Source organism: Crotalus tigris, unplaced genomic scaffold (assembly GCF_016545835.1).
Source record: "Crotalus tigris isolate CLP2741 ecotype Arizona unplaced genomic scaffold, ASM1654583v1 scf7180000022970.308977840:1548163, whole genome shotgun sequence".
NCBI lineage: Eukaryota > Metazoa > Chordata > Lepidosauria > Squamata > Viperidae > Crotalus > Crotalus tigris.
Window position 1 is genome coordinate 249875 of NW_024099557.1, and position 248126 is coordinate 498000.

Genomic DNA, 248126 nt, shown 5'->3' on the forward strand with positions numbered 1-248126 from the left:
TTAAGGATATATATATATATATATATCCTTAATGGTTATAAAAATACGAATCCCGGGCATATTTGTTCAATGATGCAATCTTCGATCTCCAGGAAGAGTATACTCCAGGAAGTATACTCCAGGAAGTATCAGGAAGAGTGGCCCTGTCACGAGGGCAATGAGTAGGCAATTGGATCAGCAAGGGGATAAAAAGAACTTCCCACCCCCTAAGCCCCACTCTGAGGACGCTGGCAGAGGACCAGCGAAAGCTAAGTTGTTTTAATTTTGTATATAACTGTTTTTATTGTTTTAAATGTTGTTTTAGCAATAAATAACTGGAGTATACTCTTCCTGGAGATCGAAGATTGCATCATTGAATATATATATATATATATATATATATATATATATATATATATATATATATATATATATATATATATATATATATATATATGTTTTCTGAGGTTTTCGCGGGTGTTTGTATGTAGGTCTTTGGTTATTCGGGTTTTCTCCCACGTAAAATTGGAAGTGTCTTGGCGACGTTTCAACGAAGTCCCATTTGTCATCTTCAGGCTGGTGCTTTCAGCTTCGTGCTTCGAGGAGCAATGGACCTACATACAAATACCCGTGAAAACCTCAAATACATACAAATACCCGCAAAAATCTCAGAAAACATATATGTATGTATATATATATAATATATATATATATATATATATATATATATACACACACACACGATATATATATATATATATATATATATATATATATATATATATATATACTGTATGTATATATATCTTCATGCACTGATGATGAAACCTCTTCAAGAAAACAATTAAACTCAGAGAGCACCAGAGACCCCATTAAATCATTTTGATGGATCAACTATATTAATACAAGTGTAACAACTCAGAAGTAGCTTTGCACTACTCAAATTCTCCCAAACCCGTATGAAACAGAATAACAGTGTTGGAAGAGACTTTGGAGGTCTTCTAGTCCAACCCCCTGTTCAAGGAGACCCTATAGTATTTCAGATAACTGGCTGTCCAATCTCTTCTTAAAAACCTCCAGTGATGGAGCACCCACAACTTCTGGAGTCAAGTTGTTCCACTGATTAATTGTCCTCACTGTCAGGAAGTTTCTCCTCAGCTCTAGGTTGCTTCTCTCCTTGATTAGTTTCCATCCTTTGCTTCTTGTCCTGCCTTCAGGTGCTTTGGAGAACAGCTTGACTCCCTCTTCTTTGTGGCAGCCCCTTACATATTAGAAGAGACTGCTATCACCTCATCCCTAGTGCTTCTTTTCATTAAACCAGACATACCCAATTCCAGCAACCGTTCTTCATATGTTTTAGCCTCCAGTCCCCTAAACATCTTTGTTGCTCTTCTCTGCACTCTTTCTGGAATCTCAACATCTTTTTTATATCGTGATGACCAAAACTGGATGCAACATTCCAAGTGTGATCTTACTAAGGCAGTATAAAGTGACATGTATAGAAGGGAAGATTTTTCTCATCATGGATGTTTGACACAAACCAAAATGCTTGCATACAAAATAACGGTAATAATAATAATAATAGTACCAATAGTAATAGGTGCCTTGGGTGCAATCCCAAAACAACTGGAGCACCACTTGAACACAATTGGCATTGACAAATTCACCTTTAGTTAATTGCAAAAGGCGGCCTTACTAGGAACTGCTTCCATCCTGCAACGATATCTGTAATACCATCAAACATCCACATCTGCCTATCCCAGGTCCTGGGTAAGGACTCGATAGGTAGACAAAATACCAAATCCAGTCTGAACATCTGGCTGACTGTGCGATGATGATTAATAATAATAATAATAATAATAATAATAATAATAATAATAGGATAAAAATGCTGAATCCAGTTTCAACATCTGCCTGACTGTGACAACTCATCATAATAATTGTTGTCATTCTTGAGTCTCTAAGTCACGTCCGACTCTTTGCGATCCCATGGACCATAGCACGCCAGGCTGTCCTGTCTTCCACTCTCTGCCAGAGTTTGCCCAAATTCATTTCATCATAATCATAGTTGGATAAAAATACTAAATCCAGTCTAAACGTATTGGCCGCCTGTGTGATAAATCATAATGATATTGTCAATAAGAAGGACAAAAAAAAGTCTGGGATAGTGTATTTGGCAGTATCTGGAGACAGCAGAAGGGAAGAGAAAGCACTGGAGAAGATCACAAAATACAAAGACCTGCAAATACAAGCAGAATGATTGTGGCAAAAGAAAGCAAATAGTGATAGACGCCTTGGGTGCAGTCCCAAAACATCTGGCACACACCTTGGACACCATCGGCATTGACAAAATCCTCATTGGTCAATTGCAAAAGGCAGGCTGACTTGGAACAGCTGACATCTTGTGACAATACTGTTAGTATCATTAAACATCTGGCTAGCCCAATCCTTGGGAAGGACTCAGTGGGTGGATAAAAGTGCCAAATCCGGTCTAAACATCTGGCAGACTGTGCAACCAACCATAATATCTGAAAATATAATCTCCTCTTCTGGAACCACAAGAACGATGAACTATCTTGGTCCATCATTACTGTGACTTGCTAACTCTCCTGCCTAAGAAAGGCACTTCCAAAAACTGATCTGGGTAAAAAGGCGCTTGAAAATCCCTCCAGATGTTGGGAGCTCCAGCACATCTCACAGGCTTGTTATTGTGGGGGGAAAAAAGGAGACAGAAGTATTATCTATATCAGTGTTTCTTAACCTTGACAATTTTAAGGCATGTGGACTTCAACTCCCAGAATTGCACAGCCAGCAATGCTGACTGTGGAATTCTGGGAATTGAAATCCACATGCTTTAAAATTGTCAAGGTTGAGAAACACTGATCTATATTCACCACCTGGAATTGAATATATAACACAATCTTTTCATCGGAATGTTAATTTGCCAGTTCTTGAGCTGGTGCTGGCCTTCATTTGCACTGAATTTTTCCCAGGAACCTAGGATATTGTAACATGCAGGTAGTCCTTGACTTATGACCACAACTGAGCCCCAAAATGAACAGAATAACAGAATAACATAGTTAGAAGGGACCTTAGAGGTCTTCTAGTCTAACCCCCTGCTCAGGCAGGAAACCTTATATCATTTCAGAAGAGATTGTCCAATCTCTTCTTAAAAACCTCCAGTGTTGGAGCATTCACAACTTCTGGAGGCAGGTTGTTCCACTGATTAACTGTCCTCATTGTCAGGAAGTTTCTCCTTAGTTCTAAGTTGCTTCTCTCCTTGGTTAGTTTCCATCTGTTGCTTCTGGTCCGGCCTTCAGGTGCTGTGGAGATTGCTAAGCAAAACATTTGTTAGTAATAGTAGTAAAGTTGGAAGGGACCTTGGAGGTCATCTAATCCAACCCCCTGCTCGGGCAGGAAACCCTACACCATTTCAGACAAATGGCTGTCCAGTCTCTTCTTAAAAACTTCCAGTGTTGGAGCATTTACTGCTTCTGGAGGCAAGCTGTTCCACTGATTAATTGTTCTCACTGTCAGGAAGTTTCTCCTTAGTTCTAGGTTGCTTCTCTCCTTGATTAGTTTCCACCCGTTGCTTCTTGTCCTGCCTTCAGGTGCTTTGGAAAATAGCTTAATTCCCTCTTCTTTATGGCAGCCCCTGAGATATTGGAATACTGCTATCATGTCCCCCCTTGTCCTTCTCTTCGTTAAACTAGACATACCCAATTCTAGCAACCGTTCCTTATATGTTTTAGCCTCCAGTCCCCTAATCATCTTTGTTGCTCTTCTCTGTACTCTTTCTAGAGTCTCAACATCTTTTTTACATCGTGGTGACCAAAACTGGATGCAGTATTCCAAGTGTGGCCTTACCAAGGCATTGAAGAGTGGTATTAATACTTCACGTGATCTTGATTCTATCCCTCTGTTAATGCAGCCTAGCACTGTGTTGGCCTTTTTGGCAGCTGCAGCACACTGCTGGCTCATATTTAAGTGATTGTCTACTAGGACTCCGAGGTCCCTCTCACAGTTACTACTATTGAGCATGGTGCCACCTATGCTGTACTTGTGCATTTGGTTTTTCTTGCCTAAATGTAGAACCTTGCTTTTTTCACCATTGAATTTCATTTTGTTAGTTAGTGCCCAGTGTTCAAGTCTGTCCAGATCCTTCTGTATCTGAAGCCTGTCTTCTGGAGTGTTGGCTATTCCTGCCAGCTTGGTGTCATCTGCAAATTTGATGAGTTCCCCATCTTCTCAGAGTTGTTAAGTCAATCACTGCAGCTAGTTAGTAACCCGGTTGTTAATTGAATCTGGCTCACCCCCCCCCCTTGATTTTGCTTGTCAGAAGATCACAAAAGGGGATCCCATGATCTGGGGACACTGCAACTATCATAAATACGAGTCAGTTGCCAGGCATCTGAATTTTGATCACGTGACCATGGGGATGCTGCAATGGTTGTAAGTCTGAAAAACAGTCATAAATTGCTTTTTTTCCAGTGCCGTTGCAACTTTGAACGGTTCACTAAACGAACGGTTGTAAGTCAAGGCCTATCTGTCCCTTTTTCATCGTTCAGGATCTTCCCCCTCTTAAGAGATAAATGTCAGAGTTGATCATTAAGGATTAGGGATTATCAAGGCTTAGGGAATCACTCTCCTGAATTCACTGGTGTCCCAAACCAAATTGTGGAAGCGAAGCCCTCACAGACAGTCAGACCCCGAGAACCACTGCAAGTCAGGACCACCAGACACAAAAACCCAGACGGAAAGCCGATCGCTTTGCAAAGCTTCTTTGCCCTCCGCGGAGATGCTCCGAGCATCCAGATGTTGCTTTACATCCAGAGATGGGGAACTACGGCTCTTTTATGACTCGTGGACTTCAACTCCCAGAATTCCTGAGCCAGCATGGCTCAGCTTGGAAACCTCTCCCTGTCCCCTCAGCGTGGCTGGCTCAGGAATTCTGGGAGTTGAAGTCCAGGAGTCATTAAAAGAGCGATAGTTCCCCACCCGTTTTACCTCCTCAGTGACACCACCATTAAACCACACAAACATCCTCCCAAGCACACGTATATATACACATACAATATAACAGGAATGTCTTAAGTATATAGTTCGGTCCTGGCATTCTTCACACCAGCTCAAGAGAAGATCATGTGTAGCCATTAAAAAAAAAAAAACAGAAAGGAAGAAAAGAGAAACATTTTTGGTCAAATGGCTCCCCTTGGAAAGTCTGATGGGACCAGCTGCGGTGCTATAGACGCTAAGCTCTTTTTTTAATGTGCTTTACATCTGAAATTTGTCTGGGGGCGGGGAGAGAAGTGGATAGGGAGAGAGAGCTAGGAATAGGGAAGATGGGTGTCTCCAGCATGGAGGGAGACAGGCAGTTGGGAACAAGACAGACAAATGCAGGCTTGGAGATGGGATAGGATGGGAAAACCCTTAGGAGAGGCAGTGTGGATAAAAACGAATTAACCATTTATCTCATGTCCTCAGTTCTTTATGTTAGCGCAGTGTTTCTCAACCTTGACAATTTTAAAGCATGTGGACTTCAATTCCCAGAATTCCACAGCCAGCAATGCTGACTGTGGAATTCTGGGAGTTGAAGTCCACATGCCTTAAAATTGTCAAGGTTGAGAAACACTGTAGCATTTCTCAACCTCAGCAACCTGAAGATGTGTGGACTTCCACTCCCCAAATTCCCTAACCAGTATTTGTGGACTTCAATACTGAATCCCAGAATCCCCCAGTATGTATTTGTGGACTCCCACAATTCTCCACCTGAACTTCAACTTCAAGAATTCCCTAGCCAGCATTTATGGACTCCCAGAATACTCCATCTAGCCTTTGTGGACTTCAGCTCCCAGAATCCCCCAGCCGGGACACCCAGAGGACACCCAGAATTCTCCCGCCAGCATTTGTGGACTTCAATACTGGCTGGAGAGTTCTGGGAGTTGAAGTCCACACGTCTTAAAAGTTGCTAAGGTTGAGAAAGATTGCTTTATGTAATCCAGCTGAGCATTTAAGTGGGTACCGCTGCACAATTAAATTTAAGACACATCTTAAATCTCAACAGCTTTTTAAAAATAAAGGACTTGTTGCTTAAAAAAAAACGGACTGAGACATAATTATGGGAAAGGGAGGGTTTTCACAGCTCTTGGGCCTGCCTGTTAAACAGAACCTCCATGCCAGAGGCACTCTACCTCTGTGTTAGCTGGAAAGGAGGAAGGCCTCTTTGAGATCTGGCTGCTTGCACACCTCCCCAAAGTGAGCTTGATTGGATATTGGAGACAATCTCGATAGAAAAGGTGGGTGGGTGTATGGAATGAAGAAAAAAAAAAAGGGCAAAAAGCAAAGAAATTTGGGAAAGGAGGGTGGAGCCAGAAGGGAACGAGAGGAAGGTGCAGCGTGCACTTAAAATGCAGTGGAACATGGGGAAGGGAGTCGGCTGTTTGTCACTTGGGTCATCCATCGCTCGTGACCCCTCTGCAAAGTCTATATGCTGTGCGGCGTGGATAGATACATACGTACAGAGATCACATCGGTTGCATACTGTGGACTCCTGTGGCGAAGTGCAGAAGCGGCGGGGGCCCCACGGACCCCATCTTCTCGGATTCAGGAGCCGGCGTGTGCCAGCGCCCCCCCAAAACATCGGCCGGTCTGCGGGACAGTCCCCCCAGAGTTCAGTGCCTGTTCCTCAAGGCAGTGTTATAGGAGTCTTTTGAGTGTTGGTTTCTGAGCCCGCTGGAACTCGCGGTTAGCCCTCCATTTGGTCAGGAATATTTGGCTACGGAGAAAAACGGAGCCTTTTTAAAAAAAAACAAAACAAAACATTTTTTTTTTTTTTTGTGCTGCCGCAAAGGCACTTTCTTCCCATCTGGAAACTTTCAAAAATGACCACGCCGGGCATCCTTCTCCAGTTTTTTTTGTTTGTTTGTTTCATTTTGACGGAGAACAAGCCGTGCCGTTAACCGTGTCCCGGCTCCTGGTTACGATGCCAGGACTGGACAAAAGGTTGGGGAGACCTTTCTCCTCCGTTCTGAAGCTGCAGAAATTTCTCCTCTTTTTTTTTTTGTGTGTGTGTCTTTTTGTCTTTTTTTTTTTTTTTCCCAAGAGCAGACAAGCCTCCGAGGTTGTGCAAAGGCTGGGCCCTAAACCCTAGTCCCCGTTTTCTATCGGTCCTCAGCCTGGCAGCTGAAGATTTAAAAAAAAAAAAAAATTAAAAGTTTGGTCCCGGTGTTTTTTCTTTTTTCTTTTTTTTTTTCTCGTTTCCGAGGTTTAAAAAAAATAGAGCGCCTGTAATATATATTTATATATGCTATATATGTATAGATATACTCTTTCTATTCCTATGTACATTTCTTTTAAATTAATAGGCTGGCATTCAAAGACTGCTCCGGTTGGTCCAGCTGAAGGTTCCGCTTGGTCCAGACGACGGGGAGCGATGTGGAATGACCCTGTTTTTTCACGCCCCCCCCTTGGTTGACGTCGATTTCCCCCAGTAGATGCTGGCCGTGGTGACTGGTGTGTTTTCACCCTCCCTCCCTCTCTCCCTCCCTCCCCACCCGGCCCTCCCCACCCCACCCCTTGGCACAAAGAAGACGAAGAAGCAACTCTTGAGAAGTTCTCCTTGCGATAAAAACAGAGGAAGGGACTTGAGGCCGGAGTCCTGGCAAAGAAGAAGAGGAAAGACGGTTTAAGGCTTGGAACTTCGACGATGACACCGTCGTTAAATGCAACCTTTTCTTTAGCCATCAACAGACACATAGACATCAACAACATCTCCAGACTATGCAAAAGAGACCATCAGCCAGCCCCAAAGAGAAAAAGACTCCAGCTGTCAACGCTGCTAATATTGAATATTCTTGCTTTGACAAAATATGCAGAACTGTCGGGTATTTTTAGAGTTAATTCAGATGACAGAGAAAAGAGAGGGGAAATAACAAAAGCCCGGGAAAAGGAACAGGAAGTGAATCTCTGCCCTCTGGGCTAATTGGAAGATGTGACTTGTGACTGCAAGATAAGGGAAGGGTTTAGCAAGAAAAGTTAGATGCCAGCAAGAGGAATTCAGATTCTGGCATAAACCTCCATGATGTGTCGTCAATTTGTAACACTGGTAATAAAGGCTTTAGGATAAACATGCCTGGAAGTTCTTTGAAGTGTTTCATTAGTCGGAACCATGATACCAGCAACATCTCCTCCATCAGTAATCAGCACTCAGATTAGCATAGATCAGGGGTAGGCAACCTTGGCTCTTTTATGACTCAGTGGACTTCAGGAATTCTGGGAGTTGAAGCCCACCAGTCATGAAAGGGCCAAGGTTGCCTACCCCTGGCATAGATTAACTCCAAGGTCACAATCAACCAGTGGAACAGCTTGCCACCAGAAATCGTGGGCACTCCATCACTGGATATTTTTAAAAGGAGGCTGGACATCCACCTGTCTGAGACAGTATAGGTCAGTGGTGGCGAACCTATGGCACGGGTGCCAGAGGCGGCACTCAGAGCCCTCTCTGTGGGCACGCGCGCCGTCACCCCAGTCCTAGGCCTTCAGCTGGGTTTTATAAAACCTTTTCGCTTTAGGCCTCCGCCGCTGTGTGCAAAAAAAAAAAAAAGGTTCAATCAGTCAATTTCAACTTCTCGCGGGAACAAAAAAGATCTTGCAAAGTTGGAATTGATTGATTGAACTTTTTAGTCCCACCCAGTCTGCCGTTACCATCACAGCCACGCCCACCCAATGGGCCACACCCAGCCAATGGGCCACACCCACCCAGCACTCGACGATGCATAAGTGAGTTTTGGGTTGCAATTTGGGCATTCGGTCTCTAAAACATTCACCATCACTGGTATAGGTTCTCCTGCTTGAGCAGGGGGCTGGACTAGAAGACCTCCAAGGTCCCTTCCAGCTCTATTCTATTCTTATTCTTATTCAGACCAACCATCAAGTAGACAAGACCCCAATCAAGAAACAGCCAAAGAGCCATTAGTAAACAGCACAACCAAAGAATCTCTAAGACCACCCCCCTCCCAAACAGGCAGGCAAGACCCCAGAGTATAAACTGACAGAAAACAGCACTTCCTACTAGCATTGATGGTGTTACCTAGTTAGGGTAATGAAACGTCTGCAAGAAAACAAGCAAGCTCAGAGAGCACCGAGGACCCCTAACCTTTTATTTAGAATCGTAGACACATAGGGCTGGATCTTAGAGGTCTTCTATTCCAGGGGTCTGCAACCTTGACAACTTTAAGACTTGTGGACTTCAGCTCCCAGAATTCCTTAGCCAGCTATGCTGGCTGAGGAATTCTGGGAGCTGAAGTCCACAAGTCTTAAAGCTGTCAAGGTTGCAGACCCCTGTTCTAATCCAATCCCCTTAAGCAGGAGACCTTACTGCAGGGGTCTTCAAACTTGGCCCTTTTATGACTTGTGGACTTCAACTCCCAGAATTCCTCAGCCAGGCAGGCAGGAGTTGAAGTCCACAAGTCATAAAAGGGCCAAGTTTGAAGACCCCTGCCTTACTGCATCCTGAGTAAATGGCTGTCCAATCTCTTCTTGAAAATCTCCAGTGATGAAGCACCCACAACTTCTAGAGGCAGGCTGTTCCACTGGTTAATTGTTCTCACTGTTAGGAAGTTTCTCCTTAGTTCTAGGTTGCTTCTCTCCTTGATTCGTTTCTATCTGTTTGTTCTTGAACAATTAATCGGCGGAACGACTTGCCTCCAGAAGTTGTGGGTGCTCCAACACTGGAGGTTTTTAAGACAAGATTGGATAGCCATTTGCTGCCTGAGCAGGGGGTTGGACTAGAAGACCCCCCAAGGTCCCTTCCAACTGTTATTCTGTTAGGTGAGAGAAGGAGAAGGAAGGAAAGAAGAAGAAGAGAGGGAGGGAGGAAAGGAAGGAGGGGGGATAGATGGATGGAAGGAAGGAAGGAATAAATGACAAAAGGAGAAAAGAGGAAGGGAGGGAGGGAAGGAGGGAAGGAAGGAAGGAATGACAGAAATAGAAGGAAGAAAAGAGGGGAAGGAAGGAAGGAGGGAAGGAAGGAAGATGAGGGTTAAAAGAAGGAAAGAGTTTGATGGGAGGAAGGAAGGAAGGAAGGAAGGAAGGAAGGAAGGAAGGAAGGAAGGAAGGAAGGAAAATGGGTGGAGAATGGAACTGGAAACCATATATTGATATGAAATCTCCATAATCAAAAACAGTGAAAAGGAAACTGCAGCACTTAGCCAATTTCATCTTCAGAAAAAAGGTAATTAAAGAAAAACCAGGACGGGCATGTGTGAAATCACATTATGCACAAAGAAAATGAAGTCAAAAATAGGCTCCATTAATGCGGTTGAGTTTCTTGAGAAGACACACTTTGTCATCCAAGAACCGCGAACCAATTGACTCTCGTTTACTTATATCAAATTTGCCATTTTGTACAATGTTCCGGTTTGTTTTATTCTCGTTGTCCTAAAACCCGACTTGCCCTTGGACCCTGAGCAGAATCACGAAGAAACAAAACCTCATTTCATCCTCAATATATATTTTTTAAACCAGGAATAGTAGCTTGCAATGACTGGATAACCTTGGCTGAGTTAATCCAACACTGGAGGTGAAGAAATCTTGAGAACACCTCAAGTCTGAGAAGTAAAAAAAATATTCTCAAAGAAGGTAATAATGATTAGGGGAAGGTCATTTAAATATTCGAATGGCATAAATCAGTGTTTGTCAACCTGGATAATTTTAAGATATGTGGATTTCAACTCCCAGAATTCCCCAGTCAGCATAGCTGGCTGAGGAATTCTGGGAGTTGAAGTCCACATATCATAAAGTTGCCAATGTTGAGAAACATCAGTATAGATTATTATAATAACTAAACACACGAAGAAAATCTCATTGTTTTTCAACTGTGGCAACTTTTAAGATATATGGACTTTAACTTCCAGCATGGCTGTCTGGGGAATTCTGGGAACAGAAGTCCACATATTTTGAAAAAGCCAACGTTCAAAAACATTGATCTACAGCTAACTACTGAGTCTAACTGCTGGTTATGCATAGCTTAAGAAGCCAACTGTGATCAATGTAAAGGAAAAGATTATTAATAGATTCTGAGAGTCAAAATCCATGGATGTTGGCTGGGAAATTATGGGAGGTGAAGTCCGTGCAACCTGGTCTGGGGGACTCTGGAAGTGGGATTCTGGGAGTTGAAGTACATGCATGCTGACAGGAATTCTGGCAGTTGAAATCCATGCATGCTAGCTAGAGGATTCTAGGAACTGAAGTCCACACATGCTGACAGGAATTCTGGGAGTCAAAATCCATGGATGTTGGCTGGGAAATTCTGGGAGTTGGACCATGCAACCTGGCTGAGGGATTCTGGGAGCTGAAGTCCACAAATTCTGGCTGGGGAATTCTGGGAAATGAAGTCTATATATCTTAAAGTTGCCAAGGTTGAGCCACACTGCATTAGAAGCAGGAAAATAATTTTCGACAGATTTGTCAAGGTATTCAAGCTCCTTGTTTTACCTGCAAGACCGGGGGGGTCTTCAAACTTGGGCCTTTGATGACTTTGTGGACTTCAACTCCCACAATTCCTCAGCCCGCGTGCCTGGCTGAGGAATTCTGGGAGTTGAAGTCCACAAAGTCATCAAAGGGTCAAGTTTGAAGACCCCTGTGCAAGACCATCGGTTTCCTTGCCTCCCCCCCCCAATCACCTGTCAGTAGGGCTGGCCAGCATCCTTTGGCCGTTTCAACTGGACCTTTAGCCTTTTCATCCCAATCTGGAATCCGTTCATGGCCTGGATGGCAGTTTGGGCGCTGGACGGATTGTCGAAACTCACAAAGCCTTGAGAAAGGAGAGAAAGGATCCATTTTGTAATACCTCAGGTGCTTGTTTGGTGGGGGGTGCATGTGTCTCTGAGTGTCTGCAGGGACACCTAGTCCTCGAGTTACGACCGTAGTGGAGCCAGCCCATCACGGTTGAAACTGATGACAGTGGTAAAACAGGTCAGTCATATTTCAAACAAGTGACTGACCAATCTCTTCTTAAAAATCTCCAGTGATGGAGCACCCACAGCTTCTGGAGGCAGGCAGTTCCACTGGTTAATTGTCCTCACTGTTAAGAAGTTTCTCCTTAATTCCTGGTTGCTTCTCTCCTGGATTAGTTTCCATCTGTTGTTTCTCCTCCTGGTGCTTTGGAGAATAAATTGACCCACCCCCCTCCTCTTTGTGGCAGCCCCTCAGATATTGGAAGACTGCTATCACGTCCCCCCACCCAGTCCATAATTGAACCCCAAATTTCCACTGCTAAGCAAGGCAATTGTTTGAGTTTTGACCCATTTTACGACCTTTCTTGTGACAGTTGTTAAGTGAATCATTGCGGTCGTTGTTAGAAACATGGTTGTTAAGTGAATTGGCCTTCCCCCTTGACTGTACCTGTCAGAAGGTCGCAAAAGGGGATCATGTGACCCCGGGACGCTGCAACCGTCCTAAGTATGAGTCAGTTGCCAAGCGTCTGAATTTTGATCGCGTGATCATGGAGGATGCTTGTTAAGTGTGAAAAACGGTCGGAAGTCACTGCTTTCAATGGCACGGTAACTTTGAAGGGTCACTGAACGAATATTTGTAAGTCGAGGACTACCTGTATTCGTTAAGGCAGGGGTAGGCAACCTTGGCCCTTTTATGACTCGTGGACTTCAACTCCCAGAATTCCTGAGCCAGCATGGCTCAGCTTGGAAACCTCTCCCTTTCCCCTCAGCATGGCTGGCTCAGGAATTCTGGGAGTTGAAGTCCACGAGTCCTAAAAGAGCCAAGGTTGCCTACCCCTGATCTAGATCTGTCTGTCTGTCTGTCTGTCCGTCCGTCCGTCCGTCCATCCATCCATCCATCCATCCATCTATCTATCTATCTATCATCTAGATGAGGGATAGGCAATCTTGGCTCTTTTATGACTCGTGGACTTCAACTCCCAGAATTCCTGAGGCACCATAGCTCAGCATGGAAACCTCTCCATTTCTCCTCAGCATGGCTGGCTCAGGAATTCTGGGAATTGAAGTCCACGAGTCACAAAAGGGCCAAGTTTGAAGAAACCTGCGTTAAGGGAACAATACAGTTGTTAAGCAAACAAATGTTTTGCTGTGGGTGTGGCCTTGCCCCAAACAGGAAGTGAAAGACCGTTTTCAGCAAAACTGTGGTAAAACCCAGTCACGTGACCTTGGGACGCTGGAAAGGGACGTAAATGGGGGGGGGGGTGTTCCTGTTGAAGAGTGCCCCAAGTTCGGTCGCATGGCCACCAAGGGGGCCTGACCGTCAGAATTTCGAATTCAGGTTATAGAGAGGCCCTAGGGAGCTCCGCTGGAACTTCGAGCAGTCACTAAGTGACCCGTCGTAAATCGAGGACTACCTGTACCAGCTGTAAACGAATGATGAAAAAAAGATTTAGGGGTCCATCTCTTGCTTGCAAGCACCCAGAGGGATCTCGTTGGTCTACGATGGACTTTTGGAGCTAGGATTTCAAAACTGGAATATTCTGACCTCGAAATGTTTAGCACACCTGTCGCGCATCTCTCTTCTTAATGATATGTACAAATTGTGTTTTTCAAAGCTACACAACATTACCTGAAGGTTATTTTCCTCAGTTTCCTACCTCTCCCCCATGGAAGATCATTCCTTCCTTCCTTCCTTCCTTCCTTCCTTCCTTCCTTCCTTCCTTCCTTCCTTCCTTCCTTTCATCTCCTTTCTTCCTCATTCCCTCCCCTCTCCTCCTCTTCCTTCCTTCCTCCCTCCCTCTCCTCCTTTCTTCTTTCCTTCCTCCTCCCTCCCTCTCTCCCTCCCCTCCTCCTTCCTTCTTTCCTTCCTTCCTCCCTCCCTCTCATCCTCTCTCCCTCCCTTCCTCTTCTTTCCTTCCTTCCTCCCTGCCTTCCATCTCTTTTTCCTCTCTCCCTCCTTCTCCCTCCTCCCCTTCCTTCCTTCCATCTTTCCATCCATCCATCCATCCATCCTTCCTTCCTCCCTCCCTCCCCTCCTCCTCCTTCCTTCCTTCCACCCTCCCTCCTTCCTTACTTCCTCCCTGCCTCCCATCTTCCTTCCCTCCCTCCCTCCCTCCCTGCTCACTCACCGAAACATTTGCTCTGGTTCGTGGCCCGATCCATAAACACTTTGGAGGAAATGATATTCCCAAAGGGAAGAAACATTTGCATCAGTTCGTTGTCCCCAAACTCTTGGGGCAGATGGTAGATGAAGAGATTGCAGCCTTCTGGACCTGCAGTTGGAAAAGACAATGCGTAGTATTGGTTAAAACCGAGTGGGTTTTGTCTGAAGGGGAAAAGATGACATCAAAATGTAGTCTAAACCAGGGCTTTTCAACCAGTGGTACGGGTACCATCTGTGGTACATTGGCACCTGGCAGGTGGTATGCGACCATCCTGGAAAAGTGGTAGCGGGGGAGGAGAATGAGCTGAACAGGTGGCAGCACCGCACAAGCCTGAGTGAGAGACGGCTGGAGCTGCAGGGCTGTCAGGGCTCAGTGGAAGCGCCAGGATCAGTGCCGTTTTCCAGCTGATCAGTGCTTCTTCGGGGCTGTCAGGGCTCAGTGGAAGTGCCAGGATCAGCACCAGGCTCCAGCTAGAGCTCGGCACTGATCCTGGCGCTTCTGCTGAGCCCAGAAGAAGCGCCGATCAGTTGGAATATTGCACAATCTCCAGGGTCTTGTGATGTACATTCAGATGCTTGGCAAATGGAGGAGGAGGAGGAGGAGGAAAAGGATGGGATCCTTGGTGGTTTCTGAACTTGGTTGTTTTCTTACAGACTTTTCATGACCCAACTAGGTAGCATCATCAGTGCTAGAAGGGAATGTGGGGTTTCTGGGGAGAAGGAGGAAGAGGAGGGGGACAAATGCTGCCCTCTGAGTTTGGTTGTTTTCTTGCAGACATTTCATTATCCAACCATGTAACGTCATCTAGAACGGAGTGGGGAGTGTTCTCTGTTTATATTCTAGTGGCTGGCCCTGTCAATGTTGGTCAGAGTGTTCTTAGTGTTTCCTTGATTAGGTGGTTGTTTACCCTTGGATTGTGTGTCTGAGTTGGTTGAGGTATTCTTTACTGTTGTTGGTGCAGTGTAAATCTTGGTGTTAATCTATGCTTATCTGGGTCTTAATTGCTGGCGAGGAGATGTTTTGGTCTGTTTATTTTCTTGTTAGATTTTTGGTTGTCTCCTTTGAATGGCGTGTAGATATGGTTCATCTCTATGTGCCTGTTGACGGCTGATTCATCTGAGTCCCAGGTATCCAGGAATTCTCTAGCATTTTTGGACTTGATTTGGTTTGGTCTACGTTGCTCTACAGTTGTATTAACCTCTAGGCCACAGGTTCTTCTGTCAGCGGAAACCAGGTAGGATATATGTATATATTGAGTTGAACACCCGGTCCACCAAATATGGCACAAAGCAATCTGCTACTGCTTTTTCACTCCAATCCAGAAGCATTTTTTGCAGGCAGACGTCACTACTGTGACAACTGTAAATTCAAAATTTTGTAGCTGACAAAGAGTTTCCGCTGACAGGAGTCAGGAGAACCTGTGACCTAGAGGCTAATAAAATTGCCTAACGTGCAAGCAGCCCAGGTTTGAATCTCAGAAGGGTATGGCTGGCTGATGAGAGCTAATTAGCTCAAAATAGCTATCCCAGTCCCCCTTTAACTCTTTGTTAGCAATCCCCCCAAAATTAGCATATATATATGGGTCTTAATAATTATAAAAATACAAATCTCAGGCATATCTGTACAATGATAGAAAATCCTCAAACTCTGGGAAGGATATAAACCAGCTGTTTATTGTTAAAAAACTAAAACAATAAAAACAACTATTTACTGTACAATACTAAAAACAACCTAAGCTTTCGCTGGTCCACTGGGTGAGTGTCAGGGGAGTGGGGAGTTTTCTTATAAACCTTGCTAACTCAGTTTCTTGCCCATTAGTATTGTAAATCGTTGTTTTTATTGTTTTAGTTTTTTTAACAATAAACAGCTGGTTTATATCGTTCCCAGAGTTTGAGGATTTTCAAAAGGCTTATGGGAAATATATTCGAAATATCTTAGAAAGAGCACAGATTTAAAGGAATTACATCCAATGGGGCTCTTGACATATAACAGCTCAGCTTCGGATCACTTCCAGCACCCTTTGGAGTTGCAGCAAATCATGTAATAGGATTTGGTCACCTACCTTAAATTCTACTCAAGGAATCTGTCTGCTGACCCAACAGAACCAGCTCAAAATTGGTTTTGTTACCATCCAGAAGTTGCTGATACAACAGCTGTAATGTTGTATTTCAGAAATGACTTTCCTACTGGGTCGTTCTGGGGCCTACAATTGCATCACATCAGTTGGGAAGGCTGCATTTGCTTAGGCCAGGGCTCTCCCAAACATGGCAAGTTTAAGACTCGTGGACTTCAACTCCCAGAATTCATCAGCCAGCCATAGCTGAAGTCCACGAGTCTTAAAGCTGCCACGTTTGGAGAACCCTGTTGTAGAGCATCCTACATTCCTGCATATGGGCCAGCATTCCTCAGGCAGGTTTCCAAAGGATTGTGGAAATTGGGCTTTGGGAGCGTCCATTTGGGAGATGTTAAGTGCGTATAATCAAGGCCATGGTTTTCCCAGTTGCAATGTATGGCTGTGAAAGTTGGCCCATAAGAAAGTCTGAGCGCCAAAGAATGGAGTCCTTTGAACTATGGTGCTGGAGAAGACTCCTGTGAGTCCCCTGCACTGCAAGGCTATCCAACCGGCCAGTCCTGCTCCTCTTCCCCCATCACGTCCCTGCAGGAGAGAACCTACCTACCTTCTCGCTGTTGCTGCTGAATTATTGGAAGCGGCTGAGGGATGGCCTGTGCGACAGGGGTGATGGCAGTGGCAGGATAGACAGCTGCAAGGGGTGGAAGGAAAGAGACAGAGGTCACCAGTGAATAAATTCCCATTTCAGCAGAATAGAATAGAATAGAACAGAACAGAACAGAACAGAACAGAATAGAATAGAATAATAGGATAGGATAGCATAGGATAGCATAGCATAGCATAGCATAGAATAGAATAGAACAGAACAGAATAGAATAATAGGATAGGATAGCATAGGATAGCATAGCATAGCATAGAATAGAATAGATCTCTCTCTCTCTCTCTCTCTCTCTCTCTCTCTCCCTCCCTCTCTCTCTCTCTCCTTACCACCAGACTTAGAACACTTTTTCATTTTAGATTTTTTTTCATCCCCTCTTCATTATTTGTACAGTATAAATAGCAAAAGGCAGTGAAAAGACCTAATATTCATTCCTCCTCCCATTTTCCTCACAACCATCCTGTGAGGTCGGCTGAGCTGAGAAAGGGGGACTGGCCCAAGGCAGGACTAGAACTCACCATCTCCTAGTGATGGACCCAAAGTCATCCAGCTGGCTCTCATGCCTAAGGCAGGACTAGAACTCACCATCTCCTAGTGATGGACCCAAAGTCACCCAGCTGGCTTTCATGCCTAAGGCAGGACTAGAACTCACTGTCTCCTGGTTTCTATCCTGGTGCCTTCACTGCCTCTCAGTCCCTCTTCCCAAACTGTCCTTTAACCCTCTTCCCAAAGCCTCCCATTATAGCCAGGGGAAAACCATCCGAACAGGATTACTTCAGCCATGTTACCTGCATATTGTTGGACTCCCGTGAAAGTCGGATGCAAGGTCTCAGCCACGGAGGAGTTTTGGGCTAAAAAAGAGAGAGAGAGAGATTTGGTTTCTTCTTTTTTTTTTAACGATTAGAAAAATTAACAAAAACAGTTGTACGAGGAAAACGAAGGCAGGAAAATCCGAACCAATCGGTTTGAAATTCTAACACTTGTTATGTTGTTGTTGTTTTTTTAAAAAATGTTTGATTAAACTTTGCAGGTTCAAAATAATACTGAGAAAACCAAGATGGAAAAGAGAAGGCCGGACACACACACCACCCCCACGATATCCACCACTGCTCAAGGAAAGTTGCTACACATAGTCCTCAAGTTACATCCACTATTGAGCCCAAAACATCCATTGTTAAGCGAGACAGTCATTAAGTGAGTTGTTGCCCCATTTTGCGACCTTTTTTTGCCCCATTGTTAAGCAAATCATTGCAATTGCTAAGCGAGTAACACGGCTGATTAAGTGGATCTGACTTCCCTCTTGACTCTGTTTGACAGAAGGTCGCAAGAGAGGATCGTGTGATCCCGGGAGACTGCGACCGTCGTAAATATGAACCAGTTGCCAAGCTTCCGAATTTTGACCACGTGGCCTTGGGGATGGCTGCAACGGTTGTAGGTGTGAAAAATGGTCGTAAGCCACTTTTTTTCAATGTCACTGTAACTTTGAATCGTCGCTAAACAAATGGTTGTAAGTCGAGGACTAGGTGTACTGGCATATGCTGTGAGGGCACAGATGTGGGGAAGATGGGCATTAACTCTCTCCTTTTCCCAGAATCCCCCTGTGGTGTCAGTCCAGGGCTTCATGTCAGTTCTAAAACTGTGCTGCACTCGGCCTTCGATCCTATGCTCCGAATCGGTCCTCCTCTATTTGATGGAGATCCTGCTTGATCTGCGGGGAGCATGTACAGAATTCCCTCCTCCAATTTCCTTCTCATCACAACAACCCTTTGAGGTAGGTTCTGCTAATAAAAGGCGCTATTTCAAACTCCTCAGAGGGCTTGAGGGGGGAATTAGAAACCAGGTCTCTCACCTCCTAGTCTAGCCCCCTCCCCACCACACCTGACTGGGTCTTGGGATGAGGGGAAGGGAATGACTCCAAAACAGACAATTAGTTTTTGAGGCTGAGGAGGGATTAGAACCCAGATCTCCCCATTCTTACTCCAGCTCTTCCCTTTTAGTACGCCTCATTGGCTCTTGCGCTGAAAGGGAGGGGCTGGCCCCAAAGCACCCAATGAGAGCCTGAGGCTGAGGAGGGATTAGAACCCAGATCTCCCCACTCCTAGTCCAGCCCCTCCCTTACCACACCTGATTGGCTCTTGGGCTAAGAGGGAGGGGCTAGCTCCAAATTTAATCAATGAGCTTCTGAGGCTGAAGGGGGATTAGAACTCAGATCCCACCACTCTCAGTGTAGCCCCTTCTCCAATTCACCCGACAAGAAGCAAACACCATAAAATTTTGGCCCTTTGCAAATACTGTACATTTAGGACCGTAAAATAGAAATTGCTCCACACCCTCTGACTTTCTCCAGCGGGGACCAGGATAGGCACAGGACAAAGTTGTATACAAAAGACACAGACTAACTTGTCCTTGTCTCCGGGGTTCTTGCAACCAGTTGCCTCTATATCAGGGGTGGGGAACCTCGGCTCTTTTATGACTCGTGGACTTCAACTCCCAGAATTCCTGAGCCAGCATGGCTCAGCTTGGAAACCTCTCCCTGTCCCCTCAGCATGGCTGGCTCAGGAATTCTCGGAGTTGAAGTCCACGAGTCATAAAAGGGCCATGGTTCCTCACCTCTACATGAACCTCCCCCCGGGGGGGGGGAGAGAGACTGGCCCGCAGCCTCCCCCTTTTGGTCCTACCTGTGCAGGGGACCAGCCCGTTTGCATAAACAGTCTCCAAGGCAGGGTGGCTGCTGGGAATGGCCACCATTCCTGCAAAGCTGTTGCTGATAGGGGTGACCAGTCCTGGGACAGCAGCTGTGCCCAACAGAGGAGGTGAGTGTAACCCTGCAGGAAGGAGACATAAAAAGACAGGAGAAGGAAAAGATGGTGCTTTTCTCTTTCTTTCTTTCTTTCTTTCTTTCTTTCTTTCTTTCTTTCTTTCTTTCTTTCTTTCCTTCCTTCCTTCCTTCCTTCCTCCCTTTCTTCCTTCCTTCCTTTCTCTTTCTCCAACCCTCCTTCCCTTCCTTCATTTTCTCTCCCTCGTCCTTCCTTTTTTACTTATTTTTCTTTTTCTGTCCTTTTGATTGTCTCTCTATTATGTCATCATCTTATCCTTTTATGTTTACTTTTCATCCTCCTCCCTCCCCCTTTCCTTACCTTCTGTGGGAAGTCAGCCCCCCAGAGAAGGAAATATTAAAAGGGCAGGAAAATATATTTCCTCAAAGGATCTTAAAGAGTCAGGAAAGCATGCCCAGTTTTTTCTTAATAGCCCCAAGTCTCCCTCCCCCAAGCAGAAACCAGCTCTGTAGAGGCCCCAGCTAGAAGCTTAGGAAGACAAAGACACCTAAAATCTACCTACCCCACCCAAAGTTTAAGGCAGGACATAATAGGATTACCCACAGATGCCAAAGGGCACACCCAGACTCAGGTCAGAATACATGACACAGGAAATAGCCTCAAACAGGAACAGGAAACAACTCCAAACAAAAGGCTCCAGAGGGTATAAAAACCCACTCCCTACATGTGCTCGCTCTCTTTTCTTCCAGAGCCATCTTCCTGTCTGGCTCTCCTCTTATATTGTGGCGACCAAAACTGGATGCAGTATTCCAAGGGTGGTTTTACACTTCTCAATCAGTTCAATTCTTCTCAACCGGAGTCAGACAGTCGTATTGAATGAATGAAATGAAATGAAACCTGCAGCCTGGTTCCCTCGGGCTGGCACCTCCTCCCATCTGCTTTTGGGTTCATCAATCCTGCAGCCACACGTACCTGAGGTTGGTGCAATCGGAGCGGCTGGCAGGCCGTTCAAGCTGACGGTGCCGATCTGCTGGATGTGGCACGGCGAAAAAGTGAGGCTGGGACTGAGAAAACTACCGTGGGAAGCCGAGAGGACCGTCTGCTGCTGCATCAGCTGCCAGAAAGAAAGAAAAAAAGCAAATAGCTATGCCAGGGGTAGGCAACCTTGGCTCTTTTATGACTTGTGGACTTCAACTCCCAGAATTCCTGAGCCAGTATGGCTCAGCATGGAAACCTCTCCTTGTCACCTCAGCATGACTGGCTCAGGAATTCTGGGAGTTGAAGTCCACGAGTCATAAAAGAGCCAAGGTTGCCTACCCCTTTGCTAGGCCCACCGAAGGACGGGGAGAATTCAGAGGTGTATCAAAGTGAAAAACAAATTTTGCAAAGAAGATATTAAGGGAGGAGTAGCAGACCTCAACATAATGCAGACAGTCCACGACCTACGGCCACAACTGAGCCCAAAATTTATGTTGTTAAGTGAGATGGTTGTTCAGTGAATTTTGCCCATTTTACAACCTTCCTTGCCACCGTTGTTAAGTGAGTAACGTGGTTCTTTTTTTTGTATAAATTTTATTAGTTTTTATAGGAATGTTAGGAATGGGGTGGGATTGGGGGTTCAGGTTAGGATTAGGGATTAGGGTTGGTGTTAGGATTTTTCGAAATAACATTCTCAATATTTAGCAAACAGCATAATGTCTGGGTTCATGTGTTTAACAAGAAACCATAGATAATAGTTCATTATCTTAAACAATATGTTAATTAATCGCTCGATAGTGTTCTTACTAATATAGATTCACGTGGTAATGTGGTTTTTAAGTGAATCTGGTTTCCCCACTGTCAGAAGGTGACAAAAGGGGATCCCATGAGCCCCGGGCACTGCAAGCATCCATAAGTATGAGTCAACTACCAAGCATCCGAATTTTGACCATGGGAATATGGAGCTGCTGCGACAGTCATATGTGTGAAAAACAGTCACTTTTTTCAGTGTCGTTGTAATGTCAAACAGTCACTAAATGAAGTGTGGTAAGTGGAGACCCAGCTGTACAATTCTGGGCGGTTTCCAGCCTCAAAATAAAGAAAACTGATATATTCCTCTGAGTTTCTGCTCAGTGATTGTCGCATGCCACTCAGAATTGCCCTGCTGGAGCAGGCCGCCTTGTACATAATCCAAACAAATCCAGCATACTGGATTTATTTCGCAGGATCCGACCCGGGTCAGTCACTGGGACCACAGGGACTCGTGCCGGAGCACCCTCCTCAGATAACTTTTCTCTAGCAGAGTATGTGCTTTGGACTATTCTTTGTGCGATATTTATGTGGTGCCTGTTGTGTGTGGCTTTTCAGTTGTTGATTGGGGGGTTGATGGGTGGCTATTGTCATCTGCTGCCAAGTCCTCAGCTTCTAAGTTACCTGATACTCTGCTGGTAAATCAGCACTCCTCTTGATTGACAAGGGGCTTCAATCATTTCCCTGGCTGTTTTTGTACCTGCTCGGCCAACAATCTTAGCAGCTGCAAAATTGAAAATATGTGCCTGCTTATTGCAACGATTTATTTCTTTTGTGGTCGTTTGCAGGGAAGAATGGCAAACGGGCAGTGACAGGAAAACCGGGGAAGACGGTAAAGCTGGCATTTGAAACAGTCGGATTAAATATTGCAACCTTTCTTGCACGTCCCTGCAACTTTCCACATACTTTCCCTTGTTGCAAACGCTACAGACGTCCTGGAAAGCCACTTCTCACCATGAACCCCAGCTGGTTCTGATGGCCCTGCGGCAGCCCCCGCTTCCCAGTTCCGACGGGCAGAAAGCTGGCCCGCATTCCATTAATTTACTCACCGCCTGAGCGTACGCGCTGTACGGGCTGAATGGCAAAGTGAAGGAGGGGGTGAGGATGCCAAGCTGCCCCACCATCTGCTGCACACGCCGCAGCGTCCGCTCCTTGTCCGTGTCAGCAAACTTCACCACGAGGCTGGAAGAAGCACCCTGCTAGACAAAAATGCAGGCGTGGGGTGGGAAAAGAGAGGACAAACTCGGGGGGGGGGGAGGAAAGTGATTTAAAAACAGATGGGACAGCCGTTTCTCTGGAATGGTACAGGCCGTCCTCGACTTACAACCGTTCATTTAGCGACCGTCCAAAGTTACAATGGCACTGAATCATGTGACATATGACCGTTTCTCACACTTATGATCCTTGCAGCCTCCCCCACAGTCATGTGATCAAAATTCAGCCACTTGGCAACCGACTCCTATTTACGACGGTCGCAGTACCCTGGGGTCATGTGATCCCCTTTTGCGACCTTCTGACAAGCCATGTCTGTGGGGAAGCCAGATTCACTTAACAACCGGGCTACTAGCCCTGGTTCATTTAACAACTTGTGGCAAGAAATGGGGCAAAAGTCACTTCACAAATGTCTCACTTAACAGCAAAAATTGGGAGCTCAATGGCGGTCATATGTTGAGGACTATGTCTATAGGTTTTCCTGCTGGAGCAGAGGGTTGGACTAGAAGACCTCCACAGTCCCTTTCCAATTCTGTTATTCTTTGGGGCCCTGCGGCTGCTAAGTGAGTCATTGCAGTTGTTAAGCCAGTAACACGGTTGTTAAGTGAATTTGGCTTCCCCCTTGATTTTGCTTGTAAGAAAGTCGCCAGAGGGGATCGCATGACCATGGGACACTGCGACCGTCATAAATATGAATCGTTGCCAAGCCTCTGAATTTTGATCACCTGACCCTGGGGATGCTGCAAGGGTCATAAGGGTGAAACGGGGTCGTAAATCACTTTTTTGTGCAGTTGTAATTTGGAAAGGTCACTAAACGAATGGTTGTAAGTCGAGGACCTCCTTACTTGCAAATTGAGGTTCAGCTCCATCCACCTTGGGTTCACCTTTCAAGTTTCCCCTGTGTTTTGAAACTCAGAGCAAGCGTGATCCCTACGTTGCAGCTCCCACTGCATTCAAACTTCCTGTCTGGATGTTTGCCCCTGTTCAGTGTTCATTGACCCAGATGGCAACAGAGCTAAATTATCCACCTGGGGTGCCAGTGTGTCTTCTCTGACCTGTGACAAGACCTTGGATGTTTACTCACGGGCATGGTTTGGCTGCCGTGGAGCGCATGGATCGCTGCTTGGGCCTCGTTGTGCGAGGAAAACTTAACAAAGGCACAACCTGGAAAGGGACAGGATTAAACAAGGATTAAGACAGAGAAGATGCCTAGAACTGTTGGAATTCACTGTTGAAATGTATATTTGTGCAACAACTACAATAGTGTTGAGCCAGTAGATGGCAGTGTTTACAAATTTGGATCTTTAGTATATACTCTATGATGTTCTTTTGTCCTAAGTAGAGTTTCCTGTTTCCTGTTACAGTTAAAACAGTTAAGCAGGAAAGTACATGGTGATTGTACACTTTGTTCGATCTGTGGTGCTATATATATATAAAAACAGAATTTTTAACAAGAACTAAAGTGAAATTTTCCGAGAGTGAGAACAGATAATCTGTTCACCAGAGCACCAGAGGGAAGGATGAGAAACCATGGTTGGAAACTGATCAAAGAGAGAAGCAACCTGGTATTAAGGAGAAACTTCCTGACAGTGAGGACAATAACCAGTGGAACAGTTTTGCCTCCAGAAATTGTGGGTGCTTCACTAGAAATTTTTAAGAAAAGACTAGACAATCACCTGTCTGAGATGGTGTAGGTTCTCCTGCTTGAGCAGAGGGCAGGACTAGAAGACCTCCAGGGTCCCTTCCAGATCTATTCTATTTTAATTTCCCTAAAGAAATGTAAATGCTCCAACACTGGAAATTTTAAAGAAGAGACTGGACAGCCATGTCTGAAATGGTATAGGATTTCCTGCCTGAGCAGGGGGTTGGACTAGATGACCTCCAAGGTCCCTCCCAACTCTGTTATTCTGTTAAATGAAGAGGGAGATGAGAATCCCACAACTCTGTGCATGTTTTGACATGGCAAGAATTGTTCCCTGGGCATTTTAGTTAGAGCAAAGAGAGGCCGTGATGGGCCATGGGATGCAATCAAAGCTGCATCCCTTTTCTGTATAGTTCAGGCACGCATAAAACGATGTGGGTTTTTTTTAAATCACATACTGATGGCTACCGTGAATTAAATCTTTCCTTCGCCATGACAAAAAAAAACATCTTTTCTTCTTCCAGAGCAGTGGTTCTCAACCTGTGGGTCGGGACCCCATTTGGGGTCGAACGACCATTTCACGGGGGTCGCCAAACAACGCAGTCCGCCTTTTTATCCACCTTTTTCTTAGCTGTGCTACTCCCTTTTATTCTATTGGCTTTTGAAAGCCAATAGAATAGACTCTCTTGAATAGAGTCTAACTCTATTGGCTTTCAAAAGCCAATAGGAATTGTCCAGGCTGTGTCTGCCCTGCTGAGCCCGCCAAAAGTCCCATTCTGCAAACGGTGCTGCGCCAGTTGAGTAGTCCTCGACTTACGACCGGTTGAGTAGTCCTCGACTTATGACCGGTTGGGGGTTGCGGCATTAAAAAGGTTGAGAACCACTGTTCCAGAGGCTCACTGCACCCTTGACACAATCACAACCCAGACGGTAGCACACTGGGGTGCTGCAGGTAAAACCCAAAGAAAAGGGGAGGGATTTTTTTTTAAAAAAAATCACCTGGAGAGCCGCAGTTGGATCGAAGACGTTGAACTCACCTTTGCTGTTTCCATCCGGACCTCTAAGCACTGTGCATTCGTCAATGACCCCGAAAGGTTCAAAGAGACATAGAATGTCTTCTTCGGACTGCTGTTTATTCAACATGCCCACAAAAAGTTTCCTGTCTCCTAGAAGAAAAGGACACAGCACCATCAACCATCAAAAAAAAAAAATGTTGAGACTCTAGAACAATGGTTCTCAACCTGTGGGTCAGGACCCCATTTGGGGCCGAACGACCATTTCACGGGGGTCGCCAAACAACGCAGTCCGCCATTTTTCCCCCCTCTTCCTTAGCTGTGCTACTCCCTTTTATTCTATTGGCTTTTGAAAGCCAATAGAATAGACTCTCTTGAATAGAGTCTAACTCTATTGGCTTTCAAAAGCCAATAGGAATTGTCCAGGCTGTCTCTGCCCTGCGGAGCCCGCCCAAAGTCCCATTCTGCAAACGGTGCTGTACCAGTTGAGTAGTCCTCGACTTATGACCAATTGAGTAGTCCTCGACTTACGACCGGTTGGGGGTCACGGCATTAAAAAAGGTTGAGAACCACTGCTCTAGAAAATGCAGAGAAGGTGATCAGGGGGCTGGAGGCTAAAACAATGGTGGCGAACCTATGGCACGGGTGCCAGAGGTGGCATTCTTTGCCCTCTCTGTGGGCACACATGCTGTTGCCCCAGCCTTGCCTCCCCCTGCGACCCCCTCCTCTCCAGCAACCCCCCTGGAAGAGAGTCGCCCCCGAGCATGGCCCACACAGAGCAGCGCAGCCAAGGACATGGCAGCCAGGCAGCGTAGACAAGACTCTGCCCTCACACCCCATCATGCAGTTGATGCTGCAGGGTGCGGGCAGAGGGTGTGGCTACAATAGCGCTGCTGGGCTGCCTGGGCGATCTGCAGTGGGCTCTGGAGGCAGTGAGTGGTCCTGTGGGCAGGCGGGGCGGGGGGTGGGGGGGCAGAGCAGGGGCGGGCAGGGGGATGGAGCAGGGACAGGGCCAGTTTTGGGGCACTCGGTCTCTAAAAGATTCGCCATCACTGGGCTAAAACATATAAGGAACGGTTGCTGGAATTGGGTCTGTCTAGTTTAATGAAGAGAAAGACGAGGGGGGACATGATAGCCATCTTCCAGTATCTCAGGGACTGCCCCAAAGAAGAGGGAGTCAAGCTATTCTCCAAAGCCCCTGAAGGCAGGACAAGAAGGAACGGATGGAAACTAATTAAGGAGAGAAGCAACCTGGAATTAAGGAGAAACTTCCTGACAGTGAGAACAATTAACCACTGGAACAACCTGCCTCCAGAAGCGGTGAATGCTCCAACACTGGAAGTTTTTAAGAAGAGACTGGACAACCATTTGTCTGAAATGGTATATACTGTAGGGTTTCCTGCCCGAGCAGGGGGTTGGACTAGAAGACCTCCAAAGTCCCTTTCAACTGTATTATTATTATTATTATTATTATGGATCATCGCACAGTCAGCCAGATGTTCAGACTGGATTTGGCATTTTGTCTACCTATTGAGTCCTTACCCAGGACCTGGGATAGGCAGATGTGGATGTTTGAAGGTATTACAGATATCGTCACAGGATGGAAGCAGTTCCTATTATTATTATTATTATTATTATTATTATTATTATTATTATTATTATTATTATTATTATTATGGATCATCGCACAGTCAGCCAGATGTTCAGACTGGATTTGGCGTTTTGTCTACCTATTGAATTCTTACCCAGGACCTGGGATAGGCAGATGTGGATGTTTGATGGTATTACAGATATCGTCACAGGATGGAAGCAGTTCTTCTTCTTCTTCTTCTTCTTCTTCTTCTTCTTCTTCTTCTTCTTATTATTATTATTATTATTATTATTATTATTATTATTATTATTATGGATCATCACACAGTCAGCCAGATGTTCAGACTGGATTTGGCGTTTTGTCTACCTATCGAGTCCTTACCCAGGATCTGGGATAGGTAGATGTGGATGTTTGATGGTATTACAGATATCGTCGCAGGATGGAAGCAGTTCCTAATAAGGCCGCCTTTTGCAATTGACTAATAGCGAATTTGTCAATGCCAATGGTGTTCAAGTGGTGCTCCAGTTGTTTTGGGATTGCACCTAAGGAGCTATGACTATTGGTACTACCCTTGCTTGCTTTTGCCACAGTCTTTCTATTTCTATTTGTAGGTCTTTGTATTTTGTTATCTTCTCCAGTTCTTTCTCTTCTATTCTGCTATCTCCAGGCACTGCCACGTCCACTATCCAGAATTTTTTGTCTTTCTTATCGACAATTGTTAAGTCTGGTGTGTTATGTTGCAGGTGCTTGTCTGTTTGAATTCTGAAGTCCCAGAGCAGTTTAATTTTATTATTTTCTATGACTTTCTCTATTTTATGATCCCACCAGTTTTTGCTTACAGGCAAATGATATTTTTTGCAGATCTTCCAATGCACCATTGTTGCTACTTTGTCATGCCGCTGCTTGTAATCAGTCTGTGCAATCTTCTTGCAACAGCTTACCAAGTGGTCCACTGTTTCTTCAGCTTCTTTGCATAAGCGGCACTTACTGTCTGTTGCTGTCTTCTCAATTTTGACTTTGTATGCATTGTCCTTAAGGCTTGGTCTTGTGCAGCCAGAATTAGTCCCTCGGTCTCTTTCTTCAATTTTCCTGCTCTTAGCCATTGCCAGGTTTTATTATTATCTGCTTTTCCAGCTATTTTTTCATGTATTGGCCATGTAGTGCTTTGTCTTCCCATGCCTCTATTCTGTTCTTCATTTGGTCTGTCTTGTAGGCCAGTTTGGTCTCTCCAGTAGTTAGTAAGCCTTCCTGATATACTAATTTCAGTGCATCTTCATCATTGTTCTTCAGATATTCTTCCAAAGCCATTTTTTTCTTCTTCAACTATCTGATGTACTTGTAGCATTCCACGCCCACCTTGGTAGATAAAGTCTATCAATGTCACTGCGTGGATGAATGGCATGATTCATTGTCATTATTTTTCTGGTCTGCCTATCCATTGCTTTTAGTTCTGCTTGAGTCCAGTCCACTATTCCAGCTGTGTACCTAATGACTGGGATTGCCCAGGTGTTGATTGCCCTTATGGTATTTCCTCCATTGAGTTTGGACTTTAAGATCTTCTTTACTCTCTTGATGTATTCACCTCTAATCTTTTTCTTGACTTCAGTGTGCTTGATGTTGTCAGCTTGAAGGATACCCAAGTATTTGTAGTACTCTTCCTCATCCAGACTCTTAATGTTATTTTCGCGGGGCATCTTGATTCCTTCAGTTTTCATTATTTTTCCTTGTTTGATAGTAAGTGTGGCACATTTGTCCAAGCCAAACTCCATTACAATATCTTGGCTATATATACGGACAGTGTTGAGCAGCGATTCTATTCTATTTCAGATTATTATTATTATTATTATTATTATTATTATTATTATTATTACTTTCAGTAGACTCCTGAAGGCTGAGAAAGGGCACAAAGGGGGAAAATTCAATCCTTAAAATTAGTTTAAGAAAGCCAGGTTGGTGTAATGGTGAAGGGAGCAGTCTAGAAACCAGGACATGGTGAGTTGTAGAGCTGCCTGGGACGCTAAAGCCAGCTGGGTGATTTTGGGCCAGTCACAAGGAGACAGTGAATTCTAGTCCTGCCTTAGCCATGAAGGCTGCTGAGTGACTTTGGGCCTGTTACTAGGAGATGGTGAGTTCTGGTTCTGCCTTAGGCATGAAAGCCAGCTGGCTGACTTTGGGCCAATTACTAGGAGACCGTGAGTTCTAGTCCCACCTTGGGCACAAAAGCCAGCTGGATGACTTTGAACCATTCACCAAGAGACTGTGAGTTCTAGTTCCGCCTTAGGCCTGAAGGCCAGCTGGCTGACTTTTTGCCAACCACTAGGCGACTGTGAATTCTAGTCGCACCTTAGACTCAAAAGTCAGCTGGCTGACTTTGGGCCAATCAGAATGTGAAGATGAATTCTAATCTTGCCTTTTAGCCATGAAAGCCAGCTGGCTGACTTTGGGCCAAGGATCAGGAGATGGTGAGTTCTAATCCTGCGTTAGGCATAAAAGTTGGCTGGGAGACTTTGGGCTCGTTCCTCTCTCTTGCAACCCAACCTACCTCACAGGTTTTTTTTTAATGGGAAAAACAGAAGGAGGAAGAAGCATCAGAAAGGTTAGCCCACTTGAGTTATAATAATAAAAGCAAGAAACAAATAAAATAAAATAAAATAAAAGCATGTTGCAAGGGAGTGATCTATCTTTGTATCAGGGAATAAATAACGTTTTCTGCCGTCTGAGGAACTAAAGTGGAAACTAGCAGGGTCCACAGAGGTGTGACAATCCACATAACAAGGGGGTCAGGGCTTTGACAACGGATTGTGATCACTGGCTGTGTTTTTTCACCTTCCTTTACGAACCTTCGTTTCTGAACCTCCCTCCTTAACATATATTTTGATTCTTAAATTACAGGTAGTCCTCGACCTACAACAGTTCATTTAGCGACCGTTCAAAGTTACAACGGCACTGAAAAAAGTGACCTAGGACCGTTTTTCACACTTACAACCGTCGCAGCATCCCCGTGATCACGTGATCAAAATTCAGAACGCTTGGATACTATTTGCTCAAAAGTGGAAAGCAATGGAAGTACCGAGTGGGGAAGCACTAATAAAGAAAATTATGTATTGCGCAGAACTAGATAGGATAACTAAAAGATTAACAAATCAGGAAGAAGCAGAATTTTATCGAATATGGAATAAATTTTATAGATGGAGGGAAAAAAATGGAGGTCACAGTAAAGAGATAAACTGAGATAGAGACTAGAAATGTATAGTTGTATATAGGTATATTATATGTAATTAATGTACAATATGGACTGAGATGTCAGTCAAAGACGATTTACCATGTGCAATGTTTTTAATCCTTGTTTTTTCTTTGTACTTAATAAAAATTTAATAAAAAAAAAAATTCAGAACGCTTGGCAACTGACTCGCACTTACGACGGTGGCAGCATCCCCAGGTCATGTGACCTTCTGACAAGCAAAGCCAGATTGACTTAACAACCGTTAATTGACTTAACAACCGTGTTCCTAACGTTGCAGAGTGATTCACTTAGCAACTGGCAAAAAAAGGTCATAAAATGGGGCAAAACCCGCTTCACAAATGTCTCTCTCGCCAACGGAAATAGTGGGCTCCATTGGGGTCATAAACTGAGGACTATCTGTACAAGGAGATTTGGAAAAAGGACATTTGGCCTTTTTGCTTAATTTATGGCAGACATTTTTTCCCTCTGATGGTTTACCAGTCGCTTTGTAAAAGCCGATCCTCCGATCAAAGTACAACCGCCGGCTAAATCTTCTTGGTGTTATATTAATAAAGAGACTTTTGTTTTTCTAGCCCCCTTTGGATTTCTGCTTTTGACTTCCCCCAAAAGCTCCAGCTGTTACTCACGGGAAAGATGGAAGCCAATTGTTCAAGGCACGTGACCACTCACATGGGAGGTCAAGCGGATCGCAAATGGAGGGGTCATCTGAATGCGGAAGGATTAAGTGTGAAATGTCACATACCAAAAGGAGACCTCAGAGGGCCCTGGAGGGGGGGTGAGGCCCGCCAAGATTGAGCAGATCCATCTTGGAGCTTCTAAATGGCTTCATGGGAAGCCTCCTTATTGTAAATGACAGGATCGGAAGGATTTATTCAGAAGGGGAAATAATGCAACCTGACAATGTCTCAGAAGCAATTTATGGATAGCGTTGTGCGTTGGAGAATACAATCGTCTGAAAGTCCTTTCTCACGGAAGAAGATTACAAATATTAAAAAAAAGGAAAGAAAGAAGCAAAGGAAAAAAAGAAAGGAAGGGAAGGGAAGGAAGGAAGGAAGGAAGGAAGGAAGGAAGGAAGGAAGGAAGGAAGGAAGGAAGGAAGGAAGGAAGGAAAGATGAGGAAGAAAAAAGGAAGGATCGAAGAAAAAGAAAAAGAGAAAAAGAAAGGAAGGAGGGAGGGAGGAAGGAAGGAAAGGAGAGAGGGAGGGAGGAAAGAAGGAGAAAAGGAAGGCAGAAGAAAGAAAGGAAAGAAAAGGAAGATGAAGAAAAAAAGGAAGAAAAAAAGAATGACAAGGGAGGGAAGGAGGAAGAAAGGAAAGGAAGGAGGAAGGAAGGCAGAAGAAAAGGAAGATGAAAAGGAAGGAAGGAAGAAAAGAAAGAGAGAGAGAGAAGCCGAGAAAGAAAATAAACTAGCTGGTCTTCCCCAAATTTTATCCTCCCAGAGAACGATCCATATAGTTTGCAAAAATTATAACAGCCTCCTCCTAGTGAACCAACGGGGCTGATTCACAAAGCAAGATGGTAAGATTTCATATGTTGACTTTCCTGTTTGAAGATTTAGATGGTAGATATTTGTGCCTGCTTAATACATAGGAATCACCTAATTTCAATGCTTCTTCCATGCCCGAGCATCTCAAAGGTAACTTGGTACTTTTTCTTGTGAATAAGGAAGAATGAGAGCCAGTTTGGTAGAGTGGTGTAAGTGCAGGCCTAGAAACCAGATATCTGTAGGTTATGGCCCCCGCCATAGGCAGGAAAGCCATCTGTGTGACTTTGGGTCCATCACCCGGAGATGGTGAGTTCTAGTCCTGCCTTAGGCATGAAAGCTTACTGGGTGACTTTGGGCCAATCACCAGGAGATGGTGAGTTCTAGTCCTGCCTTAGACATGAAAGCCGGCTGGGTGACTTTGGGCCAATCACCAGGAGATGGTGAGTTCTAGTCCTGCCTTAGGCATGAAAGCCGGCTGGGTGACTTTGGGCCAATCACCAGGAGATGTGAGTTCTAGTCCGCCTTAGACATGAAAGCCGGCTGGGTGACTTTGGCCAATCACCAGGAGATGGTGAGTTCTAGTCCTGCCTTAGACATGAAAGCCGGCTGGGTGACTTTGGGCCAATCACCAGGAGATGGTGAGTTCTAGTCCTGCCTTAGACATGGTGACCAATCACCAGGAGATGGTGAGTTCTAGTCCTGCCTTAGACATGAAAGCCGGCTGGGTGACTTTGGGCCAATCACCAGGAGATGGTGAGTTCTAGTCCGGCCTTAGACATGAAAGCCGGCTGGGTGACTTTGGGCCAATCACCAGGAGATGGTGAGTTCTAGTCCTGCCTTAGGCATGAAAGCCGGCTGGGTGACTTTGGGCCAATCACCAGGAGATGGTGAGTTCTAGTCCTGCCTTAGACATGAAAGCCGGCTGGGTGACTTTGGGCCAATCACCAGGAGATGGTGAGTTCTAGTCCTGCCTTAGACATGAAAGCCGGCTGGGTGACTTTGGGCCAATCACCAGGAGATGGTGAGTTCTAGTCCTGCCTTAGACATGAAAGCCGGCTGGGTGACTTTGGGCCAATCACCAGGAGATGGTGAGTTCTAGTCCTGCCTTAGACATGAAAGCCGGCTGGGTGACTTTGGGCCAATCACCAGGAGATGGTGAGTTCTAGTCCTGCCTTAGGCATGAAAGCCAGCTACGTGACTTTGGGCCAATCACCAGGAAATGGTGAGTTCTAGTCCTACCTTAGGCATGAAAGCCGGCTGGGTGACTTTGGGCCAATCACCAGGAGATGGTGAGTTCTAGTCCTGCCTTAGGCATGAAAGCCAGCTGGGTGACTTTGGGCCAATCACCAGGAGATGGTGAGTTCTAGTCCTGCCTTAGACATGAAAGCTGGCTGGGTGTCTTTGGGCCAATCACCCTGATCATTGGGAATGAATTTCCTTTCCAAGTCTGCTCTTCTTGAATTTTCTTAGGATTACTATCAATTAGGAGATGGCCAGAGAAGAGCCCAAAGCTGAATCTATTAAGACCTCCAAGATCCCTTCCAACTTCATTATTATCATTATCATCATCATCATCATCATCACTAAGATCTCTGTTCAGAATGGCTTGTTGCTTAATAAACCAAGAAAGTACAATTCTTCATGCACTCTGAACTTGGTTGTTTTCTTGCGGACATTTTATGACCCAACTAGAGTGCTGAGCACTGATAATGTTACCTAGTGGGTCATGAGATGTCGGCAAGAAAACAACCGAGCTCAGAGAGGGCGCCGAGGACTCTGCAGTTCGATTCCACAGAGCTACAAATATTCTCCACTGTTGAAACCCAGATGGGATCTGGCTTGTCGGATTCCCCAGCCTGAACTTCATGTGGAGCTGTCCATGGTGCTGGTTGATGACTGGCCTGGTGCTGCCAATCTTATACTGATACCGTGTTTCCCTGAAAATAAGACCGGGTCTTATTTTATTTTTTGCCTCCAAAAGAGGCACTAAGTCTTATTTTCGGGGTAGGCCTTACCTCACCTCTGGCACCGACAGCCCCACCCAGCCGGTCCACTTCTTCTGGGGCCGGAGTTCTGCAGCTGCATTTGGGCCTGCATTTTGCAGTCAGGCCTTTCCAAAAGGCCTAAGCAGCCGAGTACCGAGCTATGGATTCAATCCTTAGCTTGGTGCTCGGCTGCTGAGGTCTTCCAGAACTGAGCTATGGATTGAATCCATAGCTCGGTTCTTGGCTGAAGAGTCCTTCCGGAAAGCCCTGTGACTGAGAAACGCAGGTCTGGCTGCAGAAAAGGCCTCAGAAGAAGAATTGGGCCAGCAAGGAGAGGCCTGGCTTCAAGATGAGTGGGTGCGGGGCAGGTGGAGCAGCTCCACACCCCACCCCTGCCCTAGCTTGATTTTTAGGTGTGTGCCTCGCCCTATAACTAGGGCTTATTTTGGGGATAGGGCTTATATTAGGCACACCCCCAAAATCAAGCTAGGGCTTATGGTTGGTGTAGGCCTTACTTTCGGGGAAATACGGTAGTCCTCGCAAAAGGGGATCACATAACCCCAGGACATTGCAACCATCATAAATGTGAACCAGTTGCCAAGCATTTGAATCTTGACCACGGGACCCTGGGGATGCTGCAACAGTCGTAAGTGTGAAAAATGGTCATAAGTCGCTTTTTTCATTGTAACTTCCAACGGTCACTAAACGAATAGTTGTAAGCCAAGGACTACTTCTATAGGTACTGTACCCATCCCCACAACATTCGTGCCCTGCGTCTCTCCACTCCTAGTCTTATGCTTTCACCACTACTCGATCCTCCCTTTTGGGCTGAGAAGAAGGGATTGGTCCATTGTCATCCAGCTGGCTTCTATGGCTGAAGATTTAGAAGGCAATAATTAAATGTAGGTGATTTGGAATGCGGAAATTGGATCTATTCATTTCTTCCCCAACCCCAATTTCCTCCTCCTCCTTCTCCTCCTTGCCAGAAAACAACCAACCTCAGAGAGCACGAAGGACTCCTCATTTCAACTCTGAGATGCAAATATTCTGCCTTATTGAAAACAGATTAAAATCAAGGTCTCCTCTGTCTGAATCTAACAACAATCTTATGAGGTAGGCTGGGAGGGAAGGATCTAGCCCAGGAGTCTTCAAACGTGGCCCTTTTATGACTGGTGGACTTCAACTCCCAGAATTCCTCAGCCAGGCACGCTGGCTGAGGAATTCTGGGAGTTGAAGTCCACCAGTCATAAAAGGGCCACGTTTGAAGACCTCTGGTCTAGGGCTTCTCGTTTTCTGGACGATCCTATCATCTAGAGAAGATTGGGAGGAAAAAATTCAGCGGGAGGTCTTTTCCCTTGAGGGGAGTTTTTCCTGCCTCTCTTTGTGGAGATAAAGTACAAAATCTGATCAGAGCTGGTTTAAAACAAACAAAAAAAAAACTCCAAAGGTGTGGTGGTTTTATTTTCTATGCAAACAGAAATTGCCTAGGTAAGAAAACCAGAAATAAGGATTGTGGCACTCAATAGACACCTTTCTCAGTTTCCTTGCTTGGCTATTTTAATTAAAAGTGTGAAGACCGTTAAGGACGTGCAATCATGATCTTCCTCTTTGGTGCAGCACTAGATCTCAGTCAGATCTGATAAATAGCTAGGAACTACTTTGCCCTCTAACACAGAGGCCCCCAACTTTTTGGGCACCGGGGACCGGTTCCGTGGAGAGAGGTTTTTCCACGGACCGAAGGGGGCATGGTTTTGTCTGCTGCCTGCACCCCGCGAATGGGGCTTTGCTTGTTTGTGCGGACCGGTTGCTGGTGTTGAAAGAAAAGTCTTCATCATGGTTCAGTCCAAGCCGGGAATAAACAACATGGCGACTGCTTTAGAAAGAAGGTTGCAGTTTATTGAAGAGGAGAGCCAGACAGGAAGATGGCTCTGGAAGAAAAGAGAGTGAGCACATGTAGGGAGTGGGTTTTTATACCTTCTTGAGCCTTTTGTTTGGAGTTGTTCCTGTGGCATGAACTTTGACCTGAGTCTGAGTGTGCCCTTTGCTATCTGTGGTTTAATCCTATTATGTCCCGTTTTAGAGTAGATTAGGTGTCTTTATCTTCTTAATCTTCTAGCTGGGGCCTCCAACCTTCTTAGATGGTTTACATCTGCATTTCTACAGAGCTGGCCTCTGCCTGGGGGGAGGGAGACCAGGGGCCATTAAGAAAACTGGGCCTGCTTTTCTGCCTCTTTAAGATCCTTTGAGGAAATATATTTTTCTGCCCTTTTAATATTTCCTTCTCTGGGGGGGGGGGGCTGACTTTCCACACTGGCATGCTGCAGCCTGGTACTGGTCCACAGCCCAGGGATTGGGGACCCCTGCTCTAGCAAATTGTCAGGCTGCAAAAACTAAGAAAGACACATCAAGTTTCTTCTAAACACTTTCTTCTCCTGTTCTTCATCAGTAAACAGAAATCTTTCTCAGCTAAAGCAAACTACTTACACCATTAAATCTATACAGCGAGTCCTCAATTTATGACTTGTCGCTTAGTGACTGTTGGAAGTTAAGACAGACCTCACCAAAAGCTCCAGGTAATCCTTGACTTACAATCATTGATTTAGTGACCGTTCAAAGTTACAACAGCACTGACAAAAAATGACTCACACTTAAACGACCGTTGTAACGTGATCAAAATTCAGATGCTTGGCAACTGGTTCATATTTGTGACGGTTGCGGCGTCCCGGGGGGGTCACGTGATCCCCTTTTTGCAACCTCCTAACCAGCAAAATCAATGGGGGAAACGAGATTCACTTAACAACCGTGTTTACTAATTGAACCACTTGCAGTGATTCACTTAACAAACGTGGCAAAAAATGTCATGAAACGAGACAAAACTCACTTCAGCGTCTCACTTAGCATGGAAATTTGGGCCTTGGTTGTCGTAAAGGGAGGACTGCCTATCCATTTTATCAGCGAAGTCTTTCTTTATGACTGCATTGAGGTTCCGGCTCCGATTGTGGGTTGTATGTCAAGGACTGCCTGTAGCTTCACATTGTCAATAAATCAGTGAAAATAATTGAGTCTAAAACTGATTTATTGTGGGGGTGTGGTGGTTATCCAGGTTGTAAAGTGGGACAATACTCCCTTAACAACTATCTCACTTGGCAACAAAATTTGCCAAGTCAAATTGGGTGCATTCCCCAAATTGGCTGCCAAGAGATGGCATGGCCATGCTATCAATCCTCCCAACTTGATCAGTTAGAAAAGAAAAGATTCTCAAATCCATTGTTAACAAAAATACACTTTGTAAAGCCAAGTGGTTACAGAAGAAGCAAAGCCGGATCTGAAGTTTCACATCCAAAGCATTTGGTTAGCTTTTCCATTCTCTCCACCTTTTCCTTGGTTAACTTATAGCAGAGGCCTTCAAACTTGGCCCTTTTATGATTTGTGGACTTCAACTCCCAGAAATTCCTCAGTCAGGCATGCTGCCTGAGGAATTCTGGGAGTTGAAGTCCACAAGTCATAAAAGGGCCAAATTTGAAGGCCACTGCTTGTGGACTTCAACTCCCAGAATTCCTCAGCCAGGCACGCTAACCAAAAGCTCTGGATGTGAAACTTCAGATCCGGCTTTGCTTCTTCTGCAACCTTAGTAAAGTGTCCTTTTGTTAGCAATGGATTTGAGAATCTTTTCTTTTCTAACGGACCAAGTTGGGAGGGTTGGCAGCATGGCTGTGCCATCTCTTGGCAGCCATTTTGGGGGAGGCACCCAGTGCAGAATTTCAAAATCCCCCAAATATCCCATCTCAATGCCTTCCTACCTACCACTCTCAACAACACTGAGGCCTTTAATATTCAGAAAGGAATTGTCACCGTTTCTGTTTTGTGTGTTTCAGGTTGGATCGCAGGTCAGGCCAGCTAAAGAGAAAGGGGTAAGCTGTGGGCGGCCAACAGCAAGTTAAGGCAGCCAGAAACAGGAATCCCAAGAGAGCAATTAAAATGTCTATATAAGCTTCAGAAAAGATGGTTATATTTGAACACGGTGTGTTGTCCGTGTGTTGTCCGTATGCCAGGGACAGGCAAGGCAGATCTGATGGAGGGGAGTGGGAGGCAGGCAGGCAAGGAGGAAGGAAGAAAGGAAGAAAGAACACAATCTGGGCCCTTCTTGGCAAAATTGGGTAGGACTGAAGCAGCACCAGGATTTAAAATCTCAAACTGACATTTTCTTCTTTGAAAAGCCCCTGGGATAATGTCCATCTGGAATAGTTATTTCTTTGTTTGTATCTGCCATTATTGTTTTTACAAATCACTAAAGGCAGCGAACATATCTGGCAAATTTTCCTCCCCCTGTTTTCCCCACAACAACAATCCTGTGAGGTAGGTCGGGCTGAGAAAGAGCCAGCTCTCATGCCTAAGGCGGAATCTGAACTCACCGTCTCCTGGTGATTGGCCCAAAGTCATACAACTGGATTTCACACCTAAGGCAGAACTAGAACTCAAAACTCCTGGTGATTGGCCAGTCACCCAGCCAGCTCTCATGCCTAAGGCGGGATTAGAACTCACCATCTCCTGGTGATTGGCCCAAGGTCATACAACTGGCTTTCACGCCTAAGGCAGAACTAGAACTCACCATCTCCTGGTGATTGGCCAGTCACCCAGCCAGCTCTCATGCCTAAGGCGGGATTAGAACTCACCATCTCCTGGTGATTGGCCCAAAGTCACCCAGCTGGCTTTCACGCCTAAAGCTTTCATGCCTAGAGGCTTGGCATTGCATAATCTGCCAAACCAAAATTTAGCCATGGTTTATTGAATAAGCCACATTAGGTGGCTTCAAACTGACCAGATTCATTACAAAACTTGGTTTACATATCATAACTCCTGGATTCATATGACACCCTCTGGGACAAATATGCATCTAATTTTTATTTTTATTTTATTTTATTATATTTTAGTCTTTTATTTTATTTTTTATTATTATTTTATTTTATTCAGAAAGTCCTCTACTTACAGGAATTAATTTAGTGACCGTTCACAGTTACAACGGCACTGAAAAAAGTGACCCATAACCATTTTTCACCCGTATGACCGTTGCAGCATCCACAGGGTGGCGGGATCAAAATTCAGACGCTTGTCACCTGACTCATATTTAATGACGGTCGCAGTGTCCCCGGGGGGGGGTCACGTGATTCCCTTTTGCGACCTTCTGATAAGCAAAGTCAGTGGGGGAAGCCAGATTCACTTAACAACCGTGTTGCTAAACTTAACTGTGGTAATTCCACAAGCAAGAAAGGTCGTAAAATGGGGGCAAAACTCACGTAATTAAATGTCTCGCTTAGGAACAGAAACTTTGGGCTTAATCGTGGTCGTAACTCGAGAACTACCTGTATTTTATTTTATTTATGGATAGGATGCCCATCTCACTGTCGTGCAATTCTGGTTTAGCCTGACACGTCCCTCTCTGCCCCTCCCATCAATTACTAAATTTCAGTTTAAGTCTCTCTGGATCTAACCTGCCCACTTCCATTCATTCTCTCTTGGTCCAACCCAAATTCTTTCACTTTATTGCAAGGGTCTTCAAACATGGCCACTTTAAGACTTGTGGACTTCAACTCCCAGAATTCCTTAGCCAGCCACGCTAGAACCGCTAGAATAGGGGTCTTCAAACATGGCCACTTTAAGCCTTGTGGACTTCAACTCTGGGAGTTGAAGTCCACAAGTCTTAAAGTGGCCAAGTTTGAAGACCCCTGCTTTATTACTATATTTCAGTCTTCTCCATGCCCCAGGAGGTCCTGAACTTTGTCAATCAGAGCTTCAACGACCTGAAAGAAGATTTTTCCAATAGGCTGATCCATCAGAAATAAGGCGAGATGACAACTACCTCCACGGCTCTCGCTGTCCGCAGGCTTCACCTGGATCGGCCGGGCCATCTGCAGGGAGCGAGAAAGAGAAAGGGCAAAGTTTAGGCAGGCTTTGTGCATTTGGCAATGCTACGGAAATGCTAAGCAATGGAATAGAATAGAATAGAATAGAATAGAATAGAATAGAATAGAATAGAATAGAATAAGAAATGAATAGAATAGAATAGAATAGAATAAGAAATGAATAGAATAGAATAGAATAAGAAATGAATAGAGTAGAGTAGAGTAGAGTAGAATAGAATAGAATAGAATAAGAATGAATAGAAATGAGTAGAGTAGAGTAGAGTATAGAGTAGAATGGAATAGAGTAGAATGGAATAGAATAGAATAGAATAGAATAGAATAGAATAGAATAGAATAGAATAGAATAACAGAGTTGGAACGGACCTTGGAGGTCTTCTAGTCCAACCCCCTGCTCAGGCAGGAAACCCTATACCAATTCAGACAAATGGTTGTCCAATCTCTTAAAAACTTCCAGTGTTGGAGCATCCACAACTTCTGGAGGCAGGTTGGTCCACTGATTAATTGTTCTCACTGTCAGGAAATTTCTCCTTAGTTCCAGGTTGCTTCTCTCCTTGATTAGTTTCCATCCGTTGCTTCTTCTTGTTCTGCCTTCAGACGCTTTGGAGAAGAGCTTGACTCCCTCTTCTTTGGGGCAGCCCCTGAGATATTGGAACACGGCTATCGTGTCCCCCCTCGTCCTTCTCTTCATTAAACTAGACATACCCAATTCCAGCAACCGTTCCTTATATGTTTTAGCCTCCAGTCCTCTGATCCTCTTTGTTGCTCTTCTCTGCACTCTTTCTAGAGTCTCAATTTCTTTTTTACAGCTTGGTGACCAAAACTGGAATTTGTAAATTTGTAAGGAGGATATCAGCAGCAATTGGGGTGTGAAAAAAATGTTATGGTCAGAATTTTCAGAATATATTCAGGCTTCTAGACTGCCCCATTGTGGGATGCTCCGTTCCACATTTCCTGTCTGTTTCCTCCATTTATTGTGGCTGTCACAGAGAAGGGGGGGGGGGTGTCAACCTATTCTCCAAAGCGCCTGAAGGCAGGACAAGAAGCAACGGATGGAAACTAATCAAGGAGAGAAGCAACCTAGAACTGAGGAGAAATTTTGAAATAATGGAAAATACTTGTTGCTTGGGATTCAGATTTTAGCATGCTAAACTAAGCTAAACTGTTTAACTAAGCTAAAGAGGGATAGGACAAGACACTTCTACCAACATCCCGCTGCTGATGTTACCTAGCCTGGTAACAAAACATTCAGGAAGGAAATGGCAAGTTTTCAAAGCAAACCACCGCCAAAATAAGGAGAAATTTTCTGACAGTGAGAAACAATTAATCAGTGGAACGACTTGCCTCCAGAAGCTGTGGGTGCTCCAACACAGGAGGTTTTTAAAGAAGAGACTGGACAGCCATTTGTCTGACATCGGTCTCCTGCTTGAGGGGGGGGGGGTTGGATTAGAAGACCTCCAAGGTCCCTTTCAACCCTGTTGTCCTGTTATTTATTTATTTATTTGATGGAAAGATTGATACGTCCTCCCCATCTTGTAATGCCCAGGCACAAACTGTACTATATCATCACCTACAGGAGAAAAACACTCTTTATCGCTTTCGGTAAGGTTCAGTGGGGTAGCAAGGCTGATAGATTTCAAGAAGAAAAGCAAGGGCTGCTATGAAAAAGGCACCCCATCTAGGTCCCACTAATTTCTCTAGGTCCCACCCCATCTAGGTCCCACTAATTAGCAACTTTAAGGCTTGTGGACTTTCACTCCCAGAATTCCCCCAGCCAGCAAACTCCAAAATGGGTGGATTTCAACTCCCAGAATTCCCCAGCCAGCATGCTTTAAGCCAGAGGGTGTCAAACACGCCGCGTCATGTGATATATCATGACGTATCGTGTCTTTTTTCAGCTTGCCGGAGCTGGGGTGGGCACGGCTTCCGCGTGATGCATCTGGCAGTTTGACACCCCTGCTTTATGTTAGGTGGATTTCAACTCCCAGAATTCCCCAGCCAACATGCTTAAAGATGTGTGAACTTCAACCCCCAGAATCCTCCAACCAGCAACGATGGGTCTTAAAATTGGTAAGATTGAGAAACATTGCACTAGGTGGCAATATATAAGGGAAGGAACTGGACTGTAACTCCCTATATCAGATCTGGCATGACAGGCAGCTAGTTTCCAGGAGAAGGCAGTCCTGCAAATAACCTGGCCCTGTGCCACTGAAGGTGATAATCAGACTTTTAAATTTCCCCCCAGAAACAAACTGGGATCTAGTGCAGCTTAGGAAGCCAGCTTAATATTCTCCAGCTGCCAAACATACCCTCTCAATGGGGTTGCTAAGGGTTTTCCTTCTGTAATAAACCATCATTCTTGGCATAGCACTACGATGCTCCTTAAAATCCTTGGTAAGTTTATTTAAAACATTTATATAGACACCCAACTTATATCAAACGCTGGGCAGCTCTTAACCAACAATTACTATAAAGCAACACCAATCATAAAATAGCACAACACATATATCTATTAAAACCATAAACACTAAAAAGCTGGCACCAAAGTTAAGCTTCCACATGCAATTGACTCCATGCTAAGAGAGCTGAGTTTTGTACGCCGGTCTGCGATTATAACAAGGGTGATTTGATCTGAATGGAGTTTAGCATCTCTTATGCAATCCCATTTTACAAGAGCCAGACTATGTTATGCATTTATCGTTCCATCCAGAGTTCTTAAGAAGCCACTAGATAATTTTCGATTTGCTTGCTAGCCTAGTCTTCAGCAAAGGAACCTAGTCCTCCTTTGTCCACTCTTGCACAAATGAGCCTGGCTTTCAGTTATTTTTCATCTTTATGAAACTAAATTCAGAGGGGGGGAGGGAGGGAGGGAGGGAGGGAGGGAGAAAGAAAGGAAGGAAGGAGGGAAAGGGGGAAGGAAAGAAAGAAGGAAGGGAGATAGGGAGGAAAGAAAGAAGGAAGAAAAAGAATAACAGTATGGAAGGAAGGGAGGAAGGGAAGGAGAAAGGAAAAGAATGAGAGTGAGGAAGGGAAGAAGGGAAGAAAAATGAGAGAGAGAAGGGAGGGAGGAAGAAAAGGAAGGAAAAGAATGAGATGAAGGGAACGAGGGAGAAAAATGGAGGGAAGGAGGAAAGGAAGGAAGGAAGGAAGGAAGGAAGGAAGGAAGGAAGGAAGGAAGGAAGGAAAAGAATGAGGAAGAGAGGGAGGGAGAAAAAATGAGGAAGGAAGGAAGGAAGGAAGGGAATGATGAAGAGAAGGAGGGAGAAAAAATGAGGAAGGAAGGAAGGAAGGAAGGAAGGAAGGAAGGAAGGAAGGAAGGAAGGAGGGAGGGAGGGAGGGAGGGAGGAAGAGCCAAAGTGATTTTCTTGTGGCTCAAAGGTATGATTTGGTTCCAGGAAATGAAGAAGGGACATCTTCTCCTTTGGAACAGCCATGGGAATTTTGCTGGAGGAAAGATACAGAAAATATTTAATATTCATGTACAATCCAGGAATTTGGAAGTGGCAGAATCATCTCGGCCATATTAAATTTTAAAATTTGGCAATCAAACCATGTGTAAGAAAAAGTCAAGCAGTTCTGCCCATGTGTCATATATGTGTTTTTAAAGACAAATACTACTCTTGTTGATCACCGTCCTTGGAGAGTTCAAAATGCAAATGAATTTGAAGCTGTACTACGAAAAGTCAAGGAGCAGAGGGAAAAAGCAGGATGAGTGACAGCAGAGACGGCAACCAGCCTTAGAATTGACAATGAACATACTGAAGTGGTAAAGACCTTCCGTCTTTGAGGATCCGTCATCAACAGTAAAGGAACCAGCAGTCAAGAAATATATCCAGACTAATATTGGGTAAGCAGCTTACCAAGCTTTAATTTAAATTTAATTGATCACTTAGGTCAATCTTTCTCAATCTCTGCCATTTTAAGATGGGTGGACTTTAACTCCCAGAATTTCCCAGCCAGCATATTTCAAGAGATGTGGACTTCAACTCCCAGAATCCCTCTAGCTGGGAGAATTCTGGGCGCTAAAGTCCACCCATCTTAAAACGGCTGAGACTGAGGAACAGTGGTAAAGGTTGTTATTATAATACAGGGGTCTTCAAACTTGGCCCTTCTATAACTTGTGGACTTCAACTCCCAGAATTCTTCAGCCAGGCACACTGGCTGAGGAATTCTGGGAGTTGAAGTCCACAAGTCATAAAAGGGCCAAGTTTGAAGACCTCTGCTTGTGGACTTCAACTCCCAGAATTCCTCAGCCAGGCACGCTGGCTGAGGAATTCTGGGAGTTGAAGTCCACAAGTCATAAAAGGGCCAAGTTTGAAGACCCCTGTTATAATACAATCCTTGGAGACATCCTAAATACAGGTAGTCCACAACTTACAACAGCTGGTTTAATGACTATTCAAAGTTACAACAGCACTGAAAAAAGTGATTTATGATCATTTTTCACATTTACAACCATTGCAGGATCCCCGCGGTCATGTGATCAAAATCCGGATACTTGGCAATTGACTCACATTTATGACGGTTGCAGTGTCCTGGGCTCATGGGATCCCCTTTTCCCAAGCCAAGTCAATGGGGAAGATAGATTCACTTAACAACCATGTCACTAACTTAATGACCGCAGTGATTCACTTAACAACTTAGCGACAGAAATCTGTCTCGCTTAGCAACAGAAATCTTGGGCTCAGTTGTGGTCATAAATTGAGGATTACCCGTAAGAGCATTTTCTGCGGAGAGTTAAGTGAATCAGGCGCACTTGCAGATCGTTGCAATCAGTCCATCCCTCCCTCCATCCATCCGTCAATCAATCAATCTGTTTGCAATGGTTTAGGCCAGGGGTAGGTAACCTTGACTCTTTTATGACTTGTGGACTTCAACTCCCAGAATTCCTGAGCCAGCCACGCTGAGGGGAAAAGGAAAGGTTTCCAAGCTGAGCCATGCTGGCTCAGGAATTCTGGGAGTTGAAGTCCACGAGTCATCAAAGAGCCAAGGTTGCCTACCCCTGGTTTAGGCTTGACACACGCATGTGTTTGTGGGTGCAACCATGCACTCTTGACATACACAAACCAACGCATTCACACACGCAGGTCTCTGGAGTGTCTCTGCTGTCTAATGCACTGCACAGGCATCCTTAATAATAATGGTCTTTTCGGCTCTTATCCTCACAGGAAAAAGAAAGGAAGCATTTTTGCCGGGGACAAATGGTATAAAATGAGTGGGCGAGAGGGAGCTCCTTAAAGAGAAACCACTAAGGCTTCCGATTCCTTTTTTCTTTCTTTCTTTGCTAAAATTAAGAACACAATGCACGTGGCTTCCCTGGTCCGGGGCAAAATGGCTCCTTCAGGCCTTCACATCCTTTCCTATTTCCCTCAAAATTGCTGGTCTTTCCCCCACTCCCCCCACCCCCCCAAACCCCCCATCTCTTCAAGAAGGCCTCTCTTTCTGTTGTCTTCAAAACCCCCAAAAGGAGAAATGGTTACCGTGGTAACAGCTATGCACCACAGGGGCCTGACATTTGTGGGTTGCCGTGGCAACTGGATTTTCTTGGGGAGGGGGGAACTTTTCTCTCTGGAGAGGCAGGGAGTGTGATGGGAGGAAGGGGAAGAGTGAAAGAGGGGGTTGCAGACTCAGATTCGATCTAGGACAATCCCAGTTTTTGCAAATTTTTCAAATTCAAAATGTTTTTTGCCTGTTTGGGTGGCAACATTGACGCACCTCGAATCAAACAATCCTCTGATTGCTATGGCATATGCGACAATCACTATGGCAGCTATCGAACGCTCTATCTAGACTACAGATAGTCCTCGATTTACAACCACAGTTAGGAACAGCATTTCCATGGCTAAGCGGCTGTTAAGTGAGACTTTTTTTGCCGCCGTTAAGCGAATCCGGCTTTCCCCATTGACTCACAAATGGGGTTCACATGACCCCAGGACGCTGCAATTGTCATAAATACATGCCAGTTGCCCTGTGCCCGGATTTTGATCAGATGCTGGTAGCCAAAGGCCCAAATTCTGATCACGTGACTGTGGGATGGTCTAACACAGGGGTAGGCAACTGTGGCTCTTTTATGACTCGTGGACTTCAACTCCCAGAATTCCTGCCCCTTTATGACTTGTGGACTTCAGTTCCCAGAATTCCTGCCCCTTTATGACTTGTGGACTTCAGCTCCCAAAATTCCTGAGCCAGCATGGCTGGATGGCCCCTTTATGACTTGTCGACTTCAACTCCCAGAATTCCTGAGCCAGCATGGAGAATTATGGCTCCCTTTATGACTTGTGAACTTCAACTCCCAGAATCCCTGAGCCAGCATGGGGAATTATGGCTCCCTTTATGACTTGTGGACTTCAACTCCCAGAATTCCTGAGCCAGCATGGGGGAACTATGGCCCCCTCATGACTTGTGGACTTCAACTCCCAGAATTCCTGAGCCAGCATGGGGAATTATGGCTCCCTTTATGACTTGTGGACTTCAATTCCCAGAATTCCTGAGCTAGTATGGCTGGATGGCCCCTTTATGACTTGTGGACTTCAGCTCCCAGAATTCCTCATAAAAGAGCCAAGGTTGCCTAACCCTGCTCTAACATGCCGGTTGCCAAGGGGCCCAAATAGTAATCATGTGACCATGGGGATGCTGCAACTGTCATCAGGGTGAGGAGCAGTCGTAAGTCACTTTTTTCAGTGCTACAGTAACTTCAAATGGTCGCTAAATGAATAGTTGTGTCGAGGACTAGCTGTATAAGATCCATCACTCTTGCCCAGAGTCCAGGTGGTAGGGAGAGAAATTGAAGGCCCGAAGGCGTGTGGACATCAGGATGGGCAAAACTGATCTTTACTCGCACGCTCTGACTACATTTTGGCCAGGACGAGTTATTTGAAGTGAATAAATTTCTCCAAGTCTGATATAGATCTTGGATGGGACACTGTCAGGAGATCCAGGAGTCTGGAAACTTGGAACAGGAAAAAGACCAAAGAAAGCAGCAGGAAACGACTTCTCTAAATCCAAGATTAGCAAATTGCAACCCGCAACATCCTAGCAACCTAGTACAGTATTTGTTTTTCATTAAAAATTTGTCCATGCTCTTTCGCCTGCTATGAAAACTTGACCTTGAACCAGGCAAGAAAACAATGTCCCCCCCCCCTTGCTGAATTACTGGAATAAACCAGTTCCCAGACAGATCAAACAGAAAATGAAATATAAAGACTCTCTGTGCCCTAAAGATTGAAAATTCAACTCCATCAAAAATCATCCAATATTATCAAACTTGGGACTTATTTTATCGATGGCTAGAGAAAAGAATAAAGAATTAGGAATTAAATATGTATTAGCGAATGTAAACTCAGACAGCACGTTTGTTGAAAAATTATTACTGAATGTATGGGGAAAAAACCCAATAAAAACTCTTACAAAAATTATCCAATCATTCCCCCCCCCCCCAATAAACTTAGGATAAGGATTATAACAGGAGATATACAGAGTGATGACTATTTTGACAATCTAGTACAATGGAAGGTGGGTGGACTTTCAACTCCCAGAATTGGCCCTACATTTCTCTATCCTCTAAGCTCCCCATTTATTTTCTCCTGTTGGCATCAATCACCTGCAAAAACTAGAGAAAGAAAAATCACAATCATACCACTATCATAACTCCCAAACTGTCCTTAACCCCATTAGCTGTTTCATATAACATGCTTGTCATTAGGTTTTAACTTAACCATCAAAATATCAGTCCAATATTCTATTTCATTTAGTACACTTGAAGTCATAAATCAGAGGGTCTTCAAACTTGGCCCTTTTGTGACTTTTGGATCAACTCCCAGAATTCTTGAGGAAGTCCACAAGTCATAAAAGGGCCACGTTTGAAGACCCCTGCTATAAACTAATCTGCAGGAAATGGGTTTGGCTAGTGACTAGTCTAAAGAAAAGAAGAAGTAGGGTGACATGATAGCAGTATTCTAGGAGTGGTCGTACTAGGGTTGCTACAAGGGGGTCTGCTATAAAGAAGAGGGAGTCAAGCTATTCTCCAAAGCGCCTGAAGGCAGGACAAGAAGCAACGGGTGGAAACTAATCAAGGAGAGAAGCAACCTAGAACTAAGGAGAAACTTCCTGACAGTGAGAACAATTAACCAGTGGGACAACCTGCCTCCAGAAGTTGTGAATGCTCCCACACTGGAAGTTTTTAAGAAGAGACCGGATGACCATTTGTCTGAAATGGTATAGTGAGTTTTGACCCGTTTTACAACCTTTCTTGCCAGTTGTTAAGTGAATCACTGCAGTTGCTAAGTTAGTAACACAATTGTTAAGTAAATCTGGCTTCCCCCCCTTGACTTTGCTTGTCAGAAAGTCGCAAAAGGAGATCACATCAGCCTGGGACACTGCAAGCGTCGTAAATATGAGCCAGTTGCCAAGTGTCGGGATTTTGATCACGTGACCATGGGAATGCTGCAATGGTCATAAGTGTGAAAAAGTGTCCTAAGTCACTTTTTCAGTGCTGTTGTAACTTTGAAGGGTCACTAAATGAACATAAATTGAGGACTACCTGTATTTGAGAAAAGGGACACTTGATCATCTATACCAGAGGTAAGCAACCTTGGCTCTTTTATGACTCGTGGACTTCAACTCCCAGAATTCCTGAGCCAGCCACGCTGAGGGGAAAGGGAGAGGTTTCCAAGCTGAGCCATTTTAGCTCGGGAATTCTGGGAGTTGAAGTCCACGAGTCATAAAAGAGCCAAGGTTTCCCACCCCTGCTATAGACCAACTCTACATCCAGTGGAACTACTGGTTTGTACCTTTAGAGCAGGGCTCTTCAAACTTGGCCCTTTTATGACTTGTGGACTTCAACTCCCAGAATTCCTGAGCCAGAATGGCTCAGCTTGGAAACCTCTCCTTTTCCCCTCAGCATGGCTGGCTCAGGAATTCTGGGAGTTGAAGTCCACGAGTCATAAAAAGAGCCGAGGTTGCCTACCATGATCTATATACTATAAAACTCTCAGGTCTGTTTGTAACCTTCAATTAGCTGGAATCAGTACATCACAGGGCATCAAGCTTTGAATCAAGCTACCGTTACGCCTCAATTTACAACCATTCATTTAGTGACTGTTTGAAGTTACACCGGCACTGAAAAAAGTGAATCACTGCAGTCATTTAACTTACAAGATGAAATTAGAAGCTGGGACTTTGCTGTAATTGCACGCCGGCCTTTAAAAATTCTCCACCCTATTCCAGCCAGGCCTCTGTTATTTTCAAAACAGCCCTTCCAATTTCACTTATTCCCAAATTCTTTGGAAAAGTATTTATAGCTGGCATTTAGCAGGAGTGTGCTTTGATTGCTGCTCCTTGCTGGGGTTTTTTCCCCATTTTATTTTTTAGCAACATATGTTTGACTTCGCTGCTCTCATATTTTTAGATGTCCTGGGTATATTTTAGATTACTGTTTTCATGTTTTAAGAGTCTGTAACATTCATTGCCATAAATAGTTTTCATATGTCCGGAGGAAATTTTTGGTGTGGGACAATTTGGGACTGATATTTTATTTCCTTGTGTGTGTTTGTGTGTGTGTAAACTTTACCTACAAAGAAATAACAAATCTGAGTCCCATGTGGGTGAGCTTGACAGCCACCAAGTAAAGGGGAAGGGATTTTTTTTTAATGCTTCTGTACAGGTAGTCCTCGACTTACGACCACAATTGAGCCCAAAATTTCGGTTGTTAAATGAGATATTTGTTAAGTGAGTTTTGCCCAATTTTACCACCTTTCTTACCTTTCTTTTTTGTTAAGAGAATCACTGCAGTAGATAAGTTAGTAACCTGGTTGTTAGATGATCCTGGCTTCTCACACTGACTTTCCTTTCAGAAGGTCACAAAAGGGGTTCATGTGACCCTGAGACCATCATAAATATGAATCAATTGTCAAGTGTCTGAATTTTGATCACGGGAATGCTGCAACGGTCGTAAGTGTGAAAAATGTTCATAAATGACTTTTTTTCTGAAAGTGACAATTAACCAGTGGAACAACCTGCCTCCAGAAGCTGTGAATGCTCCAACACTGAAGGTTTTTAAGAAGAGACTGGACAGCCATTTGTCGGAAATGGCATAGGGTCTCCTGCCTGAGCAGGGGGTTGGACTAGATGATCTCCAAGGTCCCTTCCAACTTTATTATTATCGATCATCGCAGTCAGCCAGATGTTCAGACTGGATTTGGCATTTTGTCTACCTATTGAGTCCTTACCCAGGACCTGGGATAGGCAGATGTGGATGTTTGATGGTATTACAGATATCGTCGCAGGATGGAAGCAGTTCCTAATAAGGCTGCCTTTTGCAATTGACTAATAGCGAATTTGTCAATGCCAATTGTCGTTTTAGATATCCTCTTCTTGTTGGACTTGATCTGTAGTAACAGATCATTATTTCTTTGTTTTCAATCACTGTGTATCTGCGACGGGTAAACATCTTTTCTTCCAGTAGTTCTGCAGCTGCTGGCCCTGGTTGCTCAGCCAACAGTCCTGAGTCCTGTAACCCATTTTTCACCAGATATCCAGGAACTCCGATATCTAGCGCGGACCTTGTTAACCCGGGCGACGTCCGAGCCAGTATGGCATTCTGCAATTTACGTCTCACCATATTTTTTATGGGAGAGACACTCTTTGTCTGACTTTTCTGATGAGACCTGTCCAGTATGGTTGAACCTCTGGCATAGCTCTCATCTTCCTCAGAGTACACAAGCCCCACAACCACGTCAAGGTAGTGCCTCACTGGGGGTATTATTATTATTATTATTAACCTTTTTCGATCTTCTGACAAGCAAACTCAATGGGGGATGCCAGATTCGCTTAACGACCGTGTTACTAACTTAACAACTGCAGTGATTCACTTAACAACGGTGGCAAGGAAGGGCGTAAAACGGGGCAAAACTCACTTAACAAATGTCTGTCTTAGCGACATAAATTTTGGGGTCAGTTATGGCATGCCGTGGCCCAGTACTGGTCCACGGACCGGGGGTTGGGGACCCCTGCTTTAGAAAGAGCGCAGAGAAGAACAACAAAGATGATTAGGGGACCGGAGGCTAAAGCATATAAGGAACGGTTGCTGGAATTGGGTATGTCTAGTTTAACGACGAGAAGGACGAGGGGGGACATGATAGCAGTCTTCCAATATCTCAGGGGCTGCCCCAAAAAAGAGGGAGTCAAGCTATTCTCCAAGGCGCCTGAAGGCAGGACAAGAAGCAACGGGTGGAAACTAATCAAGGAGAGAAGCAACCTGGAACTAAGGAGAAATTTCCTCGGAACAATTAACTAGTGGAACGGCTTCCCTCTGGAAACTGTCTGCGCTCCATCCCTGGAGGTTTTTAAGAAGAGTCTGGAGAGCCATTTCTCCAGAATGGAATAGGACAGTGGTGGCGAACCTATGGCACGCATGCCAGAGGCGGCACTCAGAGTCCTCTCTGTGGGCACCCGCACCATGCCTTGGAGATGGCAACCGTCCCTCTTCAACCAGCCGCCCGCTAACTCGCCAAGCTCCCATGCGGCTGGATGCATCCCAGCATGGCTGGTTTCCCTCCTTCCCCCCCCATCCCATCCCTCCTGGCCTTGCATGCTCTCCTTTTCCCGGGCGCAACCCACTGCATCGCTCCTCAGCTGTCGGCCGGCCGGCCAGCTCAGAGGCGGCTTCTCTGAACTGCTGGGGGCGAACTGTGGAGCTCCAGAGTGCGCTGGTCGAGGGGCCGGCAGGTTGTGACTGCTGACGGACACTGTCGGCCCCCATGCACTTGCTGGCTTCTGGGGGGGGGGGCTGATGGTGTCAGGCAGCAGCCGCCCCGGCCCCTGCCTCACCTTGCCCTGCGACAATGGCACCCCCGCCCTGCCTCGCCTTGCCCAGCCTCATCCCGCAGGATGAGCCTCCCGCCCACCGCCCCACTTGTCAGAAACCCCCTGAATCTCCCCCAACCTACTCGGCCCCCACAGGCGTCCCTCCCCACGAGCAACATCAAGGTGACCACGCCCAGTTTGGCCACATCCACCCAATCTGCCATGACCACGGCCACGCCCATCCAGTGGGCCATGCCCACCTGGCATCTGGCGAGAAATAAGTGGGTTCTACATTTAGGCAAGAAAAACCAAATGCACAAGTACAGCATAGGTGGCACCATGCTCAATAGTAGTAACTGTGAGAGGGACCTCGGAGTCCTAGTAGACAATCACCTAAATATGAGCCAGCAGTGTGCTGCAGCTGCAAAAAGGCCAACACAGTGCTAGGCTGCATTAACAGAGGGATAGAATCAAGATCACGTGAAGTATTAATGCCACTCTACAATGCCTTGGTAAGGCCACACTTGGAATACTGCATCCAGTTTTGGTCACCACGATGTAAAAAAGATGTTGAGACTTTAGAAAGAGTACAGAGAAGAGCAACAAAGATGATTAGGGGACTGGAGGCTAAAACATATAAGGAACCGTTGCTAGAATTGGGTATGTCTAGTTTAACGAAGAGAAGGACAAGGGGGGACATGATAGCAGTATTCCAATATCTCAGGGGCTGCCATAAAGAAGAGGGAATTAAGCTATTTTCCAAAGCACCTGAAGGCAGGACAAGAAGCAACGGGTGGAAACTAATCAAGGAGAGAAGCAACCTAGAACTAAGGAGAAACTTCCTGACAGTGAGAACAATTAATCAGTGGAACAGCCTGCCTCCAGAAGCATTAAATGCTCCAACACTGGAAGTTTTTAAGAAGAGACTGGACAGCCATTTGTCCGAAATGGTGTAGGGTTTCCTGCCTGAGCAGGGGGTTGGACTAGATGACCTCCAAGGTCCCTTCCAACTTTACTACTATTACTAAGGTTATGGGTTTGGGGTTATAGTTTGGGCACATGGGCTCTAAAAGATTCACCATCACTGGAATAGGATCTCCTGCTCCAACAGGGAGCTGGACAAGAAGACCAGCAAGGTCCCTTCCAAATCTGCTATTCGGTTCGTCTGTAAATCACAGTAAATCCCCCCCCAAAACGAACCTGGGTTGGTTTAACATCCTGTCTGAATGCCACTGCTGGGTTTGCAACCAATGAACCGACTGGGGAAAACGCCACTTCTCGCTGAGCTACGTTTTCCCTTGCAAGACAAACCAGGATGTGTATACAGGTAGTCCTCAACTTAACAATCACAATTGGGACTGGAACTTCTGTTGTTCAGCAATGCCGTCCTTAAGCGAGTCACACCCAATTGCAAACGGCCGTCCATTCTTGCAGGATGCTGTAACTGTCATAAATGCACAACAATTGCCAGGTATTTGAATTATGGCAGGGGTCTTCAAACTTGGCCCTTTTATGACTGGTGGACTCCAACTTCCAGAATTCCTCAGCCAGGCACGCGTGCCTGGCTGAGGAATTCTGGGAGTTGGAGTCCACCAGTCATAAAAGGGCCAAGTTTGAAGACCCCTGAATTATGGTTGCATGACTGCAGGACAGTCATAAGTGCAAGGACCAGTCATAAGTCACATTTTTCAGCCCCATCGTAACATCAATCGGTCATTAAACCGGCAATCCTAAATTGAGGATCTGTGGCTATGTTTATAACCCTGCCGTTGTGCACAAAGCGAAGCACAGACTCACACATGAGATACTACAAAATATAGACATTCCCCCCCCCCTTCCATGTGCTATTTAGGACAATACTGCAAGGCTATAACCACAACCCACCTTCCTATTCTGGCAAATTCCAGAACAGTCATGATGTGGTTTTTTAATTCCTGGTTACATAAAAGGGATTCTGGCAATACAGACAAACACACTGTAAAAAAAAAAAACAGTTAACTGTGCCGTAAGGCTCACACACGCACACTATCGCAAAACGCATATTTGTTTCGCATCTGCAAAAGGCATGGTTCTCTTCACCTCTTTTTGGTTTTTTTTTTTAAATATGAGATTTAAGTTGATTACGATGACACCATATGGACAACGCTAGGGAAAAAAAATCTGCCATGCATGGATTGCTTTAACACCTGGCTAAAACTATCACAACACCCTGGGTATACAGCATAGAGTGTGTATAGCATACAACAGAAAATGCTGTTTGCTTGTCTGTCATGTATCCATCCTGCCTGCCTGCCTTATCTATCCATCCATCCACTTACTTAACCTTATCTAACAACAATCCGTCCGTCCGTCCATCCATCCATTTATGCTTCCATCCTTCCATCCATCTACTTATCTACTTTATACATCTTTCATCTACTTACCTATCTTATCTATTGATCCATCAATTGATTCATCCATCCATCCGTCCATCCATTTATCCATCCATCCATCCATCCATTCAATATTCTAGACCAACCCAATCCACAGGATGCAACAATAAAACCTTACAAAAAGGTTACAAAAACCTTACACAATATATAAACCAGACGAACACAATAGAGCGTTCTGTGACCGATTCGATTTTATGACCTTGGGTTTTTTTGGCTGCAGTCGTTAAGTGAAGTAATGGTTTGCTATGGTCGAAGTTTTGCTGAAAACCGGAAATAAGTTGCCACTTTTTGGCAAAACCACAATCAGGTGTCCACGGGACACCACAAACAGCCATTAACGCAGCCGTGTTGGCAAGTTCGGTCCCATGAACCATGGAAGGGGAGCAACAACCATCGGAATTTCGAATCCAGGTTATAAGTAGCCCCAAGGGAGGTAGTAATAATAATAATAATAATAATAATAATAATAATAATAATAATAATAAAAAAAAGTTGGAAGGGACCTTGGAGGTCATCTAATCCAACCCCCTGCTCAGGCAGGCAAATCTATACCATTTCAGACAAATGGCTGTCCAGTCTCTTCTTAAAAGTTTCCAGTGTTGGAGCATTGACTGCTTCTGGAGGCAGGTTGTTCCACTGGTTAATTGTTCTAACTGTCAGGAAGTTTCTCCTTAGTTCCAGGTTGCTTCTCTCTTTGGTTAGTTTCCATCCGTAGCTTCTTGTCCTGCCTTCAGGCGCTTTGGAGAATAGCTTGACTCCCTCTTCTTTGGGGCAGCCCCTGAGATATTGGAATGCTGCTATCATGTACCCCCTCATCTTTCTGTTCATTAAACTAGACACACCCAATTCCAGCAACCATTCCTTATATGTTTTAGCCTCCAGTCCCCTAATCATCTTTGTTGCTCCGTCGTAACTTTGAACAGTTGCTAAGCAACCAGTCATAAGTCGAGGACTAGCTGTGCTGCCCTCAGACAGACACACCCCAGGGCTACGACAATGCGCTGCAATCTTCCTGCTACCATCCTGTTTCCTTCCTTCTCTGCAACCTCTCCAGTGAGCAACGCTCAGCGCATCAGCCAAGGCAGCGCATCGTCCTTTGGAGGGTCCAAAGCACCCTTAGCGATGCGTGCAAAATGCGGGCCTCTGGTTTTGCGTTTTGTGTCCTGAGACAGAGTGTGCAACAGGGGCTGACGCCAGGCGAGACGTCCTGTAATGTTTTGCACCTGCTTGTTTTCGGTGCTTCTTCATTGCACGTTGAGCACACGCAAAGGGGCCTACGTCAAACTTTCAGACAGCCGAGCAAAGTGGAGGAGAACAAACAAACAAACCAAAAAACAACAAACACCCCCCCCACAAGCTGAAGTGAATCGTCACACTCACAGAGACATACACACAAACACACACAAACGCACACGCTGTCACCCAGGTTGGGAGGGAAATGTACAGTGTCGTGTTGCCATGAGAACGGTGGTGTGAATCCAGGGCTGCGTGAGGCCTCGTTCGACAAGAAAGAACATTTAATTAGTCGAGCTTCGTTTTTGTCATTCCCAAATTATGGTAATTAAGGCAGAGAAGAGGCTGTTTGCAAGCCAGTTTCCCCGCTCGCTCAGTGGGGAAGTGGGAAACCTGAATCCTGCCTGTCATCCGAAGAGCTGTTTTGGTGTGTATGTGTGTATGTGCGCGCAAGCAAGATAGTGTCTCCCTTTTGAAAAAGTTAATAACCCTAATTTTTGTGTGTAGGGGGTTATAATTTGGGGGTCTCCTTTGAATCAAGCTTGGCTCCCAGGGACGTAAAGGAATTGTCCACGATGGCTTTTTTTGCTGGCAAAAATAGCTCAGCTGCTTCTTTTAAGGGATATTTTTTTTGCCTTATCTTAATTTAGCTATCCGACTGGGCTCGCCTAGTGGTCTCCTATCCACCAGCTACTAACCTGTCCTGACGCAGGTCAGCTTTTTTTTTTTAAATAATAATAATATCATAATAATACTCTAAAATTCACTCATAGGCTAAATGAAACTTTTTAGTCCCATATTTATTCTGAATATAATTTATCCATCTTCTCCAAACTGAAATGTATCTTTCTTGTGAGTGATCCTTCAAGTAAGCAGAAATCTTAGCCATTTCTGCTAAATTTGACACTTTAAGCATCCATTCTTCTATAGTAGGCAAGCAATCCTTCTTCCAATATTGCCCTACTAGTAACCTTGCAGCCGTTATCAGATTCAACATCAAATTAATTTCTTTAGCATCACAATCTGTAATAACACCCAATAAAAATAATTGTGGGGTAAACTTTATCTTTCTCTTGAAAATCTGTTGAATGTTCCACCAAATCTTAATCCAAAAGGCTTTTATATTTCTACAAGTCCACCATATATGAAAATAAGTGGCATCCAAACTATCACATCTCCAACATTTGGGCTGTAAATTAGGGTACATACAAGACAACTTAACTCCGGTCAGCTTTTTGAGACCCATCAAGGCCGATTAGGACCTGCCACTTTGAAGTTAAATCTCCCCAAAATCACGGTGGCGACTGCACATAAAGTAGTGTTCTTAGAAGTGGTTGGCCAGGGCCTTTTTCTCATACAGGTAGTCCTCGCTTAACAACCGCAATGGGACCAGCAACTCCATCCCAGAGCAATGCTGTCACTAAGTGGGGGAAACAAAATCACACAGCTTCACCGGACTTACCAGATCTCTCCCGCTGTGCTCTTTCTGCGATTCGCCCAGTCATTAAGCAAGAGAGCCGAGGTGGCGCAGCACTTAGAGTGCAGTACTGCAGGCCACTTTAGCTGACTGTGTTCAGCAGGTCAGCGATTCAAATCTCACCGGCTCAAGGTTGACTCAGCCTTCCATCCTTCCGGGGTAGGTAAAATAAGGACCCAGATTGTTGGGGGCAATGTAAATATATATATACATTGCTTACTGGTGTACACCGCTTAGAGAGTGCTTGCACTTAAAGCGGTATATAAGTCTCATAAATAAATAAATAAATAAATAAATATCGTGTGAACACGCCTCGTGACTTTGCCGCCAGCTTCTCAGAAGCTTGCAGAAGGGATCACAGGACACTGCGACCGTCATAAATATGAGCAGGTTGCCAAGCACCCAAAAACTGATCACGTGACTGTGGGGATGCTGCAACGGTCTTACGTATGAAAACGGTCCTAACTCACTTTTTTCAGTGCTGTTGTAACTTTGAACGGTCATTAAACGAACTGTTGTAAGTCAAGCACTACCCTTAAAACAATTCCTCTCTTGATCATTGGTTTTTTTTTTTATTATCAAACTCCTCTGACTCCCAAAGATGGCTGCTGGAATGGGGTATGTCTTGTTTAATGAAGAGAAGGACGAGGGGGGACATGATAGCAGTCTTCCAGTATCTCAGGGGCTGCCCCAAAGAAGAGGGAGTCAAGCTATTCTCCAAAGTGCCTGAAGGCAGGACAAGAAGCAACAGATGGAAACTAAATCAAGGAGAGAAGCAACCTGGAACTAAGGAGAAACTTCCTGACAGTTAGAACAATTAACCAGTGGAACAACCTGCCTCCAGAAGCGGTGAATGCTTCAACACTGTAAGTTTTTAAGAAGAGACTGGACAGCCATTTGTCTGGAATTGTATAGGATCTCCTGCTTGAGCAGGGGGTTGGACTAGATGACCTTCAAGGTCCCTTCCAACTCTGTTATTCTGTTAGCCCAACCCCCTGCTCAAGCAGGAGACTCTATATTATTTCAGACAAGTGGCTGTCCACTCTCTTCTTAAAAACCTCCCATGATGGAACGCCCACATAATCTTATCTCTCCATTCAGTCATCAGCTTGACTATTGGGAGATTGAACGTCAAGTGACAGATCCTAATAGCCTTAGCAGCTGATCTCAAAAAGCTGAGTAGTGTCAAGATAGGCTAGTTCAGTGGTTCTCAACCTGTGGGTCAGGACCCCATTTGGGGTCGAACAACCATTTCACAGGGGTTGCCAAACAACGCAGTCCGCCATTTTTTTCCCCTTTTCCTTAGCTGTGCTACTCCCTTTTATTCTATTGGCTTTTGAAAGCCAACAGAATAGACTCTCTTGAATAGAGTCTAATTCTATTGCCTTTCAAAAGCCAATAGGAATTGTCCAGGCTGTCTCTGCCCTGCTGAGCCCGCCAAAAGTCCCAGTCTGCAAACGGTGCTGCACCAGTTGAGTAGTCCTCGACTTACGACCGGTTGAGTAGTCCTCAACTTACGACCAGTTGGGGGTCGCGGCATTAAAAAGGTTGAGAACCACCGGGCTAGTTGCTTGCAGATAGGAGACCACCAGGTGAGCCCAATCCGATGCCGATAGTCCTCAACTTACAATAATTCATTTAGTGAATGTTCGAAGTTACAACAGCACTGAAAAAAGGGGTTAGGACCATTTTCCCCACGACCGTTGCAGCATCCCCAGGGTCACGTGATCAAAATCTAGACACGTGACAACTGGATCATACTTATGGCCATTGCTGTGTCCCAAGGTCATGTGATCCCCTTTTGCGACTTTCTGCCAAGCGAAGTCAACGGGGAAGCTGGGTTCGCTGAAAAACGGCGTTGATAACTTAACAACTGCAGTGATTGGCTTAACAACTATGGGGAGGAAGGTTGTAAATTAGAACAAAATTCGCTTAACAACGGTCTTGCCCAGCAACAGGAAATTTGGGAATCAACCGTGGTCGTAAGTCGAGGACGACCTGTAGAGAGGGGAACGCTCCCGGTTTCCGAAAGGAGCCTGAGCATTTGTGGGTCTGAGTGCACAGGAGGGTTTGAGAGAAATTATCCCCCACAAACAATTCCGCAATTTTATTTTTAAAACCATGTGGAGCTGACATTTTCCGTTTCCCTTCAAGCCCCCACAGGTGGCACCTTTGGGAAGCAGCAGTGATTTATTTTCCCTGCAAATATAAGAGAATGAAGCCAGCAGGAAAATATTTCAAAATAGCGAAGGTGGAAGGTTAATGGTCTTCTTCCTTGTCTATTCTACTTTAAGAAATAGCTGTGGAAGGAACTGAACTTTAGAAGTTAAAAAAAAACACACACACACAAAAACCCACCTTTTTGATGTTTTGGTACAAGAGGGAAGGACAAACAACCAGCTGCTTTAAAACTATCTTTCCCGGACTGGATCCTGCCCAGGTGTTTTGGACTACAACGCCCATCAGCTTGCGTTATTGCAATTACAGATGGACCTCAACTTAGAAACTCAGCTGGGACTGGAATCTGCCGTTGAGCAAAACAGTGATTAAGTGACTACGTGACTGCTTCGCTCAACGACTGCAATCCCGGCTCGACCGATTGCGGTCGTTAAACAATTGCACGGGTTGTGAAGGGGCGCACAGGGCTGCTTCAGGGATGACGGAGCCCCTTGGTTGAACTCCTTCTATGGCAGTGATGGCGAACCTTTTAGAGACGGAGTGCCCAAAAACTGGCCCCGCCCCTGCTCCACCCCCTGCCCCGCCCCCACTCCACCCCACCCTGCCTGCCCACAAGGCCACCGCAGATCACCCAGGCAGCTCAGCAGCACCATGGCGGCCATGCCCTCTGCCTGTGCCCTGTGCGCTGCTCCATGTAGGCCACGCTCAGGGGCAACTCTCCTCTCCTCCAGGGAGGCTGCTGGTGAGGAGGGGGTCACAGGTGGAGGCAGCGCTGGGGCAACGGCACGTGTGCCCACAGAGAGGGCTCCGAGTGCCGCCTCTGGCACTCGTGCCATAGGTTTGTCACCTATAGGGTGCAGAAACAGAGTTTAAGACCATGTTTCCCACCCCACCGTGCCATCCAGGGGGCCTTGGGTGGCTTCAAAGCCCACCAGTGTGTACAAAGCTGCTACAGGCCAGGAGGCCTTTGCTGACTACGGGGCCCAGCGGGGCGCGTAAATTGCTCCATTTTCTTTTATGTTGTTCTGCAGCCTACCTACAAAGACTGTCTCGCCTCATTTTGCAAGCAGGCACCATTCTCACAATCGTGTCAAAGGCTCCTGAAATTTATGTGCACTGCCGGATCTGTAACCATCTGAGGCCTTCTGGGTAGAGTAGAATGGGGAGATGATCTTAATCAGCTCTGCTCTGTGCACAGAAGGGAATTCCTCCATCAGGGTGCAAAAAACGGAATTCGGATCTTTGTAACTTAAGTTTCATTTCTGCACCCCGTGGAAGGAGTTTCCATCCTTCTGCGGGGTGTAGAAAGAGCTCAGATCTTTATGTTTTTAAATTTCATTAAAACTGCAGAAGGATGTCAGCTCCCCTGGGCTGGCAGCTCTGCAGAAACAGCAGCAGCTTGCAACCTTCGCCACTGGTTTCCCCAGTGAGTTTCTGGGGAAGCCAGCAGAGAAGTTTAGCAAATGGTGACCACATGAACATAGGGCACTTGGCAACCGGTTGTAAGTGCAAACAGGTTGACAAGCGCCCAAAATGTGGTCGTGTGGCCCTAGGCGAGGGAGGGGGGGAACATTTTATGACAGCCAGAAGTGTTTTATAGGCTGTAAAGAATCCTTTCCAAGGTTATTGTCACTTTAAATGGTTCTTAAATGACGGATTGTAAGTTGAGGACTATGTATAAGGTACTGAAGGAGGAATTTTGAATGTTGCAGGGGAAAATAGAAAAGGAGTAGATGAGGAGGGAAATACAGATTGTAGAGGAAAGGAAGTCCAAATTATCTTGCTAGATGATGATGATATTAAACGATACCTGCTTATGATCCATTCAGATTGAATTATTAGAAAAAGTATTATCTTGCACAAACAGGAAATCAGGAACACAGTAATCCATAGCAGGAAGGCAAGCAACAGTAGACAATTCTTTAATATAGACAGGGGTAGGCAACCCTGGCTCTTTTATGCCTCGTGGACTTCAACTCCCAGAATTCCTGAGCTAGCATGGCTCAGCTTGGAAACCTCTCCCTGTCCCCTCAGCATGGCTGGCTCAGGAATTCTGGGAGCTGGTCCACGAGTCATAAAAGAGCCAAGGTTGCCTACCTCTGGTATAGATAGTCCTCACTTGAGGACTATAATTGGGACCCTCAACTCCATCCCTAAGCAATGCTGTCACTAAGTGGAAAAAAATCACAAAACTTCACCGGACTTACAATATCTCTTCCGCTGTGCTCTTTTTGTAATTTACCCAGTCATTAAGCAAGATCGTGTGAATACGCCTTGTGTGTTTACTGCCAGCTTCTCGATTGATTTTGCTTATCGGAAGCTAGCTGTGGAACTTACCTCAACTTACGACCACGACTGAGCTTAAAATTTCAGTTGCTAAACAAGACAGCTATTAAATGTACTTTGCCATATTTTACAAGACTTCTTGCCGCAGTTCTTAATTGAATCACTGCAGCTGTTAGCATTAGTAATCTGGCTTCCCCATTGACTTTACTTGTCAGAAAGTCACCAAAGGGGATCACATGACCTTGGGACACAGCAAGGGTTATAAATATGAATTTTGATCACATGATCAAAATTCATTTACATTCCTTTACAATGCTTTGGTAAGGCCACACTTGGAATGCAGCATCCAGTTTTGGTCACCATGATGTAAAAAAGATGTTGAGACTCTAGAAAGAGTGCAGAGAAGAGCAACAAAGATGATCAGGGGACTGGAGACTAAAACATATAAGGAAAGGCTGCTGGAATTGGGCATGTCTATTTTAATGAAGAGAAGGATGAGGGGGGACAGGATAGCCGTGTTCCAATATCTCAGGGCCTGCCCCAAAGAAGAGGGAGTCAAGCTATTCTCCAAAGCACCTGAAAGCAGGAGAAGAAGCAACGGATGGAAACTCATTAAGGAGAGAAGCAATTCAGAACTAAGAAGAAACTTCCTGACAGTGAGAACAATTAACCAGTGGAACAGCCTCCCTCCAGAAGCTGTGAATGCTCCAACACTGGAAGTTTTTAAGAAGAGACTGGACAGCCATTTGTCTGAAATGGTATAGGGTTTCCTGCCTGATCAGGGGGTTGGACTTGATGACCTCCAAGGTCCCTTAAAGTTCTATTCTATTCTATTCTATTCTATTCTATTCTATTCTATTCTATTCTATTCTATTCTTCTTCTTCTTATTATTATTATTATTATTATTATTATTATTATTATTATTATTATTGATCATTGCACAGTCAGCCAGATGTTCAGACCGGATTTGGCATTTTGTCTACCTATCGAGTCCTTACCCAGGACCTGGGATAGGCAGATGTGGATGTTTGATGGTATTACAGATATCGTCGCAGGATGGAAGCATTTCCTAGTAAGGCCGCCTTTTGCAATTGACTAATAGCGAATTTGTCAATGCCGATGATGGTGTTCAAGTGGTGCTCCAGTTGTTTTGGGATTGCACCCAAGGCGCCTATGACTATTGGTACTACCCTTGCTTGCCTTTGCCACAGTCTTTTTATTTCTATTTATAGGTCTTTGTATTTTGTCCGCCCCACTGCATTCTGGTCCAGTTGATGCTTGTGAGTAGTCTTCAAGGGCAGCCCCATGTGAAGCCCAATGCAATAGTCAAACTATGAGGTAGCCAGGGCACCTAAAGGTTCCCCCAGTCTTGGAATGGGTGCAATTGGTGCACCAGATGAAGCTGTTCAAAGGCCTTCCTGGCCACAACTACTCTTCACTCAGGAGCTGGGAGTCCAGAAAAGCCCACACATTGCACACCATACTTGAAAGGGAGAGTGCAACTCACTGTTGAATAGAATAGAATAGAATAGAATAGAATAGAATGCAATGGAACGGAATGGAATAAAATATGGAATAAAATATAGAATAGAGCACAGCAGAACAGAATAAAACAGAACAGAATAGTAGTAGTAGTAGTAGTAGTAGTAGTAGTAGTAGTAAAGTTGGAAGGGACCTTGGAGGTCATCTAGTCCAGCCCCCTGCTCAGGCAGAAAACCCTATACCAGACATGTCAAGCACAAGGCCCGGGGGCTGGATGTGGCCCGCGAAGTGGTTTCATGTGGTCTGCGAAGCCATCCTGGAAACAGTGAGGGAATGGCCACCGCTGCCTTGGCCCTGGTTCAGGCCGGCCAGGAGCCAATGTACAATTTTGTGGTGGCCATATCTATGCTGAAATGCATTCAGTCTTAGCTCCACAAGGCCGTCCAGAACTAGCGAGAAACCAGCCCCTGCCGCATTGGCCCCACCCCCTGCGTGCATGCTGCGGAGGGGTCACCCTTTGTGAGGAATGAAAAAATACACCATGCCTTGGCCCTTGCCCCAGTCCCACCCCCTTCTGCCAGAGACCCTCAGATCTGTCCCACTCCTGCCCAGACCCCCACAGGCACCCTTGACACGAACAATGTAGCGCTGGCCACGCCCACCCAGTAGGTCACACCCACCCTGGCCACACCTACCCGCCCCCACAAGGGCAACCACAATGCTGATGCAGCCCTCAATGAAATTGAGTTTGACACCCCTGCCCTATACCATTTTGGACAAATGGCTGTCCGATGTCTTCTTAAAAACTTCCAGTGTTGGAGCATTTACTGCTTCTGGAGGCAGGTTGTTCCACTGGTTAATTATTCTAACTGTCAGGAAGTTTCTCCTTAGTTCTAGGTCAGTGGTTCTCAACCTGTGGGTCGGGACCCCATTTGGGGTCGAACGACCATTTCACGGGGGTCGCCAAACAACGCAGTCCGACATTTTTTCCCCCCTTTTCCTTAGCTGTGCTACTCCCTTTTATTCTATTGGCTTTTGAAAGCCAATAGAATAGACTCTCTTGAATAGAGTCTAATTCTATTGGCTTTCAAAAGCCAATAGGAATTGTCCAGGCTGTCTCTGCCCTGCTGAGCCCGCCAAAAGTCCCATTCTGCAAACGGTGCTGCACCAGTTGAGTAGTCCTCGACTTACGACCGATTGAGTAGTCCTCAACTTACGACCAGTTGGGGGTTGCGGCATTAAAGGTTGAGAACCACTGTTCTAGGTTGCTTCTCTCCTTGCTTAGTTTCCACCAGAATAGAATAGAATAGAATAGAATAGAATAGAATAGAATAGAATAGAATAGAATAGAATAGCAGAGTTGGAAGAGTCATGTCACCCCTAGTCCTTCTTTTCTTTAATCTAGACATACCCAAACATCAGAGAGAAAGGAAGTGATAAGAGAAGCAGAGAAGAAGAAAAAGATTTTCAAGAAACATGGAAAGGCAAACGCCTCATATAAAGACACTTTACTCGATTTACTTTTTATACCTACAGCAACAGTCATGAGTATATGGAAAAACTTTTTGATTCAGCAAAATACATTGATCAAAAAAGTTACTGGTCAATGGAAAAAGATTTAAGTGAAAATTAAGAAAATAGATGATGGGATCTACCAGAGAGAATATTTAAAAAAGAAACATTTCTTTGAATATGGTTAAAGAAATAGAAAAGATTCTGAATCCATATGTCGTTCTAAGAGGGATAAATTCAAATACTTTTTTCCCCTTTTTTATTTTATTTCTTGATATAAGGAATATAATACTGTTGAAATGGCTTAGATGAAGAAAATGTTTTAGATAATTAAATGTGTTTGAATTTAGGGAAATTATAATGTATAAAAAAGAAAAAAAATGTTTTGAATAGGAGTTAAAGGGTTAGATGACTAGACACATTAAATGGTATATTTAAAGATTAATATTTTTAATTATGGTTAAAAAGAATAAGAAATTTTGGGAATGAATATATATTAGCTTAGGAGGAATATATATTTTAAGTAGTATTTTACTTTTTATGTTTCTTTACTCTTGCTCTCTTTTCCTTTTGTTTACTGTTTTTATCTATTCTTTAAGAAATGTAAAAGTGTTGAGATGATTTATATGGGAAAAATAGATTTAAATCTTTAAATGCAATTAACTGTTGCGAAAATCTTAACCAGCAAGAATACTTTAAACTTTATGGGAGAAACAAATCTAAATAAGGACTGTAACAGGATATAAGATGAGGCAACCAGAATGATTAGATAGAAAAGAGATATTATATTGATGTGATCATTATTTCTAGGTAACTTGTTATTTATCAAAATAATAAGAACTGTATTAATTCAAGGTTTGCAAAGAAGATATTTTGGGGAAAAGGGGAAATCAACTAAATGTACTATGTGGATTATGGATTATAGAAACCAATTGTTAATGATTTTTCTTTACAAATGTAAACCCAGCAAACACACTGTTTACCAACTATTAAGTGATTTATGTTTTTTTAAAAAATCAATAAAATATATGGAAAAAATAGAGTAGAGTAGAATAGAATAGAATAGAATAGAATAACAGAGTTGGAAGGATCATGTCACCCCTAGTCCTTCTTTTCTTTAAAATAGACATATCCAACAATTCTTTATATGTGGTGCTCAATTGCAGTCATAAGTGAAGGACTGCCTGTGCTTGATTTACAGCAAAGCAGATAAATAAAGTCATCAGCATTGCTTTCAAGCTGAAGTCTTCCGCAGCCATGAATTCAGCTTTTGCAAGTGGATGCTTTTAAACTATTTCCATGTGGCTGTGTGGTTTTTTGTTTTTTATTGTTAGAGGTGATAAGAGGATGGGGGGGGGGAACGGCTATTAATGGAAATAATTAATAAAGAAACATCTTGAGATCTGGGAAGCAGGTTGTGTCTCTCTACTCTCAAAACTGTTGAGAGCCTTGATCTCCACCAGGATGTGAGAAACCGTCCTCCAGTGTGAAAATGATGTGTGTCTGTGTGTTTGTATGCCAAACAGCTTTTGGTGAAAGTGTGGAAGAAAAATGCTGTGAGAATTGCTTTTTCTCTAGACAAAAAGGACTACAGTAGCATTGACCGAAATGTCAACGCAGTCCTAGGCTGCATGTAGAGAGGGATAGAATCAAGTGTTGACACCACTTTACGATGCCTTGGTAAGGCCACACTTGGAATACAGCATCCAGTTTTGGTCACCACGATGTAAAAAAGATGTTGAGACTCTAGAAAAAGTACAGAGAAGAGCAACAAAGATGATTAGGGGACTGGAGGCTAAAGCATATAAGGAACGGTTGCTGGAATTGGGCATGTCTAGTTTAATCAAGAGAAGGACGAGGGGGGACAGGATAGCAGTATTCTAGTATCTCAGGGGCTGCCCCAAAGAAGAGGGAGTCAAGCTATTCTCCAAAGCGCCTGAACGCAGAACAAGAAGCAACAGAAGGAAACTTATCAAAGAGAGAAGCAATCTATAACTAAGGAGAAACTTGCTGACAGTTAGAACGATTAACCAGTGGAACTACCTGCCTCCAGAAGTGGTGAATGCTCCAACACTGGAGGTTTTTAAGAAAAGACTGGACAGCCATTTGTCTGAAATGGTATAGGGTTTCCTGCCTGAGCAGGGGGTTGGATCAGATGACCTCCAAGGTCCCTTCCAACTTTATTATTATTATTATTATTATTATTATTATTATTATTATTATTATTATTATTATTATTATTACCATCATTATTATCATCATCATCTAGGGACTGGAGGCTAAAATATATGAAGAACAGTTGCTGGAATTGGTCTAGTTTAATGAAAAGAAGGACTAGGGGTGACATAATAGCAGTTTTCAATATCTGAGGGGCTGCAACAAAGAAGTAAGTGTTTGTGTGTGTGTGTGTGTGTGTGTGTGTGTGTGTGTGTGAAGCTATTCTCCAAAGCGCCTGAAGGCAGGACCAGAAGCAACAGATGGAAACTAACCAAGGAGAGAAGCAATCTAGAACTAAGGAGAAACTTCCTGACAGTTAGAACAATTAACCAGTGGAACAACCTGCCTCCAGAAGTTATGGGTTGCTCCAACACTGGAGGTTTGTCTGAAATGGTGTGTAGGGCTAGTTGGACTAGAAAACCTCCACGGTCCCATCCGACTCTGTTATTCAGTCATTCTGTTATATGGTCAGCTCCACTCTTTCAAAAAAGAAACAGCTCTCTTTGCCCCCTGAAAATTGGAAACGCAGGAACTAATTGTCTGCGTTTACAGGTAATCCTCGATTTATGACCGCAAGGGAGCCCAAAATTTCTGCTGCTAAGCAAGACAGTGGTTCGATGAGCTTTGTCCCATTTCACAACCTTTCTTGCCAGAGTCATTAAGCGAATCGCTGCCGCTGTTAAAATTAATCACACGGTTAAGTGAATCCAGCTTCCCCCCCTTGACTTTGCTTGCCAGAAGGTTGCAGAAAGGGATCACATGACACCCCCCCCCCGGTTGCACTGCGACCATCACAAATATGAGTCAGTTGCCAAGCGTCTGAATTTTGATCACGTGACTGCAATGGTCGTAAGTGTGAAAAACGGTCATAAACCACTTTTTTTAGTGCCGTTGTCATTTCAAACGGTCACTAAATGAATGGTCGTAAGTAGAGGACCACCGGTAAAACAAAGGCATGAAGAGGCTGCACTCCTAAACTAAAAAAAAAAAATGGGTGCAGACAGACTCAAACCAAAATGGAGTTATTAAAACTGAGGCTGGTTTAAGATAATTAAACTAGATGAGAGGAGCCAAGGCTACAGCCTTATGATCTCTTAGTCCAGGGCTTTTCAACCTTTTCACCCATTGTACTACTTTTAGGATATGGCAACATCCGAGTACCACCAGTCGCCTAGCAAGGTGTCAAAAACTTGATGACCCCCCAAAAAAGGAAAAAAGTGATAAAGTACAGATAGTCCTCGACTTATAAAAGTTCGCTTCGTGACTGTTCAAAGTTACAATGGCACTGAAAAAAGTGCCCCCAAGCCACAGCTGAGCAAGATACCTGCCTGCCCACCTGGTGGCGCTCTTCCTCCTGTCCGAGGTTTTCATTGTTGTGAGCATTTCTGTTGAGGATTGGCAGCGGGAGTGGGGTGGGGGGTGTTTGGTTTTTATTCCCCCCCTCTGCCGGGTGGTTGCAGCAAGTTTTGGTCACTTCACATGACCCTGGGACACCGTGAGCGTCATAAATATGAATCAGTTGCCAAGCATCTGAATGTAAATCACAAGACCCTGGAGATGCTGCAACATTCCAGCTGTTTGGCGCTTCTTTTGGGCTCAGCAGAAGTGCCAGGATCAGTGCTGCTTTCCAGCTGATTGGTGCTTCTTCAGGGCTCAGCAGAAGCGCCAGGATCAGCACCGAGCTCCAGCTGGAGCCTGGCACTGATCCTAGTGCTTCCACTGAGCCCCGACAGCCCCAAAGAAGTGCTGATCCTGGCGCTTCCGCTGAGCCCTGACAGCCCTGCAGCTCCAGCCATCTCTCGCTCAGGCTTGTGCGGTGCTGCCACCGGGTTCAGCTCATTCCCCTCCCCTGCTACCACTTTTCTAGGATGGTTGCGTACCACTTACCAAGTGCCAATGTACCACAGGTGGTACCTGTACCACTGGTTGAAAAACCTTGTCTTAGTGGTCTCCCATCTAAATAACTGGTCCAGCTTAGCATTCCGAGCTGAGCTAAACGTGTCACCCGCTGAGGTGTAATTCCTTTATTCCGGTTCAATATGACAATTTGGTGAAAAAAAAATGGAGCCGTTCTTAGAAACATGCTTATCATTTGAGCAGAGGTTTTATACACGCCTGAAATAAAGTTTGCTAAGTTCTCAGTTTTCATTGATTGAATCTGCTTTTTACAACATTTTGCTAGTCCTGAAAGCAGCCCTTGCCATTGAGTATTTATAAAAGAGTGGGCAGAGAGAGAGGGACAGGATAAAAGAAGAAAGTGTGAAGTTTCTCCATCTGCTGAAAAAAGTAGCATTCTTTTCAATCTCTCCGCTAGAAAAAAGGTTTCAAAAGAGAACGGTAGGCCTCGAATTACAACAGTCCATTTAGTGACCGTTTGAAGTTACAACAGCAGTGTATGACCGTTTTTCACACTCACAACCACTGCAGCATCCTGTTCTATCCCAGCCTATAGCCGTCCTTGTTAAAGGCACAAGGACCAAACCCCTTCTGATAAAATAGACTGGAGACTTTAAAACAAAACAAGCCCCTTTTAATATGGGTGACAAACCTGCCAAATAGTCCAAAACACAAACAGCAAAACTCAATCCAAAATGAAGGAAATAATCCACAGGAAAACACGATGCAAACAGAAGAGTAGTCACAAGCAAGACGAACAGACCAGGATCCAAAGAAGTACTTTGCAAACGGTTGCCTTCAGCAACCAGCACCGCCCACACCTCCTCTCTTTATACAGCAGTCCCAAGGCGTTGCTTCTCAGTGCCTTTTGCTTTTACCCTGGAGTTGCTGTATTGACTGCTGCTGATTGACTCTCGCTAATTGACGACGTGTGCGTGCATCAATTAGCATGTCCATCAGGTGTGAGAACTCCGAGCCTGACTCATTCTCCTCACACAGCTGAGCTTCATGAGGAACACGACTGGAGGGCCCAGGCTCTGCATCAAACCGTGAGTCCTGTAATTCATCAGAGCCTCCCTCTGCCCCCGATGGCCCTTCAAATGCCCCCTCCACCTCCTCCTCAGATTCCTCAGACTCCGCTGTTGGGAGCACAGGCTGGCACGGAATCACAACACATCCCTCATGGGCCACGTGATCAAAATTCAGCCACTTGGCAACTGACTCATATTTATGACGGTCCCTTCCAACATTATTATTATTATTATTATTATTATTATTATTATTATCATCATCATCATCATCATCATCATCCCCTTTTGCAACCTTCTGACAAGCAAAATCAATGGGGGAAACCAGATTCACTTAATAACCACGATACTAACTTAGCAATTGCAGTGATTCAGTTAACAACGCTGGCAAGAAAGATCGTAAAATGGGTCAAAACTCACTTAACAAATGTTTCGCCTAGCGACATCAATTTTGGCCTCAATAGTGGCTGTAAGTCGAGGATAACCTGTGTGGGACCCATCTAAGCTTTATTTCTAGAAACAGTCTAGAGCAGATCCAGAACAGACCTATATGTGCTTGAAAACAAGAATCTGCCAAGAACACGTCTGTTTATCCCCTTAAAAAAAAATTAAAATAAGTCCCTAAGTAGATGGTGGGAATGTTGCTGATATAATATATCTTGTCTGCAAAGATTCCTAGGACATTTTGTTTAGCAAGCTAGTTAAACAGAGCTGGGTGTTATCTACAGCAGAATTCCCCAACGTTAACAACAACAATAATAACAACAATAATTGATAATAATAATCATAAAATTGGAAGGGACCTTGGGGGTCATCTAGTCCAACCCCCTGCTCAGGCAGGAAACCCTGGCCTATACCATTTCGGACAAATGGCTGTCCAATCTCTTCTTAAAAACTTCCAGTGTTGGAGTATTTACCGCTTCTGGAGGCAGGTTGTTCCACTGGTTAATTGTTCTAACTGTCATGAAGTTTCTCCTTAGTTATAGGTTGCTTCTCTCTTTGATTATTTTCCATCCATTGCTTCTTGTCCTGCCTTCAGGCGCTTTGGAGAATAGCTTGACTCTCTCTTCTTTGGGGCAGCCCCTGAGATATTGGAAGACTGCTATCATGTCCCCCCTCATCCTTCTCTTCATTAAACTAGACATGCCCAATTCCAGCAACCGTTCCTTGTATGTTTTAGCCTCCAGTCCCCTGATCATCTTCCTTGCTCTTCTCTGCATTCTTTCTAGAGTCTCAACATCTTTTTTACATCATGGTGACCATCCTGATGATGTTTACAGTTTTGGGGACTGGTGGGGGGGGGGAGAGGGGATGGTTCCGCACAAACGGCGTGCAAGCACCTGCCTATGCGCAGCTCCATTTGTGCAAGCAGCGAGTACGCACGCACGCCACTTGCACAAATGGAGCACGCAGACACTCACCTGCTGCTCATGCAAGTGGGGATGTGGGCTCCCGTGTGCTCACCCGCCACTTTGGGCGACCCGGTTCTGAGCAGCCCATGGCCTGATACTGAGCCAGGGCCCAGGGCTTGGGGACCTTTAGTAAGACCTTAGTAAGACTACAACTGAAATACTGCAATGGGTTTTGATCTCCACATATAAAAAAGATGTTGGGACTGTAGAAAGAGTGCAGAGAAGAGCCACAAAGATGATGAGGGGACTGGAGGCTAAAACATGAAGAATGTTTACAGGAACTGGGCATGGCTAGTCTAGTGAAGAGAAGGATCAGGGGAGACATGATATCAGTCTTCCAATATTTAGTAATAGTAGTAAAGCTGGAAGGGATCTTGGAGGTCATCTAGTCCAACCCCCTGCTCAGGCAGGAAACCCTACACCAGTGGTTCTCAACCTGTGGGTCGGGACCCCATTTGGAGTCGAATGACCATTTCACGGGTGTCACCAAACCATGCTGTCTGCCATTTTTTTCCCTTTTCCCTAGCTGTCCTACTCCCTCTTATTGGTGGCCACACCCACTTGGGGGTCACCACAACATGGGGAACTGTATTATGGGGTCACGGCATTAGAAAGGTTGAGAATCACTGCCCTACACCATTTCGGACAAATGGCTGTCCAGTCTCTTCTTAAAAACTTCCAGTGTTGGAGCATTCACCGCTTCTGGAAGCAGGTTGTTCCGCTGGTTAATTGTTCTCACTGTCAGGAAATTACTCCTTAGTTCTAAGTTGCTTCTCTCCTTGATTAGTTTCCATCCGTTGCTTCTTGTCCTGCCTTCAGGCGCTTTGGAGAATAGCTTGACTCCCTCTTCTTTGGGGCAGCCCCTGAGATATTGGAAGACTGCTATCCTGTCCCCCATCGTCCTTCTCGTCATTAAACTAGACATACCCAATTCCAGCAACCATTCCTTGCATGTTTTAGACTCCAGTCCCCTAATCGTTCCACTGGTTAATTGTTCTCACTGTCAGGAAATTCTCTCCTTGTGTAGTTTCCATCTGTTGCCTGCTCTCCTGAACAATCGCAGTAGCCTTAATCACTGCTCTGCCCAAGCCCTGGGTATTCATTTATGTATGTGTTTATATCCCGCCTTTATAACTTTTTATAAATATCTCAAGTTGACCAACATACCTAATACAAACAAACTTCCTATTTTGCCCGCAACAATAACCCTGTGAAGTGGGTTGGGCTGAGGGAGAGGGACTGGTCCAAAATCCCCCAACCAGATTTCATGCCTAAGGCAGGACTAGAACTCACCATCTCCTGGTGACTGGCCCACGGTCCCCCAACCAGAGGGGGGGGGGCGTTCAACCAATTTTACAAAGCACCTGAAGGCCAGGCAAGAAACAATGGATGGAAACTGATCAAGGAGAGAATCAACCTAGAAATATGGAGAAGTTTTCTGAAAGTGAGAACAATCAACCAATAGCTCTGCTCTGCTCTGCTCTATCCTATCCTATCCTATCCTATCCCTATCCCTATCCCTATCCCTATCCCTATCCGTATCCCTTTTCCAATCATCACTTTCATCATTGGAAGCTTTGAAGAAGAGACTGGACTGCTATCTGTCAGAAATGATGTAGGGCAGTGGTGGCCAACCTATGGCACACGTGCCAGAGGCAGCACTCAGAGCCCTCTCTGTGGGCATGCGTGGCATTGCCTCAGCCCTGTCTCCCTCCCATGGCCCCCTCCTTACCAGCAGCCCTCCCACAGAGCAGAGTCGCCCCCGGCGCGGCCCACATGGAGCAACGCAGTCATATGGCATCCGGGTGACTCCATCCTCACGCCCCCGTCGTGCACAAATGATGCTGCAGGGTGTGGGCAGAGGGCCGCCATGGCGCTGCAGGGCCACCTGGGTGATCTGCTGCGGCGGGCCGTGGAGGCAGTAGGTGGCCCTGTGGGTGGGCGGGGAGGGGCAGAGTGGAAGCGGAGCAAGGGGGCGGGCACTCGGTGTCTAAAAGGTTCACCATCACGGATGTAGGGTTTCCTGCCTGAGCAGGGGGTTGGACTAGATGACCTCCAAGGTCCCTTCCAACTTTATCATTATTATTATTTTTATCCTGCTTGGGAGGAGGGTTAGGCTAGATGACCTACAACTGTGATGGCGAACCTATGGCACACGTGCCACAGCTGGCATGCAGAGCCCTCTCTGTGGGCACGCGCGCCGTCACCCCAGTCCTAGGCCTTCAGCTGGGTTTTATAAAACCTTTTCGCTTTAGGCCTCCACCACCGTGTGCAAAAAAAAAAAAAAAAAAAAGGTTCAATCAATCAATCAATTTCAACTTCTCGCGGGAAAAAAAAACAACCTCGCAAAGTTTGATTGATTGATTGAACTTTTTAGTCCCACCTAGTCTGCCGTTACCACCGCAGCCATGCCCACCCAATGGGCCACACCCACCCGACACCGAATGATATATAAGTGAGTTTTGGGTTGCAGTTTGGGCACTCGGTCTCTAAAAGGTTCGCCATCACTGAGCTACAAAGTCCCTTCCAACTCTGTTATTCTATTCTATTAATTGACCCTGTTCTACAGCAAATTTGAAAACCTCCTTTAAAAGGATGCTCATCAACTGTTCCTCATCCAACCGAAGTGAGGTATCAACCAGATGAGGTTAAAACAACACGGAGAGAAGCCGCCTCTGTGATTACGAAGAGTCAGAATCAGCTACAGCTAGTCCTCGGCTTACGACCACAATGGAGCCCAAAATTCCTGTTGCTAAGCGAGACAGTTGCTAAGTGAATTTGGCCCCATTTTACGACCTTTCTTGCCACAGCTGTAAGAGAATCACTGCAGTTGTTAAGTTAGTGACACGATTGTTAAGTAAATCTCGGTTCCCCATCGACTTTGCTTGTCAGAAGATCACAAAAGAGGATCACGTGACCCCGGGACACTGCAACCGTCATAAATACGAGTCAGTTGCCAAGCGTCTGAATTTTGATCACATGACCCTGGGGGAGGATGAAATAGGTCGTAAGTGTGGAAAACGGTCATAGGTCACTTTTTTCGCCACTGTTGTGAGTTTGAATGGTCACTAAACGAACCGTTTGTAAGTCGAGGACTACCTGTAATGGTTTATAATCCACCATCCATCAACCAACTAGAGTAACATACAATTTGTGTCTGATTATCGGATTTAAAATTTTCATTAATAGGGTGGACGAAGAGTTGCTGGGGACTCTGACCAAATGTGCAGAAAACAAATTAGGATATAATAATAATAATAATAATAATAGTAATAATAATAAAGTTGGAAGGGGCCTTGGAGGTCATCTAGTTCTAGTTAATTGGAGGCAGGTGAATTCCACTGGATAGATAATACAGGTCAGACATGTCAAACACAAGACCCGGGGGCCAGAAGCGGCCCGCAAAGTAGTTTCATGTGGCCTGCGAAGCCATCCTGGAAACAGTGAGGGAATGGCCCCCACTGCCTTGGCCTTGGTCCAGGCCAGCTGGGAGCCAATGTACAATTTTGTGGTGGCCATCTATGCTGAAATACATTCAGTCTTAGCTCCACAAGGCTGCCTGGAAACAGCGAGGAACCAGCCCCTGCCGCGTCGGCCCCACCCCCTGGGTACATGGTGGGGAGGTGTCACCCTTTGTGAGGAATGAAGAAATGCACCATCGCCTGGAAGTGGCCAGCAAATGGCCCTCGCCTACTTCACATATCCGGCTTGATGGGCTCTGCCCTGGTCCCACCCCCTTCTGCCAGAGACCCTCAGATCTGTCCCACTCCTGCCCAGGCCCCCACAGGCACCCTTGACGCGAATGATGTAGAGCTGGCCACGCCCACCCAGTAGGCCACACCCACACCACCCACGCCCACCCAGTAGGCTGCACCCATCCAGCCCACCGAGGGCAACCGCAATGCTGATGCGGCCCTCAATGAAATTTAGTTTGACACCCCTGATACAGGTAGTCCTTGACTTACAACCGTTCGTTCAAAGCTATGATGGTCACTGAAAACAGTGCCTTACGACCATTTTTCACACTTACGACCATTGCAGCATGCCCGTGTGTGACATGATTTATATTTGGATGCTTGACTAACTGGTTCATATTTATGACGGTCGCAGTGTCCTGGGGTCACGTGATCCCCTTTTGCGACCTTCGGACAAGCAAAGTCAAGGGGGGGGGGAAGCCAGATTTCCTTAATAACCGTGTGACTAATTTAACACCTAAGATAAAATAAGATAACCTTTATTGTTATTTTTTTTACCGTGGGCACAATGGCACACATCAAAAATGAAATTTAGTTGCCCGCTCTCAAAGTGAAACCCATACATGACACACACCTGAAATATACTATAGACCAGGGCTTTTCAACCTTTTCACCCATTGTACCACTTTTAGCATATGGCAACATCCAAGTACCACCAGTCGCCTAGCAAGGAGTCAAAAACTTGATGACAAAAAAAAAAAAAAAAAAGGAAAAAAGTGATAAAGTACAGGTAGTCCTCGACTTATAAAAGTTCGCTTAGTGACTGTTCAAAGTTACAATAGTACTGAAAAAAGTGCCCCCCAAGCCACAGCCGAGCAAGACACCTGCCTGCCCACCTGGTGGCGCTCTTCCTCCTGTCCGAGGTTTTCATTGTTGTGAGCATTTCTGTTGAGGATTGGCAGTGGGGGTGGGGTGGGGGGTGTTTGCTTTTATTCCCCCCATCTCCTGGGTGGTTGCAGCAGGTTTTGGTCACTTCACATGACCCTGGGACACTGTGACCGTCATAAATATGAATCAGTTGCCAAGCATCTGAATGTAAATCACAAGACCCTGGAGATGCTGCAACATTCCAGCTGATCGGCGCTTCTTCTGGGCTCAGCAGAAGCACCAGGATCAGCGCCGAGCTCCAGTTGGAGCCTGGCGCTGATCCTGGCACTTCCACTGAGCCCTGACAGCCCCAAAGAAGCGCCCATTAGCTGGAAAGCGGCACTGATCCTGGCGCTGCCGCTGAGCCCTGACACCCCTGCAGCTCCAGCCGTCTCTCGCTCAGGCTTGTGTGGTGCTGCCACCGGTTCAGCTCATTCCCCTCCCCTGCTACCACTTTTCTAGGATGGTCGCGTACCACCTGCCAGGTGCCAATGTACCACAGGTGGTACCCGTACCACTGGTTGAAAAGCCTTACTATATATGTACAACATATGTATAGCGTCACACCTGCAGTGATTCCCTTATGAATTGTGGCAAAGAACGGTTGTAAAATGGGGTAAAACTCACTTCACAAATGTCTCATCTATCAACATAAATTCTGGGGTCGGTGGAGGTGATTAAGTCGGGGATGGCCTGTAGGAGAAAAGCTGGAAACAAAATTCAAAGTTTTTGGCTTGAGGAAACTACCCAAGAACAAGGGAACTGAAACTGAACAGCGACGAAGTGCAAAAGAAGGAGAAATCAGAGCCGTGTTGTGCAAGGAGATAAGTGGCTGGCAGCGTGTGTGGAATAGAATTTGGAATTATACTTGATCACAAGCTATGAGTCAGCCGCGTAACGTGGCTGCTAAATGACATCAAATGTAACATCAGGCAGCATCAACAGAAATTGAAATTTCCAAATTATAGGAAGCCTAAGCCCTAAAACAGTGGTGGCGAACCCATGACACGCGTGCCAAAGGCGGCACGCAGAGCCCTCTCTGTGGGCACGCGCACCATTGCCCCAGTCCTAGGCCGTCAGCTGGGTTTTATAAAACCTTTTCGCTTTAGGCCTCCACCGCCATGTGCAAAAAAAAAAAGGTTCAATCAATCAATCAATCAATTTCAACTTCTCGTGGGGAAAAAAATCTTGCAAAGTTGGAATTGATTGATTGAACTTTTTAGTCCCACCCAGTCTGCCGTTACCACCGCAGCCACGCCCAGCCAATGGGCCACGCCCACCCGGCACCTGTCGATGCATAAGTGGGTTTTGGGTTGCAGTTTGGGCACTCGGTCTCTAAAAGGTTCGCCCTCACTGCCCTAAAACCAACCGCTTGCAAACCCTGCCTATACAAACAACGTAGGAAAAATTCCTTACAGGAGGAATTCCACCAGTTGTAATGGACTGTGAGAATGACCTTGGAAGACAGGAGGAAGAGCTGCAGACTTCGACATCCCGCAAATGCAGATAGTCCTCGACATACAACCACGATTAAGCCTGAAATTTCTGACACTAAGGAGAACATTTGTTAAGCGAATTTTGCCCCGTTTTACGACCTTTCTCGCCACGGTCGTTAAGTGAATCCCTGCGGTGGATAAGTGAGTGTTACTGTTGTTAAGTGAATCTGGATTCCCCATGGGCTTTGCTTGTCAGAAAGTCGCCAAAGGACCACGTGATCCCCGGGGCACAGCAACTGTCGTAAATACGAGTCGTTGCCAAGCGTCAGAATTTTGATCTCGTGACCCTGGGGAGGCTGCAAAGGTCGTAAGTGCGAAAAACGGTCTTAAGTCACTTTTTTCCAGTGGGGTTGTAACTTTGAACGGACACTAAATGAACTGTTGTAAGTTGAGGACTGCCTGTAAAACTTTTTCAGGCTACAGAAGGAAAAGGGATGCAGGAAGCATGTCAGGAGGGGCTCTCCCTAGTTTTCCAGAGAGTTAAAAAAAGATAGAGCTTCATAATACAGGTAGTCCTCGACTTACAACAGTTCATTTAGCGACCGTTCGAAGTTACAAAGGCACTGAAAAAACTGACTTTTGACTATTTTTCACACTTACGGCTGTTGTAGCATCCCCAGAGTCAGGGGATCAAAACTGAAGATGTTTGGCAAGTGAGTCACATTTATGACGGATTGCAGCATCCCCAGGGGTCACGTGATCCCTTTTTGTGAACATCTGAAGAGCAAAGTCAAGGGGGAAAAGCCAGACTCACTTTACAACCGTGTTACTAACTTATGAACTGCAGCGATTCGGTTAACAACTCTGACAAGAAAAGCCGCAAAATGGGGCCAAAACTCACTTAACAAACGTCTCGCTTGGCCACAGAAATGGCAGGCTCAATTGTGGTCATAAATCGAGGATCACCTGTAATCTAGATTGTGCGTTTCTTGTGTGGATTACCTCACCAATAGAAAAACATCCCAGGAGTGGAAACTAAAAATTGGGAAAAACTAATTAGGACATTGATCGTCTTTTATAGAGATAAGCAACCTTGGCTCTTTTATGACTGGAGGACTTCAATTCCCAGAATTCCTGAGTCAGCATGGCTCAGCTTGGAAACCTCTCCCTTTCCCCTCAGTGTGGCTGGCTCAGGAATTCTGGGAGTTGAAGTCCACGAGTCACAAAAGAGCCAAGGTTGCCTACTTCTGGCCTAGGCCTAGGCCGCTTTCTGATTCATGGACTTCAACTCCAGAATTCCTGAGCCAGCATAGCTCAGCTTGGAAACCTCTCCCTGTCCCCTCAGCGTGGCTGGTTCAGGAATTCTGGGACTTGAAGTCCACCAGTCATAAAGTTACCATAGTTCCCTGTCCTGAAGGATGAGGTTAGGACAGGTGTACACAACCTTGGCCCTTTTATAACTCGTGGACTTCAACTCCCAGAATTCCTGAGCCAGCATGGCTCAGCTTGGAAACCTCTCCCTTTCCCCTCAGCACAGATGGCTCAGGAATTCTGGGAGTTGAAGTCCACGAGTCATAAAAGAGTCAAGGTTACCTACCCGTGATCTATCTATCTGTCTGTCTGTCTATCTATCTCATCTAGGTCAGGGGTAGGCAACCTTGGCTCTTTTATGACTCGTGGACTTCAACTCCCAGAATTCCTGAGCCAGCATGGCTCAGCTTGGAAACCTCTCCCTTTCCCCTCAGTGTGGCTGGCTCAGGAATTCTGGGAGTTGAAGTCCACAAGTCATAAAAGAGCCAAGTTTGCCTAGCTCTGATCTGGGACTTCAACTCCCAGAATCCCCTAGGACAGGGGTAGGCAACCTTGGCTCTTTTATGACGCGTGGACTTCAATTCCCAGAATTCCTGAGCCAGCATGGCTCAGCTTGGAAACCTCTCCCTTTCCCCTCAGCGTGGCTGGCTCAGGAATTCTGGGAGTTGAAGTCCATGAGTCATGAAAGGGCCATAGTTCCCCCATGCTGGCTCAGGAATTCTGGGAGTTGAAGTCCACAAGTCATAAAAGAGCCAAAGTTGCCTACCCCTGGTCTATAAAGACTGAATGTTAAAATAACTCGGATATGTATAAACTAAAAATTGTTGATAAATGTAAGAAAGTTATTTTTATTTATCGATATAATAAGAATTGTATTAGTTTAAATATGAGACAGTAAATACTAATGGGGAAAAGAGAGGAAATATTTAATGTAATAGTTTCAGATCTGTACAAAAGACGCTTGTATGTTACTGAATTATCGATTAACTCAGCCGCCACGTGGCTTTTCAAATATTTAAATGGAAAACTAGAAAATCAGTAAAAATTTTCTTTAAAAAAAAGAAGAAGAAAAACATCCCTGGGGACTTTCATCTGTTCTCCCAGCAGACTTTGGCACCTGATGCGAAACAGAGTCATTCCAAGACGAAGAGCTTACGGTGCAAAATTGCCGGAGGCCGACACTTACCCCTGGAAGTGTTTTCTGTTCGTGCAAGGCGGTCTGAGCCTTGATAGCAGAGTCTCGGGCGCAGTACGTCAGGAAGGCGCAACCTGAAATGGAAGCAGAAGGAACTTGAGGGGCAGCGTCCCGTCTCTACGCGCAGAAAGCGTTGAACCGCTTTGTAAACCCTGAGTGTAAGGGCCACACCTGGAATCCTGCATCCACCACAAAAAAAGAGGTTGAAAGAGTGCAGAGAAGAGCAGCTAAGAGGATGAGAGGCCTGGAGACTGAAATATAGGAAGAACGGCTGCAGGACTTGGGTAGATAGCCAGTCTAGAGAAAAGAAGGACCAGTGGGTGACATGATAGCAGTATTCTGGTCTTTGAGGGGCTGCCACAAAAAGGAGGGGGTCCATTTATTCTCCAAAGCACCAGAAGGCAAGAAAAGAAACAACGGATGGAAACTAATCAAGGAGAGAAGCAACCTGGAATTAAGGAGGAATTTCTTGACAGTGAGGGTGATTAACCAGTGGAACAGCCTGCCTCCAGAAGTTGTGGGTGGTCCATCACTGGAGGTTTTTAAGAAGAGATTGGACAGCCATTTGTCTGAAATAGTTAGTATAAGGTTTCCTGCTTGAGCAGGGGGCTGGACTAGAAGACCCCCCCAAGGTCCATTCAAGCTCTGTTATTGATTGAACCCTGGAAGTGAGTCTAGGGTCCTGGGTTTAATCCCTCCCTCCATCAAGCCCAGGAGAATCTATTTGTCCCCTGAATTGTAAGCAAAGGATCAAGTTAGCAAATATCAGGAGGATTCACCCTTTTCCAACTGAGAGAGTTTACAGCTTGTCCTCTATTTACAGCATTCGTTTAGTGACCATTCCAAGTTAGAAGGGCACTGGAAAAAGAGACTTATGACCATTTAACTATGATTTGAACTATTCTATTCTATTCTATTCTATTCTATTCTATTCTATTCTATTCTATTCTATTCTATTCCCCATTCCCTATTCTATTCTATTCTATTCTATTCTATTCTGTTCTGTTCTGTTCTGTTCCCCATTCCCCATTCCATATTCTGTTCTGTTCTGTTCCCCATTCCCCATTCCCTATTCTATTCTATTCTATTCTATTCTATTCTATTCTATTCTATTCTATATTCCGTTCTGTTCTGTTCCCCATTCCCCATTCTCTATTCTATTCTATTCTATTCTATTCTATATTCCGTTCTGTTCTGTTCCCCCTTCCCCATTCTCTATTCTATTCTATTCTATTCTATTCTATTCTATTCTATTCTATTCTATTCTATTCTATTCTATTCTATATTCCGTTCTGTTCTGTTCCCCCTTCCCCATTCCCCATTCTCTATTCTATTCTATTCTATTCTATTCTATTCTATTCTATTCTATTCTATTTTCTGTTCCGTTCCATTCCATTCCATTCCATTCCATTCCATCCTTCGACTTACAACCATTGCAGCATCCCCATAGTCACATGATAAAAATTCAGATGCTTGGCAACTGGCATGTATTTATGACAGTTGCGGTGTCCCAGGGTCACGTGATCCCCTTTTGGTACCTTCTGGCAAGCAAAGTCAACTGAAAGCCACTTCGAACAAGGAAGGATCAGTGTTAGGTGCAGTCAAGACACAATCTGGGTTTTTTTTAAAAAAAAACGCAAATTCCACTTTTGATCATCTGATGTCTCCTCATATAGAAAATGGCTCATATAATAATAACAATGATAATAAAAGTTGGAAGGTACCTTGGAGGTCATCTAGTTCAACCCCCTGCTCAGGTAGGAAACCCTATCCCATTTCAGACAAATGTTTGTCCAGTCTCTTCTTGAAAACTTCCAGTTTTGGAGCATTCACCGCTTCTGGAGGCAGATAGTTCCACTGGTTAATTGTTCTAACTGTCAGGAAGTTTTTCCTTAGTTCTAGGTTGCTTCTCTCTTTGGTTAGTTTCCATCCTTTGCTCCTTGTCCTGCCTTCGGGTGCTTTGGAGAAGAGGTTGACTCCCTCTTCTTTGGGGCAGCCCCTGAGATACTGGAAGACTGCTATCATGTTTGCCCTCGTCCTTCTCTTCATTAAACTAGACATCCCCAATTCCAGCAGCCGTTCCTCCAGCCACCTGATCATCTTTGTTGTTCTTCTCTGTACTCTTTCTAGAGTCTCAACATCTTTTTTACATCATGGTGACCAAAACTAGATGCTGCATTCTAAGTGTGGCCTTACCAAGGCATTGTAAAGCGGTATCAACACTTCACCTGATCTTGATTTGCAGATGAGATCTCTGTTCTCTCCCTGTTTGCTAAAGCAACACCCTATAGATACCTCTCGACTTACGATCACAGTGGGGACTAGACTGTTGTTAAATGAGTCAGGCCCATTTTTTTGCCATGACTGTTAAGGGAATCTGGTTATTAAGTGAATCTGGCTTCCCCATGGACTTTGCTTGTCAGAAGCCATTTAGGAAAGTCACAAATGATGATCGTGTGATTCCCCAGGATGCTGCTGCTGTTATAAAATGCATGCTGGTTACCACACGCCCAAATTTTAATCACACAGCCATGGGCGTGATAGAACGTTTGTTACCTATAAAGACCAGACATAAGTCACTTAAAAACTTCAAGCGATCACTCAATGAATGATTTTAAGTCGAGGATTACCTGTAAATATGCCCCCTTCAAAAAAATAGACCTAATCATCTTACATAACCCACTGAAGGCACCCACAACTAGCCCACAAACCACAAAAGATTGACAACAGAGTGAAAATGAAAAAGAAAAAAGATGGCCAGTTAAAGAAAGTCATCCGCACCCCACACCAGTGAGAAGCACAGATGTACTACAACATTTTGTTCCAGACCCCACTTGTTACTACTGAAGTATGTGGATTTTTCAAATGCTGGCTGGGGAATTCTGTGGGTTGAAGTCCACAGATGCTGGCTGGGGAATTCTGGGATTTCAAATCCACAAATGCTAGCTGAGGTATTTTGGGAGTTGAAGTCCACAGATGTTGGCTATGGCATTCTGGGATTTCAAATGCTCAAACGCTGGCTAGGGAATTCTGGGGGCTGAAGTCCACAGATGTTGGCTGGGGAATTCTGGGATTTTAAATCCTCAAACACTGGCTAAGGAATTCTGGGGGCTGAAGTCCACAGATGCTGGCTGGGGAATTCTGGGATTTCAAATCCTCAAACGCTGGCTGGAGCATTCTGAGAGGTAAAAGCCACCATGCTGTCTAGAGCATTCTGGGAATTGAAGTCCACCCACCTTAAAAGTTGCTAGGATGGAGAAACACTGTTCCTTATCTGATTGCCTGAAAGCTAAGCAGGATCAGACCTGGTGAGTGTGCGGATGGGCGAGGGATTCTTTCCTTTCTTCCTCTCTCTTCCCCCTCCGGTTTCCTGAACGGGACAATTTACAGACAGGAGAAACGGAACCCACAGGGTTTTTTTGTGTGTGTGTGTTTGCCTCTTGTTCCATGTGTTCGTTCGGCACCATCTGTGAAAAGTGCAACCTACACACCAGCTGGAGCCGGCACGGCGGAAAGATACTGAAAAAATGAAGGGGGGGGGAGAAGAAATGACCAAGGATACAGAGAATTTTTTTTGTGTGTGTGAGGGGAACGGCGGAGAACATATTGTTCTATGAACTCTGGTTAAGTTTCAGCATGGGAGAACAGTGGGTGAACGGCCCTGTGAGGTCAAAAAAGTCAAAATGGTGGACATGGCCATTCTGTCACTGTTTGACGTGGGTTGTGTAAGCATGGCTGCAGCTGCCATTTTGAAGTCCTCTTTGCAGATATTGTGGCAATTAGAGCAGGGGTCCTCAAACTTGGCCACTTTAAGACTTGTGGACTTCAAATCCCAGAATTCCACAGCCAGCACAGCTTGAGGACCCCTGAACTGGAGAATACATTCACAAATAACTACACATAGTCCTCAGATTATGACTACAACCAAGCCCAAAAATTCCATTCCTAAGCAAGAGTTATTTTACCTCAGTTTAGGACATTTTTGGCTATTGTTGTTAAGCGACTCCCTGGATTGTTAAGCCAATCTAGCTTCCCCATTGACTTTGCTTGCGAATGCTAGCAGGGAAGGTCACATGACCCCAGGACGCCACAACCATTGCAAATACAGTTGGTCCTTGACTTATAACAGCTCACTTAGTGACCAGAGTTACAACAGCACTGAAAAAGAATGACTTATGACCATTTTTCACACTTAGGACCGTTGCGGCATCCCCACATTCCTGCGATTCATATTTATGACAGCCACAGTGCCCCAGGGTCATGTGTGATCCCCTTTTGCGGCCTTCTGACCAGCAAAGTCAACGAGGGAAGATGGATTCACTTAACAACAGTGTTACGAATTAAGAACTGAAACAATTCACTTAACAAACTGTGGAAAGACAGGCTGTAAAATGGGGCAAAATTCACTGAAGAAATGTCTCGCTTAGTTACAGAAATTTTGTGCTCCGTTGTGGTCATAAGACAAGGACTGCCGGTACATAATTCAGAAATTTTGTTTTGGATGATAATGGCTGGTGAAAAATGACTCAGAATCTGTGCGTGTCAAAGTTTGCGGGATTAAATGGAGGCAAAATTGGAATGTAGGAATAGCAACGCAGTCATGGGAATTTCAATGAAAGAAAAATGTTAAATGTTTCTTCTGAATGTCACCCTTAGACAGAATTGCTTCAAGCTGTTTTATCGCTGGTATATCACTTCAGTCTTAACTCCTAAAAATAGATAAAGCATTCTCTAAAAAATTGCTGGAAATATAACGAGCAGCTTAGGTCATTTTGTTTTTTATATATACTGTATATATTTGGTGGCAATGTGGCAGAGCTCAGCAATTCTGGAAAACGATTCAAACTAAAAGGAGACAATTATTAAAAGCTGAATTCTGAATTGTTAAAGTATGGCAAAGTCATACCCTGAAAGTAAATCTGACGTAGAAATTAATTCAAGGTGGAAAGCATTCCTGCCCCATAATTTAGTACAGGGATTTGTAACCCATCTAAAATTTAGAAAATATATATATATTAAAAATTACATTAAAAATTGAAGAATAGCGATTCCTGGGTACATACATTTCAGTAAAAAAGGAAGCTATGCTTATAAGCAGGTTTCCTCACTAGCTGGCTTGTATCCTGACAATGATGGCAGATGTTAGCCATCGAAAGCTTGATTTTATTTATTAAAACCTTGGTGTTTTATTTCCTGGTGATCGCTTCCTTTTTTACTGAAATATATATATATAATATATACATATATATATATATATATATCACGAGAGGGATAAACAACTGGTATATATATATATATATATATATATCACGAGAGGGATAAACAACTGGGGAAATACGGAGGCAACGGTTAGCCAAAAAAGGGGGGAAAGGATTCCCTTTGGCTTAAGAACCTGTGACGAGGGGATGAGTAGCGTTACACATACAAGTAAGGGGAGCAGAAAAAGTATAGTTACCGGCGCTAAGAATATGTCCAAAACACAGCCCAATCAACTAGGACCGGTGACGAAGTCCAGGAGCCGAGTGCAAACACTGATCAACCCTATAAAAGCCTCTCCCATTGACTAGCATTAAGCCCTGATGATGTCAGTAGTTTAATATATATATATTAATAATAGTAGTGAAAATAAAAACGTGATTCCTGGGTGAATCCATAACCAATAAAAACGTGAACACCAGGAATATAATAAACTAAAAAAGTTTAATACCATCACCGATCACTAAGCTTTCTTCAGATACTTCTGACATCGTCAGGGTTAATGATAAAATTATAATTATAATTATAAAAGCCTCCCATAGACCAGCATTAACCCTGACCCTGATGATGTCAGAAGTATCTAACGAAAGCTTGGTGATTGGTGATGGTATTAAACTTTTTTAGTTTATTATATTCCTGGTGTTCACGTTTTTATTGGAGATATATATATATATATATATATATATATATATATATATATATATATATATATTTGTTTTCTGAGGTTTTCGCGGGTATTTGTATATAGGTCTTTGGTTGTTCGGGTTTTCTCCCACATAAAATTGGAAGTGTCTTGGCGACGTTTCGACGAAGTCCCATTCATCATCTTCAGGCTGGTGTTTTCGGCTTCGTGCTTCGTGCTTTGCTCCTAGAAGCACGAAGCTGAAAACACCAGCCTGAAGATGACGAATGGGACTTCGTTGAAACGTCGCCAAGACACTTCCAATTTGACGCGGGAGAAAACCCGAATAACCAAAGACCTACATACAAACACCCGCGAAAACCTCAGAAAACATATATATATATAAATCTTAAATCTCAGTAGTGGTTTTTTAGTCATTTAAAGTGATTGCGTTACTTGTTGCTACAGATAGTCCTCAATTTACAGCAGTTTGTTTAGTGACAGTTCAAAGTTACAACAAATACTGAAAAAAGTGACTTATGACAGTTCTTCACACTTACAACCATTGCAGCAACAAAATTCCAATGCTTGGCAACTAACTCATATTTATGACGGTTGCAGTGTCCCGGGATCATGTGATTTCCCCTTTTTCAACCACCTGGTGAACAAAGTTAATGGGGAAGCCAGCAACTGTGTCTTCCTAACTTAATCACTGCAGTGATTCACTTAACAAGTGTGGCAAGAGAGGCTGTAAAATGGGGCAAAGCCCATTTAACAACAGAAATTTTGGGCTCAATTGTGGTCATAAATTGAAGACTACCTGTATTGATGCCTTAGTAAATTCAACAATTCACTAATAATATCCCAGAAAAGACACACTTCCTAGACCTTTTTTAGATCAGTTTTTTTTAAGTCTTTTGTGCTTTCTTCTTTTATTTCCTTCACTGTTTTTTTTTTCTATTTGCATTTGTTTATACAGGTAGTCCTCAGTTAATGACCACTTGTTCAATGACGGTTTGAAGTTACCATAGTGCTGAATGAGTGGTGGTTACAACTAGTCTTTGAAGTTCTGGCTGTTCCAGCTTTTGTGTGGTGATGCAACCACAATCTGGGTGCTTGGCAACCATCTCACACTTACGATGGCTGCAACATCCCACAATGACCATTTGCGACCTTCCCTGCTGCTTTCACACAAGCAACATCAACGGGGAAGGTCACAAGTTGCTCTAGCAAGTCTCAACAACCTACGGACTCTTCCCAGCCCTTCTGCACGCATGTTGTGCCTCGCTGGCCACCTGCACAAATTGCACAGCCACACTGAGCATCACTAAGCTTGTGCTATATGCTTCCCCGGCAACAACCGCACCTCCTCACTCTCCCTCCCAGCCAGCAGTAGCAGTTTGGTCTAGGAAGCAGGAGACGGTGAATTGTAGTTTAGTCTCACCTTAGGCACGAAAGCTAGCTGGGTGACTTTGGGCCAATCACCAGGAGATGGTGAGTTCTAGTTCTGCCTTAGTCATGAGAACTGGCTGGGTGACTTTGGGCCAGTCACTCTCTCTGAGCCCAATCCACTTCACAGGGCTGCTGTTATTGGTAAAATAGAAAGAGGAAGGCATATCAGGTATGTTTGGCGCCTTGAGTTAGAATAGAATAGATCTGGAAGGGACCTTGGAGGTCTTCTAGTCCAACCCCTTGCTCAAGCAGGAGAACCTATACCATCTCAGACAAGAGTACAGAGAAGAGCAACAAAGATGATTAGGGGACTGGAGGCTAAAACATATAAGGAACGGTTGCTGGAATTGGGTATGTCTAGTTTAACGAAGAGACGGACGAGGGGGGACAGGATAGCAGTCTTCCAGTATCTCAAGGGCTGCCCCAAAGAAGAGGGAGTCAAGCTATTCTCCAGAGCACCTGAAGGCAGGACAAGAAGCAATGGATGGAAACTCATCAAGGAGAGAAGCAACCTAGAACTAAGGAGAAACTTCCTGACAGTGAGAACAATTAACCAGTGGAACTACCTGCCTCCAGAAGCGGTGAATGCTCCAACACTGGATGTTTTTAATAAGAGACTGGACGGCCATTTGTCTGAAATGGTGTAGGGTTCCTGTCTGAGCAGGGGGTTGGACTCGATGACCTCCAAGGTCCCTTCCAACATTATTATTATGGATCATCGCACAGTCAGCCAGATGTTCAGACTGGATTTGGCATTTTGTCTACCTATCGAGTCCTTACCCAGGACCTGGAATAGGCAGATGTGGATGTTTGATGGTATTACAGATATCGTCGCAGGATGGAGGAAGTTCCTAATAAGGCCGCCTTTTGCAACTGACTAATAGCGAATTTGTCAATGCCAATGGTGTTCAAGTGGTGCTCCAGTTGTTTTGGGATTGCACCCAAGGAGCCTATGACTATTGGTACTACCCTTGCTTGCTTTTGCCACAGTCTTTCTATTTCTATTTGTAGGTCTTTGTATTTTGTTATCTTCTCCAGTTCTTTCTCTTCTATTCTGCTATCTCCAGGCACTGCCACGTCCACTATCCGGACTTTTTTGTCTTTCTTATCGACAATTGTTAAGTCTGGGGTGTTATGTTGCAGGTGCTTGTCTGTTTGAATTATTATTATTATTATTATTATTAAGTAACTGTCCAGTCTCTTCTTAAAAAACCTCCCTTGATGGAGTGCCCACAATTTCTGAAGGAAAAAGCTGTTGCACTGGTTATTTATAGACAAGAATAAAGTCAAGATAAAAGTCAAATACATAAATACTTACCTGCCTGCCAGCCTCCTTGCAAGCTGCCTGGCACTTTCAACTTCCTGCCACCTCCATTGTTGGAAGCTGGCAGGAAGTCCTAAGCAGTGCCTGCAAGTCTTACTTAACGATGGCAAAGGGACTGCCGAGATTACTGCCGTTTAGCGATGCAGTCACCTGATGTCACACATTACAGCCGCATTGCTTAGCAACAGAAATCCTTGTACCAATGCCGTCATACCTTGAGGACTGCCTATGCACTTTCTCTCAAAAGTTAAATTGCAAAGCAAAGGCATCAACTGCAGGCTCCCCCTCAAAGCCACTGCAGGCCCAAATTTTGCTGAAACCATGCAGCTTTGAGTGAGGGAAAATTAATGAGACCGGGGCCTGGTTATAAACCAGATGGCTGTGAGTTCGAGTCCTGCCTTAGACACAAAGCCAGCTGGGTGATATAATAATAATAATAATAATAATAATAATAATAATAATAATAATAATCCCCCAGTGAGGCACTACCTCCCCCAGTGAGGCACTACCTTGATGTGGTTGTGGGGCTTGTGTACTCTGAGGAAGATGAGAGCTATGCCAGAGGTTCAACCATACTGGACAGGTCTCATCAGAGGAGTCAGACAAAGAGTGTCTCTCACGTAAAAAATATGGTGAGACGTAAATTTCAGAATGCCATACCGGCTCCGACGTCGCCCGGGTTAACAAGGTCCGCGCTAGATATCGGAGTTCCTGGATATCTGGTGAAAAATGGGTTACAGGACTCAGGACTGTTGGCTGAGCAACCAGGGCCAGCAGCTGCAGAACTACTGGAAGAAAAGGTGTTGACCCGTCGCAGAGACACAGTGATGGAAAACAAAGAAATAATGATCTGTTACTACAGATCAAGTCCAACAAGAAGAGGATATCTAAAACGAATGCACCAGTTCTGGAAAGAACAACATCCAGAATCAGAAATAACAGAACAGAGACTAGCAGATCAACGCCGATTTATAACACGAAATAAATTATTTACAGAAACAGAATTAGACGAACTGCAAAGGTTTACCCAGGGCAAAGAAATCAAAGCCTTACAAGAAGTAATTCAGAATGTAGAGGCAAACCAGGAGGAGTTGGCAGTGAAAGAATCCAGTAGAGATATACAACTGTTCTCATTTGGAAACCAGGCACCTCTTCCTCAGGAAGAACAAAACCCTCTAACTAAAGAAATAAAAGAATTGAAACAAAGAATAATTGAGCATCTAGAACAGCACAAAAACAACAGAATAAGGCTGCCTGCATTGAAGCTTGTTCCAAAGAAACAGCTAGCACAAGCATTAAAAGATGCAAATACTGCAATACAAGTATAAGCACCAATTCACTGCAAGAAACAAACCAACTAATGTACAGCACAGCTGCAGTTATAACAGAATACCTGGGATGCAAAATCAACAAAAAAGAAAAACAAACAAACAGTGCACCACAAAAATGGAAGGTTAGATTAGAAAATAAGATCAGCAAGTTAAGATCACATGCAAGCAAGCTAGAACAGATGAAAGAAAAGAAGCTGAAGAACAAGAAGACCAAAGAATACCTAATCAAGAAATACCACTTAGAAACAAGGAAGATCAAGGAAGCACTGGAAATAATAAAGCAACAAATAACAGCTATAGCCAGGAAAATCAGTAGATATGAAGCTCGAATTGCAAACTATAGGCAGAACCTCCAATTTCAATCCAATCAGAAACGTTTCTACCAATCCATCAATGGAGAAACTGCAAGGAATCAGTCAGTACCTGACAAGGAAGAAACAGTGCAGTTCTGGAAGCAGATATGGGATAACCCAAAGAAATACAACAAGGATGCGGCTTGGTTAAAAGAGGTGGATGCAAATAAAACAGAAGTTGAAATGAAAGAACTAGTAATAACAACAAAAATGGTAGAAAAAAGAGCAAAGAAAATCAAAAATTGGTCAGCACCAGGTGAAGATGAACTGCATGGGTTTTGGTTGAAACATCTAACTGTTATACACCCACTCATTGCCAAGCAGTTCAACAATATACTACAAGGAGGAGAAATTGAAAAGTGGCTAACAACTGGGAAAACCTACCTAATAATGAAAAATCCAGCAAAAGGGGCAACACCAGGTAACTACAGGCCAATTACCTGCTTACCAACAACTTTCAAATTACTAACTGGTGTGGTAGCTGATGCAGTACAACAGCATCTAGTTGAAAACAATCTCTTTCCACCTGAGCAGAAAGGAAACCGCCCCAATAGCAGAGGAACAAAAGATCAACTCCTAATAGACAAAATGATCTTGGAAAACTGCAAGAGAAGGAAGACCAACCTGAATGTGGCATGGATTGACTACAAAAAGGCATTTGACTCTCTGCCACATGATTGGATAATCAAGTGCCTAGAAATAACAGGAGTAAGTAGAAACATCAAAAATTTGTGCAAAAATCGATGGCACAATGGAAGACACAGTTGCAGATCAATGGTGAGAAGCTGGGAGAGGTTAATATCAAGAGAGGAATATTTCAAGGAGATTCATTATCACCATTACTATTTGTTATTGCACTGTTTCCTCTGTCAACAATACTGAATAACTCAGGACATGGCTATCAAACATCAAAAACATCTGCTAGACTATCCCACCTCCTTTACATGGATGATCTGAAGCTGTATGGAAAAACATCATCTGAAATAGAATCGCTGCTCAACACTGTCCGTATATATAGCCAAGATATTGTAATGGAGTTTGGCTTGGACAAATGTGCCACACTTACTATCAAACAAGGAAAAATAGTGAAAACTGAAGGAATCAAGATGCCCCACGAAAATAACATTAAGAGTCTGGATGAGGAAGAGTACTACAAATACTTGGGTATCCTTCAAGCTGACAACATCAAGCACACTGAAGTCAAGAAAAAGATTAGAGGTGAATACATCAAGAGAGTGAAGAAGATCTTAAAATCCAAACTCAATGGAGGAAATACCATAAAGGCAATCAACACCTGGGCAATCCCAGTCATTAGGTACACAGCTGGAATAGTGGACTGGACTCAAGCAGAACTAAAAGCAATGGATAGGCAGACCAGAAAAATAATGACAATGAATCATGCCCTTCATCCACGCAGTGACATTGATAGACTTTATCTACCAAGGCAAATAGGTGGGCGTGGAATGCTACAAGTACATCAGATGGTTGAAGAAGAAAAAATGGCTTTGGAAGAATATCTGAAGAACAATGATGAAGATGCACTGAAATTAGTATATCAGGAAGGCTTACTGACTACTGGAGAGACCAAACTGGCCTACAAGAAAGACCAAATGAAGAACAGAATAGAGGCATGGGAAGACAAAGCACTACATGGCCAATACATTAAAAAAATAGCTGGGAAAGCAGATAATAATAAAACCTGGCAATGGCTAAGAGCAGGAAAATTGAAGAAAGAGACCGAGGGACTAATTCTGGCTGCACAAGACCAAGCCTTAAGGACAAATGCATACAAAGTCAAAATTGAGAAGACAGCAACAGACAGTAAGTGCCGCCTATGCAAAGAAGCTGAAGAAACAGTGGACCACTTGGTAAGCTGTTGCAAGAAGATTGCACAGACTGATTAGAAGCAGCGGCATGACAAAGTAGCAACAATGGTGCATTGGAAGATCTGCAAAAAATATCATTTGCCTGTAAGCAAAAACTGGTGGGATCATAAAATAGAGAAAGTCATAGAAAATGATAAAATTAAACTGCTCTGGGACTTCAGAATTCAAACAGACAAGCACCTGCAACATAACACCCCAGACTTAACAATTGTCGATAAGAAAGACAAAAAAGTCTGGATAGTGGACGTGGCAGTGCCTGGAGACAGCAGAATAGAAGAGAAAGAACTGGAGAAGATAACAAAATACAAAGACCTACAAATAGAAATAGAAAGACTGTGGCAAAAGCAAGCAAGGGTAGTACCAATAGTCATAGGCTCCTTGGGTGCAATCCCAAAACAACTGGAGCACCACTTGAACACCATTGGCATTGACAAATTCGCTATTAGTCAATTGCAAAAGGCGGCCTTATTAGGAACTGCTTCCATCCTGCGACGATACCTGTAATACCATCAAACATCCACATCTGCCTATCCCAGGTCCTGGGTAAGGACTCGATAGGTAGACAAAATGCCAAATCCAGTCTGAACATCTGGCTGACTGTGCGATGATTGATAATAATAATAATAATAATAAGGTTGGAAGGGATCTTGGAGGTCATCTGGTCCAACCCCCTGCTTAGGCCAATCCTTCTCCTGCATTCCCAGGAAAGTGAGGGAGAGGGATGGTTAATAAGTTTGGAAAGAAAGAAAGAAAGAAAGAAAGAAAGAAAGAAAGAAAGAAAGAAAGAAAGAAAGAAAGAAAGAAAGAAAGAAGGAGAGGAAGGAAAGAAGGAAGGGAGAAAAAGAGAGAAAGAGAAAGAAAGAATGAATGAATGAATGAAAGAAAGAGGAAGGAAGGAGAAAGTGAGAAAAAAAGGAGGAATAAATAAATAAGGGGAGGAAGGAAGGAAGGAAGGAGGGAAGGAAGGGAGAGAAAAAGAGAGAGAGAGAGAGAAAGAAAGAAAGAAAGAAAGAAAGAAAGAAAGAAAGAAAGAAAGAAAGAAAGGGAAAGCTTCATAGTAAATTTCTATTACAAAAAAATTGGAATAGATTAGGGAATTTGTTCCCCCTGGATCTCTTTTGTCTATAGTCCCTTGCTGGATCTGGTCCGTTTTCAATCTCTTTTCCAGTTTTTTTTGTCTCTTCTGCACACTAAATTAAGTTCCACTGTATTCAGTTGGGGGGGGGGCAGCCATCAAGCTGACCTTTAGAGTTTTGACACCTCCCTTTGCTTAATTTTCTTCCATTATTCTGCAGGGTTGGGAGGAATTCGAAGAAAATTGTGAATAGCAAACAGGAATTCTCCAGAGGAGAAATTACTCATTATTTCATCTCTCTGTGTGTGCCTGCTCTCTCTCTCTCTCTCTCTCTCTCTCTCTCTCTCTCTCTCTCTCTCTCTCTCTCTCTCTCTCTCTCTCTCTCTCCCCCTCCCTCCCTCCCTCTGATACACACACACACACACACACACACACACACAAAACAAGTCTGCAGAATTTGCAAGCCAAAATCAGCCCACCTGCCACGTATCTTGGCACTTCCCAGCTGCTCAACCCACTCGTGGGGGATTGATTGCACCCAACTGGGACTTCTGAATAGGGTGTCAATGAACCAGGATGGTGGACCAAAATTAGGATTTGAAGTGCCAGGGTGAGGTGGCAAAATTAACAGCTGCAATCCCGACTTCCAAAGCCAGAAATAGTTTTCCTATCCCTCCCAAACCAAATCATTAATTCTCTTGGAGGCAGGGTATTAAAATTACCCTGTGGAATTCATTGCCACAGGAGGCAGCGATAGCCACGCGGGGGGGGTGTTATTAATGTATCAGATGTATTTATTTGTTGAATTTTTACATCGCCCACTCCACCAAAGTGACTCTGAGAGTTTGCCACATCATAATAAAAGCATAGAACAGGAGTCTTCAAATTTGGTCCTTTATATGACTTGTAGACTTCAACTCCCAGAATCCCTCAGCCAGGCATACGTGCCTGGCTGAAGGATTCTGGGAGTTGAAGTCCACAAGTCATAAAAGGGCCAATTTTGAAGACCCCTGGCATATAATAAAAGCATAGATTAAAAACAGAATTAAAAACGGGTAAAAAAACCTTACAAGTAAAAGTAAAAATCAAGTTAACCAGGATTGTTGGTTAGAGTAGCTTATTGGCTGAGTTCAAATGCTTAAGCCTACCACACCCAGGTTAACAAAACACCATGGGTGTATCCATATACTGTAACACACTTATGTTCAACTAAGCAAACATATAAAGCAGTGGTTCTCAACCTTTTTAATGCCACGACCCCCAACCGGTCGTAAGTCGATGACTACTCAACCGTCGTAAGCCGAGGACTACTCAACTGGTGCAGCACCGTTTGCAGAATGGGACTTTTGGCGGGCTCAGCAGGGCAGAGACAGCCTGGACAATTCTTATTGGCTTTTGAAAGCCAATAGAATTAGACTCTATTCAAGAGAGTCTATTCTATTGGCTTTCAAAAGCCAATAGAATAAAAGGGAGTAGCACAGGAAAAGGGGGAAAAAATGTCGGACTGCGTTGTTTGGCGACCCCCGTGAAATGGTCGACCCACAGGTTGAGAACCACTGCTCTAAAGTTTTAATGAGAAGAGGCAGGTTGGTCGAGCGGTGAAGGCACCAGGCTAGAAAGCTAGGTGCAGTGAGTTCTAGTCTCACCTTAGACATGAAATCCGACTAGGTAAATGTGGGCCAATCACCAGGAGACGGTGAGTTCTAGTCCCGCTTTAGGCATGAAAGCCGGCTGGGTGACTTTGGACCAATCACCAGGAGACTGTGAATTCTAGTCACATTTTAGCTATGAAAGCCAGCTGCAGTACTCTGAGCCAATCACCAGGAGATGGTGAGTTCTAGTCCTGCCTTCAGCATGAATGCACCTGGGTGACTTTGGGCCAATAACCTAACACAAGATTCTTAAGCCTACCACACCCAGGTAAACAAAACACCATGGCTATGCTGATATAACACACTTATGCTTAACTCAGCAAACATCTTAAGGTTTAATGAGGAAGGGAGGGCCAGTTTAAGGCACCAGGCTAGAAACTAGGACACAGTGAATTCTAGTCCCACTTTATCCATAAAAGCCAGTTGGGTGACTTTGGACCAATGACCAGGAGATGGTAAGTTCTAGTTCCTCCTTAGGCATGAAAACCAGCTGGGTGACTCTGAGCCCATCACCAGGGAACTGTGAGTTCTAGTCCCGCTTTAGCCATGAAAGCTAATTAGGTGACTTTGGGCCAGCCCCAATCTCTCAGCCCAGGGTTGTTGTTGTGGGGAAAAATAAGTGTGTTGGACATGTTTGCCACTTGACTTATTTGTACAAATATTAAAGGACTGATACCAATAAATAAATGAAGCCATTTTCTGGTGGAGCTTCGACAAAACGGACACCTTTAAAAGTGGACTAATGAAAAATGGCTGTGTCATCTTCCCTCTCTTTCAGCTATTTTACCATTTCAGCGTTCTCCCTCCCACATGGATGATCTCTTTACATCAGGGGTCTTCCAACTTGGCCCTTTTATGACTTGTGGACTTCAACTCCCAGAATTCCTCAGCCAGGCACGCGTGCCTGGCTGAGGAATTCTGGGAGTTGAAGTCCACAAGTCACAAAAGGGCCAAGTTGGAAGACCCCTGCTTTATATGCTCAAAATATATATTTTAATTATCCTCATCAGCCTTTTATTTCCTTATTTATTTCCTTGGTTCTTCTTCTCCTATTTTTGAAAACATGGTGGTCAAAAACCAGCCAGGATGGCTGCTACAAATATGCTTTGGAAACCTTTTGTCCTGCATCTGTTTATCAAAGTCGGTTTCCATCCCATAGCTGTCATTTTGACTTTTTTGACCCCTCCCTTCTCAGCAGATGAAAATGAGTGTTTCTAGTAAGCAGTTTAAGGGTGTCACGCAAGGAATGTCATCTCCCCCCGTAAATCAACTCATTTATTTTACAATAGAATAGAACTGGAAGGGACCCTGGAGGTCTTCTAGTCCAGGCCCCTGCTCAAGCAGGAGAACCTATACCATCTCAGACAGGTGAATGTCTTCTAGTCTCTTCTTAAAAACCTCCAGTGATGGAGCGCCCACGATTTCTGATGGCAAACTGTTCCACTGGTTGATTGTCCTCACTGTCAGGAAGTTTCTCCTTAATTCCAGGTTGCTTCTCTCTTTGATCAGTTTCCAACCATTGTTTCTCGTCCTTCCTCCTGGTGCTTTGGAGAATAACGTGATCCCCTCTTTTTTGTGGCAGCCCCTCAGATACTGGAACACGGCTATCATGTCTCCCCTATTTCTTCTTTTCTTTAGACTAGCCAAACCCAAGTCCTGCAGCCATTCTTTGTATGTTTTTGTCTCCAGGCCTTTGATCATCTTAGTTGCTCTTCTCTGAATTTTTTAATTTTTAATTTTTTAATTTAATAATTCAAGTTAGTTGTGTACTTTTTACGCCTCTGTGGCTTCCCCTATTGACTTCACTTGTTGAAACAAAACCCTTAAAAAAATTTAAAACTCATTTATTTCACAAGGAAATGTTGCATTTCATTGCTCAGCAAAGGTGTTTGCGCCTGATTTTACGAGCTTTTGGGCCACACTTTTTAAGTGAATCAAGGAAGCCCTTAAGTGACTCGTGTGGACGTTAAGCAAATTGGGCTTCCCCTGTTGACATGGCAATGCTGGAACCAAAACTCTTTTTTTTAAAAAAAAATCCTGCATACATTAATGGTGTTAAAGTGCAATTTAAAAAAAAAAAGAGTGGTGATTTTGAAGTCCCAGAGACCTTTGATGGGAAAATAATATTTAAAGCAAGGTGAGTAAAAAGTGGGTTTTGGAGAATAGAATCACATATGAATGCTCCAGGCAATTCCCTTCAGTGAAAAACTGGAAATTTGGGTTCTAAAGGACCATGAAGAGAAGGACCAGGGGTGACATGATAGCAGTCTTCCAATATTTGAGGGGCTGCCCCAAAGAAGAGGGAGTCAAGCTATTCTCCAACGCGCCTGAAGGCAGGACAAGAAGCAACAGATGGAAACTAATCAAGGAGAGAAGCAACATAGAACTAAGGAGAAATTTCCTGACAGTGAGAACAGTTAACCAGTGGAATGCTTTGCTTTCAGAAGCGGTGAATGCTCCAATACTGGAGGTTTTTAAGAAGAGATTGGAAAACCATTTTTCTGAAATAATATAGGGTCCCCTGCTTAGCAGGGTGTTGGACTAGATGACCTTCAAGGTCCCTTTCAACTCTATAATTCTTGGACAGGTTCCTTCCAAAAATTGGCCACTTACTTTGGTGGCATCTTCCATTGGTTATCACAAAGAAGATGAGGTCAAGCTATTCTCCAAAGCGCCTGAAGGCAGGACAAGAAGCCACGGATGGAAACTAAATCAAGGAGAGAAGCAACCTGGAATTAAGGAGAAATTTCCTAACAGCAAGAACAACTAATCAGTGGAACAACCTGTTTCCAGAAGTTGTGGGTGCTCCAACATTGGAAGTTTTTAAGAAGCCAATCTGTCTGAGCATAGGGCTGGCCTAGAAGACCTTCTAAGTCTGTTATTCTGTTATTCCACGTGCACATGGGGATCCATAAAATCACTTCTTTGGGGGAGCAGCTCCAAGATTTATAGAAACATGGAGATGGGGAGAGAAGACCTTTAGAAGATTGCTGGACTTCCAACAGGCCAAAGGTCTTTCAGCCCTAGCTGTAGAGTACAGGCAGTCCTCTAGATACGACACAATTTGGGCCAGAATTTCCATTGCAAAGCAAAGTGGTCGTTAGGTGAGTCACACCCAATTTTATGGCCTTTTTTTGGCCATGGTGGTTAAGTGAACCACAGAGTCTTAAGTGAATCTGGCTTCCCCATCATAGACTTTGCTTGTCCGAAGCCGGCTGGCAAGACTGCAAACAGTGATCACCTGGGATGTTGCCATCTGTCGTAAACAAATGCCGGTGCCAAGCATCCAAATTTTGATCATGTGACTCTGGGGAGGCTGCAATGGTCATCAGTATGAGGACTAGTCACAAATCACTTTTTTCACTGCTGTTGTAACTTTGAACGATCCTGAAAGGAACGGCTGTAAAACGAGGACTACCTGTACGTCACACACCATGTCAGAAGCGTGGAAATTTGTTCTCTTCACTGCCCAACAGCTGATATTCAACAGGTTCAGCCTTTGATTCATGATTAGGAGCAGCCTTCAGAAATTCAGGGTGATTAGTCATCATGGCAGGTTTTTCAAGAAAAGATTGGACATTGATTTGTCCAAAATGTTAGGAGGACTCTTGCCTTGGGCAAGAGGTTGGATTAGAAGACCTCCAAGGTCCCTTCCAGCCCTAAGACTCTACGGTGATTCTTTGGTGCCATCCCAACATCTGGAATTTAGAATAGAATAGAATAGAATAGAATAGAATAGAATAGAATAGAATAGAATAGAATAGAATAGAATAGAATAGAATAGAATAGCTGGAAGGGAACTTGGTGGTTATCTAGTCCAACCCCCTGCTCAGGCTGGAAACCCTGTACCATTTCAGATAAATGGTTGTCCAGCCTCTACTTAAAAACTTCCAGTGTTGGAGCATTGACAGCTTCTGGAGGCAGTTTGTTCCACTGGTTAATTGTTCTAACTGTCAGGAAGTTTCTCCTTAGTTCTAAGTTGCTTCTCTCCTTGGTTAGTTTCCATCTGTTGCTTCTTGTCCTGCCTTCAGGCGCCTTGGAGAATAGCTTGACTCCCTCTTCTTTGGGGCAACCCCTGAGATATCCTGTCACCCCTCGTCCTTCTTTTCATTAGACTAGACATACCCAATACCAGCAACCGTTCATTATATGTTTTAGCCTCCAGTCCCCTGATCATCTTTGTTGCCCTTCTCTGTACCCTTTCTAGAGACTCAACATTTTTTTTAACATCGTGGTGATCAAAACTGGATGCAGCATTCCAAGTGTGGCTTTACCAAGATGTTATAAAGTGGTATTAACACTTTAAGCCCATCTCTCTATGATTGAGGACGGAGGAAACATCTCTCTTCACGTGAAGCCAGTGATGTCTCTTGTTTTGTGACTTTCGTGCCCTCCATTTTAAAATTGTCTCTCTTGGTGGCCATCGTCATAACTGATGCCAGCTGATGCTAACATCTTCTAGGCCAAGATCACCTTCAAAGTAGAAAAATAATAATCTCGCTTCTCAAACAGAAAGGCATCCAACCCTCTTGTAGAGCGACGTTTCTCATCCTTGGCAACTTAAAGATGTGCGGACTTCCAGACTTCTGGGAGTTGAAGCACTGCAAACATAGGGGTAGACCAGGGGTAGGCAACCTTGGCTCTTTTATGATTCATGGACTTCAACTCCCAGAATTCCTGAGCCAGCATGGCTCAGCTTGGAAATCTCTCCCTTTCCCCTCAGCATGGCTGGCTCAGGAATTCTGGGAGTTGAAGTCCATGAGTCATAAAAGAGCCAAGGTGGCCTACCTCTGGCCTAGGCCTAGGCCGCTTTATGACTCATGGACTTCAATTCCCAGAATTCCTGAGCCAGCATGGCTCAGCTTGGAAACCTCTCCCTTTCCCCTCAGCATGGCTGGCTCAGGAATTCTGGGAATTGAAGTCCACGAGTCATAAAAGAGCCAAGGTGGCCTACCCCTGAGGTAGAGGATAGGCCACCTTCGTTATTATGGAGGATCTCCTGATGTCCCGATCTTCATGTGATTATGAATAACAGAATAGTAGAAATGGAAGGGACCTTGGAGGTCTTCTAGTCCAACCCCCAGCTCAGGCAGGAAACCCTGTGCCATTCCAGACAATGCTGTCCAATCTCGTCTTTAAAAACTGCAGTTGTATGTGTGTGAGAGACAGTTGCTAAGTGAATTTTGCCCTGTTTTATGACCTTTCTTGCCATGATTAAGTGAATCTCTGCAGTTATTAAATTAGTAACATGGTTGTTAAGGAAATGTGGCGTCCCCCTGTTGACTTTGCTTATCAGAAGGTTGCAAAAGGGGATCACGTGACCCCGGGACACTGCAAACCGTCATAAATAGGAACCAGTTGCCAAGCGTCCGAATTTTGATCACGTAACTGTGGGGCTGCTGCAACGGTTGTAAGTGTAAAAAATGGTCCTAAGTCATTTTTTTCAGGGCTGTTCTTCAAACAGTCACTAAATGAACTTCAACTTCAAACGGTCACTAAATGAACTGTCGTAAGTTGAGGACTACCTATTTCTCCAAAGAGTACCCTGTATTTGTGTGATTTTCAGAGATTGCGTGAGAATGAGATGTGCTCAGAAAATGAATTGTTTTACTCGTGGCTCATTTTTATAATCATTGGATGTTTATATAATACCCAGGACCACATATGAATAGACTGTATTTTTTTATATAAAATAAATGAATATGTAAAGAACCCATTCTCTATCATTTGGGGTGTTGGTTGCACGTCAAGAGAATCAAGGAAGGCATTTTCCAGATTTTTGACAGGCCAAGCCCAAAAGATTTATCATCAAAGCTAATTTTAAAAAAACACTTGTGCTTAGCTCGGATCAACTAAGTTAGTTTCTAGAAGCCCTTTCCCAAATTTATGTTTGTTCAACATAAAAATATTTTTCAAATGCATTCCCTCTGCCTTCACACACTGCCTTCGGCTCCTTTGTTATTTATTATTATTATTGTTACCTTTGAAAAGAAATTGAAGTACAGGAGAGTTGGAAGGGAGCAGGCTGCAAAAAAACAGAAAATGAGACAGGTTGACAGCAGGGATGGGGGAAAGGGAGAAGAGAGACGGAATTTGGGTGCAGGAATTACAAAAGAGGGTCAAGATGAATGAAGTGGTTGAGACAGATGTGTCACAAGAAGGGCCTCTGGAGAATAAGAGAATAACAGAGTTGGAAGGGACCTTGGAGGTCATCTAGTCCAACCCCCTGCTCAGGCAGGAAACCCTACACCAGGAGTCTTCGAACTTGGCCCTTTTATGATTTGTGGACTTCAACTCCCAGAATTCCTCAGCCAGTGTGCCTGGCTGAGGAATTCTGGGAGTTGAAGTCCACAAGTCATAAAAGGACCCAGTTTGAAGACCACTGCCCTATATCATTTCAGACAAATGGCTGTCCAATCTCTTCTTAAAAACCTCCAGTGTTGGAGTACCCATAACTTCTGAAGGCAAGCTGTTCCACTGATTAATTGTTCTGACTGTCAGGAAATTTCTCCTCAGTTCTAGGTTGCTTCTCTCCTAGATTAGTTTCCATCCGTTGCTTCTTGTCCTGCCTTCAGGGGCTTTGGAGAATAGGTTGACCCCCCTCTTCTTTATAAACCTGCACAAGGAGATTGTAGATTGTTGTGGGGTGGGAAAGAAGGAACCCGAGCTGGTATAAGATCTAGGGCAGTGGTTCTCAACCTGTGGTTCGGGACCCCATTTGGGGTCAAACGACCATTTCACGGGGGTCGCCAAACAACGCAGTCCGCCATTTTTTCCCCCTTTTCCTTAGCTGTGCTACTCCCTTTTATTCTATTGGCTTTTCAAAGCCAATAGAATAGACTTTCTTGAATAGAGTCTAATTCTATTGGCTTTCAAAAGCCAATAGGAATTGTCCAGGCTGTCTCTGCCCTGCTGAGCCCGCCAAAAGTCCCATTCTGCAAACGATGCTGTACCAGTTGAGTAGTCCTCGACTTACGACCAGTTGAGTAGTTCTCGACTTACGACCGGCTGGGGGTCACGACATTAAAAAGGTTGAGAACCACTGATCTAGGGCCTTCTTTCCAACCATTTTTAATTTGTAAGAGTAGAATAACCCAGCTCATACCAGACACAGGGCCTTTCCAGCTTCTTAAAATCATGGTTGGAGGGGAAAAAAAGGGGTGGTGTCAGGCTTGGAGTACAGGGTTTGTGTGTTTGTATGGGTAGGTGTGAGTGGGCTTGGAATCTGACCAACCCAAGAGCTGATGACGGCGTGGGGGGTAAAACTGAAATAAAATGGCTGGAAAGAAAAGAACTTGTTGTTTGATTGCAGGAAAAATGGATGGGACCTCTTTGGATAGCAGTTGGGTGGACCCATCAAGAGAAGCAAAAAAAAGGAAGGAGGGAAGGTGTGTATTTCTGTGTGTGTGAGAGAGAAAACGCACACGTGCGGGTGTGTGCACACACGTGTGTTGAGCGCAAGCCGGGTAGCCAGAATGAGAGGAAGGAAGGATTGGGAGAACGAATCAAGAGGAAACGAGAAGATTTGAAAAGGATGGGGAAAAAAAAAGACGAAGAAACAGCCAGGAGATGCTAAAAAGGGATGCAGGAAACCCCATTGAAAAGAGGGAAGCGAGGTGAGGTGGGGTGGGTGGGTGGGCAAAGAGCACCGGAAGGCGGAGAATGCCTGCTCTCCAACCTCGGGCTCCTCCCCCCAATTGTCTCAGACTACACCTCCCATCCTGATATGGGAGTTGTAGTCCATCCCGTTTCATGGGGACAGATTTGGGGAGAAAGGCCAGGTGTGGAAAGGTGGGGACTCCAGGCGGGGCAGAAGAGGGGAGGGCCGACCTGGAGACAGGGTGGTGAGGGTGGTGGTGAAAGAGGTGAGGGGGCCGTGGCCCTACCTTTGTGCATGCCGGTGTAGCGGTCCTTGAGGACGGTGAGCTCGTAGATCTGGCCGAACTGCTCGAAAAGCGGCTTGAGGTCCCTCTCCTCCAGGTTGCGGGGGATCTGGCCCACGAACAGCTTGATGGCATCCAGATCCTTCATGCCCTCCGGGTCGGAGCCGCTGCTCCTGGGGGAGGCGCGGGGCGGCTGCTGCTGGGGCTGCGCCTGCCGCCTGGGTTCGCTGGCCGGCAGTCTGGCCATGCCCCGGGTCCCGACGGGGGCGGGCGGGCCGGCGGCACACGGGAGGATGCTGCGGGCGCGGAGACGGGAGCTGCGGGCGGCGACCAGAGATGCAGATGGAGACGAAGTGGCGCTCGCAGCATCAGGACCACAAAAGGCGGACGCTCCACAGCGACGCCGCTTGGACGGACGCGGAACTGCAGCGGCGGGCGAGATGGCGAGGGGGGGGGGCAGGAGGAGAAGAGGGCGCCGGGGCGGGGGTTTCCCGAGGCCGCGGGAGAAGCAGCGGCTTCCGCGACTTTCACACGACCGGCCAGGCTTGTGTCGCGTGTGCGGAGGCTGTTAAGAGCCTTGGAAGCGGGAGGGAGGGAGGGAGCAGCTGCTCCCGTGGATCGGCTGTGGGTGAAAGCCGCCAGTAAAGAGCACGGAGGGAGCACGTCTGGGGGGCGACTCCAAACACTTCCGGGTAGGAGAGAGAGAGAGATTGGCCCAGAAAATCCCAAAATCATCCGTGGGATGCAGAAAGAGACTTTGGAATCAAGAAGGTGAAAATCCGGGTTCAAAGGATAACCCAGAGATGGATTGCTGGGAGGAAAAAACAGAGGAATCCCACGCTTGGAATCAAGAGGATTTAAAGCCCATCCTGTTTAATCGCTCCTTTAGTTCGATCTATGGGGAGGGCCCACGTGGGAAATTGGTTGTTCATCAAAAGGGCGTTTTAATGCTGAAGTGGATGAGAAACAGAAAGCAGGAAAGCAAGAGAGAGGGAGGGAGGGAGGAAGGGAGGAAGGAAATAGGAGGGAGGAAGGAAGGAACGGAGAAAGGAGAGGGAAGGAGGGAGGGAGGGAGGAAAGGAAAAGAAGCAGAGAAGGAAGGAGTAAAAAAGGAAAGGAAGGAAGAAGGGAGAAATGATGGAAGGAAGGAAATGGGAGGGAGGAAGGAAGGGGGGAATGAGAGAGAGAGAGAGAGAAAGGTGATGCAGGAATTGAGCAGATGCCCTGGAGAAGACTCCAGCCTTTGGGGTTTCACGCATATATCTCCAACCCCCTCTTCTAGCATTTCATCAAACGGGGCCCCGCCTTCTTCACCTGGGCCTTCCACCTTGGCGGTTGGGTTCATGGCCTTTGTCTTGGGCAGGTCCTTGCTTTTCCTCTGTTGATCTCTCTCTACTCCGTGGCACCACAGGCCAAGGCCTTGGATCGGGGCCAGCTCCAAAAACCTGTGAAAATGGCAGAGATCACACGCCAGGGGCTTCCCTCCCCCCCTCGCACTGTGTGAGCCTGAAGTCATCCTTTAAAAAATTTCACACCCAGAGAAGAAGCTTTTTTTTTTTTCCCCACACCTAGCAGAGGGTGAAAGGGTGAGATTTGCTGCTGTGACTTCAAGGCTCAGTGCAGCTGCTGCCTCTGCTAGTGACCCTCTGTAGGAGGCCACTGGGTGTGGTTGTGGTCCTTCAGTTGCGAGTCCAACAGCATCAACACCTGGGTGATACCCACTTGTGTATCTGAACACGGGGTTGACTAGGTGATGCTCTTAAGGTCTTCTCTGAGTCTGGAGGCTGTGTTGAGTCTGAATCACAATCCTGACCAACAGGTGGTGGGTTTGGGGGCTAACCAGATCTTCAGATGCCCCCCCCCCTTTTAGACCTGGATAGTTGTAATGCTCCCTTTGGGACTGGGTGTGTGTGTATGTGTAATTTGGAGGTCATCTGAGATCCAAGGGGCAGGTGACTGTGACCAGGAAGTTCTTTGCACAAATCCAGTTCAGAGCCAGTTTATTCTAGTGATAAAGGTGCTGGCCTAGAAACCAGAAGATGGTGAGTTCTAGTTCCGCCTCAGGCGTGAAAGCCAGCTGGGTGACTTTGGGCCAGTCACAGGAGACAGTGAGTTTAAGTTCCACCTTAGGCAGAACAGCTGGTTTGGTAATTCTAGGCCAGTGATTCTCAACCTTTTTAATGCCACGACCCCCAACCGGTCGTAAGTTGAGGACTACTCAACTGGTCGTAAGTCGAGGACTACTCAACTGGTGCAGCACCGTTTGCAGAATGGGACTTTTGGCAGGCTCAGCAGGGCAGAGACAGCCTGGACAATTCCTATTGGCTTTTGAAAGCCAATAGAATTAGACTGTATTCAAGAGTCTATTCTATTGGCTTTCAAAAGCCAATAGAATAAAATGGAGTAGCACAGCTAAGGAAAAGGGGGAAAAAATGGCGGACTGCGTTGTTTGGCGACCCCCATGAAATGGTCATTCGACCCCAAATGGGGTCCCGACCCACAGGTTGAGAACCACTGTTCTAGGCCAAATCACCAGGAGACAATGATAGTTCCGCCTTAGGCATGAAAGCCAGCTTAGGCCAATCACTAGGTGACTGGGAGTTCTAGTCCCACCTTAGGCATGAAAGTTGGCTGGATGACTCTGGGCCAAACACTAGGAGACTGGGAGTTTTAGTCCTTTGTTAGATATGAAAGCCAGCTGGGTTACTTTGTGCTAGTCCAGGGGTAGGCAGCCTCGGCTCTTTTATGACTCGTGCACTTCAACTCCCAGAATTCCTAAGCCAGCCATGCTGAGGGGAAAGGGAGAGGTTTCCAAGCTGAGCCATGCTGGCTCAGGAATTCTGGGAGTTGAAGTCCACGAGTCATAAAAGAGCCAAGGTTGCCTACCCCTATCCTAGGACGAAGATTAAGAGCAGGGGTCTTCCAACTTGGCCCTTTTATGACTCGTGGACTTCAACTCCCAGAATTCCTGAGCCAGCATGGCTCAGCTTGGAAACCTTTCCCTTTCCCTCAGCATGGCTGGCTGAGGAATTCTGGAAGTTGAAGTCCACAAGTCATAAAAGGGCCAGGTTTGAAGACCCCTGTTCTTAATCTTCGTCCTAGGATAGGGGTAGGCAACCTTGGCTCGTTTATGACTCGTGGACTTCAACTCTCAGAATTCCTGAGCCAGCCACGCTGAGGGGAAAGGGAGAGGTTTCCAAGCTGAGCCATGCTGGCTCAGTAATTCTGGGAGTTGAAGTCCACGGGTCGTAAAAGAACCAAGGTTGCCTACCCCTGGGCTAGTTCCTCCCTCTCAGCCCATCCCACCTCAGAGGGTTGTTGTGGGGATAACAGAAGGAAGAAGGAATATTAGATATGTTCGCCACCTTGAGTTATTTACAAAATCACTTGATCACCTCATGTTTGAACTCTCTGCGTGGAGCTTCTCTTAAAGACCATCAGAAGCTACACTGAACACTGCTCTAAGGTAACATACAGGAAGGCAAAGGGGTCAAAGGAGTCAAGATGGCCCCTGCAGTTACAGAGAGCACACCCCTATTTTAAGTCCCTCATGCGCGAGGCACGTACGATTTAAACCTATCTTTATTGCACTAAGAAAACAAAAAAGAGGCGGTGCTTTGATTCTGCATTGGTGGCCGCCATTTTGTCTTTTCTGTCTCCCCCACAGATACCCTAACCCAGGGGGTCATCAAACTTGGCCCTTTTATCACTTGTGGACTTCAACTCCCAGAATTCCTCAGCCAGCCCTGGCTGGCTGAGGAATTCTGGGAGTTGAAGTCCACAAGTGATAAAAGGGCCAAGTTTGAAGACCCCTGCACTAACCAAAGACCCATGGCGCTGGCCAATATTTTCGCCAGGTTCTGCCACTGTTCTGAGAACGTGATGATATTCCCCATTTTGGTTTCGAAGCGTAATTGTTTCTTCTCCAATTCCTTCAAAGGCCGCAAATTGTAAAAGCGCAAATCACAGAAGGTGGCTAACAATTTAGTACTTCCTTCTCCCTCTACCCTTGCTTGGCTGACATGGTGACGACTTCATGGTTTGTTCAATCACCACCGTCTGAGCACAACCGGAAACTGGTTTCAGCTCTCCTCATCAGCCAGCCCCAGAACATTTTGAGGGCGCACCTCTGTTAAACAGCTGGATTTTTGCAGAATCCAGAGACGGCTTGAAGCCCGCAGCTTGCATCCGGCAACAAAAACGGTCATTTATATAAAATGTTTTATAGATGGCATTTTCCACCTGTTAGATTAGCAAAAATGTTTAAAAATACATCTAGCAAATGTTGGAAATGTAATCAAAATCCTGGTACATACCATCGTTTGTGGTGGATATGTGTAAAAGCAAAAAAAATGTTGAACTAAAATACACACTTGGTTAGAAAAGATGTTAGGAAAATGTGTAGATTTTAAACCTGAACTTAACTAGGCAGAATGCCAGAAAAGTTTGATAATCAAAATGTATATTTAACATTACATGTATTAACTGCAGTGAGGATTTTATTTGCGCAGCATCGGAGAAACAAGACAACACCATCGGAGGAAGCGACAATTAAGAAAATATTGGACTGTGCAGAAATGGATAGACTCACATGGAGAATGAAAGGAAAAGAAAATACAGTATACTTTCAAACATGGAACCTATTTTATCAATGGTTGGAAAAATGGGATAGAAAGTAAGAAATTAACCTTTATGACTAGGCAAAAATTAACCCAAATAAACATTGTTCAGTAAGCACAAATCAATTGTAATGATAGAAACTAATAAAATACTTTTTAAATTAAAAAAAATTGTTCATTTATAACGGCTTGATTTTGCTTTGGGTGTTTTTTTTTTTTAAATGGGATCAAAGAGACGCATTCTTTCTTTTACGTGTTTTGGCTTTTCAAACTATAGTGTGCGAAAGTGTACGCAAGTTGTCCTCGACTTACAACAATGTCGGGAAAGTGCTGTGTCGCTAAAACTCTGAAACAGGTAAATTTTGGATGTCTCGACAGGCAAAAATCCGCTTTTGCTAAAAGGCAGAGAAATCACAAACGACAGAAAAGTACTTATTATTGATATTCCTTGACTTAGGACCACATTAGGGCCCACAATTTCCATTGTTTAGCAAGGCAGTTATGAAGTGAGTCACACCAAATTTTACAACCTTTTTGCCATAAACATTAAGTGAATCACTACAGCTGTTAAGCGAACCATGCGGTCATTAAGCGAATCTGGCAGATTTCCCCCCCCCCCCCCGTTGAGTTTGCTTGTCAGCAGCCTCCTGGGAAATTCACAAATGGCAAGCACAGAATCCTGGGATGCTACACCTGTCGTAAACATCTGGTGGTTGCTAAGTGTCTGAATTTAGATCACGTTACTGTGGGGATGCTGTGATGGTCTTAAGTGTGAAGACCCATCGTAAGTGTGAGGACCTGTCATAAGTCACTTGTTCCACTGCCACTATAACTAAATGAATGATTGTTGAGGACTAGCTACAGTAGTGGCCAAAATTGTGGAAACCTTTGGGGAAAAGTGTATTTTTGAGGTTTGATGGCTAAGAACACCACTTTTTTTTTTTTTTGGAGTAGTACCATAAAATTATATATCAATGGAAAGATAATTTAATCAAGAATGCAATGCAACAAAGTTTGTTCAATTATCTGTACTGTGTTCTATGAAAGGTTATAGCCAAATAACCAGAAAAAGGAAGCACAACTTGCTTAGGTTGATATCAGGTGGCTGTCCTTCATCTGATTGTAGCCAATGAGCACAAGTGTTTAGAGAGCCAATCAGGTGTCATCTTGTTTTGGTAATGAGCCAATCAGATCACAGGAGGATCCAGTGATTGATGTCGTGTATTGAAGCTGAGAGGAGGACATTTGTCAGTGTGTTATGTGATCCCTATCAAGTTGGTTGGGTTTTTTTGTGTTCTTTCATTGAGTGAGCTTGTAAAATGCAATAAAATTAAAGCAAAGAGTTGACCGGTTGCCCAGAAAGCGATGTAAAATAGTATTATTAGTTGAACAAAGCTACAATTATAAAGAAATTAGAAGAAAAATGGGTGGAAACTTAACCAAAGGTGGCATTTCTACTGTACACTTTTCCCAAAAGGTTTCCACAGTTTTGGCCACTACTGTATATGGCTGTGATGGAAATAAAAGATGACAGATAATCCTCGACTTACAACAGTTCATTTAGTGACCGTTCAAAGTTACAACAGCACTGAAAAAAATGACAGGACCGTTTTTCACACTGACGACCATTGAGGCATCGCCATGGTCATGTGAACAAATTCAATTGACTTGGCAATTGACTCCTATTTACGACGGTCGCAGTGTCCCAGGGTCACAAGATCCTCTTTTGCGACCTTCGGACAAGTGAAGTCAATGGGGGAAAGTCAGATTCACTTAATGACCGTGTGACTAATTTAACAACCGCAGTGATTCACTGAACAACTCTGGCAAGAAAGGTCGTCAGATGGGGCAAAACTCACTTAAGCAATGTCTCTTAGCAACCAGAAATTTCGGGCTCAGTTGCGGTCGTAAGTTGAGGACTACTTGTATTTGTTCTGCAGGGATAGAAAAGCAGAGAAAGGGTTCAAGTGTTGGTGTAAATTAATTTAACTGCATTCATTTTTCTCACACATTTCTGTACTTCAGATAATGTTAGTGAGGTGAGTGTGCTAGGTACTGTTGTGATTCCTCGCCAGCCAGTGGACCGGGCAGCTGAGGAATCAGATGAGGAGGAGGGGCCTGGAGTGACATCAGACTTAGAGGAAGGCTGTGAGGAGCTCCAAGACTTACATACAGATGAGGAGCCTGGCCCCTCTATTCGCACTCAGGCTGAGACACAGCTGTGCTGGGAGTCTGAGTTGGACAGCGATGAAGAACAGCTGGGACAAATCCAGGATGCACGAAAGCACCGGCAAGAGAAGCAAGTAGGACAGAGGAATGCAATGGGGTGGCTCCAAAGGCAAAGGAGAAGGCATTAGGAAGCCACGCCTTGGCTGAATTATAAAAGGGAAGGTGTGGGAGGTGCTGGTTGCCAAAGGCAACCGTTTGTGTTGAGGATCGAGTTTCTGTGGACTGTGTTTGTTTGCCTTGGACATTGACTTAGGTCTGTGAGAATAAAAGGGGTTGGTTTTTTCTTGCGGTTCCTGCCTGTTTCCTGGAAGAGGGTTTTCTCCTTGTGAGCATAACAAGGACTCATGCAGGCTGGAACAGAACAGGTACATAATTACGCATATACAGGTAGTCGTCAACTTATGAACCACAACTGAGGCCAAATTTTCCACTGCTAAGCAAGACAGTGGTTAAGTGAGTTCTAAACTATTTTACACCCTTTCTTGCCAGTTGTTAAGTGAATCACACGGTTGTTAAGCGAATCTGGCTTCCCCCTTGACTTTGCTTGTCAGAAAGTCACAAAAGGGGATCATGTGACCCCCTGGGGACGCTGCAACCATCATAAATATGAATCGGTTGCCAAGCATCTGAATTTTGATCACATGACCATGGAGGTGATGCAACAGTGTCTTACAGATCATTAGACAAACGGTTGTAAGTCAAGGACTACTTGTATAATGGGAAGAGTGGAGAGACAGGCAGAAATTATTAATTACCGTACTTTCCGGCGTATAAGACAACTTTCGCAAGCGTTAAAATCGGCGCCGAAGTCGGTGGTCATCTTATACGCCGGAAATAACAGTAGTTTCCGGCGTATAAGATGACTTTCTAGGCATGCGACTCGGCGCCGAAGACGGGGGTCGTCTTATACGCCGGGTCGCCTTATACGCCGGAATATATGGTATCTATTCTTCTTAGGAGTGGATTGTGCATTTTTGCTGAAAAGCCATTTCTCTCTCTCTTTTCGCACACCACATGCGGGAAACAGTTGCTATTTATTTAACATTATAAAACAGCCAATAAATTAGCACAAAAATACAAATCTATGCAACATAACAATGTAATACTTGAATATTCAACGCTTGGCTTCTCAAGACAAAATTGAAATCCTGAAATAGGCCAGAGTGCCAAATTTGTTTTCATCCAGCAATAGGACGCAAAGCAGATTCCGCTTCCAAGCAGTTTGAATTGTGTTGTAGTAAGGATTTAGCAAGCAGAAAACTGGGGGAATACAGGGAGTCCTCGACTTACAACAGTTCATTTAGTGACCATTCAAAGTCACAACAGCACTGAAAAAAGGGACTTAGGACCGTTTTTCACACTTACGACCTTTCTAGCATATCCATGATCGCGTGATCCAAATTCAGACACTTGGCAATCGACTCATATTTATGACATCCTTGGGACCATGGGATCTCCTTTTACGACCTTCTGACAAGTGATGGGGAAGCCAGATTCACTTAACAACCAGGTTACTAACTTATCAACTGCAGTGATTCATTTAACGGTGGCAAGGTTGTAAAATGGGGCAAAACTCACTTGGTTGTAAGTCGAGGACTACTTATAGTTATAACTGAGATTCCACTGCTTGTTAGCCACAGGTTAAAGAAGTATATGTAATGGTTTAGGTCAGGGGCAGGCAACCTTGGCCTTTTTATGACTCGTAAACTTCAACTCCCAGAATTCCTGAGCCAGCCATGCTGAGGGGAAAGGGAGAGGTTTCCAAGCTGAGCCATGCTGGCTCAGGAATTCTGGGAGTTGAAGTCCACAAGTAATAATACTACTAATACTAATAATAAAGTTGGAAGGGACCTTGGAGGTCACCTAGTCCAACCCCCGGCTCAGGCAGGAAACCCTATATCAGGGTTAGGCAACCATGGCTCTTTTATGACTGGTGGACTTCAACTCCCAGAATTCCTGAGCCAGCCATGCTGAGGGAAAGGGAGAGGTTTCCATGCTGGCTCAGGAATTCTGGGAGTTGAAGTCCACGAGTCATAAAAGAACCAAAGTTGCCTACCCCGGTTTAGGTCTATACATATGTTGTATATAGTATGTTTTTAAATGTGTGTTATGTATGTTTACACTTGAGAACAAGCAACTAAATTTCATTTTTAATGTGTGCCGTTGTGCCCACAGGGGAAAAAAATGACAATAAAGGTTATCAGTATCATTATAGGCAGTCCTCGACTTACGGACACAATTGGGACCGGAATTTCCATTACTAAGCAAGCCAGTCATTAAGTAAGTCGTGCCTGATTTTACCACCATTTCAGCACAATTGTTAAGAAAATCACTGCAAAGTGTTCAGTGAATCACATCCTCATTAAGTGAATCCAGCTTCCCCCATTGATTTTTCTTGTTGGGAGCTGGCTGGGAAAGTTACAATTACAGGATCTTATGTTGCTGCAACTGTCATAAATTCATGCCGGTTGGTAGTTGTCTGGACTGTGTAGACGCTGTGACAATTGTTAAGCAAGTAGACTGATTGTAAATCAAGGATTATCTGCTGCTGTAACTTGGATTACTTGCTAAATGGATGGTTGTAATCCTAAAATTATCTGCACACTTCTGTCCTTCATATTTCCTGATCCTAAGAGCTTGTTGATGTGTAAAACTTCAATTCCCAGAATTCCCCAGCCAGCTTGCTGGCTGGGGAATTCTGGGAGTTGAAGTCCACACTCCTACAAGCTCCCAAGACTGGGAAACCTTGAGCTAAAGGCATCTGATTGAGCAAAATAGTTAATTACCTCCAGTGTCTGTTGAAGCCACAATTCATAGTTTATCCTGCAGCAAAACACTCCATTAAAATTATTTGGTAAACCAGCTTATTCCCCCAGAAGGTGGTTTGGTCCTGTGATCTCTTTCCAATCCAACTGTCTTTTTCTTCCATGTTCTACGCACACTGAGCAGCCCAACTACTAGAGGGGAAATAGTTTTCTTTACTTTTGTGAAATGTTATCGTTTGGCGGGAACCTTGAGGTTCCAGTGACCCTTTTAGAGCCCAAATGCCCAAACTGTATCCCAAAACCCATTTATTTATCGCCAGGAGCCAGGTAGACATGGCCCACTAGGTGGGCGTGGCTGTGGTCATGGCAGACTGGGTGGGTGTGGCCAAGGCGGGTGTGATCACCTCTATGTTGCTCGTGGGAAAGGACACCTGTGGGGACCAGGCAGGGTTGGGGGAGATCCGGGGGGTCTCTGGCAGGTGGGGCGGTGGGCAGGAGGCTCGTCCTGCAGGATGAGGCTGGGCAAGACGAGGCAGGGCGGGGGTGCCATTGTCACAGAGCAAGGAGAGGCAGGGGCTGGGGCGGCTGCTGCCTGACACCATTGGCCTCCACCCACAGAGGCCAGCGAGTGCATGGGGGCCAACAGTGTCCATCCATCAGCAGCCACAGCCTGCCGGGCCCTCAACCGGCGCACTCTGGAGCTCTGCAGCCCGCCGCCAGCAGTTCAGAGAAGCCCAGGAAAAGGAGAGCATGCGAGGCCAGGAGAGATGGGACAGAGGGGAGGGAAACCAGATGTGGTGGGGTGCATCTAGCCATGTGGGACCTCGGCGAGTTAGCAGGCGGCTTGTTGAAGAGGGACAGTTGCCATCTCCGGGGCATGGCGCATGTGCCCACAGAGAGGACTCTGAGTGCTGCCTCTGGCACACGTGCCATAGGTTCGCTATGACTGATCTAGACCAGGGCTTTTCAACCAGTGGTACAGGTACCACCTGTGGTACATTGGCACCTGGCAGGTGATACACAACCATCCTAGAAAAGTGGTAGGGGGGAGGGGAATGAGCTGAACCGGTGGCAGCACCGCACAAGCCTGAGCGAGAGATGGCTGGAGCTGCAGGGCTGTCAGGGCTCAGCGGAAGCGTCAGGATCAGTGCCGCTTTCCAGCTGACTGGTGCTTCTTCAGGGCTGTCAGGGCTCAGTGGAAGTGCCAGGATCAGCGCCAGGCTCCAGCTGGAGCTCAGCGCTGATCCTGGTGCTTCTGCTGAGCCCTGAAGAAGCGCCGATCAGCTGGAATGTTGTAGCATCTCCAGGATCTTGTGATTTACATTCAGATGCTTGGCAACTGATTCATATTTATGGCGGTCACAGTGTCCCAGGGTCATGTGAACTGACCAAAACCTGCTGCAACCACCCAGCAGACGGGGGGAATAAAAACTAAACACCCCCTACCCCACCCCCGCTGCCAATCTTCAACAAAAATGCTCACAACAATGAAAACCTCGGACAGGAGGAAGAGCGCCGGTGGACAGGCAGGCAGGCGTCTTGCTCAGCTGTGGCTTGGGGGGCACTTTTTTCAGTGCCATTGTAATTTCAAACAGTCACTAAGCGAAATGTTGTAAGTCGAGGGCTACCTGTACTTTATCACTTTTTTCCTTTTGGGGGGCTGTCATCAAGTTTTTGACACCTTCCAAGGTGACTGGTAGTACTCGGACGTTGCCATATCATAAAAGTGGTACAATGGGTGAAAAAGTTGAAAAGCCCTGATCTAGACCAACCTGCAAAACCTACCTTAAACCATCTCTGAGCTCTCTAGCTTCCGATTGGCAGTGATGCCCCTCGCCTCTCTGGATCACAGGTTCCAGTTCTCTTCTTTTGACTTGGGTCAGTCTCACCCACCTCACAAGGGTGGTTGTGGTGGCGGGGAAAAATAGGAGGAAGGTGGTGTTCACCCCCTTGAATTGTTTACAAAAATAATAAATGCGGGAATCGAACCAATCAATCGACGTTAAAATCAGGCAAGCTGACGGCTGATATATATATTTTTGTAATAGTTTAATTTACATGTGCACTTTTAAAAAAAAAAAAAAAAATCAACCACATCCCTTTCAAGTTCTCTTGACAGGCAGGCGTGGGGCCCTCCCCACCCTCAGATTCCTGCCCCTCCCTCCCCCCCCCAGCTTAGAATTATGGCACATGTTGTCTCTCAACCAGCAGCAACGGGTTGATGGAAAAGTCATTTTAACCGGGAGAAGGTTTCCATCTGTAGTGGGTAGAAATTGTGTCCAGAGGTTTGATCGGTCCCAAAAGGGGTTGAGTCTCTCTGCGGTTCCATCCCAGGGCAAAGAGGGAAGAAATGTAAGGATGTGGGAAAGTGTGGTTGTTGTGGGGGTGGGGGTGGTGGGTGGGTTTTTTTTGTTTTTGTTGGTTTGTTTACCATCTCGTGCTTTTGCGTCCCGCCCCTGTGTAGGAGAGGAGAGCAGGAAGAAGGAGAGAAGCAGGATCCAGTGGAGGAACGAAGGACACCAGAAGATTTCTGTGCTGTTGTTTTATTGCTGTTTGGACTTCCGAGAGAGCCTTTGGACCAGTTTATAAAGGAGGCCAAAATGCTAAAAAAAAAAAAAAAAAAAAAAAAGAGTGAGAAGGAAAGACAGAATGAACAAGCATGGCTCTACCTACCTACGTTGGGAACGGGGCTTCTCAAACTGGGCGACTTTATAGACCTGCAGACTTCAAGTCCCAGAATTTCCCCAGGACCGTGTCAAAACAAAATCAGGAATTGCTGATGCACCAGAGCTTGAGACATTATAACAGGGGTCTTCAAACGTGGCCCTTTTATGACTTGTGGACTTCAACTCCCAGAATTCCTCAGTCAGTGTGCCTGGCTGAGGAATTCTGGGAGTGGAAGTCCACAAGCAGGGGTCTTCAACCGTAGCCCTTTTATGACTTGTGAACTTCAACTCCCAGAGTTCCTCAGCCAGGCACATTTAAGTTTACATTTTTATCATCATCCAGAAAGGAAAAACACAAGATAGTCAGGCACATAGGGATATCCTGAGGTAAATCAAACAGTGTACAGAAACACACAGAGGAAAAAAGGCGGGAAAAATGGGAAATACCCCCTTCATACCCATAACAACCAATCAGAGTGTTGATTGCCTCATGCATGAGTCAGCACTCTCTAATTCAGGGGTCTTCAAACTTGGCCCTTTTATGACTTGTGGACTTCAACTCCCAGAATTCCTCAGCCAGTGTGCCTGGTTGAGGAATTCTGGGAGTTGAAGTCCACAAGTCATAAAAGGGCCAAGTCTTTGAAGACCCCTGCATTATAAAGAAAGTTCATATTATGTCAATCTGGGATCAGCATCCAGATTTATTTATTTTATTTTTGTTATTACAGTGGTAGCTCAGTATTCGACTGCTTCAAAACTCAATGAATTTGGGACGCGACGCATTTTGAGGTGAAAGTGTCATCCCAGTAATTGGCCTTTGTTCAGTACACGACATGCTGCTATAGGAAGAGGGGGACAGCTATGGGGAATGGACAGGTCAGCCCTACTGGGAAGGTCGCTGACATAGGAAAAGGAATAGACAGAAAGTTCTTCCTGGGCAAAACAAAAGGTCACAGGTAAATCACATGGTGTGTGTCCTTTTTAGTGCCCATCGCTAGAACCAATTGACGCCAAGTACTGAGGTACCACAGTATAGTGTCTTCTTCACACATTATTGCAGGGGTCTTCAAACTTGGCAACTTTTAAGACTTGTGGACTTCAACTCCCAGAATTCCTCAGCCAGCCCTGGCTACTGGAGGAATTCTGGGAGTTGAAGTCCACAAGTCTTAAAGTTGCCAAGTTTGAAGACTCCTGCATTATTGTGTTCGATCGAGGAGTGTTAGGATGAAAACAGTAGTAAAATATTTATTAGATTTAATAAAGTAAGCCTCTGGACCAGCTTGTAAGGGAGGCCAGGGTGCTAAAAAGAGAGAGAAAGACAGAATGAAAAAGCACAGCCCTCCCCACGTTGGGGACAGGGTTTCTTCAAACTTGGCAACCTTAATCTTGGCAACAACTTGGCAACAACATGCTAGAGCAAGGGTCTTCAAACTTGGCCCTTTTATGACTGGTGGACTTCAACTCCCAGAATTCCTCAGGCAGCCAGGACTGGCTGAGGAATTCTGGGAGTTGAAGTCCACAAGTCTTAAAGTTGCAAGTTTAAAGATTCCTGCTTTAGATAAATTAAAGCAGGGGTCTTCAAACTTGGCCCTTTTATGACTTGTGGACTTCCAACTCCCAGAATTCCTCAGCCAGTCCTGGCTGCCTGAGGAATTCTGGGAGTTGAAGTCCACCAGTCATAAAAGGGCCATGTTTGAAGACCCCTGTGCTAGAGCAAGACTTATTTAATTGTATTTATATATCAAATTTCGAAATAGCCCATCTCACTCACAAAGCGACTATAAAGATTGTCTTTAGCCTGAGGTAACAGCGTTCCGTGTGGCTGGGCGTATAGTCATGCCGGCCACGTGACCATGAAAGCGTCTTTGGACAATGCTGGCTCCCTTGGCTAAGAAACAGAGATGAACACCGTCCCCTAGTTCAGTAGTTCTCAACCTTTTTAATGCCGCGACCCCCAACTGATTGTAAGTCGAGGACTAAACCGGTTGTAAGTCGAGGAGTACCCAACTGGTCGTTAATTCGAGGACTTTCCCTGCCCAGGAGCGCCACGCATGTGTGGTGCCGCCCCCTGCGCCAGCCGAGGCGTAGCTGGCAAGCGGCAGAGACAGAGCAGGCCAACCACTGGCTGGGCCACCAGCTGGCCCAGCCCAAGGGAGGTAAGGCACCCGCCGGAAAAGGGGAAAAAAATGGCGGACAGCCTTGCTTGGCGACCCCCGTGAAATGGTCGATTGACCCCAAATGGGGTCCCGATCCACAGGTTGAGAACCGCTGCCCTAGTTGGACACAACTGGAAAAGGGAAACCTTTATCTTTTTAGCAGCCTAATCCAGGAGAGCCAGGCCTGCATTCCTAGCTTCATTCCAGACTACAAAAACGCCAGTGGTGGGATTCAAATAGGTGAACCACTGGTTCTCTGTATGGATGCCGCTTCCGGAAGTCCATTCTGGGCCTGGGCAACAAAACATTAGCTACCGGTTCTGCAAAACTGGCGCAAACTGGCTGAATCCCAGCACTGGCTATAGCAAACCACCGTGTGTCGGCACTCACCTGGACAGCAATGTAAGCCACCCCAAGGTAGGCTGCTATGCAGAGAGCCAGCAGGAGGTCGAAGATGGCCGGCTTGACCCTGGAAGACACAAGCCATGTTCCCACAGCCAGTCACAAGACACTGGAGTCTCCCTTCCTTCCGAGTTACTCATTCGCATGTCTGCTCCTCGGGACCTCTTTCTTTTATCAGCTCTTCTGGCGTGCCCCCAGCCCCAAAAGACAGGGCCAACTTTGATCGTTGTGAGCCACCCAGGATCACTGAGAGTCGGGCAGCATACAGGATACATCTCTACACTACTAAAACTCTCCTGTCTATTTGTCCCCTCCAGTTAGCCCTGATGGTGCATTATGCAGGAACACGTTTTGAATTAGATGATCTCAAATCTGCTGACTTAAAAAAAAAAAAACACATGCTTTTTGTACCCCAGGTCTTAAATGAACTCCAAAATACTCTTTGCCGTCGCTCCATGCTTACCTATATGCATTCATGATTTGCTTCAGCTGGTCATAGAAAACAAACTCAGGATCCCTGCATACAAAAGGAAAGAACGGGAAAGTATAAAAGAGCTGTGGTTTTTGAAGGCAGAATTGAAAACCCAGGGATGACCTTATAGTCCAGGGGTAGAGGCAACCTTGGCTCTTTTATGACTCGTGGACTTCAACTCCCAGAATTCCTGAGCCAGCTATGCTGAGGGGAAAGGGAGAGGTTTCCAAGTGGAGCCATGCTGGCTCAGGAACGTTTCATTACCCAACTAGGTAACATCATCAGTGCTAGGAGGAAGTGGGGTGTGGTGGTGGAGGAGGAGGAGGAGGAGGAGGAGGAGGAGGAGGAGGAGGAGGAGGAGGAAAGGGACTGTGGGTCCTTGGTGCTCTCTGAACTTGGTTGTTTTATTGCAGACGTTTCATTACCCAACTAGGTAACATCATCAGTGCTAGGAGGAAGTGGGGTGTGGGGGAGGAGGAGGAGGAGGAAGAGGAGGAGGAGGAGGAGGAGGAAAGGGATTGTGGGTCCTTGGTGCTCTCTGAGCTTGGTTGTTTTATTGCAGACATTTCATTACCCAGCTAGATAACATCATCAGTGCTAGGAGGAAGTGGGGTGTGCAGAGAGGAGAGGAAAGGAGAGGAGGAGAAGGACTGTGGGTTCCTTAATTCCTTCTGAGCTTGGTGGTTTTCTTGCAGACGTTTCATGACCCAACTAGGTAACATCATCCGTGCTACAGAAACAGAGAGACTTGAGTGGCCAGTTGAACAGCTGGGAGCACCGTCGCCATCCTCACCGCTTGTCTGCCTTCACGTAATGCTGCTTGACGTCTTTCAGGTAGCGGCTCATGTAGTATTCCAGGGTGTTGATGAACGTGCTGTCTTTGTCCACCAACTGGGCAGCCCTTGGCTGACTGCTGAGCCAGTCCATCACCGACTCCATCTGCTCCTGCTGAATCTGCTGCAAAACAGGGGAAAGGCGGAGAGGAAGTCGGCCAGTTCTGCAGACAAACCCCCCAAAACATCCTTTCTCTCCCCCCTCCCTCCCTCCCTCCCTCCCTCCCTCCCTCCCTCCCTCTCTCTCACACACACACACAGCCTTCTAGCCAGGAGCTTACCATGTGTTCAGTGAAGATCTGGAGGTCAGCAGGCACACCCTAATGAGGGAAGGAAGAACAAAGAGGGATGGATGAAAATCCAGTTGACCACAATTGACCACAACATCCTTCCGTCTCATCACAAAGCTGAAAGTCTACGGACAGCTGCAGTTATCCCTTCCTGTGTAACTCCTGGGCTCTGCAACTAAGACACGTCAAACAACTGGAGAACTTTCTCGTGTCTGCTCTCCACTCCGTCTTTGGCAGGAGTGCGTCTCTGACCTGGAGGTCTGGGGTTGTGTCGAACGGCGTTCCCCAACCTTTCAGCTTTGCAGACCGGCAGGGCAGGGAAAGGGGACGGTTCCATGCGAGCTGCCGGCGAGCACGCACATGCCGCTCAATCCGTGCAAGCAGCGGGCACGCACTCAAATGTGTCTGATTAACGAAACACTTCAAAGAACTTTCAGGCATTTTTTTAGCCTAAAAAGCCTTTATTAGTGTTACAGAGATGTCAGCACGGCATGGTGGATGCTAAGATCTGAATTTCCCTTCCTTTGCACATAATATTCCAGGCATTTTCCATTCCCCTTTTTTGGGGTCATGATTCACATCTTCCAATTAACTTGGAGGGCAAAGATTCACTTCCCTTTCTTTTTCCCCCCGCTTTCCTTATATTCTCCTCCCCTTTCACTGTCACCTGATTTAACTCTAAAAATACCACAGTTCTGCATATATTGTCAAAGCAAGAATATTCAATATTAGCAGCGTGGACAACGGAACTGCATGCACGCACGCACGCACGCCGCTTCCGCAAGTGGAACTTCCTGCACACTCACCCGTCGCTTCCACAGCCCGCTTCCGAATGGCCGTGACCTGGTACTGGGTCACGGCCCCGGGATTGGAGACCCCTGGTATGGAACCCACCAGCACTGAGTCTCTGATGATCAGAGCTCAAATGACGTGTTGGATTGGTGGACGATGGGTGTCTCCAGTGGGGTAAAAGGGAAATTAAGTATGTGTTTCCTGCGCAAAAACCTGAGCTAGCTTCGCTTCTTCTGTGCCTGTGTATGGATCTATCAGCAAAGAAGTCTGCTGCATATGTCAACGGGACGGTTGACAAACAGTTCAAGCAAATTGGCAGGAGTATAAGTCAGCAGAATTCAAGGTGGGCTGAACTTAGCCTGGTCAGAGTCAGCCTGGTCATCTCCTACAAGGCCATTCCCACAGACCATCATCCCCTGATCAGTGAAGTGAGTGAAGCACACCAGACCGAGCGATTCCACCCTCTGCAGGTGTTTCCAGCAGCCATTTTATCCTCCCTAAGAAAAGACTCACCTTCTCTGTCAAGTTGTAGATCACCCTCGTCAGAGCCTCTACAATGATCCGGGTGTTGCGGGTCAGGATCCGGAGGTTCACCCGTGGCCTGCAAGAAGAAAACAGCCGTCGTGTCAGAACTAGGCTCCTAGGAAAGGGGAGGGGCTGGCGGGAGGCTTCTGAGACTACGGCGCTTCGCTTGCAGCCACGGCCTGCACGCGACCGATCCCAGTTTAGGCGATCAGATCAACATCTGGGGGGGGGGGGGGAATAGCTCGTCAGGCGACCTGTAGAATGTGCTTGCCTTGAACACTGTTCGGAAGAGGTATTGGGAAGGCTGCTGTAGTAATTCTTTAAAGCAGCCACCTCTTTTTTCCCCACCCAGGATTGTGTTTTCAAAGCATGCACAATCCTAATGCTCTATAGCAGAGTCCCCAACCTTTTGGGCACCGGGGACCGGTTCCGTGGAGAGGTTTTTCCACAGACCGGAGAGTGTGTGGTTTTGTGTGCTGCCTGCATCCCATGGATGGGGCTTTGCTTGTTTGTGCGGACCGGTTGTTGGCATGCTGCAGCCCAGTACCGATCCACGGACCGGGGGTTGGGGACCCCTGCTCTACCAAATTGTCAGGCTGCAAAAACTAGGAAAGACACATCGGACTCTTTCTTCTCCTGTTCTTTATCAGGAAACAGAAATCTTTCTCAGCTAACGCAAACTACTTGCACTATTAAATCTACACAGCGAGTCCTCAACTTACGACTTGTCGCTTAGTGACGGAAGTTAGGACAGACCTCCCAGAAAGCTCCAGGTAATCCCCAACTGGGGACCTCTGCTCTGTAAGTGTACACAGTCCTTGACTTATAATGGATCTCCTAAAAGCTACTTCCGACCTGGTTCAAAAGTAAGAACACCCACTTTCCTGTGACCGTGGGACTGCATTTTGCATGCTCAGTAACTGGCCTGCAGTTACTGGCCCTGCAGTTATGGCCCTTTACAGTGTCCTGCGGTCCCCTAGCCACAATTTATGACTTTTGGCATTTAGTTCTGATTCCCCCCCCCCCGATTTACCTACGGGCGTGCGTGCGTGGCCAGGCACCCTCGCAGCCCTCTTGGCTCAGCCCTCTGCAGTAGTCTCAGTTTCTCCCGTGGCCTCTTGGGAAAATGAATTGCTCACCCCCCAGGCCCAAAGGGTGAGATTTGGGAACGAGACAGAATGGATGCTCTTCTTATTTCTCCCAACCTCCCATCTTCGAGAGGTGAAAGAAAGCAGCAGCAACCGAACCCGGGCCTCCGGCCTCCTCGTTTCCCTGACTGTCGTGCCTCCATTGGAGCCTGAATCTGATGGACAGGACCCTGTGGAGGCCGAGGGAGAGGGGTCTGTGGCTTCAGAGGAATGTGGGGAAGAGCAGGCCGAGGCAGGCCAGGGCCCTTCAGGAGTGGGTCAGGAGGAACACGAGAGGCAGAGTTCAGGCGATGAGCAAGGGCCACCCTCACCTGATCCTAGAGCAGTGGCTCTCAACCTTTTTAATGCCGCGATCCCCCAACCGGTCATAAGTTGAGGACTACTCAACCGGTCGTTAAGTCGAGGACTACTCCACTGGTGCAGCACCTTTTGCAGAATGGGACTTTTGGCGGGCTCAGCAGGGCAGAGACAGCCTGGACAATTCCTATTGGCTTTTGAAAGCCAATAGAATTAGACTCTATTTATTTATTTATTTATGAGACTTATATACCGCTTTAAGTGCAAGCACTCTCTAAGCGGTGTACACCAGTAAGCAATGTATATATATATATTTACATTGCCCCCAACAATCTGGGTCCTCATTTTACCTACCCCGGAAGGATGGAAGGCTGAGTCAACCTTGAGCCGGTGAGATTTAGCTGACCTGCTGAACACAGTCAGCTAAAGTGGCCTGCAGTACTGCACCCTAACTGCTGCGCCACCTCGGCTCTATTCAAGAGAGTCTATTCTATTCTATTCTATTCTTTCAAAACCAATAGAATAAAAGGGAGTAGCACAGCTAAGGAAAAGGGGGGGGGGGAAATGGCGGACTGCGTTGTTTGGCGACCCCCGTGAAATGGTCGTTCGACCCCAAATGGGGTCCCGACCCACAGGTTGAGAACCACTGCCCTAGAGCATGGAGAGTGGAGAGAAGGAGGGAACAACGCAGGCAGGCTCAGCTACTCGGGAGGAGAGCGTCCCGCCCCCTCTCCACGAGGCACACCTGGAGACTGAGACTTAAGGAGACGCTGTGGGGAGAGGCATCTGTTGGGAACAAACGCCGATTCCTTGGAGTTTGGTGTGTGTTGTTGCTGATCTCTTGTTCTGTGTTGTGACTTCTGCTTGGAAACCAGGAAACTCTGACCCTTGGATCAGCTGACAACATCGCTTGGATCTTCAAAGATCTCGGATTGTATTTGGGCTTCCCTTTGGAAACTGCTCAGGCAAGCATGAATTCACACAGACTTGTTAGGTTTATGCTGTATGTGTCATTCCTTGTTATCTCCGTGGCCTTGAGTAAATTCCTCTAATTAGACTGTATGTGAAACTACTTGCAGCCAGAGGCGGCTGAAGGCGTATGTGTCTTCCTTTGTTTGAAGGCTTGCCAGTGCCCTGGGTCATCACACTGACGTGCCTCAAGGGGAGAGGAGGGCACTTCTCAGACAATAAGGGGCAGCTCAAGGCCTCCCCACCTCACTCTCTGCTGACGCATCGGCCCGCGCAGAGCCTCCTCACCCAGCAGCTGACCTGACGTCCATGATGCTGTTGCGCAGGCCTTCGCGATGGCTCTCCAGGTGGGAGACCGTGAAGGCTGGGAGGCGGCGGATGGCAAAGCGTTCGTGCTCCCAGGCCAGCATGTCTTCGGCCAGGTTGATCTTCTTGTGCACCATGGAGAACCTCACCTCTGGGAAATGGTGGGCAACCACCTGGAGAAACAGAAGGTGGACCACAGGGTCAAGAGAGGAAGCAGTGCAGGTGTCAAGAGACGAAGCCACAGATGCGTAAAAAATACAGAACCAACTTGAATTATTAAATTAAAAAATTCAGAGAAGAGCAACTAAGATGATCCAAGGCCTGGAGGCTAAAACATACGAAGAACGGCTACGGGACTTGTGTTTGGCTAGTCTAAAGAAAAGAAGACATAGGGGAGACATGATAGCAGTGTTCCAATATTTGAGGGGTTGCCACAAAGAAGAGAGGGTCAGGTTATTCAAAAGAGCACCAGAGGGAAGGATGAGAAACAATGATTGGAAACTGGTCAAGGAGAGAAGCAACCTGTAATTAAGGAGAAACTTCCTAAAAGCGAGGACAATTAACCAGTGGAAGAGCTTGCCACCAGAAATCGTGGGCGCTCCATCACTGGAGATTTTTAAGAAGAGGCCAGATAGTCACTTGTCTGAGATGGTATGGGTTCTCCTGCTTGAGCAGGGGGCTGGACTAGAAGACCTCCAAGGTGCCTTCTAGCTCTATTCTATTGTGAAATAAATGAGTTGATTTACGGGGGAATGAGGTTTCTTGTGTGACACCCTTAAACTGCTTACTACAACCACTCATTTTCATCTGCTGGGAAGGGGGGGGTCAAAAAAGTCAAAATGGCAGCCATGGGATGGAAACCGACTTTGATAAACAGATGCAGACCAAAGGTTTCCAATGCATATTTGTAGCAGCCATCCTGGCTGGTTTTTGACCACCATGTTTTCAAAAATAGGAGAAGAAGAACCAAGGAAATAAATAAGGAAATAAAAGGCTGATGAGGATAATTAAAATATATTTTTGAACACATAAAGCGTGCCTGGCTGCGGAATTCTGGAAGTTGAAGTTCACAAGTCATCAAAGGGCCAAGGTTGAAGACCCCCGATCAAGAGCTTTGCATTCGTTCTTCTTTAAAGGTGTCAGCAGATGGAGCTATTGCTCCGGCGTTACAGGCAGTCCTTGACTTATGACGGGTTGCTGAGCAACCGTTCAAAGTTATGAACCCTCCAAAAGGCACTTACAGCCTGGTTCAGACATTCCAAGGGGCACCCAAGCGGTCACACGATTGTAGCAACTGGCCTGCCTTTACAGCCATGTCCTGCAGTTGCGTGATCGCGATTTATGACGGGGGGGGGGGGGTGCCACGAAACCGGCGTTTACGACAAATGCTTTAACCACCGCATTTGCTTAATGAATGACTCTGGGTCCGCTTAACAACCATGCTGCTTTGTTTAACAACCTAATGGAGGTGACCTGCATTATGACCGTGGCGGGCTCCATTAGGGATGTAAGCCAAGGACGACCGATAGCGCTCCGTTAAGGACGTAAGGCGAGGATTATCATAGCATGCTGGCTATGAAGAGACCTGCCTCCCTCCATTTGTTTCCTAGCTTCCGGGAGGAGAGAGGGAACGGAAACTCCGCCAGCCCAGGCTGGGGAAGAGGGCAGCCACCCCAGCCCTCCTCCCAAAGGGGTCCCAGCTCCCCCTTTACCTGTTCCAGCTCCTTCAGAAAGGTGTGCTGAAGAGTCCCTTCCTTGGGGGGCTTTGAGACATGTAGGTGGAGGCTGCTCCCTCTCCCCAGAGTGTCCAGGCAGAGGACAAACGCCACATTATCCTGCAGCAGACTGAAATCTGGAATCAGAGAAGGCTACACAATGACAGGTAGTCCTCAACTTTCAACAGTTTGCTTAGTGACGGTTCAAAGTCACTAAGGCACCGAAAAAAGGGACTTAGGATGGTCTGTCACACTTAGGACTGTGGCAGCATCCCCCATGGTCACGGGATACGCATTCGGACGCTTGACAACGGACTCACACTTATAACAGTTGGAGTGTCCTGAGGGGGTGTCACATGATCCTCTTTTTGCGACCTTCTGGTGAGCAAAATCAATGGGAAAGGCAGATCCACTTAACAACTGTGTTCCTAACTTACCAACTGCAGTGTTTCACTTGACAGCTGAGGCAGGAAATGGGGCAAAATTCACTTAACCAATGTTAAGTGGCAAAAATTGGGGGGTCAACTGTGGCTTGTTAAGTCGAGGACTACCTGTGCCTGTGAACACACACCAAGAAACCTGGGCACAGAGGCAGGTCTTTTAGGTTTATGGAACGCCTGCAGGATTGATTTTAGGGGGAAGAATGTTCCAGAAAATGAGTTTTTAAACAGCACTCATGGACTTCAACTCCCAGAATTCCTGAGCCAGCCATGGCTCAGCTTGGAAACCTCTCCCTTTCCCTTCAGCGTGGCTGGCTCAGGAATTCTGGGAGTTGAAGTCCACGAGTCATAAAAGAGCCAAGGTTCCCCACGCCTGCTTTAGCCTATCGTCAGCCACCCAGACTCATCCTGGCGAGATGGGCGGCCATAAAAATCGAATTAAATGAATAAACAATGATGAAAAGCGAGGATTGTCGCCAGGCCCATTAAGAGCTAATATAGGCCAAGCTATGCCCTCTTCTCAGTGGTGGGATTCAAATACCTGAACAACCGGTTCTCAGATTTGATGCAGGCCTGGGCCTCCGAGGCCTAGAACGGACTTCCGGAAATGGCATCCACACACTTCCAGTGGGCTGTTCTAGGCCTGGGAGGCCTAGAACGGACTTCCAGAAGTGGCATCCACACACTTCCGGTGGGCTGTTTTAGGCCTGGGAGGCCTAGAACGGACTTCCAGAAGTGGTATCCACACACCGGTGGGCTGTTTTAGGCCTGGGAGGCCTCCTCCAGGCCTCCGAGGTCTAGATGGGACTTCTGGAAGCCAGCCAGTTCTCCGAATTCAGGTAAATTTAGCTACCGGTTCTCCCGAACCGGTGAGAACCGGCTGAATCCCACCACTGCTGCCACTTAAAGCAGGTTGCCAGGTGTCTGTCCAACAGCCCCTTTCCTCTCTTTGGCTATTTCATAAGCGAGGCCAGACTTTTCCCCATAAACTCCAAACGTATATAAAGAATGCAATCATCTCCGTTCACACCTGTGTGGTCCAGGTTGTCTTCCAGCCACCGCTTCGTTCCCTGATAGTTAAACTTGCCGCCTCCGGAGGCAAAGAACAGCAAGTTGTACCTGTGCAGAGAAGAGAGAGGCGAAGGGGTGCATTTCTATTGGGGAAATGCGTATCCACCATCTCACCTTGTTTGGGTTTCCCTACCCCAAAGCCGGTCCCGTTCTTACGCGGCGTGGGTCCTCTTGTATGTGTAGAGCCGGGAGAACAACCGGGCGAGTTCTAAGAGTACCGCAACCCCACTGCCATTGGAGTCAGCCCCGTGGGACAGCCACTGGAAGACAAAAGAAGGTCTTTAGCCAAGGCTGAGCAGTGTCGTGGTCCCGATAGATCAGTGGTTCTCAACCTGTGGGTTGGGACCCCATTTGGGGTCGAACGACCATTTCAAGGGGGTCGCCAAACAACGCAGTCCGCCATGTTTTTCCCCCTTTTCCTTAGCTGTGCTACTCCCTTTTATTCTATTGGCCTTTGACAGCCAATAGAATAGACTCTCTTGAATAGTCTAATTCTATTGGCTTTCAAAAGCCAATAGGAATTGTCCAGGCTGTCTCTGCCCTGCTGAGCCCGCCAAAAGTCCCATTCTGCAAACGGTGCTGCACCAGTTGAGTAGTCCTCGACTTACGACCGGTTGAGTAGTCCTCGACTTACGACCGGTTGGGGGGTCACGGCATTAAAAAGGTTGAGAACCACTGCGATAGATGAAACCAATTAAAAGAACTTCAAGGCAAAGATGTCTTCCTTAAAGAAGATTTTATTCAAGACACAAAGTATTGGCACTTACATAGTTGAACCCAAGACTACAGTGTCAACACTGCCGGCGTGCCTGGCTAGGGAATTCTGGGAGTTGAAGTCCACACGTATGTTACGGTTCTCAGAGTCCTGCTGGGTCGTATTCCTAAATAGTTCCATTATCTTTAGCAAATAAGAGGTGATTCCATCATCTCTGTCTCTCAAAACTGGAGTGCAGGGGTCTTCAACCTTGGCCCTTTAAAGGATTGGTGGACTTCAACTCCCAGAATTCCCCCAGATACAAAGTAACAAGTTGCAATTCCCAGCCTTTCACATTCACCAATTAATCCAAGACCCGGGCTCTCCTCCCAACTTCTCAGCCCGCCAAAACTTTATCTCACGCTGGCCTTCAGTTCACACACAGCTGCAATTGCTACGGAAGCTTCTACATCACTGGTTCTCAACCTTTTTAATGCCGCGACCCCCAACCGGTCGTAAATCGAGGACTACTCAACCGGTCGTAAGTCGAGGACTACTCAACTGGTTGGTCAACTACTCAATTGTCACAGCGTTGCCAAGCAGGATATTTGGGAACGGAGAGCGAACGTTTCCCAAATCTGACTTTGAAGAAGTGGGGACTTCAACTCCCCGAATGCCTGAGCCGGCACTTGTGGGCTTCAACTCCCCGATGACGGAACCATTCTGGGAGCTGAAGTCCACCTATCTTAAAAGTGGCCAAGCTGGGACAAAATGTGGACATAAAGAGATGGGAAGGGCAGGAAGAGAGAGTGTGCGCGAAGGACGCTGCAGACAGCAAGCGAATTAAAGCCCGTCCACACGGAGGGCACAAGAGTTTCATTCATCCAGACGTCCACTGGACCCAGAAGCCTTAAAAATTCAGAAATTCAAGGAAGGCAATCGATGGGAACCGAGTCAGCAGGGGTAGGCAACCTCGGCTCTTTTATGACTCATGGACTTCAACTCCCAGAATTCCTGAGCCAGCATGGCTCAGCTTGGAAACCTCTCCCTTTCGCCTCAGCATGGCTGGCTCAGGAATTCTGGGAGTTGAAGTCCACGAGTCATAAAAGGGGCAAGGTTTCCCTCATACTGGCTCAGGAATTCTGGGAGTTGAAGTCCATGAGTCATAAAAGAACCAAGGTTGCCTATTCCTCACCTAGATGATAGATAGATAGATAGATAGATAGATAGATAGATAGATAGATAGATAGATAGATAGATAGATAGATAGACAGACAGACAGACAGACAGACAGACAGACAGACCTAGATCAGGGGTAGGCAGCCTTGGCTCTTTTATGACTCGTGGACTTCAACTCCCAGAATTTCTGAGCCAGCATGGAGGAACTATGGTCCCTTCATGACTCGTGGACTTCAACTCCCAAAATTCCTGAGCCAGCATGGCTCAGCTTGGAAATCTCTCTCTTTCCCCTCAGCCTGGCTGGCTCAGGAATTCTGGGAGTTAAAGTCCACGAGTCATAAAAGAGCCAAGGTTGCCTACCCCTGACGTAGGGGGATGGGGATTGTCGGTCCTATCTTTTTGGGCGGGGAATGGAAAGTCCATTGTAGTGACTGCTAAGCAACTGGTCGTAAGTCAAGGGCTACCTATAATTAACATGCCTGGCCTCGGTGCTTTTTTTCTAAAAAAATAAAGGTGCCGGAACTCACACATGTCATACAACCTGCCTTGCCTACCCTACAAGGTTCCATCCCAAAAAGGTGCCGGAACTCCGTTCTGGGCGTTCTATGACAAAAAAAAAAAGCCCTGACAACAACTGAGTCCAAAATTATTGTCGTGAGGTAAATTTTGCCCCATTTTACAACCTTCCTTGCCCCAGTTGTTAAAGGAATCACTGCAGTTGTTTAATTAGTAACATGGCTAAGTGAAGCTGGCCTTCCTCACTGACTCTGCTTGTCAGAAGGTCGCAAAAGGGGATCACATGATCCCCAGGACACTAGCAACCATCGTAAATATGAGCCAGTTGCCAAGTCTCTGAATTCTGATCATGTGACCGTGGGGGATGCTGCGACGGTTGTAAGTGTGAAAAACGGTCCTACATCCCTTTTTTCAGGGCTGTTTGTGCTGTTGAACAGTCACTAAACGAACTGTTGTAAGTCGAGGACTACCTTTATTAGAGAAAGGGCACTCTTGTTCGTTTTGGTATACAAATCAGAAACGCAAAACAGAACGTTGGGATGTGCAAAACGTTCTGTGCACAAAGTATGCTGGTTTCTGAGAAGGGGGAAGGTGTCCGGGTGTGAAACGAAGTCCAGGAATTTCTTCTGGATATTTTGTGTGCATGGATGGGGGGAAAAAAACAACAACAAATCAGGCCCCCACCAGGCTGAATCGTGACTGGGAAAAATAAATAAAAGCAGGAAAGAAACAAGGATGGGGTTTTTTTCCCCCTTAACAATGGCACATCAAGGGAGGCTGGGGAGATGGGGTTGCAAGCCTAGGGGCCAGCCAGAGGAGCAGTGCAAGACATACACAACTGGCAACAGCCGTGAGGCGGGTCTTGCTCCCAAAACCAGATCAAGTAAAACACTCCTGGTTTTTTTTACTGCCGGAGTACAGCAGCTTGGCAGAACATTCAGCAGATAAACAGTTTATTTAAGATTAGGAACAGAACATATTTTCCATTCTGTACACACTCCTATCCTGCAAATTATCTTGACGGCTAGGTCTTAATTCCTCCCCACCTGTTGAGGCCACTGGAGTTCAAGGGGACCGATCAGGAATCAGCCTTGGTTTAGGCAGGGCTCCATCCATAAGACCTGGGTCAAAGATTCTCACCTCACCCCTGGCAAGAAAGACACGGAGCCGTCTAGTTCACAGGTGGCGGTTGGTTTACCTCAGGAATCTCTGGCATGCAGTTACAAGGATACTCTGATATCAAAGTCCGGAGTGCTTTATATACACACAGGCTAAATAATTCCACCACCCCCACCCACCTAAGCAACATCCGAACGTGTAGGCTCAAAGGGTCAGCTGCAACGCCCAGAAGCCTTTCCGCTCCGCGCGTCCTCGTCCCAGCCAGCTTCAGCAGCCTCCGATCCCAGCCGTTCCTCGGTTCCGAATACAGCCGCCACATCAGCTGTCCGTCAGCTCTTCGGCGGCCGCTCTACCGGCGCTCCCCGGCCTATTAATGAGCCGGCGGTCCGTCAGCTGTTTGGCGGCCAAAGGACGCCACCAGGACCACCAGTAGGCATGCGGCCAGCTCGTCAGCCGCTCGGCGGCCGAGGACTCCAACAGACTGAAGCAGGTGGGCTTGCTGGTGCTGGCTGCCGCTGTCCTTCTCCGCCCTGCACGCTGTCCTTGCCCTCCCCCCACCTGTCCATGTCGAGCCCGGAGGGCTGGACAACCTGGGGTAGGCAACGGTGGCAGCTTTTTACGACCCATAGATTTCAACTCCCAGAATCCCTGAGCCAGCTGGCTCAGGGATTCTGGGAGTTGAAGTCCACAGGTTGCAAAGTTGCCACAGTTGCTCCCACCCACCCCCTTCATAAGACCTCCGTTTTTAAATTGCTGGGAAGAGGAAAGAGGGGAGAGACTTCTAAGAGGCTGAAAAATAGAAACGGGGGGGGGGGGAAACCAGAGTACAGGTAGTCCTCAACTTACAAACGGTTGCTTAGAGACCGTTCGAAGATACAACAGACTTATCTGGAGGTTACTGACAACTCAGATCCAAAGTCCCGATCGTCGTGCTTCCCCCAGAGTCACGTGATCAAATTTGGGACGCTCAGCAAGTGGGCTGCCTTTATGGATGTTTGCAGTGCCCCATTGGTCACAGGACCACATTTTATTTATTAAATTTATATGCTATTCATTTTCTTGATAAGGTGACTCTGAGCAACCTTATGACAGTTTTGCCAAAAAAAAACCACCCCAGCATTTACTTCCGGTTTTCAGCAAAACTGCTCCCATAGTGAACCACTGGTTCACTTAATATATAAAATGGAGCTGGAAGGGACCTTGGAATGACGTGTTGGAACTTTTATCCCAATGCCGGCAATGGGGTGGGTGCGGTTTCTTCGATAGATAGATAGATAGATAGATAGATAGATAGATAGATAGATAGATAGATAGATAGATAGATAGATAGATAGATAGATAGATATGCTGAACATCTAATTCCCATAGCACTGTTTTAGGTCTAAAGATATTTACCCACGTAATAGGACCGTATTGCTATTCTATTTCTCATCTTTCTCATCATTCCTATTGCCTTCTCGTATTGGTATCTTATGATTTGTCACTTGTTTTACGATTAATGATTGTAACCGCGATTTATGATCGATGGCCTATCATTTGGTGGCTTGTACGTACACTGAAAGCCTATGCACCAGAGACAAATCTCCTTGTTGTGTCCAATCCCACGTGGCCAATAAAAAAATTCTGTTTTAACTATTTTACACGTTTAAAATGACGAATGGTATTTTACAGGAATGCGAAAGTAGCTACAATCCAAACTTGGTCTGTCGCATCCCAAAATCTGTAAAATGGAAGCTTTTTTTTAAGTAGAAGGTGTACTGTTCAAAAGACTGGCAGCAATGTAAACAGCAGTCGCTACGAACTCAAATCAGTGAGCCAAGCTGCATCATACTGAAAATGTCTAAAACATGGATCTTTGCCAGTGAGTCCTTACCGGTGCAACTCCAAAAGAGTCATAATGAGCAACTAGGACGATGGTAGGCAGGTCTTCTCCTCCCAGGCCTGTCAGCCGCCCCTTGTAAGGAAAGAGGTAAAGTAAGAACTGCTGCAACATCCTTCCAGATCAGTACAAGACACGTTTCCTCTTTAAGATTGACATCTGTGACATATACAGGGCTTTAAACTTGTTGAAAAGGGGCTAAATGTGTTTAAAATCCAACACTGGCTTCCTTTCCTGATTCTTTCATTTCGTATATTCTGCTGGATAAGGCATCAGGTTATAAACCAGGAGACTGTGAGTTCTAGTCCCGCCTTAGGCACGAAAGTTGGCTGGGTGACTTTGGGCCAATCACCAATCACCAGGAGTCTAGGAGTTCTAGTCCTGCCTTGGGCACGAAAGATGGCTGGGTGACTTTGGGCCAATCACCAAGAGTCTAGGAGTTCTAGTCCCGCCTTAGGCACGAAAGATGGCTGGGTGACTTTGGGCCAATCATCAGGAGTCTAGGGGTTCTAGTCCCGCCTTAGGCACAAAAGATGGCTGGGTGACTTTGGGCCAATCACCAGGAGATGGTGAGTTCTAGTTCCGCCTTAGGCATGAAAGATGGCTGGGTAACTGTGGGCCAATCACTGGGAGATGGTGAGTTCTAGTCCCACCTTACGCTTGAGAGCCAGCTGGATGATCTTGGATAGATCCAATAAGTAAATAAATATAAATATTCAAAATAAATTAAAACAAATCAAAAGAGAATAATAAAATAATGTGAAATAAGATACAATACAATATAATGACGAAGCGGTATTATGTATGTTCACCACCTTGATTAACTTACAAAACTAATACAGTAAAGATGGAAGTTTAAAAATAACCTAGTAAAACATTATTTTTTTAAAAAAAAGAACCCTCCCCACACTTCTTGTATCTTCCCTAATAAAATCCTTCGCTGTGACCTCTGCTCCGGTAGCTCAACCAGGCAAGGCTGTTCCAAGAAGGCCAGCCCTCCTAATGAAAGCTCTAACACAGGGGTCTTCAAACTCGGTCACTTTAAGCCTTGTGGACTTCAACTCCCAGAATTCTTCAGCCTGGCTGAGGAATTCTGGGAGTTGAAGTCCACAAGGCTTAAAGTGGCCCAAGTTTGAAGACCCCTACTCTAACCCATGTCTCCTACTGTTTTGGCTTCCAAAATAAACCGAAGTCCCTCCTTCCAGTTGCTTCTTAAAATTCAAGGGCCTCGGAAAACCATCTGCTCAGCACTCCGGCTAATAATGTGCCTTTGAACGATCTTAGCTTAGCAGGGCCCGAGTGCAGATGCCGGGAAGATTCCGGCTTTGCAAATCGCAGGAAGGACCCCGGCCTAGAAAAAAATACCACCGTGTCCCCCCCCCCCAAAAAAGAAAAAAACCTCCCCAAACTCACTTCTATACTCGTGATGAGCCAATCGTTGACGGCTTTACTCTGAGCTCCACTGGTCACCATCTGGAAGCCGTTGGCCGTCGCGGTGTGCAGAAGGACTAGGAAGGAAAAAAGAGGGTTTAAAAGAAAGGAACTAAGACAGGCAGCCCTCAACTTACAACCGTTCATTTAGGGACCGTTCAAATTACGATGGTCCTGGGGGAAAAAAAGTGACTTAGGGCTGTTTTTCACGTTTACGACCGTTTGCTGCCTCCCCCGTGGTCACGAGACCAAAATTCGGACGCTTGGCAACTGGCACGTGTTTATGACGGTTGCAACGTCCTGGAGTCACCCGAACCCCTTCTGTGACCTTCTGACAAGCAAAGTCAATAAGGAAGGCAGCTCTGCTTAACATCTGTGTCCCAAAGGTGCTTTGTTCAGGAGGCAAGTGGACTTTCTTATTTTTCTTTGAAGACGTTTGGCTTCTCATCCAGCTCTGACTGGATGGTGGGGAAGGGAAGGTCCAGTCAACGCTGAAGAAGCTTCTTGGCTGAGAAGCGAAATGTCTTCAAAGAAAAACAAAGGAAGTCCAGTTGCCTCCTGGGATTCTTCTTTTCTTTTTCTTTTTTAACAAAATTTTATTAAATTTATATAGGTGAGGAAAAATAGGAACAATACAGGTATGGTAAAGAGAGGGGTAAAAGGAAAGGGGGAGGGGAAGGAAATAAGGAATTAGGGTAAAATAAGGATAGGTACAATCACATATTTCAACAAAGAAGCAACCGTCCGGATCATAATAATGAGTAAATATCATATTCAACCATTTTTAACAAAACTTAAACTGTAACATATTAAAAACAATTAGTAAACAAATACGTTGATCTATTAAGTAAACACTACTAATAAAATCTCAAAAAAAAAAAATCCTAACAATCAAAAGTAACAAATGAAAATCAGTAAATCAGGAAAAGTAATCGTCTCATCAAAATGTGAGTTAGAACTCGATTAAAAATCAGTCATCTATTCTAAAATATTAAATCCTTCACGTTCTAACATGAATGTTGGCTGGGGAATCCTGGGAGTTGAAGTCCACACATCTTAAAGTTGCCAACTGCTCTATGCCATCTACCTGGTTTCTGTTTTAAAGATAATTATATAAAACGCAAAAGCAATTTAACAAATGTACGTGCGCTGCGTCCCATTAACCACGCTTGAGAACCAGTCATCTTTCCAATTTGCTGATTTAATACGCTATTTTTCTGTCAACATACATATCCCGTTCATTAACTACATAATGTATTATGTGGCTAATGTAGATAAAGTATAGTTACGCTGCTCAGATTTACTCGATTAGTGAGGGGGAATATGAATGTAATAATAAACACTATCCCGTGGAGGTATAATAAAAGTGCCCAGGGAACAATCAATGACAAGTAATCTGTGCAACAGAATCCTGTTATCAAAAGGATGAGTTACAATTCCTTAACACTATAAGGAAACAGGTAAGAAAATATATACTGCTCAAAAAAAGAAAGGGAACACAAACGTATAGGATCCTATACGTTTGTGTTCCCTTTATTTTTTTGAGCAGTATATTTTTCTTCTAAAAAGTGTAGAGCTGTAGCTACACGCAGCAAAGAGTCGCCTGATTCAGAACTGACATCAAGAGCTTCTACACGTGTTGCAAATGCTTCAGCTATGAGCTCCTGCAGAGAATCCTCGACTTATGACTTACAACTGTGGCGGAGTCCAGAATTATGATCATAAATCATGCCGGCTGTTAAGCGCCTCCCCTTGTGAGCTTGCCCGATTTTACAAGCTTTTTGCGATGGGTGTTTTCCACCATAGGCATTTTTCACCCGAAAATGGAAGCAAATGCCAAATTGGGGCAAACCCCCCCCCCCCATCCTAATAGGGTGCTGTAAATGGATATAAATTTAAGCTGATTGCCCAGTAGGCCAAATGCAACCACCTGACTATAGGGGGAAATCGTCGGAACTTAGAGTAAGTAGCCCTGGGGAAGTCCGTTGTAACTTCAAACGGTCACTAAGCCGCCAGTCGTAAGTCGAAGACTATATTCCATGCAAGTCAAAAAGAAGCCTATTCATTTTTTTTTTTTTTAAAGGACAGAAACATAGAAAACCTACAGCAGAAAAAGACCTAGTGGTCTGCTCAGTCTGCCCTTTTGAGTTTATCTGATTTTGGTTTTAGTTTCAGTTTAGTTTTTAAATTATTTTTATTTTTTTAAACTTTTGTCTGAGGACGGTCCTGAGCTAAAAGGCCACCAAGTCAATAGACTTTTCTGGAGAGGTCTGTACCGGGAGTGGCCATCCTGGGAAAGCCCAACCAAACTTCGCAAAATACCGACCTTCAGCAGCCGAAGCTGAGCCTTGCGACGTAGAAGCGGTCTGGGTCTGCTCATAGATGGAGAGAAGCTCGTCGTCTTCCTTGGCAAAGTAGACGGGGACGATGGTCTCCATGGCCAACATCTCTGGCTCAATCTCCATGAATTGCTTCGGGCGAGAAGAACAGGGAGTTAGTATTGGCACTGCCAAGAAGGGTACGGCTTATCGTCGTATAGTGGAGTTGGAAGAAGTCGTGCTGGCTGGGGGAACTCTGGGAGTTCAACTGCGGGGAAGGGGCATTATAAAGTGGTCAGGCTTGAGAAACGGGGCACTACGTCACCTCCAACAAATGACAATCCAGCCTGTCTGAAAACTTAAATATGTGTGTGTGTGTGTGTGTGTGTGTGTGTGTGTGTGTGTGTGTGTTACTTATATGTAAGGGTGTATGTCTATACCAGGGGTCTTCAAACTGGGCCCTTTTATGACTTGTGGACTTCAACTCCCAGAATTCCTGAGCCAGCAAGGCTCAGCTTGGAAACCTCTCCCTTTCCCCTCAGCGTGGCTGGCTCAGGAATTCTGGGAGTTTATTTATTTATTTATTTTTATTCATATGCCGCCCAATCCCAAAGGACTCAGGGCGGTGTACAAAATTAAAACAATCATCTAACAATAAAACAATAAAATAATACAGTCCCCGAGTCATAAAAGCCAAGGTTGCCTACCCCTGGGCTAACCCATTCCACTGACTGACAGCTCTTAATGACTGGGCCCTTGCAAAGAATCCACTGCAGATAGTTCTCAACTTACAACCATTTGCTTAGTGACCGTTTAAAGTTACAGTGGCACTGAAAAAAAGTGACTTAGGACCGTTTTTCACACTTACAACCGTTGCAGCATCCCCAAGGTCACGAGGTCAAAATTCAGATGCTTGACAACCGGCTCACATTTATGACAATCGCAGTGTCCCGGGGTTATGTGATTTCCCCTTTTGCGACCTTCTGACAAGCAAAGTCAATGGGGGAAGCCAGGTTCACTTCACCACCAGGTTACTAACAACTGCAATGATTCACTTAACGACTGAGGGAAGAAAGGTCGTAAAATGGGGCAAAACTCCCTTAGCGACTATCTTGCACAGCAGCAGAAATCTTTGGGGCTCCATTGGAGTTGTTACGTCGAGAACTACCTGTACATTTACAGAAGAATTGTAGCGCAGCTTCACGTTTTAAACTCTGAGGAAAACCGAACTGCGTTAATGGCTTCTGTGTGAGGAAAACAGGACTGTGCGGTTTGTGGTGTGGAGAAATGCAGATGTGTAAAGTGATGCAAACTTATATAAACAGTCCATCTAATTCAGGGGTCTTCAAACTTGGCCACTTTAAGACTCGTGGACTTCCAACTCCCAGAATTCCTCAGCCAACCCTCAGGGCTGGCTGAGGAATTCTGGGAGTTGGAAGTCCACGAGTCTTAAAGTGGCCAAGTTTGAAGACCCCTTTTCTAAATAGACTGGTCTCAACTGAGATGTGAATGTGAATAAATAGCTCCGATATAAATGGGGAAAGGGGTATTTGATTCTCCTGATCAATATGTGAGTAGGAAGGCCAGCATCTTGATGATAGCCCATTGATAGACAATTTCCTTCAACTAGAGATTTAAATTGCTTTTGTTAAACATTTTGGTCCCCCGCCTTCAATACTTGTGGCAGTGAGTTCCAGATGTCCAATTGGTGTTGGTGTGAAGGTTGAACACCTGTTGGTCTGTAGAATAAAAGCCTAGGCAAACAGGGGGAACCTATTTGGAGGGTGATAGAACGAGACAAGCACATCCTGTGTGCTGAGATATGGCACATGGGATTTTGCATTTTTATGAATGAATGAAGATTAAAAATTAATTAGAAAATTATAAGGGTGGGGGTTAATTTGAAGGAGTTTGTAAGGGTTTTGTTTTGTTTTTTAACTAAACTGGATTCTCTTTTGTGCTTCAACTCTGGGGGAAGAATGGATTATAAATTTAGTAATGGCCACAGCTTTAAATGAGGAGCCTTGCTTGCCATGACAAATAGTCTTCAACTTACAGCCACTCATTTAGTGACCGTTGAAAGTTACGACCCTATCCTCTGCAGCACCCCAAAATGTTCAAAATTGTGCACTTGGCAAAATTGTGCACTTGTGTTTACGACGTTTACAGGATCACCTGATCGCCATCTGCAACCTTCCCAGGTTGCTCCCGACCAAGTTAGTGAGGGAATGTCAGATTTGCTTAATGACTGCATGGTTCACTTAATGACCACTGCAGTGATTCGCTTAAAAACCGTGGCCAAAAGTTGTAAAATCGGGCGTGACACACTTAACGACAATTAACTATTTCCTTAGCAAAGGAAATTCTGGCTCCCAGTTGTGATCGTCTTACTGTGATGAAAACCAGCATGGCTCAAATATAATATTAATATTAATAAAGTTGGAAGGGACCTTGGAGGTCATCTAGTCCAACCCCTTACTCAGGCAGGAAACCCTATACCATTTCAGACAAATGGCTGTCCAGTCTCTTCTTAAAAACTTCCAGGGTTGGAGCATTCACCGCTTCTGGAGGCAGGTTGTTCCACTGGTTAATTGTTCTCACTGTCAGGAAGTTTCTCCTTAGTTCCAGGTTGCTTCTCTCCTTGATTTAGTTTCCATCTGTTGCTTCTTGTCCTGCCTCCAGGTGCTTTGGAGAATAGCTTGACTCCCTCTTCTTTGGGGCAGCCCCTGAGATACTGGAATACCTCTATCCTGTCTCCCCTCGTCCTTCTCTTCATTAAACTAGACATACCCAATTCCGGCAATCATTCCTTATATGTTTTAGCCTCCAGTCCCCTAATCATCTTTGTTGCTCTTCTCTTACTCTAGTTTCTAGAGTCCCAACATCTTTTTTACATCGTGGTGACCAAAACTGGATGCTGTATTCCAAGTGTGGCCTTACCAAGGCCTTGTAAAGTGGTATTAACACTTCACGTGATCTTGATTCTATCCCTCTGTTAATGCAGCCTAGCACTGTGTTGGCTTTTTTGGCTGCTGCAGCACACGGCTGGCTTATATTTAAGTGATTGTCCACTAGGATTCCGAGATCAGGTTTTGTTCGAACAAAAGACGCAGGGTCTGGCTTTACACACGGTGGAAGGCAACACCGCAGGAGAGAACCAGCGTCCCTCTTAGATTTAGCCCTTGTCACCCTTGCTCAGAAAAGGAGACTTACCCGGATAACATCCTGAGGCACCGATGCCATGTTGTGCGGCAGGATGATCACCACCGCGCCGGCTGACTGGCGAAGCGCTTTCTGATACTGTTCGTAGGAGAAGTCCACCAGCCGCATCATCACACAGCGGCGGCTTAGCACATCTGCCTCTACGGTGCGCGCCTCGGTGTTTAACACAGCATTCCGGGTTCCTGTGAAAAGCAAAGGAGAGGCTTCAGCGGTTTGGGAGCTTGGATCCACAGAAAGGGGCGGCTTTTGCCAGGAAAACTGAAGCTCTTGGGCAGGGCTGGGACAATTAATTTTCCAAAGGGGGGGGGTGTCACACAAGAAACTAGGACTGTTGTGGAGGGCTGGACCAATATGTTGCGAAGGTGCGTAGACATGAGTGCATGCATGTATGTAAACTGACCCAAAAAAATCCCCCCAAAAACATCTTCAAAAGAAAAGTAATCCATGTAATAATAATAAAATAAAATAATAATAATAATAAGTAGTAGTAGTAGTAGTAGTAGTAGTAGTAGTAGTAGTAGTAATAGTAGTAGTAGTAGTAGTAGTAGTAGTAGTAGTTGTTGTTATAAGGGACCTTGGACCCAAAATGTACACGAGTATTTTGAAGGATGCATTAAAAGAGAGCCCAACTATCAGCGGATATTAAATAACTATTTCAAAATTGCTCTATTCTGAACAGTGCTAAAACTGTGTTGAAGAGCTAACACCAACTGGCTGAAACACATAGAACGGCAGAGCTGGGAGGTGAACTAGGAAAAATAACCAGGTGAGGTGGTGGAAGGCATACCTAGTAAATTTCAGTGCAGAAAAAACTAAAGGCTGCTTTTGAAAAGAGAGAAAAATGAGAACTAGAAAGCACAGCGCTGACAAATAAGGAACGGTTGCTGGAATTGGGCATGTCTAGTTTAATGAAGAGAAGGATGAGGGGGGACATGATAGCAGTCTTCCAATATCTCAGGGGCTGCCCCAAAGAAGAGGGAGTCAAGCTCTTCTCCAAAGCAGCTGAGGGCAGGACAAGAAGCAACGGATGGAAACTGACCAAAGAGAGAAGCAATCTAGAACGAAGGAGAAACTTCCTGACAGTGAGAACAATTAACCATGTAACAACCTGCCTCCAGAAGCGGTGAATGCTCCAACACTGGAAGTTTTTAAGAAGAAACTGGACAGCCATTTGTCTGAAATGGCATAGATTTTCCCGCCTGAGCAGGGGGTTGGACTAGAAGACCTCCAAGATCCCTTCCAACTGTTATTATTATTATAAATTAGGCGTGGTATGTCTGTGTTTAACTGTTTATAATGTTCTTCTGCGTTTATTATCTCCTCCTTTTCCCTTTGGAGTCAAAACTACTAGAGGGAGGAGTTCATTAACGGATTTTAATTGGGGAGGAGGAGATCTTTAGAGATTTCCAACATTTGTTACAACAACTGAGAGAGGCATTGAGAATGGCACTTTTTCTTCCACTAGGTTAGATATTACAGCTGTTACTTTCAATTTGTCTAGTTTATGAACAGCCAGGCACACAGGTGGAAAGCCCGCTAGTTCTTTTTTTTTTTAAAGCCTCCCCCTCCCTCCCAAAATGGGGATGTGGCACTTTGGAGGTGACTAAAAGAGTAGACAACACCCTGCCTCTTTTCTGTGTGCACTTTGCTCCCTCTCTCTGCATTCTGGTTAGCTTTTAGTTTAATTGAAATTTAAATGTATGAGCCTTATTTGTTGTTTTAGTGTTTTATAATGCATTTAATTGAATGCCTGTAAGCCATGGAGAGATGGGGTGGCGTGCAAGTTTAATAAAGGCCAGATTTCTTTTTTTTCAAACAGCGGTATATCTGTGTTAATAACAAACCAGCATAACATACAAAATGCCATTCAGAAAGGGCCAGAATTTCTGATCTTCCTCTTTGTAAGAGACTAAAGGGGCACAGAGTGCATTGCCAAGAGATTGGAAGATGGTGATAGACGACCACACCAATTTAAAATGTCCAATAGGAATGGGGCAGATCCCACTCCAGAATATGCAGCAGACAGTCCTCGACTTACAACCACAATTGAGCCCAACATTTCCGTCGCTAACCGAGACATTTGTTAAGTGAGTTTTTGCCTCATTTTACCACACTTCTTGCCATAGTTGCCAAGTGAATCCCTGAAAGTTGTTAAGTTAGTCACAAGATTGTTAAGTGAATCTGGCTTTTCCATTGACTGCTTCTCAGGTCGCAAAAGGGGATCACATGATCCCAGGACACTGCAACTGTCGTAAATATGAACTAGTTGCCAAGCCTCTGAGTTTTGATCGCGTGACCGTGCAGGATGCTGCAATAGTCCTAAGGGTGAAAAATGGTCCTAAGTCACTTTTTCAGTGGCGTTGTAACTTTGAACGGTCACTAAATGAACTGTTGTAAGTCGAGGACTACCTGTGTTACCAAGACTGTCAGTGAAATATTGTGATGTGTCCCTGCAGGTGAGGAAACCTTGTTCTTAAATTACTACAGAGAAATAGTTACACAAGCCACCTCTGTGCTGGGCTGGGTCGAGATTAAGGCTCTGTTATGATAGCCTAGCGCCCTTTAATAACAGGCAGTAAACTCACAGGCAGAGATAAAGACCAGCCCTTGGTAATTATTATAAGAAATTGTTTTCTACCGTTGAAATGTGTTTGAATATTAGTAGCTCGGGATAGTAGCTGAGCTGTTGATTTCATCTCTGAGCTTGGCAATTTGGCTGCAAACGTTTCGTCCCCAACTACCTGTTTTCTACCAGTTTGGAAACTTCTTGATAAATACATGTAATCCTCGACTTACTAGTAGAGGCTCAGCAACCATTCAGCATTACGACAGAACCCCCCCTCCCCAAGCACTCATAAACACTGGACAGCCATTGGTCTGAAATGATATAGGGTTTCCTGCCTGAGCAGGGGGTTGGACTAGACGCCCTCCAAGGTCCCTCCCAACTTTATTACTACTACTACTACTACTACTACTACTACTACTACTACTACTACTACTATTATATCTCAGGGGCTGCCCCAGAGAAGAGGGAGTCAAGCTATTCTCCAAAGCGCCTGAAGGCAGGACAAGAAGGAACGGATAGAAACTAACCAAGGAGAGAAGCAACCTAGAACTAAGGAGAAACTTCCTGACAGTGAGAACAATTAACCAGTGGAACAACCTGCCTCCAGAAGCGGTGAATGCTCCAAAACTGGAAGTTTTTAAGAAGAAACTGAACAGCCATTTGTCTGAAATGGTATAGGGTTACCTGCCTGAGCAGGGGGTTGGACTTGATGACCTCCAAGGTCCCTTCCAACTTTATTATTATTGTTATTGTTGTTATTACTATTATAACCCACACATTTAGTTCCAATAGGTGCCAACTCCCTTGTGGTCACATGACCACATTTTGGGACTCAGCAACCACCCTCCACTTATAGCCATTTGCAGCATCCCTTAATCTCACGATCAAAAATTGACAACATTTTGGCTGGAAATCAGAGTTTACTGCCGATTTCCAGCAAAAACAAAACAAAACAAAACAAACAAAAAATAACCATGCATGACAAACAGTGGGTTTACTTATAGCCATGGTGTCCGCTCAATAACCACTGCAAAAAAAAAAAAAAGATTGTAAAATCGGGCCTGGTCACATGATGACCTGCTTAATGACCAGCATGACTTAACAACTATAATTTCAGGCTCAGTTACATTGCAAATCGAGGACCGCCTATCAGGACAGGGATCTTACAGAAAGGCTGCAGAAGGGGAATACTTGAGGACACAACACGCAACAATGATAGCTTGTGTTCCGCCACCTTTATCGCCCCTAGGCAATGCCGCAAGAGCGTTGAATTACATCATGCGTAACGCACTATTGCCCCATCACACCACTCAAGTAGAGCTATTTCTTAATATTTGAAAATTTTCTCAGGCTGGCTGTCTCTCACCACAGTCAGAAAGATATTTGAAACTAATTACTCTGCTGTTCTTGCTTTAATATTAGATAGCTTTTTATGCTTACAGGCAATCCTCTTGTCATGGTTCCGAAAAGAAGCAGCTTTTCAAAGAACTTTGAGGATTATTTACCTTAAAGAATCCTTTTATTGCTACATAGCTTCCGCACGTACAATAATGAAGCCAAAAACTGAATCCTCCCACCCCCAATCACCCGCAACAAAGCATAACTCACTCCTTCATTTTATAGTCATCATGTTCTCCAATTAGTTTGAAGTGTGAACTGCCCCTCCCGTACTCCTCTTGTTACAGCTGACCTTGTCAATGCTGTACTGAAATATTGTTATAGTTAACTAGCATACTTTCCCATCACTAGGCTAGTATTGTCTGCTTTAATTCTAGAAATGATATGCAGGCTAAATAAAACATGTTTGCTTCTTCATATATGGCAAGCAAGAACATTCCATGTTAGCAGTCTTGACACCTCTATTTACAACCATTTGTTTAGCAACAGTTAACATGGCACTGAAAAAGTGATTTGACTGTTTTTCACACTACGGCCCTTGCAGCATCCCCAGGGTCACGTGATCAAAATTAGAAGGCTTGGCAATATTTATGATGGTTGCAGCGTCCCAGGCAGGGGTAGGCAACCTTGGCCCTTTTATGACTCGTGGACTTCAACTCCCAGAATTCCTGAGCCAGCCATGCTGAGGGGAAAGGGAGAGGTTTCCAAGCTGAGCCATGTTGGCTCAGGAATTCTGGGAGGTGAAGTCCATGAGTCATAAAAGAGCCAAGGTTGCCTACCCCTGATCCCAGGGCTCACGTGATCACTTTTTGCGACCTCCTGACAAGCAGCCAATGGGAAAGCCAGATTCACTTCACAGCCGCTTCACTTAACAACCACCAACTTAACTGCAACGATTCAGTTAAAAACCGGGGCCCGCAAGAGCATAAAATGGGGCAAAACCCATTTAAGGTCTTGCTTATCAACAGAAAATTTGGGTTCAAATTGTAGCTGTTAAGTAGAAGACCGCCTGTATTTTACGCCCATTTTATTTTACCAGCAATCTATGTGGTGGCTAGGAGTCCAAGATGACTTGCTGCACTAATCAATCAATCGATCCATTTTTACAACCCAGGCCAGGATTACTTAGTCCTTTTGCATCTCTGACTCATCCCGAAAGAGCAAGCACTCCATAAATAAGAGAAATGTTTCACAAAATTATAGGGGGGGGGGAGAAAATAAAAGATTCCAACAGAAGGGCAGAGACATAGAAGTTCCAAGAAAGAAAGAAGTTTCAATAAAAGAGAAAATCCAGGTTCTACGGTAGCTTCCAGGGGCACCTGGATTCTTTGAGTGGGTCTGGAGAGATGGTTTCAACACACACAACCCTCACACACCAAATTGCCCCCAACTTCTTTCTGACAGCCTTGCTTAAGGTGTGGAAGAGAGGTCCCTTGACCAAAAGGTGTCTTCTGCATTGCTAAGATTGAAAATTGGCTTTGTCACTCAAGGCTGAATTAAATAAGGCCTTTGTCCAGACTTTGGAGAAATTCCAGCCAAGACTTGGTGGACCGTACCCAGCCAAATAGACCTAGATGAGCTAAACAGCTGCGTCATGCTTGCCCCTCCCTTCCCTCCCCAGAAGGCTCCTTGGCAGACCCTCACCCATAAAGGGGATTATTTTTAACTCCAGGCTGAAATGAGAGTCCTTGGTGATCTTTGAGCATCTTGTTTTCTTGCAGATGATTTATTACCCACACTAAATAAATTCATCCAATGAAATGTCTGCCTTCTGTTAGCCTTAAGGAGGAGGGCTGAGGGGGCCTTGGTGCTTGCTGAGCTTGGGTTGTTTTCTTGCAGACATTTCATTACCCTACTAGGTAACCTTATCAGTGCTAGAAGGGAGTGAGATTGGAGGACGATGACTGTAGGATATTTGTGCTCTCTGAGCTTGTTTTCTTGCAGACATTTCATGACCCAAACTAGATAACATCATCAGTGCTAGAAAGGTGGGGATTTGGTGAAGAGGAGGAGGAAAGGGAGGAGAGCTGTGGGGTGCTTGTTGCTCTCTGAGCTTGCAGGTGTTTCATTGCCCAAACTAGGTAACATCATCAGCCATTCATATATAAAATGAGAGCAAACCCTACACCTTTACTAACACTGATGATGTTACTTAGCATGGTAATGAAACGTCTGCAAGAAAACCACCAAGCTCAGAGAGCACCAGGGACTCCACCGTTGCTGTCCTCCTCCACTCCCTTCTAACACTAATGATGTTACCTAGGTTGGTAATGAAACGTCTGCAAGAAAACCACCAAGCTGAGAGAGCACCAGGGACTCCATAGTTGCTGTCCTCCTCCACTTCACAAACTCCACTCCCTTCTAGTCCTGATGATGTTACTTAGCATGGTAATGAAACGTCTGCAAGAAAACCACCAAGCTGAGAGAGCACCAGGGACTCCACCATTGCTGTCCTCCTCCACTTCCCAAACTCCACTCCCTTCTAGCCCTGATGATGTTACTTAGCACGGTAATGAAACGTCTGCAAGAAACCCACCAAGCTCAAGAGAGCACCAAGGACCCCACAGTCATCGTTGTCTTCCTCTTCCTCAACTCTCTCCTCTTGCTCCTCCTTCCATTTTCCACTTCCTCCTCTTTCCACTCCACTCCACAAACCCCATGCTCCCTTCTAGCGCTGGTAATGTTACCTAGGCTGGTAATGAAACGTCTGCAAGAAAACCACCCAGCTCAGAGAGCACCCAGGACCCTTCAGACCCTCACCCAGCAGGCAGTCTGTCCGGGGACTGCTGCTGCCATTAAGCTCTTGGGGCTGCTTAGAGTTGCCCCAAGGAGGGACCTTCTGAAAGGTCCCTATTTGGGGGGGCTGGCTGTCTCAAAATGAGGGGGTGCCCATGAATCAGTTGCTCCCCTTTTCATGACAGCAAAGGCAAAGCTGGGGAGGGGGGGAACAAGGAGTCTTTATTATTATTAATAATAGTAAAGTTGGAAGGGACCTTGGAGGTCATCTAATCCAACCCCCTGCTCAGGCAGGTAACCCTATACCATTTCGGACAAATGGCTGTCCAGTCTCTTCTTAAAAATTTCCAGTGTTGGAGCATTTATATTGCAAGGCTTCTCGCAGGCTGGGTCTCCACCAGACCCCGCGCTTCTCGGGGCTCAGAGCCACTTCTTCGCCGCCCCCCACCACACACACACACACACACACACGCGGGCCGGACTCCAGCTCCCATCGTCCCCAGCCCTGGTGACCTCGGAGGGGCGGCGGATGAGAGCTGGAGTCCGGCGGCGAGGACAGGGAGTCCTCCCCACTCCCTCACTGACCGTAGGGCTGCCCCCCGAGCTCGTACTGCTGCATGCGGTAGACGGTGAACTCGTGGGCGGCCGAGGCCGGCGGCGGGCCCAGCAGCAGGAGCAGGACGGCGGGCAGCACCAGCAGGAAGCTGAGCGGCAGGCACGAGGCCTTCAGCAGCACCGAGCCCAGCACCTCCTCGCCGGCCTCCTCCAGCATGACGGCGGCTCCCGTGCGCTTAAGGGACGAGGAAAAACGACTCAGTCGGAGAAGGGCGCGGAGCACGCCGGGAAGTGGAGTCCGCCGGACTGGCGCCTCCTCCTCGAGGGCCTCTGGGAAGCGGGGTCACGTGCCGCATTCAACCGCCTTCCGCTCCGTTACAAAGCACGCTGGGAAAGAGAGGCTTTTTTCTTCTTCTGAGGCGGTTCTCCGGCCTTCCTTCACCTTTCGAAGGGAATTTCTACGTTAACCCTCTCGGGGGAGGGGGGTGTCAATGGAATTGCTTCCCTCAGCTCCGGGGGGGGGGGCGAGACAGAGACAGACAGAGAGCGCGAACGAGCGTTTTAAGGCATGCTGGGAAATGGAGTTTTTCTCCGCCTATATACCCTGATTCTTTCGCCGTTGGAGGTCTTTGAGACATGCGCACAGTCTCGCGGCGTGGGATATGCGCAGGGCAGGCCGGGAAATTGGACGGCCTTTTCCCCCCCCCCCAATTGCTCAGTGCGCAAGGCACGATGGGAAATGGAACTCTCTTGCCCTAACCCAGGGGTAGGCAACCTCGGCTCTTTTATGCCTCGTGGACTTCAACTCCCAGAATTCCTAAGCCAGCATGGCTCAGCATGGAAACCTCTCCCTTTCCCCTCAACATGGCTGGCTCAGGAATTCTGGGAGTTGAAGTCTATGAGTCATAAAAGAGCCAAGGTTGCCTACCCCTGGTCTATAGTGATAATTAGACCACAGACATATGTGATTGAAAAGTAATGCAGATCCTAAAATTCCGGGATCCTTTTTAGTCTCCACCCCCCTATGATTTCTCAATTGTACTGAGGGAAGTCAACTCCCCAGAGAAGGAAATATTAAAAAGGCAGAAAAATATATTTCCTTCAAGGATTTAAAGAGACAGAAAAGCATGCCCAGTTTTCCTTGATAGCCTCAAATCTCTCTGTCCCAAACAGGAGCCAGCCGTATACAAATGCAGATGTAACCATCAGAAAGTTGGAGCCAGAAACTCAAGGAGACAAAGAGACCTAAAATCTGCATACCCCATCCAAGCTCTAAGAGTAATTAGCCCAGCCCCAGGGGAGCAGGATATGACTTTTGGCACATAATAGGATTAAACCACAGATACCAAGGCTCAGAAAAGCACACTCAGATTCAGTTCAAAGTTCATGCCACAGGAACAGGAAACTATTCCAAACAAAAGGCTAGAGAGGGTATAAAAACCTAATACCCATGTGCTCAGCCTTTCTTTTCTGATAAAAGCAGGAACATCCCCCCCCCACCCCAATGAGGGAATATCTTGGCAAATACAGAAAAAAAAAACCCAATATGAGCTAAACTGATTCAGCAGCAGCCTGAGGCTGGATAGCAAACACTTAACACTAAGGTGACCAACTTTTTTACAATGAAAAGGAGGACACAAATAAATTGAAGAAAAAAATATCGTCAATAAAAGAAACATTTTATTCATTGCAACAATAATACAGAATACACTATAATATGATAAATGCATAATAAAAAACATTTGTAACAATAACATTTTATATTGTAATTATGCTTACGTACCTATTAATTATTATTTAAATGACTACTTTTCCATTGAATGAATATTTTTTGTCAATGGATCATCTTCTAACAATATATTGGAAATATCTGAACAAGAAATATCGATATTGAATTTTGCTGCAGCTAGAGTATCAACATTCAATCTCGATTTCTCACTTTTCCAAAAATCATTAGCAATTGAAAAAACCCTTTCAACTGTTGCATTAGTTCCAGGACAGCACAACGTAAACTGAATAAGAATAAATACATTTTCACATGGAATATGCTCATTTTTGAAATGGCTGAATATTTCCTCCCATCTTTTGTCAATTTCAACGTGTTTATTTTCCCATTGTATTAATTTTTCAGAATTTAAAAATACATTTCTTCAAAGAGACAATTGTCGTCTATTTTAATGTCTGGCATTTCTTTAGATAAAAACTCAACACAAGATTCAATATCTGTCCAATATACTTGCGATGAAGTCAAAAAACACCATCGAAAACTGTTATTTCCTGTGATGTTTGTTTCAGACCATTCTTCAATATATTAAAAACATGTTTGGTAAAAATTCTGCACTTCTTCAATAAACTTTTCCGCTATGCCCAGATTTGATTCCTCTAAGTTGGACAATTTTCTTTTTATAACTAAAAAGAAATTTTTCCTCAAATCGAGTTTTATATTGAAGGATAAAGTCATTCAAAATAAGACTAACTTCTGTAGCTGAAATCTGTTCACCTTCAATCTTTTGAATCGTTTTGTGAAAAATAGATGCTTGATTATGTATAAAATAAATTAATATCTCAGATATTTCATTACTGAAAAAACAATTCCAGGATTTTAGGACATTTGTCTAAACTTAAAAAATATGAATGGAGAGGCTCAAATAATTGTAGAACACGGTCTATAGCAGGTGTTAGAGCAAGCCATCTAACTTTTGAATATCCTAAAAGTTTTTTGTATTGAACATTCGCTTCTTCACACGAATGGCAAAACGACTAAAATACAAATAAATTGTAGTTATTATTACTTCTACATCAATTGGCACGGCACATGATGCCGTGTTGATTGCATTTGACAAAATATGTGTATTACAACCTATTCCTAATATTTTCTTTTGGAGTAAATCTTGTAATTTTACATACACATTATTCATCCCTTTGCGTCTTCGCCCACCAAAATTTGTGTTTGTATTATCAGCTGTTAGTGCAACAACTTTGGATTTCAAATTGTTTTCATTTATTACTCTGTATAGATGGTTTGACAAAATTTCAGCAGTTTTGCCCTCAATGGATTCTAAATTTAAAATTTTTACTTGAATGCCCTTGGTAACATTAAAATATCTTACTAGTATTGGATACAATTTAATTTCATTATGATTGGATGCATCAGATAAAACCATTACAAATGGTGCAGTTTCCAAGTCTTCTGTAAGTATTTTGTCACAGTAATTTTTAAATACTGATTTAATAATAGCCTCACATTTTGTCCTGGCGCATGAAAATTTAGCATCGTGAAACTTTTTCAATAATTTAGTTGTACAATCCATACTATGAAAACTTTGTGAATTATGGTATGGTATGGAATGCAAATGTTCCCTCCATTGCAGCTAACTGTTTTTCATCTTCAGAATACTTTGAAGTTTTAAAAAAACTTGTTACTTTACAACTGGAAGCAGATGCATCTGATGATTGCTTATGTTTCTTGGTGGTCAAGTGTTTCATAATAGATGCTCTGCTCACAACTTCAATACAAAATTCTCTACTGCAAATATTGCAGAAAACAATGTTATCCTTCTTTGATGTGATGAATGGAAATTCTTTATTACATTTATCGTTGAAATGGCATTTCCTCTTTTTTGATTTTTCCATCCCTAAATGGAAGTTAGTCTCCTCCAGGTATCTTTGGGACTAACTAGGAGATGGTGTAGTTGGGTGGCAGGGAAGGGTGCAAAGTTCCTGCCAATTCGCTTTCGCTACAGACAACTTGCATATGCAAAGTTTGCCGGCCGGGTATTTTGGCACACTCAGCAACAATTCTTAATGGCTTTCGAAAGTCAATAGGGGGAGTAAGCACAGCTCATGCAAAAGTTGAAAAAAAAAACTTCAAAAAAAGGTGCCGGAACGCCATTCTAAGCGGTCTATGAGGAAAAAAAAAAGCCCTGCAGATTAGTCTTCAAATATCGAAAAGGAGGACATGTAGGAGGACACTTTTTGAGGGAGGACAGAACTTACAAAAGGAGGACTGTCCTCCCTAAAGGAGGAAGGTTGGTCACCTTATTAACACACACTGAATGCAGAACTGACTAGCAGCAATCAGGATTAACAAGATAACCAAAAGGTACATGACAATAAAGTGATTAACACCTTTTAGGCAGAATTGAGAAGGAAATTCGCCCGATAATAGTCACTGACCAGCAAATCAGAAAAGACAAATTTAAACCCACCAATCAGAAATGACAATTTTGGAAACCACGAAAGGGTATAAGAATTCATATTAGAAGACCATTCTGTCTAGCTAGCCGGGGATTCATGCTGAATTGTCACTCAGCTTTGATCTCCGTAATTAAACCTCTCTTTCCAGTAGCTGGCTTCACGATCTATTTCTTCTGCGCTACTCCGTCAAGGAGAATCCCAGCTGGAAGAGCCGAACAGGGGAATTCCTCCCAACACTTCTCTGGTCTTTCCTGCAAGAACCATCTTTCTGGCTCTTCAATAATCTGAAATCTTCTTCCTAAAGCAGTCGCCATGTTGTTTATTTATCTCCGGCTTGGATGAACCAGGATGAAGACTTTTCTTTCAACAGTACATTACTATATCGTTTTATCCCAGTGATTATCACACTTGGAAACTTTAAATGAGTGGACTTCAACTTTCAGAATGGCCCATCCAGCATCTGTGGACTTCAGCTCCCAGAATGCCTAAACTGCCTGGAACATGATGAGAGTTGGTCCATGCATCTTAAAAGTTGCCAAGTTTGAAAAACACTGTTGTGTCCATTGTTTTTCTATAAATTAATAGCAAGCTTGCTCTGTTAAATGAAAACAGAAAAGGAGTCCAGTTTTAAATCTTTTGCTAATATTCCAGTAACAGCTATCGCAAGGTATATAAGTGAGAGAATAACATCTTTTTAAAAATGGATGTATTGATCCCAATATTTTTTTTACATGCATTAGTGTATATAATGTGCAAAACTCTACCCAAAAAAATATGTTTTTTTTCATTCAGGCCAAAGAAAATTGTTCCGGAGACATTGTCACGTGAAAATGAACTGCTGATCATGTAAGTGTCATTCCAGATTTAAAATTTGCCTAAATGCCTACCTAAGTCCTGTCATTATGTGGGAGAAATAGTTAGTTCCAGGGTGGTTAGAAGCAAACTATGTACATCTCCAGCCAAAACAATCTATCTGTGTTTGACAGGCAATTATGTATGTATTATCCTTGACTTACAACCATTTGTTTAGTGACTGGTCGAAGTTACAACGGAATTGGAAAAAGTGATTTAGGACTGTTTTTCATACTTACAACTGTTGCAGCATCCCCATGGTCATGTGATCAAAAGCTGAGCGCTTGGCAACTAGCATGTATTTATGACAGTTGCACTTTCCTGGGGTCACGTGTATCACAATTTGTAACTTTCCCAGCCAGCTTCTAACAAGTAAAATCAATGAAGGACGTCAAATTTGTTTAATGATTGCATGGTTCATTTAACTATGAGGGAAGTTAGCCCAGAGAAGGAAATATTAAAAGGGCAGAAAAATATATTTTTCCTCTAAAGGATTTTTTTTTTAAACCAAACCTGGCCCCAAATCTATCTCTCTGCCCCAAGCAAGAGCTAGCCCATACAAATGCAGATGTAAAACCATCAGAAAGTTGAAGCCAGAGCACTCAAGAAGACAAAGAGAAAATCTGCATGCCCCACCCAAACTCTAGGAGTCATTAGCCCCATCACCTGGGAAGCAGGATATGATAATAGGATTAAACCACAGATATCAAGGCCTAGAAAAACACTCAGAAATAGCCTCAAGGGTCACGCCACAGGAACAGGAAACTATTCCAAACAAGGCTAGAGGGGGTATAAAAACCTACTGCCCATGTGCTCAACTTCTCTTTCCTCTCCTCTGCTCTTTCTTGCAAGGACCATCTTTCTGCTTCTTCAATAAACTGTAACCTTCTTCCCAAAGCAGTCGCCATGTTGCTTATTTATTCCCGGCTTGGATGAACCAGGATGAAGACTTACTTCTGACAATTATTTCAATGATTTGCTTAGCAGCTGTGGCAAAACAGGTCACAAAATGGAGCCAAACGTACCCAGCAACTGCCTTGCTGAGCAGTGCAAACCGAAGGCTCAATTTGAGGACTATCTGTATTGTTAAATATGGTACGAGAAGACCTGTGTTATACAGCAATTTTGAGGTATATGGACAACTCCCAGAATTCCCCAGTCAGCAGGGCCTAGGATAGTCCAAACTCAGAAGTCTGAGAGCCTCTTTTGCAACTCAACGCGTTTTATTCAGATTTTATTTGTGAAATGCAGCTCGTTGCATCAGACGCAAGGAGTGGTTTGTAAACAGTTTGAAAATAATACAAGCACCCTGGTTTTAGGCCCCATACATTTTGTATGACTAATCTATAAAATCCTATTCCAGGGTAGGAAACATTAAGAGTTACGACATCCTGGGTAAGCATTGGTCAACAGCTGCTCCGGATGCGAATTACTCTCAGGTCCTCTTTTGTAAAGGGATGAGTGACATAAGATCCAAAAAAACTACATTTCCTCTCTTGTTTAAGAAAGGCTGTCCTCTTGGAATTTCTCAAACTTTAAGGGAAAGCCTTGTGCAGCACAAAATGTTCTGATCTGTCCTTTTTTATGTCATGCTATGCAATTACTACTCTTCGCCCATTGATTGCTACAATCTCTTGAAGTTTCTCAACCTTATCAACTTGATGGTGTGTAGACTTCAATTTCCATAAGGCCCTAGCCCAGTGGTTCTCAACCTGTGGGTCGGGACCCCATTTGGGGTCGAACGATCATTTCACGGGGGTCGCCAAACGCAGTCCGCCATTTTTTCCCCCTTTTCCTTAGCTGTGCTACTCCCTTTTATTCTATTGGCTTTTGAAAGCCAATAGAATAGACTCTCTTGAATAGAGTCTAATTCTATTGGCTTTCAAAAGCCAATAGGAATTGTCCAGGCTGTCTCTGCCCTGCTGAGCCCACCAAAAGTCCCATTCTGCAAACGGTGCTGCACCAGTTGAGTAGTCCTCGACTTACGACTGGTTGAATAGTCCTCGACTTACAACCGGTTGGGGGTCGCGGCATTAAAAAGATTGAGAACCACTGCCCTAGCCAGCCTTCTGGGAGTTGAAGTCCACAACGTCCCAAATTTTATTTTTCCTTGAAGACATTTCCCTTCTCATCCAAGAAATTTCTTCAGTTCTTTTTTTTAATACACATTTTATTGGTTTTTTTATTTTTTACATCAAAATGCTCAGGAAAACACCGTGGTGAAAGGGTAATCAATCATAGCAAAACAAGTCATATATGCATAGCTAAAATTAATACCTTAAAAAATTTCCCCCTCTATTTCCCTCACATAATATAACAACTTTAGTTTAATCTATTGCTTCTTAAAATTCAATCAATCCACAAAATCATCCCTATTACATCTATATAAATCACTCCTATATATGAACATATTAGAATATTATTCTCGGAATATTATGTGTTGCAGAAGGGATACCCAAAGTCTTATTAATATGTTTGTTTAAGATTCATTGGAATATGTTAATTAATTAGTGGAGCTTAAAAGCAAGTTTCTTCAGTTCTGATTGAACTGAAGAACTGTCAGAATTGAAAAAGCTTCTTGGATGAGAAGTGAAAAGCCCAAAGAAAAACAAAGTCCAGTTGCATTTTTTTGGGGGGGGGGGAAGTACCTTTGGGACAACCAAGACCTGGATGACTAAGAATCTCCATAGATGTAAAGCTCACAATCTTAAAAGTTGTTGAGTTTGGAAAACACTTGGAAACACTTTGAAATGTGCATTTGGTTGTTGTTTTTATTCCCAATACACAAAACAGATCCTCCCTGTTGCCAATACACAAAAGACACTATTGGGAAATTTAATTATTTCCAACCTTGCAGAGTATGTTTAGCTTATTTATTTAATACTTATTGCCATCTGAATAAGCAGCTTTCAAGCACATTAAAAAAAGGAAAGAAAGCATACATACACACACAGATTTCTGTGTTCATTGTTATTTCCGTTTACCATGGTTTGCAAGACAGTTCATGAATAAAAGAATGATTTGTAAAAAAAATACGTTCATGAAGAAAAAATCTAAGATGAACCGGCCCTGTTTCAACAGTCTACACAGGACAAAAAAAAACCCGTTTCAACATACACAGTGGAAAAATATTTTCTATGAAGAACTGGCCTTTGCTGTAACTGCTGTAACTTTTTAAACAAGTGGCAAATAATCCCTTGACAATTTCAGTTGTCATCTCAGTGGATGGATGGATGGATGGATGATAAGGCTTAATAAAGTCTTAATAAAATACAGAGATTGTCCCACTGTACAGTTTGAATTGAAGTAAAGTATCTTTCTCGTTCCGATTGCTGTAAGCCTCATTTTAAAAAAATTACTGGATGTACCAATCCAGTAAGAATGTCTCAAGGTGGAATACAGGTCGTCTTCAACTTATTGACAGCAATAGTGAGACAGTTGTTACATGAGTTTATAGATCCTTTTTGCCACATTTGTTAAGTGAAATCACTGTACTTGGTAAATTAGTAACCCGGTTGTTAAAGTGAATAGGGCTTCCTCCATTGACTTTGCTGGTCAGAAGGTCGCAAAAGGTGATGACAGGACCCTGGGACATTGCAACCTTCGTAAATATGAGTCAGTTGCCAGGCATCCGAATTTTGGTCCTGTGATCATGGAGATGCAACGGTCGTAAGCATGAAAAACCGTCCTAAGTCACTTTTTTCAGTACTGTTATAACTTTGAGCGGTCACCAAAAGAACTGTCGTAAGTCGAGGACTGCCTGTTTCCTCTTTTCTGAATGGAGTTTTCTCCTCTTGATCAGAATTGTGAGAAGACTTCTGTGTGTATGCAGTAACATAATATGCCGGTCCAGCTTTTGAGAGTCAGTTGCTTTCCTGCAGAGAAATCAAGATTGTGTTCCTACAAGAAACCAGTCAGTGACAACGAAGGGTTGTGTCAGAAGCCAAGGCCAAACAACAGGATGAAAAGGAAGGAAGCCACGACACCAGCCAGGGAAGTCAGGAATAAGGAACCTCTTCAGAACGTGTGAAATTGAGGTTGCCCAAGGAAGACTCGCTCAGAACTGGACGTCTTTTGCATTTCAGGCCTTTGCTGACCACTGGTCATCTTAGAGGGCAGTGGACCGAGCAACTCCCTCGTGCACTTCGGCCATCAGCCATCCCAGGTCTCAGTATGTTGCAGAAGACCATCTCCTAACCCTGGGAGTTAAGGTTGGCCGGGACCGTCGCTGACCACCAAAGCGCTCAACACGCTGGAATTGCTGGAAAGAGGTTCTTTCCTGGCGCTCCGCTTCTGTATCACCGGGCTGCGGAAGCTCTCGCGCACCTTCAGGGAGCTGCCCACCTCTGTGGAAGAGCTGGGGAGATGGTCGCTGGGGGCGAGACAGCCGCTGGGACCTTGCCACCCTGCCAAGATGCAGCCGCAGCAGAGAAGCTCCACCACGGCTCTCCTCACCTCTTTGCTTTTCAGAGAGTAGATGATGGGGTTGACGAACGAGTTGACAACCGCCAAAGTCACAAACCACCCGAAGACCTTTTGCAGCCTCAGGGCTTTGCTCCTGTCGAAGATGTCGATCAGCAGCAGGAGGAAGAGAGGGATCCAGCAAACCAGGAAGGTGAACAGGATGAGCAACACCGTCTTCAGCAGCCGCAGGGACCTCTTTCGGCCTCCGTTGGAGAAGCCCATCTTGGCTCTTCTCCTGACCCAGCAGTAGATGGAGCAGTAGAGACTCACCACGCCCACCAGGATGATGCTGAACATGACGACCGTGAAGAGGATGTAGTTCTTGGCGTACAGAGGCAGCAAGGTGGAACAGCGGGGCACGTCGCAAATGCAGTTCCACCCGAGCAGGGGAAGCAGGCCGATCACGAAGGCCAAGAACCAGGAGAAGAAAATGCAGTTCCGAAGACGGTTGGTCTTGATGGACTCGCTTTCCGCGATGGGCCTCACCATGGCGCTGAAGCGTTCGATGGCCGTCACCAGCAGGCTGAAGGTGGAGGCGGCCAAGGCGATGAAAAGGATGCCTTCGCGGAGAAACCACATGTAGGGATACAGCTGGAAGGTTGTCTTTCCCGACAGGCAGAGGTTGATCAGGTAGGCGATCCCGGCCAGCAGGTCGCTGGAGGAGATGCTGGCGAGGCAGGTGTAGATCCAACGTCGGCTTTTCACCTTCAAGACGATGGCCAGCAGGACCACCAGGTTCTCCAGAATGATGAGGCAGCTGGCGGCGAGGATGATGATCTTGAGGACATCGAAGTGGTCTTCCTCAGGACGCCGGTGGCTCAGCCGTCCGGTAAGGTTGTAATGATACAGGACAATGTTGAAGTCCTCAGTGGCAGTCAGGAGGGAGCAGGACCGCTGGCCGTGGACTGAGCCAAGAGGTGGCTGGAAGGCAGAAGTAGGGAATGAAGAAGGAGGGGAGGAGAAGGAGGAAGAGGACGAGAAGGAGGAAGAGGAGGAGGAGAAGGAGAGATGGCTTTGGTCCGTCATGTTGTGGAGAAAAGAAACTGTCACTCAAACCAGGAATCACAAGCCAGTGGACTTGCCGTTGGAAAGATGTTTGCTGAGATGTAGCACCAGATGCTTTCTCTGTTTTTACCAGAGGAAAAGAGAGCCACTTTTAGGACAGTGGTTACACATGGGTTGCAAAACCCGATGTCCAAATTCAACTTCGGAGAAGCCTAATTGGATTGGAAGATGCAACGGCTGTCCGAGCATCTCCAGAGAGGAACTGATGTGCCAACGAGCAGCAGCCACCTTCAAATTCTTCGCCCAAGTTGCAGAACGAGTCCGGTAGAGGCGCCCGTGGACTGCAGAAGGAAGCCTGGTGGAAACTGAAGAGAGAGAGAGAGAGAGAGAGAAGGAAAAGCAGGTGAAAAATGTTGCAATGGAATTCAGCAATATTTCCTGCCTTTTCTACAAGAGTCAGCACGCTGTTTTTCTAATTTTGGGTTCCCACTGTTTCAGAGCGCCATGCAATCAGTTTACCGGCTTTCTCTTTCTTCGCCGGCACGCGACCCCGGTTCTTATTAAAAAGCCTTGAGCAATCTGCGAGGTAGTTGCCTAATCAGTGTGGTGCAATCAATTTACCGCTTGGCTCTCTTTGATCAGTACATGACCTCAATGATCAAAAGAGAGAGACTTGAGAAATTCAAACTCTTCCAGCTGCAAAAAGGCCTTTTGTAGCGGGGGGGGGGGGGGAGGAAAAAGGTGGTTTTCCTTTTAGAATAAGTGAAATGAATGAAATTTCTGACAGGAAGAAAGGGAGAAAAAAGAACCCCCAAAGCACCTGAAGGCAGGACAAGAAGCAATGGATGGAAACAAATCAAGGAGAGAAGCAATCTGGAACTAAGGAGAAACTTCCTGACAGTGAGAACAATTAACCAGTGGAACAACCTGCCTCCAGAAGCGGTGAATGCTCCAACACTGGAAGTTTTTAAGAAGAGTCTGGACAGCCATTTGTCCCAAATGGTATAGGGTTACCTGCATGAGCAGGGGGTTGTACTAGATGACCTCCAAGGTCCCTTCCAACTTTACTATTATTATTATTATTATTATTATTATTATTATTATTATTATTATTATTAAATCTGATGTTATATTTTATTTATACGTAGTCCTCAATTTCCAACCATTCGTTTAGTGACTGTTCAAAGTTACAACTTCACTGAAAAAAGTGATATAAGATCAGTTTTCACACTCAAGGATGTGGCAGCATCGCCATGGTGATGGGATCCAAATTTGGGCACTTGGCAACTGGCGTGCATTTATGACGGTTGCAACATCCCAGGGAGCGTGATCCCCTTTTGCGACCTTGCAACAAGCAGAGTCACTTAACGACTGTGTTGCTAACTTAATTGCAGTGATTTAACCCCCAACACTGCATGTGGCACAAAAGACACCCCCCCACACACACACACACCACGCTGGACAGTAGGGGAGATGTTGTGGATTGTTGTACCAGCTGCAATGGTGGTTTGTATTTATTAATGGCATTAGATTCATTATGGCGGCTAGTCCTCATCTTAGGACCACAACTGAGCCCAAAATCTCCGTTGCCAAGCAAGGCAGTGATTAAGTGAGTTGACTTTTTTTGCCGCAGTTGTTAAGAGAATCACTGCAGTTGTTAAGTGAATCGCCCAATCGTTAGGGCAAATGACTTGGCTTGTCGGGAGCTGGCTGGGGAGGGCGCAGTGGCAGTCACATGACCCTGGGACTGTGCATCTGTCATAAATACATGCCAGTGGCCAAGTGCCCACATTTCGATCACGTGACTGTGGGAATGCTGTTGTAAGTGGGAAAACCGGCCATAAGTCAGTTTTTCAGTGCCGTTGCAATTTCGAATTGTCACTAAACAAACAGTTGTAAGTCAAGGACCATCTGTACTGTTAACCTTTATAAAGCCTTTAGAGCAGGGGTCTTCCAATGTGGCCCTTTTATGACTTGTGGACTTCAACTCCCAGAATTCCTCAGCCAGGCACGCCTGACTGAGGAATTCTGGGTGTTGAAGTCCACAAGTCATAAAAGGGCCACATTGGAAGTCCCCTGCTTTAGAGCAATTACCTCTAGGACTTCGAAGCCGAGTACATAGTCTTCCCTTTTTCCGTTTTCCCCTTAACACCCTTGCAAGGTAGACTGGGCAGACAAAGACTTAGTGACTGAACATCCTGCAAGAAACTTCCAGAAATGAAGATGGACCAGATGTTGGTTTTCTACAGCAGGGGTCCTCAACCGTGGCAACTTTAAGATTTGTGGACTTCAACTCCCAGAATTCTGGCTGAGGAATTCTGGGAGTTGAAGTCCACAAGTCTTAAAAGTTGCCAAGGTTGAGGACCCCCGTTAGAGTTAGTCCAACCCCTTAATCTGGTAGGAACACCATCTCCACCATCTCTGGCAAAGCAGGAATGAGACTTAACGCCACCCCTGCACTGTTGGCCACCCGGACACGCAGCTGTGTCATCGCAAAGCTTACAGCGCTGTGTAGGAATAGTTAGAGGGTGGGGAGAATTAGGGCCAGATTTTGCATAAATCAATAAAGACATTGCATCGATCAATACAACTAATTTTAACCCTGGTTTCATTTCTATGCGTTCATTTGTGTTGTGGTTGAAAGGCCTGGAAGGTGGGAGGACGTTATAAATAAAGCATTTTGTGTGCGGTTTGTAAAAACCTAGCAAAGAGTACTCAGGAAGAATTCCCTCGTTTGATGAGTAATTTACATTCACGAATCAAGCTTAGTCATAACCTGGTTGTTGTTTTTTTGGCTTGGTTATAATTTAGCGCGATGCTTCATTCCGGCCACCAGAATATGTAAATCCTGGTTTCTTATATTTGGGTCACCCTAACCAGTTGTGGCTGAGTCAGTAAACCAAAGATGACGACCGATGACTTAGTTCAAAAAAGAGATTTTAGCCCGTTATCCTAAATCAGGGATCTGCGGCAGTTAAAAAACTAAGAAAGGACACCCCAGAATGCTAAATCCAGGGGAGATTTCACGCAAAACGTGGAATCAATTTTTCTAATCAAGCTACTTGCCGAAAACTGCTCCATAAGTCTTTCGACCACTAAAAGAACAATTCAGACTGAAGCTCTTGAATAAAAGTGTTGCAGTGAAGGGAAAAAATGCATTTTATAAAAAAAATAAATAAAAGATGGAAAGTGATAAAATCACCGCATGCTATAAAGCAAAAGCAGTGGGAAAAGAGCACAGAAAAGGAAAAATAGAGATTTGGTCCTATGTTAATTTCAAAAATAGAGATTTGCACAGCGGGAGGAAAAAAATGTCATTTAATTACTGCTCTATTTTTTTGACCGTTGCTGCTTCCAGAATTAATCCATTTCAAACATCCCTAGTAAATAAAAGCTTAACACGTGGACATGCTTGATGGCTGCAAATTGCTCATTATGTGAAGCCATGATTTACTTTAAACATTGTTTGATCTATTCCTAGATCCCCTCCTCATTAGCCAAAAGCAAAGAAATCAAAGCCATCTCCATACCATGAGCTGACCCCACCACGGAAAGACAAATGGGCAAAACAGCTGGGTCCATATCACCCACCTAACCTAGCAATTAAACCCATGTTTTTGCATTCACACGTTACATTGAGCTATAAATTCACCCATCGGGTTGAGGTGCAGAATATGCTGAACGGGGGGGGGGGGGGAATGAAGGGAAACGCTAATCAATCCGTTGGCCGAGTCTTTACTTGACTAGGTTGTGTGAACGCAGCCAAGTTGAAACACGCAGGTCAACCTGTGACTAAATCAGGTGAAACTTCACCTCCAGGCGAAACCTGTGCAGAAATTCTGCCCGTCTTTCTCCTAAACCTGAGCGGGTTGCTTCCAATCTTGACATTTATAGAAAGCCATCGATCCAAGAGTGGAAGATCCCAGATTCAAAATGCCAGAATCTCCACGGAGGGATAAGGAAAGGATCTGCTGTGTAACAGCTGTCTGAGACAGGCAATTAGAAAATCAAAGCTTATCTTTTTTTCTCTCTTTTCGTAAAAGAGTGGGCACGGGATTCCCCGTATGTTTTTTGTCCAGTGACAAGAAAGCAAGGGGAAAACCCTCCTTTAGCCAGAGATATGTTGTTACTCAAAATAGACTAACAGATTTATTTATTTTTTTTTAATTTCTTGATTAGAGCTATCCGTCATATTAGCAAGGCTGGGCAGCCCCCAATCACTGGGATGGATGATCTACATCACTTTTGGTCCAAAAGGGTTTGGACATTGGATGCGGTGATAATCCGTTCTGGGATATCAGTCTGGGTTAACAGTCTTAGCCTTAGCCCATCGTGGCTTGCCAAACAAATTAGGATTAAGCCAATGATGGTCAAGGGCAGAGTTCAAACGCAGCTCTTCTCTCACATCTGGCTGCTAGCTATCCTCCAGTGATCCCAGAGGCAGGAGCAGGAGACTTTGCAAAGGAAATTGGGGAATGTTGAACGACTGAACGCAGAGGAGATGGAAAGCAAATATATATATATTTTTAAAAAAAAGTTTGTCCCCCACCCCAAAAAAACAACTCACCTCCTCAAAAATGAGTCCACATCACCAGCAACTGCTCAGTGCTGTGGTGTGATTCATCTGGCCATAGCCTCAAGGTTCATGTGCAGTGATGAAAATTTTTAGGATGTGACTTAACCCAAAGCCTCTGTGCGTCGTCTGCGAGTGCATTGTGTGTTTTTTCCTCTTTTTTTTTTTTTTTTGGGTCTGCGCGTTAAAAATACAAAAGGGGCCATACCTACCAAGCAAGAGGAAGGAGAAACTGCTACACCCAGAACCGAAAAACCGCAAACGGACCCACCCAAGAAGTGGTTGGCAGGGTGTCACAAAAATAAATAATAATTTAAAAAAACAGCTATTTTGCCTTCAGGTTGAACCCCTCTGGCACTTTACCCCTCTGCGTGTCAAGTGAGCCTACTTCACCTCAATAGCTGTCCTGTGTTTTTCGTTTCAAAGACACAAAGACTTGAATGGTTGATTCCAAGAGCAAATTTCAAGAGAGGAACTGTAGGATCTTCGGGGCAAATGCTGTTTTTATTTTTATTTTTTTACACTTATGGACAGGGATGGCCCTGTGGGTTGCTACACACTCTTCTCTTGTTTATTTCTCCTCTTCTGCTTCCTCTATTCTCTGTACTGACTGACCCAGATGCAACACAGAATAACAAAGGTGGAAGGGCCCCTGGAGGTCTTCTAGTCCATCCCCATGCTCAAGCGAGGGATCCTACATCATTCCGGATGAATCCCAAAGGTGATTTTTCAAAAGGCAACTGGACTTTGCTTTTTCCTGAAGACATTTTGTTTCTCATCCATGAAGCTTGGATGAGAACCCAACCATCGCCAAGGAAAAACAAAATCCAGTTGCCTTTTGAAACAGCACTTTTGGGACAACAATGACCTGGATGGTGGAGAATCTCCATAGACATTCCGGACAAATGGCTGCTCAGTCTTGTCTTCAAAACCTCCAGTGATGGGAGCATTCACAACTTCTAAAGCAGGGGTCTTCAAACTTGGCCTTTTTATGACGTGTGGACTTCAACTCCCAGAAGTCCTCAGCCAGGCATGCTGGCTGAGGAATTCTGGGAGTGGAAATCGACAAGTCATGAAGGGGCCATAGTTTCCCCAGGGTGGCTGAGGAATTCTGGGAGTGGAAATCGACAAGTCATGAAGGGGCCATAGTTTCCCCAGGGTGGCTGAGGAATTCTGGGAGTTGAAGTCCACAAGTCATGAAGGGGCCATAGTTTCCCCATGGTGGCTGAGGAATTCTGGGAGTTGAAGTCCACAAGTCATAAAAGGGGCAAGTTTTTGAAGACCCCTGTTCTAATGAATTCCACTAATTAATTGTTCTAACTGTCAGGAAATTTCTCCTCAGTTCTAGGTTGCTTCTCTCCTTGATTAGTTTCCATCCGTTGCTTCTTGTCCTGCCTTGAGGCGCTTTGAAGAATAGCTGGACCCCCTCATCTTTGTAGCAACGCATCAAATGTTGAAAGACTGCTATCATGTCACCCCTCTTCATTAGACTAGACCAGTGGTTCTCAACCTGTGGGTCGGGACCCCATTTGGGGTCGAACGACCATTTCACGGGGGTCACCAAACAAGGCTGTCTGCCATTTTTTTCCCCTTTTCTTTGGCCACACCCCTGGCACCCGGTGATGTATAAGTGGTTGGGGGTCACCACAACATGGGGAACTGTATTATGGGGTCGCAGCATTAGAAAGGTTAAGAACCACTGGACTAGACCACGGGTTGGTAACCCGTGGCTCTGGAGCTGCATGTGGCTCTTTCAGCTGTTTACTGCAGCTCCCAATCTGCCTCCGCCATTTGGAAACAGAGAGAGAGAGGGAGGGGGGGGCACTTGCACTTCTCTCTCTCTCTTTCTCTTCTCTTCTCTTCTCTTCTCTTCTCTCTCTCTCTCTCTCTCTCTCTCTCTCCCTTTCTCTTCTCTTCTCTTCTCTTCTCTTCTCTTCTCTCTCTCTCTCTCTCTCTCTCTCTTTCTGGGGGAGGGCTTTAAGGCTGCAGACCTTCTGGACCTCCATCTTCTTGCAGGTTCTAAACAATTGCTTTGTATCTCGCTGAGGTCCCCAGGCTGTCAAAATAGCTGCGATCGGAATACACAGATAAAGCAATGTTACGCTAGCATTGAAGGCAAGCAGAGGCAGCGGACGGAGCAGGTAGGGCTCACTCCCAGCGTCTAGCCTGGGATCCAGGCCAGCTCCTTTGGACTGACTGCCTGCTAGTCCCAGACTACTGTGAACACGTAAATATAAACATTCAGTTGGAAACTGGAAACTTAATGAAATCAAATCTTCTTAGGTCCATTATAACTGAAGCCACATTTTCTCTTGAGAAGGATGTTGTTTGTGACTTTTACGCAATTTCTCAAATCTGGGTTTTGTTTTCGAGTGACTCTCACTTCTCCTTCAACATTTGTTTCGGGTCTATATTTGTCCTTGATAGTAGCAATCGCAGAAAATCCTTGCTTGTCCGCAGAGTAAAAGAGTGAATTTGAACCACAAACCCTCCTTGAATTCACACATAGTGAGAGAACGTGGGGAGGGTCAAGCCCACAAAACTCTGGACTAGGGCATGTTCAGGAAAACAGGACCAGTTTGGGAACAGGCAGCCCATTCGGTCTAGTGCACCGGTAGGCAACCTTGGCCCTTTCATGACTCGTGGACTTCAACTCCCAGAATTCCTGAGCCAGCCACGCTGAGGGGAAAGGGAGAGGTTTCCAAGCTGAGCCATGCTGGCTCAGGAATTCTGGGAGTTGAAGTCCAGGAGTCATAAAAGCCAAGGTTGCCTACCTCTGTCCTAGGACGAAGATTAAGAACAGGGGTCTTCAAACTTGGCTCTTTTATGACTCGTGGACTTCAACTCCCAGAATTCCTGAGCCAGCCTGGCTCAGCTTGGAAACCTCTCCCTGTCCCCTCAGCATGGCTGGCTTAGGAATTCTGGGAGTTGAGGTCCACGAGTCATAAAAGAGCCAAGGTTGCCTACCCCTGGTCTAGTGGTTAATGCACTATGCTACAAGCTGGGAGACTGTGAGTTCTAGTCCCGCCTTAGGCCTGAAAGTTGACTGGGTGACTTTGAGCCAATCACCAGGAGATGGTGAGTTCTAGTCCGCATAAGGCATATGCAAGCCAGTTGGATGACCTTTCTCTCCGCCCAACCCACCTCACAAAGTTGTTGTTGTGGAAAAAATAGGGGGGGAGGAAGAATTATTATTATTAGTAGTAGTAGTAGTATTAAGTATGTTTATCATTTGAGTTATAAAAATAACATATTTATAAGCATAATAAAGGCAGGATAAAAAATAAAAATCTTTAAAAAGATACTCTGCTCTGTTTATGTGACTTCTTCAAATATCGTGAAACTCCATTTGTTTGCGACCTCGTAGAGAGTCAGCAGTCACACTTTGAGAATCACACCACATTCCACACCCCACACCTGTAAGTATCAAGATGAATACTCTGCAAGCTTAGTGTTAAATCCTTCGCGAAATGGCAATGACACGAGAAGCAGTTGTAGTTCTCAGGAACTCTTTATTTCTGTTCAGCATACTGGTTACAAGACGCCGACAACGCCCAAATCTCCCTGCCTCTTTTGTAGGCGATTCCTGGGCCAAACTGCAACATTTGGCGCGCTAGCACCCGCGCATGCTTGTACCTGCCCAGGACCATTGCAATGCCCCGAGCCTGCTTCCACAGGCTCAGGACATAACACCCCTTCCCCCCCGGATAAGATTATGATCATACAATAATAATATACAACCCAATACGAGCGTGGTGCCCATACTACTTTGTACCAGTTATCCCCTCTGCTTCTATTGTTCCCAGTGTTCTGTTTTCCTATGTGTAGAGGAATGCTCTCTGTTAACTCTGTTTTGCCAGTAGAGTTACAAAATCTTCTAAATACTTAGGAGATCTTCTGGCTCTCTGTGACCTCCTGACTTCTGGGTACCTGCCAAATACCCCTTGACTGAGGGGTGATGTATGCTTGTCCCCCTTGCTACACACTGGTGATTCCCAAGGACTGTGCTCCAATGCCTGGCCTGCTTGCTTGCCCACTGGGCTCATCAGGCCAGGGCTTCTTTCTCTGTTTGACCTGGTTGTCCTGCCTGGCTGCAGGCTCTCTAGCCCTCTTAAGTGACTGTCACTGTTGGGCAATTCTGTAGAACCTCCCAGGTCTGTCCTAGACCTGTCAAGAGGTTGTCTTTCCCCTTATTCCCGTTCTGTCCCCGGGCTTATTGGGGTTTCAGTGCTGTTCCAAAACTCAGTTGTCCCCTGAGTGATGCCAGAGGTGTTGTAGTCGGGATTTGGTTCCTCGACCACCTCCCTGTGTGCTTGCCCCCTTCTAGGGACAGGGGTAGTGTCGGGCCAACTAGACGGAATGTGTGCCAGCTCTCTTGCAGGGTGTGGGTTGTTTGGACGCTCCCGGATATCCTCCCTGACTGGAGTACTGAGTGATGCGGGTGAGTAGTGATTATGCCCCTGGGGTGACTCCCTGGCTGGAGTAGGCACTGGTGCCTGAATTCTAGTTGGGCTCCATGGATTCCTGTTTGGAGCACTCGCAGAATCTCGGAATGAGCTGTCTGTAGCTCCCTCGTTACTGATAGGCGGCAGCCCGCACTCTTCCCTTTGCCCAAAGGGGTCCCCCTCCCCCCCTGGAAAAGACCCAGGAGTCTCAGTGGGAAGGTCCCGTCTAGTGTGGAGCTGGTCAATGTGTCGTCGCAGGACACGACCGTTGTTCAGGGACACCTCGTAGGACAAAGGACCTGTGACCCTGGATACAGTGGCAGGGACCCATGAATGACCAGGTCCGTAGTTACGAGTCCAAACCGGGGCACCCACAAGCAGTTGTCTAGGTGCCCTGGGGTGTGTGATTGTGGAAGGTAGTCTGTCCGGGTGCAACCGGTCAAGCTTGGTAGTCAGTTTGCACCCCCAACGAAGTTCAGCTGGGCTCCTCCCCATAGAAGTGGATGGTGTAGTGCAATAAGAAAGGAGGAAGTCAGCCAACCTGTGATGCCAGTCTCCGTAGGTAATTTTCTTCAAGGCGTCCTTGGTGATGCGAACCATGCGTTCAGCCATACCGTTGGTGGATGGGTGGAAAGGTGCAGAGGTGGCATGACGAATCATGTTGGCCTGTAAGAAAGCTTGGAATTCAGAAGAAGTGAATTGAGGGCCATTGTCAGATACGAGGACATCAGGAAGCCCGTGTGCAGCAAAAATCCCCCTCAGTACTTGAATAGTCTTTGCAGTGGTGGTGGAAGAGACAGGTACAACCTCAAGCAATTTTGAATGGCTATCAACTAGGACCAAGAAGAATTGACCCTGAAAGGGCCCAGCATAGTCAATGTGCACCCTAGACCATGGAGACTGTGTTTCCTCCCATCTATGTACAGGAGCTTGGGACATTTCAGGGCGTGAGCGTTGACAAAGGTGGCATGCATGCACCTTAGCTTCAATGTCTCTGTCTAACCCAGGCCACCACAAATGGCTGCGCGCAAGCGCCTTCATATGTACAATGCCAGGATGACCCTCGTGGAGGGAACCTAAGACCCTAGTCCTCATCGAGGCAGGAATGACAACTCTGCTCCCCCAAAGCAGACATCCCTGGAAAGTGGATAACTCGTTCCTTTTGGACCAGAAACTCTGAAACTCAGTGCCTGGACAGCTCTCTGGCCATCCAGATAAAACCCAAGAAAGGACACACGAAAGTGTGAGATCTGTGGCTGATTCAGCAGCCACATCCCTGGCATCTAAAGGGGACTCAGGCAAGGCCTGAATGGAGAGGATATTGATTGTTGGTGCAGGGTTAGCTTCTATTACCGGCAGGGGTAATCTACTGAGGCTGTCAGTATGGCCCATTTCTTTCCCAGGTTTGTGAAGTAAGGAAAAATCATAGGCAGACAGAAAGATAGACCATCTCAGCATTCTGGGGGAAATGATTTGGGGAGTTTGTTTATGTGTGATAAACAGCCCCAACAAAGGGTTATGGTCAGTGAAGACTGTGAAATGCCTGCCATATAGGAAATCATGGAATTTTTTGATTCCAGCTGTTGAGTCCTTGGCGGGAAGCAGACACGAGAAGCAGTTGAAGTTCTCAGTTTCCTTTATTCAGCGTTCAGCTTACAAGTAGATGGCTTCAGCAGCTCCCCAAACCTCCCAGCTTCTTATATAGACGCTTCCCGGGTAAAGGTGTTACTTTTCCCGCGCCAGCACCCGCGCATGCGCACGGCGCTGGCGACAGCCTGTCTGGTCCCGGGCAGCTTTGCACCTGCCCGGGACTGCCTGCAAACGCCCGAGCCGTTTGCCAAGGCTCGGGACATAACACCCCTTTCCCCCGGGCTAAAACTACTACCAACATATAAACATTTATTTTATGCAGTGTTCTGCTTCTCAGTGCTCCTATCGTTACCTGGCTTTTGTTTAGCCAGCAATGTTATATAATCCTCTAAGTATTTAGGAGACTTCTTTGCTCTCTGTGACCTTCTCAGCTCTGGGTTACTAGCATGAGTTCCCTGACTGGAGGGAGATGTGAGCCTGTTCTCCTTATTTTGCCTTGGTGCCTTCCAAGGACTGTGCCCCGATGCCTGGCCTGCTTGCTTGCCCACCGTGCTCGTCAGGCCAGGGCTTCTGTCACTTTGTGACCTGGTTGACCTGCCTAGCTGTAGACCCTCGGGCCCCTTGAAGTGATAGCCACTGCTGGGCTTCTCTGTTGAACCTCCTAGGTCCGTCCAAGACCTGTCAGGAGGCTGACCATTCCCTGAACCCCGTTCTGTGTCCGGGCTTGTGTGGGTTCCTGTACTTTCCCAAAACTCAGTTACTCCCTGATTTGGGCTAGAGGTGTTGTAGTCGGGACTTGGTTCCTCGACCACCTCCCTGTATGTTTGACCCCCTGTATAATTTGGGGTAAGGTCAGGCCAATCTTGGGGATTGTGTGCCAGCTCTCTTGCGGGGAATGATTTGTTGGGATGCCCCCAGGTATCCTCCGTGACTGGAGTGCTGTGTGATGTGTGTGGAAGGTGAGTATGCCCCCGGGGTGACTCCCTGGCTGGAGTAGGCATGAGTGCCTGTTGTGTGGGTAAGCTCCATGAATTCCTTTTCGGAGCAATTGCGGAACCCTGGGATGGGCCGTTTGTGGCTCCATCAGTGGAGATGGGCAGCAGCTCGTGCCCTTCCCTTTGCTCCAAAGGGTCTCCCTCCCCCCCTGGAAAAGACCCAGGAGTCTCATCTGAAAAGTCCCGCCTAGGGCGGAGTTGGTCGATGTGCCGACGCAGGACACGACCGTTGTCCAGGGCTACCTCGTAGGATAGAGGACCTGTGACCCTGGAAATAGAAGCGGGGACCCATGTATGACCAGGCCCGTAATTGCGAGTCCAAACCGGGGCACCCACAAATAGTTGTCTAGGTGCCCTAGGATGTGAGGTAGATGAAGGCAGTCTGTCCGGATGCAACCGGTCAAGTTTAGTAGTAAGTTGACGCCCCCAGCGAAGTTCAGCTGGGCTTCTCCCTGTAGCCTCTTTTATAGGCGATTCCCGGGCCAAACTGCAACATTTGGCGCGCTAGCACCCGCGCATGCGCGCGAGTGCTGGCGACAGCCAGTCAGGTCCTGGGCAGCTTGCACCTGCCCAGGACCGTTGCAATGCCCCGAGCCTGTTTCCACAGGCTCAGGACATAACACCTAGCATGTTTACAGTAACCATTAGATTGTTTATTACAAAAAGACAGGCCTTTCATTTGGGAAAATGGTGCTTTAGTTTGGTTTGATTTCATTTCATTACGTCTTGTCTTGGTGTTGTGGAACAATTTTCCGTTCATAAAGCTAAGTGATAAGCATTAACAACTTGCCATTTTTTATCCTTGTAAATAGGCGTCAGCAATGTGCTGCAGCTGCCCAAAAAGCCAACACAGTTCTAGGCTGCATTAATAGTGAGATAGAATCAAGATTATGTGACATGTTAATACCACTTTATCAGGCCTTGTAAGATCACACTTGGAATATTATGTTAAGACTCTTGAAAGAATGCAGAGAAGAACAACAAAGATGATTAGGGGACTGGAGGCCAAAACATATGAAGAACAGTTGCAGGAACTGGATATGTCTAGTCTAATGAAGAGAAGGACTGGGGTGATAGCAGTCTTCCATGAAGGAGAGAAGGTCAAGCTATTCTCCAAAGCACCTGAAGGCAAAACAAGAAGCAATGGATGGAAACTAACCAAGAAGAGAAGCAATCTGGAACTAAGGAGAAATTTTCTGACAGTGAGAACAATTAGCCAGTGGAACAACTTGCCTCCAGAAGTTGTGGGTGCTCCAACACTGGAGGTTTTTAAGAAGAGACTGGACAGCCATTTGTCTGGAATGGTATAGAGTTTCCTGCCTGAGCAGGGGGTTGGACTAGAAGACCTCCAAGGTCCCTTCTAACTTGACTCCCTACCATATTGCTTCCTCTTCTCATTTTTATAAAAGCCTAGTAAGACCATACCTGGAATACTGCAGCCAATTTTGGTCACCATACTACAAAAAAGATGTTGAGACTTTGGAAAAAGTCCAGAGAAGAGCAACTAAAACGATCAAATGCCTGGAGATTAAAACATATGAAGAACAGCTGCAGGACTTGGGCTTGGTGAATGTAAAGAAAAAAAGAAACAGGGGCACCATGATAGCAGTATTCCAATATTTAAGGGGCTGCCGCAAAGAAGAGGGGGTCAAACTATTCTCCAAAGCACCAGAAGGCAGGACAAGAAACAATGGTTGGAAGCTGATCAAAGAGAGAAACAACCTGGAATTGAGGAGAAACTTTCTGACAATGAGAACAATCAACCAGTGGAACAGCTTGCCACCAGAAATCGTGGGCGCTCCATCACTGGAAATTTTTAAGAAGACAATCACCTGTCTGAGATGGTATAGGTTCTCCTGCTTGAGCAGGAGGCTGGACTAGAAGACCTCCAAGATCTCTTCCAGCTTTATTCTATTCTTTTTAGAATAAAACGACAAGGAAATATACCTTCGCATTGAAAAGACAACTGAACATATATGTGAGGAGGAGGGTTGGCTGATACAGTAACCCTGTGTATTTGTTCTTTTCTTTCTTTGTCTTTCCTTTTCTTTTCTTTTTGAAATGCCATGCTCTCTTACTCAAACTGAACTTTACACTTCAGTTTTACACCACGATAATCAGTAGAAACCATAATTTCCTGGAAAGGACATTGGGCAGGTCAAGAGACCGCAACGTTTGTGATGAAGATTTGTGATTATCCAGAGACAGGAAGAAAGAAACTGTAGCAAACAACCAACTAAAATGAAAAAAAGCAGGAATTCGACTGGGGAAAGTTGACTGGACAGCAACCTGAAGCAAGGAAGAACAGAAAAAAGACCATAGGCAGGGTTAGGCAACCTTGCCCCTTTTATGACTCGTGGACTTCAACTCCCAGAATTCCTGAGCCAGCTACGCTGAGGGGAAAGGGAGAGGTTTCCAAGCTGAGCCATGCTGGCTCAGGAATTCTGGGAGTTGAAGTCCACAAGTCATAAAAGAGCCAAGGTTGCCTACTCCTGTCCTAACCTCATCCCTCAGGACAGGGAACTATGGCAACTTTTATGACTCGTGGACTTCAACTCCCAGAATTCCTAAGCCAGCCATGCTGAGGGGAAAGTGAGAGGTTTCCAAGCTGAGCCATGCTGGCTCAGGAATTCTGGGAGTTGAAGTCCATGAGTCATAAAAGAGCCAAGGTTGCCTACCCCTGACCTAGGGCAAAATGTAGACAAGATTTTTGAGTGGGGCGGGGACTTAAAGCAAAGGGATCTGCTTCGATAATCCAGCTTTGTCCCACCTTGGTTGATTTTTAGGGGAAACTTCTGAAGAATGAGCTATTTGGGAGAGTCTTGCCCTCCTTTGCTGTTGCCATCTTGTTGTTTTTATGGTGTGAGCAGTCAGAGTAGTCTCTTAGTGGCCACAGGAGTACAGATAGTCCTCGACTTACAACCACAAAATGGGTCCAAAATTCCTGTGGCTAAACAAGACAGTTCTTAAGTGGGTTTTGCCCCTTTTTACAACCTTTCATGCCAAGGTTGTTAAGTGAGTCACTGCAGTTAAGTTGGTAACAGGGTTGTTCCATGAATCTGGCCTCCCCATTGGCTTTGCTTGTCAGAAGGTCGCCAAAGGGGATCCTGTGACCTTGGGATGTTGCGACCGTCATAAATACGAGCCAGTTGCCAAGTGTCCGAATTTCGATCACATGACCGTGGCGATGCTCTAATGGTCGTAAGTGTGAAAAGCGGTCATATAATAATAAAGTTGGAAGGGACCTTGGAGGTCATCTAGTCCAACCCCCTGCTCAGGCAGGAAACCCTATACCATTTCAGACAAGTGGCTCTTCCAGTCTCTTCTTAAAAACTTCCAGTGCTGGAGCATTCATAGCTTCTGGAGGCAGGTTGTTCCATTGGTTATTTGTTCTGACTGTCAGGAAGTTTCTCCTTAGTTCTAGGTTGCTTCTCTCCTTGATTAGTTTCCATCCGTTGCTTCTTGTTCTGCCTTCAGGCGCTTTGGAGAATGGCTTGACCCCCTCTTCTTTGGGGCAGCCCCTGAGATATTGGAACACTGCTACCATGTCTCCCCTTGTCCTTCTCTTCGTTAAACTAGACATACCCAATTCCAGCAACCGTTCCTCATATGCTTTAGCCTCCAGTCCCCTGATCCTCTTTGTTGCTCTTCTCTGCACTCTTTGTAGAGTCTCAACATCTTTTTTACATCATGGTGACCAAAACTGGATGCAGTATTCCAAGTGTGGCCTTATCAAGGCCTTGTAAAATGGTATCAACACTTCACGTGATCTTGATTCTATCCCTCTGTTAATGCAGCCTAGCACTGTGTTGGCTTTTTGGGCAGCTGCAGCACACGGCTGGCTCCTATTTAAGGGATTGTCCACTAGGATTCCGAGATCCCTCTCACAGTTGCTACTATTGAGCAAGGTACTATCTATACTATACCTGTACATGCCTAAATGTAGAACTTTACTTTTTTCACCATTGAATTTCATTTTGTTAGATAGCACCCAGAGTACCAAGAAGAGAAGGTCCAAGTTATGGGACACTTGCTTTCTTAAGCAAAGTTGAGTTAGAACAGGAAACCCTTGTATCCATCCAGGGGGCAGGTCCAAAGGATGAGCATCCTTGCAAGGTGGGGCAGATCCACTTCCATTCCGGGCCACCAACAGCAGCTGGAAGGCAATAAGTAGAGGCAAGAAGAACGACAATCATCTGCTCACACCAAAGAAGGTTCTTCATACCTTCAAAAGATTTGCCCTACATTTGTTCCAACCACAGATGGAACCAGAACTTCCATTGCTAACAGGGTGCTTGTTAAATGACTCACGTCTCATTTCATAACCTTCTTTGACATGGTTGTTAAGTGAGACTCTGCAGTTGTTAAGTGGATCTTGCTTCCCCCACCCTTCATTGACATTGCTTGTTAGAAGCTAGCTGGGAAGATTGCAAATGGTGGTCACATGATCTTGGGATGCCACGGCCATCATAAATGCAAGCCAATTGCGAAGGGCCCAAATTTGGATGAGCTGACTGTGAAGATGCTGCAACGATCATAAGTGTGAGGACCGGTCATAAGTCACTCCTTCCAAGGCCATTCTAACTTCCAGCAGTTGCTAAATAGATGGTTGCAACCTATAGAGGAAAACATGTGTAGCTCATTGTTGAATTCTGGCTTGCTTGGTGCTCTCTTTGAAAGTCACGGATTTGCTATGTTCAGCTAATCAACTTGGACCTTAATTAAGAACAATCGCTTTAAATTACGGAACTTGAAATGATGATTTGAGGACACCCAGATCCTGAATTTGCAACCTAATCTTTTTGAATATGGATAACCGTGGATAACCGCATGAATGGAGAAACCACATATGCACATGTGAAAACTAGCATAGTTGTCACTGGCATTAACACACTAGTCATATATAGTAGAATAACAGAGTTGGAAGGTACCTCAGAGGTCTTCTAGTCCAACCCCCTGCTCAGGCAGGAGACCCTATACCGTTTCAGACAGATGGCTGTCCAGTCTCTTCTTAAAAACCTCCAGTGTTGGAGCATTCACTGCTTCTGGAGGCAAATCATTCCGCTGGTTAATTGTTCTCACCTTAATTCTAGGTTGGTTCTCCTCTTGATTAGCTTCCATCCATTCCTTCTTGTCCTGCCTCCTGGTGCTTTGAAGAATAGGTTGACCCCCTCTTCTTCATGGCAGCCCCTCAAATATTGGAAGACTGCTATTATGTCACCCCTAGTCCTTCTCCTTGTTAGACTAGACCAGGGGTAGGCAATCTTGGCTCTTTTATGACTCAAGGACTTCAACTCCCAGAATTCCTGAGCCAGCCACACTGAGGGGAAAGGGAGAGATTTCCAAGCTAAGCCATGCTGGCTCAGGAATTCTGGGAGTTGAAGTCCACGAGTCATAAAAGAGCCAAGGTTGCCTACCCCTGTCTTAGGACAAAGATTAAGAGCAGGAGTCTTCAAACTTGGCCCTTTTATGACGCGTGGACTTCAACTCCCAGAATTCCTGAGCCAGCATGGCTAAGCATGGAAACCTCTCTCTTCCCCCTCAGCGTGGCTGGCTCAGGAATTCTGGGAGTTGAAGTCCATGAGTCATAAAAGAGCCGAGGTGGCCTACCCCTGGGCCATATAAATAGCACTTAGAATAGCCCTTAGACCAGGGGTAGGCAACCTTGGCTCTTTTATGACTCGTGGACTTCAACTCCCAGAATTCCTGATCCAGCATGGCTCAGCATGGAAACCTCTCCCTTTCCCCTCAACATGGCTGGCTCAGGAATTCTGGGAGTTGAAGTCCACGAGTCATAAAAGAGCCAAGGTTGCCTACCTCTGGACTAGACCAGGGGTTCCCAACCAGGGGCGCTTACACCTCTGGGGGTGTGAGATGATATTCCAGGGGATGCGAAAACTTGGGTTTTCGAAATTATAGTGCATATGTATAATTCATTGCTGTTATTTTGAACTTTTGTAATGGGCGCGAGAATATATCAGACGTGTTCTAGGGGTGCAGGGTATAGAAAAGGTGGGGAACCGCTGGACGAGACATATCCAGTTCCTGCAACCATTCTTCATAATGGTTTAGCCTTCAGCCCCCTGATTGTCTTTGTTTCTCTTCCCTGCACTCTTTCTAGAGTCTCAACATCTTTTTTGTATTGTGACGAACAAAACTGGATGCAGGATTCCAAGCGCGGTTTTACGAAGGCATTTCAGCAATAGCACCTAGACCTATACACCGCTCCACAGTGCTTTACAGTACTCTCTGGGCAGATTACAAAGTCAGCCTCTTGCCCCCCAACAATCTGGGTCCTCATTTTACTGACTTTGGAAGAATGGAAGGCTGAGTCAACCTTGAGCTCCCTTAGGATCAGACCCCAGGCCAGTGATGGCGAACCTTTTAGAGACCGAGTGCCCAAACTGCAACCCAAAACCCACTTATGCATCGTCGGGTGCCAGGTGGGTGTGGCCCATTGGCTGGGTGTGGCCCATTGGCTGGGTGTGGCCCATTGGCTGGGTGTGGCCCATTGGCTGGGCGTGGCTGCGATGGTAATGGCAGACTGGGTGGGACTAAAAAGTTCAATCAATCAAGTCCAACTTTGCAAGATCTTTTTTTTCCCCGATTGACTGATTGATTGAACCTTTTTTTTTTTTTGCACACGGCGGCGGAGGCCCAAAGCGAAAAGGTTTTATAAAACCCAGCTGAAGGCCTAGGACTGGGGCGACGGTGCGTGTGCCCACAGAGAGGGCTCTGAGTGCCGCCTCTGGCACCCGTGCCATAGGTTCGCCACCACGGACCTAGACCTATACACCGCTCCACAGTGCTTTAGAGTACAAAGTCAGCATATTGCCCCCAACAATCTGGGTCCTCATTTTACTGACTTTGGAAGAATGGAAGGCTGACTCAACCTTTACCTCCCTTAGGATCAGACACCAGGCTATGGGCAGAGTCAGCCTGCAATATTGCACTCTAACCACCGGGGTGCAGTGGTTAGTAGTGAGGTGTTATGTGCTGAGTGTTTGTGTGTGAATAGCTTTGTAAAGATGCCATCCAAAAGCAGGAAAAGCTTTCTTCAGAAAGATTTTAACTTCTCCAGTCTATGGAGAAGTATAGTGATGATAACCTTGAGAACGATCCTAACTAGATTACCACAAAAGATAGTCTCTTCAAAGGCAGATCACTGCCATCTGGGCTGCATGAGGTCAAAATAGTTCACCACAGGTTTTTGAACCTTGCCAGCTTTCAGATGTCTGCACTGCAACAGGGAGAATTCTTCACCCAGCCCTTGGCAACCTTATGAATCTGGACTTCAACTCCCAGAATTCCTCTCAGCCAGCATTTCTGGGAGTTGAAGCCCACTTCTCTTAAAGCTGCCAAGATAGAAAAATACAGTTTTAAAGGGACATTCATCCTAAGGGGGGGGGGCTCTGACCCGTGATGGTGATGTCATAAAAAGCAAGGAAAGACCTCAGGTGGCCCCATCTCCATAACCAAGAAGGGTCAGAACGGAACCAAAGAAGGTCATCCAGTAAGACTATCCGTTGCTTCTTTGTGGGTGGTTTCATTTTCTGTCTTTGCTTCACACTTCTCGGTCTCCCCAAATGTGTCCAGATTCCAGACTGAAAACTAACCATCATCAGGAGACAGCCAGGTTAGAAGGAGAACGATGGGGGTGGGACCAAGGGTTTGAATCTATCTCTTAAAACCTCTCAGAGAAGGCTAGAGGTTCATCTGGATTAACCCAACTTTCTTATTAACAGACCACTAGTGCAGGGCTTTTCAACCAGTGGTACGGGTACCACCTGTGGTACATTGGCACCTGGCAGGTGGTACGCGACCATCCTAGAAAAGGGGTAGCGGGGGAGGGGAATGAGCTGAAGCACCGCACAAGCCTGAGCGAGAGATTGCTGGAGCTGCAGGGCTGTCAGGGCTCAGCGGAAGCGCCAGGATCAGTGCCGCTTTCCAGCTGATCGGCACTTCTTCGGGGCTATCAGGGCTCAGTGGGAGCGCCAGGATCAGCACCAGGCTCCAGATGGAGCTCGGCGCTGATCCTGGTGCTTCTGCTGAGCCCTGAAGAAGCACCAATTAGCTGGAAAGCAGCACTGATCCTGGCACTTCTGCTGAGCCCAGAAGAAGCACCGATCAGCAGGAATGTTGCAGCATCTCCAGGGTCTTGTGATTTATATTCAGATACTTGGCAATTGATTCATATTTATGATGGTCACAGTGTCCCAGGGTCATGTGAAGTGACCAAAACCTGCTGCAATCACCCAGCAGACGGGGAGGGAATAAAAACCAAACACCCTCCACCCCACCCCTGCTGCCAATCCTCAACAGAAATGCTCACAACAATGAAAACCTCGGACAGGAGGAAGAGCGCCGCCAGGTGAGCAGGCAGGCGTCTTGCTCGGCTGTGTCTTGTGGGGCCCTTTTTTCAGTGCCATTGTAACTTCGAACAGTCACTAAGCGAAATGTTGTAAGTCGAGGACTACCTGTACTTTATCACTTTTTCCCTTTTTTTTGTCATCAAATATTTGACACCTTGCTAGGCGACTGGTGGTACTCGGATATTGCCATATCCTAAAAGTGGCACAATGGGTGAAAAGGTTGAAAAGCCCTGCCTCCAGAAGCAGTGAATGCTCCAACACTGGAAGTTTTTAAGAAGAAACTGGACAGCCATTTGTCCGAAATGGTATAGGGTTTCCTGCCTGAGCAGGGGGTTGGACTAGATGACCTCCAAGGTCCCTTCCAACTTTATTATTATTATTATTATTATTATTATTATTATTAGTGGATATCCCAAATCCAGATTCCTGAGTAGTCCAGAGAAGTTTAAGAAAATTCCAGCCCCGTGGAAAAACATGTCTTATCCAGATTTATGGTGGTAGACTGTGTGGATTCACACATGCCAAAATCCAATGGTCTGCTTAACCAGTGTTTGTTGAATATGGTCTTGTCCAGTGTAATAGAGTGTGTGGAGGACCTTGGGGGTCGAGAGGAAGACATGCTGCCTGGGAAATGATTGGATGAGACAGATAGGAACCCTCCAGTGGTTTAATGGTCAGAGGACGACCTTTAACAAGGACCCACCCTAATGAAACAAGCAATTAAAGAGCGGCAGCAGGTAGCTTGCACCTTTAGACTTCTAGAATCATAGATTCGTAAGGCCAGAAGGGACCCTGGAGGTCTTATAATCCAACCCCCTGCTCAAGACAAGAGTCTTATACCAGCCTGCGCAAATGGCTGCCCAATATTTTCTTGAAAATCTCCAGTGACGAGGAGGCCAGCTGTTCCATTCATTAATTGTTCTTACTGTCAGGAAATTTCTCTTTAGTTCCAGGCTGGATTCCCCCCCCATAGATGTGCTTCCACCCATTGCTTTTTGATGAGGGGATTGGAGGCTAAAACATATAAGGAACAGTTGCTGGAATTGGGTATGTCTAGTTTAACGAAGAGAAGGACGAGGGGGGACAGGATAGCAGCCTTCCAATATCTCAGGGGCTGCCCCAAAGAAGAGGGAGTCAAGCTATTCTCCAAAGCACCAAAAGGCAGAACAAGAAGCAACGGGTGGAAACTAATCAAGGAGAGAAGCAACCTATTCAAGAGAGTCTATTCTATTGGCTTTCAAAAGCCAATAGAATAAAAGGGAGTAGCACAAGCTAAGGAAAAGGGGGAAAAAATGGCGGATTGCGTTGTTTGGCGACCCCCGTGAAATGGTCGTTCAACCCCAAATGGGGTCCCGACCCACAGGTTGAGAACCACTTGACTCTTGAATAGAGTCTAATTCTATTGGCTTTCAAAAGCCAATAGGAATTGTCCAGGCTGTCTCTGCCCTGCTGAGCCCGCCAAAAGTCCCATTCTGCAAACGGTGCTGCACCAGTTGAGTAGTCCTCGAGTTACGACCGGTTGAATAGTCCTCGACTTACGACCGGTTGGGGGTCGCGGCATTAAAAAGGTTGAGAACCACTGTTTTAGAGAGTCATTGAGGCCAGTTAGAGGTTTATCTGTGCCCTCAGGGTCACCTGAGTAGTGCAAATGTGTAAGACTAAGATTCTCGTTCAGAGAGTTAGGGCAACTTTAAAACTTATGGACTTCCAGTATTCCTCAGCCAGCCATGCTAGCTTGGTTAACCAGACCATCAGATTTTGGCGTGTGTGAATCCACACAACCTACCACCTAGATGCGTCTTATTTCTCTCTTTATTTCTTATTTCTCCATGGGGCTGAAATTTCACCCAACGTTATCCAGAGCTGCTAAGAAATCTGGAACAGAAATGCTGGCTGGGGAATTTTGGGTGTTGAAGTCCACAAGTCTTAAAGAGGCCAAGTTTGGAGACCTCTGAACTAGAATCTTGGTCTTATTTATCAGATTTCTTGAAGGACTGGGGTGGGTGAGTGGGAAATAGGGCCGAGTTACAGAAGTTTACTGTATCTTCAGGTGTGTTATATTTTCAGGCTTATGAGCCTAAGACGTAGAATTCCTTGATCTTCTTACTTACTCTGGTGGAATGTAGTCTGGATTCCCAGGAGGGAGGGAATACCTTGCTCAATAGTAGTAACTGTGAGAGGGATCTTGGAGTCCTAGTGGACAATCACTTAAATACAAGCCAGCCGTGTGCTGCAGCTGCCGAAAAGGCCAACACAGTGCTAGGCTGCATTAACAGAAGGATAAAATCAAGATCACGTGAAGTGTTAATATCACTTTACAATGCCTTGGTAAGGCCACACTTGGAATACTGCATCCAGTTTTGGTCACCACGATGTAAACAAGATGTTGAGACTCTAGAAAGAGTGCAGAGAAGAGCACAAAGATGATTCGGGGACTGGAGGCTAAAGCATATAAGGAATGGTTGCTGGAATTGGGTATGTCTAGTTTAACGAAGAGAAGGAGGAGGGGGGACATGATAGCAGTATTCCAATATCTCAGGGGCTGCCATAAAGAAGAGGGAATCAAGCTATTTTCCAAAGCACCTGAAGGCAGGACAAGAAGCAACGGATGGAAACTAATCAAGGAGAAAAGCATCTTAAAACTAAGGAGAAACTTCCTGACAGTCAGAAAAATTAACCAGTGGAACAATCTGCCTCCAGTAGCGGTGAATGCTCCAACACTGGAAGTTTTTAAGAAGAGACTGGACAGCCATTTGTCCGAAATGGTATAGGGTTTCCTGCCTGAGCAGGGGTTTGGACTAGATGACCTCCAAGTTCCCTTCCAACTCTATTATTGTTATTGTTGTTGTTCTTATGATTATAACAGGCAATGAAACTTAGATAGTTTGGTTGTGAAAAAGAGAGATAAGAAGGCTCTTTGGCTAGCAATTCTCAGAGTACTAATATAGATGGTCTCAACTTACAACCATTTGCTTAGTGACCGTTTAAAGTTACAACAGCACTGAAAAAAGTGGCTTGTGGCAGTTTTTCACACGTATAACCACTGCAGCATCCCCATGATGCACAGGATCAAAATTCGGCCACATGGCAACTGGCTCCTATTTATGACGGTTGCAGTGTTCCAGGGAAATGTCATTCCTTTTTGAGATCTTCTGACCAGCAAAGTCAATGGGGAAGCCAGATTCACTTAACAGCTGTTTTACTAATTTGGCAACTGCAGTGATTTTCTTAACACTGTGGCAAGAAATGTCATAAGATGGGACAAAAATCACTTAACAACTGTTTCATGATGATAGATGGATAGATGATAGATAGATAGATAGATAGATAGATAGATAGATAGATAGATAGATAGATAGACAGACAGAGACAGACACACACACAGAGAGACAGACAGAGACAGAGAGACAGACAGACAGACAGAGAGAGACAGAGACAGACAGAGACAGAGACAGAGACACACAGAGAGAGAAGACAGAGACACACACAGAGAGAGAGAGAGAGACAGACACAGAGACAGACAGAGAGAGACAGACAGACAGAGACACACATAGAGAGAGAGAGACAGACAGAGACACAGAGAGAGAGAGAGAGAGAGAGAGAGAGAGAGAGAGAGAGAGAGAGTGCAGTTAGACATATACCGCTTCACAGGGCATTACAGCCCTCTCTAAGTGGTTTACAGGTTCAGCCAATTGCCGCCCTCCCCCAACAATCTGGCTCCTCATTTTACTGATCTCAGAAGGATGGAAGGCTAAGTCAACCTTGAGCAGGTCAGAATCAAGCTTCTGGCAATCAGCAGAATTAGCCTGCAATACTGCATTCCAAGCACTGCGTCACCTAGATAGATAGATAGATAGATAGATAGATAGATAGATAGATAGATAGATAGATAGATAGATAGATAGATAGATGCTCCCAAACACATCCCCACTGAAACCATTATATGTGGAGTTGAAACCAGCCTGACCAAAATCAACCCCGACGACGCTAACAGAATCAGACTCGAAATCACCAACATCCTCTGCACCAGCAAGCCACCCAAAAGCAACTTACCCAAAGAGAAACAGACAGCACTACGTAACCTGAAAGAAGACACCAGCATAATAATCCTACCAGCAGACAAGGGCAACGCCACGGTGGTTATGAACACATCTGACTACCAAACCAAATTAACCAACCTACTCCAAGACTCCACATACAAACCCCTAAATACAGATCCCACCACCTACCTGGAAAAAACCACCAGATCCAAAATAAAAGCCTCCCCCATTAGCGAAGAGATCCAGCAAAGAATCATTCCCAGAGAGAAATCATCCAGATGCCCCAAACTCTATGGTCTCCCCAAGATACACAAAGAAGGAACCCCACTCAGACCTATAGTCAGCTCCATAGGCTCACCTCTACAAAACCTAGCCAAATTTCTCGCCAAACAACTACAGCCCTATGCAGAATCCATCACCTCACACGTAAAAAACTCATTCCAGTTTATAGAGATCATAAAGAAACAAAACTTACAGCCCAGCGACCTACTAGTGAGCTTCGATGTCATATCCCTCTTCACCCAAGTTCCTATCAAAGAAGCCTTGACAGCTATTCAAAACAAATATAACCCCCCCCAAACACATCTTAGATCTGACCAACCACTGCCTATCCAACACATATTTCATTTATAATGGACAAAAATACAAACAAACAGAAGGAGCACCCATGGGATCACCCCTCTCACCTGTCATTGCCAACCTCTACATGGAACACTTTGAAACCCAAGCTCTAGAAAAATCGGATCACAAACCCAAACTCTGGCTCAGATACGTAGACGACACCTTCATAATCTGGCCACATGGGAAAGAAAAACTGGACAACTTCCTCACACACCTCAACAGCCTACACCCCAAAATACAGTTCACCATGGAAACAGAAGCTAACAACCAACTTCCCTTCCTGGATGTCTTAGTCTACAAGAAATCCAATGGCTCCCTAGGACACACCATCTACCAGAAGAAAACACACACAAACCGCTATCTGCACGCTCTCTCACACCACCACCCAGCACAGATCAACTCTGTAGCCAAGACACTCATCTCCAGAACAAAACGCTTAGCTGACGAACAACACCTAAAACCCGAACTACACACTCTCACCAATGTACTAACATCCAATGGATTCCATAGAAATAAGATTACAAACCTAATCCAAAAAGAAACCCCCACTAAAATCCAAGACAAAGAACAAGAAAACGGCAAAGCCCTCCTCCCATACATAAAAGGCACCACAGACAGAATCAGTAAGATCCTCCATAAACACAACATCAAAACAGCATTCTGCACAAACAGAAAAATATCCACCATCCTTAGAAACCCCAAAGATAAAATTGAATTAGAAAATCAAGGAGTATACGAAATCCCATGCACCACTTGTCCCACCACATACATCGGACAAACCAACAGAAGAATAAGTGCACGCATTGAAGAACATAAGAACTCAGTCAAAAAAGAGGAACCAACATCTTCCCTGGTCCAACACCTTAAAGCCACAGGACATGAAATTGACTTTAAAAATACCAGAACCATTGCCAAAAGTGAACATTTTAATAACAGAATAATCAGAGAAGCCATCGAGATAGAAAAACGCCCACACAGCATGAACAAGCGAGATGATACCTCCCGCCTACCAGCCATTTGGAAACCCGCCCTTATTGACAAACGACTCCCCAACACAAAAAATGATACCAGACCCACACTCACAAAAACCCACACAGGAGGTCACCACCACACATCCACGCAAAAAACAAACCCAAAGCCACACCGATGACGAGGCACGACCACAAACCAGAAGCCAGACCACAGCTGCATCATTAGCCACTTTAAACCCCTCCAATCCATACATGAAGCAAACTGACACCCTCCATGAAGAGAAGGCACGACCACGAACGCGAAGCCAAAAAATAGCAAGGCAGCCCAAAATCTTAAACCCCCCTGCAACTCAGACTAACTTGAGCACAACCAAACAAAACACTCCCCCAGCCAATCAGAGCACAGCCACGCCCCCAGCCAATCAGAACACACCTCCACCCAATCAGAACACAGCCAAGCTCCCACCCAATCAGTTCATACCCCCACTGGCAGTTAAAAGGAAGAAACAGCTAAGACCACACATTGCTGCTCGAAGCACGAAGCTGAAAACACCAGCCTGAAGATGACGAATGGGACTTCGTCGAAACGTCGCCAAGACACTTCCAATTTTACGCGGGAGAAAACCCGAACAACCAAAGACCTAGATAGATAGATAGATAGATAGATAGATAGATAGATAGATAGATAGATAGATAGATAGATAGATAGACCTAGATAATAGATGGATGGATGGATGGATGGATGGATGATTAATACTGCAGAGATAGATAGATAGATAGATAGATAGATAGATAGATAGATAGATAGATAGATAGATAGATAGATAGATAGGGAGAGAGAGAGAGAGAGAGAGAGAGAGAGAGAGATAAACAGACCTAGATGATAGACCTAGATGATAGATAGACCTAGATGATAGATAGACCTAGATAGATACATAGACATAGATAGATAGATAGATAGATAGATAGATAGATAGATAGATAGATAGATAGATAGATAGATAGATAGATAGATAGACCTAGATAATAGATGGATGGATGGATGGATGGATGGATGGATGGATGGATGGATGGATGGATGGAAGGATGGAAGAAGGAAGGAAGGAAGATACTTCTTAGATGCCATTTCAACTCTGTGGTTTGCTTGTCTCTTTCCCAGAATGACCTTAGCCATTCTGTTTTCTCTCCATGGGTGGTGACAATCACAGTTTTCCTGGAACTTCTCAGTCCCACGAACGTCTTCATCCATCAGAAGCAGATAAGAAGCAACTGGCTGGCCAGAGAAGGCAGGGCCAAGCAGCTTCATAGGCGACAAGATGACAGGTCTACCACCACCAACACCACCCATTCCACCCCCACCACTACCACCACCACCACCCCCTATGCGTGGCCCATATCCAGGCTACTCACCGGGATATCCACCCCCTTATGGAGGTTATCCACCACCAGTCCGTGTCTACGTGGCAGAGCCAGCGCATGTCAGGGAACAAGCACACGCGGCTGGCTGGCTGGAAGGCTGTTGTACAGCCCTCTGCTGTTGCTGGCTCTGTCATCTCATTGCACGTCTCTTTTCTGTCAATCCTGCTTAGGATCTCAACTATCCAAAGCTCTTCTTCTGACATCATCTTCTGACATGGCTTTCCAGGACTGTAATAAACAATCTGCTTTCTAACAGGGGCGAGGACCTGTGTCTGTCCAGTTCCAGTGTTCATTTCATTTCATGCACCAAGTTAGAAATTTCTAGTCCTGCCTTAGGCATGGAAGTCAACTGGGTGACTTTGGGCCAATCACCAGGAGATGGCGAGTTCTAGTCCTACCTTAATCATGAAAGTAGGTTGTATGATTTGGGGCAATCACCAGGAGAGGATGAGTTATAGCCCTGCCTGAGGCATGGAAGCCAACTGGGTGACTTTGGGCCAATCAGCAGGAGACAGTGAGTTCTAGCCCCGCCTTAGGCATGAAAGCCAACAGAGTGACTTTGGGCCAATCAGCAGGAGACTGTGAGTTTTAGCCCCGCCTTAGGCATGAAAGCCAACAGAGTGACTTTGGGCCAATCAGCAGGAGACTGTGAGTTTTAGCCCCGCCTTAGGCATGAAAGCCAACAGAGTGACTTTGGGCCAATCACCAGGAGACTGTGAGTTTTAGCCCCGCCTTAGGCATGAAAGCCAACAGAGTGACTTTGGGCCAATCACCAGGAGACTGTGAATTCTAGTCCCGCCTTAGGCATGAAAGCCAATTGGCAACTATCAGAGTCTTGAAAAAAAACTGAGGTGATACCAATCTACAAAAAAGGGGGGGGGGGCAATGAATCCAGGAAATTATAGGCCAATCAGCCTGACATCAATAACCTGGGAAAATCCTTGAAATCATAACCAAGTAGCAGATTTTTTAGCGCCTAAAACAAACAAGGTGATTACCAGAAGACAACATGGGTTCAAAACAGATCCTGCTAGTTAGACAAACCGTATTGCACTTGATCTGGGATGGTTTTGGTTCTGAATCAGCGGTGTCTTTCTGTTTGGGGGTTTTCTTTCAAGAGAGATTTCCATCATTTTGGACGCGCACAATCTGGTGTTTGGAGTCATAAGCTACCACAAACATCCCTTTCAATGACATCCTTCTGCTGAAGGGTAGGAAGAAAAGCCAGCCTTGGTGACTGGCATGTATGTCATTGCAGTATCAAACGTGAATAACATTCATTTTGCCTACAGGTAGTCTTTGAATAGGAGCCAGCTGTGTGCTGCAGCTGCCAAAAAAGCCAACACAGTGCTAGGCTGCATTAACAGAGGGAGAGAATCAAGATCACGTGAAGTATAATAATAATAATAATAATAATAATAATAATAATAATAATAATAATAGTAGTAGTAGTAGTAGTAGTAGTAGTAGTAGTAATAGTAATAGTAATATTAATAATAAAGTTGGAAGGGATCTTGGAGATCATCTAGTCCAACCTCCTGCTCAGGCAGGTAACCCTATAACATTTCGGACAAATGGCTGTCCAGTCTCTTTTTAAAAACTTCCAGTGTTGGAGCATTCACTGCTTCTGGAGGCAGGTTGTTCCACTGGTTAATTGTTCTAACTGTCAGGAAGTTTTTCCTTAGTTCTAGGTTGCTTCTCTCCTTGATTAGTTTCCATCTGTTGCTTCTTGTCCTGCCTTCAGGCGCTTTGGAGAATAGCTTGACTCCCTCTTCTTTGGGGCAGCCCCTGAGATATTGGAAGACTTCTATCATGTCCCCCCTCATCCTTCTCTTCATTAAACTAGACATACCAAATTCCAGCAGCCGTTCCTTATATGCTTTAGCCTCCAGTCCCCTAATCATCTTTGTTGCTCTTCTCTGCACTCTTTCTAGAGTCTCAACATCTTTTTTACATCGTGGTGACCAAAACTGGATGCAATATTCCAAGTGTGGCCTTACCAAGACATTGTAGAGTTGTAGTTAGTGCTTTTTTTCTAAAAAAAAAAAAAAAAGTGCTGGAACTCACACATATCATACAACCCGCCTTGCCTACCCTATAAGGTTCCATCCAAAAAAGGTGCCGGAACTCCGTTCTGGGCGTTCTGTGAGAAAAAAAGCCTTGGTGGTATTAATACTTCACGTGATTTCACTGTGGCAAGAAAAGTCATAAAATGGGGCAAAACTCACTTAACAAATGTTTCATTTGTCAACATAAATTTTGGTCTCAATTGTGATAGTAAGTTGAGGACTAACTGCGTTTATCACTTAGATTCAAAGTTATGACAGCTGTTCCCCCTCCAATTCCTCAATCATATGATTGCATTTTTGGCACTTGACAACTGGCCAACATTTATGGGTCTTTGCAGCATCCCACAATCCCATGGCTGCGATTTCTGATATTTTTTGCTTCTTATTTCCTGCGAAAAACATTACAGGCAAGGAGAGTTCACTTAATGACGGTGGTATTTTCCTTAACAAACACAAATTTGCTTAATGACCCCTACCTAAAAAACATCATAAAATTAGATCAGTCATGTGATGACTTGCTTAATAACCTGGGGCTCAATTACAGTCGTAAGTCGAGGAATATCTATAATGATGCCTAGGAAAGTAAAGTAGATTCAACTTAAACTCAGCTGGCATATTCTTTTGCCTTTCTGTTCTCAGTGGCAGCTGGACCAGGAAGCCCAATTGAATGAATATGTCCAAATGATCCCTCTGCCAACGTCCACAGATGACCTTCCCAAAAACATCCGATGTTCTGTGGCGGGATGGGGCCGGATCGATGCCACGTGTTTTCTTAAACTGAAGCTCTTTGAGACCAACGTGACAGCCCCTGGGCGTAGACTCTGCTGCCAAAGACTCTCAAACGCGCCAAAGATGGCCGTCTTCCATATAATAATATGTAATATGGAGTTTCATCAACTGCTGACCAAATAATTGCCTCCTCTCAATACAGCTTACTCATCCCTGCATCTGCTAGTAATGTATCTTTCATGGTTTGTAACACACCATTCCTGCATTCAGCAACTCCGTTCACTGCCGGAGTGTAGGGGTTCGTCTTTCTATGGGTTATGTCTTTCTATGGCTTATGCCTTTCTGTGGGTTAGGCAACCTTGGCCCTTTGATGACTTGTGGACTTCAACTCCCAGAATTCCTGATCCAGCATGGCTCAGCATGGAAACCTCTCCCTTTCCCTTCAGCATGGCTGGCTCAGGAATTCTGGGAGTTGAAGTCCACAAGTCATAAAAAGAGCCAAGGTTGCCTACCCCTGGGTTACGCCTTTCTTTCTCAGCCCTTGCTGAAACATATTAGACGTGAACTCCGCACCTCTGTCTGTTTCTAGTGGACATACACTTTGTTTATATCTCCTCTCTACAAACATTACCCAATGTTTAATTGTTGAAACACTTCTGTTTTGCTTTTTAGTAAATAACAAAAACCCATACCTTGAGAAATCACCAACAATTGCCAAGGCAAATTTGGCCCCTCCCTTTGACAGAGATAGAGGGAAAATTAAATCAGCATGCACTAACATGAAAAACCCTGTCAGATTTCCTATCACTTCTTTTGCCAGAATAGACTAGACTAGACTATAGACTGGACTGGACTGGACTAGACTAGACTAGACTAGACTAGACTAGAATAGAATAGAATAGAATAGAATAGAATAGAATAGAATAGAATAGAATAGAATAAGGAATAGAATAGAATAGAATAGAATAGAATAGAATAGAATAGAATAGAATAGAATAGAATAGAATAGAATAGAATAAGGAATAAGGAATAGAATAGTATATAGAATAGAATAGAATAGAATAGAATAGAATAGAATAGAATAGAATAACAGAGTTGGAAGGGACCTTTGAGGTCTTCTAGTCCAACCCCCTGCTCAGGCAGGAGACCCTATACCATTTCAGACAAATGGTTGTCCAATCTCTTCTTAAAAACTTCCAGTGTTAGAGCATTTACAACTTTTGACAGGGTATATCTTTGACTTTGCCTCTTTGCAAATAGCCCAATCCAAATAGTTTTCATAATCTTTTACATTTAAAAAACTGGATGCAGTATTCCAAGTGTGGCCTTACCAAGGCCTTGTGAAGTGGTATTAACACTTCACGTGATCTTGATTCTATCCCTCTGTTAATGCAGTAATGCTCTGCTTCTATTTACAGGTCTTTGTGATCTTCTCCAGTTCTTTGTCTTTGCTTCTGCTATCTCCAGGTACTGCCACATCCACTATCCAGACTTTTTTGTCTTTCTGGTCAACACACTTTAATCCACATCTACCTAAAAGAAACAATTCTACAATCTCCAGAAGGGAGATGTATACAAATGCATACTATTTAGCTTAACCAAGTAAAAAAAAAAAAAATCCCTGTGAATGTTAACTCTGGCTTATGAACAAAGTAAGGAATTTCAAGTGCAGTCCATTAACAACATAGACAATTTTCCTGATTCACAAATGGGCTTTTTATCAATTGAAGATATCTACTTATCTAAATAATCTGAATTTGGGAAGGAGACTCTTTATCTTTTTAGTTCAGCATCCAAAATTGATCATTTTGTTTCATGTTGGTGGTGCTGAATCACTTGAGGATTTTAAGAAGAGACTGGACAACCATTTGTCTGGAATGGTATAGGGTAGGGGTGGGGAACCTTGGCCCTTTTTATGACTCGTGGACTTCGACTCCCAGAATTCCTGAGCCGGAACGGCTCAGCTTGGAAACCTCTCCCTTTCCCCTCAGCATGGCTGGCTCAGGAATTCTGGGAGTTGAAGTCCACGAGTCACAAAAGAGCTAAGGTTGCCTACCCCTGGTATAGGGTCTCCTGCTTCAGCAGAGGGTTGGATTAGAACAGAGGTCCCCAACTCCTAGGACAGAGGTAGGCAACCTTGGCTCTTTTATGACTGGTGGACTTCAACTCCCAGAATTCCTGAGCCAGAATGGCTCAGCTTGGAAACCTCTCCCTTTTTCCTCAGCATGGCTGGCTCAGGAATTCTGGAAGTCCACGAGTCATAAAAGAGTCAAGGTTGCCTACCTCTGGGTTACGCCTTTCTTTCTCAGCCCTTGCTGAAACATATTAGACGTGAACTCCGCACCTCTGTCTGTTTGTAGTGGACATACACTTTGTTTATATCTCCTCTCTACAAACATTACCCAATGTTTAAACTGTTGAGACACTTCTGTTTTGCTTTTTAGTAAATAACAAAAACCCATATCTTGAGAAATCACCAATTGCCAAAGCAAATTTGGCCCCTCCCTTTGACAGAGATAGAGGGAAAATTAAATCAGCATGCACTAACACAGTGGTTCTCAACCTTTCTAATGCCGTGACCCCATAACACAGTTCCCCATGTTGTGGTGACCCCCAAGTGGGTGTGGCCACCAATAAGAGGGAGTAGGACAGCTAGGGAAAAGGGGAAAAAATGGCAGACAGCGTGGTTTGGCGACCCCCGTGAAATGGTCATTCGACCCCAAATGGGGTCCCGACCCACAGGTTGAGAACCACTGCACTAACATGAAAAACCCTGTCAGGTTTCCTATCACTTCTTTTGCTATAATAGAATAGAATGGAATGGAATGGAATGGAATGGAATGGAATGGAATGGAATAGAATAGAATAGAATAGAATAGAATAGAATAGAATAGAATAGAATAGAATAGAATAACAGAGTTGGAAGGAACCTTTGAGGTCTTCTAGTCCAACCCCCTGCTCAGGCAGGAGACCCTATACCATTTCAGACAAATGGTTGTCCAATCTCTTCTTAAAAACTTCCAGTTTTGGAGCATTCACAACTTTTGACAGGATATATCTTTGATTTTGCCTCTTTGCAAATAGCCCAATCCAAATAGTTGTCATAATCTTTTACATTCAAACCTATACCCAGGTCAGGCACTTTCTGCAATACAAGTAGTCCTCAACTTACAAAAATTCAATTAGTGACCATTCAAAGCTACAACGGCACTGAAAAAAGTGACCTATGACCATTTTTCACATTTGTGACCGTTGCAGCATCCCCACGGTCAGGTGATTTACATTTGGGTGTTTGACAACTGACTTGCACTTATGATGATTGCAGTCTCCTGGGATCACATGATTTCCCTTTTGCGACTTTCTGACGAAGTCAATGGAGAAGCCAGATTCACTTAACAACCATGTTATTAATTTAAAAGCTGCAGTGATTCGCTTCACAACGATGACAAGAAAAGTCATAAAATGGGGCAAAACTCACTTAATAAATTTCTCACTTTGACAACGTACATTTTGGGCTTAATTGTGGTCGTACATTGAGGACTGGCTGTACTTTAAATCTTGATTGACCCAGACTTTTGTGCAACAAATATGCACACCCACTGTGCTTTGTTTCACTAGAAAAGACTGTTAGCACACTGCCCCCAGTTTCCTGGTGGTTCAAAACATATAAATTGTTCAGTTTCAAACTTTATGCACACTCTGTTATTCTTTGTGACCTTGCATGTACCCTTTGCAAAAATTACTTCATACCCTTCGTTGTCTAAGCAAGGCCCACTCAGCAAATCGTGAACTAAATCTGCTACACATAAAACCTTATCAAACAACTTACCAACACATGGCTCATATATTTTTGACTGCCACTTACAAACATTGTAGTTCACACAAGGTTACATTAACATATCAGAGAGGTATGTTAAGAGGCATTACAACACATGGAAGACTATATGCAATAGATTTTTGGAACAAATTATTATTGCTCCTTGCCCCTGTATAGAAGAATGATTACTATTGGCCAGGCTTACATATTCCTACTCAGCTGGTTCTAGAATGGAAAAAGAAATGGCAGTTATTTACAATATGCTTACTTGCCCTATTCTCCAGCAACCAAATAACTTTAGAGTCTATGTTGGTTACCTTCACCACAGAAATCTGTGTGTCTTCCTTCTTCTGTCATGCTGTCGCTCTCCTGTTTGTATCTTTTAATCTTCTTACTGGGCAATTTCTCTGGATATGTTGAGTGAATCCACATGCAAAGAAACCTTTCATTACACAGACTTTATCCCCCCCCCCCTTGTTATCTCTCTGAAATGCTGTCTCTTTTCTGACGGAGTTGCAAATTATTATGGTTTCTCTGGCTTGCAATGTTTCTCTTTAATCTTTTCTGCTCTTCTTTCAAAAGCCTCCCAGTTATATAATTCATAGTTAAATCAGACTCAAGGCTTATTAACACGCCTTGTGTATCGTTAAGGGAACTTAGCACAATATACACTTTGTATCAACGCTGCTAACATCGGATGTTTTTGCGTTGACAATAGATGGAAATGTAGCAATCTTTTCCCTTTTCCATATAGAGTTAGATGATGCTGGGAGGGGGAATGTGAATGAGAGTCCAGCTAGACATAACAACACTAAACCTAGTGTGAGAATCAAGGTTATTGAGCCCAGAGTTGATAATGAATTGGCCGGCTGGAGAGCTGGAAAGGAAGCCCGGCCTTCAAGCTAATTGTGGAATGTGATTTATGTCTGTTAATTGGAGGAGGGAATTGTGTTTTGCTACTAGGTGCCCAGGGGAGGAGAATTCAGTTTTTGGCTTGATTATGTAGTCCTGGTATTATGCTATGCGAATAAAAGATCCTTTAAGGTAAAAAATGCCTCAAAGGTCTTTTGAAGAGTTTCATCTGTCAGAACCATAACACTTTATGGTTCTGAAAACCATAAATGGTGTGCTTCTGAAAACACCATTCCTCACTCTTCTAATTCAAGGAAGATTTTCCTCATGAACTGGAAGTGATCCGACAAACTTTCTCTGGACTTTAGCTTTGCTCTATAAAGTTACTGCACCTCAATGTTTGTCAACGTTGGTGACTTTAAGAAGTGTGGACCTCAATTCCCAGCATTCCCCAGCCAGCCGTGACTAGCAGGGGAATTCTGGGAGGTGAAATCCACACCTCTTAAAGTCATCATGGTTGAGAACTGCTGACATATCCATCAAATCAGCACGACCTCTGTCTTTCTGGGTTCTTCAATCTTCCGTAAGGAAAAACGGTGTTCAGAGAGGTGAATAGATGACCTTTTAGATCCCCTCCAACAGTTGTATGCTCCCCCAATGTCAACATTATTCTGTAGGCAAGAATAACATTGTTCTGTAGGCAAGCTTTTTCCTAGTGCAGTGGTTCTCAACCTTTTTAATGCCGCGACCCCAACCTGTCATAAGTCGAGGACTACCCAACTGGTCATAAGTCGAGGACCTTCCCTGCCCGGGAGCGCCGCGCATGCGTGGTGCCGCCCCCTACGCCGGCCGAGGCGTAGCTGGCAAGCGGCAGAGACGGCGCAGGGCGACCACCGGCTGGGCCACCAGTTGGCCCAGCCCAAGGGAGGTAAGGCACCCGCCGGGCCCCACGCATGGCAGCAACCTTCCGTGCGCCCGCTGGCCTCCCACCTCCCACCCCTGGCCCTCTTTTACTTACATTTTTAGTAGTTGCTCAGCAGGGAGGGGTGGAAGCTTCCAGACAGCCCACCTTCACTGCAGACAACTTGCAGCACCGTTTGCAGAATGGGACTTTTGGCGGGCTCAGCAGGGCAAAGACAGCCTGGACAATTCCTGTTGGCTTTTGAAAGCCAATAGAATTAGACTCTATTCAAGAGAGTCTATTCTGTTGGCTTTCAAAAGCCAATAGAATAAAAGGGAGTAGCACAGCTAAGGAAAGGGGGGAAAAAATGCCGGACTGCGTTGTTTGGCGACTCCCGTGAAATGGTCATTCGACCCCAAATGGAGTCCCGACCCACAGGTTGAGAACCACTGTCCTAGTGCATGAAAATCTGCAGGCCTCTTACATTGTATAACCACAAACATTTAATTCAGTGATGGCGAACCTTTTAGAGACCGAGTGCCCAAACTGCAACCCAAAACCCACTTATGCATTGTCGGGTGCCGGGTGGGTGTGGCCCATTGGCTGGGTGTGGCCAATTGGAGGTGTGGCCCATTGGGTGGGCGTGACTGCAGTGGTAATGGCAGGCTGAGTGGGACTACAAAGTTCAATCAATCAATTCCAACTTTGCAAGATCTTTTTTTTTCCTGCGAGAAGTTGAAATTGACTGATTGATTGAACCTTTTTTTTTTTTTTTGCACATGGCAGCAGAGGCCTAAAGCAAAAAGGTTTTATAAAACCCAGCTGAAGGCCTAGGACTGGGACGACAGTGCACGTGCCCACAGAAAGGGCTGTGAGTGCCGCCTCTGGCACCTGTGCCATAGGTTCACCACCACTGATCTAATTCTTCGGTGCTGTGCTACACCTTTCCTAAACAATTATTTTGCATTTAAACCTGCATCTTTAATATGGCGTCCTGCTTCACCTCTGGTTTCATGGCCCGGTGAAAACAGGGTCTCCTGCTTGAGCAGAGGGTTGGATTAGAACAGAGGTCCCCAACTCCTAGGCCAAGGATAGGCAACCTTGGCTCTTTTATGCCTCGTGGACTTCAACTCCCAGAATTCCTGAGCCAGCCATGCTGAGGGGAAAGCGAGAGGTTTCCATGCTGAGCCATGCTGGCTCAGGAATTCTGGGAGTTGAAGTCCACGAGTCATAAAAGAGCCAAGGTTGCCTACCCCTGCCCTACGTGGTCCCATAACTGCATGTTAGGGGGCTTGGCAGGCCAAAAACCAGGCCGTGTAGAAATGGGCAAGCACGCATGCCGAAGCTCCTCTCGCATGAGCATGCAAAGCTCCATCACGTGAATTGGAGGCTGTGCGCTCGCAACGCTTGCACAAATGGAGCTGCGTGCACGTGCATGTGCCTCTCATTCACACCTTTCCTCCCCCCAACCCCTCAGCTCTGCCTTTTTACAAGTAATATAAGTTGTAGCTTGCCAGCCTATCTTTGCATGCAGTCCTTGACTTATGACCACAATTGAGCCAAAATTTATGTTGGTAAGGAAGACATTTCTTTATGATTTTCTTTGCCAGAGTGGTTAAGTAATTCATTCTCTTCTCCTTCTCTTCCATCTTCTTCTCCTCTTCCTCCTCCTTCCTCTCCTTTTCTCTTTCTTTTCTTTATTTGTTTCTCCTCCTCCTCCTCTTCATTCCCTCCCGCTCTTTCTTCTCCTTCTCTTTCTTCTCCTCCTCCTTCCCTTTGTTCTTCTCCTCTTTCTTTCCTTCTCCTCCTCATTGCCTTCTTCTTCTGTCCTCTCCTTCTCCTTCTTCCCTCCTTCTCCTCCCATTCTCCTTCTTCTCCTTTTCTCCTTCTTCTCCATTCTCCTCCTCCTCTCCTCTTCCTTCTTTTACTTTTTCTCTTTCTCCTCCTCCTCCTCCTCCCCCCCTTCTCCCTCTATCCCTCTTCCTCCTCTCTGACTAATCTACACTTTCCCAGGCTTTGGGCCTGGCCTCCATTTTTCCAAGAAGCGACTTCTATAACTGATTATTCAAACCCGAAATGATAGCAGATACATAGCCCACAGAATCAGATAGCCCTAAGTCATGTTTTCCAGCTGTCAGCAGGACTGTATAAAGAAGGCAGCCCTGCACGGAGGACAGGACCCCCGATCTTCTTTCTCTGGCTTTGCAACATCTACCGTCGAGCCAAAATGGGTGATGCTTGGAGACTCTGTTCCCCTTTTGATTGCTCTCCTGTCCACCTCTTTGGTAAGTAGCTGGAAAAGCTGTTCTCCCAGGGGTTTCCATCTTCCATGAAGGAGGTAAGGAAGAAATGAAAGCAGGCAGAAACGGGTCCTCTGGTCCAACCTCTGCTCAACTCAGGACTTCTTAGACAGGTTTATGGTGATTCTCAGTCATCCCTGGTCATGCTTATCCCAAAGCTGCTTTCCCAAAAGGCAACAGGACTTTCTGGGTTTTTTTTCCCCCTTGAAATGAGAAAAAAAACCTTAACTTTTTTTCTTAGTGAGGTCACTCCTGGAATCCTGCATCCAGTTTTGGTCCCCACGTTACAAAAAAAGATGCTGAACCTTTGGAAAAAGTGCGCAGAAGAGCAACTAAGATGATTAAAGTCCCGAAGACTTAAACATTTGAAGAATATTTTCAGGAATTGGGTAGGTCTCTTCTAAAGAAAAGAAGGACTTGGTGGTAACACGATAGCAATATTTCAGTATTTGAGGGGCTGCCAAAAAAAAAGAGGGGGTAAAGGTATTTTCCATAGCATCCCAAGGCAATACAAGAAGCAACGGATGGAAACTAGTCAAGAAGAGAAGCTGGACTACAATAAGAAAATGGATTGAAGAAATAATAGACCAACCCATAGACTGGAAACCTGAGGTCTTTTTGCTGGGTATTTTAAACAGAAAATATAGTAAAGAAATATGGTACTTAATTTTACATATAATAACGGCGGCAAGAATAGCATATGCACAGTGCTGGAAAAATGAGAATATACCATCAGAGGAAGAAGTGATAAGAAAAATCCTGGACTGTGCTGAGATGGACAAATTAACAAAAGAGATAAAAGAAAAGGAAGACACAGAGTACTATATAACATGGAACAAGTGGTATGACTGGTGGAGACTAGAAATAATAGAGGAGAATAAATATGGAAAGGTCAAAAGTGAAAATATGTGTATAATAATGTATAATAATAATAATAATATGAATTATTCTTAGTAAGAAGTAGAATATGAAGGAAGAAAAATGTAAATAAGAAACAATGGGGCAATAAGGACAAATATTCTAAAGAAGAATAAGGAGGGAAATGTAAATAATAGAAGATTACCGTTACGTAATCGCTGTTAAAAAAAGGGGGAGGAGTATATACTGTGTGTGTATGTGTGTTATGTTATGTTTTGTTTTGTTTTGTTGGTTAAAAATAAAAAAAAAGAAGAGAAGCAACCTGGAATTAAGGAGAAACTTCCTAACAGTGAAGACAATTAACCAGTGGAACAGCTTGCCTCCAGAAGATGTGAATGCTCCAACACTGGAAGTTTTTTAAGAAGAGCCTGGACAGTCACTTGTCTGAAATGGTATAGGGTCTCCTGCTTGAGCAAGGGGTTGGACTAGATGACTTCCAAGGTCCCTTCCAACTCTCTTCTGTAATTAACATTTTGCTTCTCATGCAAGAAGCTTCTTCAGTTCTAACTGAACGGTGGGGAATGGAAGGATTTATATTCTTTGCAGTCCCGTGAAGGTTCCCCACTCACTTGCACTCTGATTCAAGGGACTCTGAGAATACAGATAAACCCCCAAGTGGCCTCAATGACTCTGGGAGAGTTAACAACCAGATAACTGCAAAGAATATAAATCCTTCCCTTCCCTTCCCCTTCCCCAGTTAGAATCGAAGAAGCTTCTTGCATGAGATGCAAAAGGTTTTCAAAGGAAAAAACCCAAAAGAGTCCACTTGCCTTTTGAAAAAGCACCTTTGGAATGACTCCCTACGCAGGGAGAACAATTAATCAGTGAAACGATTTTCCTCCAGAAGTTGTCCATGCTCCATTCCTGAAGGCATTTGTCCAGATTGGTATAGGGCAGGGGTAGGCAACCTTGGCTCTTTTATGACTGGTGGACTTCAATTCCCAGAATTCCTGAGCCAGCATGGCTCAGCTTAGAAACTCTCCCTGTCCCCCTCAGCGTGGCTGGCTCAGGAATTTTGGGAGTTGAAGTCCACGAGTCATAAAAGGGCCAAGTTTGAAGACCTCTGCTCTACAGGTACAAACCAGTAGTTCCACCAGATGTAGAGTTGGTCTAGAGCAGGGGTAGGCAACCGGGGTTCTTTTATGACTCATGGATTTCAACTCCCAGAATTCCTGAGCCAGCCATGCTGAGGGGAAAGGGAGAGGTTTCCATGCTGAGCTATATTGGCTCAGGAATTCTGGGAGTTGAAGTCCACGAGTCATAAAAGGGCCAAGGTTGCCTACCCCTGGTATAGGATCTCCTGCTCAAACAGGAGGGGTTGGATTAGAAAACCTCTAAGGCCCCTTTCAACTCAAGTTTTATGTTCTAAAACTGGCTCTCCCCCAGTATCAGGGTCTGGGAAGGCCATCATCCCCTGCCAGTCTTTTAGGACATGAGATGGGAGTGGTAGTCCCTCGCCTTGGGAAGGTAACAGGCCAAGGACACAGTAGTAGGCTGGCAGCGCTAAGCAAAATCCCCAGGAATCTGACAGGGCCTGATGTTTACATTTATACCTTATTCCATACCATGAGGACTAGCATCTTTCTGAGCTTTTAAGGGATCGGAGCCTAGCCAAGGGGTGGAATGTTTACTTCGGTGTGCAAATAGCTTCAGTTTTATTTCTCAGCTTCTTTGGTCAGTCTCACTTTAAGGCACACTGGACAGGAGATACGGGGTTTCATGCCTGAGCAGGGGGTTGGACTAGAAGACCTCCAAGATCCCTTCTAACTTTATTATTGTTATTATTTCCTACTTCATCTTCCCTTTGGTGCTTTCCATATGGATTTGAGGGACCAAATGGCAGAAGAACTTCTGAAGAAGTTCAGGGACCCAACTCCCTACGGTCAGGCCAATGAATTGCTTTGCATTGTTTTCTCAGGCAGTTTCCTCAAAGAAGTTGCTTCTTTACTCTTAACCACCCATACAAGAAGAGGATCTGGGTAGTAGACCAAGGGGCATCAGCAGGACTGAACAAGATGTTAGAGCAGTGGTTCTCAACTTTTTTAATGCCGCCACCCCCAACCGGTCGTAAGTCGAGGACTACTCAACCGGTCGTAAGTCGAGGACTGCTCAACTGTTGCAGCACCGTTTGCAGAATGGGACTTTTGGCGAGCTCAGCAGGGCAGAGACAGCCTGGACAATTCCTATTGGCTTTTGAAAGCCAGTAGAATTAGACTCTATTCAAGAGAGTCTATTCTATTGGCTTTCAAAAGCCAATAGAATAAAAGGGAGTAGCACAGCTAAGGAAAAGGGGGAAAAAATGGCGGACTGCATTGTTTGGCGACCCCCGTTAAATGGTCGTTCGACCCCAAATGGGGTCTCGACCCACAGGTTGAGAACCACTGTGTTAGAGAATACAGGGGTACCATGGTACTCAACTACTTTGAAACTCATTGAATTTTGTACGCGAGGCATTTTAATGCAAACATTTTTGTCCCGATACTCATCGTTTGTTTGGTACTCAATGCATAAACTAGAACTTGTGGGTGTCAGCTGCCTTGTGACTCACTGATATTATTCCTTATTGGGAAAAATTGTTTGTTACTCGTTGTTTGGGTACTCATTGTGCTTCCCACAACCAATTAACGACGGGTACTGAGGCATCACGATAACAAAAAGTAACAGAATAACCGGACAACAGGATAACGGGAGAGGAGGATAATAGAAAAACAGAATAACAGGAATACAGGATAATAGAATAACAGAATAATAGGACAGCAAGTAACAGGGTATCAGAATAATAGAAAAACAGAGTTGGAAGGGACCATGGAGAAGGGACCCCCTACTCAAGCAGGACACCCTAGCTCAGTGGTTCTCAATCTGTGGGTCGGGACCCCATTTGGGGTCGAACGACCATTTCACGGGGGTCGCCAAACAACGCAGTCTGCCATTTTTTTCCCCTTTTCCTTAGCTGTGCTACTCCCTTTTATTCTATTGGCTTTTGAAAACCAATAGAATAGATTCTCTTGAATAGAGTCTAATTCTATTGGCTTTCAAAAGCCAATAGGAATTGTCCAGGATGTCTCTGCCCTGCTGAGCCCGCCAAAAGTCCCATTCTGCAAACGGTGCTGCACCAGTTGAGTAGTCCTCCATTTACGACCGGTTGAGTAGTCCTTGACTTACGACCGGTTGGAGGGTCGCGGCATTAAAAAGCTTGAGGACCACTGGCCTAGCTGCTATGTTAATAACACAGTTAAGTGGGGTCAAGTGATCTCCATTTGGGATCTTCCCAGCCAGCATTTGCTCAGTGACCAAGTGATTCACTTAACAACTGCAGTGATTCACTTAACAACCCTGGGGGGAAAATAATAAAATGGGGGATGACTCCCTTAACAACTGCCTTGCTTAGCAACAGAAATTCTGGTCCCCATTGTGGTTGTAAGTTGGCGACTACTTACAGTTGCAAAAAAACCTGCATAGCTGGTTTCGAATTTAATCCTGGTTTCTTACATTCTTGCAATCTGGAGTGTTCACCCAGCACACTGAACTTGAAACTAACAGGGTCTGCCTTACTAGACACACTAGGCCAGGGGTAGGCAACCTTGGCTCTTTTATGACTCGTAGACTCAGCTTCCAAGCTGAGCCATGCTGGCTCAGGAATTCTGGGAATTGAAGTCCATGAGTCATAAAGCGGCCTAGGCCTAGGCCAGAGGTAGACAACCTTGGCTCTTTTATGACTCCTGGACTTCAATTCCCAGAATTCCTGAGCCAGCATGGCTCTGCTTGGAAACCTCTCCCTTTCCCCTCAGCATGGCTGGCTCAGGAATTCTGGGAGTTGAAGTCCAGGAGTCATAAAAGAGCCAAGGTTGTCTACCTCTGGCCTAGGCCTAGGCCGCTTTATGACTCATGGACTTCAATTCCCAGAATTCCTGAGCCAGCATGGCTCAGCTTGGAAACTTCTCCTTTTCCCCTCAGCATGGCTGGCTCAGGAATTCTGGGAGTTGAAGTCCACGAGTCATAAAAGAGCCAAGGTTGCCTACCCCTGGTCTAGGTCTATCTATCTATCTATCTATCTATCTATCTATCTATCTATCTATCTATCTATCTATCTATCTATCTATCTTCTAGGTCAGGGATAGGCAACCTTGGCTCTTCTATGACTCATGGACTTCAACTCCCAGAATTCCTGAGCCAGCATGGCTCAGCTTGGAAACCTCTCCCTTTCCCCTCAGCATGGCTGGCTCAGGAATTCTGGGAGTTGAAGTCCACGAGTCATGAAAGAGCCAAGGTTGCCTACCCCTGCCCTAGGCAAAGTGTGGTTAGCTAATTTGGGTGGGCTGTCTTCACCCCAATCAACTCAGTGCACCTCTGTATTTCTCAACCTTGGTGACTTTTAAGAGGCTGTGGACTTCAACTCCCACAATTCCCATGGTTGGCTCGGGAATTCTGGGAACTGAGGGCCACACCTCTTAAAGTCACCAGAGTTTAAGAAATAGTGACCTAGCCTATCAAATCAGCACAACCTCTGACTTTATGGGTTCTTCAAGCTTCCATAAGGAAAAACAGTGTTCCAACGGAGAGAGAAGGTTGAATAGATGACCTTTTAGATCCCCTCCAATTGCTCTTGGCTCCCCCAAAGTCAACATTATTCTGTAGGCAAGAATAACATGCTTCTTCCTGTGAATGAAAATCTGCAGGCCTCTTAAACCGTGTAACCACAAACATCTGTGGGTATTTTTTTTGTTTTAACCTCTGGTTCAAAGCTAATTCCTCGTTAGTGCTGTGCCACTCCCTTCTTACATAAACAATTTTTTTTTGCACTTAAACCTGTGTCTTCAATCTGGCATCCTGTTTCATGTCTGGTTGCATGGCTCAGTAAAAACAGAGTCTGTATTATGATTTATACAGGTAGTCCTTGACTTAGGACCACAATTGAGCCCAAAACTGATGTTGCTAACCAAGACGTTTGTTAAGTAAGTTTTGCCCCATTTTACAACCTTGCTTGCTACAGTTTTTTATGTGAATCTGGCTTCTGCCTTGACTTTGCTTGTCAGAAGGTGACAAAAAGTGCTCATATGACCCATGGACTCTGCAACCATCATAAGTACAAGCCAATGGACAAGCCTCTGAATTTTGATCACATGACCATGGGGATGCTGCAACGGTCGTAAATGTGAAAAATGTGAAATGTGAAAAACTAAGTCCCTTTTTCCAGTGCTGTTGTAACTCTGAACGGTCATTAAACAAGCTGTTGTAAGTTGAGGACTACCTGTATATCTGACTTATTATGGTGGATTGCACAGTCAGCCAGATGTTTAGATCAGAACTGGCATTTTTGCCTGCCTCTTGAGTCCTTCCCCAAGGACCTGGACAGGCAGATGTGAACATTTGATGGTGTTACAGATATTGTCTCAGGATTTCAGCTGTTCCAAGACAGGCTGCCTTTCGCAATTGACCGAGGGGGATTTTGTCAACACCGGACGGTGTTCAAAGGATGCTCAGGATGTTTTGGGATCGCGCCCAAGGTGCCTGTTACTCTTTGGGGGTTTTTTTGCACAGTCGTTCTGTTCTAGTTGCGGGTCTTTGTATATTGTGACCTCCGTTTTTTTTTTTTTTCCCCTCTTCTGCTATCTCCAGGTACTGCCACATCCACTATCCAAATATTTTTATCTTTCTGATCAACACACCTTAATCCACATCTATCTAAAAGAAACAATTCTCTTTCAGGTGGGGGAGACATTGCATACTATTTGCTGAATCAAATTAAAAAAATATCCCTGTGAATGTTAACTCTGGCTTATGAACAAAGTAAGGGAATTTCAAGCACAGTCCATTAACAACAAAAGTGATTTTCCCGGATCATAAGGTTTTTTTGTTTTTTAACAAATGAAAATATCTGGCTACCTAAATAATCTAAATTTGGGATGGAGACTCTTATCTTTTTAGGACAGCATCCAAAACTGGTTATTTTGGATTTATGCAAATACTTTTAGAGCGTAGAAAAGGGAGTGAAAAGTCCCCAAATAATCCTGCATCCAAAGTAGCTTTCTAACTACTGTATTTTCCGGCGTATAAGACGACTTTCTAAACCATGAAAATCTTCTCAAAAGTCGGGGATCGTCTTATACGCCGGGTATAAGGGGGGACAGCCTGATGATGGAGGAGAACCAGCAAAGGATCTAAGCAGCTCACCGTTTTGGAAGGAAGAGTGAGCCACGGATCCTCCAGCGACTGTTCTGGGTGCTGGAGCAGCAAAAGGATGATTCCAGACGCCATTAGACGCCGCACATGCGCAGATATGTTGCCATGCCTGCACAGAAGAAGGGCGAGCCACCGAACAGCTGACGAGCGGCAAGCCGGTGAACAGCTGATGGGCGGTAGGCGACAATTATGATTAACCGTCAAGGGCATACCATATTTATTTATGAGATTTTATTTATGAGACTTATATACCGCTTTAAGTGCAAGCACTCTCTAAGCGGTGTACACCAGTAAGCAATGTATATATATATTTACATTGCCCCCAACAATCTGGGTCCTCATTTTACCTACCCCGGAAGGCTGAGTCAACCTTGAGCCGGTGAGATTTGAACTGCTGACCTGCTGAACACAGTCAGCTAAAGTGGCCTGCAGTGCTGCACTCTAACTGCTGCGCCACCTCGGTGTGCATTGGAAGAGGGATAGTCTTATACGGCGAGTATAGCCCAAACTCTATATTTTAACTGGAAAAGTTGGGGGGTTGTCTTATACGCCCAGTCGTCTTATACGCCGGAAAATATGGTACGTTAACCATCCCTCTTGTTCTGGGTTACATATACTGTTCTGAATCAGGCCTAAAATCAGTTTAAGCCGTTTAAATTTAAATTGTAGAGCCAGTTTGATCTGGTGGATAAAGGTGTTGGCTTAGGAACCAGGAGATGGTGAGTTCTAGTTCTGCCTTAGCCAGGAAAGCCCGTTAGGTGTTTTGGGGACAATCATCAGGAGATGTGAGTTCTAGTTCCTCCTTAGACATGAAAGCCAGCTGAGTAACTTTGGACAGGAGACAGGAGAATTCTAGTCCCACTGCAGGCAAGCTGGCTGGGTGACTCTGGGCCAATCTCTCTCTCTCTCAGCTAAATCTACCTCACAGGGTTGTTGTTGTGGGGAATATAGGAAGAGGAAGGAGTAGTAGGTACGTTTGCCAAAAAAGAAAGAAAGAAAGAAAGAAAGAAAGAAAGAAAGAAAGAAAGAAAGAAAGAAAGAAAGAAAGAAAGAGTCTTAGATTTTCCCAAAGAAAAAAGCAGAAAACAGTAGGTTTGGCACAGAGCTGAGGCACGAAAAACAATGGCACTGCAGAAGTCACCCAGAGACAAGAATAATGGGGTCTGTAGTGCACAGCAGGGGGCTGGACTAGATGACCCCTCAGGGTCCTTCCATTTTAGGCATTTGAGGGAGGAGATGGGAGAATGGAAAAGAAAGAAAGAAAGAAAGAAAGAAAGAAAGAAAGAAAGAAAGAAAGAAAGAAAGAAAGAAAGAAAGAAAGAAAGAAAGAGTCTTAGATTTTCCCAATGGTATCAAGGCATGGGTGTCTGGGGGGGTGGGGTGGGGGGAGCACAACAGGTAAATCAAGACAACCAGTCAATCAAAGCTCTGCCTTCTTTGTTCTCTGCACTGCTGACCTTGGCTGATCTGGAAAGCCTATGCAGGAGGAGACCTGCTCAGTGGCCGGAGGGGAGACCACCAAGAGATCCCATGACTGCAATCTAAGTTGTGAAACTGAGAAGAAAAACCATCAGCAAAACATTCTGCCCATCAGCCACAAAACTTTGTAAGTGTCTAGCTCCGGTTCAGGAAGTCTTTTTTTTTTTTTTTTGACGAAACCTGCCAGTTTCTTTGAATGTAATCCTTTGACCAATGAGGACCAGAAACCTGTCAAGGGCTGTGCTCACGCAACCCGTTCCGAAAACAGAGAAAGGCACAATAACAACCTCCCTCGTCTTTGGGGACGGTCCTCGCCCAGCAAACTTAGCAGAAAGGCGCCCGCCTTTGCTCACAAGCCATTCCTGAGTGGTGGGGTTGAGTTGACTCAGCATCCGTCTGTCTCTCTTTCCCCTTCGCCGTCCCCAGGCCCTGAACTGAACAGAAACGCCCTGGGTGATGCCGGGCCATCCGTTCCCACCAACCGTTAGAGGTTTGGGCAGGAAAAGATTACGGGCCAGAAAACGACCGTTGACCACATGATGTTTGCAAAAAAAAAATTGATCGGGGCAAAAATAACCCGTTAATGGCTGAGATCTTTCCCCAAAGATAGGAGCTTGAAGCAAACACTGCACTGGGTGAAGTTCAATCAGAGGCTTAAATAACTCTTTAAAAAGAGTCCTAGCTGTTGAAATTCAGAAGGATGCTCGTGCGGAAGCAACCTGGAATGAAGGAGAAACTTCCTGACAGTGAGAACAATTAACCAGTGGAACAACCTGCCTCCAGAAGGGGTGAATGCCCCAACATTGGAAGTTTGTTGTTGTTGTTGTTGTTGTTGTTATCAGGAGGATTGGAGTGGACCTCACTCTGGAGGGCAAGATGTTCCAGAGGGAGAAAAAGCCCTTCTCCTGGACGGGGGTAGGGAACCTTGGCTCTTTTATGACTCGTGGACTTCAACTCCCAGAATTCCTGAGGCAGCCATGCTGAGGGGAAAGGGAGAGGTTTCCAAGCTGAGCCATGCTGGCTTAGGAATTCTGGGAGTTGAAATCCACGAGTCATAAAGCAGCCTAGGCCTAAGCCAGAGGTAGGCAACCTTGACTCTTTTATGACTCGTGGACTTCAACTCCCAGAATTCCTGAGGCAGCCATGCTGAGGGGAAAGGGAGAGGTTTCCAAGCTGAGCCATGCTGGCTTAGGAATTCTGGGAGTTGAAATCCACGAGTCATAAAACAGCCTAGGCCTAAGCCAGAGGTAGGCAACCTTGGCTCTTTTATGACTCGTGGACTTCAACTCCCAGAATTCCTAAGCCAGCCACGCTGAGGGGAAAGGGAGAGGTTTCCAAGCTGAGCCATGCTGGCTCAGGAATTCTGGGAGTTGAAGTCCACGAGGCATAAAAGAGCCAAGGTTGCCTACCTCTGCACTAGCCAATGACTCCCCCAGCATGTCTCCTTTGCCGGTATGGGTGGGGCAGGCCAGAATAACAAAATAACAGAATAATAACAGAGTTGGAAGGGACCTTGGAGGTCATCTAGTCCAACCCCCTGCTCAGGCAGGAAACCCTATACCATTTCGGACAAATGGCTGTCCAGTCTCTTCTTAAAAACTTCCAGTGTTGGAGCATTCACTGCTTCTGGAGGCAGGTTGTTCCGCTCGTTAATTGTCCTCACTGTCAGGAAGTTTCTCCTTAGTTCTAGGTTGCTTCTCTCCTTGGTCAGTTTCCATCTGTTGCTTCTTGTCCTGCCTTCAGGGGCTTTGGAGAATAGGTTGATCCTTTCTTCTCTGTGGCAGTGCCTAAAGTACAGGTTGTCCTCAACTTGCAACAGTTCATTTAGTGAGCATTCGAATTTACAAGGGTACTGAAAAAAGTGACTTATCTTTAGTGATTTTAAGAAGAGTCATACAGGTAGTTCTCTACTTACAACTGCTCGTTTAGTGACCAAAGTTACTGAAAAAAGTGACTTATGACCCTTTTTCACACTTCCCAGCATTGCAGCACCACCACCACCCTGGTCTCATGGTCAAAATTCAGACTCTTGGCAACTGACTCATATTTATGACGGTCGCAGCATCCTCCGGTCATGTGACCTCCTTTTGCAAACTTCTGACAAGCAAAGTCAATGGGGGAAGCGGAATCACTTAACAATTTAACAACTGCAGTGATCTACTTAACAACTGTGGCAAGAAAGGTCTTAAATGGGGCAAAACTCACTTAACAAACTCACTTAGCAGAAGTTTCGGGTTCAATTGTGGTCATAAGTCAATGACTACCTGTATTGGAACACTGCTACCGTGTCACCCCTTAGTCCTTTTCACTAGACATACCCAATTCCTGCAACCGTTCCTTGTATGTTTTAGTCTCCAGTCCCCTGATCATCTTTGTTGCTCTTCTCTGTACTCTAGTTTCTAGAGTCTCAACATCTTTTTTATATTGTGCGACCAAAACTGGATCCAGGATTCCAAGTGTGAGCCAATCCCAGTGGGCTGAGATGGTCCCTTAAGTAGCCTGGATCCATGCCATGAAAGACTTTAGTTTAGTCCATGAAGGACTAAACATACTATATAGTATGTTTAGGTGTGTGTCATGTATGTATTTCACTTTGAGAGTGGGCAACTAAATTTCATTTTTGATGTGTGCCGTTGTGCCCACAGTAAAAAAATGACAATAAAGGTTATCTTATCTTATCTTATCTTATCTTATCTTATCTTATCTTATCTTAATCTTAATCTCATCTCACCTCACCTCACCTCAACTTACTTTACCTCACCTTACCTCACTTCACCTCACCTCACTTCATCTTATCTTATCTCACCTCAATTTACCTCACCTCACCTCATCTTATCTTACATGGTCTTCTTCTCTTCACTTCATCTTGAAGCTATGTTGGATACTAATTTCCAGAAAAATAATTAAGCATCCGATTGCAAAATTGTGATTTGCTTGCTCTTTCAGTTGCATCAGCGTCCAGACAAAGCTTACTCTAAACCAAAGTTTGTTATCCTTGGCAGCTTTAAGATGAGTGGACTTCAGCTAGCTGGGGAATTCTGGGAATTGAAACCCACCATCTTAAAGCCATCAAGGTTTCAAATCACTGCTCTAAACCCCTCTTTATGATCCTCAGTTTTTGCTACTTTGTTGGGACTTTATCACAGGTCGTCTTGCCACAGTTCTTAAGTGAATCCCTGCAGTTATTAAGTTAGTAACATGGTTGTTAAGTGAAACAGGCTTCCCCCATTGACTTTGCTTGTCAGAAGGTCGCAGCTGAGCCCAAAACCTGTGTTGTAAAGTGAGAATTTGCTAAATGGGTTTTGCCCCTTTTGACGAGCTTTCTTGCCACTGTTGTTAAGTGAATCAGTGCAGCTGATAAGTATGTAACCTAGTTGTTAAGTGAATCTGGTTTGCCCGTTGACTTGGCTTGTCAGAAGGTCGCAAAAGGGGATCAGGTGACCCCAGGACGCTACAGCAGTCATAAGTATGAACCAGTTACCAAGCTTCTGAATTTTGATCATGTGACCAGGGGGATGCTGAAACGGTCATAATGGGAAGAACAGTCGTAGGTTGCTTTTTTTAGTGCTGTTGTAGAAAACCAAAATCATGGCATCCGGCCCTCTCAACTCCTGGCAAATAAATGGGGAAAAAATGGAGGTAGTGACAGATTTTATCTTCCTGGGCTCCAAGATCACCACAGATGGGGACTGCAGCCAAGAAATTAAAAGACGCTTGCTCCTGGGGAGGAAAGCTATGGCAAATCTAGTCAGCATACTAAAAAGCAGAGACATCACTCTGCCAACAAAAGTGCGTCTAGTCAAGGCCATGCTTTTCCCAATTGCAATGTATGGCTGTGACAGTTGGACCATAAGAAAGGCTGAGTGCAAAAGAATTGGGGACTTTGAACTATGGTGCTGGAGAAGACTCATGCGAGTCCCCTGGACTGCAAGGCGTTCAAACTGGTCAGTCTTAGAGATCAATCCCGACTGCTCTTTAGAAGGCCAGATCCTGAAGTTGAACCTCAAGTACTTTGGCCACTAATGAGAAGGAAGGACTCACTGGAGAAGAGCATGATGCTGGGAAAGATGGAGGGCAATAGAAGAAGGGGACGACAGAGAAGGAGGTGGCTGGAGGGAGTCACTGAAGCAGTAGGTGTGAGCTTAGATGGATTCCAGAAGATGGTAGAGGACAGGAAGGCCTGGAAAAACATTGTCCATGGGGTCATGATGGCTCAGACATGACTTCGCAAGTAACAACAACTTTGAATGGTCACTGAACGAACTGTGGTAAGACGAGGACTATTTGTAAACCCCTGCGATGAAAAAAATGCACTGGCAACTGAGCATTCCTCCCAATTTTCACGCAGGCCCACCGAAGAGTCGGATTATTGGGGGTCATGAAGCTGTACCCCATTCCAGACCATACATGGCAGCCTTGAAGGGTGAAGATGAGTTTGTATGTGGTGGGTTTCTGGTGGATCCACAGTGGGTAATGACCGCAGCACACTGCATGGAGTAAGTGACCCCCGTTTCTGGTTTAGATTTTCCAGTGCAGAATGGGGGGGGGGGCTGAACAGGACCTAGCTGGGCGGTTGAAAAAAGCAGAAAGCAGCAGGTTTGGCACAGAGCTGAGGCACGAAAAACAATGGCACTGCAGAAGTCACCCAGAGACAAGAATAATGGGGTCTGTAGTGCACTTAGCAGGGGGCTGGACTAGTTGACCCCTCAGGGTCCTTCCATTTTAGGCATTTGAGGGAAGAGATGGGAGAATTGAAAAGAAAGAAAGAAAGAAAGAAAGAAAGAAAGAAAGAAAGAAAGAAAGAAAGAGGGAGGGAGGGAGGGAGGGAGGGAGGGAGGGAGGGAGGGAGGGAGGGAAGGAAGGAAGGAAGGAAGGAAGGAAGGAAGGAAGGAAGGAAGGAAGGAAGGAAGGAAGGAAGGAAGGAAAACACAGAGACAGACAAAGACAGATGTAGTGATAGGGATGGATGGGATGGGATGGGATGGAAAAAGGAAAGGAAAGGAATAATCGGATGAGGAAAGGAAGGGAAGCAAAGAGAAGGGAAAGGAAAGGAAAAAAGGGAAGGAAAGGAAAGGAAAGGAAAGGAAAGGGAGTAAATGGATGAGGGAAAGGAAGGAAAAGAAAAGAAAAGAAAGGAAAGGCTATAGTCATTCCAGGGAGTCCTCAACTTAAGACCTCAGTTGGGACTGAAACTTCCATTGCTAAGTGAGCTGGTCATTAAGTGGGTCAGACATCATTTTACAACTTTTTCATGTAGTCATTAAGTCAGGGGTCTTCAAACTAGACCCTTTTATGACTTGTGGACTTCAACTCCCAGAATTCCTCAGCCAGGCACGTTGGCTGAGGAATTCTGGGAGTTGAAGTCCGCAAGTCATGAAGGGGCCATAGTTCCCTCCTGCTGGCTGAGGAATTCTGGGAGTTGAAGTCCGCAAGTCATGAAGGGGCCATAGTTCCCCCATGCCGGCTGAGGAATTTTGGGAGCTGAAGTCCCCAAGTCATAAAAGGGCCAAGTTTGAAGTTCGCAAATGGCAATCCTGTAACCCCCTGGGAGGCTGCAACCGTCGCAAACCCAGGCCAGTTGCCAAGCCTCCAAATTTTGATCACATGCCTACGGGGATGCTGCTGTCACAGTCGTAAGCATGAGGACGGATTGCAAATCCCCTTTTTCAGCCCGGTTGTAAGTTGGAACGGTCGCCAAATGAACGATTGTGGTAAATCCAGGATCACAGCACTTGGGTATGTTATTTTCCCTATAGAAAACACTTTTTAGGTTAACTTCCTACTCCCATCTTCCCTTAATAGCCATTTGTTGTGACCGAGATTAATTAATTAATTTTTTGGGGGGTGGTGGTGGTTCTTCCTTTCTTTCTGGCATCAGCTGAGTCACTCTGCCAGGCTCAACAGATACGTCCAAGTCATACCGTTGCCTTGGTCAGATAACGAAGACCCTGATGGGACCTTGTGCATCACTTCAGGATGCACACTTCAGGATTTATAAAGGGGGTCTCTGAGGGCCACTGAGGGGTCCACAGAGCAGAATATCAATATTTTTTGCCTGTTGTGTGCTAGTTCTACACAATTGTCTAGGACAGTGGTTCTCAACCTTTTTAATGCCGCGACCCCCAACCGGTCGTAAGTCGAGGACTACTCAACCGGTTGTGAGTCGAGGACTACTCAACTGGTGCAGCACCATTTGCAGAATGGGACTTTTGGCGGGCTCAGCAGGGCAGAGACAGCCTGGACAATTCCTATTGGCTTTGGAAAGCCAATAGAATTAGACTCTATTCAAGAGAGTCTATTCTATTGGCTTTCAAAAGCCAATAGAATAAAAGGGAGTAGCACAGCTAAGGAAAAGGAGGAAAAAAATGGCGGACTGCGTTGTTTGGCAACCCCCGTGAAATGGTCGTTCGACCCCAAATGGGGTCCCGACCCACAGGCTGAGAACCGCTGGTCTAGGACAGGAGTAGGCAACCTTGGCTCTTCACGTGATTCTATTCCTCTGTTAATGCAGCCTAGAACCGTGTTGGCTTTTTTGGAGAAATTTGTTTTGCAGAGATCCGTTCTAAATCTTCTGTTCCAGCCGTTTCCTTTGCTTTCCCCTTGCTCAGCGGGATTCTGGAGGTCCCCCTGATGTGCAGAGGAGTGGTGGAAGGCATCGTCTTCTTCAGCGATCAAGTCCCACCGGGGGTTTATTCCCGCATAGCCGACTTTCTTCCTTGGATCAAGCACATCATGGGATCGGATGTGTGAGACCAGGACCCTGGAGCAATTCTTTCTTTTTTTAGCTGCCTTACGGGCGGCAGGCCTTGCAATTTCTCGTCCTTCCCTTTTCCATTTGCGCAAAAAAATTTAAAAAATAAAGACACGCAGCAACAGACGTGATTGAATGGAATGTTTGGTGCGCACCTAACCCTGTTTTTCAGGGGAGGAAACTTAGCCACTTTAAGAGGAGTAAGACTTCAACTCCCAGAATTCTCTAATCAGCCATGGCTGGCTGGGAAAATCCGGGAGTTGGAAGTCCAGACACCTTAAAGTGGTTGAGAAACACACTGATGGGGACCATTTTTCCTCCATCCATATTTGAAAGTCACTTTCCCGAGCCCGTAACTTCATTGCCCATTCCACCCTTCTGTCTTTTAGGTCAAGACTCTCGTCTCCTCCTCCTCTCTCCCCCTTCCCCTTCCCCTCCTCTTCTCTTCCCTCCTCTCCCCACTCACCCTCCCTCTCCCACTCTCTCTTCCTCTCCTCTCCCTTTCTTCTTCCTCTTCCCTCCTTTCTCCTCCCTCCCCTTCCTTCCTCCTCTTCTTCCCCCCACTCCTTCTCGACTCTCTTCCCCTCCTCCTCCCTCTCTTCTGCCTTTCTTCCTCTTCCTCTCCTCTCCCTCTCCTCCTTCATCCCTTTCTCTCCCCCCCTCTCCTCCTTCCTCTCCTTCTCCTTGACTTCCTTCCTCCCCTCCTCTTCTCTCCCCTCCTCTCCTCCTCCTCCTCCTCCTCCTCTTTCTCTTCCTTCTCCCCCTGTAATGAATTGCTCAAGGTAACACCTAAATGACTCTGTTGACCTACAAAAACTTCCTTAACTGCAATTGTGTAAGCATCCCCCCCACACACACCCACATGTCCACACCCGCTTGCGCCCACTTGCCAGAGGATGCACGGAGATTGGAGATTGGAGAAGACCGGAGCACATAATCAGTGGATTACCATTCTATTTACATCACCTGTGGATACGGGTAGTCCTCGAATTACAACCACCACTGAGCCCAACACTTCTGTTGCTAAGCGAGACAGCCGTTAAGTGAGTCTTGCCCCATTTCACCACCTTCCTTGTACAGTTGTTAGGTGAATCACTGCAGCTGTTGTTCATAACAGGGTTGTTAAGCGAATCTGGCTTCCCCATTGACTTTGCTGGTCAAGAGGTCGCAAAAGGGGATCGCGTGACCCCCGGGGACGCTGTGACCGTCATAAAAATGAATCAGCCGCCAAGTGTCCGAATTTCGATCACATAATCCTAGGGAGGCTGCAAAAGTTGCAAGTCTGAAAAACTTTTCTGAGTGCCATTGTAACTTTAAATAGTGAGTCCAGGGGTAGGCAACCTTGGCTCTTTTATGACTCGTGGACTTCAAATCCCAGAATTTCTGAGTCGGCCACGCTGAGGGGAAAGAGAGAGGTTTCCAAGCTGAGCCATGCTGGCTCAGGAATTCTGGGAGTTGAAGTCCATGAGTCAGAAAGCGGCCTAGGCCTAGGGCAGGGGTAGGCAACCTTGGCTCTTCTATGACTCGTGGACTTCAACTCCCAGAATTCCTGAGCCAGCCATGCTGAGGGGAAAGGGAGAAGTTTCCAAGCTGAGCCATGCCGGCTCGGGAATTCTGGGAGTTGAAGTCCACCAGTCATAAAAGAGCCAAAGTTGCCTACCCCCATAGGCAGACTTTGGAGTGCACGTGGCTGGGTGCACCACACCTTGGCGAATCAGTAAGACGGTCGTATGAGGTTAGGCTACTGCAGGGGTCTTCAAACCTGGCCCTTTTATGATTTGTGGACTTCAAATCCCAGAATTCCTGAGCCAGCCATGCTGGGGGGGAGGGGGGAAAGGAGAGGTTTCCAAGCTGAGCCAGGCCGGCTCAGGAATTCTGGGAGTTGAAGTCCACGCGTCATAAAAGAGCCAAGGTTGCCTAGCCCTGGAATAGTCACTAAAAGTTGAGGACTGCCTGTACATTCATATATTTATATACACATAAACCCCATTACAGTTCTATCTACATAATCTTTAGGTTATGTATTCTTCCCACCAGCCTTCTGTTCAATCTTCATTGTACATCTTGTGACCGCTGCGTTCTGTCACACATTCTCACACCCTGTGGGACTTAACTTGCTTTTTCACCCTGCTGGGTGAGTGAACTTTCTTATCTCCACTTGCTGTTTCAGAGTTGATTTCCTGATCTCTTCAACTTGCTTGCTCTTGTCCATGTTCTCCTCCTCGTCCCTTCTGTCTCCATCTCACAACATTTTACCTCGCTCTTGTGAGACTAAGGCTCTCCTAATTCAAGCAGAGGGCCAACCTAGAATGAAGGGGAAAATTTCTGACGGTGGGAACGATTAATCAGTGGAACGACTTGCCTCCAGAAGTTGTGGCTGCTCCAACATTGGAGGCTTTTCAGAAAAAGTTGCACAAATATTTGTCTGAAACGGTGTAGGGCAGTGTTTCTCAACCTGGACAATTTTAAGGCATGTGGACTTCAACTCCCAGAATTCCACAGCCAGCAATGCTGGCTGAAGTCCACATGCCTTAAAATTGTCAAGGTTGAGAAACACTGGTGTAGGGTCTCCTAAGTTGGACTAGAAGACCTCTAAGGTCCTCCCAACTCTGCTCTACTGTTAAGTTGCAAATCTCCTGTTCAGTGGTGCAGCTGCAATATTATTTCAAAAAAAAACCTTCCCGGCAGGAAGGCTTCGGATTCACCCAGTCCATCGAAGGTTCCCGTAGGAAGACGGTGCAAAAAAAATGTGACAAACAGTGACTTTCCATCTTGGCACACCGACAGGAATGCTTCTTTGTGAATTCAGCCTCTCCGGAGCCCGCAACGCCTGGATTGCACGCCCAGCAATTCCCGGATGCATCTGGTGCTGACCTCTTCAAACCAGGTTGAACTCTTCCAAGTAGCTTGCCAAAACGGCGTCCTTGATATCCGCAAAAACCGTGCAGATGTTCTGCGTGTCGGTGGCACAGGTGTAATGGTGATAAAGGAACCGGGGTCTGAAGGAAGAAAGGGAACCGCCACAAAGAGGCCCGTCAAGGAACTGATGGAAGATGTCACTGTACATCTCCAGGATAAAGCCTTTGGCCGCGTGAACGTCTCGCTTGGGACCTAAGGAAGGAAAAGGAGAACAGGTTGTGTGAATCAGCAGGCCCCACTGGTTTGAAAGAGGGGTCAAAGAGGCCGTCTAGGTCAAAACCGAACAGCCCTCTCTCAACAGAGGGGGAGGGATATGACACCATCCATCTCCAGTCTGCAACACGGTCCTTTCCAAGAAGGCTCCACACCCATTTGCATCACTCAGGTGACCCTGAGGACACAGATAAACCTCCAAGTCAGGGCTTTTCAACCTTTTCACCGATTGTACCACTTTTGGAATATGGCAATATTCAAGTACCACAGTCGCCTAGCAAAGTGTCAAAAAGTTGATGACCCAAAAAAAATAAATGGGAAAACGTACAGGTAGTCCTCACCCCTCTTTAATATCCTCTCTTCTCTCACCCCCTTTAATATCCTCTCTTCTCTCACCCCCTTTAATATCCTCTCTTCTCTCCCCTTCAGCAGGACCCAGGGCAATGCCTTGTGCAGCTCCAGCTGGATCTCTGCCTGAAGACTGCGCGAGGCTGCCTGCCACTCCCAATCAGCTGGAGCTGCGTGCACTGATCCTGGGCGCTCAGCAGGACCCAGGCAGGCAATGCCTTGTGCAGCTCCAGCTGAATCTCTGCCTGAAGACTGCGTGAGGCTGCCTGCCATCCCCAATCAGCTGGAGCTGCGCACGCCGATCTGGACTCTCCACAGGACCCAGGCAATGCGTCGCGCAGCTCCAGCGAAATCTCCACACGAAGACTGTGTGAGGCTGCCTGCCACCCCCAAGGCCGCCGCCAATCAGCTGGAGCTGCGCACTTTGACCCTGGGCTCTCAGTAGGACCCAGGCAGCGTGCAGCTCCAGCTGACTTTCCCACAAGCCTGTGCGGCACGGCTGCCGCTTCACCTCATCCACTTTTATATGGGTTTTTTTTACATTTTTTTTACAGTGCTGTTCAACCCGTTGTGTGCGTACCACCTGCCAGGTGCCAACGTACCACTAGTGGTACGCGTACCACCGGTTGAAAAGCCCTGCTCCAAGTGGCCTCAATGATTCTCTAAAAGAATGCAAATGATCAGCTGTCTACAAGGAGTATAAATCCTTCCGTTCCCCACCCTCCAGTCAGAGCTGAGGAAGCTTCTTGGATGAGAAGCGAAATGTCTTCCAAGAAAAAACAACAAAGTCCAGTTGCTTTGTCAAAAAGCACGTTTGGGATAACCTGGATTAGATTGTTTCATTGCTGCACATCAGGCAATGTAGGCATCGTTGTTTGGAGAGAGTTGCATAGCCTTTTCATTTACAGGTAGTCCTCAACGTACGACCACAACTGATCCCAACATGTCCCTTGCTAAGCAAGACAGTCCTTAAATTAGTTTTGCCCCTAGTAAGGCCGCCTTTTGCAATTGACTAATGGCAAATTTGTCAATGCCAATGGTGTTCAAATGGTGCTCCAGTTGGTTTGGGATTGCACCCAAGGCACCTATTACTATTGGTACTACCCTTGCTTGCTTTTGCCACAGTCTTTCTATTTCTATTTGTAGGTCTTTGTATTTTGTTATCTTCTCCAGTTCTTTCTCGTCTATTCTGCTGTCTCCAGGCACTGCCCCGTCCACTATCCAGACTTTTTTGTCTTTCTTATCGACAATTGTTAAGTCTGGGGTGTTATGTTGCAGGTGCTTGTCTGTTTGAATTCTGAAGTCCCAGAGCAGTTTAATTTTATCATTTTCTATGACTTTCTCTATTTTATGATCCCACCAGTTCTTGCTTACAGGCAAATGATATTTCTTGCAGAATAATAATAATAATAATAATAATAATAATAATAATAATAATAATAATAATAATAATAATAATATTGATCATCACAGTCAGCCAGATGTTCAAACTGGATTTGGCATTTCTGTCTACCTATCGAGTCCTTCTCAAGGACCTGGGAGAGGCAGATGTGGATGTTTTGATGGTATTACAGATATCATCGCAGGATGGAAGCAGTTCCTAGTAAGGCCGCCTTTTGCAATTGACTAATGGCGAATTTGTCAATGCCAATGGTGTTCAAGTGGTGCTCCAGTTGTTTTGGGATTGCACCCAAGGCTTATTATGGATCATCGCACAGTCAGCCAGATGTTCAGATTGGATTTGGCATATTGTCTACCTATCCTTACCCAGGACCTGGGATAGGCAGATGTGGATGTTTGATGGTATTACAGATATCGTCGCAGGATGGAAGCAGTTCCTAATAAGGCCGCCTTTTGCAATTGACTAATAGCGAATTTGTCAATGCCAATGGTATTCAAGTGGTGCTCCAGTTGTTTTGGGATTGTACCTAAGGAGCCTATTACTATTGGTACTACCCTTGCTTGCTTTTGCCACAGTCTTTCTATTTCTATTTGTAGGTCTTTGTATTTTGTTATCTTCTCCAGTTCTTTCTCTTCTATTCTGCTATCTCCAGGCACTGCCACGTCCACTATCCAGACTTTTTTGTCTTTCTTATCGACAATTGTTAAGTCTGGGGTGTTATGTTGCAGGTGCTTGTCTGTTTGAATTCTGAAGTCCCAGAGCAGTTTAATTTTATCATTTTCTATGACTTTCTCTATTTTATGATCCCACCAGTTTTTGCTTACAGGCAAATGATATTTTTTGCAGATCTTCCAATGCACCATTGTTGCTACTTTGTCATGCCGCTGCTTGTAATCAGTCTGTGCAATCTTCTTGCAACAGCTTACCAAGTGGTCCACTGTTTCTTCAGCTTCTTTGCATAGGCGGCACTTACTGTCTGTTGCTGTCTTCTCAATTTTGACTTTGTATGCATTTGTCCTTAAGGCTTGGTCTTGTGCAGCCAGAATTAGTCCCTCGGTCTCTTTCTTCAATTTTCCTGCTCTTAGCCATTGCCAGGTTTTATTATTATCTGCTTTCCCAGCTATTTTTTTCATGTATTGGCCATGTAGTGCTTTGTCTTCCCATGCCTCTATTCTGTTCTTCATTTGGTCTTTCTTGTAGGCCAGTTTGGTCTCTCCAGTAGTAGTAAGCCTTCCTGATATACTAATTTCAGTGCATCTTCATCATTGTTCTTCAGATATTCTTCCAAAGCCATTTTTTCTTCTTCAACCATCTGATGTACTTGTAGCATTCCACGCCCACCTATTTGCCTTGGTAGATAAAGTCTATCAATGTCACTGCGTGGATGAAGGGCATGATTCATTGTCATTATTTTTCTGGTCTGCCTATCCATTGCTTTTAGTTCTGCTTGAGTCCAGTCCACTATTCCAGCTGTGTACCTAATGACTGGGATTGCCCAGGTGTTGATTGCCTTTATGGTATTTCCTCCATTGAGTTTGGACTTTAAGATCTTCTTCACTCTCTTGATGTATTCACCTCTAATCTTTTTCTTGACTTCAGTGTGCTTGATGTTGTCAGCTTGAAGGATACCCAAGTATTTGTAGTACTCTTCCTCATCCAGACTCTTAATGTTATTTTCGTGGGGCATCTTGATTCCTTCAGTTTTCACTATTTTTCCTTGTTTGATAGTAAGTGTGGCACATTTGTCCAAGCCAAACTCCATTACAATATCTTGGCTATATATACGGACAGTGTTGAGCAGCGATTCTATTTCAGATGATGTTTTTCCATACAGCTTCAGATCATCCATATAAAGGAGGTGGGATAGTCTGGCAGATGTTTTTGATGTTTGATAGCCATGTCCTGAGTTATTCAGTATTGTTGACAGAGGAAACAGTGCAATAACAAATAGTATTATTATTATTATTATTATTATTATTATTATTATTATTATTATTATCTGACCATTGCTTAGTCTGCAGCTTCTCCTTCTCACTCCCAACATCCCGTGTCCCTGCAGAGAGACATTTGTGTTTTTTTCTCTAGATGGAATATAAGCCACACAAAAAAGGAAATTAACCGGAGGGAACATTTGTAGCTGAGGGTTGAACTGTGGGATTCTGGGTACTCTCTGAGCTGGCTTGTTTTCTTGCAGAAGTTTCATCAGACATGCCCTGATGATGTTACCTAGCTGGGTGATGAAATATCCAGAAGAAAACAACCAAGCTCAGAGATGATCGGGGATTCCGCAGAAGGGGAAATAGAAAGCACACCCATCAACCTTTTATTGATTTCCTAATTTTACATTTAAGTCTTTAAAAAACAACATAGCGGCTGGGTTAACCGACAATTCGATAACGTACAAATATCTTTAACAGAAATCTCAAAGTGCCACATTAAATATTGCCTCTCTTTTCCCCTTAGCACAGTGATTCTCAGCCTGTGGGTCGGGACCCCATTTGGGGTCGAACGACCATTTCACGGGGGTCGCTAAACAACACAGTCTGCCATTTTTTTCCCCTTTTCCTTAGCTGTGCTACTCCGTTTTATTCTATTGGCTTTTGAAAACCAATAGAATAGACTCTCTTGAATAGAATCTAATTCTATTGGCTTTCAAAAGCCAATAGGAATTGTCCAGGCTATCTCTGCCCTGCTGAACCCGCCAAAAGTCCCATTCTGCAAACAGTGCTGCACCAGTTGAGTAATCCTCGACTTACGACCAGTTGAGTAGTCCTCGATTTACGACCGGTTGGGGTCACGGCATTAAAAAGGTTGAGAACCACTGCCTTAGCATTTACTGCCTCATATTTAAACTAATGCAATTCTTATATTATGTCAATTGAACAAAAGTAACATTCTTACGGTTATCAATCATGTTTAGCTTATACATATCCAAGTTATTTTAACGTTCAATCTTTATCAACAATCATTGTCCTAATTAGTTTTCCCAATTTTTAATTTCCCGTTAATATTTGAATTTAAAAACCCATCAACCTTTTTACTGACTCTTATTTGGCAACCGACAAACCAACTACAAATTTTTCATCTCTTTGTCATTGGGTCTAAACCAGGGATCCCTAACTCCCAGGCCGCGGGAGAAACGGGCAAGCGCGTGTGCCTGAAGCTCCATTCGTGCAAGCAGTAAGCAAATACGCGCACATGAATTCTCCATTTACGCAAGGGGAGGCCACTCGTGCTCGCGTGCAAAGCTCCCCTCACACAACTGGAGGGCGCTTGTGCTCACACGCAAAGCTCCATTTGTGTGGAGGGCACGCATGCATCACTCACATAAATGGAGCAGTGTGCGCAAGCGTGCACCTGCCACTCACATGCTCCCCCTTCCCCTCACGCCATCAAGCTGCAAAGGTTGGGGAGCACTTGTCTAAACAGAAGCAATCCTTTTCCGGCAGTCCTTGACTTACGGCCGTTCATTTAGCGACTGTTCAAAGTTACAACAGCACAGAAAAAAGTGACTTTTCTGACCATTTTTCCCACTTGCCACCATCGCAGCATCCCTGTGGGTCACCTGATCAAAATTTGGACGCTTGGCAACCAAATCATATTTATGACGGTTGCAGTCACGTGATCCCCTTTTGCAATCTTCTGGCAAGCAAATTCAACAGGGAAGGAAGATTAGATGAACAAACTTGTTATTAACTTAAGGAACGCAGCGATTCACAGACAATAATAATAATGATAATGAAGTTGGAAGGAATCTTGGAGGTCATCTAATACAACCCCCTCCTCAGGCAGGAAACCCTACGCCATTTCAGACAAATGGCTGTCCAGTCTCTTCTTAAAAGCTTCCAGTGTTGGAGTATTCACCGCTTCTGGAGGCGGGTTGTTCCACTGGTTAATTGTTCTGTCAGGAAATTCCTCCTTAGTTCCAGGTTGCTTCTCTCTTTGGTTAGTTTCCATCGGTTGCTTCTTGTCCTGCCTTCATGCGCTTTGGAGAATAGCTTGACTCCCTCTTCTTTGGGGCAGCCCCTGAGATACTGGAAGACTGCTATCACGTCCCCCCTGGTCTTTCTCTTCATTAAACTAGACACACCCAATTCCAGCAACCGTTCCTTATATATTTTAGCCTCCAGTCCCCTTTGTTGCTCTTCTCTGCACTCTTTTTAGAGTCTCAACATCTTTTTTACATCGTGGTGACCAAAACTGGATGCAGTATTCCAAGTGTGGCCTTACCAAGGCATTGTAAAGTGGTATTAACACTTCATGTGATCTTGATTCTGTCCCTCTGTTAATGCAGCCTATCATTGTGTTGGCCTTTTTGGCAGCTGCAGCACATTGCTGGCTCATATTTAAATGATTGTCCACTAGGACTCCGAGATCCCTCCCACAGTGGCTACTATTGAGCCAGGCGCCCCCTATATGATACCAGTGCATTTAGTTTTTCTTGCCTAAATGTAGAACCTTATTTTTTTCACCATTTTCATTCGTTTAACAGCCATGCAAGAAAGTGGTAAAATTCACTGAATTTTTGCTTAGCCATGGCACTTTTGTGTTCAATTGTGGTCGTACATCGGAATCTACCTGCAACCACAGAGTTCTCTTTAGCAAGATTTGTTATTATGAAAGCTACAAGAACTCTCTCCTCTTTACAGACAATATTTCTCTCGGCCCAGGAGGAAGTGCCTCTCATTACGGCTAACAGGAAAAACAGTGGCCTGTTTACACCAACCTTACTTCAGTCTTTTATCAGTCTGGGAACCAACCAGGATAATATTGTTGTCTCCAATTGTGTTGACAGCTTTGGGTTTTGCCATGTTGAATCCACGCATGGTGCCCCCAACCTAGTGACACCTTTTTTAGAAGCTGACTTTCACGTTACAGGTAGCATGATTTGATTTACGACCACAACTCAGTCCAAAATCTCTGTTGCTAAGCAAGGTATTTATTGAGCTTTGTTCCATTTTACCATGTTTCTGGCCCCGGTTGTTAAGCGAATCACTGCGGCTGTTAAATTAGTCAAATGGTTGTTAAGTGAATCTGGCTTCCCCGTGACTTTGCTGGTCAGAAGGTCGTAAAAGGGGATCACGTGACCCCAGGACGCTGCAACTGTCATAAATACATGCCAGTTGCCAAGCATCTGAGTTGAAGTCCACCCTTCAGAAAGTTGCCAAGGGCTGGCTGAGGAATTCTGGGAGTTGAAGTCCACACATCATAAAGCTGCCATGAGGTGACTGAGGGATTCTGGGAGTTGAAGTCCACACATCATAAAGCTGCCATGAGGTGACTGAGGGATTCTGGGAGTTGAAGTCCACCATCATAAAGCTGCCATGGGGTATCTGAGGAATTCTGGGGGTTGAAGTCCACACATCATAAAACTGCCATGGGGTGACTGAGGGATTCTGAGAGGTGAAGTCTACACATCATAAAGCTGACAACGGCTGACTGAGGAATTCTGGGCGTTGAAGTCCACCCATCATAAAGCTGCCATGGGGTGACTGAGGAATTCTGGGAGTTGGAAGTCCATCTATCATAGAGTTGCCAAGGGTTGGCTGAGGAATTCCTTGCTAAGGTTGAAAAACACTGTCTTAAAGTGACAACAGCTTGAAGATGAAAGGTGTGCGTCAATTCTGAATAAAGGTGTGGCTGGCCAATATCAGTACAAAACCAACGTGTTTTGTTCATTCAAATGCTACAGGAAATTGCTCAGGGTTGGGCCCTATTTGCACCTTAACCACAGCCCCAGTGTGTCCGCTAAACATCCTTCGTTGGCTATAACCCCACAAAGTTGTTGAGGCATTGGAAAAAGTGCAAAGAGCAGCAACTAAGATGATTAAAGGCCTGGAGATTAAAAACATATGAAGAACGGCTGCAGGATTTACGTATGGCTAGTCTAGAGAAAAGAAGGACTAGGGGTGACATGATAGCAGTCTTCCAGTATCTCAGGGGTTGCCACAAAGAGGCAGTCAACTTATTCTCCAAAGCACCTGAAGGCAGGACAAGAAACAATGGATAGAAACTAATCAAGGAGAGAGGCAAGCTGGAATTAACAAAAAAAACCCATGTCCTGATAGTGAGAACAATTAATCAGTGAACAACTTGCCTCTAGAAGTTGTGGGTGCTCCATCACTGGAGGTTTTTAACAAGAGATTGAACAGCCACTTGTCTCAAATGGTATAGGGCAGTGGTTCTCAACCTTTCTAATGCCGCGACCCCATAATACAGTTCCCCATGTTGTGGTGACCCCGAACCACTTATACATCACTGGGTGCCAAGAGCATGGCCAAAGAAAAGGGGGGGGGGGGGAAATGGCGAACAGCCTTGTTTGGCGACCCCCATGAAATGGTCGTTCGACCCCAAATGGGGTCCCGACCCACAGGTTGAGAACCACTGGTATAGGGTCTGCTGCTTGAGTGGGGGGGTTGGACTAGAAGACCTCCAAGGTCCCATTCAGAATATGAATCTGAAAGTTGCCTTCATCGCCTCCCAGGCCAGGCATGAAATGGGTCTACTTCAGTGGTGGCGAACCTATGGCACGCGTGCCAGAGGCGGCACTCGGAGCTGTCTCTCTGGGCACATGCGCCATCGCTCCAGCTCCGCCTCCCCCACAGCCCCCTCCTCCCCAGCGGCCCCTGTGGAGGAGAGTCGCCCCCGGGCGCAGCCTGCACGAAGCAGCGCAGCCAAGGACATAGTCGGGCAGCAGGGACAAGACTCCGCCCTCGCGCCCCATAACGTGCAGATGATGCTGCGGGGTGTGGGCAGAGGGCATGGCTGTCATGGCGCCCACACTGTGGCGGACCATGGAGACGGTGCGTGGCTGGGCGGGCGGGACAGAGCAGGCAGGGCGGGAGGCAGACCGGGGGCGGGGAGTGGTTTTTGGGCACTCGGTTTCTAAAAGGTTCGCCATCACTGGTCTACTTGGTTCTTGGCTAGAGTGGCCTTAAAGATCCCTTTGCTTTGTAATCAAGGTCACTGGCATCTGCAATGCCAGTGAAGCTGCAAATGCACCCATTTCTTTGATGGGAAGACAGGAGACAAGTTGCAAGAGAAACAGCTGGAGAATGGGAATGGAGACAAATCAACTAACCACGGTAGCAATGCTGTCTGAGGGAAAATTTTTTCAAGCTTGCCCTAAAATTCCTGTGCCCATTTCAGCCCATATTTTTTTCTGAAGGGGTGCCTAACATTTACAGCTGCTGCAAATTATTATTTTTCCACTGCAACGCGTCTTTCCATCTTATTCTCGTGAATGTATGACTTAAGCAGACTGGTTGTTTTTTTTTTACTTCCTCTCTTTGGGATTGAGCAATTTACATGAGAAAATTTAAAGAAATCATATTTTGAAGGATGATAGGAACCTCATGAATTGGGTTCCAATAGAAGACAATATTTGTAGCTCAGATTTGAACTGTGGGGTCCTTGGTGCTCTCTTGAGCTTGGTAGTTTTCTTGCAGATGTTTCATTACCCTAACTAGGTAACATCAGTGGTGGGATTCAGCCAGTTTGCACCGGTTCAGCAGAACTGGTAGCTAAATTTTGCTGAGTTCGGAGAACCAACTTAATGCACACTGCTTTCGGAAGTCCCGTCTAGGCCTCGGAGGTTTGGAGGAGGCCTTCCAGGCCTAGAACAGCCTGCCAGAAGTGCATGGATGCCACTTCCAGAAGTCTGTTCTAGGCCTTGGAGGCCTGGAGAAGGCCTTCCAGGCCTAAAACGGCCCGCTGGAAATGTGTGGATGCCACTTCTGGAAGTCTGTTCTAGGCCTTGGAGGCCCAGGCCTGCACCCAATAAGAAAACCAGTTGTTTAGGTATTTGAATCCCACCACTGGGTAACAGCCTGCCACTTCCAGAAGTCTGTTCTAGGCCTTGGAGGCCCGGAGGACTTCCAGGCCTAGAACAGCCTGCCAGAAGTGCGTGGATGCCACTTCCAGAAGTCTGTTCTAGGCCTCGGAGGCCCAGGCCTGCATCCAATAAGAGAACTGTTTGTTTAGGTATTTGAATCCCACCACTGGGTAATATCATCAGTGCTAGAAGAGAGTGGGGTTTGTGGAGAGGAGGAGGAGAAGGAGGAGGAGGAGGAGGAAGAGGAGGAAAACTGAGGGGTCCTTGGTGTTTTCTGAAATCGGTGGTTTTATTACAGATGTTTTGTAACCAGACTAGGTAACATCATCAGTGCTACTAGGGGGTGGGGTATTGGGTTAAAAATGCAAGATTAGATCCTTTTTCATTCTAGCACATAAAGGTAGTCCTGGACTTATGACGCAATTGAGATCAAATTTCCATTGCTAAGCAGGGTGGCTGTTCAGCAAGTCCTACCTGGTTTTATGACTTTTTGCCACAGTTGTTAAGAGAATCACCCCCAATTGTTAACTGAATCACACAGTTGTTAAGCGAATGTGGTTTCCTCCATGGATTTTGCTTGTCGGGAGCCACCTGGGAAGGTCCCAAATGGCAATCACATGACCACGGGATGCTGCAACTGTTGGTTGCCAAGTGCCTGAATATTGATCACATGACTCTGGGGAATACCGCAATGGTCATAAACGTGAGGACCAGTCATAAGTCGCTTTTTTCCCATTCCATTGTAATTTTGAACAGTCACTAAACAAATGGTTGTTAGGCCAATCCCTTTTTGATTCTACTTGACTGACTGATTGATCCACCAATTATGCTTCATCAAATTGTCTTGAACTCCTAGCAAATGCTTACATAGATTCCACTAGACAGCGACATGAAGGCTTGCGATCTACCCTATTAATCAAACAGCAAACCTGACCTAAATTTATTAAGTTTAAATTCTAAGAAATAAAACTGGATTTACCTCCTTTTACAGGTAGCCCTCGACTTACAAATGCAATTGAGCCCCAGATTTCTGTTGTTAAGTGAGACAAACGTTGAGTTTTGCCCCATTTTTATAACATTACTTGCCATAGTTGTTAAGTGAATCACTGCAGTTATTAAGTTAGCAACCTGGTCATTAAATGAATCTGGCTTCCCCATTGACTTTGCTTGTCGGAAGGTCGCAAACGGGGATCACGTGACCCCCCTGGGACTCTGCAACAGTCATAAATGTGAGGCAGTTGCCAAGCGTCTGAATTCTGATCACGTCACCATGGTGCTGTAAAAGTTGTAACTGTGAAAAATGGTCCTAAGTCCCTTTTTTTCCAGTGCTGTTGTAACTTTGAACAGTCACTAAATGAGCTGTTGTAAGTCAAGGACTACCTCTCGCTAGATTTGTGATCTTAGATTTGAAAAGAAAATGACCCAGCAGGGGGCAGCACCTAATCCATCTTATGTGGCCCTAGAGCAGGGCTTTTCAACCTTTTTTCACCCATTGTACCACTTTTAGGATACGGCAACATCCGAGTACCACCAGTCGCCAAGCAAGGTGTCAAAAACCTGATGACCCAAAAAAAAAATAAAAAAAAGTGATGAAGTACAGGTAGTTCGCTTAATAACTGTTTGAAGTTACAATGGCACTGAAAAAAGTGTCCCCCAAGCCACAGCTGAGCAAGACACCTGCCTGCCCACCTGGAGGCGCTCTTCTTCCTGTCCGAGGTTTTCATTGTTGTGAGCATTTCTGTTGAGGATTGGCAGCGGGGATGGGGTGGGGGTTGGTTTTTGTCCCCCCCCCCCCAAGTCTGCTGGGTGATTGGAGCAGGTTTTGGTCACTTCACATGACCCTGGGACACTGTGACCGTCATAAATATGAATCAATTGCCAAGCATCTGAATGTAAATCACAAGACTCTGGAGAGGCTGCAACATTCCAGCTGATCGGCGCTTCTTCTGGGCTCAGCAAAAGCGCCAGGATCAGCGCCGAGCTCCAGCTGGAGCCTGGCGCTGATCCTGGTGCTTCTGCTGAGCCCTGACAGTCCCGAAAAAGCGCTGATCAGCTGGAAAACGGCACTGATCCTGGCGCTTCCGCTGAGCCCTGACGGCCCTGCAGCTCCAGCCATCTCTCGCTCAGGCTTGTGCGTTGCTGCCACTGGTTCAGCTCATTCTCCTCCCCCGCTATCACTTTTCTAGGATGGTCGCGTACCACCACCTGCCAGGTGCCAATGTAGCACAGGTGGTACCCGTACCACTGGTTGAAAAGCCCTGCCCTAGATTAGCTAAGCACAGGTAGACCTGGCTAGCCACTGGATGGAGCACCACAAGGAAATCACAAAACGTAGTCTGGACTGGGAATTTGGACATTGTGGGGGAAAGCTATGGCAATACATGCTTGCAATTTTTTCCTGAAAACTAAATGGATTTTTAGTAATGTTTTTGAGGGGGAAAAAGGATTTTACCTTTTAGATCAGGGGTGTCAAACTGCTGGCCCGTGGGCCGGTTGCATCAGGCAGAGACCACACCCACCCCAGCTCCGGCAATGTAAAAAAAGTTGCGATACATCGCAACACGTCACGTGACACGGCGGGTTTGACACCTGTGTTTTAGATAATAATAATAATAATAATAATAATAATAATAATAATAATAATAATAATAATAATAGTAGTAGTAGTATATCAGGAAGGCTTTAGTATATCAGGAAGGCTTATAGTATATCAGGAAGGCTTACTAACTACTGGAGAGACCAAACTGGCCTACAAGAAAGACCAAATGAAGAACAGAATAGAGGCATGGGAAGACAAAGCACTACATGGCCAATACATTAAAAAAAATAGCTGGGAAAACAGATAATAACAAGACCTGGCAATGGCTAAGAGCAGGAAAATTGAAGAAGGAGACCGAGGGACTAATTCTGGCTGCACAAGACCAAGCCTTAAGGACAAATGCATACAAAGTCAAAATTGAGAAGACAGCAACAGACAGTAAGTGCCGCCTATGCAAAGAAGCTGAAGAAACAGTGGACCACTTGGTAAGCTGTTGCAAGAAGATTGCACAAACTGATTACAAGCAGCGGCATGACAAAGTAGCAACAATGGTGCATTGGAAGATCTGCAAAAAATATCATTTGCCTGTAAGCAAAAACTGGTGGGATCATAAAATAGAGAAAGTCATAGAAAATGATAAAATTAACCTGCTCTGGGACTTCAGAATTCAAACAGACAAGCACCTGCAACATAACACCCCAGACTTAACAATTGTCGATAAGAAAGACAAAAAAGTCTGGATAGTGGACGTGGCAGTGCCTGGAGATAGCAGAATAGAAGAGAAAGAACTGGAGAAGATAACAAAATACAAAGACCTACAAATAGAAATAGAAAGACTGTGTCAAAAGCAAGCAAGGGTAGTACCAATAGTAATAGGCTCCTTGGGTGCAATCCCAAAACAACTGGAGCACCACTTGAACACCATTGGCATTGACAAATTCGCTATTAGTCAATTGCAAAAGGCAGCCTTATTAGGAACTGCTTCCATCCTGCGACGATATCTGTAATACCATCAAACATCCACATCTGCCTATCCCAGTCCTGGGTAAGGACTCGATAGGTAGACAAAATGCCAAATCCAGTCTGAACATCTGGCTGACTGTGCGATGATCGATAATAATAATAATAATAATAGTAAATTTGGAAGTGATCTTGGAGGTCATCTAGTCCAACCCCCTGCTCAGGCAGGAAACCCTATACCATCTCGGACAAATGGCTGTCCAGTCTCTTCTTTAAAGCTTCCAGTGTTGGAGCATTCACCGCTTCTGGAGGCAGGTTGTTCCACTAGTTAATTGTTTCACTGTCAGGAAGTTTCTCCTTAGTTCCAGGTTGCTTCTCACCTTGATGCGTTTCCATCCGTTGCTTCTTGTCCTGCCTTCAGGCGCTTTGGAGAATAGCTTGATTCCCGCTTCTTTGTCTCAAAAATCTTACTGCAGTTTGAAGCTTTAATAAGCACAATTTAAAGCTGCACTAATAGGCGGTTTCCAGAGATTCAAACCGGTTTTCCACCGAACAGCGTCTCTAATATGGATAATCCTCATTTTACAACCTTTAGCAACTATTTGAAGTTACAATGGCACTTTAAAAAGGGACTTACAACCGGTCCTGGTGCCTGTGACCACAGCAGTCACATGATCCAAATTTGGGCGTTTGGCAAACCAGCACGGATTGATGATGGTTGTGGCGTCCCGGAGTTATGTGGTCACCACTTACGCCCTTCCCATCCGGCTTCTGACAAGCAAAGTCAATGGAAGAAACAAATTCGCTTAACGGCATGATTCACTTAGCAAACTGCAGTGATTTGTTGAACTGCTACAAAAAAGGCTGTAAAATTGGGCCCAATTCACTTAATGACCAGTCCCATTTGCGATCGTAAGTTGAGGACCAACTGTAACTGAGGTAATGAAAGCGCACCTTTCCCAAAATTTAGGTGAGGGTTCAGATTAGGGAAGCAGGCCCCAGTTTGCACCAATTTGGCAATCCTTTTCTAAGAACGTGCCGCTTTGCAGACAGCCCCTCTCTAACCACTCCTCAACGCTGCCCAAAGCAGGAAACGTTACCTGGGAAAGTGGGGAAATAGGCATCCAGGTCCGAGGTGAGAATTTTCTCCTCCAGGATGTCCACTTTATTGAGGAAGAGAATAATCGAGGTGTTCCAGAACCACGGCAGCTCCAGAATTGTCCTGAAGAGATCTAAACTCTCCCTCATTCGGTTCTGATAGGAAAGAACAAAAAAAAATGGGGAAGCAAAGAAAGAAAACATACATAAAGCTACTGGCGCCATCAAGAACAAGGAGCAGACATTTGTTCCAAAGATGCTGCAGACATTGGTTTGCTCAGAGAGACAACCAAGAGACATTTCAGCTGAATCAGAAGGCCAGACAATATGCATAAATTTCGACAGAAGAGAATATTTGTAGTTTAGGGGTGAACTGTGGGGTGCTTGGCGCTCTCTGGGCTTGATGGCTTTCTTGCAGATGTTTCATGACCCAACTAGGTAACATTATCAATGTTACAAGGGAGTGAGGTTTGCAGAGTGAAGGAGAAGAAGGGAGGGAAACGGGAGGAGGAGGAGGAGGAGGAGGAGGAGGAGGAGGAGGAGGAGGAGGAGGAGGAGGAGGAGGAGGAGGAGGAGGAGGACGACGACGATAACAACAACAACAACAACGATTGTGTGGTCCTTGGAACTCTCTGAGCTTGGCTGTTCGTTTTCTTGCAGACATTTCACAACCAAACTAGGTAATAGCAGTGCTACCTTGATGAGTTTTGTGGAGCGGTGGAGAAGAAGGGGAGGAAAAGAGAATAGGAAGAGGCGGAGGACTGTGGGGTCCTTGGTGCTCTCTGAACTTTACCCAACTAGGTAACATCATCATTACCCAACTAGGTAACATCATCAGTGCTAGAAGGGAGTGGTATACTTGTATATAAACTGAGAGCTAGAAGACAGTTTACATACAAGTGCTTTGCTCTGGCTTACCACTGGCAGGCAAGTCACTTCTATACAACAGAGAGTAAACATCACTTCATTTTAGCACTGATGATGATGGGTAATGAAACATACGTAAGAAAACCATCAAGCTCAGAGAGCATCAAGGATCCCACAGTCCTCCTCCTCTTCCCTTTTCCTCCCCTTCTTTCCCAGCACTCCACAAAACTCACTCATATAAATTCACAATATATACAGTACATATATATACAGAAGGAGGGAGGGAGGGAGGGAGGGAGGGAAAGAGAGGGAGAGAGACAGATATATATATATATATATATATATATATATATATATATAGAGAGAGAGAGAGAGAGAGAGAGAGAGAGAGAGAGAGAGAGAGAGAGAGAGAGAGAATACACATACACATACAGACAGACACAATCCTCTCCTTTAATTGTCCCTCTATCCCAGGGGTAGGCAACCTTGGCTCTTTTATGACTTGTGGACTTCAACTCCCAGAATTCCTGAGCCGGCATGGCTAAGCATGGAAACCTCTCCCTTTCCCCTCAGCATGGCTGGCTCAGGAATTCTGGGAGTTGAAGCCCACAAGTCATAAAAGAGCCAAGGTTGCCTACCCCTGCAAGTCTATCCCCAAATATTCCTGTCTCAACACTGCTCCTTACTTCGCTATTATTCTCCTCCAGCGACTGATCATACTCGCTCAGTGATGCCAAATAGATCAAGGCAATCACATTTTCGAAACAGTGGATCCACTTCCGGCGTTCAGTTTTCTGCCCGCCAACATCAACGATCCTAAAAAAGGAGAGATGAAAAAAAAAATCTTTAGAAAAGACTGGACGGTCACTTGTCTGAAATAGTATAGGGCAGGGGTAGGCAACCTTGGCTCTTTTTATGACTCGTGGACTTCAACTCCCAGAATTCCTGAGCCAGCATGGCTCAGCTTGGAAACCTCTCCCTTTCCCCTCAGCATGGCTGGCTCAGGAATTCTGGGAGTTGAAGTCCACGAGTCATAAAAGAGCCCAGGTTGCCTACCTCTGGCCTATGCCTAGGCCGCTTTATGACTCGTGGACTTCAACTCCCAGAATTCCTGAGCCAGCATGGCTCAGCTTGGAAACCTCTCCATTTTCCCTCAGCATGGCTGGCTCAGGAATTCTGGGAGTTGAAGTCCACGAGTCATAAAAGAGCCAAGGTTGCCTACTTGTGGTATAGGGTCTCCTGTTTGAGCAGGGGGCTGGACTAGAAGACCTCCAAGGTCTCTTCCAGCTTTATTCTGAATTGATTAACTTATGATCACAATTGGGACCAAAATTTCCACTGCTAAGCAAGTTTGTTGTTAAGTGAGTCACACCCAATCTTATGACCCTTTTTCGCCATAGTTGTTAAGCAAATCACTGCAGTTGTTAAACGAATCATGTAGTCATTAACCAAATCCAAATTCTCCCATAAGTGCAAGGATCTCAGGGATGACATTGCAATACATTCCCTTCTCGCCAGAGGGGGGTATTTTCCTGTAGTTTGTGCTCATGTGTTGCTCTTACACAACAACAATCTCTCATACTATCACCAACCCTTTCAGAATGTTTAATCTCTCGATTCTGACAGGGCTGGGCAACTATGGCTCCCTGACGACCTGTGGACTTCAACTCCCAGAATTCCTGAGCCAGCATGGGGGAACTATGGCTCCTTCATGACTTGTGGACTTCAACTCCCAGAATTCCTGAGCCAGCATGGGGAACTATGGCTCCTTGACGACCTGTGGACTTCAACTCCCAGAATTCCTGATCCAGCAGTTGTCCACCCCTGATTATTTCCTTGTGAAACAAAAGTGCTTGGAGATGAATCCTTTTTCAGTTTACCTTAATGTCACCTTTTGCATTGAAAAGCAGTACTCATTAATGCCCGTCGTGGGCACACGCGTTCTCAAGATATCCTGGGCGCTTGGCATGTACCCTTCAGTAGCAATGCGGTCCAGGTTCGATAGGAAGCTGAAAAACAGAGAGACGCCTGTCACTCTGGGCAATGCACGGATGGAGTAACTCAAAATTAAGGCACACACCTCTCTGGTACAGTGCCTTTCATACTTGGCAACTTTGTAAGATAGGTGGACTTCAACTCCCAGAATTCCCCAGCCTGCATTTGTAGACCAGCTCCCAGAATTCCCCAGCCAACCTGAAATCTGGGGAAGTTGTGGCTGCTTCAGTGCTACTGGCCGCTGCTGTGCTGTTGTGGCTGCTATGCTATTGCTGTGGTAACATGATCTCTGTTTTCCACATTCTGTGACAGTTTCCAAGCCAGTCTAGTAATCCTTCACTCCTTCCCTCCACCCAGCAGCAGCTGCTTAATGCCTGGTGGGAAGGGAAGGGAAAGGAAAATTTCCAATGCTCCCTGCCAGATTCCCACAGGAAAAGTCAATGGGGAAGCCAGCAGGAAATCAAAAGTACCACTGCTATTTTCCCCACCTGTGGTCATTCTGTTTCTCTGTTTAGGTAAGCAAATATCTCTGAAGTGATGACACAACAGACAAAGGTTGTCTAGCTGGGTATATAAAGTGCAAAATACAGGTAGCCCTTGACTTATGACCAACTGGAACCAGGAATTTCCATTGCTAAGGAAAAGGTTGTTAAATGACTCATGCCCTACCTTACCATTTTTGCCGCAGTTCTTAAGCAAAGGACTGCAGTCGTTAAGTGAATCGTGCAGTCGTTAAGCAAATCCAGCTTCTCCCATTAGCTTTATCTGTCAGGAGCCAGCTGGGAAAGTCACAAAAGGGCGATCAATTGACGCTCCAGGACGCTGCAACCATCATAAATACATGCTGGGTGGCCAAGCACGCAAACTCTGATCACAAGATTGTGGGAATGCTATGACAATTGCAAGGTGCGAAGTTCGATTGCAAGTCATTTTTGTCAGTGCTGCTGTTACTTCAAACAGTTGCTAAACGAAAGTGGTAAGTCAAGGACTTAAAGGTGCTAAGGCTGAGAAAGACACTGATGTGGATGTTACATAAGCTAGGAGAGAGGGTTGAGCCTTGCAGCCGAGGGTCAGCCTACAAATGCAAAAAGGTTACAGGCAGTCCTCGACTTATGTTCACAACCGAGTCCAAAATTTATGTTAATAATAATAATAAAGTGGGAGGGGACCTTGGAGGTCATCTAGTCCAACCCCCTGCTCAGACAGGAAACCCTATACCATTTCAGACAAATGGCTGTCCAGTCTCTTCTTAAAAACTTCCAGTGTTGGAGCATTCACCGCTTCTGGAGGCAGGTTGTTCCACTGGTTAATTGTTCTAACTGTCAGGAAGCTTCTCCTTAGTTCTAGGTTGCTTCTCTCCTTGATTATTTTCCACCCGTTGCTTCTTGTCCTGCCTTCAGGCATTTTGGAGAATAGCTTGACTTCCTCTTCTTTGGGGCAGCCCCTGAGATATTGGAATACTGCTATCATGTCCCCCCTCGTCCTTCTCTTCATTAAACTACTATAGGGTCTCCTGCTTGAGCGGGAGGGGGGGGGGCTGGACTAGAAGACCTCCCAGGTCCCTTCCAGCTCTATTCTGATTCTGATTAGATATAGATGATAGATATATAGACGATAGACATAGATGATGGTAGAGATGATGATAGAGATAAAATATAGATGATAGATAGATGGTAGATAATAGATAGATAGATAGATAGATAGGTAGGTAGGTAGGTAGGTAGGTAGGTAGGTAGGTAGGTAGGTAGGTAGGTAGGTAGATAGATAGATAGATAGATAGATAGATAGATAGATAGATAGATAGATAGATAGATAGATAGATAGATAGATAGATGATATAGATCAGTGTTTCCCAAACTTGACAATTTTAAGGCATGTGGACTTCAACTCCCAGAATTCCACAGTCAGCGTTGCTGGCTGTGGAATTCTGGGAGTTGAAGTCCTCATGCCTTAAAATTGTCAAGTTTGGGAAACACTGATATAGATGATAGGTGATAGATATAAAATATAGATGATATAGATGATAGATACTAGATTAAAGGAACCCACTAGGACGTTGAATCGAGCAGGTGGAATTTGCTTCGCCTCTTATAACAGGACTTGATGCCAGCATCCTCCCAAAGGCCGCCGATGATCCGGGCGTGGTGGGGCTCCATGGAGACCACTGTATAGGCATCCACGTTCAGAAGCAGCCGGGCCTTTTGCTAGAGGCAGAAATGAGCGGAGCATAAAACGTTGGGGTAAGAAAATTCTATAGCAGGGGTGGGGAACTGTGGCCTCTTTATGACCTGTGGACTCCAACTCCCAGAATTCCCGAGCCAGCCATATGCCAATCAAGAAACTTTCCTATCCTCCAAGACAGAGGTGGGGAACTGTAGCCCTTTTATGACTTGTGGACTCCAACTCCCAGAATTTCTCAGCCAGCCATGCTGAGGGGAAAGGGAGAGGTTTCCAAGCTGAACCATTCTGGCTCAGGAATTCTGGGAGTTGAAGTCCACGAGTCATAAAGGGGCCCAGTTCCCCACTTCTGTTCTAGAGCAGGGGTCTTCAAACTGGGCCCTTTTATGATGTGTGGACTTCAACTCCCAGAATTCCTGGCTGAGGAATTCTGGGAGTTGAAGTCCACACGTCATAAAAGAGCCCAGTTTGAAGACCCCTGCTCTAAAGGTACAAACCAGTAGTTCCACCAGATGTAGAGTTGGTCTATAGCAGTGGTTCTCAACCTTTTTATACGGCGACCCCGGTATTAAGCAGGTGGCGCCGCCCCCTGCACGGCGCGCATGTGCGGCAGTGCCTCCTGTGCGACGCGCATGCGCGGCGGCGCCCCCTGCGTGGCACGCATGCGCGCCGCTGCCCCATGCGCCGCTGTCCCATGCGCGACGCGCATACACAGCGCCATCTATGTGCTGCCATCTGCACTGCGCATGCGCGGCGCACCCCATGCGCAGCGCGCATGCGCGGTGCCGCCCCATGCGCCGCCCCAGAAAAAAATGGCGGATCGCGTTGTTTGGCGACCCCCGTGAAATGGTTGTTCGACCCCAAATGGGGTCGCGACCCACAGGTTGAGAACCGCTGGTCTATAGCAAGGTTGGGGAACCTTGGCTCTTTTATGACTTGTGGACTTCAACTCCCAGAATTCCTGAGCCAGAATGGCTCAGCTTGGAAACCTCTCCCTTTCCCCTCAGCATGGCTGGCTCAGGAATTCTGGGAGTTGAAGTCCACGAGTCGTAAAAGGACCCAGTTTGAAAACCCCTGTTCTAGAGGAATAATTCAGAAGAGACCCATTTCACTGAAAGCTACCTACTGAAGGACAGTGATCATGGAAGTGTGAAGTGATTTCAGGACAGCGGTGGTCTATTTGTCACTACAAGTAGTCCTCAACTTACAACCATTCATTTAGTGACCGTTCGGACTTACAACGGCACTGAAAAAAGCGAGTCGTGGCCATTATTTTTCTGATGACTTTCTGACAAGCAAAATCAATGGGGAGAGCAGATTCACTTAACAACTGAGTAACCAGCTTCACAACTGCAGCGATTCACTAAAGCAACGGTGGCAAGGAAGGTCGTAAAGTGGAGCAAAACCCACTTAGCAGCTGTCTCGCTTAGCAATAGAAATTTGGGATTGAATTTTGGTCAAGGACTACCTATATTAACCAATATAGGAAAAAAAATAGTATCTCCCTGTTTGTAAGGAGTAAATACTACAGGTAATCCTTGACTTACAACTATTTGTTTAGTGACCCTTCAAAGCTACAACAGCACTGGAAAAGTGACTTACTACCAGTCCTCACATTTATGACTGTCGTAGCATCCTCATGGTCACGGCATCAAAATTCAAGAGCTTGGCAACCGGCGTGTATTCACAAAAGTTGTGGCATCCCAGGGTCATGTGATTGCCATTGTTGACTTTCCCAGCTGGCTTCCCACCAGCAGTTACTGGGCAGAGTCAGATTCACTTAATGGCCACGTGATTCACTTAACAACGGTAGTGATTCGCTTAACAATCATGGCATAAAATGTCGTAAAATCATGAATGACTCATTTACGTCAACCGCCCCGCTTAGTAACAGAAAGTCTGCTCCCAATTGTCATAAGGCAAGGACTACCTGTAGGACGCTGTGAGAAATAAGATGTACATAAAGTAGAAAAAACAAATAATTCCAGCCCCCTCTCAAATGATCTATTAATATAAAACTAAAAATATTTCAAGGATGCAGGGAAAAATGGAACCTCAAAAAAAAATCAACCCCATTCCTTCATTTTTAATACATAAATACATATCAACCCTGACTGCTCTTTAGAAGGCCAGATCCTAAAGTTGAAACTCAAGTACTTTGGCCACCTAATGAGAAGGAAGGACTCACTGGAGAAGGGCCTAATGCTGGGAAAGATTGAGGGCAAGAGAAGAAGGGGACGACAGAGAATGAGATGGCTGGATGGAGTCACTGAAGCAGTAGGTGTGAACTTCAATGGACTCCAGAAGATGGTAGAGGACAGGAAGACCTGGAGGAACGTTGTCCATGGGGTCGCGATGGGTCGGACACGACTTTGCAATTAACAACAACAACAACAACACATATTAGTTGCCAAGGGCCTAAAAACTGATCAGATGACCGTGTGGTCATAAGTCATTTTTTCCAGTATCGTTGTAACTTCAAAGTGCCCCAGATTGTAATGGTTGTAAGTTGAGGACTCCCTGTACGTGGATACTCACTGCATTCTCCTCCTGGGCATAAGGAATCTGAAGGCTCTCCATTGCTTTGATGATGGCCTGGATAGAGGTGAAGATGTTTTGATAGACGACTTTGGCAAAGTCCTTCCGTTCGTCTTCCGTGAATCCCACTCCGTGGATAATCCTCATCTGCTTGATAAAGGTACTTTTTCCACCTTCCCCAGTGCCTGATGGGTAATGCACAAAAGACACAAAATCAACAACGCAAGCTTTTGGTTTTCCAGTAGAATATCTGGCCTCCAAGTATAGTTCAACGTAACAGAATAACAGTGCTGGAAGGGACTTTGGAGGTCTTCTAGTCCAACCCCCTTTGTATGGAAGCCCAAATGCTGCAGCAGCATCCTGACCACCATCATCATCCACCACTAAAATGAACCACAGTCTCATAGAATCAAGATCACGTGTTAATATCGCTTTACAATGCCTTGGTAAGGCCACACTTGGAATACTGCATCCAGTTTTGGTCACCACGATGTAAAAAAGATGCTGAGACTCTAGAAAGAGTGCAGAGAAGAGCAACAAAGATGATCAGGGGACTGGAGGCTAAAGCATATAAGGAACGGTTGCTGGAATCAGGTATGTCTAGTTTAGTGAAGAGAAGGACGAGGGGTGACATGATAGCAGTCTTCCAATATCTCAGGGGCTGCCCCAAAGAAGAGGGAGTCAAACTATTCTCCAAAGCGCCTGAAGGCAGGACAAGAAGCAACCGATGGAAACTAATCAAGGAGAGAAGCAACTTAGAACTAAGGAGAAACTTCCTGACAGTGAGAACGGTCACTAATAGTAGTAGTAAAGTTGGAAGGGACTTTGGAGGTCATCTAGTCCAACCCCCTGCTCAGGCAGGAAACCCTACACCATTTCGGACAAATGGCTGTCCAGTCTCTTCTTAAAAACTTCCAGTGTTGGAGCATTTACTGCTTCTGGAGGCAGGTTGTTCCCCTGGTTAATTGTTCTCACTGTCAGGAAAGTTCTAGGTTGCTTCTCTCTATGATTAGTTTCCATCTGTTGCAATTAACCAGCGGAACAACCTGCCTCCAGAAGTTCTGAATGCTCCAACACTGGAGGTTTTTAAGAAGAGACTGGACAGCCATTTGTCTGAAATGGTGTAGGGTTTCCTGCCTAAGCAGGGGGTTGGACTAGAAGACCTCCAAGGTCCCTTCCAACTCTGTTATTTTGTTATTCAGAGCAACAAAGATGATTAGAGGACTGGAGGCTGAAACATATGCAGAACGGCCGGAATTGGATATGTCTAGTCCAGGGGTAGGCAATCTTGGCTTTTTTATGACTCCTGGACTTCAACTCCCAGAATTCCTGAGCCAGCCATGCTGGCTCAGGAATTCTGGGAATTGAAGTCCAGGAGTCATAAAAGAGGCAAGGTTGCCTACCCCTGGTCTAGTCTAATGAAGGACATGATAGCCGTCTTCCAATATTATTCTGTTATTAAGTCTGGCAATTTTGCAAGGGTTTCCTTTCATGGTACCAGATGCTCAAAGGCACTTAATTGCCAATGATTGATTGATTTCATTTATTTAAAACATTTATAGAGCTGCCTATCTTACAGCCAACCTTCTTATAACCACGGGGCTGGAGGTGATAGGAGAGAACTTATGAAAGCACAGATCAACACAAGAGACCAAATTCAGTCTTTGGCGAAGGAAGGAATGAGTGCTTCAGTGGCAAAGTTCCTGGTTTACAGGGAGAAATTTGCTAATTTGGAACCTGGTCGCTTCAGTTTAAAAGAAGGAGAGAATAAAAGAACAGGAAAATATTTCTCTAGAATAGTATTACTCAACGTTATCAATTTTAAGGTGGGTAGACTTCAGCTCCAAGCATTGCTCAACCAGATTTGTGGACTTCAGCTCCCAGAATTCTTCACCCAGCATTTAAACCAGTGCTTTTTAACTTTAGCAACGTCAAGGTGTCTGGATTCCCCAGAATTCCCCAGCCAGCCTCTAGAGCAGGGGACTTCAAACTTGGCAACTTTTAAGACTTGTGGACTTCAATTCCCAGAATTCCTCAGCCAGTCCTGGCTAGCTGAGGAATTCTGGGAGTTGAAGTCCACAAGTCTTAAAGTTGCCAAGTTTGAAGTCCCCTGCTCTAGACCATGTTTCTCAACCTTAGCATAATTAAGGTGTGTGGCCTCCAACTCCCAGAATTCTCCAGCCAGGTTTGGGAACTTGAACTCCCAGAATTCTCCTGCCAGCATCTATACCAGTATTTCTCAACCTTCGCAACATTAAGGTTTGTGTACTTCAATTCCCAGAATTCCCTATCCAGTATTTGTGGACATCAATTGTGTCGCCTCTTAACAAGCATTACTGGATAGGGATATTCTGGAAGCTAAAGTCCATTCACCTTAAAGTTGCTGCTGTCAAGAAACACCAGGCTAAATAATCCTTGGCGTCCTTTACAACGCTACAGTGTTTTAATTCTAACCGTTTTCCTGCACATTGCCAAGGGTTGGGCTACATGATCCATGAGGTTCCTTCCATGTGGGCTGGGGAATTCTGGGTGTTGAAGTCCACACATTGATAAAGTTGAGAAACACTGGTCTAGACTGCATCTTCTCCATGATCAGTAGATATCCAGCTTAGAAGTCCACTTTCCACGGCTGATGGATTTATATTCCGTTATCATGAACATTCAATTGAGCCCCAAGAATAGAATAGAGTAGAGTAGAGTAGAACAGAACAGAACAGAACAGAATTAGAAGAATTGGATGAAATAGAAATAGAAAAGAGTAGAGTAGAGTAGAATAGAGCAGAGCAGAGTAGAATATGGAATAAATAGAATAGAATATGGAATGAATAGAATAGAATAGAATAGAATAGAATAGAATAGAATAGAATAGAATAGAATAGAATAGAATAGAATATGGAATAAATAGAATAGAAGTAGAGTAGAGTAGAGCAGAACAGAACAGAACAGAACAGAATTAGAAGAATTGGATGAAATAGAAATAGAAAAGAGTAGAGTAGAGCAGAGCAGAGTAGAGTAGAATATGGAATAAATAGAATAGAATATGGAATGAATAGATAGAATAGAGTAGAGTAGAATATGGAATAAATAGAAGTAGAGTAGAGTAGAGTAAAGTAGAATAGAATAGAATAGAATAGAATAGAATAGAATAGAATAGAATAGAATAGAATAGAATAGAATAGAATAGAATAGAATAGAATAGTTGGAAGGGACCTTGGAGGTCTTCTAGTCCAACCGCCTGCTCAAGCAGGAAACCCTATACCATTTCAGACAAATGGCTGTCTAATCTCTTCTTTAAAATTTCCATTCACAACTTCTGGAGGCAGGTTGTTCCACTGGTTAATTGTTTTAATCGGTGTCACTTCCAAACCTAAAGTGGAAATCTGTGCCATTCTCTAACTAACTAACATCTCACTTCAGCTATCAGAACCTGGCTTGTTCCTTGCCTCCTTTTCAAAAGCATCCTCGTTGCAGCTGATAACAAGCCAAGGGCTCCTAAACCTTTTATTCAGCTGCTTTAATCTTCATGAATCCATAAAAATGGAGGTGGGGTTAATAATAATATTTGCAAACTGCGGCAGTAAAGTTTGTTGGACTTTGGCACATTACTCATAACAAGCATTAATCCTGAAAAAGGCCTCAGACAAGTTGCGTAAACATTCAGTTTTGCAGCCGTGTGTTGGCTTTTAAACTTAAAGCAACAAATAGGTGCTTCATCAGAATGGGACAGATGAAGTTTGGGCTTTTTTACTGGTGCTTTTTTTACAGTTTGGGAGGAAAAACAATAGTTTGTCAGCTTTAATGTTTGGCATTAAAAATAAGCGGAACTTCCCTCATGGCATTGCAGCCGCCATCTTGACTTTTTGACCATCCGGTGGCTGCAGGAAGTCTATTTGCTTGATTGCTAAAATTAATGCTAACATTTCTTTGCCCAAATTTAGTATTTTGCTTCAAGTTTTACATTTTGGATAGCTGGAGGAGAATTGCTCCAAAAAGGGGATCTGAAAGAATTCAGAAAAGACCTCCAAATCATTCTTCTTCCTTCTATTCTATAAGTAGTCCTCAATTTACAATCATTCAAAGTTACGACAGACCCACCCCACACACACACACACAAACGCTACTTACAACCTGGGTCCATAGTGAAGAATGGATTCGCTTAACAAATATTGTAAAGGTGAGCGACTTTACAACTGTTACGATTTCCGACTATAATTGCCAAGTTCAGTTATGGTTGTAAGTCAAGAACTAGCTGTAAAGAATTCATGAATGATGCAAGAAATCATTGTCCGCAGAGGCTGATAGATAATAATGATAATGATGATGATGATGATGATGATGATAATAATAATAATAATAATAATTGGAAGGGACCTTAGAGGTCTTCTAGTCCAACCCCCTGCTCAGGCAGGAAACCCTATACCATTTCAGACAAACGGCTGTCCAGTCTCTTCTTAAAAACTTCCAGTGTTGGAGCATTCACTGCTTCAGGAGGCAGGTGGTTCCACTGGTTAGTTGTTCTAACTGCCAGGAAGTTTCTTCTTAGTTCTAGGTTGCTTCTTTCCTTGGTTAGTTTCCATCTGTTGCTTCTTGTCCTGCCCTCAGGCGCTTTGGAGAATAGCTTGACTCCCTCTTCTTTGGGGCAGCCCCTGAGATAGTGGAAGACGGCTATCATGTCCCCCTTCGTCCTTCTCTTCATGAAACTAGACATACCCAATTCCAGCAGCCTTTCCTTATATGCTTTAGCCTCCAGTTCCCTAATCATCTTTGTTGCTCTTCTCTGTACTCTTTCTAGAGTCTCAACATCTTTTTTACATCGTGATGACCAAAACTGGATGCAGTATTCCAAGTGTGGCCTTACTAAGGCATTTCCCAGATAACACTAAGGGAAAAGGAGGTAAAATTATTCTGCCTGGGCGCTAAGGAATACCTATGACTATCTAGCCCATTATACTACATACCGGTAGTCCTCAGCTTACGACCACAACTGAGCCTAAATTTTCCGTCGCTAGGCGAGACAGTTGTAAAGTGAATTTTTCCCCATTTCACAACCACAGTTGTTAAGTGAATCACTGCAGCTGTTTTAATTAGTAACACGGTTATTAAGTGAATCCAGCTTCCCCCATTGACTTTGCTTGTCCGAAGGTCGCAAAGGTGGATCACTAACCCCAGGACACTGCCACCGTCATAAATACGAGTCAATTGGCAAGCGCCTGAATTTGGATCACGTGACTGTGGGGATGTTGCAACGGTCGTAAGTGCGAAAAACAGTCACAGTCCCTTTTTTCAGCGCCGCTGCAATTTTGAACGGTCGCTAAAGGAACTGTCGTAAGTCGAGGACTGCCCGTATAGTTGTGTACTCACCCAACAGGAGCAGTTTTAATTCCCACCGATCCCGTTTCTTCTGTTCTTGAAGCAGCCGGGTGATTTCTTTATCAATCACCATGGCGTTTTTCTCGTCCTCGGACATAAAGCACAGGCACCAGACCATGGTGCTTCACAAACTGCTCCAGATTTTTCCAAAAATCAGAGGGAGGACCCCAAAAATCAGGATTTGAAACAGGAACGCTGGCTGAGTCCTTCCACCACGGAGCAGCATGAGCGGATGAGCATCAATCTGTGGAGAGTGGCGTCCAGCAGAAACTCTTTGAGGATCAAATTTCAGCCCGAGACAAAAATTTGGCAGGGACCCCAGGGATGCCAACAATGTGGGTGGGGCTATTTTCACTCTCTGTGTTCATGGGAAGCTCCTTGACAAAGCTACTGACTTGGTCATTGACGGTTTATGCATCGCAGTCCCTTCCCGTCTGCGTTTGGGACCCAGCAAGGCTCACCCTGATAATCCAGGGGTTTTAGGAGAGTCCCGTTTTCTTTCCTTCCTATAATCAGACATTTACCTCTTTTTTTTTTCCCTTCTGTTTATCAGCTGAAAGAGAGAAGTGACACAATCAGAATGAAAACTGGCGATTCATTCCAACCCCCAACCCCCCAAGTTTCATTTCCTTATTCTTTTCTTAAAGCTTTTTAAAGTCTCGGACGAGGAGAGTAAAATAAGGTCATCAGCCAAGCAAGCAATTCAAAACATAAAATCATACGGCTGGAAGGGACCTTTGGAGGTCTTCTAATCCAGCCCCCTGTTCAAGGCAGGAAACCTTTATACCAGGGGTAGGCAACCTTGGCTCTTTTATGACTCGTGGACTTCAACTCCCAGAATTCCTGAGCTAGCCACGCTGAGGGGAAAAGGAGAGGTTTCCAAGCTGAGCCATGCTGGCTCAGGAATTCTGGGAGTTGAAGTCCATGAGTCATAAAAGAGCCAAGGTTGCCTACCTCTGCTTTATACTATCCTGGTCAAATTGTGGTCCGGTCTATTTTTTTTAAAACCTCCAGTGATGGAGCACCCACGATTCTAGGAGGCATCGTTGTCGTTGTTGTTTTTGAGTGGATAAAGCTGTTTTGCTTCGTGTCAACCGTCCCAACTTGGTTAGTTAGAAAAGAAAGACTCTCGAATCCGTTGCTGATGAAAAGACACTTTACTAAAGCCAAGTGGTTACAGAAGGAGCAAAGCCGGATCTGTGATTTTTGCACCCAAAGCGTGTGGTTAATTTTTCCCTCGTTCCCATCTTCCCCACTGGTTATCTTTGAGTATCCAATTAAATTCTAACAAATTTAACAAACTCAACAAACAACCTAGAACTAAGGAGAAACTTCCTGAAGTGAGAACAATTAACCAGTGGAACTACCTGCCTCCGGAAGCGGTGAACGCTCCAACACTGGAAGTTTTTAAGAAGAGACTGGACAGCCATTTGTCCGAAATGGTATAGGGCACTGGTGGCGAACCTATGGCACGGGTGCCAGAGGCGGCACTCGGAGCCTTCTCTGTGGGCACATGTGCCGTTGCCCCAGTCCCAGGCCTTCAGCTGGGTTTTATAAAACCTTTTCGCTTTAGGCCTCCGCCGCCATGTGCAAAAAAAAAAAAAGGTTCAATCAGTCAAGTTCAACTTCTCATGGAAAAAAAGAAAGATCTTGCAAAGTTGGAATTGATTGATTTAACTTTTTAGTCCCACTCAGTCTGCCATTACCACCACAGCCACGTCCACCCAATTGGCCACGCCCATCCAATTGGCAACACCCATCCAATGGGCCACACCCACCCAGCACACCACGATGCATAAGTGGGTTTTGGGTTGCAGTTTGGGCACTCAGTCTCTAAAAGGTTCGCCATCACTGGTATAGGGATTCCTGTCTGAGCAGGGGGTTGGACTAGATGACCTCCAAGGTTCCTTTCAACATTATTATTATCATTATGGATCATCGCACAGTCAGCCAGATGTTCAGACTGGATTTGGCATTTTGTCTACCTATCGAGTCCTTACCCAGGACCTGGGATAGGCAGATGTGGATGTTTGATGGTATTACAGATATCGTCGCAGGATGGAAGCAGTTCCTAGTAAGGCCGCCTTTTGCAATTGACTAATGACAAATTTGTCAATGCCAATGGTGTTCAAGTGGTGCTCCAGTTGTTTTGGGATTATTATTATTATTATTATTATTATTATTATTATTATTATTATTATTATTATTATTCTGCATTCCATAGTGTCACCTTGGGACAGCCGGTGGCTCTCACCGGATGGCACGATGCGTACTTTCAATTCCTCTCAGGCTAACACGCACACACACACACACACACACACACACACACACACACACCCTTATTCCACCCCACAGTCCTTCTCCCCTTTGACTATGGCAGGCTGGCAGCAAGGGAAGCATGGTGTATCAAGATGAAGTCCTGACACTTTGATTTTAGACAAGAGAGGAAGAACTGTTGCCAAAGTGAATGGCTTCTTTGAAAAACTCGCCCGATTTTGTGCAAACGGCCTTCTTCTTATGTTGCTAACATCAATTTCAAATTTTCCATCCAGTTAACCGGGGACTGCCTTGAAACAAAGTCATCTGCACCAGGAACTCCAAAATAAATTTTCTATCTCAGAAGAATTTGGGGCATGAACGTTTATCTCATTTTATTGTCTCTTCCTGAAGCTGCCTCCGTCCGTCTAGATGCCCTCCCTGAAAACTGGTGTCCCCTGTTTACGCTCCACATCAAAGCAAAATCTTCTTTAGGTTGGGCTCAGTGGTGTCAGTGGGCAGTCCATGCAGCAACACTGAAGTGGTTTGTGGTTGTTTTTAATGATGTGGTGTTTTTTCCTCTGTTTCCCAGTTTAATCAGTGTTTCTGGGATTTCCTGGTGGTCTCCCATCCCAGGATTAACCAGGTTTATCTCACTTAATTTCTGAGCCCAGAAAAAATCAGCACATTGCAGAAGGTTGGGTTAGATGATCCTTGAGGATGCTTTCAACTATGATTCTAGGTCAGGGGTCTTCAAACTTGGCCCTTTTATGACTTGTGGACTTTAACTCCCAGAATTCTGGGAGTTGAAGTCCACAAGTCATAAAAGGGCCGTGTTTAAAGACCCCTGGTCTAGGTCATGGCTGGCTGAGGAATTCTGGGAGTTGAAGTCCACAAATCTTAAAGTTGCCAAGGTTGGGCACCCCAATATACATATGTAAACACACAACACACGTGCACACGGACCCACAAGCACACCATCCCCTAAAGCTGCCACCACGCAGAGACAAACTCCTTCGCCGCCACCCCCCCCTTGAAAACCCACCAGTTAAATTTGCACGCATTTGCTCTCCAGGCCCCCAAACCTGCCTTGCAACCGAGGAATGGGGGTAAGGGGGAGTGGGGCCAAAAGATCGCAGGGGGGGGGACGGTGAGCCCCGGACAATGGGCTACCTAATTACAGAATAAAGAAGATGGAAGGGACCTTGGAGGTCTTGTAGTCCAACCCGCTGCTCCTGCAGAGGGTTGTCGCCGTCTGGTCCAAGACATGTCACCATGTGCGCATCAGGTTGGATCTTAGGGGACGAGGGGCATTGCAGGAGGAGAGGAGGAGGAGGAGGAGGAAGATTAAAGAAGGAAGGGAAAGAGGAGGATAGAAGGAGGAGGAGGAGAATTAAAGGAAGGGAAAGAGAGGAGGATAGGAGGAGGAGGATTAAAGAAGGAAGGGAAAGAGAGGAGGAGAGAAGGAATAAAGGAGGAGGAAGAGGATTAAAGGAGAAGGAAGGGAAAGAGAGGAGGAGGAGGAGGGGGAAGATTAAAGAAGGAAGGGAAAGAGGAGGATAGAAGGAGGAGGAGGAGAATTAAAGGAAGGGAAAGAGAGGAGGATAGGAGGAGGAGGATTAAAGAAGGAAGGGAAAGAGAGGAGGAGAGAAGGAATAAAGGAGGAGGAAGAAGATTAAAGGAGAAGGAAGGGAAAGAGAGGATAGAAGGAGGAGGAGGAATAAAGGAGGAAGAGGTGGAGGATTAAAGAAGGAAGGGAAAGAGGATAGAAGGAGGAGGAGGAGGAAGAAGATTAAAGGAGAAGGAAAGGAAAGAGAGGATAGGAGGAGGAGGAGGAGGAGGAGGAGGAGGAGGAGGAGGAATAAAAAAGGAAGGGAAAGAGAGGATAGAAGGAGGAGGAGAGGAGGAGGAATAAAAAAGGAAGGGAAAGAGAGGATAGAAGGAGGAGGAGAGGAGGAGGAATAAAGAAGGAGAAGGGGGAGGAAGAAGATTAAAGGAGAAGAAGGGAAAGAGAGGATAGAAGGAGGAGGAGGAGAGGAGGAATAAAGAAGGAGAAGGGGGAGGAAGAAGATTAAAGGAGAAGAAGGGAAAGAGAGGATAGAAGGAGGAGGAGGAGAGGAGGAATAAAGAAGGAGAAGGGGGAGGAAGAAGATTAAAGGAGAAGGAAGGGAGAGGATAGAAGGAGGAGGAGGAGAGGAGGAATAAAGAAGGAGAAGGGGGAGGAAGAAGATTAAAGGAGAAGAAGGGAAAGAGAGGATAGAAGGAGGAGGAGGAGAGGAGGAATAAAGAAGGAGGAGGAGAAGATTAAAGGAGAAGGAAGGGAAAGAGAGGATAGAAGGAGGAGGAATAAAGGAGGAGGAAGAAGAAGATTAAAGAATGGAAAGAGAGGATAGAAGGAGGAGGAATAAAGGAGGAATAAAGAAAGAGGAGGAGGAGGAAGAAAAAGATTAAAGGAGAAGGAAGGGAAAGGAGGAGGAAAAGGAGGACGACACCAACTTCGGGGGCTGTCTGCTCCCCGGGCCCCATCCTGCCTGACCATCCAATCAGCGGAGATTTGCAACCAGCCCCCCCTCCCCCCCTCCCTCCCTCCCTCCCCCCACCAGCTTACGAAGCAAGAAGACGTTCACAGCAAACGCCACTTATCAGCAAAGTTTGAACCAACCCGCCGCTTCCTCCTTTCGTTTTTGAGGACCCTCCAGCGCACAGCTGCGCATTTTCCCCACCCGCCGCCGCCTCCGCCGCCGCCCGCTTCTCCTGCCTTGTCCCCGGCTGCGTGGGAGCCCTTCCCGGTCTTTCCTCCTCCCCCCTCCCGGGGGGGGGGGACTACCTTGCGGGGTGGCCTTTGAACGCCGCTGCCGGGTGGGAATCCCAAAACGGCGGAGGCTCGCAGTCCAGATCCTAAAGCTGACGACGAGGCTGCAGATTACAGGAAAGGCAAATTGCAAAACTTTCCGGATGCGGTTGCGTAAAGTCGTCCGTCGAATCGAAAGAGGGAAGGAGAAGGAGAAGGATGGAAGGGAGCAGGAGGAGGGGAAGGAGGGGTGGAGAAGGATGAAAGGGGAAGGAGGAGGAGTGGTGGAAAGAAGGATGGAAGGGAGGAGGAGGAGGACAAGAAGGAGGAAGAGAGAAGGAGGAGAAGGATGGAAGGGAGAAGGAGGAGGAGGATAAGAAGGAGGAAGAGATGGAGGAGAAGAATGGAAGGAAGAAGGAGAAGGAATTGTGGAGAAAAAGGATAGAAGGGAGAAGGAGGAAGGGAGAAGGTGGAGAAGGATGGAAGGGAGAAGGAGGAGGAAGAGAAAAGAGGAGGAGAAGCATGGAAGGGAGAAGGAAAAGGAAAAGAATGGAAGGAAGAAGGAATTGTGGAGAAGAAGGATAGAAGGGAGAAGGAGGAAGGGAGAAGGAGTGGTGGGGAATTAGGATGGAAGGAAGGAGGAGGTGGAAGATGGAAGGGAGAAGGATGAGTTGTGGAAGATGGAAGGGAGGAGGAGGAGGAGGAGAAGAAAGAGAAGGAGAAGGATGGAAGGGAGAAGAAGAAGGAGGAGGATAAGAAGGAGGAAGAGATGGAGGAGAAGCATGGAAGGGAGAAGAAAAAGAAGAATGGAAGAAAGAAGGAGAAGGAATTGTGGAGAAGAAGGATAGAAGGGAGAAGGAGGAAGGAAGAAGGAGTGGTGGAGAATTAGGATGGAAGGGAGGAGGAGGAGGAGGATGGAAGGGAGAAGGGTGAGTTGTGGAAGATGGAAGGGAGGAGGAGGAGGAGGACAAGAAAGAGGAAGAGAGAAGGAAAGAAGGGAGAAGGAAAAGAAGGAGAAGGATGGAAGGGAGAAGGAGGAGGAGGAAGAGAAGAAAAAGAAGAAAGCAGAGAATTAAAAATATCTCAGTAGCATTCACACGTTATCGAAAAGCCTGGAGAGGTTGCTGTCTCTGCCAGCAAAAAAAATAAATAAATAAAAGTAGCATCGAGAGTGAGTTTCCCCTGGATACGCCAGGAATGTTGAGATTTCGGCAACAGAGGGCCGCAGGTGAGCAAGAATAAAAGGCTCAGAGGACAGAGCGGGAGCGTTACCCGTTGGGGTTGAATTCGGAGTGAGGCTTATGAAGGCAGGGTGGAAGGAGGGGCATCCGGAGAAGAAGTCAGAAAAGTCAACAGGGCATCGCAGCCCTGCAACCGAAGCTTTGTGTCTTTGAAATGGGGGCATGCGTGCAAAAAGGAGTGTTCTCCGAATGTCTGGGGGGTGACCACCCTTTTGGCTTTTTTTGACCCCTTCCCGGAGACCCTCTTGAAAAGGAGAGACACATTTCTACCGAAGCTCCATCTTGAGGGAAGAGAAGCAAATGAAAAAAAGAAAGAGGACAGTAGAACTCTTTTTTTCACCTTTTTCCGCCCCTCTTGAATGTAGAAAGTAGAATCACAGGGCTGGAAGGGACCTCGGAGGTCATCTAGTCCAACCCCCTGCTCAGGCAGGAAGCCCTATACCAGTGGTGGCGAACCTATGGCCCGCTTGCCAGAGGCGGCACTCGGAGCCCTCTCTGTGGGCACGTGCACTGTCGCCCAGCCCCGCCTCCCCCCATGGCCCCCTCCCCACCAGCAGCCCCTCTGGAGGAGAGTCGCCCTCCAGGTGTGGCCCGCGCAGAGCAGCACAGCCGAGGACATAGCTGCGGGGCAGCAGGGATAAGACTCCGCCCTCACGCCCAGTCGCATGCAGAGGATGCTGCAGGGCGTGGGCGGAGGGCATGGCCACCCTAGCGCTGCTGGGCTGCCTGGGCAGTCTGCGGTGGGCTGTGGAGTCGGTGGGTGGCCCTGCGGGTGGGCGGGGCAGGGGCTGGGACAGAGCAGGGGGGCAGAGGCGGAGGCAGGAGGGAGGCGGAGACATTTTGGGGCACTCTCTAAAAGATTTGCCATCACTGCCCTATATAATTTTGGACCAATGGCGTATCCAATCTCTTCTTGAAAACCTCCAGCGATGGAGCATCCACAACTTCTGGAGGCAAATCGTTCCCCTGATTAATTGTTCTCACCTTTAGGAAGTTTCTCCTTAGTTCTAGGTTGCTTCTCTCCTTGGTTATTTTCCATCCATTGCTTCTTGCCCTGCCTTCAGGCGCTTTGGAGAAGAGCTTGACTCCCTCTTCTTTGGGGCAGCCCCTGAGATACTGGAACCCTGCTATCATGTCCCCCCTTCTCTTGGTCTCTTTCTCTTGGGTTGTTTATAAAGAGAATGTTTAGAGAACTGACATTCTTGGTGGATAACAGCAAAGTAGGGAACGAAGCAGGGAAGACCACCAAGGAAACCAGGATCTGCAATTTATCAGAAGCAGCCAGGTTCCCGAAAACAGGGCTGGCAGCCAGCCCCAGCTCTGCTCACCCACATCTTTATTTAGGAAAAGCAGGACTCTTTCGAAATATGCAGCCTTCCAATATTTGAGAGGGTCCCACAGAGAAGAGGGGGGTCCACCTGCACTATTCTCCAAAGCACCAAAGGGCAGGACAAGAAGCAACGGGTGGAAACTAATCAAGGAGAGAAGCAACCTGGAACTAGGGGAAAATTTCCTGACAATGAGAAGGATTAACCAGTGGAACTATTTGCCTCCAGAAGTTGTGGGTGCTCCAATACCAGAAGCTTTTAAAAAGAGATTGGCCAGCCATTTGTCTAAAATGGTACAGGGACTCCTCGTCTTACAACCACAATTCAGTCCAAAATTTATGTTGTTAAGAGAGACATTTGTTAAGTGTGTTTTGCCCCATTTTACGACATTTCTGGCCATGAATCACTGCAAGTTGTTAAATTGTTGTTAAGTGAATCTGGCTTCCCCATTGACTTTGCTTGGCAGGCAGTTGCAAAAGGGGATCCCATGTCCCCAGGACACTGCAAACCGTCATAAATACGAGTCAATTGCCGGGGCGGTGTCTGAATTTTGATCATGTGACCCTGGGGATGCTGCAATGGTCATAAGTGTGAAAAATGGCCATCAGTCACTTTTTTCAATGTTGTTGTAACATCGAACGGTCACTAAATGAGCCCATTGTAAGCCGAGGACTACCTCTATAGGGTCTCCTGCTCGAGCAGGGGGTTGGATTAGATGACCTCCAAGGTCCCTTCCAGCTCTGATATTCTATGCAATAATGGAAAATATTTCTAGCTTGGGTTTTTGATTTGGGCTGTGGTTTGTTCTCTTGTTTCAGTATAATTCAGTATAATTTCTGAATGTTTCGTTACCAAACTAGGGAACATCAGCGGCAGGATTATCCTGCCGCTGATGTTACCTAGTTTGGTAATGAAACGTTCAGAAATTCTCAACAAGAGAAGCAATCAGCCGCTCAGAATCGGACAAGAAGAACATCCTGCTCATAGGAGAGAGAAAAGAGTAAAGGAGGGGAGAAGGAAGTAGGAAGGTTGGAGGAGAAGAAAAAAAGTGGGGAGAAAGGGGAGGAGAGTGATGAAGGAAAGAGAAGAGGAGAGGAAGAAGAGGGAAGTAGGGAAGAGAAGAAAGGAAGAAAGAAGGTAGAGAAGGAGTGTGGATACAGTGAAAGGGGAAATGGGCGAGCAACACCAAAAGTCATGTGTATGTATTTATTTCATTTTATTAAAAATATATGAATGTAAAAAGAATGTATGTTAACATCTGATAAATATCACGGTATATATATGGGGGAGAGTTTGGAAAAATAAAAAAATTATTTAAAAAAAAAAGAACATCCTGCTCATGATGTTACCTAGTTTGCTAATGAAATGTTCAGGAATCATATTGAAACAAGCTCGGAGAGCAAATCACAGCCAAAATCTGTTATTCTATGTTCTATGCCAGAGGCCCCCAGCCTTTTGGGCACCAGGGACCGGTTCCTTGGAGAAAAGTTTTTCCGTGGACCGGAGAGTGTGTGGTTTTGTGTGCTGCCTGCATCCCGCGGATGGGGCTTTGCTTGTTCGTGTG

The 248126-nt window shown here is 45.4% G+C and overlaps 5 protein-coding genes across 10 annotated transcripts; 1 reads left to right on the forward strand and 4 right to left on the reverse strand.

Moving 5' to 3' along the window:
- Positions 1-7545: 7545 nt before the first annotated feature.
- CELF5 (CUGBP Elav-like family member 5) lies at positions 7546-102190 on the reverse strand. Of its 2 annotated transcripts, none has more exons than XM_039319317.1 (13): positions 101841-102190; positions 78995-79077; positions 39423-39471; positions 25284-25412; positions 23689-23768; positions 22442-22588; positions 20577-20718; positions 19506-19652; positions 17616-17678; positions 16777-16860; positions 14063-14206; positions 11661-11791; positions 7546-7636 (listed from the first exon to the last, which is right to left on the reverse strand). In XM_039319317.1, the coding sequence occupies exons 1-12, from the start codon at positions 102082-102084 to the stop codon at positions 11664-11666; spliced, it is 1440 nt and encodes a 479-aa protein (XP_039175251.1). In that variant the 5' UTR covers positions 102085-102190; the 3' UTR covers positions 7546-7636; positions 11661-11663. The 2 variants fall into 2 exon arrangements, with proteins under 2 accessions (XP_039175251.1, XP_039175250.1); XM_039319316.1 differs by having other exon boundaries at positions 20577-20748.
- Positions 102191-113853: 11663 nt separating this feature from the next.
- On the reverse strand, positions 113854-145544 carry NCLN (nicalin). 4 transcript variants are annotated; one of them, XM_039319292.1, is made up of 15 exons: positions 145176-145544; positions 137882-138072; positions 134677-134821; positions 132333-132427; positions 130914-130994; positions 125689-125792; positions 125492-125580; positions 124019-124158; positions 122289-122479; positions 119575-119662; positions 118261-118299; positions 117940-118100; positions 117138-117191; positions 116663-116741; positions 113854-114053 (listed from the first exon to the last, which is right to left on the reverse strand). In XM_039319292.1, the coding sequence occupies exons 1-15, from the start codon at positions 145360-145362 to the stop codon at positions 113994-113996; spliced, it is 1704 nt and encodes a 567-aa protein (XP_039175226.1). In that variant the 5' UTR covers positions 145363-145544; the 3' UTR covers positions 113854-113993. The 4 variants fall into 4 exon arrangements, with proteins under 4 accessions (XP_039175226.1, XP_039175225.1, XP_039175229.1 ...); XM_039319291.1 differs by having other exon boundaries at positions 117940-118103; positions 145176-145362; XM_039319295.1 differs by having other exon boundaries at positions 113994-114053; positions 122301-122479; positions 145176-145362.
- An 8287-nt stretch (positions 145545-153831) lies between these two features.
- S1PR4 (sphingosine-1-phosphate receptor 4) lies at positions 153832-160368 on the reverse strand. The gene is made up of 2 exons (XM_039319332.1): positions 160231-160368; positions 153832-156028 (listed from the first exon to the last, which is right to left on the reverse strand). The coding sequence occupies exon 2, from the start codon at positions 155682-155684 to the stop codon at positions 154401-154403; it is 1284 nt and encodes a 427-aa protein (XP_039175266.1). The 5' UTR covers positions 155685-156028; positions 160231-160368; the 3' UTR covers positions 153832-154400.
- A 32885-nt stretch (positions 160369-193253) lies between these two features.
- LOC120297066 (granzyme M-like) lies at positions 193254-208809 on the forward strand. Its single transcript, XM_039319284.1, has 3 exons — positions 193254-193342; positions 206283-206430; positions 208543-208809. Exons 1-3 carry the CDS (start codon positions 193285-193287, stop codon positions 208682-208684), a joined length of 348 nt encoding a protein of 115 aa, XP_039175218.1. The 5' UTR covers positions 193254-193284; the 3' UTR covers positions 208685-208809.
- Positions 208810-210551: 1742 nt separating this feature from the next.
- On the reverse strand, positions 210552-244284 carry GNA15 (G protein subunit alpha 15). 2 transcript variants are annotated; one of them, XM_039319324.1, is made up of 8 exons: positions 244030-244284; positions 238938-239499; positions 233577-233761; positions 230910-231064; positions 228746-228874; positions 227552-227681; positions 226001-226154; positions 210552-211796 (listed from the first exon to the last, which is right to left on the reverse strand). In XM_039319324.1, the coding sequence occupies exons 2-8, from the start codon at positions 239062-239064 to the stop codon at positions 211564-211566; spliced, it is 1113 nt and encodes a 370-aa protein (XP_039175258.1). In that variant the 5' UTR covers positions 239065-239499; positions 244030-244284; the 3' UTR covers positions 210552-211563. The 2 variants fall into 2 exon arrangements, with proteins under 2 accessions (XP_039175258.1, XP_039175259.1); XM_039319325.1 differs by lacking the exon at positions 244030-244284 and adding an exon at positions 242407-242600.
- Positions 244285-248126: the final 3842 nt, after the last annotated feature.

What these genes read in the sequence shown, in the direction of transcription:
- CELF5 (XM_039319316.1), bottom strand. Translation starts at nt 102,084, where the DNA reads ATGGCCAGACTGCCGGCCAGCGAACCCAGGCGGCAGGCGCAGCCCCAG. An exon ending in TCAGCAGCAACAGCGAGAAG is followed by an intron (nt 14,207 to 16,776) that starts GTAGGTAGGTTC and finishes TTCCAACTGCAG; the next exon opens with GTCCAGAAGGCTGCAATCTC. An exon ending in GAACCAGAGCAAATGTTTCG is followed by an intron (nt 11,792 to 14,062) that starts GTGAGTGAGCAG and finishes TCCTTTCTCAAG; the next exon opens with GCTTTGTGAGTTTCGACAAT.
- NCLN (XM_039319291.1), bottom strand. Translation starts at nt 145,362, where the DNA reads ATGCTGGAGGAGGCCGGCGAGGAGGTGCTGGGCTCGGTGCTGCTGAAG. An exon ending in GCTCGGGGGGCAGCCCTACG is followed by an intron (nt 138,073 to 145,175) that starts GTCAGTGAGGGA and finishes TGCTTTTCACAG; the next exon opens with GAACCCGGAATGCTGTGTTA. An exon ending in TCTACAACTTGACAGAGAAG is followed by an intron (nt 118,300 to 119,574) that starts GTGAGTCTTTTC and finishes TTCCCTCATTAG; the next exon opens with GGTGTGCCTGCTGACCTCCA.
- S1PR4 (XM_039319332.1), bottom strand. Translation starts at nt 155,684, where the DNA reads ATGACGGACCAAAGCCATCTCTCCTTCTCCTCCTCCTCTTCCTCCTTC.
- LOC120297066 (XM_039319284.1), top strand. Translation starts at nt 193,285, where the DNA reads ATGGGTGATGCTTGGAGACTCTGTTCCCCTTTTGATTGCTCTCCTGTC. An exon ending in CTCTCCTGTCCACCTCTTTG is followed by an intron (nt 193,343 to 206,282) that starts GTAAGTAGCTGG and finishes ATTTTCACGCAG; the next exon opens with GCCCACCGAAGAGTCGGATT. An exon ending in ACCGCAGCACACTGCATGGA is followed by an intron (nt 206,431 to 208,542) that starts GTAAGTGACCCC and finishes CCCCTTGCTCAG; the next exon opens with CGGGATTCTGGAGGTCCCCC.
- GNA15 (XM_039319324.1), bottom strand. Translation starts at nt 239,064, where the DNA reads ATGGTCTGGTGCCTGTGCTTTATGTCCGAGGACGAGAAAAACGCCATG. An exon ending in ATTAAAACTGCTCCTGTTGG is followed by an intron (nt 233,762 to 238,937) that starts GTGAGTACACAA and finishes ATTACCCATCAG; the next exon opens with GCACTGGGGAAGGTGGAAAA. An exon ending in ATGCCCAGGAGGAGAATGCA is followed by an intron (nt 231,065 to 233,576) that starts GTGAGTATCCAC and finishes TTCTGCCTCTAG; the next exon opens with CAAAAGGCCCGGCTGCTTCT.